Source organism: Saimiri boliviensis, chromosome 11 (genome assembly GCF_048565385.1).
Source record: "Saimiri boliviensis isolate mSaiBol1 chromosome 11, mSaiBol1.pri, whole genome shotgun sequence".
Taxonomy (NCBI): Eukaryota; Metazoa; Chordata; class Mammalia; order Primates; family Cebidae; genus Saimiri; species Saimiri boliviensis.
The window spans coordinates 87,030,527-87,318,884 of record NC_133459.1 but is presented as its reverse complement, the minus strand read 5'-3'; the positions used below and the strand labels follow the sequence as shown (position 1 = coordinate 87,318,884).

Genomic DNA, 288,358 nt, shown 5'->3' with positions numbered 1-288,358 from the left:
TTGCTGTGCAGAAACTCTTCAGTTTAATTAGATCCCATTTGTCTATTTTGGCTTTTGTTGTCAGTACTTCTGGTGTCTTAGTCATGAAGTCCTTGCCTGTGCCTATGTCCTGAATGGCTTTGCTTAGGCTTTCTTCTAGGGTTTTTATGGTGTTAGGTCTTATGTTTAAATCTTTAATCTAACTGGAGTTAATTTTTGTATTAGGTGTAAGGAAGGGGTCCAGTTTCAGTTTTCTGTGCATGGCTAGCCAGTTTTCCCAACACCATTCTTTAAACATGGAATCCTTTCCCCATTGCTTGTTTTTGTCAAGTTTGTCAAAGATTAGATGGTTGTAGATGTGTGGCGTTACTTCTGAGGTCTTGGTTCTGTTCCATTGCTCTATATCTCATTTTTGGTACCAGTACCATGCTGTTTTGATTACTGTAGCTTTGAGAATGGTTTGAAGTCAGGTAGCGTGATGCGTCCAGCTTTGTTTATTTTGCTTATGATTGTCGTTTTATGGGCTCTTTTTTTTTTTGTTATATATGAAGTTTAAAGTGTTTTTTGTTTGTTTGTTTTTTCTAGTTCTGTGAAGAAGGTCAGTGGTAGCTTGATGGGGATAGCACTGAATCTATAAATTACTTTGGAAAGTAGGGCCATTTTAACCATACCGATTTTTCCTGACCATAAGCATGGAATGTTTTTCCATCTGTTTGTGTCCTCTCTTATTTCCTTGAGTAGTGGTTTGTAATCCTCCTTGAAGAGGTCCTTCACAGTCTTTGTTAGTTGTATTCCTAGGCATTTTATTTTCTTTGTGACAATCATAAATGGGAATTTACTCATTATTTGGCTCTCTGTCTGCTGTGATTTTTGCACATCGATTTTGTATTGTGAGACTTTGCTGAAGCAGCTTAAGGAGATTTTGGGCCAAGACAATGGGATCTTCTAAATATACAATCATGTCATCTGCAAAGAGATACAATTTAACTTCTTTTTTTCCTAATTGAATACCCTTTATATCGTTTTCTTGCCTGATTGCTCTAGCTAGAATTTCCAATACTATGTTGAATTGAAAGGGTGAGATAGAGCACCTTTGTCTAGTGCCAGTTTTCAAAGGGAATGCTTCCAGTTTTTGCTCATTAAGTTAGATGTTGGCTGTAGGTTTGTCATAAATAGCTTTTTTTATTTTGAAATGTGTTCCATTGATACCTAGTCTATTGAGAGTTTTTTTTTTTTTTTTTTTTTTTTTTTTTTTAGCATAAAGGGCTATAGAAGTTTGTTGAAGGCCTTCTCTGCATCCTTTGAGATGATGTGTTTTTTTTCTTTGTTTATGTGATGGATTACATTTATAGATTTACGTATGCCGAACCAGACTTGCATCCCTGTGGTGAAGCCTACTTGATTGTGATGGATAAGCTTCTTGATGTGCTGTTGGATTCAATTTGCCAGTATTTTATTGAAGATTTTTGCATCAATGTTCATCATGGATATTGGCCTGAATTTTTTTCTTTTAGTTGTATGTCTGCCAGGTTTTGTCTGAGGATGATGATGGTCTCGTAAAATATGTTAGGGAGTATTCCTTCTTTTTGTATTGTTTCGAAGCGTTTTAGAAGGAGTGATATGAACTCCTCTTTGTACATCTGGTAGAATTCTGCTGTAAATCCATCTGGGCCTGGACTTTCTTGGTTGGTAGGCTATTAATTACTGCCTCAACTTCAGTCCTTATTGTTGGTCTATTAAGGGATTAACTCCTTCTTGATTTAGTCTTGGAAGGGTGTAAGTGTCCAGGAGTTTATCCATTTCTTCCAGATTTACTGGTTTATATGCATAGAGTTGTTTGTAGTAATCTCTGATGGTAGTTTGTATTTCTTTGGAATTGGTGGTGATACCCTTTTTATCATTTTGTATTGCATCCATTTGAGTCTTCTCTCTTTTCTATGTCATTAGTATGGCTATCTTGTCTATTTTGTTGATCTTTTCAAAAAACCAGCTGCTTGAGTTACCAATTTCTTGAAGAGTTTTTGTCTCTATCTCCACTTCTGCTCTGATCTTCTGCTCTGATCTTAGTTACTTATTGTCTTCTGCTAGGTTTTTAATTTTTTTGATCTTGCTCCTCTAGCTCTTTCCATTTTGATGATAGGGTGACAATTTTAGATCTTTCCTCACTTCCAATGTGGGCATTTATTGCTATAATTTTTCTTGTAGTCACTGCTTTAAATGTGTCTCAGAAATTTTGGTATGTCGTGTCTTCGTTCTCATTGGTTTCGAAGAACATCTTTATTTCTGCCTTCATTTCATTGTTTATCCTGTTGCTGTTCTGGAGCAAATTGTTCTGGTTCCATGTACTTGTGTGGTTTTGAGTGACTTTCTTAATCCTGAGTTCTAATTTGATTTCACAGTGTTCTGAGAGATTGTTAGGATTTTCGTTCTTTTGCATTTGCTGAGGAGCGACTTACTTCTGCCGTGGACCATCCAGGACGGGTAGGCACATCTGCCCGGGGGTCTCTCGACCTGCAAGAGGGTCCCAATACCTGGAAGAGGGAGTGCACCTGGAAAATTAATAAAGACAGAGAGAGAGAAAGCGAGGCATCTGGAGGGCTGATAGGCTGTGCCTAAACAGCAAATTTTATTTTTCAAAGGCCAGGAATAAATACACTTTCTTGGCTCTGGTTTATGTCATAGCAAGAGGAAATGCAAATGTACACCTTACATGGCCTATACAAGAGAGAAATCAGATACACAATGGTTGCAAGAGGAAATGCAAATGTATACCTTACATGGCCTATACAATAGAGAAGTCAGATATGCAATCAGTGGTTGTAAAAAGTAACAGAATTTCCTGTAATCACAAAGCTTGTTTACATCCAAACATTATTCCTCCTGGCTGCAGGTATCTCTGGTTTGATCTTGTTTTAGAACTGAGATGTGAAGAGGTTTTCTGGTTTTGCTCATCAGAATATCTTTTAACCAGATTCTCCTTTGTCTACTCCTAACTCAACTTAACTCAACTTCCCCATTCAGGAATCTCTGAGTCAGGAATCAAAGCCATCCCTTATGGTGGCATTTGCTTTGCAAATATCGACAGTTAAACCATTAGGCAGTCAGGTAAGTAAAGAAAAGGTTAAAACTTATTCTTAAAGAGAGTCATAGAAAGGTTAAAAGCAGGAACCGGTTGCCAGCAGGGGGTCACTCGGTCTAGCAGCAATGCATAGTTTTAGGCCCAAACGATATTGTGGTTGATATTAGAAACTGATCATTCATCTTTCAGTTCCTATATTTCCAGATAGCTCGACTGCCTCCAGTAGGAAACTGTGTTTGGGATCAAACTCACCTTATAGTGAGACTCATGCCTTTTAGGGATCTCACACGGGAATGTTCCCCACATACTTCCAATTATGTGGTCAGTTTTATACTAGGTATCACGCAGTGCTGAGAGGAATATATATTCTGTGGATTTGGGGTGGAGATTTCTGTAGATGTCTGTTAGGTCCACTTGGTCCAGATCTGTGTTCAAGTCCCGGATATCCTTGTTGATTTTCTGTCTTGTTGACCTGTCAAATAGTGACAGTGGAATGTTAGTCTCCCACTATTATTGTTTGGGAGTCTAAGTCTCTTTGTGCGTCATTAAAAACACCGCATGTTCTCACGCATAGGCGGGTGTTGAACAGTGAGAACACATGGACACAGGGAGGGGAGCGCTACGCACTGGGGTCTGTCGGGGAGAAACAGGGGAGGGACAGCAGGGGGTGGGTAGTTGGGGAGAGATAGCATGGGGAGAAATGCCAGATACAGGTGAAGGGGAGGAAGGCAGCAAATCACACTGCCATGTTGTACCTATGCAACAATCTTGCATGTTCTTCACATGTACCCCAAAACCTAAAATGCAATTTAAAAAAAGGGAGTATTCCTTCTTTTTGTATTGTTTCAAAGAGTTTTAGAAGGAGTGATATGCTTTATGTATCTGGGTGCTTCTGTATTGGGTGCATACATATTTAGGACACTTAGCCCTTCTTGCGTTGATCCTTTTACCGTTATGTAAAAGATCTTGTCTCTTTTGATCTTTGTTGGTTGAAAGTCCATTTTATCAGAGCAGGATTGCAACCCCTGCTTCTTTTTGCTCTCCATTTGCTTGGTAAATCTTCTTCCATCCCTTTATTTTGAGTCTATGTGTGTATTTGCACATGAGATGGGTCTCCTGAGTACAGCACAACAAAGGATCTTGACTTTTTATCCAGTTTGTCTGTGTCTTTCAATGGGTGCATTTAGACCATTTATATTTAACATTAATATTGATATGTGTGAATTTGATCCTGCCATTTTGTCACTGATTGGTGGTTTTGCCCGTTAGTTGATGCAGTTTCTTCATTATGTCCTTGGTCTTTACCTTTTGATACGTTTTTGTAGTGGCTGGTAGTGGTTGTTCTTTCCGTGTTTAGTGCATCTTTCAGGAACTCTTGTAAGGCAGGTCTGGTGGTGATAAAATCTCTCAGCAGTCGCTTGTCTGTAAAGGATTTTATTTCTCCTTCACTTATGAAGCTTAGTTTGACTGGATATGAAATTCTGGGTTGAAATTTCTTTTCTTTAAGGGTGTTTAATATTGGCCTCCACTCTCTTCCGGCCTGTAGGATTTCTGCTGAGAGATCCACTGTAAGTCTAATGGGCTTCCGTTTGTTGGTGACCCAACCTTTCTCTTTCTAGCTGCCCTTAACATTTTTTCCTTCATTTCAACCCCGGTCAATCTGATGATTATGTGCCTTGGGGTTGCTCTTTTGAGAAATATCTTTGTGGTGTTCTCTGTATTTCCAGAATTTGAATGTCAGCTTGCCTTGTGAGGTTGGGGAAGTTCTCTTGGGTAATATTCTGAAGTGTGTTTTCCAGCTCGGATTCATTCTCCCTGTCACATTCAGGTACGTCGATCATGCATAGATTTGGTTTCTTCACATAATCCCATAGGTCTTGTAGTCTTTATTCATTTCTTTTCACTCTTTTTTTCCTCTAATGTGGCCTTCTCATTTTATTTCATTGAGTTGATCTTCAATTTCTGATATTCCTTCTTCCACTTTATTGATTAAACTACTAAAACTGGCGTGTGCTTTGTGAAGTTCTCCTGCTGTGTTTTTCAGCTCCATTAAGTCGTTTATGTTCTTCTCTAAGCTGGTTATTCTAGTTAGAATTTTGTCAAACCTTTTTTTCAAGGTTTTAAATTTCTTTGCATTGGATTAGAACAAGTTTCTTTAGCTCGGAGAAGATTGTTATTACCCACCTTCTGAAGCCTGCTTCTGTCAGTTCATTAAACTCATTCTCCAACGTGATTTGTTCCCTTGCTTGTGAGGAGTTGTTTGCTTGTTTGTTGAGTATACTTGTCAATCAGGACGTTCATACACCTATGGTTTATGATTAACTCTTTTACCTCTGCTAGGAATTAACACAGAACATTCACATATGATTGACAAGAATGAGAATCATGTCTCAAGAATTAAAAATAACTGAATCCTTTATTACTAAAAGAATGCTCAACTCAAGTGGACACAGATCACTCATTCTAACTTCATCATCTATAGCACTTAGAGCCAACTTTTGGAAAATGCACAGCTAAAACAGACAGTTTTAGCTGTGTATTTTGAAAAAGTGGTGTGTTCTACAAACAAAAAGCTACTTTTGTTGTTACTTTTGTTCTCCAGGAGAAATGGGAGTACTTTTCAGGGAACATGGGAGACACATGAGTCCTTTGCAGTCCATTTGTCTGCCTCTGAAGGTGAAATGAGAGTGTGAAGCGCTATGGGAGGTGGCCAAGTACACAGGTAGGCTCGCTGGATAGCAGAGCTGCTGTCTTGTTGTGGCCAAAATCATCATGAGCCATGTCTGAAAGAATTTATCACATTTCATATGAAAGCCTGTTCTCTGACTGTGCTGTTGTTTTTAATGAGAGTATCATTGACAATGCTGTAACCTGATAGCCCTCCCTAATTGTGCTAAATGTAAAAATTTATTGGCTTGAGGAGGAGGCACCATAGGGGGAAAAGGAAGGAGAATGGTCCTGTGAATTGGGAAAAGGTGACTCTTCCTTTAAAGCATGGATGGGTTCAAAATCCTCCTCTTACTACTGAGTGTTTGGCTGGACACTACCAGTCGTGTCTCTAGGCTGTGTGTGTGTCTGTCTGTCTGTCTGTCTCCAGGCCTGAGCAGCAAATTCTTCTTCCTGTGGTAGCATGTTATTCAGAAACTTGGATAACCCCCGCCCTCCTAAAAACACAATACATGTCTGTTATGAGAAGTTTATGTCGATAATTGGTGAGAGGGTAGTGATTGAAACCAGCTCATTTCCCATTTACCACTGAGTTCAGGTCACCTTTGCTGAAGCGGGTTCTTGAATCTTCCTTTGTAGCAGGAACTCCTAAGTTAATCAATCCTTTTCAAGAGTTTCAGGCTGAAAGTCAAGATCTCTCAAGTTAGACACAGTGTTAAAATTTGAAACAGGCAAATTCTCATTAGAGACAAGGGGCCAAAGAGAGTTACGATGAAATCTAATGTCTTTTAATGTTGACTTCAATCCAGTAAAGCTCTCGTTAAGCCATTTACCTGTGAAATTGAACCTTGGGCAGGCAGTGCACCCTCTGAAATTAGAGGTTGGGAGATTTGGATTTGATTTCCAGCCCTCTGCCAGTCAGTCAGCCACTCACTTTCAAGTGACAATCTTTTGGCGAGTCACTTTCTGTCTCTGTTTCTCAATTTTGGCAAAGAGTATTATGTGGGCCTTAAGGCCCACTGGGAAACAATCCCTTTTCCAGCTCAGTGCCTGGTTTGTTGAGTATACTTGTCAATCTGGACTTGAATACGCCTATGGTTTTGGATTAACTCTATTACCTCTGCTAGAAATTAATACAAAAAATTCGCAATGGATTTACAAGAATGAGAATCAGTTCTAAAGAATTCAAGTAAAACGGAATCCTTTATTACTAAAAGAATGCTCAACTCAAGTGGACACAGATCACTCATTTTGACTGCATTTGCTATCGGACTTAGAGACAACTTTTTCAAAATATGCAGCTAAAACTGTCCCTGCTTAAAGTGCTAGACAAGTTTTCCAAATATTTTGAAAAAGTTGTGTGCTATACAAATAAAAAGCCACTTCTGTTGTAACTTATGGTCCCCAGGAGAAATTGTAGCTGTTTGCAGAGAGCATAGGAGACACATGAGTCCTTTGCAGGCCTCTTGGCTGCCTGTGAGGGTGAAATGAGAGTGTGAAGCACTTTGGGAGGTGGCCAGGCCCAAAGCTAGGCTAGAAGCAAAGCAGAGCTTCTTTTTGTTGGTGTGTCCCCAGTCATCATGAGCCATGTCTGAAAGAATTAATCACATATCATATGCAAGCATGCTCTCTGTTTGACTGTGCTGTTGTTTTTAATGAAAGCATCATTGAAGATGCTTTAACCTGATAGCCCTGCCTACTTTTTTCTACCTAATAATGCGTGTGCTTGAGGAGAAGCCAGTGTTGGTCGAGAAGTGGGAAGGATGTACGTGTGAACTAGGGAAACGTGTATCTCCCTTTGCAGCACGGATGGGTTCAAAGCCCTCCACATACTACTAAATATTTCACTGAACACTACCAGTTGTGTGTCTAGACTGTGTGTGTGTGTGTGTGTGTGTGTGTGTGTGTGTGTGTGTGTGTTTGTATGTGTGTCTGTCTCCAGGCTTGAGCAGCACCTCCTTCTTCCTGTGGTAGCATGATGGAATCGAATATCTTTTAATGTTGAATTCAATTCAGTAAAGCCCTTGTTAATTCATTTACTGTAAAATTGAGCCTTGGAGAGGCAGTGCACCCTCTGAAATTAGAGGTCAGGCGATTTGGATTTGATTTCCAACCCACTGCCAGTCAGTCAGACACTCACTTTCAATTGACAAGCCTTAGGTGAGTCCCTGTCTGTCTTTGTTTCTCGATTTCTGCACAGAGATTTATGTGGGCCTTAAGGCCCACTGAGAACCAATCCCTCTTACAGCCCAGTGCCTGGATTTTTGAGTACACTTATAAATCAGGACTTTCATACACCTATGATTCTTGATTAACTCTTTTACCTCTGCTAGAAATTAACACAGAAAACTCACATTTGATTGACAAGAATCAGAATCATGTCTCAAGAATTAAAAAATAACCGAATCCTTTATTACTAAAGGAATGCTCAATTCAAGTGGACACAGATCACTCAAGCTAACTTCATCATCTATAGCACTTAGAGTCAACGTTTTGAAAATACACAGCTAAAATATTCAGTTTCCGCTGTGTATTTTAAGAGAGTGGAGTGTTCTACAAATAAAAAGCTACTTTTGTTGTTACGTTTGTTCCCCAGGAGACATGGGAGATCTTTTCAGAGAGCACGGGAGACACATGAGTCCTTTGCAGTCCACTTGTCTGCCTCTGAAGGTGAAATGAGAGTGCGAAGCGCTATGGGATGTGGCCAAGTACACAGGTAGGCTCAATGGATAGCAGAACTGCTGTCTTGATGATGTGGCCAAAGTCATCATGAGCCATGTCTAAAAGAATTTATCACATTTTATATGAAAGTGCGTTCTCTGATGGTGCGGTTGTTTATACTGAGAGTATCACTGACAATCCTGTAACCTGATAGCCCTGCCTAATTGTGCTTTATGTAAAAATTGATCGGATTGAGGTGGTAGCACTGTAAGGGGAGAAGACAGGAGAATGGATGTGTGAATTGGGAAAATGTGTCCCATCCTTTGGAGCATGGATGGGTTCATAGCCCTCCTCTTACTACTAAGTATTTGGCTGGACACTACCAGACGTGTGTCTAGCCTGTGTGTGTGGTGTTTATGTGTGCATGTGTGTGTGTGTGTGTTTCTCTGCCTCCAGGACTCAGCAGCAAATCTTTCTTCCAGTGGTAGCATTTTATTCAGAATCTTGGATAACCCCAGCCCTACTAAAAACACAATACATGTTACAAGAAGTTTCTGTTGATGATTGGTGAGAGGGTGGTGTTGATGGTTGGTGAGAGGGTGGCTCATTTCCCATTTACTACTGAGTCCAGGTCACCATTGCCAAAGAGGTTTCTTGACTCTTCCTTTGGAGCAGAAACTCCTAAGGCAATCAATGCTTTTCAAGAGTTTCAGGCTGAAAGTCAATGTCTCCCAGGTTACAACCAAAGTTAAAATTAGAACTGGGCAAAATTTCATTAGACAGAAGAGGCTAAAGAAAGTTCAGATGAAATCTAATATCTTTCAGTGTTGACTTCAATCCAGTAAAGCTCTTGTTAAGCCATCTACCTGTGAATTTGGGCCAGGGGGGAGAGTACACCCTCTGCAATTAGAGGTCCAGATATTTGGCTTTGATTTCCAGCCCTGTGCCAGTCAGTGAGCCACTGACTTTCAAGTGACAAGCCTTAGGCGAGACACTTTCTGTCACCGTTTCTCGATTTCTGCACAGAGACTTATGTGGGGCATAATGCCCACAGAGAAACGATCCCTTTTCCAGCTGAGCGCCTGGATTGTTGAGTAAATTTATCAATCTGAACTTTCATAAACCTATGGATTTGGACTAATGTTATTACCTGTACTGGAAATTGACACACAAAATTGACAGGACATTGAAAAGAGAATCAGTTTAAAGAAATCAAATATAACTTGATGTTTTATTAATAAAAGAATGCTCAACTCAACGGGACATAGATCACTCATTTTGATTTCATGAGCCATGCCACTCAGAGACAAATTTTGAAAATACACAGCTACAGCTGTTGGTGCCATAAGTGCTAGACAAGTTTTTCAGAATACAGGGCTAAAACAGTGCTCGCTTTAAGTGCTTTAGCTATCAGTGCTTTATCATTTAAATTGAGGGCAGTTTTAGCTGTGTATTTGGAAAACGTTGTGTGCTCTTCAAAGAAAAAGCTGCTTTTGCTGTGAATTTGGGTCCGAGGAAAAATGGGAGTCATTTTCAGTCAGCAGGGACGACACCTGAGTCATTTATAGTCCTCTTGTCTTCCTCTGAGGGTGAAACAAGAGTGGTCCTTGTCATCATGAGCCATGTCTGAAAGAATTATTCAAATTTCTTATGAGAATGGACGTGTGAATTAGCGAAAAATGTGTCTTCCTTTGGAGCATAGAGGGGTTCAAAGCAAACCTCATACCACTAAGTATTTGGCTGAACACTACCAGTTGTGTTTGAGACCTGTGTTTGTGTGTTTTTTGTGTCACTCTCTGTGTGTGTGTGTGTGTGTGTGTGCGTGTGTGTGTGTGTTTCTTTCTCCAATCCTGAGCAGCAAATCTTTCTTCCTGAGGTAGCATGTTACTCAGAACCATGGATAAAGCCCAGCACTCCTGAAAACACAATCCATGTATGTTTGAAGAAATTTTTCTTGATGATGAGTGAGAGGATGGTAATTGAAACCAGCTCATTTCCCATTGACCACTGAGGCGAGATCTCTCCGCTTAGAAGCAAAGTGAGAATTTGAACCAGGCACATTCTCCTTAGAGACAAGGGACCCAAGACTGGGCCAATGGAATCTAATGTCTTTTCATATTGACATCAATCCAGTGAAGCGCTTGTGAAGCCATTGAAGTGTCACATTGGGCCTGGGGGAGGCAGTGCACCCTGTGGAATTAGAGGTCTGAAGATTTGTATTAGATTTCCAGCCCTCTGATAGTCAGTCACCAACGCACTTTCAAGTGACAAGCCTTTCTTCACAGGGATTTAGTGGGCCTTAAGGCGTACGGGGAAAAGATCCCTCTTCCAACTAGTGCCTGGTTTCTTGATTTTACTAGTGAATCTGGACTTGAATACACCTATGGTTTTGGATTGACTCTATTACCTCTCCTAGAAATTAACACATAAAATTGACAGTTGATTGACAAGACGAGAAGCAGTTTTCCAGAATTCAAATAGAACTTAATCCTTTCTTACTAAAAGAATGCTCAACTTAAGGGGACAGAGATCACTCATTTTGACTTCATGAGCTATGGGTCTTAGAGACAACTTTTTGAAAATACACAGCTAAAACTGTCGATGCTTTGAATGCTAGACAAGATTTCAGAATACACAGCTAAAACTGTCCGTGATTTAAGTGCTTGCGGGGACAGTTTTAGTGGTGTATTTTGAAAAAGTTGAGTGCTCTTCAAAGAGAAAGCTACTTTTGCTGTGACTTTGGGTTCGAGGGGAAATGGGAGTCCTTTTCAGTCAGCAGGGACGACACCTGAGTCCTTTGCAATCCACTTGTCTGCCTCTGAGGGTGAAATGAGAGTGGTCCCTGTCATCATGAGCCATGTCAGAAAGAATTATTCACATTTCCTACGAGAATAGACGTGTGAAATAGTGAAAGGTGTGTCTTTCTTTGGAGCAAGGAAGGGTAGAAACCCCACTTAATACCACTAAGTATTTGCCTGAACACTACCAGTTGTGTGTAAGGCCTGTGTTTGTGTGTTTTTTTTTTGTGTCACTGTGTGTGTGTGTGTGTGTGTGTCTGTGTGTCTGTGTTTCTGTCTCCATTCCTGAGCAGCAAATCTTTCTTCCTCTGGTAGCATGTTACTCAGAACCGTGGATAAAGCCCAGCACTCCTGAAAACACAATCCATGTATGTTTGAAGAAATTTTTCTTGATGATGAGTGACAGGGTGGTGATTGAAACCAGCTCTTTTCCCATTGACCCCTGAGGTTAGAAGCAAAGTGAGAATTTGAACCAGGCACATTCTCCTTAGAGACAAGGGGCCAAAGACAGGTCCGATGGAATCTAATGTCTTTTCATGTTGACATCAATCCAGTCAAGCTCTTGTTAAGCCATTGAAGTGTCACATTGGGCCTGGGGGAGGCGGTGCACCCTGTGGAATTACAGGTCCGAAGATTTGGATTTGAATTCCAGCTCTCGGCCAGTCAGTCTGCCAGGCACTTCGAAGTGACAAGCCTTAGGCGAATCCCTTTTTGTCTCTGTTTCCCGATTTCTTCACAGGGATTTATGTGGGCCTTAAGGCCCACTGGGAAAAGATCCCTCTTCCACCTCAGTGCCTGCTTTCTTGATTTTACTTGTCAATCTGGACTTGAATACACCTATGGTTTTGGATTGACTCTATTACCTCTCCTAGAAATTAACACACAAAATTGACAGTTGATTGACAAGATGAGAAGCAGTTTTCCAGAATTCCGATAGTCCTTAATCCTTTCTTACTAAAAGAATGCTCAACTCAAGGGGACACAGATCACTCGTTTTGACTTCATGAGCTATGGCACGTAGAGAGAACTTTTTGATAATACACAGCTAAAACAGTCAGTGCTTTGAATGCTAGACAAGTTTTTCAGAATACACAGCTCAAACGGTACCCGCTTTAAGTGCTTTAGTACTTAAAGCGGGTACCGTTTGAGCTGTGTATTTTGAAAAAGTTGTGTGCTTTTCATAGAGAAAGCCACTTTTGCTGTGACTTTGGGTTCGAGGGGAAATGGGAGTCCTTTTCAGTCAGCAGGGATGACACCTGAGTCCTTTGCAGTCCTCTTGTCTGCCTCTGAGGGTGAAATGAGTGTGGTCCCTGTCATCATGAGCCATGTCAGAAAGAATTATTCACATTTCCTACGAAAATAGATGGGTGAAATAGTGAAAGGTGTGTCTTTCTTTGGAGCATGGACGGGTACAAATCCCACCTCATACCACTAAGTATTTGCCTGAACACTACCAGTTGTGTGTGAGGCCTGTGTTTGTGTGTTTTTTGTGTCACTGTGTGTGTCTGTGTGTGTGTGTGTGTCTGTGTGTGTGCGTGTGTGTGTGTGTGTGTGTGTCTGTGTTTCTGTCTCCATTCCTGAGCAGCAAATCTTTCTTCCTCTGGTAGCATGTTACTCAGAACTGTGGATAAAGCCCAGCACTCCTGAAAACACAATCCATGTATGTTTGAAGAAATTTTTCTTGATGATGAGTGACAGGATGGTGATTGAAACCAGCTCTTTTCCCATTGATCCCTGAGGCCAGATCTCTCAGGTTAGAAGCAAAGTGAGAATTTGAACCAGGCACATTCTCCTTAGAGACAAGGGGCCAAAGACAGGTCCGATGGAGTCTAATGTATTTTCATGTTGACATCAATCCAGTCAAGCTCTCGTTAAGCCATTGAAGTGTCACATTGGGCCTGGGGGAGGCGGTGCACCCTGCGGAATTACAGGTCCGAAGATTTGGATTTGATTTCCAGCCCTCGGCCAGTCAGTCTGCCAGGCACTTTTAAGTGACAAGCCTTAGACGAATCCCTTTTTGTCTCTGTTTCCCGATTTCTTCACAGGGATTCATGTGGGCCTTAAGGCCCATTGGGAAAAGATCCATCTTCCAGCTCAGTGCCTGCTATCTTGATTTTACTTATCAATCTGGACTTGAATACACCTATGGTTTTGGATTGACTATTACCTCTCCTAGAAATTAACACACAAAATGGAGTTGATTGACAAGATGAGAAGCAGTTTTCCAGAATTCCAATAGTCCTTAATCCTTTCTTACCAAAAGAATGCTCAACTCAAGGGGACACAGATCACTCATTTTGACTTCATGAGCTATGGCACGTAGAGACAACTTTTTGAAAATACACAGCTAAAACTGTCCGTGCTTTGAATGCTAGACAAGTTTTTCAGAATACACAGCTCAAACGGTCCCCGCTTTAAGTGTTTTAGTACTTAAAGTGGGGACCGTTTCAGCTGTGTATTTTGAAAAAGTTGTGTGCTCTTCATAGAGAAAGCTACTTTTGCTGTGACTTTGGGTTCGAGGGGAAATGGGAGTCCTTTTCAGTCAGCAGGGACGACACCTGAGTCCTTGCAGTCCTCTTGTCTGCATCTGAGGGTGAAATGAGAGTGGTCCCTGTCATCATGAGCCATGTCAGAAAGAATTATTCACATTTCCTACGAGAATAGACCAGTGAAATAGTGAAAGGTGTGTCTTTCTTTGAAGCATGGACGGGTACAAAGCCCACCTCTTACCACTAAGTGTTTGCCTGAACACTACCGGTTGTGTGTGAGGCCTGTGTTTGTGTGTTTCTTGTGTCACAGTGTGTGTGTGTGTGTGTGTGTGTGTGTGTTTGTCTGTGTTTCTGTCTCCATTCCTGAGCAGCAAATCTTCCTCTGGTAGCATGTTACTCAGAACCGTGGATAAAGCCCAGCACTCCTGAAAACACAATCCATGTATGTTTGAAGAAATTTTTCTTGATGATGAGTGACAGGGTGGTGATTGAAACCAGCTCTTTTCCCATTGACCCCTGAGGCCAGATCTCTCAGGTTAGAAGCAAAGTGAGAATTTGAACCAGGCACATTCTCCTTAGAGACAAGGGGCCAAAGACAGGTCCGATGGAATCTAATGTCTTTTCATGTTGACATCAATCCAGTCAAGCTCTTGTTAAGCCATTGAAGTGTCACATTGGGCCTGGGGGAGGCGGTGCACCCTGTGGAATTACAGGTCCGAAGATTTGGATTTGAATTCCAGCTCTCGGCCAGTCAGTCTGCCAGGCACTTCGAAGTGACAAGCCTTAGATGAATCCCTTTTTGTCTCTGGTTCCCAATTTCTTCACAGGGATTTATGTGGGCCTTAAGGCCCACTGGGAAAAGATCCCTCTTCCAGCTCAGTGCCTGCTTTCTTGATTTTACTTGTCAATCTGGACTTGAATACACCTATGGTTTTGGATTGACTCTATTACCTCTCCTAGAAATTAACACACAAAATTGACAGTTGATTGACAAGATGAGAAGCAGTTTTCCAGAATTCCAATAGTCCTTAATCCTTTCTTACCAAAAGAATGCTCAACTCAAGGGGACACAGATCACTCGTTTTGACTTCATGAGCTATGGCACGTAGAGACAACTTTTGGAAAATACACAGCTAAAACTGTCCGTGCTTTGAATGCTAGACAAGTTTTTCAGAATACACAGCTCAAACGTCCCCGCTTTAAGTGCTAAAGCTCTGCTGGGGCTGAGTAATGAAGATTTAAATCTTTCCCAGCCATCCCTTACATCTCTGTTAGACTTTGTAAACAACTGAGGCAAATGCCCCCTGGAAGCTAGCTGGCCCTGTTTGTCAAAAGCATTTAGAGGGCTGATGGGAGAAGTACTTTCCTGATCAATGGAGGCAACTTCCCTTTAGTGCTATTTGCCCTGGCTTTTGAAAACAACTCTCATCTTCAAGCTGTGTAACCGGGAGAGCTCAGGTTGCCAAAAAAATACAGACAAAAGAAGCTCTGGGCCTCCCTCCACTTTTTTCCTAGCCCCGTCTCCCTGACTACACAGGAGTCCCTCAGGAGAACAATGAGGATCACATGGAAGAACAGGTGCAGAGAGTCGGGAAGTGATGGTAAGAGCCGGCTCTTTCCTCCCACGTTTCTCTTGTTTTTAAAAATTAAGACTCCTGCCGGCAGTATGTTTAGTGTGAGGTGCATTCAGTTAGAGTCAGAGTGACCAGACAGTGGTGTTCTACAGCCATGCAGCTGCCAAGCTGCCACTCCAGCAGCTGAGGAAGCAGAAAAGCCACATCCAAGCTTTCCGAAGTGCTCCTTCGCCACAAAGTGCATCAGGGATTCTTTGAGCATTATCCCAAACAAGCCCATTGAAGAGGGCCTCTCCGCTTTCTGCGGTACTTCTTGCTTTGTTTGTGACGTCCCATGAGATGGGTCGGAGAGGACCAGAAAGGAGATTGTCACTGAAAGGGCCTCTTTCTGCATTTCAAATCCTCTTGCTTATGTAATTAGGAAATAAAACGCTTCGTAACAGGTCAAGGCTCACCAAACTCTAGTAATCTGTGACATAAATAATAAGCCCCTTCATAAACAAACCCGCCTTTTCTGCAGAAATCAGCTGAAGTCAGAGAATCTAGATTCAAATCCCAGCTCAGCCACTGATCAACTCTGATTTAGGGTAAATCCTCCAGGACTGTAAATAGAGAAAGTATCTTTTAACTTTTCTACCAACCTCAAAAGGTGGTTATGAAAATAAAAACTAAAATGTAGGATGGTTTATGCAAAGGCTCTGGAAGTTGAATTGGATGTTTAAGAGTGCCTGCCTGGCGCTTGGTGCACATCCAGTAAATACTATGGAGCTGGCTGCGGGAGTGTGAGATGTGGGATGCCAGGCCTGAAGCAAGCAAGCTGACGGGGAGATACTTGGGGGCATCCTTGCCTACTCCCTTCAATCATTTACTTTGCTCATACGTGAAACTGGCTTCAATTCCACTCAGTTACACTATCCCCACCAAACAGTGTCCACAGAGTGAGCCACAGATCAGTCTCTAAAACCATCACAGCAGGGCTGGGCGCGGCGGTGCATGCCTGTAATCCCAGCACGGTCGGAGGCTGATGCAGTCACATCAGCTGAAGTCAGGAGTTCAAGACCAGTCTGGTCAACATGATGAAACCCTGCCTCTACTAAAAATACAAAAATCAGCCGGGTGAGGTGGTGTGCACCTGTAGTCCCAGTTACTCAGGAGGCTGAGGCGGGAGAATCACTTGAACCCGGGAGGTGGAGGTTGCAGTGAGCTGAGATCGCGCCACTGCTTTCCAGCCTGGGCGACAGAGCAAGACTTTGTCTCAAAAAGAAAAAGAAAAACAAACAAACAACAACGACCAAAAACCATCACAGCAGCCTGTAAGTGGCCATGTTGCACCTGGAAGCCAGTAAACAGCCTCCTATGGACTAAAAAATAAGGAATATCCAGCTACATATAGTAACCTCACAGTGCTCCTCCCAGGCCATAGCTGGATTGTTGATCAAACTCTAGAGTAGAGCTGTCAAACCTCCATGTGCATAGAACCCCTTAGCTGGCTTGCCATATGCAGAATCTGATCCTATTTGTCTACAGTGGGGCCTGATATCAAGTTCTCACGTGATGCTGATACTGCTAATCCTCAGCACACACTTTGAGCAGCAAGGCTGTAGAAGACCATTAGGGACTCAATCGTCTCTCCTCACATTCCTGTATTCATTGGTTGACCTACTGTTGTAACCCCTACCCTATGATTTCATCCCAAAAAAAGGAGGTGCTCCCTCTCCTCCTCCCAGTTTCCCACTTACTTCCTCTTTCCCAAACCCTTCCACTGAGCCATCTGGATTTCCTATCTTTCCAGCTCTTGTTCATGTCTGCGAAGCCCTGTTCCTCTGTGGCTCATGCAGACTTCCTGATCTGCTCCTCCCTGCTCATTGGTGACTACGGTCATAGCCCTCCTCTCTGTCTCCAGCCCTGCCGTCACCTTGGCTAGATTTCACCTCTCATGAGTGGCCACCGCCCCCACCTCCTTAGTTCTCTCTCTCCAGTTTACCTTCTTCCCACTTTAGCCCACATGCCACTTCATATGCTCTCTACCTGCAGGTTACCCCAAACCATTCCATCTCCCACAGAGTAATTCAGAAGCCCACCCTGAGCTCAATTCCTACCCTTCCTCCTTATTTGCTTTTCAAACCCCCTTTGCTGCTGCAGCAGTTCTTCACGATTCCCCACTACCCGAAGCCCTGTCTGTGTTCCCCTTACCTCCTCCATTCCAGTCAAACTCTTTGTCATATGCACTTACAGCGCCATGTGCCTCTCTTTCAGAGTGTAATACAAAGTGCAGAATTTGAAAAGCCCAGTCATAAAACAAACTTGGGTTTCCTCATGATTGCCCCTATAAACCAACCTGAGGGGACAGTTTCCTCTAGCAGCCGCCATAGATTATCTGCTCATGAAGAGTGCTCTAGTCACTTTAGATCTTGGTAATTAATTGTGTCCAATCCAGAGGAATAATAAAAACTATGAACCATTCAAAGTTGGCCCATTGTGGGCAAGAAACCTGCAGTAGGAAATGGGGACGTGATCAGCTTCTCTCTCTACAACTCCAGTTCCTCCTTTCACCTCCACACCCCTTCATCCCCCAGGTGCAACTTCTGACCGCTGTGAGGTTAGAGGGGAGGTGGGATAATGGACTGCGAAGCTTCTGCTGAGAGCTCGCGTGCTGTGCTCTTTGGGCTGGCAGGTGTTCCGAGTGGGCTCTTTCTCCCACTGGCAGCTCTGAGATTCTTTGGCAACCCTGATCCCAGGATCTCTCACCTGTGCTTCCCTGATTCGGGAGATCCTTCACCCAAATCTCAGAGGGGATCAGGTGGCACTCGAATCTCGAATCTCATCCTGTGACCCCTGTTCTTAAGGATTTAATGCTCTCTGCTGGAATAACTTTGAAGTGGCCCTTTGGGGCAAAGCACCTTTAAGGAGCCTCCAGGTCAACTCACAGCTCATCCTTTGGATATCTGCACTTCTGTTTCACGGCAAAATGCTCCTCTGACCTGTTGTCAGTGGAGCAACCTTCCCAAATTGTACCCTCTATGCTGTTGCCATGGGCAGCGGCAGTCAGACTCCTGCCCTTTAGGTCTAACAGTCACGAAACAGATCCCAATCCAAACTCCACCTCCAGCGACACATTAAACGGCTCCAGAAGGTCTCCTGCAGGCTTGCAGCCTCTTCTGCATTGTAGGGAGGTAGGGTGAACCACGCACCCTCCACCCACCAAATCCTCCTTCTTTGTTTCTGGCCTTTCTCTAAGAAACCTCAACCTCTTTCTTAGGCTGGAGAGGACAGTAAGCTAAGGTCTCAAACTCAGTTCATAGCCTCCTTTGCAAGGCCTGCATAGTTGAGCCAGCAATTCACTCAGGGATAAGGGAGCACTCGCCAACTATTGTCTTGTGTCCTCAGCCAAAGCACAGTCCAAACCCCGCGTTAATGTTCCACAGCAGTACTTCTTCTCATAGTAGCAAAGCTGCATTTATTTTGTAATTAATGTTTGCTTGCCCTTCTAAAAGGTGGTCTCCACGAGGTCTGGGACCATGTCCATAGCACAAGGACATTGACCACAGGATCTAATCGCTCAGTAAGTGAAACCTTTCTCTTTTTTTGAGATGGAGTTTTACTCTTGTTGCCCAGGCTGCAGTGCAGTAGTGCGATCTCGGCTCACCGCAACCTCCACCTTCTGGGTTCAAGTTATTCTCCTGCCTTAGTCTCCCAAGTAGCTGGGATTACAGGCACCTGCCACCATGCCCAGCTAATTTTGTATTTTTAGTAGAGTTGGGGTTTCACCATGTTGGCCAGGGTGGTCCCGAGCTCTTGACCTCAGGTGATACACCCACCTCAGCCTCCCAAAGTGCTAGGATTACAAGCATGAGCCACCACGTCTAGCCAAAGGAAATATTTTTAAAAAGGATTTTCTGCAACCTGCCTTCTCAAGTGACAGACTTACTCTTCTCTTCCTTTTTTCAGCCAAAGGTCTACAGTCGCTTTTCCTCAATGTCCCTCTTCCAAACTCCTTGCTAGGAGGAAGGTTCTAAGAACAGGGTTTGATAAGGGTTCAGGAAGATGATACTTGGTGGCCAAGCAGAGGCTTACAGGATAGGCGACACTGCCCCAGCCCTGGCCCTGCCTCAGCTGGCTGTTCTCCAGGTCCATGACCATTGCCCCATCCCTTTCATACCAGTTCCTGGACCTTCAGTCAGTTTCACTGGATCAGTGCAGGCTCTCTACAGGAAGAGTTTCACCTGAGCCTGATACATCTACTGATTCCTAGACCTCAATAAAGTGAGGGTCAGAGTGTGGTCCTCCTATCAGTTTGCTGCAGTTGTTGAAACAAAGTTCCACAAACCAGCGGGAATTTATTCTCTCACTGTTCTGGAATCTTGAGGTCGAAAATCAAGGCATCAGGAGGCCCATGCTCCCTCAGAGGTGCCAGGGAAGAATCTTTCCTTGGCTCTTCCTAGCTTTTGGTCACTGTTGGTAAATTTTGGTGTTCTTTGGCTTATACATGCATCACTCCAATCTCTGCCTCTGTCCTCACGTCGACTTCTCTGTGTATATGTCTGTGACTTCACATGGCCTTCCTTTTTTTTTTTTTTTTTTTTTTTGAGACAAAGCCTCATTCTGTTGCCCAGGCTGGAATATAGCGTTGTGATCTCACTGCAGCCTCAACCTCCTGGACCCAGGGAATTCTTCCATGTTAGCCTCACAAGTAGCTGGGACCACAGATGGGTACAACCATGCCCAGCTAATTTTTTGTATTTTTTTGTACAGATGGGGTTTCACCATATTGGCCAGACTGGTCTTGAATTCCTGGCCTCAAGCAATCTGCCTGCCTTGGCCTCCCAATGTGCTGAGGTTACATGTGTAAGCCACTGTGCCTGGTCCACATGGCCTTCTTTTAAGGATAGCAGTCATAGGATTTAGGGCCCACCCTAATCCAGTATGATGTCACCTTAACTAATTCTATCTACAAAAACCCTATTTCCAAATAAATCACATTCCGAAGTCCTGGGAGGATGTGAATTTTGAAGGGGCTGCTATTCAACCTAGTATGAGGGTATTGGAGAGCAGGGACAAAGCAATGACGTAGGGAGTGTTATCCCCAAATGAAAATAATGATCAAGAGCTCTTCCCCTAAAAACTCCCCTAATCCTTTTTTGGTAAAATGGATCCTAATATTGCTTTGCATTATCTTAGCAGACAAATACTCTTTAAGAAAAATAAGATATATTTGTAACCAGTAGGGGAACCTGGTTTCATCTGCATTAAAGACCAAGTTGCCATCTGAGCTGGCCTATGTACTGGGTGCACACTGCATGGCACACAGGTCTCCAGAGGCCAGCTCAGGACTCTCTGGAACTATCGTACATAGTTCTATAGTACATAGTTCTCAAATGCTACAGCATTTGAGACATCAAGACATTGTTTTGGATACAGAATGAAAATGTAGTTCTTGTACCCCAAGCTTCTTGGGTGTTTGAAAACCTATCTGTCTGAGTTCTTCTCCAGCCATTTGTCATAGCAGAAAGTGATGCTCCTTGTCATCCAGCTTCCCAGTGAGCCCACCATCCTGACCTCCCCTACCCTAGCTGTACTCAAAAGCCCCCTCCAGGAGGTGAAGGGAAAGGACGGGTGGATCCCTGCCTCCATCTGCCAGCTTGCGTTGGGGTGTGGGGAGAAGCTGAGGGAGCCCGGGGGGCGTGGGAAGCAGTGCTGACAGTTACACTGTAAGACCCCAGGGTAGGCTCTGGGTTAGGAGTTGGAGCTGCCAGCTCTACCGCTAGTTATAAGACCAGATGTAAGTTATTGATTTTCATCATCAGTAAAATGAGCGTATTGAACTAGTCAGCAATTTTCAGTTTAAAGGCTTTAGACTCAGAGGGAGTTTAGGTGTGCCTGCAAGGTATTTTAGGAATGTTTGTGAATCAAGCATTTTGTCAATGAAATGAATAATATGTCTCGTACATGTGTATACTACTAATTTTCAATGTAGGCAATGTTGTAATGATTAAAATATAACATTTAAACTTTTACTAAGTTTTAGTTAATTTTACCTCATTAAATAATTTTCTGAAAGTCTAGAATTACAATAGCTATCATATGATGGACTGTGACCTTTTTTAATATTAAAAAAAGATTTTTGTATTTCCTGCACATAATAGGCGTTCAGTAAATATTAGTTGACTGGATTAAATAAAACCTAGGGCACCAGTGAATAATACGACCACTTTGGTCTCTGCCAATTTTAAATTCTTATGAATTCTTTACTCTAACTCTGAGGCAATTTTCCAGGTTGAGTTTTTACTGTAATCGATCATTTCTACATAATTAAAACCAGCTTGGGTCTACTGCACCAGTTACCAAAGACTGGGAGACTCTTCCATTGCACATGCATATAATAGCACTGCTCACTTAGTATTCACGTCTTCAAAATCTTTTCCTGGAAAGATTCTTTCCCTGTTGTAAAAATGAAGTCTGTGGAACTTGCATGCCACCCTTTGAAGGTTTTGTATTATAAATTCATTCCGAAACATGGATTATGTCTGCTTGTAAGGAATATGTGGCACATCCACAGTGGGAAGGAAGTTTCAAAGGCTCATCACAAAAACCCAATTACTTATTTTTCCATACAGTGCTATTAAGTTCTGACATAGTGACATAAGAATATAAAATAAAATAGGTTGGCCTGTAGGCTGAAAAAGCTCATGGTGCTCCCCTAACCCACCTCTGAGACTATACAGGAGGAAGGACGTTCCCGTGGATCAGCCATGTTCAGGGACAGTCTTGAGTCATACTGTTTAGGGCGTGGAGCATTACAAGTGGAGTTTGAATAAGCCTGACTTAGGGGCCTGTACCACTTCTGGCTCTGGAGATGGTTTTCTTCTGGAGGGGAAAGGAAGAAGGAGAAGTCTTGGCTTCTTCATTTTATTCTCTCTTGCTTCTTTACTCTCTCCCTTTCCCATCTTCCTGGGTAAGCAAGAAGGGCTGTGCTGAGTTTATCTGAGGGCTGGGGCTGGCTGCCCAGAGCAGCTCTGACCTGTACATTGGCACACACACAAGCTCTCTCTGTCACCTCTTCTGATTATCACTGGATTGGTCTTGCCTGACCATTGAGTGCTGGGATGAGAGGGGCTGAGACTCAGGTGACACTTAGAGAGGAGGTCATGTAGGCTATTATCCATTTTACTTCTAGGCTCTGGGCCACATAACCTGGCTTAGCCTTGCCTGCCAGTGGAGTGTAGTAGTGTTTGAGGCCAATGCCCAAGTTCTATCAAAATGTCCCTTGGCTCCACATTACCTTCCACACATACGTTGCCCTCTGAAACTTCTCATGGAATTAGGGATACTTGGATAATAGGATTGAAGACATCTGATCTTCTGTCTAGGTCATCTATTTCTGTTTACAACAATGTATCATAAGCTATTTAAGAGGAGGAGTTTAGGTAGAAATTATAGGAAATGCACATTAAGTTTGATTTCGTAACAGAGAAAATTGTTTTGAAATGTAACAAACCACAAATTTAAAGGTAGAAGGGCTTGGTGCAGTGGCTCATATCTGTAATCTCGGCACTTTGTGAGGCTCAGGTGGGAGCATCACTTGGGGCCAGGAGTTTGAGACCAACATGGGCAACATAGCAAGACCTCATTTCTGCAACGAATAAAAAATTTAAAAAGCCAGGTGTGGTGGTGCACACTTGCAGTCCCAGCTACTAAGAAGCTGAGGTGGAAGGATCACTTGAGCCTGGGAGGTCAAGGCTGTAGTGAGCTGTGATTATGCCACTGCACCCCAGACTGGTTGATAAAGCAAGACCCTTTCTTTAAAAAAACAGTTATAAATCTGGGGTCTAGATTCCACTAACTCTGTGATGTTGGCTAAAATATCTAGCCTCTTAGTTTCCTGGAAGAGTGTGTGTGTGTGACATAACTTATAGGAGATGGAAGTAGATGAGCTTCCAGAGATAACAATGGTCTGCTATATGCCAGTTATTTTTGTTGTTGCTGTTTGTTTTTGTTCCTTGTGAAACAGGGTCTTGCTCTGTTACCGAGGCTGAAGTGCAGTGACACGATCACGGCTCACTGAATCCTTGACCTCCTCAGCTCAAGCAATCCTCCCACTTTAGACTCCCAAGTAGCTGGGACCATAGGCGTGAGCCACCATGCCTGGCTAATTTTTAAATATTTTTGTAGAAATGGGGAGGTGGTGGTCTCACTAAGTTGCCTAGGCTGTTCTTGAAGTCTTGGGCTCAAGCAATTCTCCTGCCTAGGCTTCTCAAAGTGTTGGAATTACAGGAGTGAGCCACTGCACCTGGTTCTATATGCTAGTCTAAGAAAATAAAGTAAGTGTTTCTTAGGAGAGCTCCATTTATTCCATTTTTTAAAAAGGATCCACTGTCAGAACTCAAACTAGAAGGCACTGGCTCATTCCTGTGCCTCATAACGCCCCAGGAAGGCCAAACAACTTTGCAGCTCAGATGCTTTTCCCTCAGCTCCAACTTCTCGCCTCAGGTTTGAAAATGGAGAGATTTGTAAGGGTTAATCTACATTCATGGCAAAACTTCATTCTGCACTCCTGCACCCCCTTCAGCCAAGGTCAAATGGTCCATTTGGCTTCTCAATTATAGGTCCTGATTCTTAACAAAATGAACATTTATTCAGACATACCGTGGATAATGTTAAGTACCCTACATAATTGTCTATTTAATCTTCAAAACACCTAAGGGGAGTCTCTGTTTATTTTTGTCCTAATTTTACATATGAGAAAACTGAACCTTAGACAGATGCAGTGATTTGCCCAGGGAACACAGTTAATAAGTAGGAAGCTAGTGGCCGGATTTGGCAGCCTAACCTTAAAGCCTCAACTCTGACCCACATGTCACTAGGTCCCCTTATTGATGTCTCACCTGCGGTTGTAGCATGCATCTTAATTGACTTCAGCAGCTCTGGCTTCAACCATTCTGTTTCTTCAGTCCATGAAGATGCTCTAACTTGTCAAATTCTGGGTCCCAATTTTCGGTAATGTTTTAACCATAGGTGACAATCACGTATTCATTGAATACACACTTACATAGTGCTTACTATTCTAGCTGTTCTATTAAAGTTAATTTATTAAATTAACATTAGGGTTAATCTAATTTAATCCTTATAACAACTGCATTAAGTACAGGCAACCCTCCATGTCTGTGGGTTCTGCATCTGTAGATTCAACCAACCTCAGATAAAAAAATATTTGGGGGAAAACTGCACAAAGTTCCATAGAGAAAAACTTGAATTTACCATGCACTGAGTACTACACTGAGTCCACATGAATAAAGTGATGTGTAAGCATTGGATCAGGTATTGTAAGTAATCCAGCGATGCTTTAAAGAATATGAGAGGATGTGGGTAGGTTATATGCAAATACTATGCCATTTTATGAAAGAGACTTGCACATTCACAGATTTGGGTATAGGGGGTGTCCTGGGACCAATCCCTAGGATGCCAAGACTTGTCTATATGTATTAACACATTATTTGCATTTTACAGATGGGGAAATTGAAGAACGGAGAGGTTAAGTACTTGGTCAAGTTTCCAGGACTAATAAATGGGAAGTGGCTGAGTTGGGATTCAAGCACAGGCTACTTGAATCCAAAGCCTAGCTAGTACCATTATGCCATGTTGCCTATATGGAATTTGTAGTATTAGTCAATGGAACATTTACCATGTGCTCAGCACTGTATTATGGGGGATATAGACATGAACTCTTGCTGCACACAAATTGCAATACAGTATTTTCTTTCTTTCTTTTTTTTTTTTTTTTTTTTTTTTTTTTTTTTTTAGAGTTGGGGTTTCTCCATGTTGGTCAGGCTAGTCTCGAACTTCCAACCTCAGGTGATCCACCTGCCTCAGCCTTCCAAAGTACTGGGATTACAGGTGTGAGCCACCACGCCCAGCCGCAATACACTATTTTCTTTATCAGCAGTTTTCTTTCCATGGTTTCAGTTACCCATGATCAGCCATGGTCTGAAAATATTAAATTAAGCATTTCAGAAATAATCGGTCCATAAGTTTTAAATTACATACCATTTTGAGCAGTGTTATGAAATTTCACACCATCCCACTCTGTCCTGTGGGGATATGAATCACTCCTTTGTCCAGCATATCCACACTGTATGTGCTACCTACCTGTTAGTTATTGACATTGCTCCTGACATCTAACCATGGGCACATCACAAGAAGAAGGGTGAGTACAATATAATAGGGTATTTTGAGAGAGACAGAGACAGAGACAGAGAAAGAGAGAGAGGGAGAGAGAGAGAGAGAGAGAGAGAGAGAGAGACTGCATTTACAGAACTTTTCTTGCAGTATATTGTTATAAATGTTCTATTTTATTAGGTATAATCATTAATCTCTTATTGTACCTAATTTATAGATTACACTTCGTTACAGGTATGTACATATAGGGAAAAAAAAACAGTATTTATAGGGTTTGATACTATCCTTGGTTTCAAGCATCCACTGGAGGTCTTGGAAAGTAACCCCTTGGGATAGGGCGGGATGACTGTAAACAGTTGATCAGAGGAGGGTAAAGTTCCAATGGACTGGAATAGGCTGAAGGAGTGGTGGGCATGGCTGGTTGTTTCTCTCATCTTCTACCATTTCCTCCTCCTTTATAATAGCATGCCAGTTTTGTTTAGGAGAGCCATGTGCCCAGAAAGAAGTGGTCACACAATCGAGTTCTGGCCAGCAAGATGACAGAGGAAGTCCAGTGAGTGGGGCTTCTAGGAAAGCAATTATTTTCTTGGTACAAAGGCACAACTCAGTTGGCATGCACCTTTACCCCTTTGCCCCTGCTCCTTCTCTTTGTGTGGGCCCCAGATGCAACGCCTAGAGTAGAGCAGTCATCTTACCACGAGGAAGACCAAAGGCGGTCGCTGAGGTTATCAGACAAGGATGTTAGAAGCAGCCTGGTCCTTGGCGATTTCTCTGAGCAGCGGTAACAGTCCTGGGCTGTCTGCTTCCGGACTTCTTGGTGCATGAGAAAACAAACCCCTATTTGGTTAAAATAATGTAGTTGAGTTTCTGTTAAGAAACAATTGAACAAATTGTTACGTGTAAGCCTTCATGGTGTAGACAGTCTCTCGCTAGGGTTTGACGGTGAGGAACATTCACCTAGGTTGGGAGAAAGGAGAAGCTATTCCAGGTATGCGGTATGTCCTACCCAGTGGCGGGGAAGCAGAACCAGCACGTGCATTCAGGGCAATGTCAAAAGCCAGCCACCCTGGGCAGAGTACAGTTAACAATTTTGTAATGCCTAAAGGGGAAGAAGAAGGGTAAAGGATCTGATGTATGAAACAGCATAGAAAGGCTGGAGACTTGCTAAGAAGGTGAGAAACAAGTCTTGGGCCACATCAGAGATTTAACTTTTGTCCATTTATTTACTTTTATAGACAGCGTCTCACGTTGTTGCCCAGCCTGGAATATTGTGGTGTGTTCATAACTCATTGTAACCTGGACTCAGGTGTTCTTCCTGCCTCAGCGTCCCAAGCAGCTAGGACTGTAGGTGCATGCCACCATGCCTGGCTCACATTTTGGGTTTCAGACTAAACAGTTTAGACTGTACTAATATAGAGGTGGAGTTTGGGGCAAGGCTGTACAGAGCCAAGAAGAAACACATCCAGGCATTTTATATATGTAACTAGATCTTCACACAGACAGTGTCCAAATATTTCCAAGCATTTCAACATATGTTAGAGGTGGTTCTAGGCCCAGAGTGAAAGGTCAAGATTCTATAAAATAATGTAAGCTTAATTTTGGACCCCTAAACAAGTATTTTTTAGAAAGGATCCCATTATCATTTAAAAGTGATAAGAGTGTTTTGAGGGGTTCAAATCCTGGCTTTATTACTTATTCACTGTGTGGCCTTGGACAGGTTTTTTACATCTTTGTGCCTCCGTCTTTTTGGTTGTACTATAAAATTAACAAAGTACTTTCCTCGCAGTTTAATCTTAAGCGTTAAATGAGACATTACTGATTCAGTGTTTCCTCCCTAATCAACAGCAGGTCTAGTTTTCCATTGTTCAGTCCCTAAATCATGGAGTATCCTTGAGACCTCTTTTCCTCATCAGCAAATCCTGCTGAATCTGATTTCAAAATAGATCCATCACCCAGTTGCTTTGGGCCACAGCGATTACCACGTTGCTCGCTCCTCCCAAGTATCCTTTTCAGAGCCGAGGTGCCCGTCCTCCACCTGCTGGAAATGTTGGCTGTGGAAGGCACACAGGTGTGTCCCTCATGGGGACTGTCTTGGCTGAGGAGACCGGCCTCACTCTCCCAAGGGGCAGCCCCCCACCAAAGCCTGGCCAATGCATGATAGAAAGACCTGGCCACTTTGCCTGTGGTAGGCAGAGTGATAGCCTAATCCCCAGACGTGTGAATGTGTTAGGTTACATGGCAAGGGGAACTAAGGTTAGCTCACCAGTTGATGTTCGGATGTATAGATTGTCCTAGGTCATTTGGGTGGGCCCAATGTAATCACAAGGCTACATATAAATGAAAGAGGGAAGCAGGAGTCAGAATCAGAGAAGGAGATGTGATAGCAATTGCTGGGATGCAGGTGGCTTCTAAAAGGTGCAATGCAGGCAGCTTCTAACAGCTGGAAAAGGCAGGGTAACAGATTCTCCCCCTTGAGTCTCTAGCGGAATGCAGCTCTGCTGACACCTTAATATTCCCACAAGACCTGTTTTGGACTCTTATAATTCTGTTATTTAGAACTGTAAAATAATACATTTGTGTTGTTTTAAGCCACCAAGCATGTGGTAATTTGTTATAGCAGCCACAGAAAACTAATCTAATTTTGGACAACTCTGAAGGGCCATCCCAGCTCCAGGTGTCCCCATAGGATTGGCTGAGGTGTCAGATGCCACCATTTTTCAGGTCAGCTTCTCCCTCTGATCTATTATATCTTCCCCAGTTCCTTACACGAGTATTTCCCAAGAGGACCCCCGTTATAACCCTGTGGATGTAACTGCTCATCTCAGAACTAGTTTCCAAGGATCCAGATCTAAGACAATATCTCTCCTGGACTGCAATAGTTCCCTAAATGGTCTCCATGATTATATCCTTAACTCTGCAGTCTCTGCTCAACACCGTAGCTACAAAGACTCTGTTAGAACATAAATTAGATTAAGACACTCCATAGCTTTCCTTTCCACTCAGAGTAAAGGTTAAATTCCTTTTTTTTTTTTTTTTTTTTTTTTTTTAATTTAAAGACAGGATCTGGCTCTATCACCCTAGCTGGAGTGCAGTAGTGCAATTTCAGCTTGTTGCAACCTCCATCTCCCAGGCTCAAGCCATCCTTCCTCTGCCTCCTGAGTAGCTGGGACTGCAAATGCATCCCATCCTGCCTGGCTAAGTTTTTGTATTTTTGGTAGAGGTGGGGTTTTGCCATGTTGCCCAGGCTGATCTCAAACTCGTAAGCTCAAGCAATCCACCTGTCTTAGCCTCCCAAAGTGCTGGAATTACAGGTGTGAGCCACCACACCTGGCTGAGGTCATATTCCTTACAATGACATAAAAGACTTCATAATCTGCCCAACCACCCTGCCCTCACTTCTCCAGCCTCACCTCCTGTGTTCACTCTACTTCAGCTACACTGCATCTTCCTTGACCATGCCAGGCAAGCTCCTTCCTCAAGACTTTTTTTTTTTTCTTTTTTTCTGAGACAGAGTTTTGCCCTTGTTACCCAGGCTCGAGTGCAATGGTGCGATCTCGGCTCACCGCAACCTCCGCCTCCTGGGTTCAGGCAATTCTCCTGCCTCAGCCTCCTGAGTAGCTGGGATTACAGGCACATGCCACCATGCCCAGCTAATTTTTGTATTTTTAGTAGAGACGGGGTTTCACCATGCTGACCAGGATGGTCTCGATCTCTTCACCTTGTGATCCACCAAAGTGATGGGATTATAGGTGCTGCTCCAAGACTTTTGCACTGACTCTTTGCTCATATGCCATCTTTCCCCAGGGGTTCCTGACCACTCTATTTGAATGGCAATTATCCTTCATCCTACACTGGTACACCCTATCCCTGCATTGTTTCCTGTATGGACCTCTAAAGGGGCAGCTTAACTTCAAAATGTATTTTAAAACTTTTTTCCTTCCTCTTGGGTTTTAAGATGTAACCTTGAAGCAAACTGCAGAAGCCTTTTCCCTTAGCCTTAAAAAAGATTCCACATCCCTCCCTTTCTTACCATATACACACCCTTCACATTTATCTAAATATGAGCTAGTATCTAACCATGTGTCTACTTAGAAGTTCCAGGGATAAATCTTGAGGCCGACAGATCAAGCCTGGAGACCCAGATTCAAAATTCCAGAGATTATCTCAAGGTGGCTAATCAACAACCTGGCCATTGTTGAGATGACACCAGCCTGCATTCCAGGAGGACTGGGACCCAAGATAGCCAGTGGAACAAAACTCAGTATAATTTTTGCATGCCTTCCATATATCAAGTTTTCCCTTTATAAAACCTTGCCTTCTCACCTCAAAGTTCAAAGTGATTGCTTTGGATAGGAATTCAGCCACTTCCCCTTTGCCAACTTTGGAAATAAGTCATTATTTTCCTACCATACCTCACTCTTGTTAGTTGGGCTCTGCAAGCAGTGACTGAAATTGTGTTCAGTTGCAGGCTTATGATGTTTTAATATACTATTTAGTTTATTTTGCTTATTGCTTTTCTTCTCTCATTAGACTATAAGCTCTACGAAGACATGTATTTTTATTTATTTACTGCTCTAGCCCTAGTGTTTAGGACTGTGCCTGGAAAACAGTGGCACTCACTAAAAACGTGCTGAATGACTAAATGCGGTGCAGTATTCTAAGGTATATAAACAGTGTCTGACACATAGTGTATGCTCAGTAAGGGCTAGCTATTGATCTTATTTTCGCCAATGGAGAAGGGGTCATGAGATTCCTGGCACTGCAGAAGATACCTGTATATAGCATTTGATCCTGTGATCCCACAAGAAGTAGAAGACAAATAATACGCACTTGTTAATTAGGACCTTAGTTTCCTTGCTTTTATGTGTGTGAACCAAACCTGGGATGAGTTGAATTCCCTTTAGAACAGATGTAAAACCATACATCTGAGTCTCTCACATGGACCCAGGAGGTGAGGAAGGGCAGAGAGCAGAGTATGAGCTGGAGCTGCTTGGAACCACAATTTGGGCACAGAGATCTGAGCTCAGGGAAGTCTGATCTGGGCCCGGGTCAGGCCTGATTGACTTCAGGACAGCTTTGGGAAATAGGGAAAGTCCAGCAGTTATACTGCAACAGAAAGGCTGATGGTAGTTTATGCTGATTCTACAGTTTTCTTTATTGGAAGAGCTGCCTTTTTTTTTTTTTTTTTTTTTTTTTTGAGATGGAGGTCTCGCTGTGTCACCCAGGCTGGAATGCAGTGGTGTGATCTGGGCTCACTGCAACCTCCGCCTCCCAGGTTCAAGCAATTCTCCTGCCTCAGCCTCATAAGTAGCTGGGATTACAGTTGGGTGCCACCACACCTGGCTAATTTTTGTTTTTTTTTTTTAGTAGAGATGGTGTTTCACCATGTTGGTCAGGCTCGTCTTGAACTCCTGACCTTGTGATCCACCCACCTCAGCCTCCCAAAGTGCTGGGATTACAGGCATGAGCCACCACGCCTGGCCAGAGCTGCCTTTTAAAAATGAGGTGGCTATGAAGAAACAATCCAGAGAAATATGTATTTGTCTCTGGTTCCTGGCATAGAGCTCCTAAAGCCCTTATAATTATCTGAGTAATAAGAGCATCTTTTGTTCTAATGAGGCAAATCTTGCTGGGCTCCTTTATAACTTCAGGATGGTGGTTGGTTTTCAGGAAGACCAAGTCTTGATGAGAAACTTGGAACTTTCAGTCCCATCCAAGGGAGAGGAGCTAGGGCTTCAGTTACTAATCAATCATGCCTGCATGATGTAAGCTCCATAAGAACCCCTAAATGCTGAGGTTCAGAGAGCTCCCAGCTTGGTGACCACATCAACGTTCTGGGAGGGTGCCAGAGGAAACTCCACACACGGCCCCACACCTCCCCTTATACATCTTTTCCATTTGGCTGTTTCTGAGTTTGGCTGTTACTGAGTTTATAATAAACTGGTAATAATATGTAAAGTGTTGTCTTAAGTTCTGTGAGCTGATCTAGCATGTTATTGAACACGAGGAGGGGGTTGCGGGAACCCTTGATTTGTAGCTGGTGGGTCAGAAACCCAGATCTCCTAAACTTGTGATTGGGGTCTGAAGTCTGAAGTGGGGATAGTTTTGTGAAACTGAGCCCTTTCACTTGTAGGATCTGACCCCAACTCTGGGTAGTTACTGAGATAATTGAATTGAATTGTACAACATCCAGTTGTTGTCTGGAGAGTTGGAGAATTGGTTGGTGGGAGGAAAAAAATCTCATTTGGTGTCAGATGCGCTGTGAGAAAAAATAACAGCTCATGAACTCCACCCTTTCTTGAACTGATTGTGTTGTTATTCAGTAACAGTAGAAGGTGAGGTCCTTTCTTTTGGTAGGTTTTGGGGAAAAAGGCTCAGAAACATACTTTGAAATGGGAAGGAGGAAGAATATATGGATGTGTATGTGTAAGATATTCCAATTCCTAGGGAGGTACACAACCATCTTTATTATTACATGTAATTTTAGAGTTGGAGTCTTGCCATATTGCCCAGGCTGGTCTCAAACTCCTGGGCTCATGCAATTCTCCCACCTTAGCCTCCTGAATAACTAGAACTACAGGCATGTACCATAGCCCTCGGCCACAACAATTTTAAGAAAAAAATCTGGCCTGGCAAGGTGGCTCATGCCTGTAATTCCAGCACTTTGGGAGGTTGACGTCAAAGGATCCCTTAGGGCTAGGAGTTAAAGACCAGCCTGGGCAACATAGTGAGGCCCCATCTCTACAAAAAAAAAAAAAAAAAATAGCTGGGTGTGGTGGCATGTGTTCAGGAGGCTGAGGTGGAAGGATTGCTTGAGCACAGGAGGTCGAGTCTGCAGTGAGGCGTGATGGCACCACTGCACTCCAGCCTGGGTGACAGAGTGAGATCCTGTCTCAAAAAACAAACAAACAAATGAACAAACAAACAAACCATCCTTGATATAGATCTGCTTGATATAGATCTAAAGTTGTATTAATCATAGAATAACAACATAGCCAATTCTGCCATCTGTTGGTTGTATGAGCACTATGAATAGTCATTTCTGTGTGTGAGACACTTAACATCATTGAATGCTGGAATAAAAAATCATATAATGCATAAGCTGTCAAGGACAGGTGGAGCCAATCGTACTTTTCATGATCTTTTTGAGGCAGATAGACACTTTATAACCTTTACAGCTTGTTCAGTTCAAAACAGTCAACACACTGGAATGTCTTCGTGGTATGAAAGCTCAGTTGTGTTTTGATCCCTATGTTGAGGTTAGCACCTATTCAGATCCCTTTATAATGACACTAGAAATCACATCTGTGGAAATACATATGCAGTTACTTCTGTCATTTTTTGTTAAAGAAGGTTAATTTCTGATTTTTAAATAATTCATTTAAAAAATATGGGATGGGGGCTCTTTCCTGAAATGTAGACCGTATTCAAATCACAGCACAGTGCTGCAGGACTTCCACATCTATTGCATACTGCTCGCTTAATAAAAGTTGAATTTCTTATGCCATTAAAAATTAATGCTTCTAAGAAGAAAATATCCGTCTACTCTGTGTGGAAAACATGATATATATGCTCGTGGAGTATTACTTTTGACTCTTGGATACCATACATTTTTCTTTGCCATACTTCTGTTAAAGTATTGCAGTATTTTGAAAACTTTTGAAAAAGCACACATTGCTCAGGCATGCTTTTCCACTTAGAAAGCCTTACTGCTTTTTCTACTGCACTTTTACTTAGGGATTAATTTCCCATCTTGTCTCAGGACCCAAGATGAATTGAGCCAAACATGCAACCCCCCATCTTTACTGTATTTCATCCTGTTTTTGGTGGGCCATTTTATAAATTTAATTTTGAATATTAGCCTAATATTCTAAGGTGTGATAATCTCATCCAGAATTGCCTGATCTTCCCACTCACACTGAAGCCCAGGGGCTAACCATCTCCCTGCTCCTTTGATCTAGAGTGACGATTGATATTTCTGGCCACCTCGGTCTCCACCTATATTTGCTTCAAATATCCTATATGGCAAAGATCATTTCCACAACTTCAATTCTTTACTGAGGAAATAGTCAGCGAACAAACTGAAGCCCAATGCTATCACTTTGTGCCTTCCCAATTTCACTTCTGAGTCTGTGTCAAAACAACACATACTTGAACTTATACTTGAATTTTTAAAAAAGTCTGCTTGAATGCTCATAATCCTTTTCAATCCCTTTTCCTGGTATCTAAAATATCTTAGCATAACTCTAATTTTTGCACAACCATCAGGATATAGTTTCAAATACTACAGCAATCAAAGCATCCTACTTCATTACTTGCTGAGTTTTTCCAGGCAATCTATTTTTATTCTGTGAATAAACAATGATACAGAAATGAATGATTTACTACTCTTCTAACTAGTTCTCAAGGAAGCTCTTCCTTCGACAAGCAAATTTCCAAGAATCTGTGACTTTTAAAGAGTTCTGTTCGCTGGTAATTGATTAAACTCAGTTATCATTTGAAAACTTCCCAAAGAAGGCAGACTATATTCTGACGAGAAAAATCACATCGTGATATACTAGCATGAACTCTGTGAACCTCACCATTAGCCAGAGATTTAAAAATGCTTTAAACTGAGGTATAATATATAAACAGTAAAGTGTACAAATCCTGTGTAAACTTGAATTTACGCACACACACACCACATCCCCACCCACCCATGTAGCCACTGCCTAGATCAAGATTATTTCCAACAGCTCAGAAGGCTTCCTTTTCTCTCATATGTCTCTTCTCAATATCCCACTTCATGTAACCACAGACCTGACTTCTATAATCATAGATTCGTGTTGCCTGCTCTCTAACTTCATAATAAAAGGAAAGAAACTGTGTAGTTTTGTGTCTGGCCTCTTTCCTTATCAATCTGTCAGTGAGATTAATCCATGTTTGTACCTAAAGTAGGGCTGCATTCTTTTTCATTGTTTTTAATTGTTCCACTGTTTCAATATTCCATTGTTTGTTTATCCATTCTATTACTGAGGAACATTTGGGTTATTTACAATTTTGGGCTATTGTAAATAAAGCTATTTAGTCTGAGATTTTCACATATAAAAGAGCACTCCACTCCACACAAATTCTGCTGTTTGGACAATCTTTTATGTGATGACAGACACAGAGCAGAAAATTAAATCAAGATGCCTAAGATGCATTTTTTTTTTTTTTTTTTTTTTTTTTTTTAGGAAGGGTCTGACTCTATGGCTCAGGCTGGTGTGCAGTGGTGCAGGCACAGTTCACTGCAGCCTCGGCTTCCCAGGCTTAACTGATCCTCCTGCCTCGGACTCTCATGTAGCTAGGACCACACCCAGCTAATTTTTAAATTTTTTATAAAGATGGGGTCTTCCTTTGTTTCCCAGACTGCTAGGATGCTTTTTGTGAGACATTTAAACAGAATTCATGTGTCATGCAGTTTGAAATCAAATATGGGAATACAGGAAGCAAAAGTAAATAGATAAACTGGACTTCATCAAAAGTCTTTGTGAATCAAAGGATACAATTTTTCTTGTGTGTATCAAAGGATACTTTAAAAGCAAAAATACAACGTACTAGGTGGGGGAAAATATTTGCAAAGCACTGATAAAGTATTAATATTTGGAATATATAATGAACACCTAAAAGCCAAAAATAAAACCCAATTCAAAAATGGGCAAAGACTTGAATAGAAATTTCTCCAAAGAAGATATACGAATGGCCCATAAACCCATAAAAAGATGATTAGCATCATCAGTCATTAGGGAAATGCAAATATAAATTGCAACGAGCACCAACTCACACCTGCTAGCATGGCTATAATTAAAAGACAAAACGAAATGGAGAATAACAGTTGTTGGTGAGGATGTGTAGCAGTTGGAGCCCTGCACATTGCTGGTGAGAATGTAGAACAGCACAGACACTATGGAAAACAATTCGACAATTTCTCAAAAGGTTAAACATAAAACTACCATATAATCGAGTAATTCTACTTCAGGTATATACCCAAAAGAATCAAAAGCAGAAATCCAGCTATGAAAACCTATCTATCTATCTATCTATCTATCTATCTATCTATCTATCTATCTATCATCTATCTATCTATCTGAAATTCCAACAGAAATTTATCTATCTATCTAAATTTAGAGCTTGGGAAGGTAAAGAACAGATGTTCCTCACAAATGTCAAAAGGTATAAACAACCCAAGTGTCCATCAACAGATGAATGGATAAACAAAACCTGGTTTGTACACACACACACACACACACACACACGCACGCAAATATTATTCATCCATAAAAAGGAATAAAATTTTGATATATGCTACAACATGGATGAAACGTCAAAGCATGCTTGGGAAACAAGTCAGACACAGAAGGACGTATATGATATGATGTCACATATATGAAGTACCTACAACAGAATAAAAAAAAAAATTTTAAAAGAGCACAGAATGTAAGTGTTAATCTTATCTTCCAGTACTTGTATTTTGGATGTACAATAAGCTGAAACAGGATAATCACACTTAAGTCAAAAGTTCTTTTTCTTTTGTTTGTTTTTTTTGAGATAGAGTCTGGCTCTTGTGGCCCAGGCTGGAGTACAGCGACTGATCTTGGCTCACCACAACCTCTGCCTCCCAGGTTCAAGTATTCTCGTGCCTCAGCCTCCTCAGCAGCTGGGATTACAGGCATGTGCCACTATGCCCAGCTAATTTTTGTAATTTTAGTAGAGATGGGTTTTCACTGTGTTGACCAGGCTGGTCTTGAACTTCTGACTTCAAGTGATCCACCCACCTCGGCCTCCCAAAGTGCTGGGATTACAGGCGTGAGCTGCCGTTCCTAGCCAAAAATTCATTTTAATACTCTCCCAAACAGGGTACATGGAGGCTGCAGGGGAGACGCTAGGGAGGCATATTGTTCTAGAATAGTGCATTTCAGTCCACTTCATTTGTATGAACTGCAAAGATCTCTTACAAGTGGGCTGCAGTCAGACATTTATAACTGCTGTTCCTGTCCTTCTTCTCCCAACCAAACTGCTTTGACCCCAAAGCCTCCAAACCTTCTGTCAGGGCCAGGTGCAAGAGGCGGAGACTAAAGAGCCCCTGGAGATAAATAAACTGTCATTTCACCAGGACCACTCATGAAATCCCCATAAGCTTTCCTTCCCCAGGATACAGCATTAGAGAAAGGATCTGGACTAAAGTGATTACTGCTGGGCTTCTGCCAAGAGAGGATATCAAATTCCTGGCTTAATAAAAAAAAAAAAAAAGAAAGAAAATGTAAGTTGAATCTAAATGAAATATAATTCAATTCCCTTTTTATCTAAGTGATTTAGGTGGGCAAAGGATAGGGGCTCTGCTAAGAGCAAATTAAATGAATCCTCTGACACATCATAGCGGCTTTTAGGGCAGCACTGAGGCGGGGCTCTTGAAAGGGGAGGTAAGGGCACACCCCAGTCCCTAAGGCATGTATCGGAAGACACAGTGAGAGAGGGAGGAGGTGAGGTAAAGCCTTACCCTACTGATATTCCTGTCTGTTGTAAACAGTGGGGAGTCACAGAAGATTCTTGAGTAGGGGTGTTGGACATGTCCAAAGTAGAGCTTAGGAAGCTAAACTCGTCAGATCTCAATAAATACTTGTTGGGTTAATTAATGAATGAATGACTCAGATTAATATCAAGGCAGAGACATGAATCTGGCCACTTAGGAATATGGATTCCACTAAAGCCCAATGAAAAAGGATCAGAAAATGGTATAAGAACAATACCATTATTAACATTTTATTTATAGCTTTCTAATAGGTTCTTCTTAATGTAACAAATTTGACATGTGGAATGTGATAAAAACACAAATTGACTTTTGTTCTTGATCCTATAAAGCTGATTTCATATGGCAATCTTTCCCTGCCTTGGAGGAATACAATTCACCCCAAGGTAATTTACAGTCTGTCCTGTGGTCATTTTAAGTCACAAACACAGCCTAAATACACACATTAAAATACCTAGCCCTGGAAAAACCTAAAACCCTAAATTTTATTTAGTGTTGAATGGTCTCCCTTTCTTGGGCAGCTCAGTGTGAGCTGGCTACCTGCAGCGAGAGAGGAAGGCTTGATCTTCATTTCTCTGTTCCTGCTCCTTCTTCCTCATTAGACTTGCCTCTAGGGTTGGGACATAAAGAGAGGAATCAAAAATAGTAGAAGGGAATTTTCTTACTCAACTCTGCCATTATTTGGCTTTTTGCGAATGTGGCTGATGTTTAAGGTTGATATTCTCTTGAGCACTCTTTTGGGGGGTACCCCCTCTGTGGGATCTGTGGAGCTGTGTTGATGTCCCTTTTTCTGCTGGCAACTCCCACTTTAGAGAATCCACCCCCATACACCATGGAGTCCCATTGCCCCTTCTAGGAGGTCCTCTCTGGTAGATCCTAACACAGCCTCAGGATCGCTGGTCCTCTATCGTGTCCTACATTGAGGGAACATGCCTTGTCCTTCCACTGCAGGGGCTTGAGGTGGTGGGAATTTCCCAGACATTGCAGCTACTTGCTTTGGCTTCGTCATCCTCAACACAAATGGCCAGCTTCCCTCTTACTCTGCAGATTTTCTGGGGCAGAAATCAGCTCTCAGCTCACTGTCTTTCGAACTTCAGGTGACACATATTAGGTTCTCAGAATGGCGGTGCTGAAGTCCCTCAAAACTTGAGGGAGGCTCAGGTGTCCCCTCATCCCTTATTTTCTCTCGAGATACAGGACTTTTAGGCTTACAGCAAAAACTTCTCCAAAAACCCTTCTCACTAGAATCTTTCTTTTTTCTTCTTACTCTCCAAAAATCTTTTTATATTCTTGAAGAGAGAAAGAAGTCCTTGGATAAATGGCCTTAAATGTCGAAACCAAACCCAAACATCAGGGTTCATTTTGTTTTAGATTCCTCTTACAGTGTTCTGTCTCATGCACACATTGGTACCTGAGAGCCACAATATCAGACCCTCCAGAGAAACTGAGGTGAGAAGCGTTCTACTTTAACATTAGGTTATGTTCACTTAACGAACTATGTAGGTATTCAGTAAAGCAGCTTCAATTCTCCTTGCTTAATATTCTCGCCCTTTTAAAGCCGGACATTGAAAGAACTTCCAAAGTAACCAGACAAATTGGTAAATATCATTTGCAGTCTTGAGCGATTGTGACTGTTGCCTGATCACCAGAGGTAGTTACGCATTGTGTAGGAGCTTACACAATTTGGCAGAGGCTCTCTTTAAGAAAAAGCATGCAAAGTTAGGAATTAAAAATTGGTGTGTAGGAAAAGAGAAAAAAAAAACACCCAAAATTTAAAAAAGAAATAAAAAGTAAAACAAAAAAAGATTAAAAATTGGGTATGTAAACAACTATTTACTTGGAATGAGAAAAATTCACAAATTACTAATTTTAAAGTGCTGATTCTTTTGTAGTTCATAAATGCGATGACTGGGTTCTCACGTGTGAGGCGTGTGAGATGTGCTTCCCTCAAACCCTGTGACAATATCCTCATATACCCTGTCTGCCAAAGTTCAGGAAAAATTATATAATGGTTTTATTAATGAATTACCTTACATATACCTTTATAATTCTTTTGAAATTTAATATAATCAATAATTCTGAATAAATACACAAAGCTATCTGAACTTAAGGCATGTAGGAGAGTAAGTAAAATAAAATTTAAATATCATTGTGTTAAGCTACTTATGATTATTCTTATACTACATACATGTACTTATTTTATAAATATGTGTGGTGATTTTATCATTAGGTTGTTTTTTTAGGTTGCTGTCCTCCATTGATGAATCCTTTTTCATTCTGTTTTGTCTAAAGCTACTGTTTGTCTTCAGGATGTGATGTGATCCAGCATGTTGGGATGTGTAAAATACATGCCTAAACAAACAGACACAGTCATTGTGAACCTGGCACTGGTTTGTGTCCTACAATCACAGGATTTCTGATAAAATGTATCTTGTGTGATTTGCCTCAAAAATAAAAACTACTGGGTTTATAATTGGGCTTATAATTGCATACACTGCTTATCATGTATATTCTTGACAGGACATAACTTCCATGTTGACCAGGCGTCTTTGAGAATTAAATCCTCTGCTCAGACTTTTACATCACTGAAGATTGGCAGAATTTTCCACAGGCTGGCTTCTGGCTTCATACTTTTGATAACTTTTTCTATGTGATTACCTACAGACTTACAATGCCAAGTACAACAGGTTACAGTCAAATCGCAATGTGACCTCTACCATTGCACTTGTCTGTCAGATATTGGTTGAGTCAGCAAAAGAGCATTGGAAATATTGCTGGAAGCCATTCCTGCAACACAATAGCTAACAGTAACTTAGATATGGAAGTGAATCACATAAAAATAACCTTTTTTAACCCAAACTCTATGTCTCTTCAACTCAGCTTCCCCTTAGCTGAATCCAGTCATCCCGTCCCTCTTTGAGACCACCCCTGGCCGGGCGCAGTGGCTCATGCCTGTAATTCCAGCACTTTGGGAGGTTGAGGCAGGCAGATCACCTCAGGTCAGGAGTTCAAGAACAGCCTGGCCAACATGGGGAAACCCTGTCTCTACTAAAAATTAAAATAAAAAAAAATAGCTAGGCATGGTTGTGCATGCCTGTAATCTCAGCTGCTCAGGAGGCTGAGGCAGGAGAACCACTTGAACCCTGGAGGCAGAGGTTGCTGTGAGCCAAGATCACGCCACTGCACTCTAGCTGGGGTGACGGAGCAAGACTCTGTCTCCAAAACAAACAAACAAAAACACCACCCTACAGAAGAGCAAGTGTAACAGAGGGTAAGCTGGAGAGGAAAGAGACAGAGGTCTTAACCAATTGTAGTTAATGTACCTCACAAGTTTTACAAAAGCATATGACTATGGGAACAGACTGCTTGGACCCCAAGCATGAAAAGGGCTTATGCGGCCAGGCACGGTGGCTCAAGCCTGTAATCCCAGCACTTTGGGAGATGGAGGCACGTGGATGGAGAGGTCAAGAGATGGAGTCCCTCCTGGCCAATATGGTGAAACCCCATCTCTACTAAAAGTACAAAAGTTAGCTGAGTGTGGTGGTGCATGCCTGTAGTCCCAGCTACTCAGGAGGCTGAGGCAGAAGAATTGCTTGAAACCGAGAGGTGGAGGTTGCAGTGAGCTGAGATCACACCACTGCACTCCAGCCTGGACGACAAAGTGAGACTCCTTCTCAAAAAAAAAAAAAAAAAAAAAAAAAAAAAAAAGGATTTATGCAAGGGAAGGAGCCTAGAACTTCATTAAACTTCATAGTAATTTGCCTTCTCAATCAGGACTGAGCCCTGCTCACCTGTTCACAGTGTATTTACATTTATAGAATTGGCACACTGGTGTGCTTGTGGGTAAATGCAGGTTAAGACATGTTACTGTCAGAGTTTAGCAGTTGGTTAACCTGCAACAGGAGACAGCAACTGTGTAGAATTTCCCTTAGTTTTAAATGTCTGTCTTAGCCCTAAAGGCCTTTGGAAAGTTATTGGTCTTATTAGTGAGTTCATATACCATTGAAAGACATTTGAATAGAAAATGACATTTTAGTAAACTTGTAAGGAAGAGACTCACCAAAGGACCATGAAGACACTGGGAAAATTAAAGAGAGCACAGTAAGATATCTTACCAGTTTATGACTCTCTTTTGCACACTAGTACTTTATAAGGGAACAGTCATAGTTAGAAATGATTTCAGCTGCAAGTAACAGAATAATTAATAGTGGCCAAAACTGGGCACATGGGCTCCCCTAGCTGCAAGGAGGAGCTGGGAAAGTGGGTATCTGGCAAAGGGGTATGAGAGTTTCTTGACTGGCTTGCCTAATTTCTTGATTGGCTTAGACTAGTACTTTTTGTTGGATTTGCGATTTGTTTGAATTTACATGCAAGAGTAAAATAAGGTATTTTTAGCTTTAGTGGATACTCTCTAAAAGATTTCCAAAGTACTTGCACCAAATTACACTCCTACCAGCAAATTATAAGAGATTAATTTGCCAATGGTTGGCTTCATTATATATAATATATATAATAATATATTATATATGTAAATTATTATATATAAAATAATTTATATAATATATAATATATATAATTATAATTATATATATTATATAAATTATATAAAATATATATATTTAAATATATATTTAATATATTAATATTTAAAATATATTAAATATATAATATATATTATATAAAATATAAATATAAATTATATATAATATATAACAATATATATGTAAATTATTATATATAAAATAATTTATATAATATATAATATATAATTATAATTATATATTATATAAATTATATAAAAATATATAAAATATATATATTCAAATATATATTTAATATATATTAAATATTAATATTTAAAATATATTAAATATATGTATAATATATATTATATAAAATATAAATATAAATTATATATAATATATATGTAAATTATACATATAATAATTTATATAATATATAATGAAGCCAACCATTGGCAAATTAATCTCTCATAATTTGCTGGTAGGAGTGTAATTTGGTGCAAGTACTTTGGAAATCTTTTAGAGAGTATCCACTAAAGCTAAAAATACCTTATTTTACTCTTGCATGTAAATTCAAACAAATTGCAAATCCAACTATATATATAATTATATATAATAATTTACATATATATTATATATTATATATAATGAAGCCAACCATTTGCAAATATGTATTTTATTAATTATTAATTATATATGTTATATTATATATAACATATAGTATATATTATATTATATATTATATGTTAATATATTTATAATATATATTATAATTATATATAAATATATAATATAATTATATATAAATATATAATTATAATTATAATTTATAATATATAATTATAATATATATAATATATATTATAATTATAATTTATAATATATATTAATTCTATACATTATATATATATATAATTTTATTTATTTATTGAGATGGAATCTCCCTCTGTCGCCAGGCTGGAGTGGAGTGGCACGATCTCAGCTCACTGCAACCTCTGCCTCCTGGGTTCTAGTAATTCTCCTGCCTCCTCCTCCCAAGTAGGGTGTGCCTGGAACTACAGGCACATGCCACCATGCCAAGCTAATTTTTGTATTTTTAGTAGAGATGCGGTTTCACCATGTTGGCCAGAATGGTCTTCATCTCTTGACCTAATGATCTGCCCGCCTTGGCCTCGCAAAGTGCTGGGATTACTGGCGTGAGCCACTGCGCCCAGCCCATTATATATTATTTTAGAAGGTGGTAAGGAATGTGGCATATGCTATGGAAAAGAAGTTGGGCAAGATAAAGGGGTTTGGAAGTACTGGGGGAAAACAGACCAGTTTGAAATTTTAAATACGTGATCAGGATTGGTTTTTATTTGTTTTTTTGAGACAGGGTCATGCTCTGTTGCTAAAGTGGAATAGCATGATCATGGCTCACACTGCCGCCTCAACCTCCTAGGCTCAAGTGATCCTCCTGCCTCCCAAGCAGCTGGGACTACAGCTGTGTGCCACTAGTTCTCTATGATAAAACGTATTTTGTATTATTTGTATAGATGAGGGTTTGCCGTGTTGCCCAGGCTGGTCTGGAGCTCCTGCTGCCTTCACCTATGAAAGTGCTGAGATTACAGGTATCAGCTGCCATGCAGGTATGTGAGGAAAAGATTCTAGGTAGACGGAAAGCCAACACAAAGACTATCAATAAATTGCGGGTGTGTTCCAGCAAATGCAGTTGGTCACTGTGGAAGAAATGGCGTGAACAAGGGAAAAAGCAATGGGAAATGGTATGAAGAGAAAGAGCCAGATCACGTAAAGCCTCTAGGAGGTGGTAAATGCTTTGGCTTTTCCACCGAGTAAAACGGGGGCTACAGTAGGGGTTTGAGCAGATGAGTGACGTAATCTGACTTACATTTAAAAAGATCATAACTGTGGGCAGGAGCAGGAAGATGAATTAATCTATTGCAGGATGTGACAGTGGCTTTGACCAAGGTGGTGATAGTGGACGCTCCTGGCAAACGGTGTCAAAAGCCAAGGTGCAGACATGGAAATTTCAGTGCAAGGCCGGTATCAGAACTGTGAGCAAGCCAGTTGTCTCCCTAACCGGGAAGGGACAATGACAGCTGCCATTTACTGAAGATTCACCATGTGGCAAGAATTGTGCTAAATTTGATATTCAGGCGACCTCGTTTAGTTTCCATAACAACCTTGTAAAGAAATTTAGAATTGAGAACGTTTCATACGGTTACATGCCTAAAACGTGGCACACCTGGCATTCTAACCCAGGCGGACTGATTCCAGCCCTTCATTCTACGCCAGCCCTAAGGCTAGAAGGGAAACTCGAGGCCGGGTTGTGGAGGGCCAAGAGCTTTTGCCTGCTTTGAAATTTACCTTCTGATCTTTCCCCAGCGTCCCCACATTTGAGCGACAGGACACCTCCGGAACTGCAGCTCAGCGGCAGGGGTTCAGCGCGAGCGCGGGGAGGGTCGTGGCCTCCTCCCGCGGGCGTGTGGGGAGAAACGCCGCCCGTCCCGCCCAGTGGGTGGCAGGCGGTGCGCCTCTGCAGGAAGGGCGTGTCTCTCCGCTTGGGGATCCTCCCTGCAGATAAAGAGGAGGCTCAGCAGGGCCTTCCTGAGAGATCGCAGGGGATCCACAATGCGTGTCCTGCAGCGAGGTGCATGGATTCCACACAGAAGCTGGAGGCGGAGTCCAGCTCACAGACCACTGCAGCTCGACGGAGCCGGAGTGGGGCCACGTGGAGAGATGCCGAGGAGGGAAAGGGGATGGGACTTGGGGACTTAACGACTCTCTTCCTGTGTCTCCTCCCTGCGTCCTCGGGAGGCGCTGACTGGCGACTGCACCGCCCCGCGAGCCCTCAGAGCTGCCGTGCAGCACCGTGGCCGCTAGTGGGCAGGCCCACCTCACCCGGAGCTTCGGCCGCCGCTCACTCCCTGGAGGGCGGAGCTGCTGCTTCAATTCCAAGTCAGGCCAGCCCCTGGAACGCTTCATGGGAGCTTGGATTTAGAACAGTTGATCTCCACCGAGATGGAAATTTGGACGGTCTCCCACTTGATTGAAAATGGCTAGAAAGGAGGTTTACGGTATTGCAATGAATGCAGAGTGCAGGTGCCGGTGCCCAGGCTTGGCCCGGGGAACAGGAGGGCGGGAGGAGGAAACAGCTGCGTGCAAGACACCCGCAGCGGCCCTTAACGGGTGCTGGGCGAGGGGACTGTGCTTTCCGAAATTCCCAGCGTCCTTTCCCTGCTTGCCCAGGGCCATTCCATTACACCGTTTGTTACGTTTTTCCGAGTCCCAGGTCTGAAATGGAAAGAGGTGTTACCCTAGATGCCCTGAGAGAACCGGGCCGCAGAGACCTCACACAGCAGGATAGCAGCGGAGCAGGCGTGTGCACGTGTGCATGCGGTGAGTGTGCTGTGTGTAATATGCTCCCGGGTGTCTTTATGCCTGTTCTGCAGGGGGAATGTTAATGTTTGTTTGTTGCTGGGCTTCAGCCCCAAAGAGAAACAAATAATGAGGTGAACGGAAATGGACTGCAGTCTGCCTTAAAAGCTAATTAGCTAGCCTCTGTCGAATGGACAAAGAGGACATGCAAAAGACACAAGTGAGCAACGGATGAGAAACTCAGGAACCTAGGCTAGGGAAAGGGCGTCAGGCGGGGAGTGTGTGTGGACAGGGCTAGGAAGGCAATCTCAGAAGCCCAGGTGCCTGATCAGGCCAACAGGTCATTCCCACCCTTTGATCAAAATCTGCTTGGCTGGCATCTCTTATGGGCCGGCCTTCATCTTACTAAAGGCCATGTCACTTTTTGAAGGGTTAACAGTTACCTTCTTCACCTTCCCTGGGCAGTTCTTTGTTCTCTTTGTCAGGATGGCCCCGTCCCTATTTCTCAGAGCCCTGGTCACAGCCTTCTTACTCACCAGCTGCTCAGACAAACCCAGTCTTGACATGACTCTGCACTTCAGCATGTTGCCTGCTGCTCCTTAGGCTCTTCTCTTGGTCCCTGTGAAAGGTTAGATGCAGAAAGGTGAAGGCAGAAACAGACTGTTTGATGGCAGGGTGAGGAAGAGCTGCTGCTTCATATCCTGTGTGTCAGCTCGAGAATGTGTCCCCCAAGTTGCCTAAGTATGTGTCCTACCCTCAGAGAACCTGGTCTCCCCAGGACTCTCATAGCCTTTGTGAACACAAGGCCGGGAGTGCATGCTCCTTGAGCATGAATATGAGAATTCGTCACACAGAGCAAGTTCTCCTGAGATTTGTATTCTTGAGTGTGTGTATGTGAGAGGGAACTTCATTTCTTTAACACCCTAATAAATCTAGATAATGGTTGCTTCTTAGAAATTGTTACCCACAACACTTCTGGATTGTTGCTAGTCTTTCTTCTTCTTCTTCTTTTTTTTTTTTTTTGGTTTGCCCCTTTAGGGCACAACCATCCCCGTCCAGGTTTTCTTTCTAATGCTGCTTTTCCTTTTTAGTTTTGTTTGTTTGAGATGGACTCTCACTCTGTTGCCCAGGCTTGAGTACTGTGGTACAATCTCAGCTCACTGCAACATCTACCTCCTGGGTTCTAGTGATTCTCCTGCCTCAGCCTCCTGAGTAGCTGGGATTACAGGTGTGCATCACCACGCCCAGCTAATTTTCATATTTTTAGTAGAGACGGGGTTTCCTCATATTGGCCAGGCTGGTCTCAAACTCCTGACCTCAAGTGATCTACCCACCTCAGCCTCCTAAAGTGCTGGGATTACAGACATGAGCCACTGTGCTCAGCATGCTCTTCCTTTGTAATTTGGTAGATTGGGCCATGGTAGGAGTTCTCGAACCTTAATAATAATTTTTTAAAAATCTCCCAAGAAGCTCGTTTTAAATGCAGAGTCCTCAGGTCCTGCCCAAATCCATTGAATCAGAATTTCTGGAGTGGTACATGGGAATTGGCTGTTTACCAATCCCTCTGCTCCCTCCTCCTCCCCAAAGATCCGAAGCCAGAGGGTTCACAGAACACATACCATAAAACATGGTGCTGAAGGAGGCCTTGGGCCCTTGTCTTGGTTGCTCAGGCTGCTATAACGAAATACTGTAAACTGGATGGCTTATAAACAACAGCAATTTAATTCTCACAGTTCTGGAGGCTGGAAGTGCAAGATCAGATTTGGTGTCTGGTGAGTGCTCACTTTCTGTTTCCTAGAACAGTCCTTTCCTGCTGTGTCCTCACACAGTGAAAGGGGCAGATAAGCTCCCCTGGGCTCTTTTATAAGGCACTGATCTCACTCACGAGCCCTCCTCCTCATGACCTCATCACCTCCCAAAGGCCCCACCTCTTAATACCATCACCTTGGGGTTTAGATTTCAACAAATGAGTTTTAGAGAGGCACAAACATTCAGACGACAGCAGTCTTTTTTTTTTTTTATGTTGAGTTTTAATGTTGAGAGTTCTTTATGTATTTTGGACTCAAGACCTTTCTTAGATACATGATTTCTAAATGTTTTCTTCCTGTCTGTAATGTGTATTTTGATCCTTTTTCCAAGTTCTTTCACAGAAAAAATTTTTTCATTTTGATGAGATGCAATTTATAAATTTTTCTTTTTATGGTTCATGCTTTTGGTTTCAAGTCTAAGAACTTTGCTTAGTCCTACACCACAATGATTTTTCTCTTATATAGTTGTATGTTTACATTTGACTCCAGGATCCATTTTGAGTTAATTTTGGTATTGGTTTAGGTCAAATTGCTCCAGTGCCAGGAATACAACTAACAAAGAATGTAAAGGACCTCTTCAAGGAGAACTACAAACCACTGCTCAACGAAATAAGAGAGGACAGAAATAGATGGAGAAACATTCCATGCTCATGGTTAGGAAGACTCAATATCATGAAAATGGCCATACTGCCCAAAGTAATTTATAGATTCAATGCTATCCCCATCAAGCTACCAATGACCTTCTTCACAGAACTGGAAAAAGCCACCTTAAACTTCATATGGAACCAAAAGAGAACCCACATAGCCAAGTCGATTCTAAGCAAAAAAGAACAAAGCTGGAGGCATCACACTACCTGACTTCAAAGTATACTACAAGACTACAGTAATCAAAACAGCATGGTATGGTACCAAAGCAGAGATATAGACCAATGGAACAGAACAGAGGCCTCAGAGGCAACACCATACATCTACAACAATATGATCTTTGACAAACCTGACAAAAACAAGTGATGGAGAAAGGATTCCCTGTTTAATAAATCGTTTTGGGAAAACTGGCTAGCCATGTGCAGAAAGCAGAAACCAGACCCCTTCCTGACACCTTACACTAAAATTAACTCCAGATGGATTAAAGACTTAAACATAAGACCTAACACCATAAAAAACCCTAGAAGAAAACCTAGGCAAAACCATTCAGGACATAGGCGTAGGCAAGGACTTCATGACCGAAACACCAAAAGCATTGGCAGCAAAAACCAAAATAGACAAATGGGACCTAATCAAACTCCACAGCTTCTGTACAGCAAAAGAAACAGTCATTAGAGTGAATCGGCAACCAACAGAATGGGAAAAAATTTTTGCGATCTACCTATCTGACAAAGGGCTGATAACCAGAATCTACAAAGAACTAAAACAGATTTACAAGAAAAAAACAAACAACCCCATTCAAAAGTGGGCGAAGGATATAGACAGACACTTTACGAAAGAAGACATACATGAGGCCAACAAACATGAAAAAATGCTCATCATCACTGGTCATTAGAGAAATGCAAATCAAAACTACATTGAGATACCATCTCACACCAGTCAGAATGGCGGTCATTAAAAAATCTGGAGACAACAGATGCTGGAGAGGATGTGGAGAAATAGGAACACTTTCACACTGTTGGTGGGAGTGTAAATTAGTTCAGCCATTGTGGAAGACAGTGTGGCAATTCCTCAAGGACCTAGAAATAGAAAATCCCATTTGACCCAGCAATCACATTACTGGGTATATATCCAAAGGATTATAAATCATTCTGTTATAAGGACACACACACATGAATGTTGATTGCAGCACTGTTTACAATAGCAAAGACTTGGAACCAACCCAAATGCCCATCAATGATAGACTGGACAGGGAAAATGTGGCACATTTACACCATGGAATACTATGCAGCCATCAAAAACGATGAGTTCATGTCCTTTGTAGGGACATGGATGAACCTGGAAACCATCATTCTCCGCAAACTGACACCAGAGCAGAAAATCAAACACCGCATGTTCTCACTCATAGGCAGGTGTTGAACAATGAGAACACATGGACACAGGGAGGGGAGCATCACACACTGGGGTCTGTTGGGGGGAACTAGGGGAGGTACAGTGTGGGGTGGGGATTTGGGGAGGGATAACATGAGGAGAAATGCCAGATATAGGTGATGGGGAGGAAGGCAGCAAACCACATTGCCACGTATGTACCTATGCAACAATCATGCATGTTCTTCACATGTACCCCAAACCTAAAACACAATAAAATATATATTTAAAAGAAAAAGAAAAGGCTGTTTCTCCTCTATTCCATTGCTTTTACTTCGTCTAAAATTAATGGGAATTTTGAGCGGATCTTTATCTGGGTTCTTTATTCTGTTCCACTGATTGCTTTGCCTGCTCCCGCTACCAGTGCCATACCGTCGGGGTTCTGCAGTTATATATTGGGCCTTAACATTGGGAAGAGTAATTCTTCCCACTTTATTCTCATTTTTAAAGTTGTTTTTAAAGCTTGTCTATGTCAAAAAAATGTATTTAAGTTTTGATAGTAATTGCATTAACATGATCTAGTTACAGAGAAGAAACCACGTGGAAAAGTTGGGCAGCCGTAGTTGCTATACGAATTGTTAATAAACTTCGTTCCTTCTAGAATCCTAGAACCAGAGAGGACTCAACACTCCTACTGGTTCCAGGGAACATTGTAGGTTCTTGGGGGTTCATATACTGTCTTTAGGAAAATGGAGCTGTCTTAAGAGAAGGAAGTTGTATTTACGTCTGTGAGAACCAAATGTTTACTCAAGTAACATTGATCCTCAATTCTACTTTAGCAGGGAAGGAAATGCTGAAGGACCCAGGGGATGATTGAGCTTAAGGCTGTCACCAGCTTGATCAGGAATTGTCCTGAGGGCAGCAGGAGGAGTGGCAATGCTGCCAGAGAAGGTGGCTTTGTTGAAAGCCTTTAAATTCACCTTCATTACTCACCAGTCTCCTTTCTTGTGTTCTGGTTGTTCTCCTCGTATTTCTCATCCGTTAGGCAGCCAGCTCTTATCATAAGATCTTCCTGCTTTTGCATTCTTTTCTGCAGTGCTTTTCCAGTCACACCCTTTGGTGCTGTAATCTATGGTCTTAATTTTAGTCAGTATGAAGATATTTGATACATTAACTATTATTTCAGTTAACACCAGATGAAGTGAATTCAATTCCTCATCTGTTCTTACCGAAAAGTTGGCCCCAAACTAGTTGAAAAATATCTTTGAATTCTTTCTTGGCTAATATCAGTTATTTGTGCCCCTTTCCTGATCTGGTGAATACTGGCTTTTGTGATGGGTGTCGCATCCAGATAGCTGCAAGCATTGTTAAAGAGACTTCTGATAAGCGGGACTACTTACCTGGAGTTCACCCTCAGACCACTGAAATCTTAACTACCGATGACAGTTTTGTATATCCTTTAAGGAGTTCTTCAACTCTGAATTCTACAAGAAAAAAAAAAAAAAAAGATTTGTTGAAAATGACTGACCCCATGTGGGTTGAGAACTGTATCCAGTCAACTAAACTGTAAGCAGCTACAACAGTTAAGTATGGTATCTACAAAATAAGCTTCAATTAGGACTATGTGTTGTAACTTCCTGGTGCCTCTAAGTTAGAGAGTGAAACCCTTAGTCAGATCTGGCTAAGGAAATGACTTTATCCTAGCTCAGAAAAAGGCCTTTTCCTTAACCCTTCCTCCATTATTTTTATTCTATATTGTTTATTCATCGTCTCATATGTCCTCTGTCATGTTACATTAGAATCACTTCTTCTCGATGCAAACTGCAGCTGATGTGGTCATTGGGTCTATTGCAGCCTCCACCAAGTGTTCACTTCTGGTGAGAAGCATGTCCAGGGCCTGAGTGCTGAAACCCAAAGATGACAAGGGTGGAGCATCGCTAAGTTAATGTCACAGCTGGAGGGTCTGCGCTGCATAGTCTCCCCTTGGGCCATGATAGCACATTCTTGAGAATTACACAAGCCTGTAGTAGGGCAAGGCTCAGGGATATGGAATTCATAACACCAGTGGGACTAAGGCATCCCTGTCTGTTCTTTGTTATGTTCATGCCTGTCACCCAAGTAAAAATCACATCCTCCTCTCCCTCATTTCTGTCCCAGCCAATCACTTCTTCCTAGGCTGGCCAAACTGTCTCCTTCAACTTGCCAGAGGAAGAGGAAATGTCCTTTGGTAGGCACAGAGGAGCTCTTGGCTTTCTAGTTACACTGTTACTAATTGCAGAGAGTTTTCAGTTCCTGGTATCACAGAGGTTTGCATCTTTAAGTGCTTGCTGTATGCAACAAGTGGCCCCAGCTGCTGTCTGGAGATCGCATCTCCCACTGAGATCTGCATGAATCTTGTCCCTTGTAGGCTGCAGGGGCCTGAGTAGTTTTCAAGTCCCTGGCTTTTGATAGGAAGTAAAAAAGCTTCCAGATTGAGTACTGCATAGAAAAGGAGGATAAATTGTTATTTCCTGTGTTGCAATAACAAACACCCCTCCTAACGGCTGCCAGCTATGGGGCTGGCAGTTTAACCTCTTCATGCTCACCAGGGAGGTGGGGCAGGGTGAGCGGGAGTGAGGAGCTCCCTTTTCATGCAGGCTCCAGCCACAGAACGCTTCCTACAGATCCCTTCCTGCCTTTGTAATCGCGGTGCCGCAGAGCTGCCCTGGCTGTGCTCTGCCTCTTCTGTGCCCTCTCTAATTGCCCTCTTCCTTACAAAATCCAGCTGCCTGCTGAGGCTTCTCTCCCTGTATTTATAGCCGTCTAATCAGCTGGTAATTTACTTTCAATCAGTGCCAGATTGTATTCCTCTGATTCATATCTCCTATTTCATTTAGTGAGGAAATGATTGCCTTTCCTCTTTACTGTTTTAAATATTAGCTGCCATGTTGTGCCGAGTAATGGTCTCTTAACTATGAAGGTATACGCTGGTAATTCAAGACAGTGTTTGGTTGAAGCCGTCTAAGGACTGAACAGTGTGCTCGAGGCAAGTCTGCATGCCTGGGACGGGGGTGGTGTCTGTCATGCCCAGTCTTATGCCCAGTGACTTAAGTTCTTCAGTTGTCAGTGTCAGATCTCGATTTCTAGAGGCTCCTTGTTATTGAATTCCAGCGAGGAACTGATTTCCTTGCAGGTTTCTATGAGGCTGTCCTGAATGGCTGCAGTGGGATGGGGATGGTCTGGGGCTGTGCTGTGAGGCTCCACCCCTGAAGTTTCAGCCACACCAGCTTGAACAGTTCACCTGTTAGTGTGTGAAAAACTGCAGGGCAAGAACATTAACAGGCTGTTTTTGAGGCTTGTGGAGCAGGTTGAGTACCGCAGAAGGGAAGGTGGGGAGATGGAGAAAGAGCAGGCAAGGGGAGAGTCAGAGATGAAATGAGTGACCGATGGGTCAGTTGAGGCCCACCCGCCCAGACCCTGCTCTTAGGCACATCTCAAATGTGTCCCTGGACATGGTCCTACATGTAACTGATGTCAGCAAGTCTCATTCTAGAAAGGGATTCCCTTTCTGCTAAGAAGAGCTTTCCTAGTAGGACAGGATCAGGGCTGAGGAACTTTTGACCCCGGCCCACTTTCTAGCTACTTGCCTCTTATTAAAAATCTTCCTGCCGGCCAGGCACAGTGGCTCAAGCCTGTAATCCCAGCACTTTGAGAGGCTGAAGTGGGCAGATCACTGGAGCCCAGGAGTTTCAGACCAGCCTGGGCAACATGGCAAAACCCCATCTCTACAAAAAATAGAAAAATTAGCTGTGTGTGGTAGTGCGTACCTGTGGTCCTAGCTGCTCAGGAGGCTGAGGTGGGAGTATCACCTGAGTCCAGGGAGGTCAAGGCTGCAGTAAGCCGTGATCGTGCCACTGCACTCCAGCCTGGGTGACAGTGTGAGACCTCAGAAAGAAAAAATCTTCCTGCTCTCTCTGGCTTTTGGGCCTGAGGAGTCTTCCCTTTTCCCAACCCATACTTCCTTTATTTGTTTGGCTCAGTTCCAAGAGCATTCTAGAATTTCTCTAAAGGAGGGGCTTAGTGGTGTTCATCTGTTCGAAGCCCTGAGGTGGGTAGGCCAGGGCTAAGGGACTTGTTTCAGAGCTGCCTGGCAGAGCAGGTACGTTCCTTTCCTTTGCAGGAAAGGCAGGATAAGGGCACGACTCCTGCAAACAGGCTGCCTGAGTTCAAGTGCCAGCTGCCTCACTCAGCTGAGTGAGCCCAGACAAGGTTCTTAACCTCCGTGTACCCCAGTCTCCCTATGGACTTAGGATAGTAATATCAGGATTCTTGTGATGGTTAAATAATGACTATTAAGTTATCTTATGATAAGTGTGCTTGGTACATGGTGAATGTAGAATAAATGTTAGTTTTTACTATTAGGTTGCTGGGGTTGGGGTGCGTGGAATAACAGAAAACATAGGGAAGGCTCCAGCTCCCCCAGAGTACCCTAGCGGTAGCTTAGCTAAACACTCTGCACTGCTTTTGGTCTCAGTGGAAATAGAAGCTTCTCCACAAGGCATTCCCTGCTGTTCTCTCTACCTCCCCCACTTCAGAGTCTGAGTCGGGCATCTGTCTCTATGCTCTCTAGAACCCTGGACTCACAGATGCTCACCCATTTCACCTTAGTTTAACCTGACTCTGTAAAGACCCTATTTCCAAATAAGCTCATATTTGGAGGTACTGGGGGTTCAACATGTGTTTTTGAGGGACCGCAATTTAACCGTAACACTGACCAAGCAGAATAACTGGCTGAGGAGGAATAGAAGTGGAATGGATTGTCATCTGAGAGCCTAAAATGGCTAATGACATCTGGACTTCTGACGAGCCCTCAGACTCTTATGAAAACATTTGGATATTTCAGAAAAAGAGAAAGAAAAACTCACAGGTATAATCTAAAGACCTCATCTAAAGACTCATTAATGAGAAATAGATGATTTTCAAAAATAAAATTCTGATAACATAAGTGAAAGTAATTCTGAACAAAGGGAGCATCCTGGCTGCCGAGAGAGCTCTTTGGTTAAATTAGGGTCATAAAGAACTGTAGGAAGCAGGAATACATAATCAAGACAGAATATAACCTGCAAAAAAAAGCAGAGTGTAAAATACGTTTTATAAAAATTCTATGGGAAACAAAATCGGCTTTGTTAGACATACACAGAGCTAGGACAGCAACGTGGAGCCCGCAGCACTTGCGGCAGATTCATGGCAGCAGATCCCTCTGGGCAGCAGCTGTCGGTTTTGTTCCGAATTCTTTAATAGAATAATTTTCAAATTGTAAAGGCATATCAAAGATGGGAAAAGAGGAAAAGAAGTCAAATATAGATGAGGTGATAAAAAGAAACCACTAGCTGTCTTAAATGAACTCAAATATTTAGACTAGGGGGTCAGCATTTATTTTTCTACAAAAGTGGTATTTTAGGCTTTGCAGGCCATATGGTCTTGTTTGAAACTACTCAACTCCGCTGTTACAGTGTGAAGGCAGCCATTGACAGTTTGGAAATAGGCATGGCTGTGTTCCAATAAAACTTTATTTACAAAAATAGGCTGCTGGCCAGATTTGCACTGGACTGCACTTTGCTGATCCCTGCACTAAAGCAGTGACAACCCAGACAACTGAGAGAACTTGCTGTTGCAACACAGAACCACTGTCAGTAATCTGAAAAATGCTGCGAGAAAGGAAATGCTCAGACCCTGGAGGAGGGCAAAAAACAAAAAAAATTTTTTTTTTTTTTCTTTTTTGAGACAAAGTCTTGCTTTGCCACCAGACGCCAGGCTGGAGTGTAGTAGTGCGATCTCAGCTCACTGCAACCTCTGCCTCCCAAGTTCAAGCAATTCTCCTGCCTCAGCCTCCCAAGTAGCTGGGACTACAGGCACACACCACCACACCCAGCTAATTTTTGTATTTTTTTTTACAAAATTAGAGATGGGTTTCACCATGTTGGCCAGGATGGTCTTGATCTCTTGACCTCGTGATCTGCCTGCCCTGGCCTCCCAAAGTGCTGGGAATACAGGCGTGAGTCACTGCGCCTGGCCCAAAAAGATTCTTAAAATCTGTAGTTCACATGGTTTAGCACTGATTTCTGACACATTTCCAGAACAAATTATTAGATAATCCTATATACCAAATTTGAACACCTACTTCGCACTATTTTAAGTTACTAATGGTAAACACAACAGAAGTGGCCTTTGTAGTCAAGGAATTTTTAGTGTTAAAAGAAAGATAAAGTGATTTTGTAAGAAGTGATTGCAGTGGCATTGAATGCTCTGAAAGGGGTTGGGCAATGAAGGTTTAAGCAAGGGGATCTGCATTCTGGGGAATCAGGGGAATCAGGCCTTCCCAAAAAGACTGAGAGCTAAAGCATGAAATTAGCCTGGAAGATGGGACAGGGTAGAAAAGCATTCTAAACAGGGAGAAGAGCCGATGCAAAGCCCAGCATCTGAGAGAATGCTTATGACACAGAAGTAAACTGAAAAAGGTCCATGTGACTAGAGGACAGAGGAGGAGAATGGGACAGGACAAAACTGAGTGGCAGGCAAGAGCCAAGTTCCAACTGTGAATTTTGTCATTTCTCTAACACACCTGTCTAGCAACACTAGCAAAAATCAAACTAGGTGACTTTGACAGAATTTTTAGTGAGCTCACATTGACTCCAATAACCACAGTCCCCCTTTCAAATGTTCCTGAACCACCCTCTTAGCTCTTTTCCCTGCTCCTAGTCTTAATTCCCTCCAATCACTCCATACCCAGATGTATCTTTAAAATGCAAATCTGATCATAACATGCCCATGCTTATAAACCTTTAGTGGATTACTATGGTTCTTGGGACTTAAGGTATTTCGATTTTAACAAGGCATTTAACTAAAGTATTTTTTAAATTGATAAATAAAAACTAGGTGGTGGCTCACACCTGTAATCCCAGCAATTCAGGAGGCGAGGGAGGTGGATTGTCTGAGGTCAGGAGTTCAAGGACAGCCTGGCCAACATGGTGAAACAGGTCTCTACTAAAACAACAACAACAACAACAAAATTAACTGGGTGTGGTGGTGGGTGCCTGTAATCCCAGCTACTCAGGAGGCTGAGGTAGGAGAATCATTGCTTGAACCTTGGAGGCAGAGGTTGCAGTGAGCAGATACCGTGCCATTGGACTTCAGCCAGGGCAATGAGAGCGAAACTCTGTCTCCAACAAACAAACAAACTATATGCATACATGTATGTACACACACACATACATATGGTGTATAACGTGATGTTTTGACATGTATTCCTTGTGGAATGGCTAAATTATGCTAATTTGACATATTCAACATTTGCCTAAATCTTTAATGATGTTTTTGGGTGGAAATGAATTTGTAGCTGATACAAATTTGAATTAATAGAATACAGTCAAATGTCTTTAATGTATTACCACAGGCTCATTTAAGCTCCACCTACAGTTATGTCTAGAAGATATGGTGCTCAAGGTCTCTGCATCAGGGGAATGGAGAAAAGGAAGAATCAGATTGTCTTTGAAATGCCTTGGCCCACAAGTGACATCACCTTTATTTACTGTCCATTGGCTGGAGGAAGTCACATGGCTCCAATCCAATTGCAACACGGTCTGGGTAAAGTAAGGGAGTACATGGCATATTTTGCAAGAACTGTCTTTGCCACAGTGTGCTCATTGAATCTATGTATATCATAAAATATGAATGGTTAATTAAGATGTTTGATAGAATTATAATTCAAAAATATCTCAACCAGGTGGAAAGATATACTACATTAACAAAGAGATATTTATTGCTACAAAGAGAATACAATACCTAGGAATACAACCTACAAAGAACATAAAGGACCTCTTCAAAGAGAACTACAAACCACTGCTCAATGAAATAAGAGGGGACACAAATAGATAGAGAAACATTCCATGCTCATGGTTAGGAAGAATCAATATCATGAAAATAGCCATACTACCCAAACTAATTTATATTCTTTTTTTTTTTTTTTAAAGATGGGGTTTGACCATGATGGCCAGTCTGGTCTTGAACTCCTGACCTCAAGTGATCCACCCACCTCAGACTCCCAAAGTGCTAGGATTACAGGCGTGAGCCATCATGCCCAGCCCCCAAAGTAATTTATAGATTCAACGCTATCCCCATCAAGCTACCAACGACCTTCACAGAACTGGAAAAAAGCACCTTAAACTTCATATGGAACCAAAAGAGAGCCTGCATAGCCAAGTCAATTCTAAGCAAAAAGAACAAAGCTGGAGGCATCACACTCCCTGACTTCAAACTATACTACAAGGCTACAGTAATCAAAACAGCATGGTACTGGTACCAAAACAGAGGCCTTGGACACAACACCACACATCTACAACCATCTGATCTTTGACAAACCTGACAAAAACAAGCAATGGGGAAAGGAAAGGACTCCCTGTTTAATAAATGGTGTTGGCTAGCCATGTGCAGAAAGCAGAAACCGGACCCCTTCCTGACACCTTACACTAAAATTAACTCCAGATGGATTAAAGACTTAAACATAAGACCTGACACCATAAAAACCCTAGAAGAAAATCTAGGCAAAACCATTCGGGACATAGGCATAGGCAAGGACTTCATGACCAAAACAACAAAAGCATTGGCAACAAAAATGAAAATAGACAAATGGGACCTAATTAAACTCCAGAGCTTCTGCACATCAAAAGAAACAGTCGTTAGAGTAAATCGGCAACCAACAGAATGGGAAAAAATTTTTGCCATCTACCCATCTGACAAAGGGGTAATATCCAGAATCTACAAAGAACTAAAACAGATTTACAAGAAAAAAACAAGCCCATTCAAAAGTGGGTGAAGAATATGAACAGACACTTTACAAAAGAAGACATACATGAGGCCAACAAACCTATGAAAAAATGCTCATCATCACTGGTCATTAGAGAAATGCAAATCAAAACCACATTGAGATACCATCTCATGCCAGTTAGAATGGCAATCATTAAAAAATCTGGAGACAACAGATGCTGGAGAGGATGTGGAGAAATAGGAACACTTTTACACTGTTGGTGAGAGTGTAAATTAGTTCAACCATTGTGGAAGACAGTGTGGCAATTCTTTAAGGACCTAGAAATAGAAATTTCATTTGATCCAGCAATCCGATTACTGGGTATATATCCAAAGGATTATAAATCGTTTTACTATAAGGACACATGCACATGAATGTTGATTGCAGCACTGTTTACAATAGCAAAGACCTGGAACCAACCCAAATGCCCATCGATGATAGACTGGACAGGGAAAATGTGGCACATTTACACCATGCAATATTATGCAGCCATCAAAAACGATGAGTTCATGTCCTTTGTAGGGACATGGATGAACCTGGAAACTATCATTCTTAGCAAACTGACACAAGAGCAGAAAATCAAACACCGCATGTTCTCACTCAAAGGTGAGTGTTGAACAGTGAGAACACATGGACACAGGGAGGGGAGCATCACACACTGGGGTCTGTTGGGGAGAATTAGGGGAGGGACAGTGTGGGGTGGGTAGCTGGGGAGAGAGAGCATTGGGAGAAATGCCAGATATAGGTGATGGGGAGGAAGGCAGCAAACCATATTGCCATGTGTGTACCTATGCAACAATCTTGCATGTTCTTCACATGTACCCCAAAACCTAAAATGCAATTAAAAAAATTAAGTCAAAAAATGAAAAGCACACACACAAAAAAGCAAAGAGATATTTTGGAGGATTAAATATAAAGTTCTACACTTTGGTTAAATTAAAAATGAACCATTCTAGTACAGGGTGGAAAATATCTTGCTTGACACATTTCAAGTAAAAGAAAACCACAGAAAACAAATGGTTTTAGTTAACCACATGCTCAGTATGAATCACCAGAGCCTGCCAAAGAAATCTAAAGTAATCATAGCAGCATTAATGGATGTATGAAGTTTAGAATAAAATTGATAAGAATCCCCTTGTTCTCTCGGTTTGTTGGACCACATCTGCTGGTGGTTTCAACACAAGGGGCTGCATTGAAAGAACACTGAGAAGCTGGAATGAATCCAGAGGAAAGTGACTGGAATCCTACAGTTTGAAAGATATGGGGGAAACACTGGATTTCAGATGAAGAGATTCAGGTATAAGTTTTGAAATTGCCACTTCCTCGCCAGATGACATTGGGCAAAATCTACTCTCCACTTCTACCCAAAGCTGCATTTCATCTCTCTAAACCTTATCTTTCTCCTGGGCAAAGAGAGATCTGTACTTGAAATTTTCAGGCCTTTTCCAGCTTCAAAGTTTGAAAGGTACAAAATTACATCATCTGAGACCAGTTGAAAGAATCAGGGGAGTTGTAGCCTAGAGCAGGAAATACTGAATGGGAACCTAGGAGCTGCTTTAATTATCTGAAAGAGCATCGTGAGAAAAAGGAATTTAGATTTGTTCTGCATATCATGCAAGAACAGATCTATGGCCAGTGGGAAGAGGGTGCGGAGAATATTTTGGTTGTTGGCATTTCCTAATGATGGAATGGGCTACCATGTGAGAGAGGGATGATTTAGCAGAAGCAAGATAGACGTTCCCTTCTAGACCCTCCAAAAGCACCTGGCACGATTATATAATTCTGACAGAATACTTAAGACACAGAAGTAAAAACTTTTATATAGTTATCTGTGTGAGAACTATATAAAAAATCTATCATAAGAACCTGCACACACCCTTAGGAATCCCTCCAAATGTGCTCACCTCTAATCCGCTTAGTCCATATTCGTCACCCATCAGAATCTTGGGTATCTTCTTGTTCTGGCTCTGTACACTTGATGCCCTCACTTGCTGCTGAGATTGACAAGCTTATTTGGTGTTCACCCCTCTTTAAGACATGACTTTTTCTATCTGTTCGAGGCCCTTCAGACTGCAACTTTGGGCAATAGATGTCACAGTCAATGGCCTTCCCTAGCCAACATAACAGTGTGTAATTAAACTGACACTCCTCTGACATTTCCATGTGATATGGGAGGGATCTAGGATGTTAGACTCCCTGTCAGGACCACATAGAAGAATCCTACTATGGGTGGGAGATTGGACTTGATGACCACTGAAGTCCTCTACCACTCTCAGATTCTGTGACTTTAAGATTTATATTTACTGCTGTTAGCAGAAATAGAAAGTTTCAATGATTCCTTGTCATTGAAACTCAAGTGATCCACCCACCTCAGCCTCCCAAAATGCTGGGATTACAGGCATGAGCCGCTGCACCCAGCCAGGTTTCATTTATTTAACAAATAGGTATTTGAGGTTTGTGCCAAGGGCTGTTCTCAATATTGAAGGTGCAGCAGGATATAAGAAAAGGTTTCTTCCCTCAAGAAGTAAATATGAGGATAAGTATATGAACTAGGGCTGGAGATGTGACATTCTTTACCAGTGGTGATGCTCTTCCCAGAATGTCATCATTTTAAAAGTCCCATGTATGTGTACATACTTCTGCTCCTGGACTTTGCCACCGACTTACTTTTAAGGCTCTTGGAGCAGCTCATGGAGCGGAACTAATGCTTCTTCGTTTATGTGTTTCTGGTGTCCTGAATGACCAAAGGGAGCTCACCACGTGCAGCTGGCTAGAGAAGAAGGGGAAGCAGCATCAGTCACGGAGCGGTGCTGATGGCCCATGTGGTCAAACCACGGCTTTGGATTCTTTGGCTCTTGAGGTATCAAGAATCCAAGGCTGTCTGAAGAACAGCAAGGAGGAAAATCTGGCCATAGCTGTGTTGACCCCCAGAATGATTAGATTCCAATGGAAAACAGAAGATTAAGACCCTGGTCCACAGGTCTCCTGTACAATGGTTCATCCTCTTCACAGTGATCTTATTAAAAACCCTGAATCTGATTATCACTCCATTAATAATCTCCAGCTGTACTTATAATAATATCCAAACTCCATATCACGGCCTTAAGGGTCATTCCTGCTTCTCTCTCCAGCCCTATTTCATACATTTATCCTCATATTTACTTCTTGAGGGCAGAAACCTTTTCTTATGTCCTGCTGCACCTGCAATTATTGAGAACAGCACTTGGCCAAATCTCAATACCTATTTGTTAAATAAATGAAACCAGGCTAGGTGAAGTGGCTCATGCCTGTAATCTCAGCATTTTGGGAGGCCAAGGCAGGTGGATCACTTGAGGCCAGGAGTTTGAGACCAACCTGGCCATCACGGTGAAACCCAATCTCTATTGAAAATACAAAAAATTAGCCAGGAGTTATGGCATGCACCTGTAATCCCAGCTATTCAGGAGGCTGAGGCAGGAGAATCACTTTAACCCAGGAGGTGGAGGTTGCAGTGAGCCAAGATTGCTCCACTGCACTCCAGCCTGGGCAACAGAGTGAAACTCTGTCTCAATAAATAAATAAATAAAATAAATAAATAATAATAAAAAAAAAACCAGTTTTGACTTTCAAAGAACTTTACTAAATTCATGTAATGGAACCTCTCATTACTATATTCTTAAGAATAAACCCTTGTTTGAACTTCCACCCTATATCTCTGTGACACTTCAAGGATGAAAAGCATTTGTTTGCTTACCGAGAGGATAGCCGGAGAAGTGAAGAATAATGCGATGTTCAGTTCAAACTCCTTGGGCGAATTCAGTTGTGAGAATGGAATTACCCAAGTTGGATTACGCCCAGCATGCCAAGCTTAAGTTATTTGGTAAGTGCACATTAGAAAAATGATTTTTGGCATCTGCCAAAATATTCTCTTTATGTGAAAGTAAGTGACCTTGGATTTAGTTTCTGCTAGCAGCTGGCTTTTTCTGGCAGAGGCAAGAGATGGATACTTTGAAGGAGCCGTGGTGTTGCAATGACAGCAGCAGTACCAGGAAACTTTCGAGTTGGTACAGTGCATCCATTTCTCAGCATCCATTATAGTTAGGAATGTGATGGACCAAATGTGCTTTTTATTTTGTCAGTGTTTGGACTCTTCATTTGGAGAATCACCCATAATTGCAGCTGACTGTATTCCAAGATTCATGAGCGTTGGCGCCTGAATCAGACACCTATGGAGAGAAAAAGAAGCCATTTATTCATTCCTTTCTTCTTCTTCTTCTTCTTTTTTTTTTTTTTTTTCCTTTCCTGTTTAACTGCCCCAAATGTCAGGGGATGAGTCAAATGTTCAATATTTTTTTTTACAGGGGCTGGCTCTGGAGAAGCCAGTACAGTTCATCATACTGGTTCTCAGCTAGTTCCTCGTGACATTCTGGGATCTTGAAAGGACAGCTTTTCAGTGTCAAGTCATCCTAGAATGGCTAATATGCCTTTGCTCATTTTTGACAAGGCAGAGGGAGGACAGGGTGATAACACAGCCAGATAAAAGGGAGAGACTGGCTGGATGCTGGCTGTTTATGCGTGGGTGTTGAGTGGAAAATGCAGATGGAACTGACGGTAAGATGCCAGGGAGTTGCAAGAGGGCCCCTTCTCTGAATTCATAACCCAGCAAGCTCATAAGATTGGAAAAGAATTTTAGACATGGAAGCCTTTTTTTGAGGCTGTTAATAAGGTTACAAATAATCACCTTTATTAAGAATCCAAATAAAGTATTAAGAATCCAAATAAAGCTCATGGTAGGATTTGGAGAGAACCACCCCAAAATACTTCTCCACTAGCTTAGTATTGTGCCTGCAAGTTCTACCCATACTCTTTCTTTGAGTCAAAGCACTAGCTCTCAAACATCCTGAGAAAATGCTGGTGTTTAACTGGGAGAAGAAGATCAATTGACAGGGATGGGATTGGTTTCTTTAGCTGTCAGCTAAGAATGCAAGGGATTTGCAATGGACCGAATGTTTACGTCTCCCCCAGATTCATGTGTTGAAATCCCAGTTCAAGGTGGTGGTATTAGGAGGTGGGGCCAGTCTGCAGTAGGAAGTGCTCTCACAGTGGAGAACTCCAGGAAGGCAAAAACATCCACGTGTTTGGAGGAGCCATTGAGTGAGTCAGCAGATTAATGCCAACATAGACGTGTGAGCTACTTAATCGCTGTTGCTTCTCTTCTCTCCCACTTTCACACAATATCTCCTGTGGCCCATGCGAATAGGAACATGCAGCAAAGGGAATTCTTGGAAATGCAGTTCAGCCTCATCAAGTTGATACCAATTAAGCCACCATACCAGGTCAGCTGATTCCAGTACGTGTGGCCTTTCCCTGACAACACATTACCCCTCCCCAAGTGGCTCTGTCCATTGCTTCTTCAATCTACACCCAAGAAAGGCATTCCTCCTAGGTCAGCCCAGTTTAAGTACTGATACCACAGACCTGGAATAGGGCAAGGAATGGTGGAGAAGGACCAGGAGGTAAGCCTCATCCTGAGGAGACCTTACAACAATTAAGCTGCAGCTGGAAAGAAAAAGGGTCTCATCCTTGAGGTGTGCACAGTAGGAGTGAGGCATTTTGTCTTCCACGTATCCCTGGCCCTCCAGCAACACTTTCTCCCATAGCCAGCTACCAGTTGCAACTGTGCCATCTCTGTACTGCGCTAAAGTGTCCAACCGAGGGAGAGGGATGAGAGTGGGCTGAAATATATAGCCCTGCTTCTCTCACAAGTCTCAGAGATGTTTCAGCCCAGAGGAATAAAAGCTTTTTTCCCACTCCATGAGACTGAAGGAGCCACCTTTTTATAATTTGCACAAAGGCATTAGAGGTGTAGCTGTGCCCCTTGAATCATCTGCCTATAACTGTCTGACGTAATAAAAAAATGTATATTTGGTCTCTGACCCCAGTTCCTGACACATGAGTCTTAAAACCCGCATCATTTCCTGAATGCTAGGAGTAAGAGGAGCACCATTTGTTATATTTGGTCTTATTCTCAGTTTGCTGACACAAGAACTTCTAAGACTCTTGGAATCGCCAGAGTGATGAGTGTGTTTTTCATGTTAATGAGATGACTGTTACCTGGGGTCCCAAGCCAGCTTCCGGATGAGGGCTGGTCACCAGAAAGACCAAGGCTTGATGAGAGGGTTGGAACTTTCAGCCCAATCTCACTTCCCCAATCCCCACCTCATCTTCCTAGGAGGGGAGAGAGAATGAATCGATCACTGCCAGGGATTGAACTGACCATATTTACATAATGAAACCTCTATAAAAACCCTAGACAACAGGGTTCAGAGGGCTCCTGGGTTGGTGGACACATTCATGTGCTGGGAGGGTGGCGCACCCCAACTCCATGGGGACAGAAGCTCCTGCACTTGGGACTCTTCTGGACCTCCCTCTAGGTATTGCTTTGTCTGTGAGCTCATTTGTATTCTTTATATTTTCCTTTACAATAAACTAGTAATGGTAAAATGTTTCTGAGTTCTGTGAGCCACTGTAGACAATTATGGAAGCTTAGGGGATTGTGAGAGCCCCTGATATATAGGCAAGCCAGAATTTATGAGTCACTTGGGGACCCACTACTTGTAATTGGCAAATGAAGTGGGGGCAGTCTTGTGGGACTGAGCCCTTAACCTGTGGGGCTTGTGTTAACTGTTAGCACAAGCTAACCAGAGTCATAATTGAAGTAGACATCCAGCACCCAGTCGGTATCCCCAGAGAATTGCAGAATAGCTTTATATGGCCCATACATTTGGCATCAGAAGTGTGTGAGTAGAGAAAAGGGCTTTTTGTTGTGTTGTTTTTCATTTGAGAAAGCCAAGCCAGGACGGTTTGCTTGGACTTCACAGACTCTCCTTAGGTTAGCTCAGTGCTGCTCTACCTGGCTCAAGCCTGAGAGGACCTCCACGTGAGGAAAGTAGGAGCAGAAATGAAAAACCAAACAAGTGATTTCACACTGGTCCCCCCAAAGCATCAGGACGATGCCACCGGCACCAGGGCTTTGAAAAGAAAATAAAATAAGTAATAGTTAACATGATCACATACTTGGTATTGTGCTGAGGACTTTATATTAATTATTCATTCAAAAGTGTTTATTGATGACCTCCTATATGCTAGAAAATGTTCCAGGTGCTGAGGATATAGAAGAAAACAGACAAAAATCCCTGCCCTCATGGAATTTACATTCCAAAGGGAGAGAGATAAGAGAATTTTAAAATTAAAATATATGATATGGAAATGATGATAAATGTTATATAGAAAAATAAAACAAAGAAGGTGCTAGGAAATGCTCGTGAGGGTTGAGGAGGGGAAGGTAGCTCTTTTAAATGTGGTGACTTGGTAAAGATCTCATTCCAAACTGATCTGGGGCCAAAGGTGGTGGCTCATGCCTGTAATCCCAGCACTTTGGGAGGTGTGGGCTGGAGGACTTCCTGGGAACAGGACAAAGCGAGAGCCCATCTCTATTTTAAAAACCATAGCGAAAGCCCATCTCTATTTAAAAAAACAAACACTAACTGATCCAGAGGACATCCTGTCAGACAGACAATATTGTTATTTTACAGATTAGAAAACTGAAGCTTAGAATATGAAAACTTTTTCTTAGGAAAAGGTCTATTATCAGCTATTCGTATGTTAGAGTCTATCCTCCCCAAGTATTTGCAGGGCACTTTTTCCTTAGCAGTAGAATGCAAAGCAATTTGTACATGGGTAAGGAATTTTAACACCAAAAGTTGTGCTGAAGGTCTGAGAGAAGAGGAGAGCCTTCTTCTCTTGGGGCTCCTACAACCACAATGCCTTGGTTGGTGGGTACTGCTCATCTAGTCTTTCTCTTGACCTAGAACAAACCACTTCTGATGCTAGGCAGGGCTCTGTGGCCACAGAACAGCCTTTTGTTGTTGTTTCTCTGCCAATTTTTAATTAGACCTTTTTAGAGCAGTTTTAGCAGTTTTGGGTGCACAGCAATATTGAGCAGGAAGTACAGAATGTTTCCACAAACACCCAACCCTCACACCATACAATCTCCGCTACTATTGACCCCTCATCAGAACAGACTCATTTACAAGGTCAACTTCTTCCCTGTCCTGCTCCTTTCTCACAGATCAAATCTGGGCTACAGGTGCCGTTGGTATTGGTCTCCAGGTCCTGAGTCTCCCATTGCCCACCTGGGCTGCCAAGGCTGTCGGGGCCTACCATTCTCTCCTTGCAGATGCCCAATACCTGCAGAGGATGTACAACGGTGAGCAGGGCGTATGGGCAGACAGATGGCACGGTTCCACAGTGCTTGCAGGGCTGCGAGCCATGGGGCTGAGGGCTGTTCCTGCCTCGCCCTGTCGACTCAGAAAACCTTCTCTCATCCAAGGTTATAAAATTCTTTTCTAAGAATTTCTCAGCCCTGGATTTCCCCTTTTGCTTTTTAGTTTCTCATCCCGAGTTGGCTCAGCCTGTCCTTTAGACTTGCCTTAAAACTCCCATTTAGTGTCGAGCCTTTTCATCTGCCGCCGCGGCTGAGTCACTGCCTCCGTGCTGGGTCCACGCTGTCTCTAGATTGCTGCCTGGCCCTGGGGCTGAGAGGAAGCAGCGTCCAGCCAGACACCCACACCTTCAGTCGGAGCCGCTTCTGAGAAGCAGTAGGGTGGAAGTGTGTCATCTACCAGAGGGCAGGACGGGTAGGCTTCAGCTGTGGGGAGAGGGAGGAGAAACTGAGACAGATGGGGGTGGAGGGGTCGGGGTAGGGGGTGACATCAGGCTTCATCTTGCCTAGATTAGGGGGAGGCCATGGGTGAGCTTGCTTTTTGAGGATAAAGGAGCTGAGGTCGTTGATGAGCTTTCCTTACTTGAGAGTCAGGGGATGAGGTCACACCTGGGTTTGTGTTATTTGGAGAAGAAAGAATGAGATCATGCTGTTTCCCTTATTTTCTATCAGTAAGTGAGGGAGGAGGTATATGGTGCCCCATATACCTGATTTAGGAGGTTGAGGTGGTTTGGAAGGCCTTTGCCTCGAAACGGAGGGTTGCCCTGACCCAGCAGAGCCTGGGAGCAGCCCCTCCTATGGCAGCTCAGTGCTTGGCTGGTTTTGCTGTATTGCTCAGGTCACTGAGGGCTGCATATGACTTCATGAGCCTCGATGGCTTTTGCCTTCATGAGCCCTTTCCTCAATTAAAATTTTTAAAAATGTTACAACTGTGTTGGTATAAAAATTAATATAATACAGGCCAGATTTATCATTATATAGGCAATTTATTTTTCTGATTTGAAAAAAAATGAAAATGAAAACATTTCTGTGGGCCTCTAAAAGCCCTCTGTGCCTATTGCTTCCAAGGTATGAATTGGTCCTGAGGTCACTGGGACAGACAGTCACTTTACCTGTCTGGAACATCTGTCAGGGATCTGGCTAAGAGAGCTGTGCAGAGCTGGCCTGTCTTCTTGTACAGTCACAGACCACATAAGGAAGTTTCAGTCAGCGGCAGATCACATATGGGCCCATAAGGTTGTCATGGAGCTGAAAACTTCCTGCTGCCTAGGGATGCTGCAGCTGTTGTAACAGTGTCGTGCAACACTGTAGTGCAGCGTATTACTCACCTGTTTGTGGTGATGCTGGTGTAAACAAACCTACTGCTAGTCAGGTAAAAGCATAGCACATGCAATTATGTACAGTACACAATACTTGATAATGATACTAAATGACTATGTTACTGGTTTGTGTGTTTACTATACTTTATATTGTTATTTTAGAGTATACTCCTTCTACTTGTTTAAAAAAAGTTAACTGTAAAGCAGCCTCAGGAAGCTCCTTTGGCTGTATTCTAGAAGAAGGCATTATTTTCATAGAAGATGACAGCTCCATGTGTGTTACTGCCCCTGAAGACCTTCTGGTGGGACAAGATGTGGAGGTTGAAGACAGCAATATTGATGATCCTGATTGTGGGTAGGCCTAGACTTATGTGTGTGTTTGTGTTTTTGTTTAAAAAGAAAAAATTAAAATAGAAAAACTTACAGAACAAAGACATAAATAATATTTTTGTACAGCTATATATTTGTAGTTTAAACTGTTATTATGAGTCAAAATGTTAAAAAAATTTTTAAACGTTTACAATTAAAAAGTTACAGTAAACTAAGGCTAATTTATTATTGAAGGAATAAAAAAGATCTGTTTATAAATTGAGTGTAGCTGAAGTGTTCAGTGTTGGTGAAGTCTGTAGAGGTGCACTGTAGGCTGGGCGCAGTGGCTCATGCCTGTAATCCCAGCACTTTGGGAGGCCAAGGCGGGTGGATCATGAGGTCAAGAGATCGAGACCATCCTGGTCAACATGGTGAAACCCCGTCTCTACTAAAAATACAAAAAATTAGCTGGGCATGGTGGTGCGTGCCTGTAAACCCAGCTACTCAGGAGGCTGAGGCAGGAGAATTGCCTGAACCCAGGAGGCGGAGGTTGTGGTGAGCCGAGATCGTGCCATTGCACTCCAGCCTGGGTAACAAGAGCGAAACTCCATCTCAAAAAAGAAAAACAACAACAACAACAACAACAACAACAACAACAAAGAGGTGCACAGTAATGTTCTAGACCTTCACACTCGCTCACCACTCATCATTTACTCACCCGGAGCATCTTTCAGTCCTGAAAGGTTCATTCATAGTAAGTGCCTTAAACAAGTACATGGTTTTTTTTCTCTTATAACATATTTTACTGTACCATTTTTCAGGTTTTAGATACACATATACTTACCATTGTGTTAGAACTGCCTGCAGTATTCAGTAGGGTGGCATGCTGTGCAGGTTTGCAGCTTGGAACAATAGGCTATTCCATATAGTCTAGGTGTATAGCAGACCAGACGACCTAGGTTTGTGTATGTGCACTCTACGATGTTCCCACAATGACGAAATCACCTAACAATGTATTTCTCAGAAGGTATTCCTGTCATTCAGCAACACATGACTATATTAAGATGGTGCTGTGCAGAGGCAGAATGATCCGTCAGGTGGCAGGCTACCTGAGAAGGACTTGCTTAAGATGAAGCCTCTGGCCAGGCACGGTGGCTCAAGCCTGTAATCCTAGCACTTTGGGAGGCCAAGGCAGGCGGATCACTTGAGGTCATCAGCCTGGCCAACATGGTAAAACCCCATCTCTACCAAAAATACATAGATTAGCCAGGCATGGTGGAGCGTGCCTGTAGCCCCAGCTACCCAGGAGGCTGAGGCAGGAGAATCACTGTAACCTGGGATGTGGAGTCTGCAGTGAGCTGAGATAGTGCAGCTGCACTCCAGCCTGGGCAACAGAGTGAAACTCCATCTCAGAAAAAAGAAAAAGAAAGATGACGTGTCCTCTTAGGCTGAGAAATCCATCAAAGAGCAGATACTGGCCATTTCCCCAGGCAAAGGTAGAGACCAATGGTTCATTCATTCATTAAACAAATATTTATTGAACCTTAACTATGTACTAAGCAATATTCCTTGGGGATACAGATAAGTTCTGGCTCTCATGGAACATACACACTATACATTTGAATTCCTCAAAGTATCTATTTATAGCCACAGAGAAATTAGAAAAACGGGAGAGGAAAACAGAATTAAATGGTCAGAAACCTTGTCACCTATTACTGCTAGCAGCCTGACATTCCTTATGTCAGTCAACCCTCCTAACAATCCTATCAGGCACGTATTATTATTTCTGTTTCATAAATCAGGAAGCAGGTACTCACAGAGTTCAGGAAACATGTCCACAGTCTTACAGTTCACAAGCGTGGGTTGGAAAGCAGTTCTCATTTATTCCAAGTCTGTGATATCCACCTGGTTACTCTGCTTCACTAGTTATGATTTATGTCCAGGAGGAATTTGATTACTAATAGTTTTCTCTGAGTGTTAGTTTACAGTACAAAATTATATATACTGTCTTTTGGCAAAGGTGAAGGTGAATCACATCAGAAAGAAGCTAAATTCAGAAAGAATGGAAATAGAGCCTAGGTTAGGAAAGGCAGAACCTTTTAGTTCATCTAGGCTATAGTTTGTAAAGGGTGAGGTCCTCAGTGTCTGGGGAAGACCACCATAGTCAATGGAGAGATCACTTAGGTTTCAGGAGACATGTGTTTTCATATGAGTGAAATACTAAAGTAATGTGTCTGTTCGGGTATGTTATGCCATCTGGTTAAGATATGAACTACAGTTACCATAGGTGCTGAATATACCAACATATAGACAGTAACTGGTGCAGTATGCGGTACAGCATGAGAAGAAAATAAACATAAAGAAGAAAACAAAGATCACCTATAATCACACCGCTAGGTAATAAATAGAGCTAACATTTTGATGAATATCCCTCAAGTGCTTTTTTCTATTCATATCATTTAAACAAATATACAACTAAAACCTTACATTCTAATAGGGGTTTGATATTTTTCGTTTTTCTTTTCTTTCTTTCTTTTTTTTTTTTTTTGAGACGGACTTTCACTCTTGTTACCCAGGCCGGAGTGCAATGGTGCAATCTCGGCTCACCGCTACCTCCACCTCCTGGGTTCAAACAATTCTCCTGCCTCAGCCTCCTGAGTAGCTGGGATTACAGGCATGTGCCACCATGCCCAGCTAATTTTTTTTTTTTTTTTTTTTTTTTTTTTTGTATTTTTAGTAGAGACGGGGTTTCACCATGTTGACCAGGATGGTCTTGATCTCTTGACTTCGTGATCCACCCGCCTCGGCCTCCCAAAGTGCTGGGATTACAGGCTTGAGCCACCGTGCCCGGCTGGGTTTGATATTTTTCTACGAAACAATGTATCATACACATTTCTTCTATACAGTTAAGTATTTATATACAACATGATATTTAAAGGCTACGAAGTGATCAGTTGTGTAGATGTATAATAATTTATTTAAGAAATCTGTTGAGAACCACAATTAATTTGTTGTCATTTTTCTCACTGTTGTATGTAACACAGACATGAACAGCCTTATGTGTAAATCTTCTCAAGAATTCCTAATTACTTCCTAATGGCAAATTCCCAGAAATGGAATAGCTGACTGAGAGAGCTTAAACATTTTCAAGTCTTTTGTAAACAGAAGTCAAGCTTCAAGGAACAAACCCAATTGGGATAAAAATCCTTGGATGTACAGGACAGAATCTCAGATCAGCTGAGACTCCTTCAGGCAGGTACCAAGGCTCTGGGCACAGACGATTCAGAAGCCAGGAGTCAGAGACCATTGCACTGGAGACCTAGACACAGCAGGTAAATGTCAGTCCCAGAGCAGGAGTTGTTGCTGTTGACTTATATTTGCCACATGCTGCGTGTGCGTGTCTATGTGTGCTTGTGTGTGCAAGCACACACACATCAAGTTGGGGAGGAGGGGTCAGGAAACTGGTTTCCAGGTGTTCACAGGAGCCAGAAATCTAACGGCCTCTAGTTGAACCCTGCTGCCAGCTGAGGCAGGGTTAGACTTGCGGCGTGACCTCTCAGACATGTGAAATTGTTCACTCATTTTATACTGTCTCTGCCTACAGCATCTACCAATCTCAAATATTTACAATCCACTTTGAAATAATATAAGCAAATATGTTTCTACACAGTTCTTTTCTGCTGTACTTGTTTTCCCCTATATTCTGAGACCCATATATAATCCAATTCTATTTCACACAGCCTTGGTCACATAATAGTAACTGACAGAATAATCATCTTCTGAGACCCATAGTTGCCACTGTATGTCCATCAACTATCCTCTGTCTCTGCTTCTAAGCCCAAACCCCGTTACCCACCCAAGTCACTTTAAAAATAGAAGACTACTCTTTTCCCCCTTTGAATATGTGTTAGAACCAGGAGAAGAAGGGAAAGTCATTAAGTTTCCCAATGCCAAAGCATAATTTCAGTAACTAAAGGCAATAGGAAATGAAATGTCCAAGTAGAATTTTCTAGATAGTTCATCATCTACTCCTGGAAGAGCATCCAGGGAGATTCAGAAGCAACACTGGCAGTGAAACTAAAGTAGGTGCAGTGACTGATGGGTGTGAGGAATGGGAATGTCATTCAATATCCATGAGCCTCCAAACCAGTTTGTGGAGGAAAAGGCCCTTTCCTTCTCTCTGAAGGAGGAGGGAGGCTGTGAGACAGCAGGACTCTCATTTTCCAAGGAAATACCAAAGTGTGATGCTAGGCATCTGACCAGACTGCATAGGGTGTACCTCATCCTTGGAAGCCAGATCTCTGACACAGTCTTGTGAGTTTTGGCATGGGGCCCAGTCTATATAGTCACTCTCTTTTCTTTTTTCTTTCTTTCTTCCCTCCCCCTTCCTCCTCATCCTTTCTCTCTCCCTTCTGCTCTTTCTTCAGCATAGTAGAGTATATAGAACATGATTTATTCTATTTTCATTGATTCTAAAATTATGCTGTGAATCTCGGATTTACTGTTAGAAATTATTTTCACTGGGGAGGGATCCAAGATGGCCAATTAGGAGCAGCTCAGGATTGCAGCTCCCAGTGAAAGCGCGGAGGCTGCTGCAGGTGATCCCCAGGCAAGCAGGACCTGGAGTGGACCTCAGCAGTCCTACAGAAGAGAGGCCAGACTGTTAGAAGGAAAACTAAGAAACAGAAAGAAATAACTTCATCATCAACAAACTGGATGTCCACTCAGAGACCCAATCTGAAAGTCAACAACTACAAAGATGACAGGTGGATAAATCCACAAAGATGGGAAGAAACCAGCACAAAAAGGATGAAAACACCCAAAACCAGAATGCCTCTCCTCTTACAAGGAATCACAACTCTTCACCAGCAAGGGAACAAGGCTGGATGGAGAATGAGTCTGATGAATTGACACAATCAGGCTTCACAAGGTGGGTAATAAGAAACTTCTGTGAGCTAAAAGAACCTGTTCTAAACCAATGCAAAGAAATTAAGAACCTTGAAAAAAGATTTGATGAAATGCTAATGAGAATAGACAACTTAGAGAGGAATATAAGTGAATTGATGGAGCTGAAAAACACAACACGAGAACTTCGTGAAGCATACACAAGTTTCAACAGCCAAATTGACCAAGCAGAAGAAAGGATATCAGAGGTTGAAGATCGACTCAATGAAATAAAATGAGAAGGCAAGATTAGAGAAAAAAGGGTAAAAAAGAATGAACAAAGTCTCCAAGAAATATGGGACTATGTGAAAAGATCTAATCTACGTTTGATAGGTGTACCTAAATGTGATGAAGAGAATGAATCCAAGCCAGAAAATACTCTTCAGGATATTATCCAGGAAAACTTCCCCAACCTATCAAGGCAGGCCAATATTCAAGTCCAGGAAATACACAGAACACCACAAAGATATTCCTCAAGAAGAGCAACCCCAAGGCACATAATCATCAGATTCGTCAGGTTTAAAATGAAGGAGAAAATGCTAAGGGCAGCCAGAGAGAATGGCTGGGTTACCCACAAAGGGAAGCCCATCAGACTCACAGCAGATCTCTCAGCAGAAACTCTACAAGCCAGAATAGAGTGGGGGCCAATAGTCAACATCCTTAAACAAAAGAACTTTCAACCCAGAATTTCATATCCACCCAAACTAAGCTTCATAAGCGAAGGAAAAATAAAATCCTTTGCTAACAAGCAAGTACTCAGAGATGTCATCACCAGCAGGCCTGCTTTACAAGAGCTCCTGAAAGAGGCACCAAACATAGAAAGGAACAACCAGTATCAGCCACTCCAAAAAACACACCAAATTGTAAAGAGCATCAACACAATGAAGAAACTGCATCAACTAATGGGTAAAACAGCCAGCTAGCATCAAAATGGCAGTATCAAATTCACACATAACAATATTAACCCTAAATGTAAATGGGCTAAATGCCCCAATCAAAAGACACAGACTGGCAAATTGGATAAAAAGCCAAAACCCATTGGTGTGCTGTATACAGGAAACCCATCTCACACTCAAGGATACACAAAGACTCAAAATAAAGGGATGGATGATAATTTACCAAGCAAAGGAAAAGCAAAAAAAAAAAAAAAAAAAAAAAAAACAGGAGGTGCAATTCTTGTCTCTGATAAAATGGACTTTAAACCAACAAAGATCAAAAGAGACAAAGAAGGACATTATGTAATGGTAAAAGGATCAATGCAACAAGAAGAGCTAACAATCCTAAATATATATGCACCCAATACAGAGCACCCAGATACTTAAGGCAAGTTCTTAATGACTTATGAAGAGACTTAGACTCCCACACAATAACAGTGGGAGACTTTAACACCCCATTGTCAATATTAGACAGATCAACGAGACACAAAATTAACAAGGCTATCCAGGACTTGAACTCAGACCTGGACCAGGCAAACCTAATAGACATTTACAAAACTCTCCACCCCAAATCCACAGAATATACATTCTTCTCAGCACTACATCGCACCACTCTAAAATTGACTACATAATTGGAAGTAAATCACTCCTCAGCAAATGCAAAAGAATGGAAATCATAACAAACAGTCTCTCAGACCAGTGTGCAATCAAGTTAGAACTCAGAATTGGGAAACTAACTCAGAACTGCACAGCTTCATGGAAACTAAACAGCTGGCTCTTGAATGTTGACTGGATAAACTCTAGAGGAAAATAAATATATTTTCTCTAGAGGAAAAAATATATATAGCAATAAAATGCCCACATGAGAAGCAAGGAGAGATCTAAAATCGACACCCTATCATCAAAATTGAAAGAGCTAGAGGAAGAAGATTAAAAAAACTCAAAAGCTAGTATAAGACAAGAAATAAATAAGATCAGAGCAGAACTGAAGGAGACACACACACACACACACACACACACACACAAATGCTTCAAAAAATGAATAAATCCAGGAGCTGGTTTTTTTGAAAAGATCAACAAAATAGACCACTAGCCAGATTAACAAAAAATAAAAGAGATAAGAATCAAATAGATGCAATAAAAAATGATAAAGGAGATATCACCACAGATTCCACAGAAATATAAACCATCATCAGAGATTATTACAAATAACTCTATGCACATAAACTAGTAAACCTGGAAGAAATGGATAAATTCCTGGACACTTGCATCCTCCCAAGCCTAAATCAGAAAGAAGTCAAAACCCTGAATAGACCAATAACAAGGTCTGAAGTTGAGGCAGCAATTGAGAGCCTACCACTAAAAAAAAGCCCAGGTCCAGATGAGTTCACAGCGGAATTCTACCAGACATACAAAGAGGAACTGGTGCTATTCCTTCTGAAACTATTTCAAACAATCCAAAAAGAGGGAATCTTTCCCAAATCATTTTATGAGACCAACATTATCCTGATACCAAAACCCGGCAGAAACTCAGCAAGAAAAGAAAACTACAGGTCAATATCCATGATGAACGTAGATCAAAAAATCTTTAACAAAATATTGGCAAACCGATTGCAACAGCACATCAAAAAGCTTATCCACCATGATCAAGTAGGCTTCATCGTGGGTATGCAAGGCTGGTTCAACATACACAAGTCTATAAACTTAATTCACCACATAAACAGAACCAAAGACAAAAACCACATTATTATCTCAATAGATGCAGAGAAGGCCTTTGACAAAATTCAACAGCCCTTTATGTTAACTAAATACCCTCAACAAACTAGGTATTGATGGAATGTATCTCAAAATAATAAAAGCTATTTACAACAAACCAACAGTCAATATCCTACTGAATGGGCAAAGACTGGAAGCATTCTCTTTGAAATCTGGCACTAGACAAGGAGGCTCTCTCTCACCACTCCTATTCAATATAGTACTGGAAGTTCTAGACAGAGCAATCAGGCAAGAAAAAGAAATAAATGTATTCAAATAGGAAAGGAGGGAGTCAAATTGTCTCTCTTAGCAGACGACATGATTGTATATCTAAAAGACCCCATTGTCTCAGCCCAAAATCTAGTGAAACTGATAAGCAACTTCAGCAATGTCTCAGGATACAAAATCAATGTGCAAAAATTACAAGCATTCCTATACACCAATAACACACTTAAAGAGAGCCAAATCAAGAACGAACTGTCATTCACAATTGCTACAAAGAGAATAAAATACCTAGGAATACAACTAACAAGGAACGTAAAGGATCTCTTCAGGGAGAACTACAGACCACTGCTCAAGGAAATAAGAGAGGACATAAACAGATACTTTGTGTCTCATTCCATGCTCATGGTTAGGAAGAATCAATATTGTGAAAATGGCCATACTGCCCAAAGTAATTTATAGATTCAATGCCATCCCCATCAAGCTACCAATGACCTTCTTCACAGAACTGAAAAAAACCACCTTAAACTTCATATGGAACCAAAAGAGAGCCCGCATAGCCAAGTCAATTCTAAGCAAAAAGAACAAAGCAGGAGGCATCACACTACCTGACTTCAAGCTATACTACAAGACTACAGTAATCAAAACAGCATGGTACTGGTACTAAAACAGAGATATAGACCAATTGAACAGAATAGAGGCCTCGGAGGCAACACAACACATCTACAACCATCTGATCTTTGACAAACCTGACAAAAACAAGCAATGGGGAAAGGATTCCCTGTTTAATAAATGGTTTTGGGAAAACTGGCTAGCCATGTGCAGAAAGCAGAAACTGGACCCCTTCCTGACACCTAACACTAAAATTAACTCCAGATGGATTAAAGACTTAAACATAAGACCTAATACCATAAAAACCCTAGAAGAAAATCTAGGGAAAACCATTCAGGACATAGGCATAGGCAAGGACTTCATGACCAAAACACCAAAAGCATTGGCAACAAAAGCCAAAATAGACAAATGGGACCTAATCAAACTCCACAACTTCTGCACAGCAAAAGAAACAGTCGTTAGAGTGAATCGGCAACCAACAGAATGGGAAAAAATTTTTGCAGTCTACCCATGTGACAAAGGGGTAATATCCAGAATTTACAAAGAACTAAAACAGATTAACAAGAAAAAAACAAACAAGCCCATTCAAAAGTGGGTGAAGAATATGAACAGACACTTTACAAAAGAAGACATACATGAGGCCAATGAACATGTGAAAAAATGCTCATAATCACTGGTCATCAGAGAAATGCAAATCAAAACTACATTGATATACCATCTCATGCCAATTAGAATAGCAATCATTAAAAAATCTGGAGACAACAGATGCTGGAGAGGATGTGGAGATATAGGAACACTTTTACACTGTTGGTGGGAGTGTAAATTAGTTGAACCATAGTGGAAGACAGTGTGGTGCTTCCTCAGGGACCTAGAAATAGAAATTCCATTTGACCCAGCAATCCCATTACTGAGTATATATTCAAAGGATTATAAATCGTTCTACTATAAGGACACATACACACGAATGTTTATTGCAGCACAGTTTGCAAAAGCAAAGACCTGAAACCAACCCAAATGCTCATTGATGATAGACTGGACAGGGAAAATGTGGCACTTATACACCATGGAATATTATGCAGCCATCAAAAATGATGAGTCTGTGTCCTTTGTAGGGACATGGATGAACCTGGAAACCATCATTCTCAGCAAACTGACACAAGGACAGAAAATCAAATACCACATGTTCTCACTCATAGGTGGGTGTTGAACAATGAGAACACATGGACACAGGGAGGGGAGCATCACACACTGGGGTCTGTTGGGGGGAAATAGGGGAGGGACAGTGGCGGGGGGAGTTGGGGAGAGATAGCATGGGGAGAAATGCCAGATATAGGTGATGGGGAGGAAGGCAGCAAATCACACTGCCATGTGTATACCTATGCAGCAATCTTGCATGTTTTTCACATGTACCCCCAAACCTAAAATGCAATAAAGTTTTTTTTAAAAAAGAAAGAAATTATTTTTATTAGACAGGATACTGACATAGAAAATCTGGAGACTAGTTTGACTGGTAAAGTCCTGAGAAGTAGCCCGAAAATTGATGATAGGCAACTCTCAATTCAGAGTTACTTTCTTGAGATCTTTTGTTTTCTTCTGAAAGTGAAAGTCAGAAGAATTTCAGATTAGCTGAGATTTCTGTTTGTTGAGTCTGGTTAAATCTTTCCTCTCTCCTTTTCCAGGTACTGGTAAAATTTTTGGGTTAAAATATTAGCAAGAACATAACAAGGGGAACATTCCCTCTCTTTTTACAAACCATCTACATCTTTGGCTGCAAGATCAACTTCATATACGTAATTATCTCTTGCTGAAAACATTTCATCTTGATTAATTAAAGAACTTCTGCTGCTACTAACAGCAGGGAGGAATTTCTGGAAAGGACTCCAAAGGCCCTTAGCCTCTTTAAAACTCTACTGCCTACAAGTCTAGACTAGCCGATGCCTGCTGCTACTTCAGTCATTTTATCTAGTACGGCACTTCTGCAGGTGGCGGTTGCATACTTTCCATTACTTCTGTTACAATTTAACACGACTGACATAATTGACAACGTTAATTTTTTAAAAATAGTTTTCTATTTTAAATGTCATGGATTTTCATTGTAGAACATTTAAAAACACAGAGAAACACAAAGAAGAAAATAAAAATCATCTATAATCACACCACTAGGTAATAAATGGCATTAACATTTTGGTGAATACCCCTCAAGTATTTTTTCTATTCATATCATTTAAACTAATATATAACTAAAAACTTATATTCTAATAGGGGGCTGATATTTTTCTACTAAACAATATATCATACCCATTTCCCCATGCAGTTAAGTATTCATATACAATATGTTATTTAATGGCTATGTAGTGTTCAGTTGTGTAGATGTATCGTAATTCATTTAAGAAATTCCCGGTTAAGAACCATAATTAATTTGTTGTCATTTTTCTCACTGTCGTATGTAACATAGATACAAAAAGCCTTATGTGTAAATCTTCTCAAGAATCCCTTCCTTCCTAATGGTAAGTTCCCAGAAATGGAATAGCTGGCTGACAAAGTTTGAACATTTTCAAGTCTTTTGCTATAATCTTGCCAAACTGTCCTTCAGAAGGATGCACCAATTTATTCTCCTAAAGAAGTTTAAGGGAGTAACTGTTTCTCTACATTTTCAACAATATTCTGTCTTCAAAGTAAATTTTTACCAATTTGACAGTTGAAAATGAGAATCTCATTTTTAATGAAATTTCCTAGAGTTGAATTCTGTTTCATATGTGTAATTGGCCGTTTGTATGCAGGCCCTAGGGAATGGTTCCCTAATGCTGTCTTCTCAGTTTCCTGCTGAGATGCTTATCTGCTATGTTTCAGTTTGCAGGTGAGCTAATTGTTTGGTAGTTTCAACTGTCAGATCATTTCTAAAAATAATTTTTTTCAACTTTTATTTTAGAATCCAGGTACATGTGCAGGTTTGTTACAAAGCTATATTATGTGATGCTGAGGTTTGGAATACGAATACATACATCACTCAGATAGTCAGCATGGCACCCAATAGGTATTTTTTTCCAACACTTACCCCCACACACTTCTTGTATTTCTCAGTGTTTATTGTTCCCATTTTTATGATCATGTGTATGCAATGTTTAGTTCCCACCTATAAGTGAGAACATGCAGTAGTTGGTTTTCTGTTTCTGCATTAGTTTGCTTAGGAAAATGGTTTCCAGTTCCAACCATGTTGCTACAAAGGACATGATTTCATTTCCTTATGGCTGTAGAGTATCCCATGGTGTATATGTACCCCATTTTCTTTATCCAATCCAGAGTTGATGGGCACCTGGTTTGATTCCACATCTTTGCTATTGTGAAAAGCACTGTGATTAATATACGTGTGCATGTGTCTTTTTGGTAGAATGATTTATCTTCCTTTGGGTGTATACCCACGAGTGGGATTGCTAGGTCAATTGGTAATTCAACTCTCAGTTATTTGGGAAATCTCCAAACTGCTCTCCACAGTGGCTGAACTAATTTACATTCCCATCAACAGTGTGTAAGTGTTCCATTTTCTCCACAGCCTTGCCAACATCTATCTTTTGACTTTTAACAAAAGCCATTCTACTGGTGTGAGATAGCATCTCACTGTGGTTTTGATTTGCATTTCTCTGATGATTAGTTATGATGAACATTTTTTCATGTTTGTTGGCTTTTACATCTTCTTTTGAGAAGTATCTGTTCATATCCTTTGCCCACTTTTTAATGGGGTTGTGTTTTGCCTACTGATTTGTTTTAGTTCCTTTTTGATTCTGGATATTAGACCTTTGTTCGATGCATAATTTGTGAATATTTTCTCTCATTCTGTAGGTTGTCTTTTTACTCCCTTGATGGTTTCTCTTGCTGTGCAGAAGCTCTTTAGTTTAATTAAGTCCTTTTCATTTTTGCTCCAAAAATGAATTTTATGGCAATGTTTGTTTTATATATACTTCTTTTTTTTAATCTTCTCTAAGAAGGTCATGGAACGTGAATGCATCTTAAAAACAGTCCAAAGTACTCTGCTTTCAAATTTGCAAGTAGTCATTCTTTCTAATCCACTCATATAATTACTCTGTTTTAACATTGTCTACTGACTCCTTTTCACTTTTCAAATGAAAACCAAACCTACTTTGAAAAAACTAGGTAGAGCTACACTGTTCAATACAGTAGCCGCTAGTCACATGTGGCTATTTATATTTAAATTTTAAAAATAAAATAATTAAAATTTCACTTACTCACTTGCTCAACAGCCACATGTGGCTGGTAACTGCCCTGTTGACATCACAGATGTGGGACTTCCACAGATAGTTCTGGACAGCACTGATAACATTTTAACTCTTCCAGTCCCTGGACCTGCTCTCTCCCATATCTTCTAGCCTCTCAGAATACCTTCCCTTTTTCTTTGGCTAATTCACCACTTGTTCCATGTGGTGAGCAGGTCTATGCAAACCTAACTCCAAAGGCCAAGGGAACTGAGAGGCCAAAGTGAGAGGTTGACAAATCCAGTTTCTTAGAAAAAAACTTTTACTAGGGACTTAGGAACAGAAACAAGGTCTCTGGTGGCCATGAGACAGTGGATTCCTACACTTGTAACAAGCTTTTAGAGTAAAACATGGGCACGTGATCATGTTTAAGATTTTCTTGTGAAACTTGTGATAATTGGGAAGGTTAGGGAAGCATCTTTTTCAGGCTATCTATGCTATAACATTATTTAAAGACCTTGCTGCAGAAAACTTTGCTAGATAGGAGTCAAATAGTAGCCATTACGGCGATTTCACCTTAAGATGTTGTCACTCTTGCCATGTAACAGGCTATTTTTCTACACCACTTGTCCTTCAACGTACAGCTCAGACATCCCCTACTCTGGGGCAGCCTTTCCGGACTGCATGCTTCCCCACCTGGACTGCATGCCCTTTTTGGGCCCATTAGAGTCCTGGGCATAGAGTACTGATTGCAGTCCATCTTAGACATTTGTTCACTGGTTCTTGTCCCCTGCCAGCTCACTGAGGGAAGAGTATGTGTCTTTACATTCTGATTCTCTAGTTCCCAGCTAAGTTCTGAAAAACAGACAGAACTTGGTGTATGCTGAATAAACAGACTGCTCACCGTTTGCCCCACCCTGTATAGGGGCAATGGTTTATCCCTCAAAATTCCCAAAAACTAAAAACATACCAAGGGCCAGGCGCGGTGGCTCAAGCCTGTAATCCCAGCACTTTGGGAGGCCGAGGCGGGTGGATCACGAGGTCAAGAGATCGAGACCATCCTGGTCAACATGGTGAAACCCCGTCTCTACTAAAAATACAAAAAATTAGCTGGGCATGGTGGCGCGTGCCTATAATCCCGGCTACTCAGGAGGCTGAGGCAGGAGAATTGCCTGAACCCGGGAGGCGGAGGTTGCGGTGAGCCGAGATCGCACCATTGCACTCCAGCCTGGGTAACAAGAGCGAAACTCCATCTCAAAAAAAAAAAAAAAAACCATACCAAAAGAAATTCAAGGAGCAACATATTTATATTAAGGATAATTTAATTATTAAGAATAATAAAATAATGAAATACACAGGTCTATTTTATGAGCTGCCTCACAAAGGACAGTGGCCACAGCAATACTACAACATTGTTCTTGTTTATATACATATATACACACGTATTACCTTTATACTTGAACAAGTATTTATTATTGGAACAATACTAAACAATATCATTCTAATTATTCTTACCATAAATAAAAGCCGTTGTGAAAGCATATCTTTTATCTTTAGTCCTCCAGAGTCTCTCTGGGGTCTTCATCTAATTTTCCTTCTAAAGTTACAGCATACTGCTGGCAGAATGTGCATTTGCTAGTGCCAAGCCCAGATACTTTTTTCTCTTTTAAATAAAAAAAAAATCACAATTAATATATAATTCTTAGGGGAAAAATTTTAAAATACTGATACATATAAAGAACAAAAGGAAGCCCACTTATCATCCTGCCACTGAATGACAATCTCTGTTTGCATTTGAATGTATATCTTCTTCCAATTTTTAAATATATGAATATATGTTTTTTCTTTCCTGCATAAGTGAGATTACACTGTGCTTAATTTTTAAACTTTACTTTTTTCAATTAACACTTAATGAATTATATGTCAATGAATATATTTGTAACATTATTTTAAATGTCTACCTAGTGTTTTATTGTAAAAATATATCATTTAAAAAATGACTCTCATTTTTAGGAGCTTAGATTGTTTTCATTTCTCCCCCATCATGTTAATAGTGATGTGACAGTTCTCCCTCTGCCTAAGTGTTTTCCAGGGATCTGCTGGTCTGACTCTGTTCTCTTCCAAGGAAGAAACAAGGAACAGCCTTCTTTTGGGGCCTTAGCGGGTGTCAGGGAAAGGTGATTATAAACCAGCTTAGGCCAACCCCGGAACAAACCAGCCAAATTAGTGGGTTCAGAGTGTTATTCTGAGTTCAGTGGGCCAGGGTTAGCGGATTCTCTAAAACAGAGTCTGAGGCAAAGCTTACCTGCTAATGCTTTTTCGGGAGGTGCCATGGCAGGGTTGCAAAAATAAGAGAAAGGAAAATCCAGGCTGGGAGGAAGGAAAGTGAATACTCGTTAACGAGTTGGTCACAGCTTCATGACAAAACAGCCGGATTCTTGGTGGTATGAGACATCCCTGGCAGGACAAACCAAACCACTGAGCCTAGGAATCATCCACGGGACGGAGGGAGGGCGTAGAGTTTATTGGCAGCTTCCTCGGGGTTTTTTTCCCCCCTCTATTTGGTCTAATGTCACCCTACGGGCATAAACTGCCTCTCACTTTCAGGTTGTGTCACCTGGTCCCTCTGAAGAGCCATGGTAGGGGCCAGTCTCATATTCCAAGTTGCGGCACTTCCTCTGTATCTGAAAGTGGTGGGAAGAGTCAGGGGCTCCCAGGGTGTGATCAGGGGAGTGTGGATGTCAGAGATGCCTGGCTCCCTGCCCTGGCAGACAGGATCCTGCCAGAGGCTGAGGCAGGGGTTGCAAAATAACTAAGCAATGGCACCATTGGAGGAGAGGTGTGCTCGCTAGCATTTCAAGACTGTGGTTTTCCCAGTAGTATCAAAGCCTTTGGTTTGGAGAACCAAGACATTCTGTAGAGTGCTTTCTAGAAGAAACACTAAGACCCAAGCTACCCAGGAGGGTAGGGCAGGAACAGAGCATTAGAAAGAACGGGAAAACGAAACTAAGTTCTGTAGGCGGAAAGCTCCACCTTTCCTCTGGGGACAGAAAAAGAGCAAGAGGTCTGATGGGGACACTTGGCTAACCAAGCTACGTCTTCCAGTGCATCTCTCGCCCTGGGTTACCCAGCCCACAGTACTCCGAGCAGGCAGCCTGGACTGACTCAGGAAGCAGGCTTGAGGGGGATGGGCAGATAAAAACCTTTGCACATTCTCATACACCCTGAGAATAATGACACCTCACAAATGAGCACACCAGTACAACAAAGGGTAGAGGCAGAGGGAGGAGGAGAACTTTGCACTGAGAATGGTGCTCAGAATTTATTCAGGCAAGCTGGGTGGTTTCCTTTTGACTTTCCGGACATGAAAACAGGGCACATTTCCTGTAATCGGCTGGAAAGCAGCAGCAAAGCAAAGGAAGAAACCGGGGTGTGAAATAAGGTGGAAGAGGCAGGGACAAAGGACAATGAGTCTGCTGGCTGGTTTTCCTGAGGTCTAGTGATGCTAAGAACAAGCTGAAGCAACACGTTGATGTTTATGAGTCTCATGCACTGTGAAATTTGCTTGGGGCATTGCTAATCAGCCGACTCTTGGCTTCTCTCTGTAGTCTTTAGTTTTCTAAAAAACCAGATGGTAGTTTTTTCTTGTTACAAGAATTTGAACACAGAGAACTCAGACAGACTGTAAGGTTGCCCTGCCTTTGAATGTAACTGTGGATGGGCTTAAATATCTTCCCCAGTTTCCCACCGCTGGAGGATAAAATAAAGAGCTCCTGTGGCATGGGCACCCTCAGATCCTCACATCTTCCCATCTTTACCTCCCTTCCATTACAATGGCCACGACCCTGCCCTGGCACCAAACCCTCCAAATCATACCACCTGGTCTTTCAGGCCTCTGTCCCCACCCTAAAAGCTCTTTCCCTGAGGTCCTCTCATTTCTCTTCTGGGGATCATCTGCAGCAAGACTCAGTTCAGGTTCATCTCCTGAAAACTTTCCCATGGCCAGGTGACTCTGGCCCACTTTCCCTGCTGGTCCTAGAGTGAACAGACTTCTAGGTTAGCTCTTACGACACATTGTAGCTATCTGAATGCATGGATGCCTTTTCCTATTAGATTATGGACTTTTTGAGAACAAGGATCATAGTACTGATTTTTTGGTCCTTAAGTATCTAGAATAGTACCTGCTACTTGGAAGGTTCCCAGAAAATGCTGGCTGGTTGAGAAAGCAGTTGTGTGTCCAGAGGGCTTCCCTGACTCACTCACCGCATTGCTTATCCTGCTGCCCAGCCATAGCTGCTTAGCTGTGACTCCTCCATGATGCTCCAGCTCCTTGATGACAAGGATGTAAACTTGCTGCCTCTGCAACAATGCCTAGCACATTCTGGGTCTTAAAAATGTTGACATTAGGAAAATGTGCAGTATTGTAGGTAATTTTATATTATCCAGAGATAGAGCTCGGACTACAGTCATCATGAGACTAGCAGGTTTTCTGAGTGCAAGCACTGAGCCAGGCACATCACCTACCTCAGACCACTGATCCTCACAGGAACTTTTAGAATAGGTTTCCATGTTATGGATGAGGAGGATGGAGCTCAAGGAACTAAGTGATTTGCTCCAAAACACACACGCAGAAAGTGGCAGAGATGGGATGTAAACTCTGGACTGAATGTGTAATGGCCATGCATTACGTCAGGGCCTCCCAGGCTCAGATTCTCTGATGTAGCCAAAGTTTTGGCTCTAGCCCTTAGTGCCTATAACGCCAGCTACCTGTCAACATCTGAACTTCAGAGAAAAGAGAACGAATCATCTTCCCCCAACTCCACTCAGTTCTTCTCAGAGCCCACCTAACTGTTCCATGACATAGCTAATCAGGCACTTGGCTGAGGTGTGACCAGCATCAAGACATTTTAGCACTTTCTGGGAAGGACCAATATATGGTTATCTTTAATATAAACAGAGGCTGGAGAGTTTAAATGAACTTGCCCAAAGACATGCATCAGGCAAATGGATAGTAAGAATTGGAACTCCTTTTGGACTCCAGGGCTTGTGCTGGAAAGGCAGGTCAGGCCTATCTTGTGGTCCACCTTGAAAGTCAGGGTAAGGTCCACAGGCAATATCAAGAAGACACTGAGAAGGTTTTTGAGCAGAGGCGCAATAAGGTCAGAGTTACAGTTGGGAACAGTAGTCTAGCTGTGGAGAAGAGAGAGCCTAGCATGGAGGGGGATCAGCTGATGATGAGATTATTTAGGAGGCAGTTGCCAGTGTGAGAGTTGTGCCTAGAAGAGGTTTGCTTTTAAACACATGAAGCTTGAGATGACAGGACAGGAGAAATGTCCAGAAGGCAGTTGGAGGTGGGAGGTGGAAAAGAGATGCTGACCGAAAGTAGAAATACAGGAGATGCCACAGAAAGGTAGATGAGGCCGCCAAGTGCTGGGGTAAGGGCAAAGGGGGACAACAGGCTGAGGGATAAGCTTGAAGATTTGGCTTATTCAGAGGGCAGAAGAGGAAGATTGTGAAAGACAGCAAAAAGCAGCGACTTGTGTAGCAGATGCCAGAATCCCCTCTACAGGGTGGAAGTGTGTAGAGAAACACTTGGGTCAGCTCTGAGGGGGCGGGGGTGAGAGTGAGGAGGTACAGAATAAAAGACCAGGAAACAAGAAAGTTAGAGGGCCCTCTGCCAGAAGTGAGGAACCTGAGATGGGGTTGTGGAGCAGAGAAAAAGACGGGAGGGCTGGGAGAGGGAAGATGGGGTGGCTTTTATAAACATGGGGTTTTAGAGTAGCTTGCACTGCTCTCATGAGGGCTCAGCTGTCCCTCCAAACCTTCATTAAAGTCTCTAAAATGCACAAAAACCTGGTGCGTGAGTGTTGGGGGAAATCCAGGAAGAGGGCAGTGGCTTTAAGAGGGGTAGAACAGAGATCAAACTCTAGAATGGAGATCTAACCTAAGCAATGGTAAGCTGATGAATGGAAGATGTTCCGTAGAGACAGAGGCTCAGAGTCAGTGGCCTGAAAATGTAAACACACTGGAAATTTATGAAACCTTAGAGAGGGCAGTGGACTTGGGGTATGGCCAATTTCATCTAAATCTTGAGGGACATACAGATTCCAGTTTAACATCTGCACTACAACATTATCATGGATGATCATAACTATTAAATATTCTTTCTGAACAAGCAAAATGTGTTGGTGGATTTTACAAGATTAAACACGAGTGAGGCAAACCCTCAATGAATTGGTTTGGAGATTTAGCAGACTGGAGGGAGATCTTAATACAGCATTACATAGACATGGTTTATATCAGTCATTATAGGGCGGGCTGCCCAGCAGCGAGTCATTAGTTTAAATTGTCTGCTGGAGAACATCTCTGGGACTTTTCTGGTCCCTTTGCTCATGAGTAATTATTTCCTAGAAAACTTTTTCCAACCCAAATGTTTCTCCTGATCTAGAAGAATGATGTGAGTTAATTGAGAACGTTGCTGCAAAGCAAGGAGGCAGAAGCCTAGAAACCTGCTCCCGCTGCCTGTCCTGCAATTGCTGGGAGGGTTTGTCACTTTCACTAGGGTCAGGCTGGGGAGGGCAGGAAGCTAGGGCTCTGAGTACACTCCTGTGCTGGGATAAAGACAGAAGCTCAGGGGGTGGCTAATGGCCCACTCCTGGTCTCTCCACATTTTCACCGCAGAGACTGAGACATTTCCTCTTTTTCATTTGTGGAAGTCATAGACAAGGGGTTTGTGTGCCTGTATGTGCCCACCTGTCTCTGAGCAATTTAGGAAATTTTGGCTTACACTAGGAGATGCATGAGTGTCAACCAAATTTTGTAAAAGTGCCTCATTGAAATCCTGTCAAAAAGATAATGATTTTAAAGAGGCAATAAAATGAAATGATGGCTTTCTTGCAGTTATTTCATAATATGCTTTCTGCCAGGCTCTCCCAGCTTGCTGAAAGAAAAGGAGAAATGAAAACACTCGGTTTGGCAATTTTCTGCTTTTCTACAATAATCACTGGATATGCTGAAAGACTGTATGAAATTCATGAGTGTTACTTGGCTACTAGGCATCCTATCTTTCTTATCTATAAATGTTACCAAACATTAAAGAGTTAGCGGTCCTTACATGTAAAACATTTAGAAGTGCTGCTCCATGGTTGAAGAATTTGGTGTGAGATCTTGTGACAGATTGTATTTTTCGTAGATGGCTACGACCATATCTGCTGTTACGCATATTCTTAAGATGTGACACTGGCACTTCTCCCACTGAAAGGTGGGTTCTATGTCTTCTCTGCCTCTGCTCCAACATGGGGCAAGATTTATGACTGTTTTAACTAATAGACTGTGGTAGAAGTGAGGTCCGTGACTTTAGAGGATAGGCCATTAAAGATGATGCAGCATCCTTTTTGTCTTTTGGAATACTTGCTTTGGAGCCCTAGGCTATCATGTAAGAAGCCTGACTACCCTGCAGCTGTCATGCTGGGAGGAAGCCCAGGCTGCATGGGGAGGTCTAGTCTGGCTGATGGCCTCAACTGAGGTTCCTGCCAACAGCTAGAATCAGATGCCAGATATGGGAGTGAAGATACCTCCAGATGATTCAAGCTCCCAGCCATCAACTCTTTCCAACTGAGGTCCCACACATCATGGAGCATAAATAAGAGGTCTCTGCTGTGCTAAATTTCTTACCTACAGAATATGAGTGTCATAATGTGGTTGCTTTACACCACTAAGTTTTGGGCTGGTTTGTTACATGGAAATATTAAGTGGAACAGATATAAAACCAGGAGCCCTGTTCACTCCGTAAATCCTTCCAAGATACTCTGTTGGAGAGTTAGAGCTTCTTAGAAACCTCTGGACTAACTACTCTTCAGTGGCTCTGTTTGTAATAAACCTAGAGTTTAAGAGCTTCATCAAGAAAGAGAAGAATCTTGCCTAGTGTTATGGATTGAATTCTGTCCCCTTAGAAAATGTTGAAGCACTACCTTTCAGGACCTGTGAATATGACTTATTTGAAAACAGGGTCCTAGCAGATTATCAAGTTAAGATGAAGTCATTAGGGTGTATGACTATGTTCTTATAAAAAGGGCACACTTTGACATAAAGATAGATAGGCATGGGGAGAATTACCATATGAAGATAAAGGCAGAGATGGAGGTAATGCATCTACACGTCAAGGATCATCAATGATTGCCAGCAAACTACCAAAAGAAAGGAAAGAGGGACAGAACAAACTCCCCCTTACAGTCCTTGGAAGGACCCAACGCTGTTGCAAACATGGTGCTTTACAAACTGAGACAATAAATCTCTGTTTAAGCCATGCAGTTTGGGGTACTTTGTCATGGCAGCCCTGAGAAACTCATGTACCTGGGAATGAATTTGAACAGAGATGATGGTCCCTCAGGTTCCAAGACCCTTAGCTAATAGAGTTAGGCCTTTTGATTGATTCTATGGGTTTTTTTAAGAGCCAACTGGGTTCAAGTTACAATGGTAAACACCACAAGGAAATATAGAGATAAATAAGTCTGGTTTCTGCACTTAGTGGGCCTCCAACTTTGCAAGGAAAGATATGATAGGCCCTAAAACCATCCAAGTGGTAAGTGCCCTAAATAATGAGGCAGGTAGAAAGTGTTAGAGAAAGTCTAAGTAAGTATTGAAAACTCTTAAAAAACTTCATGGATTTTAATACACACAGGGCCCTAGATTGGATTTGGATGGACAGAACTAATGATAGGGCATTTCTATGAATATCCAACACTCTGTGTGCCCCTGTCTGATCAATCAAAGTACATAAATAGAGTAAGTATAATTCCTTTATTGTTGAATTTACTTAAAGCATTTGTAGAATCCTGGATAAATCTTTGGATAATGTTTTTTTTTCCTCCCTGTACACATGAGAAAAAAATATGATTCTAAACATTTGAAAACAACCCAGAATTCAACTTTTGTCTTACAAAGTGTAGTGCACTGCTATTAAGAATGTTCACACAGGATATGGTTCAGAGGGTGGGGAATGCCGGTGGGGCGGTGGGGGGGGATGGAAAACGTCATTATCAGTTTTTTCCGTAAGATTTTGAAATTAATTTTCTGGCCTTTTTGATGCAAGTTCTTGATCAGATTTATAACTGAAGCACTTAGTAGTCATTAGCAGTTTCTGAGTTAGGGAAAGTCACCTGAAAATAATTACCTAGCTGGTTTGCTGTACTTGAGATTTGATTATTTGAAAGTTGGTAGGATTTGAAGGGCAACAAATCATTCTGAATTTTAGAAAGCGTATTAAGCATCCTTTATCAGGAGGCTGCTTTCTAAGCTCCATTCTCCCTTTACCTCCCAACAAATGACAGCCTTATTTAATATAAACCATGTGTTTAATCTGACATTCTTTGTATTTCCCATTTGACATGAAATCAGTTTCTTTTCTTGTTTTCTTTTTTCTTTTTTTTTTTTTAAGAAATGGGGTTGTCACCGTATTGATGCTAAACTTAGTGCAGACATCCGATCGGCATAGCACACTACAGCCCAGAACTCCTGGGCTCAAGCGATCCTCCTACCTCAGCCTCCCATGTAGCTGGGACTACAGGCACCTGCCACCTCGCCGGGTCAAATCAGTTTCTTTGAGAGGTTACCTGGACTTAGGAAAATATTTACGTAGCTAAATGTTTAGATTGCATTGTTTTTTACTAAAGCTGAATCTCTGGTTTTCAATTTTACAAGTATGAATTTATTTTAAATACTTCATCACTAAAGGCTGTCAACATCCTGTCTTTGTTTCTAGATGCATAAACCTGCTAAATCTGTTAGCATGCTCTTATTGTCAAGGTTCAAAGTGTGATTACCAGGAAAGTCTATGAGTCACACCACCAGAGGCTACAACCTGGGGAGAGTTAAGAAAAAACAGTCTTCTAATTTTGAACAAACTGACTTCCTGTTGGAAAGGGTCACAGAAAAGCCATGCACCCATGAAATAAAACTTGGTTTTTATTTAGAGATCATTGTTGTACATAGCATAGCCTTTTAGAATTTTGTTGAGAGTGGCAACTCTGAAAACTAATTTTCATAAAGAAATTTAAATTACTAAAATGTAATTTATTCATACAGCCCAATAGACATGAACAGAACTCATAAGCTTATGGACATTTATTGCCCAAATGCATAGGGAGTACACCTTCACATTTTTGCACAGGTTTTCATTATTCTTGGACTAAATCATCTTAAGATGTCCAAAGCTGTCCAAAGATTAGAGTATGATTTTAACAAAATTGTCAGTCTATATTAAATTACCATAAAATCCCAAGAACCTTCTCAATCCAAAGTGAAGTAATGCTATATATTTTTGCCATATCAGCATCACTTCTGGGGAGTTTTTTTTTTATTTAGAAGAACTGTGGGGGAGATAAAAAAATGTAAAACTTTGAGGTTGCCTCTTTTGTGTCACTTTTCCTGTTACCTGATAAGAACTGAACAGTATTTTTTTTTTAATGGAAGAAGTCTAGATGTAACTCAAGTTGAAATAAAATTAATTCTGTAAAGGATTTAAAAATAAGGAGAAAGCCCATTTTCTACTTGTTCTCAAACTTTATAACAGAAAAATCCCTGAATCCCTGAATAATCAGAATGGCCAATTTGGTTTAGATGTTTGATAATATCATTGCCTACCTTGTATCTTTTATGCAAAATATTCAAACTGAAAATATTCTATCACTTATGATATGCCTGATCATATAACTATTTGGACTGAAATGTGTTCAAATACGTTTAAATGTGAAATCTACAGTATAGTCTGCATTCAAATATCCATACTCACACAAAATTTTGTATCTTATGAACAGCTTTCACTTTTTTCCTACTTGGATATTTAGGATGAGGTTCAAAGTTACATTAAGAAATATATGGGCCTTGTGCTCTGAGAGTGTAAATACTCCACTGAGTCTCAAATGAACTTCAATGACTTCCTTTTTATGCATTCACTTCTTCACCCAAACAAAACATTTACGTTGCTAGCCAGTAATAACTAATAACTAAATCAATTAAAAAATTTTCAGAGTTTATCTCAATACTCTGTATAAATGAAAAGACTAGAAGATGGGACAGTGGAGAATGGCAGTGGGCAGAGTTTTTTTTTCTGTATGTGCAGATTGCACTGAAATTGCCAGATGTCTCTAATCTATGGCATTCCTTAGCTGTTGTCTCCAAAATTTCTCCAGAGCTCTCACACTATCTCTTCTAATTTCTGCTACTCACATTTACATAGCCTCTCCCATCACACTTAGCACCCTTCCTTATCTCAACAATCCTTCTCCAGAGGGCTGATGATCAGTAAAATAAACACTATTAAAATATATGTAAAGTGAAAATTTAGCTTTGAAAATTACCCATCATTTCTCATGCATAAGAGGTCACAAAGTTTCCTTGTAGAGGGCTTCCCTAAACCTGGAGTGAATGTGGTTAACTAGAGGAGGCCTCCTAGCTGTGCAGCATCATTCTGATACCTTTAAGTAATCACAATCATTACTATAAGACTATTTACTGAAAGCTGAGCGGGACAGCCAATGTACAATCTGATCTGGCGAATGCACAGAAATTGCACTCCAGATTACATATTAAGGCACTAATTACTCAAATGAAACTCCAGGGGCACCCTAGGTAGATACAGTAGAGTGAATTAAGGAAGGAAATAGTTAGCCACAATTACAGAAACTAGCTCAACACAAAGTGAAAGAATGCATGCAGCTTATTTCCTGCAGAGAAAAGGGAGCCTTGGTAATAGTTTAAGAAATGCAAATGATAAACATGATTTCTAAAAATGAGTAAGAAAGGGACAAATCTCTATTTTAAGTTACAAAAACTACTTTATTTTTCTGTTTCTATGTACTACATATCCAAATAACATTAAGACATTTTATCATGAATTTGCACTATGACAAATCAACTTTCAAGCATTTTCTTGACTGTTTTAGAGGTTTTGCCAGCATTTGACACAATCTGAATACATACAGACAGAGTAAACAGGGTCAAAAAGAAAACTGAGTGAGCACATAAGGCATGGAGTTTGAACTCCAATAAAAATATTCATTAAAGAGGCAGAATGAGGTGGGGGGAGCGAAGAGAGGTATTCTGAAGAAAGAAACACATTTACATCACATTAAAAACCATGCATAGAAACTTATTATTGAACACGGTGAAGAAATTAAGTTTTCCAAATTTATATATCCACTTTTCAAGGTATTCTGATAAAAAAAAATTCCTTTGGGCAGGGAAAGACCCTCCTTTACCTCTCAAAAATGAACTTAAAGATGTTACCTTTATTGTGAGTGACTTCGGGAAGATGGAAGAGTGGATGCTTAGCTTGGAAGGCTGGCAGGACACTTTCAGAAGCATGTCACTGAGGCCTAAATCTCAAAAAATCATGGCAGGTCTGGTGAAGACTATCCAAGTTTTCTTGCAATGTTTCTAACTAGAAAGAAAAGAGAAAATCTTCTTGATCTTTTAGGCAGCCTCCTCACTGATAACCAAGCTGTTTTGCTAATTTGTTTTGCTAACTTGATCTTGTATGGAATGCTCTCCTGAGTTACTAAGATCCTACTAAAAATGTGACTGTTTGAATCACATTATCACATTCAGAATTCATAGGAGAATGGTAATTGAATCTTCATTTAGTATCTAAAAACAAAATGGAATTATATTGAAATTGATCTTACCTGTTCACGACTAATTATTGCTGACACTTTTCATATGATGGATCAGGAATGTTTGCTGCTTAAATAAATATATCATTTCCATTGATCAGGTATTTGGTATGAAATAAGAGGGCAAAAGAAACTACTTAAAGGATGGACTTTTCTTAGAAAATAAAAATAAATAAGAGCACAACTCTTCTTGGGGAAAGTGTCAATAAGAGATATAAAGATTCTGTCTTCTCTTTTTAAATATCAGAAATCCTGAAATAGCATATTGTAAGAATTTGTACTTCACTTATCCCAAGCTAACAAGAAAGATTTTTGTCTAAGACCCTCTCCACAAAGATGACTTGAGAGCCAGGTAAATGGCTACATCTAAACAAACTACTCATAGCAGATATGTTTTCCAAGCCTTTCTGAAAAAGCAGTATCTACTGCATAATATGCAATGTAAATTGTTAAAACTCCTTGAAATAGCTGGGAAATACAATGGCAGGGGAAGAGGTGGGTGGAGAATAACACTTGAAATATGAGATTTCACTGTACCAAGAATCTTTATATTAAAAGAGCTGTATTAAAAACAAAAGCAAATCAAACCCAACATAAAACAAGAAAATGCAGTAGTTTCTGAGGTGTGGTCTTGTTGGTGAGTTCCACTGGGATATATTTATATGCTCTCTTTCAACCAGACCATCACCAAACAATTGTTTGTTCTGTACTTAACAATTAAAACTGACCAGAAGGCTTATCCACCATGAGCTTCAAGCAGCCATAGGAGTTAAGAACACATATGGTGCTTTTATAGTTATACAAAGCAATTTTTTATGAATCCTATAGGGATTGGGGAAATAGAGCTATAGTAGTCATTCCTTTCTAGAAAGAGCACTTGTAAAATACAGAAAGTGATTAGGTAAATATCCCTCAATACTGAAATGATCAGTTAAAGAATTTTAGAAAAGTCAGCAGTTCATTACCTGAGTTTCCCATTTAAAGGCAAAATAGTAATTAAATGCTTTTTACTTAAGAAAGTGAACAAAAACTTACAATATTAAAAAGGGCCAGTGTCAGAAAATTTAGACTCAAACTTAATTTGAGACTTTCGAAGTTTTATAAAAGCTAATAGGAATATCTATGAATTTTCCTTCCTAGTTAAAACATGAAGTCGTAGAACCATACTGACTTACTGGATGTTATCAAAATTTAGGTTGGGGGTCAGCCTGCAAAATCATTAAAAAACAAATCAATATTTTTTGAAATTTTGAGCAAATTTTTACAAGTGATAAAAAATAAATTATTAGTGACTTCAGTTATGAACCCATAGGAGATTTTTAGTTAACCCCAAATAAAGACTTCAGCATAAACGTGATTTTTAACCTGAAGAGATCCCTTTTGAAGGGTAATATAGAAAGTAAGTAAAAATTTTATCCAGAAAAATAGTGCACCCAGTGTTTTGCCAGCAGTTACCTAAGCTTGTCTTTCAACAAGGTGTTTTTGTTATGCTCAACCATGGACAATCTGCCAATAAATTATTTGTTTAAAACAGACAGGGCCGGGCGTGGTGCCTCACACCTGTAATCCCACCACTTTGGGAGGCTGAGGCAGACGGATCACTTGAGATCAGGAGTTTGAGACCAGGCTGGCCAACATGGAGAAACCCCATATCTACTAAAAATATATAAAAAATCAGCCAGGTGTTGTGGTGGTCACCTGTAATCCCAGCTACTCCGGAGGCTGAGGCAAGAGAATTGCTTACACCCAGGAGTCGGAGGTTACAGTGAGCCAAGATTGCACCATTGCACTCCAGCCTGGGTGACAGAGCGGGACTCTGTCTCAAAAAAAGACAAAACAAAACAAAAAACAGGGCTATGTTTCTAAATACAATACATTGTTCAAACTCAGGATTCCAACAATATTCTAAAATTGAATATCATACAAGAACTATAACCATGTTATTATTCTGAACATACTATTTCAATTCCGGGTCTCAATAAATTAGCAAAATAACTATTCTAAAAGATTAACATAGAGCAGAAACTTAAAGCACTTTGGTCTGTATGATTAGATTATTAAACAAATGAAAATAATCTCTTTCCCTTTTTTTTTTTCTTTGAGATGGAGACTTGCACTGTCGCCCAGGCTGTACTACAGTGGCACGATCTCTGCTCATTGCAATCTTGGCCTCCTAGGTTCAAGCAATTCTCCTGCCTCAGCCTCCCAAGCAGCTAGGACTACAGGCATGCACCACTACACCCAGCTAATTTTTTTTTTTTTTTTTTTTTTGTATTTTTAGTAGAGATGGGATTTAACCATGTTGGCCAGGATGATCTCGATCTCCTGACCTCGTGATCTGCCCACCTCAACCTCCCAAAGTGCTGGTTACAGGTGTGAGCCACTGCGCCTGGCCAAGAATCTCTTTCTCTAATGCTTCGGCCCACCATGTATTGTAAAGTTTAAAACACAACTTAGGCACACATTTCTGAGGAGCAATTCTCATCATTGGCTTTTGTATACAACCCAAAGTAGCAATGAGTAAATTCACCCAAGGAGCAATTTTTTAAAACAACATTTTGAAAACCCAAAGCATCTTTCTACTTTCTTTCATTGTTAAGTCACAAAACTTACTTAAATCAGTTTAGAGCTCAGAAAATGGTCAATGTGAATTTGGTACATATAACAAAGTTCTCATAATCAGTAGTTCTGGTTCTGCATCAAGGGCATAAATAGCGCATTTCATTTTCCTGTTCTACATGCTTAATAGTCAGTGAAATATTTTGCCCAAGAGCCCATGCTATGTGGGATTTTAAGTACAAAGGAGAATAAAAGCTCTGCTGATGGTCAGGCAAAAATTACTGCTAAGCAACAACAACTTAGCAATTTATTCACACTTTAACAAACAATTTTCGATGAGAGATACATATTTTAAGCCAGAGAGCAGATAGAGTTCCTGTGCCTGTAGCACTAGTATTCACAGCAAGGGCAGGCTTGAGGGAAATCGATCAACATCTGGTCATCCCTTGGTATCATGGGGAATTGATTCCAAGATGCCCTCGGATACCAAAATCTGAGGATGCCCAAATCCTTGATATAAAATGGTGTAGTAATTGCATATAACCTATGCACATCCTCGCATATACTTAAAATCATCTCTAGGTAACTTATAATACCTAGAACAATGTAAATGCTATTTAAATAGTTGTTACGTGGTATTGCTTAGGGAATAATCACAAGTAAAAGAGTCTGTACATATTCAGTACAGATACAACTTTCTTTTTGAATATTTTCCATCCACAGTTGGTTGAATCCATAGATGCAGAACCCACAAGTACGGAAGGCTGACTGTATATACAAGTGGATTATTTTGTTCAACAGGCAAAATTTGAATAGATTACCACTGCCACACTGTGCTGAGAAAAGGAGAGGGCCTCCCTGCAGGACACCAGCTCTTTAACAGGGTGCTTTGGCAAATTTTTTCCCATCTGATGCAGCCACATATCAAGATATAAAAGTTGATTAAATTACTCAAAAACCAGGCTTCTAATTCTATAATTTTTAAATTTAATTACCCACAAGAATATTAAAATAAATCTAGGTTTTATAAGGTTGTTCACCAGTACTACATAGCAGTATTGAGATTAAGGTGGGAAGAGCCTCTGTATTTAGGTTTTAAATATTTTTAAAATGTTGGTAAAATGCAAGTAAGTTAAATGATAAATGACCAATTCAAACATATCGACCACTAAAGATTATTTTCTTCACTCACAAAAACCTTGTCTAAGGATAATGATAACTGTAAGGTATGTGAAATAATACAATTTCGGGTTTTGTTGGAGGCAGGAGAACATTTAAAATACTCTTACAATACGTGACAATGCACTTATGTGAAGTTCCACTGAATGAAGTTCTTGGCCAATGGAGAAGGCAGCTGGTATTAAAATAACTAGCACAGATTCCTTGATATACACACAATGAAAACAAAAATATGGACCCTGTACAGGTGTAAACAAGTTAAAAATGGCCTTGGCAAAATATCTTCCTCTATTTAAAAAATGTCAAAAAGCATGCAACTTATAATTCCCTCCTTTCCACAAGAATGAACTAAAAAAATGAAAACAAATGAAAAAAACCACAACAAATGGAATCATGTCTTTCTGTCAGTAGATAATAGATACGTTGTGTTTCAAGACAAATAAAACTTTAAAATATTAATATTGAAAAAATACAATTAAATTTTTATTAAAAATACATATTCCTTACTCAATCTTTGTGTACATTTTGTTTTGTGTGAAAAGGAAAAAAAAAATAGGAAAGGCATTAACACTACCTAATTATTCACACTGTATTTGGTAGAAGCGTGTTTCAGTCAAATTTTAACAAAAAATAAGTTACTCTGTTTTCATTTGCTCCCGGACATCGGAAGGCAGAGTTTCAAACAGAGCATCTTCCACAACTAAACCAGCTCGCTTCAGAGCCCGACAGTCGCCCAGTTCAGGAGGGAGGATTTCAAAGTGATTGCCTTTTACATCTAAGTAGGAAAGAAATAGTAAATTTCCAATTTTCGGTGAAAGTACAGATAGGCTGTTTTTCCCAATCTTCAGAGTTTTAAGTTTCTTGCAGAAGTAGAGTTCATCTGGAAGGCTTTCTACTTTGTTACACGTGATGGAAAAATACTGTAAACTTTGTAGAACTCCGATTTCAGGTGGGATAAATCGAATGTCATTGTAGGATAAGTCCAAGTATCGGATCTTGTTGCATAGGAAGAGGTGGGAAGGCAGTACCTCTATTTTATTGTGACTAAAGGACAGGCGTTCCAGGCTTGTGAGTTTCTTTATATGCTCTGGGATGTAGGTGATGCTGTTATGCCACAGTTTTAGCACTGTCAACTTTCTCAAGTGCTGAAAGCTAACGATTTCTTCTATAGATTTCAGATTGTTTTCCTTCAGGTCCAATTCCTGGAGGCTGAGTAGGCTGAACACAGCATGAGGAATACGCTCCAGGTCACAGTGGACGAGCTCCAGCTCTGTTAGATTGGTCATCTTCTTTAAGTTGTTGAGCATCACCAGCTTGGTGCCATCATTATGTATGCACATCTTCTGGAGATGGCTGGAAACATCAACAACTGCTTGAGGGATTTTGGAAACATTGCTTTTGATAGAGAGAATTTTAAGGCTTTTGAGATCCCGCAGAGACTCAAGGGTGACATTTTTGGAAATATCATGACTTAGAGAGCCAACCAGGTACAGTTCTTCCAGGTTTCGGAGTCCATACATCCAGGGGGGAAGCTCTCTCATATCATCAAACTTGACGCTCAAGACCTTGAGGTTTTCCTTCAGGAAAGAGAGAGCCGCACTGTGGATTTTGACAGAGCATTGGTGTAGAGAGAGTTCTTGAAGATTGTCTAGCTGTGCAATGGTGGCTGGTATCATTACATTCTTAATGATTTCAAGTTTTAGAGACTGCAACTCTGTGATTTCAAAAACAGTGTCTGGAAGGCCAGAGAGCATGATAAGAGGCAATTCCAGTCGATTATGGGCATTTGTCTGTAGCTTCTGTCTCAGTTTATCGGGAGTCCATTCATTATTTAAGTTCAGCTGCTTTAATTTGTTTTCACTGACTTCGGACAGGAACACTGCAAATCTCTTGGAATAAAGAGGGTCATACTGATCTATCATATGAAGCATAAAAGCAAAGTCATTTTTCACATCTGGAATATCATCAATTCCAGTCTCCTGCCGGACATACTCAAAGGAATATTCCCGTAGAGAACGGTAAAACAGCCAGTATAAGGTATAAAGGCACGTCAATCCATAGATACTGACAAAGCACAGATAGCAAAAGGAGAGTTTTGAGAACAAGTGTGCCATGGTATGATTGCAAGAGAAGTTTTTATATCCAGTCATGTCCTGAATGTCCACATTACAGTCCACCGTAAACTGGACCTTGGAAACCAGAGCGCTATTATATGCAATGATGATTAGGAATTTGATAACCTTAAGCACAGTCTGGCGAACATACATGGCATACAGAATATCGCCTTCTTCCACATGCAGCCTGAACTTCTTCACCTTCTCAAATAAGGCCTTCGCCTGCTCACCTTCCTTTTTATCCAGAGCCCCTGCAGTAGATTTGTCAACCACAAACTTCTCAGGAATGGACTTTAAAGACTGAGAGTTGACCAGGCTGCCTTCTGGACCAGACTGGATGGTGTTGGACCTGTTCATGTTGTTCTTCCTGTTGTCCTTTTCCTCTGAATCCTCCCCAGACACTTCAGATAAAGCTCGTGTGGTCCAAGGAGAGTCAAAACACTTCCCCAGAATGGAGATGAAATGTTCTATTTTGGAGCTGGAGCCAGGGAATTTGAACCAAAAATTACTGCAGAGCATAAAGACCAGGGTATGGATGAGGACCAGGTAAGGGAAATACTTGGCATACCAGTGGAGGGCTCGCTCGTAACACATCTGGTTTATAAAGCTATACTGCTGAAGGTCCAAATCCGTCTTCAGGCCTTTCATTTCCACAGTGATGGGGTTAGCAGGCGATGGTTTAGGTGGAGGCAGCGGGGTGGTACTGGCAACTGCTTGAGAAATATTCGAAAGGGAAGAGTGGTTTTGAGCAGGCTGCACTCTTTTCGGAAGGCAGATTATCTTGTCTTGCATGACCTGAAACACAGAAATAATATTTTCAAATTATATTACTCAAAGAGCTTTCATAATGTCATTACTGCAAAGAAAGCAGCAATAACATCCAATAAATGTCCGTTTTCTCTGCCTGGAGAATACAACATTCAATTTCAGGATGAAGATTTTATTCTTAGCTCATATATTGGAAAAATGAAGTATCTGACTCTGTTTATTGTGTCTAAGTTATGACATAAAACGGTGGTTTTTCACATAAGAATGACCCACAAGAAAATAAATATTTAGGGAACATTCATGTGTTTTTTAAAAAATTAGCAGCCAGGCATGGTGGTTTAAGCCTGTAATCTAAGTACTTTGGGAGGCCAAGGCAGGTGGATCACCTGAGGTCAGGAGTTTAAGACCAGCTCAGGCAACATGGTGAAACCCTGTCTCTACTAAAAATAAAAAAAATTAGCTGGGTGTGGTGGCGGGCACCTGTAATCCCAGATACTTGGGAGGCTGAGACAGGAGAATCGCTTGAACACCAGAGGTGGAGGTTACGGTGAGCCAAGATTGTGCCACTGTGCTGTAGCATGAGTGACAAGAGTGAAACTTTGTCTCAAAAAAAAAAAAAAAAAAAAAAATTAGCAATTCTCTCACTGAATTCTGGAAGAATCAGTCATCGTTCTGGGAAGTGTATCACTTTCTCAGACCTGGTCTTTAGTTAGATGTCCCCAAGAATTGTATCAGTCTGTGTATGAGAAGCAGAAAGACTAAAAAGGAGGAACTATGAAAGAAATTCCTGTCTTTATTGTTTTCCCTTTCTTTTTCTACCCATAGCCTAGACTATATGTATAGATTAATATAAATTAATTTAATATAATGGAAATTTTACTAAGCTTTTATAAAAACCACTCCTTCAGAGAGAGAGAAGAAAATACAGAAGTGTTCAACAGTAAAATTGTCTAGATTTGCTAGCTTTTCACAAAAAATGTTACATTGAGAATGACCATCTCTCTACAAATGTTTCAGTTTGTTGAAAAGAATATTAAGCTGTAAGAACATCCAGCAGACTCAAAAAACAGCAATTTGGGAAAGAGAATGAATGTATCCTTTTTGAAGATAAGGAATACACATTGAATCAACCTAGAGCAATCATCCCCAGGAGGCCCATGTAAGTGGAACTCTATGAAGAAAAAGTTGACAATTCAAAGGAATAATAACCACAGTATTCAGCAATGACATGTGGAATTAATAACACAGGGAAAGTCTATTTGTATCTTAAAATGTCGAACAGTTGAAAATCCACAATGTTTAGTGATTCTGCAACAGTGGCGATTAGTGATTTTGCAACATCAAAGTCCTTTATCTTGATTACAGGCATAGAAACTGAACCTGCCGTAAAGTGGTCTGCTATAGTGTAAGGTGACCACAGCTGGTGACAAGGGAACTAGCAACACACCATATAGAAACATGAAGCTGACGACAGAGTGAAGCACCCAACACTTAGTAAAGTGCCTGGTACATGGAAAACCACCAGTGTATATTTGCTGAGAAAGGGAATGAATCAAAAATGGCCAATAGCCCTTACACTTCAGGGTTGTATCCATCTGGGTGTGCAGGACACCTCTTCTATGGAAGCATATGAAGATGGTGATTACAGTGATGACAGCAGCAAACTTCCGTTGTGCTTAATGTGCAACTGACCATCTTTTCGCGTCATGAGCATTAATTCTGTTAACTGCTATCTCAATCGGATGAGAGCAAGTAGTCTTCTTATTTCCATTTTATAGAAGAGGAGACCGAAGCATGGACTCAGGTGAAGTAACTTGCCTGCGTCATCTAGCTTAGAATCACCTAGACCCAGAGCCCACATTCTTATTTTCCTGAATGTCTAGGAGTAAACCAAAAGGATCCCAATTTGACTTCATCTTAGCAAATTATTTTGCACAAGCAAGTCACCTTTTACAGAAAAGGCTTACTGCTTCCCATGTCCTATGCAGATAACAAGAAATGAGGCTATGAGAAGAGAGGAGGTTTCACTATAAGATTTATAAAGTTTTGTCTTGGAAGATAAAGCAGGGGGCAACTACTTACTATTTAAATCAAAAGAATGCAGGGCAGAACAACAAATGTGATTGCATTCAGAGGGTTTGGTGGCTACAGAGCTGTGAGAGTTCAGTTGTGGTCTTCAAACATTTCTATTACCTAGGGAAAAATGTTGAGTATGTCCACCCACTATATTTATATCTTCCTATAATTACTGCATATCCATATCAATCAATATGACAAATATTTAAAAAGCTAATTTATTTCAAATTTAAGATACAGATAAAAGTTTTCACTTTTATTTCACATCTCAATGGAGCATCCATCATATTTCTCAGGATTCAAGAACTATACTTTGGAAACCCCTGGCGGTGGGGGGAACACCAGGAAAAAGCCTAGACAAATGCTAGACTATCTTGAAGAAACATAAAAGAGAAACGACTATGAAATTCAGGGCTTGGGATCATGTTCCAGATGCTTTCCTGCTCATGGTCTCCTTTAATGCTCCGACAACCTGGGAAGTAGGCAGAGGGAGGGGGCCAGAGATCACCCGGAAAAGGAATGTGCTTCCTTGAGCACATTCTTCAAGAGTGACACCCTTGAACTGATGTGAATATGACATTGTTAACGATATGATGAAAATACACAGGAATCAGTGCAAAAGCAACATTAAACAGAAGGTAAAAAGGGAAGTGACTTCTTAAGGTGCTAAGTCCCTGCTAAGCAACTAAGGGGGGCCCATTTCTGTACCCCTGCCTGACCCCTCTCCCAGGCTTGCTCCTAATAGAAGATGGTGGACTTAAAGAGCTTGGCTGCTGTGTAGGATTTTAAGTTATGCACTGTACCAGGGTGCCCAGGTGAAGGGCAAGCATAGGCTGAAATCTAGCTTATACGCCTCACTCAGCTGTGTGCATCTGGGGCTATGTCCACACAGTGCAACTGTGTTCTTATACTTTTCACAAAAACATCTAATTGGCTGGAATCTGCCATGCTGGAGAAATAGGACACATTCTCTCCCTTCTACAGAAGAAACTGACCAAGGCTCAGAAACCTTCAGTGACCTGCACAAGTTCATGCAGCTAGGAAATGGCAAACAGAAATTTAAACCTGTCTTATCTTTCCAGCCTAGTGTTCTTCCACACTCCCTACATTCTTCTCATTTCACCTAGCTTCTGCAGGATGGCTTTGTAGAGAATGGTCCGGTGTAGGAGGCTTAAACCACAGGCAATCTGCAGACATACCTTTCACTCTTCTAACTTCATATTTCTCTTTCATTCCTTCATAAAGATATTTTTTGAAGTGTGCCTACTCAAATATCAGAAGAATAAAGACAGCAATCTATTTTCCAAAAGCTGTTAATCATCCAGAAATGAGCTTTGAATAGAAAAAAAATACTGGAATTTAGTCACTAAGAGCAGTAGCATCTCATGTTGCTGAGGGAACATATCACAACAAGACTCCTGCAGAGAGGCAGCTCTGAGTAGAATTCAAAAAGAATGTGAGGGCTGGCTGTCAAATCCAGGACTACAAAAAAGAAATAGCCAGGTTAGGAGGTCCACCAGTAAACAGTATGAAGATTTAAACAGTGAAATAGCTACAAGAGAGAGGAAGTTACCTTCCATGTTAAATAGAAACTGAATTTCTGAGCACTGCAATGTTGAGAAGAACTGGGAAAACGATCAGTATTTTCTAAGGGAAAAATAAGGAAAAAAAAAAGGCAGGCAGGCTTTTTTAAAAATTTTATTTTTTTTAAAAAAAGGTTAAATGGTGTTTTGACCATATCTTTGTAAGAGCAGCCTGTGAGAATTTGGAAGTTTTTGTTTTATCTTTGCTATCCTTTTGAGAAGTCCGCCTAGTCAGACCTATACTTCACATCTCTTTTTCTGTCCCCAGTAGTTTAAAGATCAGGGTGCAAAACAAGACTTAAAGAGAGGCTGCAAAACAAATTTCAAAAGAGTAATTGTAGGGTTTCAGGCTGTTGGTGCAGGACTAAGAAAAAGTGGTTGGAGCATGGGCAGGGAGAAAGTACCCAACCCAATCCCCTACTACAAAGCCCTGAGGCTCAGTTCATCACCAGCAGATCATCCACACACAGCATCACAGGGAGGAATTCTACCATTTTCTTTCAAGGACAACCTGCCTTTGGGGAAAAAAGACTTGAGAACAGAGCTAAATGGTGTCTTCATGTAGGAAGAGGGAGAGAAAAAGGGGGAAGAAATTGAGGAGGAGAGGTGAAGAAAAAAAAATCAAAATGAACAAGAGAACCCGATCCAAAAAAGCATCAAAGTGAGAAAAGTTAATATTCTAAAAGCTGCTATGAGAATTCTGAGGATTCTTAGAATGAAATGATTTATGGTAAGGAAAATGTCTAACTGCAGGAGGAGAGAGACACAGAAAAGAATGAGACACTGAAAGCAAGGGTCAGGTTAAGCTAAGGTACAAAGAGACGGCTAAACTACCTACTTCACATTGGAGTGAACAGGCTTGGAAGAAGGAGGAGGAGGTGAATTAGGAGAGCACAGACAGGCTATAACAGAAGAAGAAATTAGGTCAAGCCACCCAGCAGGTGGCTGGCATATATGCTCATTATTTCTATTTTGACATACAAATACCTTTCAATGTTTCTCAAACCTTTAGTAAAATCTGCTACACACACACACACACACACACACACACACACACACACACACCCCAAACGCACCTTTTATGAATGCATTTTGTAGAAATCACAGCAAATTTCATGCTGGGATCAAAGTTGTACAGAGTTTGCCTGGGATAGGTAAAAATCTCTAATCTAAATTATTTTCATGAAAGCAGAATCTGGGACCATGGGAACCTAATCCTTCCAGGAACTTGCCTGGGGGCATTAGACTGGAGTTTGACCCAATATCCTCTGGATCCTTAGGAACAACTAACATCCAGGTGCATAAAATAATCCTCAAGGCTTCCCAGTTAAAGTCCCTGGAGAAAAAAATGTACACATAAACTTCTTCCATGACTGTGATAATATCTATGCAGTACTTTTGGAAAAAAATCCAAGGGTTGCAATAATTGGTTGGATTCACTAAAATTTGATTCTTCAATTCTGATCTGCAAATCATCATGTTGAGAACACACAACAGCTATTTTTGAAAATATGAAAGAGGATCCTGAAGATTCTTCCTCAATTCTAAGATCAATGAAATAAACTGAACTTCTTGCTTTTGCTTTCTGTGGGAGAGGGGAGGAGTTTCAAGAGCAACATAGGCCAAAATTCAAGGTTCCTTAAAAAAAGAAACAACCCACCCAAACCTGCCTGAAAATGCTATTTGAATCTAGGAAGAGAAATCAAATATTTAAAATTTAACTGTCAGATTTAGAGGTTTTTTTTTTTTTTTTTTTTTTTTTTTTTTTTTTTTTTTTTGAGACAGAGATCTCACTTTGTTGCCCAAGCTGGAGTGTGAATGCACGATCTCGGCTCACTGCAATCTCCGCCTCCTGGGTTCAAGCGATTCTCCTGCCTCAGCCCCCCAAGTAGTTGGGATTACAGATGCCTGCCACCATACTCAGCTAATTTTTGTATTTTTATCAGAGATGGGGTTTCACCATGTTGGTCAGGCTGGTCTTGAACTCTTGACCTCAGATGATTCACCCACCTTGGCCTCCCAAAGTGCTGGGATTATAGGTGTGAGCCACTGTGCCTGGCCTTAGAGATGCATTTTAAATGGAGTATGTGCATATTTTATTGCATACTGAAATACCTTGAATGGTCAATGTTAAATTAGGGCCTTTTAATAGAAATTTTCACTATTTTAAGTCATAATATTTATGGCTACATTTTTGTATGATACATCTTTGGGGATGTTATTTGAGTCTTAGTCCTTTGTTAGAATCATTAAGACACATCAGCATGACACTTATTTAGGCAGTTGCCAGAGAAGTATGGGAGTGAAAAGCAGAACCCACCCTTGAAAACCAGTTGAAAAGGTACCACATTTGCATGAATGAGACACCAAGGGGCTGAGGTTAAAATAAAATAAAACCACTTAGCTTCAGAGAAACTGCCTGAAATAACAAAGAACAGATAAACAAAGCCAGCGTATCTATTACATGCCAGACATATAGAAAACAAATACTGAATTCTGAGTATGCCTCAGGAAAAGTTAATGGTTCTGGAGCAGTATCTGCTATGTGTCAGTTGTGGTTTGGCATATCAGTAAGAACAAAACGCTCTTCAAAGTCAAGCACAGGAGTGAGACAACTAAATCAGTCACTAGTGTGATCAGTGCTCAAATTTGTGCTTGTCTTTCACAATAAACTTTATCATCAAATTACGTAGATACAGGGAAAAAAAACCCTAGTAGTATTTTTGTTGGGATCGCTTTACATTTGTAAGGTAAGAACTGACATGATGTTGATTCTTCCTCTTTATGGTGTGTGTGCTTTCACTTGTTTGCATGTAATTTTGTGCCTTTCAGGAGTGTTTTGTAGTTTTCTGACCTAGATTTTACACATTATTAAGTTATATCTACATATTTTTTTGCTAGCATAAATCTTTTTTTTTAAATTTTTTATTTATTTATTTTTGAGACAGGGTCTTGCTCTGTTACCAGGCTGGAGTGCAGTGGCATGATCTTGGCTCACTGCAACCTCCACGTCCCAGGTTCAAGTGATTTTCCAGCCTCAGCCTCCTAATTGGCTGGGACCACAGGCATGCACCACCATGCCTGGCTAATTTCTATATTTTTTTGTAGAGATGGGGTTTTGCCATGTTGCCCAGGCTGGTCTCGAACTCCTGCACTCAAAACAATCTGCCCACCTTGGTCTCCCAAAGTGCTGGGATTACAGGCGTAAGCCACCACACCAGGACAAAACATTTATTTTTAACACAGAAGATAGAGTCTTCGCTTTCCCTTTTTCTATCCCCATTGCCTTTCTTTTGTAAGCTCTGGTAAGTTTGGCGTAGTTTCAGATCTCTATCTGCATATTTACATGTATATAATATAAACAGATAAGATCTTATTATATGTATTGTTCCTGCTGCACTGGTAATTTTTTCTCTATCTCCTTTTTCCCACTCAACCCTTTCTCAGCTGGTTAGGAAGATAGTGACTGTGTTTCTCTTCTTCTAGAGGTTATCTATACTTTCTTAAAGTGTATATTTAACGTTTTTAGTATCTCAACACCACTTCCAATATGTTGTAACTACCCACTGAACTATGCCAATTTGTTGTTCCCAGAGTTTGTTTTTGCTTTCTTTTGAAACATGTTTCTTTTTTTTTTTTTTTAACAATCTGTACTTGATTGCTTCTTCACATTTCTTTTTTTTTTAACACTCTGTACTTGATTGTGATTTATATATATACTAAATTATGAGTCAGAAGTTTTCTTAAATCCTATAACTTCCCCAAGGTTTCATTTTCCTTTTGGTAGAAGTATATACCTTAATAAATCTTTTTTTTTTTAATTACCTGATAGTCAGATGGCCCATTTTATTTATTATATATATATATATATATAATAAGTTCTGGATTATATATAAAGAACATGCAGGATTGTTGCATAGGTACATACATGGCAATGTGGTTTGCTGCCTCCATTCCCATCACCTAAAGCTGGCGTTTCTTCCCATGTTATCCCTCCCCAACTCCCTACCCTGCACTGTCTTTCCCCTCATCCCCTCCACCACAGACCTCAGTGTGTGATGCTCCCCTCCCTGTGTCCATGTGTTCTCATTGGTCAACATCCGCCTATGAGAGAGAACACACAGTGCTTGATTATCTGCTCCTGGGTCAGTTTGCTGAGAATGATGGTTTCTAGGTTCATCCATGTCCCTACAAAGGACATGAATGCATCGTTTTTTAATGGCTGCACAGCATTCCATGGTGTATATGTGCCACATTTTCCCTGTCCAGTCTATCATCGATGGGCATTTGGGTTGGTTCCAAGTCTTTGATATTGTAAACAGTGCTGTGATGAACATATGTGTGCATGTGTCCTTATATCAGAATGATTTGTAATCCTTTGGATATATACCCAGTAATCGAATTGCTGGGTCAAATACAATTTCTATTTGAGGAAGTGCCACACTGTCTTCCACAATGGTTGAACTAATTTACACTTCCATCAACAGTGTAAAAGTGTTCCTATTTCTCCACATCCTCTGCAGCATCTGTTGTCTCCAGATTTTTTAATAATCGCCATTCTAACTGGCGTGAGATGGTATTTCAATGTAGTTTTGATTTGCATATCTCTAATGACCAGTGATTATGAGCATTTTTTCATAAGTTTGTTGGCCTCATGTATGTCTTCTTTTGAAAAGTGTCTGTTCATATCCTTTGCCCACTTTTGAATGGGTTTGTTTTTTTCTTGTAAATCTGTTTTAGTTCACTGTAGATTGTGGATATAAGCCCTTTGTCAGATGAGGAGATTGAAAAAATTTTTTCCCATTCTGTTGCTTGCCGGTTCACTCTAATGATTGTTTCTTTTGCTGTACAGAAGCTCTGGAGTTTAATTAGATCCCTTTTGCATATTTTTGCTTTTGTTGCCAATGCTTTTGGTGTTTTAGTCATGAAGTCCTTGCCTATGCCTATGTCCTGAATGGTTTTGCCTAGGATTCCTTCTAAGGATTTTATGGTGTTAGGTCTGATGTTTAAGTCTTTAATCCATCTGGAGTTAATTTTAGTGTAAGGTGTCCGGAAGGGGTCCAGTTTCTGCTTTCTGCACATGGCTAGCCAGTTTCCCAACACCATTTATTAAACAGGGAATCCTTTCCCCATTGCTTGTTTTTGTCAGGTTTGTCAAAGATCAGATGGTTGTAGGTGTGTGGCGTTGCCTCCGAGGTTTCTGTTCTGTTCCATTGGTCTATATCTCTGTTTTTGTACCAGTACCATGCTGTTTTGATTACTGTAGCCTTGTAGTATAGTTTGAAGTCAGGTAGTGTAATTCCTCCAGCTTTGTTCTTTTTGCTTAGAATTTACTTGGCTATGCGGGCTCTCTTTTGGTTCCATATGAAGTTTAAGGTGGTTTTTCCCAGTTCTGTAAAGAAGGTCTCTGGTAGCTTGATGGGGATAGCATTGAAACTGTAAATTACTTTGGGCAGTATGGCCATTTTCACAATATTGATTCTTCCTAACCATGAGCATGGAATGTTTCTCCATCTGTTTGTGTCCTCTCTTATTTCATTGAGCAGTGCTTTGTAGTTTTCCTTGAAGTCCTTTACATCCTTTGTTAGTTGTATTCCTAGGTATTTTATTCTCTTTGTAGCAATTGTGAATGGCAGTTCATTGTTGATTTTTTTTGGCTCTCTTTAAGTGTGTTATTGGTGTATAGGAATGCTTGTGATTTTTGCACATTGATTTTGTATACTGAGACTTTGCTGAAGTTGCTTATCAGTTTCAGGAGATTTTGGGCTGAGACAATGGGGTCTTTTAGATATACAATCATGTCGTCTGCAAAGAGAGACAATTTGACTTCCTCTTTTCCTAACTGAATATCCTTTATTTCTTTTTCTTGCCTGACTGCTTTGGCTAGAACTTCCAATACTACACTGAATAGCAGTGGTGAGAGAGGGCATCCCTGTCTAGTGCCAGATTTCAAAGGGAATGTTTCCAGTTTTTGCCCATTCAGTATGATACTGGCTGTGGGTTTGTCATAAACAGCTTTTATTATTTTAAATATGTTCCATCAATACCTAGTTTATTGAGAGTTTTTAGCATAAAAGGCTGTTGAATTTTGTCAAAGGCCTTCTCTACATCTATTAAGATAATCGTGGTTTTTGTCTTTGGTTCTGTTTATGTGGTGAATTACGTTTATAGACTTGTGTATGTTGAAACCAGTCTTGCATCCCCGGGATGAGGCCTACTTGATCGTGATGGATAAGCTTTTTGATGTGCTGTTGCAATCGGCTTGCCACTAGTTCATTGAAGATTTTTGCTTCTATATTCATCATGAATATTGGCCTGAACTTTTCTTTTCTTGTTGAGTCTCTGCCAGGTTTTCGTATCAGGATGATGTTGGTCTCATAAAATGATTTGGGAAGGATTCTCTCTTTTTGGTTTGTTTGGAATAGTTTCAGAAGGAGTAGTACCAGTTCCTCTTTGTATGTCTGGTAGAATTCACCTGTGAACCAATCTGGACTTGGGCTTTTTTTTTGGGTGGTAGGCTATTAATTGCTGCCTCAACTTCAGCCCTCGTTATTGGTCTAATCAGAGTTTCAACTTCTTCCTGGTTTAGGCTTTGGAGGATGCAAATGTCCAGAAATTTATCCATTTCTTCCAGGTTTACTGGTTTATGTGCATAGAGTTGTTTGTAGTAATCTCTGATGGTGGTGTGTATTTCTGTGGAATCTGTGATGTCCCCTTTATCATTTTTTATTGCATCTATTTGATTATTCTCTCTTTTCTTTTTTATTAATCCGGCTAGTGGTCTATTTTGTTGATCTTTTTGAAAAACCAGCTCCTGGATTTATTGATTTTGTAAAGGGTTTTTTGTGTCTCTGTCTCCTTTAGTTCTGCTCTGATCTTAGTTATTTCTTGTCTTCTGCTAGCTTTTGAGTTTTTTTGATGTTGCTCCTCTAGCTCTTTCAGTTTTGATGACAAGGTGTCAACTTTAGATCTTTCCTTGTTTCTCATGTGGGCATTTATTACTATAAATTTTCCTCTAGACACTACTTTAAATGTGTCCTAGAGATTCTGGTATGTTTTGTCTTTGTTCTCGTTGGTTTCAAAGAACGTCTTTATTTCTGCCTTTATTTCATTGTCTATTCAGTCAACATTCAAGAGCCAGTTGTTCAGTTTCCATGAAGTTGTGCGGTTCTAAGTTAGTTTCTGAGGTCTGAGTTCTAATTTGATTGCACTGTGGTCTGAGAGACTCATGATTTCCGTTCTTTTCAATTTGCTGAGGAGTGATTTACTTCCAATTATGTGGTCAATTTTAGAGTAGGTGTGATATAGTGCTGAAAAGAATGTGTATTCTGTGGATTTGGGGTAGAAAGTTTTGTAAATCTCTATTAGGTTTGCTTGGTCCATGTCTGAGTTCAAGTCCTGGATATCCTTGTTAATTTTCAGTCTTGTTGATCTGTCTAATATTGACAGTGGAGTGTTAAAGTCTCCCACTATTATTGTGTGGGATTCTAGGTCTCTTTGTAGGTCATTAAGAACTTGCTTTATGTATCTGGGTGCTCCTATATTGGGTGCATATATATTTAGGATCTTTAGCTCTTCTTGTTGCATTGATCCTTTTACCATTATGTAATGCCCTTGTCTCTTTTGATCTTTGTTGGTTTAAAGTCTATTTTATCAGAGACTAGGATTGCAACTCCTGCTCTATTTTGCTCTCCATTTGCTTGGTAGTCTTCCTCCATCCCTTTATTTTGAGTCTTTGTGTATCCTTGCATGTGAGATGGGTTCCCTGAATACAGCACACTGACGGGTTTTGGCTTTTCATCCAATTTGCCAGTCTGCGTCTCTCAACTGGGGCATTTGGCCCATTTACATTTAAGGTTAATATTGTTATGTGTGAATTTGATCCTGCCATTTTGATGCTAGCTGGCTGTTTTGCCCATTAGTTGATGCAGTTTCTTCATTGTGTCAATGCTCTTTACCATTTGGTACATTTTTGGAGTGGCTGGTACTGGTTGTTCCTTTCTGTTTAGTGCTTTTTTCAGGAGCTCTTGTAAGGCAGGCCTGGTGGTGATGAAATCTGAGCAATTGCTTGTTCATAAAGGATTTTATTTCTCTTTTGCTTATGAAGTTTAGTTTGGCTGGATATGAAATTCTAGGTTGAAAGTTCTTTTGTTTAAGGATGTTGAATATTGGCACCTACTCTCTTCTGGCTTGTAGGGTTTCTGCTGAGAGATCTGCTGTGAGTCTGATGGGCTTCCCTTTGTGGGTAACCTGACCTGTCTCTCTGCCTGCCCTTGGCATTTTTTCCTTTATTTCAACCCTGGTGAATCTGATGATTATGTGCCTCCGGGTTGCTCTTCTTGAGGAATATCTTTGTGATGTTTTCTGTATTTCCTGGACTTGAATGTTGGCCTGCCTTGCTAGTTTGGGGAATTTCTCCTGGATAATATCCTGAAGAGTGTTTTCCAGCTTGGATTCATTCTCTCTGTCACATTCAGGTGCACCTATCAAATGTAGATTATGTCTTTTCAGATAATCCCATATTTTCTTGGAGGCTTTGTTCATTTCTTTTTACTCTTTTTTCTGTAATCTTTCCTTCTTGTTTTATTTCATTGAGTTGATCTTCAATCTCTGATATCCTTTCTTCTGCTTGTTTGATTCAGCTATTGAAACTTGTGTGTGCTTTGTGAAGTTCTCATGTTGTGTTTTTCAGCTTCATTAATTCATTTATATTATTCTCTAAGCTGTTTATTCTCATTAGCATTTCATCAAACCTTTTTTTAAGGTTCTTAGTTTCTTTTCTTTTCTTTTCTTTTTTGAGATGGAGTTTTGCTCTTGTTACCCACACTGGAGTGCAATGGCGCGATCTTGGCTCACTGCAACCTCTGCCTCCTGGGTTCAGGCAATTCTCCTGCCTCAGCCTCCTGAGTAGCTGGGATTACAGGCACACACCACCATGCCCAGCTAATTTTTTGTATTTTTAGTAGAGACAGGGTTTCACCATGTTGACCAGGATGGTCTTGCTCTCTTGACCTCGTGATCCACCCACCTCGGCCTCCCAAAGTGCTGGGATTACAGGCGTGAGCCACTGCGCCTGCCCAAGGTTCTTAGTTTCTTTGCATTGAGTTAGAATATTATCCTTTAGCTCAGAGAAATTTGTTATTACCCACGTTCTGAAGCCTGTTTCTGTCAATTCATCAGACTCATTCTCCATCCAGCCTTGTTCCCTTGCTGGGAGGAGTTGTGATCCTTTGGAGGAGGAGACACATTCTGGTTTTGGATATTTCCATCCTTTTTGTGCTAGTTTCTTCCCATCTTAGTGGATTTATCTACCTGTGGTCTTTGTGGTTGGTGACTTTCAGATGGGGTCTCTGAATTGACATCCTTTTTATTGCTGATGTAGTTCTTTCTTTGTTTCTTCATTTTCCTTCTAACAGTCAGGCCCCCACCTGCTGTAGGATTGCTGAAGGTCAACTCCAGATTCTGCTTGCCTGGGGATCACCTGCAGCAGCTGCAGAACGGTAAGCGTTGCTGCCAGTTTCTTCTTCTGTTATCTTTGTCCCAGAAGGATACCTGCCAGATGTCAGCATGGGCTCTCCTTTATGAGGTGTCTCTTTGGTTATAAGGGGATCGGGGACGTGCTTGAGGAGACAGTCTGTCCTTTATAGGAGCTTAAGTGCTGAGCTGTGAGCTCCATTGTTCTGTTCAGAGCTGCTGGACAGGTACGTTTAAGTCTGCTGCAGCGGAATTCATAACTGCCTTTTTTTTCCCCAGGTGCTCTGTCCTGGGGAGATGGGGCTTTATTTATAAATTCCTGTCATTCTGCTGCCTTTTTTCAGAGAGGCCCTGTCCAGCAAGGAGGTAACATAGTCACAGTCTGCCAGCAGAGGCATCGCTGAGCTGCCATGGGCTCTGCATAGCTGCTGTGTGAACTTCCTTGTAGTTTTGTTTATAGGGGTACAGTTAGAACTGCCTCAGTAATGGCAGCCTGCCTCAGTAATGGCAGACTATTTCTGTAATGGCGGACTGCCTCAGTAATGGCGGATGCCCTTCTCCCCACAGAGCTGGACCATCCGGGTCCAGCTGTGCTTGCTATCAAACTCTCAATCTAGAGTGTTTCAGATTGCCGGTCTTTGTGGGGGTGGGACCAGCTTAGCCGGATCACCTGGCTCCCTGTTTTAGTCGCCTTTTTTTCAGTTGATCAGGTGACTCTGTCTCTGAGGTGTTCCAGTCGCTAGTTGAAATGGCATCCGGATTTGTGTGAGTTTTTGTGCAGAGACACTCTGTGCCGGCCAAAACAACTGCGCTGGAGACTCATGGCACTCTGCTGCCCAGGAATCTCCTGGTCTGTGGGCAGTAAAAATTGATTTGGAAATGCAGTGATCACTCACCCTCTGCATTTTCTCTGGGAACTGCAATCCAGGGCTGTTTCTATTTGGCCATATTGGATACTCCTTAATAACTCTTAATAAAAGTCTGTGGATGGGAAACTCACATATCCTTTTAGACTGACAATTTCTATATGCTTTCATTCTTCAATAATTACTTGGTAAGTTATAAAATTCTGTTTTGATAGTAATTTCCTCTCAGCATTAAAAAATATTATTCCATTTTCTCTGGCCTATTTTTTTTCTGATGAGAAGCTTTCTGTCAGTTTGTGTTCTTTACTGAGCAATCTATTTTTAAGGTAGCATTTAAGATTTTACCTTTAGTCTCAGGATTTTCTGCAGGTTCACTTTAATTTTGAATGTATGTGGATTAATACATACATTCAAAGGCTAACTTTCTTCAATTTTGGGAGCTAACAACTTGACTTTCTTCAATTTTGGGAAATTGAAGCAAATATTTCTTCAAATATTGCTTCGTCCTTTCTTCCATTTACTTCTACAATTCCTATGAGATGTATGTTAGTTTCTCTCAGTCCATCTTCCATGAGTGTGTGTTCTGATTCCTGTCTCTCTGGCTGAGGTCTGGGTAAACCCAGAACTCTTGTTTAATTCATTACTTCTTTATGCTACTGAGTACAGTCCAATTATTCTAACTGTTGATATTTTATAATTTGTTGACTTTATTTCCAAGATTTCTAAATTTGTTATATCAGCTCTTAAGTCATATCTACCAACTTTATTGATTGATTGAGATAGGGTCTTGCTGTATTGCCCAGGCTAGAATGCAGTAGTGTGATCATGGCTCACAGCAGCTTCAAACTCCTAGGCTCAAGTGATCCTCTCACCTTAGCCCGCCATGTAGCTGGGACTACAGGAGTGTGCCACCATGCCTGGCTAATTAAAAATTTTTGTTGTAGAAATGGGGTCTTGCCATATTGCTCAGGCTGGTATTGAACTCCTGGACTCAAGTGATCCACCTACCTTGGCCTCCTAAAGTGCAGGGATTACAGGCGTTTGCCACCGTATCAGCTCCTACATTTTTAAATGTTATGTCTTGATCTGTTTAACCACTTTCTGTATATTTATTTTAAATTCATTGTCATCTGGTTAAAACTTAAGTTCATCTTGCATGAATTTGTGTTCCAATTATTAATTTTGCTAATAGTCTTTCTTAACATAGTTGTTTTCATGTGTTCTGGGTCGTAGACACATCCTGACTAGGCATATAAGTTTTCCACTGTTTCTCTTGAGTGTCCTTTTGTGGTTTCCTGCACCCAGTCCCCAGGCCCCCAGAGTCCAACATTAGGTCTTATCATGGTGTTTTGATGTTCCACAGTGATGTCAGAATCTCACTGAGTCAGTCTGGGAGACAGTGGACAGGCTGACTTGTTTTCTGATTGGCAGGCACCTTAGTTGCACAATTTCCTCTGAAGTACTGGCTCCGGCATCCAGTTAATCAGTATATTTTTTCAGCTTCTTTTTGGGAGTGGGACTTCTGGCTTGAAACAGTGACCAGGCTCCCATCTGTTATCTTGCTTGGTGCATTTACGGTTCCCTTTACTGGCAGGAGCTGAGCTCCTGGCTGCTACTGCTTAGTTTTGGGTAAGAGCCCAGCAATTGATTCAGACTCATTCAGCATTCCATTTGTGCTCCACAGAAATGTTCCTCTTGCTTTGGGGTCCATGTATGCATTTTTATTTTTTTTTATATCTATCATGACTATACACATTGTACAGAGACTGTTTTGAATTGTAACACTTGTTTTACCATCTTTTGCAGACGTGTATATTTTAATATAAAAATTAGTCAAGACAAATTAACATTATGAAAAATTGCATTGCTTGGGTAGTGCCACACAAGGTAAACTTATAATGACAAATTCCCTCCCCCCAAAAAGGCTGAATTTCTTTACACATGTTCCACCAACAGCATATGAAAATACTTACTTTCTTATATCCTCGACAATAAAGTCCATTGTTCTTTTTCTATGACCTATAATCCCCAAATATTTTCTCCAACTTGTACCTGTTTTTTATTTTTATTTATTATAGAGATGGGTTCTCACTATATTGCCTAGGCTAGTCTCGAATTCCAGGCTCAGGTGATCCTTTTGCCTTGGCCTCCCAAAATGCTGGGATTATAGGCAGAGCCACCACTTTAGACTTTAAAACACAGTTATGATTATTATAGGAAGAGAAAGAAAGAAAATTTGCGGTGTATGATAAAATAGGTGGTACCATTCTAACATGTTAACTTGTGATGCAGATATAGTCTATAGATTGTGTCTTATTCTTTAAAAACAGTGCTTTGACTTGGTTACAGCAGGTTTGATCCAAATAGGTAGAGTGGAGCCACGAAAAGGCAAGTGTCCAATATGAGGCAGTTAACTTTATGCTTCATTTTCCTCCCACCTCATTGATTCAAATGTATGTAGTACCTAAGGGTTCTACCCTGAAGTTGATCATCTAGATTTGTCCCCAGTCTGACAGAACAAACCAAATTATCTCTGTTGACCTAAGAAGGATATAGCAAGAAACACATCCCAAAGATCTATTCTCCAGGGATTGTCCAGAGATTCCAAAAGCAGACTATCCTTTACCAACAGAAACATATTGGACATTTACTATCTACTATTTGGTTGGCATAAAAGTAATTGCCGTTTTTGCCACTGAAATTAATGGCAAAACAAACAAACAAAAAAACACAATTATTTTTGTGGCAACAGAATACATGCTAAGTATCATAGGAAAACCAAAGAGGCATAGCCAGTATTTGCTGTTCTAAAAGCACTTGCAATCTTGGTAGAGGGACATAAAAAGCCACATGAAAAATCAAATGAAAGTTCAAATAAGGCAATATGTACAGCAAGAACTCAGGCGTGGAGTAAGCAGGGAAGGCTTAGTGGAGTAGAAGTAACTTCATCTAGGACTTGAAACTATTCGGTTAGAGTCTGTGGTTCCAGAGGCAGGAGCAAAGGATGCATTTGGGGAGAGAAAGGGAGAATGACTGAAAAGATGGGGTATCACTCTTCCTTTCTGTGGTAGACCCATTTCTCTTAGGCAAAGGTATAGATACAGAAGGGAAAGGAATTAACTTTCATGTCACTAAATTATCAGTTAATGTACAAACTTGACTAAGCACTTTCCCCAAGAAACAAGATCCTTGAGGACAAAGAAAGCACTCACTGTACAAAGGCATGAGATCGACTCCCTCATGATAGAATTAACTCTGAAAATGTAGACTGTGTTTCAAGGCTGAACTAGTGAAAATATTTTAAGTACAAAAAATGTTGGTGAGAATGAAAAGGAAAAGGCAAGGTAGATGGCTCTGAAGGAGTGAACACGTAAATGCTCTCATTCTTACCAAATGTCTTATTTACAAGTCTCGCTATGCTTTATGTCCGCTATATGCATATTGGGGGCAATCACCACAAGAGCACAGAAATTGACATCTGTGAGAACCACATATGCTGCATCACTATTACTAGGACAAACACTATCCTTGTCTCCAGCAGAAATGGAAAAGCAAAACTGCAAGTATGTGGCATCGTTTCCTGTTTGCTGTGCACATGCTCTCTTCTCTTCTCTACTTTTTAAAAAGACTTTTAAATTTTGTTTGAGAAGCTTTAGGTTCACAGCAAAATTGAAAGGAAGGTACAAAGATTTCTCATATGCTCCCTACCTCCACCCATGTACAGCCTTCCCCATTATCACCAAGCTCAACCACAGTGGTAGTACATTTGTTACAATTGAACCTACACTGACACATCATTATCATCCAAAGTCTACAGTTACCTTGGGGTTCACTCTTGGTGTTGGACGTTCTATGGATTTGGACAAATGTATAATAACATGTATCCATGGTAACAGAGTCATTTCACTGCCCTAAAAGTCCTCTAAGCTATGCCTATTTATCCCTCCCCTTCTTTGTCCTCTCTAAGCGACCACTGATATTTTTACTGTGTCTGTAGTTTTGCCTTTTCCAGAATATAACACAGTTGGAATCATACAGCCTGTATCATTTTGGGATTAGCTTCTTTCACTTAGCAATGTGCATTTAAGGCTCCTCCGTGTCTTTTCATGGCTTGAGAGTTTTTTTGTTTGTTTGTTTTAGCACTATAGCATTCCATTGTTTGGATCATCTCTCTCTCTCTTTTTTTAAAAAATTTATTTTTTCCTTTTCTTCCCAGCTTTGGGACTTGTCTGAATCTCCCTCACTTTTAATGATGATGATGCTTAATATTTATATCACGGCCAGGAAATAACCTACTGCACAGGGAGGAAGCTTACACTCATATAGTGAAGTGAGAGAAAAACCAGTCTAAGGCAAACTGCCAAAGTCTAAGGTATTTATAAGAGCAGAGTAAAAGGTCTGTTTTTATTAGCTGCTTATTTCTCCAATGGCAATAGGAAAAGGAAAATTAAAAAAAAAAAACCAAAACATACCTTTGCATCTTTAAGGCATGGAGTGCTTGGGAAAAAAAATCCAAGGGATTGAAGAGATTAGTTCATTATATCTTGGATTTCTGAACTTATGGATTTTCTCAGTGGTAAAGTATAATGGTACTTTTTTTTTTTTTTTTTTAAAGACGAAGTCTCACTCTTGTTGCTCAGACTGGAGTGCAATGGCACGATCTCAGCTCACAGCAACCTCTGCCTCCCAAGTTTAAGTGATTCTCCTGCCTCAGCCCCCTAAGTAGCTGGGAATACAGGCACCCGTCACCACGCCCAGCTAATTTCTGTATTTTTAGTAGAGATGGAGTTTCAATGGTACATTTTGTACAGGTTTTATTAATACATAATTAAAAACTAGATAGCAAGCAAAACTTCTTGAGTTATGCATCATGAGAAATGCCTGAGGAACATTAAATGTCACTGACAGAAAGATTAAACACTGAAAAAGATACAGCAGAACATCTTAAATCATTAGACAGAACAAATAACAGTATAAGAACCAGTAAGCTCTTTAGAGATAGGCACCATGCTTAGTTTTCATTGCCTGGCACAAAGTAGGTATGCAATAAATATGAAGTGAACAAATAAACACTGTCCCCCATATCCTCAAGGAAGAACAAACCACAGCTAAGGCAAGCATATGCATTCATATATTCAGATGCCAGAGAATACCTGGAAATACATGGCCTCTAGCTACCTTCCTCTGACATGAAACAATTCATTTTGCACATCCTCCAAACTGCCAAGTGATATCAGTCTAATGATTCCTAAAGCCACAGTTAAGTGCTGAGTCATTTAAGAGACATAAAGAGAGTGTCAGATTTGGGACACACTGTTTATTCCTAGGTAAAAAATAAACCATCATACATACATTAGGATCATGTCTACATTTTGAAATTTTGCTTAGTAAATACAACCCTCCTATCACTGTAAATACTGACATACTAACTTTTCTGAGGGTGAGAATGACAATACATACTATAATGTCCATTTTTTTTTTAAACCCTTGGTTAAACTGAGGCTTTCCAGCCATTGAGGATGCTTTTATAACCTATATCTTGGTTGTACCTACGTCGATTTTTTTCCCCCTTCTTTTAAAGAAAGCTGCTCTAGATCAAACAAAGAAATCCAAAAAACATTTTCAAAAATGAAGGGGTGGGTAAGATTTGAAGCAGCTTCTTCTCATTCTGCTTCATGGCATTTTTCCATAAGCCATAAAGACGAGTGAATTATTTGATCCAGGGCAATTTAAGATCTATGTGGAAAACATCCATTTCAAAGTAACAACCATGTGAGAAAATTCAATGGACATATAAAAACTATAGAACATGTTTTAATTTATAACAGACTATTTGTTTTAATTGTTTGAAGAATTTGAAATATTTATCTCTAATTACGCTCTTAAAATAATATGGGAAAATCTCTTTTTGAAGCAATGCCAGGGACTGAAATCTTCATTCTGTACTCAGCTGACTTATCTCTAGAAACCCTGTAGTTTACTGATAAATCTGTAAGCAGGGATAGAATAAAAGAAATTGGGAGAGTTCAAAGAGAAACATAAATTATCTGGATTACCTTCAATGTATGAACAGGACAAAGATAAAGAATTCTAAATATGGGAAGCAAACAAAACTGTTCTAAAAGGATTTTTTTTAAATGATTATTTTGGAAATTTACTATCATAATTGAAAAATAACTTGCTATTTATTTTTAGCAAATAAAAATATCTCACCAAGTGAGATGATATCAACTGCCAGGTTGTGGTCCAATCTATGTAAAGGAATAAATAGTATCAGCCTTGGAAGATAACAGCCATACTTTATTACTGCATCATAGAAGGCTTGCACCTAAGGCAAAAGTCATGGCACTTGTTACCATTTATGTGTGTTGGACGGCAAGTGATTTTTTTCAAACATTATTACACTTTTTAGAAGTTAAGATTATTTGGACTCTATAAATATCATTAATTTGGATAAGACAAGTTCCACGCATTTCAGATAAATAGGTCTTTTACCTATATAGGGAGAATTTCATCTATGTACTTTTCCATTTTTCAGAATCATCCAGATAATGGCTGATCTTTGGGGAGGAGAGACTCTTCTTTGCTCCTCCTTACTTCTTTCTAGGTGAAAGAGGGCTTGATCAACACGGTGACCTTTAAGGAAAAGTACTGAACATTGGTGTCATAAGGGGTTAAGTTTCTCCCTTGGGATCAGGCTGTTTTGATTCTCACTTTAGAGCTACTAGAGAGAGTCATCGTTTGGAAGTCTCCCTTTTTCTTTAAAACTGATGTGAATACAATAGGTCTAAAGCTGCCTCTCTTTGGGAAGTTGATGGTAGCCTAGGAGGGCCTGAGGAAGATTGTTCAGATGAGCTTTAGGAAGAATCAATAATAAATCAAAATCTCTCTCACCTCTCTCTTCTTCCTTCTTCTCTTTTCCTCTTCCCCTCTCTCCTCTGTCTCTTCTTTACCCAGATTACCTAATTTTTGACTTGAGTACAGCAGAGATTAAGGTGCAGAAAAAGAAGCTAAGGAGGTTTTTTGTTGTTGTTGTTTGTTTGTTTTTCCCCAGAACTCCCTGCCATGCCCCACCATTTTTTCCAGGTACATAGATTTTTTCAGAGCTTAGGCAAAGAAAGTCCTTGAGACTTAATCTGAAGTCTGGCCTAGCTCACCAGGAAACTGATAATGAGGTTTAGGGACAGAGCCTTAACTTTAATTAAATGTTCTTCTGCCTGGTCTTGTCCTCTGACTATGTCTATATAGCTCCTGCAAAGTCTTCTGGGAGATGGACGTAGGTAGCTATGGAAATTAGGGCATTTAGTTCTGGATTCTAGACCTCTTTCAATCTCTGTTTGTCAGAGGCCCAACTAATCCCACTTATACCTGTATGAAGATGCCCCATATGAAGGTTTTTGTTTTGTTTTTCAATTGGGGAGGATCAGAGTAATTACCCAAGGGAAGATTATTTTGAGGTCTGTGGTTAAAGAGGCTAAAACAATACATTTCTATTTTATCATCTTTTTTTTTTTTCACCATAAGTCTTCAAAATGGAAATGATGCCTATCCCGCTCATTTTATAAAATTGGGCCTCAGAAAAGCCATGTGTTTCACCTAAACTCATACTAAAACCATAGCGGAGAGCCCATGTTTTCTGTTTTGACATTTTGGGGAAAGATTTAATTTTTCTCTTCAAATTAACTTATCTAGCTGAAGTCATTTTTTATTAAACCCAGGTTTTCTATTTCCTGTGAGCATATAATGTTTCTTACAAGGTAAAATGATGAGGCAGTTGATGGCCTATTTGTTAGACAAAAGATCTTTGCAGAATTCTAAAAGTATAAAATTAAGGGACTGATAAAATCATGCACACAAGTGTTCTACAAGGGAATATCTCTACAACACTGTCTCGACTTGCATTAAGCATTTTCTGAGTCCAGTATCTAGCACCTATAAAATTTAACATCAATATCCTAAACAATAAGCTAACTTTTTGAACTTAAGGTCACTTAAGTGGCCCCAGCTTTGGATATCACTGCAAAGAATCTTACCAGCTTTTAAGAACTAAAATAACTTGAGTAGGGAGATGCCAATTCTGTTTTAAGATGGCTGACCATAATACTGCCAGTAGTTCAAACACTTCTTAGGAAAGCTAATGTTTTGAACTTGTCATTACATGATGAAAAAAGTTGCTATGTATGTTTCAAAGCCTTCATGTAGGGCCGGGAGCAGTGGCTCACACTTGTAATCTCAGCACTATGGGAGGCCGAGGCAGGTGGAACACCCGAGATCATGAGTTTGAGACCAGCCTGGCCAATGTGGTGAAATCTCATCTCTACTAAAAATACAAAAATTAGCTGGACATGATAGTGCACGTCTGTAGTCCCAGTTACTCAGGAGGCTGAGGCAGGAGAATTGCTTGAACTCAGGAGGCGGAGGTTGCAGTGAGCCAAGATTGTGCCACTGGACTCCCAGACTGGGTGACAGAGCAAGGCTCCATCTCAAAGAGAGAAAAAAAACCCTTTATGCTCTTATTAGAAACAGGAAGTACTGTTTTATCAAAAAAGCTGGTCATGGACCAGGCTCCAGCACTTTGGGAGGCTGAGGTGGACGGATCACTTGAGGTCAGAAGTTTGTGACCATTCTGGCCAACATAGTGAAACCCTGTCACTACTAAAAATACAAAAATTAGCTGGGCATGGTGGTGCATGTATGTATTCCCAGCTACTAGGGAGGCTGAGACAGGAGAACTGCTTGAATCCAGGAAGTGGAGGTAGCAGTGAGATCACGCCACTGCACACACTCCAGCCTGGGTGACAGAGCAAGACTCCATCCCTCCCCGCCAAAAAAAGCTGGGCATGGTGGCACACCCCTGTAATCCCAGCTACTCAAGAGGCGGACGCAGGAAGATCACTAGAGCCCAGGAGTTTCAAACTAGCCTGTGAAACATAGTGAGAATTTGTCTCAGAAATAACAAAACAAAACAAAATAAAGCAAAGCTGAAAGTCCTTATTTGCTAGAAACCCCCAGGTGGATATTTGCAGAATGTTACCATGCCTCACAAATGTTATCCTTTGTAATACCCCATGTCACTTTTACCCCCTGGAATATACTTTATTCTTGTATGCCTATAACCACCCTGTATATAGAATATCAAGAACCTTAATTTTTCCAGGTAGGCTTCACTGTGCTTTTTCCTTTGTACCCACTGCACTTTATTGAAACTATAGCAATTGTGCTGTTTTCAAAGGATGCATATGATGTTTATCTTTGCAGCTGTTTAAATATCTTTAGAACCAAAGCTAAGTTTCTGTGTCACTAGAAATTAGCATAGTGCCTATAAGAGTTGCAGAATAAATTGCTACAATGAATATGTTATTTTGCCTCTGCAACTATTCTCTAAGCTCCTTTATTCTGTATTCCTCATAATACCTAACACAGTATTGGGAACCTAGTCAACATTTAATAAGTACCTGTTGAGGGATTTATAGTTTCATAGCAAAAAATTCATTAAACAAAACTCTTTTATTCACCAAATATTCTCCAGCAATATCTTGATATTAATATGTCAAGGATGCTATAAAAGAGATTTCGATACTGGACTTAAGTCACTTATAAATTCTCTTCCAATTCTGAAAGTCTATTATTTTTAAAGGAAATTTAACTAGTGTAGGACTACAACTTTCATGGATAAAAGTAAACCAGTATCATGAAGCCATCATCATTATTCAAGAAACACTATGTTTTAAATGACTTTTTAAAAATTCCTAAAAGACTAAAGTATACTAAATAATTAATGAACATAAGCAAAGTTCATTTGAAAACTGGTTGTTTAGAATGAGAAAAACACTTTTCCACAAAATAACATGAAGGTTATTAGACTCTCTGGGCAGCTCATAAAATCCAATCCATGGGTACACTGTGAAGCACTGATACTCTTACAGAACTTCATCACAATGAGTAGTAAGGTCTACACTGGGATGCTGGCAACACATTTCACACATCGGTATGAATGAAAAACCACCTGGAGAGGAAAAACCTGGCTTTCACCACAACAATTATTCAAAATTTTATTATAAAAACAACCATCTATGGCAAAATTCTCCAAATTTTCATTTCTGTAAAACATATTCCCATAATTTCACTGAAATAACTCTGTAACTTGCTCTAATGAGGTACCTCAATTTCTACAGTTTCTTAAGTTTCTTTGCCATAACAGCGTAAGTTTTTTTCTATACCAACTTTGGCTGCAGTTTTCCTATATATGAGGGCACATAACAAGATATACCATGATTTGTTGTTCTCTTATTAGCATGTTATTACATTATGTCATCAAAAATTTTTTTTTCAAGTTTGTTACTCTAACACATTAGGCCCTGTCTCTCTGGCACTGGGTTTATGCTAATTATTCTCCGGATGAAGCCCCAGCTTTCCCATCAGGCTCTGCAGAAGGCTATGGTAAAACTTGCACACACCAATGAAAGATCATTTGTTACTAGCTGCTTTTTTTTTTTTTTTTTTTTTTTGAGACAGAGTCTTGCTCTGTCACCCATGCTGGAATGCAGTGGCGTGACCTTGGCTCACTATAACCTCCTCCTCCCAAGTTCAAGTGATTCTCGTGCCTTAGCCTCCAGAGCAGCTGGGATTACAGGCGTATGGCACCACACCCAGCTAATTTTTTTGTATTTTAGTAGAGATGAGGTTTCAGCATCTTGGCCAAGCTGGTTTTCAACTCCTGACTTCAGGTGATCTGCCTGCATTGGCCTCACAAAGTGCTGGGATTACAGGCACGAGGCACCATGCCTGGCCTTACTAGCTGCTTTTTATAATTTTGGGAGGAAATTGCCCTCTGAAAGCAGCTAACGGCCATCCCTAGCACACTTGTATCACTGTAACGGTGTGAGAGTGCATTCATTCACCTGTAGTTGAATCAGGGGCTGCAGGCCAGACCTCTGCAGGTAGTGGCTGACGTCTCAGGTGGTGATAGTGATGTGATCGAGGTCACACTATGTTGCTGAGAGAATCAGAATGCTACCAATGCACTTAGTGAAATGGGAAACAGAAGACTTTGAGAGGAAGAAAGTAAGGGCAGTAAGTGGTACAGTAAATCTGTTTTCGGATATGATCAGAGGACTGGGGAAAATCTCCAAGTCAAAGGTCCTGATTCAAAAACAAGGCCACCTGCCTCCATGTCAAAGTGTACTTATTTAACATAGGCCTTTAAACAGAAGTTTTGAATGATTCATACACAGGATCAACAACAGAGGCGAAATCTATACTTCACATAAGAAAACAGCCTGATAGTCTGTCAGTGCTTTCTTATTTGATGAAAAAGATGTATTTTTAAACAACCAATAGGCAACAAGATCATAACAATCCACAATAGTGGGAAAAAAGGAAACATTCCCCATTCATCAACTGGCATTGGATTGTATCAGATAATCTAAGAAAAGCATTTAGATGCGTGCCCTATCTTAAGCCCAAGATGGTAAACTGAAAGGCACTCCTATGTTATTCTTGTGGCCAGGTATTCAGTCCATGTAAAATTATCAAGGCGATAGATAAGAAGTAAAATTTTAGGGAATATAAAAAGTGGCAGTTCTAATAAAGGACCATAAAAGGGAGGCCCAAACTGAGGCATATTTTTGTTACTAGAGGTAACAGAGGTTATTTGAAACAGTGTTTCTTTCACAGCATTTACCACCACCCCCACAAGATGACAAAGGTTGCTCTTTACAATTATTTTCACCATCTAAATAATTTTTGTTTCATATTCCTCAAAGACCCTAGTAGAATGGCTATGTATGGAGAGTACAAAGAAACTTTATACAACTGGGCCGGTGCAGTGGTTCACGCTTGTAATCCTAGCACTTTGGAGAACTGAGAAGGGCAGATCACTTAAGGCCAGAAGTTCGAGACCAGCCTGGCCAACACGGTGAAATCCTGTCTCTACTAAAAATGCAAAAATTAGCTGGGTATGATGGTGCATGCCTGTAAACCCAGTTACTGATATGGCTGAGGTATGAGACTTGCTTGAACCTTAGAGGCAGAGGTTGCAGTGAGCTGAGATTGTACCACTGCACTCCAGCTCGGGTGACAGTGAGGCTTTGTCTAAAAAAAAAAAAAAATGAGAAAGAAAAGAAAAAGAACTTTATAAAACATATCTGAGATGAGGTCTTGGTTTTAAGCCCTAAGTTCTACCTGATTTCATCAGAATTATGTAATCAGTATTTCTGATTCTAAGTAAGAATTTCTGGGCTTCCATCTATAAAATTCAAATTTGGCAAAAGAAAAAGATCTACTATAAATCCCAGATAGTATAGAGCAGATGACTGTATGGGGGGAGTAGAAGCAAGAATTCAGGGCACATTATCAACATGAAGTCTTCTGAAATCTTTCTGGAATCTGTAATTTTGATTGCCTGTACTTTCCAGTGAACTGCCTGTGAGCATTTTCACCTGAAGGTCATTTGTCATGGAGCTGACATTGATGGCTTTAAATCAGAGCAGCAGAAATTAATTTCTGTATCCCCCAAACATCAAAGTGGGGATCAGCTCTAACCAACAAACTCACATGTCCTAAACGATTTGATAGTGTGACCCTGCTGGCCACTTTGCTCCTAGTGATTGGATTAAGTCTTCCAGGATTTTTTTTTTTTTTTGTAGGTAGCTTGATCATTGAAATAATTCTTTTTTTTCCCCCTTCAAATTCAGAAAGCAGGAAATGTCTTTTCTATGTAACAATCACAAGGCAGGTCCCCTAGGGCTTCCAGGGGGCTTGCATCTTCCAGTTCCTGTTTCTGGTTTCTAACTGCTAATTCTATATTTGGTAATGGTCTACCCATGGGCTGTTTTGGATTTGGTCATAATAAGATAACCTGGAGTCACTGAGCAGAGATCTAAAGCAATCTTATTTTTCCAGGAAGCAACGTGTTGACCTTTCAGGATTTGGTCTATTTTGTTGAATGTGTTGAGTTTTCGAATAGTGTTTATGGCACAAAGCTGGGTGTTTACACTATTGGTCCTTGAGGGTGTATGACTGTACAGGAATAGGACAGACACATATACTCCTACGCTCTCCTGGCTTACAGTGAGTTTATATTTGTTCTTATGTGGATTGATGTAATCTAAGGAATGCTCTTTATACATGCTCTTATTCCATAGCAGCCTTGAAAATAGCTACTTGCTCAGTAATGAATAAATATTTGTCAGACAAGTAAGGCAAGAGTGCTGGTTCTAATCCTTTTACATAAGGGCAAGAAAGAATCAACACCCCCTTGATAGATAATAACCCCTTGATCCCCTAGTATTTTCCAAGCTGAGTAGTGTTAAACTTATATGAATACAATCTTTTAGGAGTAAACAGATAATCAACTGTTAACTTGACACGAAAAAAAGCAACTTAGAACATAGTTACTCTAAAAACTGTTGAATTACAATTTCACCATCAGTGAGTGTTCTTCCACCTTAGATTTTGCCTTGTCATGTATTCCAATCTAGAATTTAACTTCTGTTGTAAATAAGATCAGAAAGAATGATTGCACTTTCATATTACAAGGGGAAAATCAAGGCCTAAAAATATATTTTAACAATTTTAGCATCACCTTGGAAATGAGAAAGGAACTCCAACTTCACAGAGAATCCTTTGTTATCAGTTATTAAGCCAATTTTAGTGGATTATCATAGCAGAGCTAAAATAAGAGCTTAAATTCTTACCCTACAGAACATAATACTTTAGTTTGTTATATGGATCCTAGGTGGTTTTTACTTTAATAATCTATATCATGCATTCTTTCTTGTTTTGTTAATGTTTACTATAGATTGGAAGCTTTTCTTTTTTAAATAGCAAGTATATAGCGAATACTCCTTAACATTTTAATTTGTAATTCATAAAATTGATACTTTTTGTAATATTTTCTTATCATTTTGTACTGTTTTTACACTGAAAATCCTGCTTTATAAGCCAAACACTGCCCTCACAATCTGTGCAATTGTGATGGTTCCATAATATTTGATAGCAATGTGCACAGTGGTGACAGACATATCCTGGAAAATCAGCCTCAGATGTGAACCTCAGCTGCATCCCTCTTGGCTCTGAGGCAAGTTATCTAACATTCTATACTTTGGAATTCTCATCTGAAAAATGGGACTAACCTACTTTCACAGGTTTGTTCTGGGAACCAAATAAAGTACAAACAGATTCTAGCACAGGCTCTCTTGCCAGTGTTACTCAACATATGTGCTATTAGCATTCTGGATAAAACAATTCTTATGCTTTATGGGACCGTTACACCAATTGCAAGATGCTTAATATCCCTGAACACCCTCTCTGAAAAATGCCATCTGGGCCTCTGGTCACTGTGCCAATCCGTGAAGGCTTTGTAAAATGATCACACTAAGTATTCTGTTAATGCTGAGTTTCCCCTCTTCATTCCTCTTATTAAAATATTTATTCTGGTTTTGTATACTCATTCTTTGAGACTTCACTCAATTCTCATCTCATTGAGTCCCTAACTTCCAGTGGCTGAGAGGCAACATTGTATTTGATGCTCTTGAGGCACCATTAAGGCACTTACACATTGGAAGACATTGCTTATGTGTTTCTATGGTCTTCAGACTATTAGCAATCTAAGGGTATGGGCTGTGCTGTTTTTCTTTCAACATCTAGCACCCCGCACAGTGCCTGAGCACCAATCCTGGTGCTCAGGATTGTTTGTTGAATTGAGTAGTCCACCGCATATGAATTCTGTGCCCTGCAGCCTTCATATTCTGATGCAATGTTTCTTTTGGCATCTCATTTTTTCTCAGAACCTTGTCACCTCAGACAACACTTCCTGTACACAGTCAACTGGTATCAGATTTCTTTGTAATGGCTGCAGAGATGAAAGAGGCTTATGTGTGAAGGGCCTGGGTTAGTTAACCTATCTGAGCAGGAGCCACCGACTGTGGGAGGTAACAGTGGTGGTGCTGAATAGGCTGGTCAGTGAGGAGCCCAAAAGGCTTCTAGGCTGTACAGACACCCTGTGGGGCTATGCCATAGGAAGATGATTCTGACCATCACACAGGAACAGAGGTTTAGCTTGTGGATGAATCCCCTCTTAAATTTACTGCAGGCACATCTCCTAAATGATGCTCATTATAGACATTTTCGTAGGTACACTCTTTTTTTTTTTTTTAGGTGGAGTTTCACTCTGTCACCAGGCTGGAGTGCAGTGGTGAGATCTCGGCTCACTGCAAGCTCCACTTCCTGGGTTCAAGTGAATCTCTTGCCTCAGCCTCCTTAGTAGCTGGGACTACAGGCACGTGCTACCATGCCCAGCTAATTTTTGTATTTTTAGTAGAGATGGGGTTTCACCATGTTGGCTAGGATGGTCTTGATCTCTTGACCTCGTGATCCGCCCACCTTGGACTCCCAAAGTGCTGGGATTATGGGCGTGAGCCACGGAGCCTGGCCCCAGGTACACTCTTATTTTCATTCATTTCATTGCAAGTTGACTAATTATTCTAAAAGATTTTCTGTGTCCTTCTCTTTTCTGCACTTTGACCTGCCATGGTATATATAAGAGAAACAGTTCCCTGTGCTTGTTAGGCAGATCCTGCAGCAGTGCCATGAGCCATGACACAGTAATAAAGACAGGTTTCTAGTGCTCCTGCTGATCTATATCACCTCCCTCTACTATTTCCCAAACTAGGCATCCCAAATCTGCCCTCTTGAGACCTCCGCTGTACTACCTTCCTTGTTGCCACTTCCTGCTACATCCCTCACCCTCATAATCTCTCAGAAATGTGTTGTTTTCTCCATCACAGAGAAACAACAAGCCGTAAGGCAGAGACTCCCATCTTTGTCTCCGTACCAAATAAAAACGCAGCTGTAGCTATCATTCCCATTCTGGTGGAAGATGCCTCCTGCACCCAAATCAAGGGTAATCCTTTCACCTAGATCCCAGATCTTCACCTCCTTCCTCCTGAAAATTACTATTACTAACCCCAAACTCCTGGGTTTTACATCCGACTGATTACTTAATATCTCCATGTTGATGTTTAACATATATCACAAACCTAACATGTTTAAAAACAAGCTTTTCTACTTGCTGAGGTCTAAAAATCTTGCTCATCCTTGATTCGACTTTTTTCTTGAGATGGAGTCTTGCCTTGTTACCCAGGCTCGAGTGCAAAGGTGCAATCTCAGCTCACTGCAGTCTCCACCTCTTGGGTTCAAGCAATTCTCCTGCCCCAGCCTCCCAAGTAGCTGGGATGACAGGCATGAGCCACCATGGCCGGCTGATTTTTGTATTTTTAGTAGAGATGGGGGTTTCACCATATTGGCCAGGCTGGTCTTGAACTCCTAACCCCAGGTGATCGACCTGCCTCAGTCTCCCAAAGTGCTGGGATTATAGGTATGAGTTACCGTGCCCAGCCAATTTCTCTTTTTCTCTTGTATTTCACGTTTAATCTTCCAGCAAGGTGGATTTTCCTTCAAAATTCATGAAGAACGACTGCTTGCCTTCACCCTACTCCAAACCATGTAATTATTTTCTTGCCTGGATTATTGCACTAGCCTTCCAAATACCAACTCCACTTCCATCCTTAGCCCCCTACAATGTATTCTCAACAGCTGTAGTGATCTTGTTAAAACATAAATCATGCCAATCCTCTGCTCATAATTCCTCCAAACATGTTCTATCTCACTCAGAACAAAGCCAAGCCCTCCAGGAGCCTACAAAGCCCTATGATCTGGCACCCATTGCGTCTTGGGCCTCACCCTCTACTGCACTTCCCCTTGATCACATTTCTCTGGCACACTGGCCTGGCTTTTCTTGAACCAGTATCTCCTATAACTCAATAGATCGATTTTTGATGTGTCAAGGAGCATGCTGAATCACAGGTTTCACCACAGCCACAGAAGTCCAATGATACAGCTTCCTACAGGGCACTTACCACTCTTCCTGGCCAGATACAGATGACCAATCAGCGGTCATTTATGCCATAATGTTGTCTAGTAACACAGCTAACATTCCACCTTTATCAGGTCTCCAGGGAAACAGAACTAGAAAACTGAGAAAAATCATAAAATCAAATTCTTCTGCAGAAAAGGAAGGGCCCCGTGGCTTCCTTACACTATGTGCATTTTTTTTTTTTTTTTTTTTTTTTTTGAGACGGAGTTTCGCTCATTACCCAGGCTGGAGTGCAATGGCGCAATCTCAGCTAACCGCAACCTCCACCTCCTGGGTTCAGGCAATTCTCCCGCCTCATCCTCCTGAGTAGCTAGGATTACAGGCACACGCCACCACGCCCAGCTAATTTTTTGTATTTTTAGCAGATACGGGGTTTCACCATGTTGACCAGGATGGTCTCGATCTCTTGACCTCGTGATCCACGCGCCTTGGCCTCCCAAAGTGCTGGGATTACAGGCGTGAGCCACCATGCCTGGCCCCACTATGTGCCTATTGCTCTTGCTGTTCCCTCTGCCTGGAAGCCTCCTTCCAGCACATCTGTGTGGCTTGCTTCTGTACCTCCTTTAATTCTTTGGCCAAAAGTCACCTTTCCAATGAAGCCTTCCCAGGCCATCTTATTTGAGGACTGCAGCTTCTATCTTACCTGCAGGAAACTTCTACTACTGTCTTGGCATGCTTTATTTTTTTCTGTTGCCTTTATCATCTTCTCACATATTTACTAATTGATTTTGCTTAATTTGCTCATTTTCCCCATAGAATTTAAAGTCCATAAAGCTGGGATTTTTGTCATTTTTTTCCTTCACTGATAATTCTTTGAACAGTGCCTGATACACAGCAGGTTCTTCTATAACTATTTTATTTATGAACGGATTCATTGGCACCCTTTGTTGGAGGGGAGGAGGGAAAAATATTTTCAGTGACCAAATTAAAGACAGTATGATGTGAGGGACTAAGAGCTGGAACTTGGGAACCAAATTGCCTGGATTGAATAAAGGCTTTGACATTCACATTGGGAGGATCCTTAAGCTCTCTGTGCCTTACGTGTCTCATTTGTAAGTGGGGACAGTAACAGAGCCTACATCTTAGAGTTACCATGAGGATGACATTTGTTAAAATACATGTAAAGTGTTCAAAAGAGCTCCTGACACATAGAAAGCAGAATGTGTTCACTATTTTTAAGGCCAACTTTTAAAAGTCATTTATTTTCACTCTGTACCATTTCTAATTATTTCTCTCTCTCTCCATAAACCCCCTCTTCCAGCTGATCTACCTGAAAATCACATCTACCCCATAGCTTCTATAATATGTTGATTTCCATTGACTTTTCCAACCACTGACATAAGATTTCCAGTGACATAGTTGCTACTCTCCTCTTCTTAGTCCATGAGTTAGTTGTGTGGCCTGCCATCACTGTCCATGGCTTCCTTTGAGTTCTGGCACATGCCTCTCTCCTGGTTTCCACCTGCCCTTATGGCTGCCCCTTCTCAGTCTTCTTCAAGGGCCCTGCTTCCTTCTCCATTTACTCTTTAATGTTATTACTGACACTGTCTTCCTCATCACATTCTCCCTGGGTGATTCCATTCGCAAGCATGGCTTCAGCTCTCATGTCAACACCCCATATGTGCCAGTTCTACTGACAGTTTCCCAAAGATGGCATGTTCTTTCTCACATCCATGACTTAGAGCTTTCTTTTCTCCTCTTTGTGTTTGTTCTTTTACTTTCAGCTAAGAAGAGGTTCTTGACTAAATTTAGCTGGTTCTCCAAGTTTTAATTCAACTACCTTTTTCTCTTATTCACAAACCAAAGTGAGGGTTTTTCTTCAGCACTCTTAGTGCTTTTTGGACACCTCTATTATAGTATAACACAATTTATTTTGATTGCTAGTTTATTTATTTCTGCCCTAGAAATGAACTACCTACATGTATCCATGTCCTCAAAGTATGGTACCTGGAACACAGCAGTTACGCAAAAAAAAAAAAAAAAAAAAAAAAAAAAAAAAAAAAACCCTGGATTCAATACATAAATACATAGCATCTATATAATTTTTTTATTGGGTTTTTTTAATACATTCAGAACTAAACATTCAGTAAAATAATGAGATCTCATCAAAATGTTAGTTTTTCCAGAGAATCTTATTGGGGTAATGGTAAAAGATGAAGAAAAGCAAAAAGTTCCACTTGGGCAATATAAATGGTGCTGGATATATGCTATATTTCACTGTGAAGCCAATTTTGAAAGATAAGGGTCCCCCTTTAATGTTAGTGACATCAGATGTTATTTGACTACAATCAATTGCTCTTTGGGCTCATTAAAATCTTTCAAGTACCACATTTACCTTATTAGAAAAACCCAGTAAATAGGTGTTTCAGGTTTCCTGCTATGATTACAAATACACTTACAGAGAACAGTGACTAATACTTACACGGTTAAAAATTATACAGCCAGTTCTCTAAGGAGGTTTCTTTGACTTGTGTCTTGCTCTGGCCCTCATTTTGCCAGGGTTCTAGGCACCTACCTGTAAAGTACATCCAAACACGCCGATCATGAGCATGGCTACTGACAGGTAATCTGTAAACACATCCCACCATGGCTTCAGCACTCGGAAGGCAGGCTGCTGCTCAGAGAACTGCCGGAATTCTGTCACAGGAATCATGTTTCTGAGAAAGGAGAGATTACTCATGAATTAATTTATCTTCAAGTACAACATACTGCATTGTTAACAAATGTGGCTCCAACTCCTCACAACAGAGGTCGGAATTAGTGCAAGAGCTGTCAAGACTCATCAATGTTCCAATGAGTCACTGAATAAAACCACCAGTTGAGGAAATAAGGAGACCCAAATGGAAAAGGCAAGTACCTTTACTTGTCTTTTATTGTCCAATAACAAGGTTCCCTTCGTGTTCCAGGTGGGACAGAAAGAACATGGCCAGATGCTTGCCAAGCATCAGTTATTTCCTGGACCCTCATTTCTCCTAAAAAGAACATGAACATGCCAGGAAGTCTACAGCCCATTCTTTGAAATGTTTTTGCTATTTATCTTACCATCTTGGGTTATTGCTTTAAGCTTTTTTTTTTTTTTTTGCTTTAAATTATTTTTAAGTGTAATTTTAGCATTCATTTTGTATTAATTCTTTATTGAGACCTATTTATAAAGCATTTTGCTTGTTCCATGGGGAAGGAAAACAATGTTTCCATGTGGTCCTTGTCTTTTAAGAAGAAAGATCTTATTGATGGTGGTGGGTTGAAGAGGCCCCGATTTGTCTTCCTTGTTTCCTTTTTGTCTCTGTGCTTGTATCTTTTTTGTATGATTTTTTTTCTCTGTATCCTGTACTTCTCACATTTCACTGTGAACGCCAAACGTATCGCATATCCTAATTTTCTCCTCTGAGACATCAGTTTACTCTGGAAACTCCTATCTCTAACCAAATGACAGAAGGTAAATGAAAAGGGCACACTCAAGGATCTGGGAAAAAAGAGGCACATTCTTTTGTTCTTGTCCTGCCTCCTTTTTTCTCTGCCTTTAGTGTGACCCAGGAATTGAGGTTAATCATCCTGCTACTGTGAGAATAAAAATTCTTTCTTTATCTTATGGCAAAGAATAAGGAGGGCAAAAAAAACTTCATCTTCCTTCCCCAATACTGAATTAAGAACTAGACAGACAATAAACATCCCAGATAAAAGCAAAGCCTCTTCTTTGATTACAGCTTTGGCAACGATTACAATGTTATCTATTCTGTCTTGCTGCTTTGTGACTTTTTCTTAAACAATAATTTGTCTTCTTTTTGAATCCGTTCTTTAACACAATGTTAAAAATTTCAACTGCCTGGCACTGTTCTCCCCTACAACCTACCTACTTGACATCTGTGCAGAATACAGTTTCCTCATTTTACTGAAACACAACTTTTCTTAATTCCTTTCTGTTACCACTACTAGGCTGCAGGATTCTTGATGGTAGAATCTACATGTTCTGCCTATACACGTCCTTAAAACGTATTGGAGGCAAATGGCACAAGCTCAATAAATTACTTTGTATCTTTCTAGTGGCGTTAAAATTTTAGACTAGCCCAAACTTGGATTTTCCTGACACTTTTTGGCCTCTATTCTTCTTAGTAAATTATTACAGTCCCACTGCTCCAAATATTTGATAGTCACAGTTGTCTTAGTGGCAGTAAGAATGGCATAAACTCATCTTGACTTCCAACTTCCACTTCAGAAGCTACTGTCTTACTCTATTTTGCATCCCCATTACTTGCCATAGTGCCTGGAAAACAAGAAACTGAACAACTGTTGACTAAATGAATAAATTCAGATGCTTATTCATGAAGCAATGTTCATCCAACTCAGATTTGGGGTGACCCTAATCAGCTGCAGTGGCAGGGATAATTAGCAAACCACCTGTGTTATAGTCTATTATTCCTTGATAGATTTGGTTGTTGTCTCCTCCATGATAAGTTTCTTTACATCATAGAGGAAATTGGACTTATTTATAAAAGTGAGCAACAATTTCAGAAATAAAATGCATCAATATAGAGCAGTGGCTCTCAAATTTTTTGGTCTCAGGAGCCCCTCATACTCTAAAACAATGAGGAGAAACCCAAAGTGTTCACATGGGTTATACCTATACATATTTACTATACTAGAAGGGAAAACCAATAAATTTAAAATACACATAATTCATTGAAAAGTAAACTCATTCACTAATATATATTCTTATGAAAAATAACCATATTTTCTAAAATGAAATTAGCAGAACAATAAAATTGTTCTACATTTTTGTAAATCCCTATAATGCCTGCTTAATATAAAAGACAGCTGAATAAAAGACATATCTGCTTCTGCATTCAATCTAGTGTGATATTATATGCTGTTTTGTCTGAAATTTCTATCTATTGTGTTATGTTGTTTTATCTGAAATTTATGCACCAAACATGGCCTCACAAACACATGAGGTTGGAAAAGGGAAGAGTGTTCTTTTTATAGCATTGTAGGTATTTATTTTTGAGAGTATACTAAACCTTGACTAAGTTAGTTGCAATATGAAATCTGGAAACTATGCCAAAGAGCTTTTTAAACTTCATTATATTAAAATTATTCTATCTTATACTTTGAATGGATTTTTTTACATATTCATGATTTTGTAACATCATCCATTGGTAATTTGGAAAACATTGGGTCACTGAGTTATGCAGATCTTCCAAATGTTGACACATTTCATCATAATAAAATATTAAGACATATTTTAGTAATAACATTTAAAAATCACATTCATTAATATCACCACTGCTATCATCAGAAAAATGTTTAAGTATTGGGAAGCTGTCAAGCTCATGATAGTGATCACAAGTTTTCCAAAATTCTAATTATCACTTGAAAGTTTGAATTTTATTGCTGTCAACAAATACTGTTAGTTGTTCTCCTTGAAGTGTCAGGATCACTTCATTCATCTTGAGAATATATATGCCACATACTCGAGTCTCAATAATCAGTTGTTTTATTCAAGTAAAAGTAGTATAATGTGATAAAGTAAGCTCATTCTACTTTCAACTCCATTACAAAAGAGCTTTCTCTTGAGACAACCATTGTTCTTTGGAATGCAGCAGAAGTGCTTTGTGTATTATTCCCATTTCATCATGTAGTGTATTAATAAAACATGCAGTCAGAAGTTGAGTTATTAAAACAATATTTTTTGCTGCCTCAATAAGGACAGTAGGTGAACTTGGTTTTTCAATTCCAAGTGTGTACCAGTGAAGAACACAATTCCTTCAGCACGGTCTCATGCCTCTATCTTGAGTAATGTGAAGATGTCTTACTAACAGTGGCTTTTGCACCACCAATGAAACAGGCAAAGAAACCCTTAGCATTATAAAACAGTTTTGACCTCATGGGGTCCCTTAAAAAGGTCTAGGTTGCCAGGCTTCCATGGACCACACTTTGAGAACCACTGAGGCAGAGGGTCACTGTTCCTTTCTTTGTCTAAGTCTTGCTTTGAGAAAGCAAAGACCTGGATACTCACAATTGGTGAGGTTCTCTGAGTCCTTGACTCAGTTGCCTCACAGGCCTCATGCTTTTAATATGGAAAATAAAGTCAAACTAAGGCATCTAAGAAATGTAAGTATTATTTATTGCTTCTTAATACTGGCATAGTCTAGATAAGATGGAATATAAGACTTGATAGGGAATCATCTGGTCAAGATGGCAAAGTTTAGTGCTACCACACAACTGTTATTGCACTTAAACTCTTCTGAGTAAATGTGTATGTGTATGTGTCTACATGTCCACATATATATACATGTATCCTACATATAAATATATATACAGATTGATATGGTTTGGGTGTATCCCCACCCAAATCTTGTCTTGGATTGCAGCTCCCATAATCCCCCTGTGTCATGGGAGGGACCTGGTAGGAGGTAATTGAATCATGGGGGAAGGTTTTTCCCATGCTGTTCTCATGATAGTGAATGTCTCACAAGATCTGATGGTTTTATGAAGGGCAGTTCCCCTGCACACACTCTCTTGCCTGCCACCATGTAAGATGTGCCTTTTCTCCTACCTTCCACCATAACTGTGGGGCCTCCCCAGCCATATGGAACTGTGAGTCCCTTAAACTTCTTTTTCTTTATAAATTACCCAGTCTCTAGTATGTCTATTAGCAACGTGAGAACAGACTAATACACAGATGTATAATACACACAGATTTTATTAAATTAACATATTACAAGGCCCCAAACCAATATCTAAAACGGCATTAATCCTTAATGTGTTTGACGCAAAAGGTGAGTAAGGGAGGACTTGAATAAAATACTACAAATCTAAAGACAGGGTAGGTAGACCCTTTGCTTGCTTAACGAAAACATTTTTTTGTACTCCTCTTTCACAACTTTCAGTTCCTCTGAAAATCCATGCATTCCAGTGACAGCCACACTTGATCAATTTTCTTTCATTCCCACTGTCATTTCCAAGTGATTTGTGGCAATTTCAAGAGTTATCATTTAAAGCTAAGGGAGCCACTTCTGAATAAACCACTGGGTTTAAATAGGGAGCTAAAGATCGATCAGCATAATTTTATTTCTAGTTAAACATTTTTCTTTTTTAGAAATATAAATGATTATATTTATATCTCCTCCAAACTTGATTTTCAACTTACTACAAAAGATTTTAATTTATCTTATTAGTAATGTCTTTGGAAGTATAACATTTTAAATTAAGAGATTCTTGTATCCTAATTTTTAAAAGGAAAAATATTAAATCTCTGTTTCTGTAACCTTTTGCAGACATTCATATGCATTTCCTTATTTAAAATTCTTATCATAGGCTGGGTGTGGTGGCTCATGCCTGTAACCTCAGCATTTGGGGAGGCCAAGGCAGGTGGATCACATTTGAGGTCAGTAGTTTAAGACTAGCCTGGCCAACATGGTAAAACTCCATCTCTACTAAAAATACAAACATTAGCCAGATGTGATAGTGTGTATCTGTAATCCTACCTACTCAGGGGGCTGAGGCATGAGACTCGCTTGAACCTGGGAGGCAGAGGTTGCAGTGAGATCACACCACTGCACTCCAGCCTGGGTGACAGAGTGAGACTCTGTCTCAAAGAAAAAAACAAAAAGTATAAAACACCTGACACTAAACAACTACCAAGTCAAATGTCCTGTGGCCATCTCCAGACCAAAAAAAAAATTATTAGAAAACTATTTTAAAAACCATTTTCGTGGATCCATATTCAACATAACTTTATTCTCAAAGATATATAACATTTTGGCAAAGAATATTGGTAAAGTTAGTTATAAACATAGAGTTTATTTATACGGCTCTTCATAAAATAACATGTCCTCATCCCTGCCCAGAATAATTTTAGTATTTCTTGTCTAGAATTAATATCCTAGAATGTATTCTGCTCTGTCAATCCATGACCTAAAGAATATGAAACTTATTCTAGTGTGATTCCAACATGACTGCTAACACTCTTCTACGGCTATCAGGCGGGTAGAGCTAACATTTGTTTTGTTCCACATTTTTCTGACATCAGATAAACAACATCATTCAAGGAAAGAAGAACCAATTTCAAATGATGGTATGTATCCTGTCAGTAACCCAGTGAGTGGCCCTGATCAAAATGAATATAAAACAATTTAATAATTCCTGAGCACATGAAATAATTCAACAGAAAAGAAACCCATGTGTGTTTCTCATCTATGTTGTTAAATCCAGTGGTCAGTTGTCATTCCTTATCTTTTTGCTGTTGTTGTTGTTGTTGATTTTTGAAGACAGGGTCTGGCTCTGTCACCCAGACTGGAGTGCAGTGGTGCAATCTTGGCTCACTGTAACCTCTACCTCTGGGTTCAAGCGATTCTCATGTCTTAGCCTCCTGGGTAGCTGGGACTACAGGCGTGCACCACCATGCCTGGCTAATTTTTGTATTTTAGCACAGATGAGGTTTCACCATGTTGGCCAGGTCTTGAACCTCTAGCCTCAAGTGATCCACCCACCTCAGCCTCCCAAAGTGCTGGGATTATAGGCATGAGCCACTGCACCAGACCTTTCATTCCTCATCTTATTATGAGCAACATTTGACATAATTCGACTATGCCTCTCTTGGCTTTTAAAGGACACTACAACCTTTTGGTTTTCCTTCTATTTTCCTGGATGCTCCTTCATTGTTTCCTCCTCTTCTCCCTGACCTCTTATTTTGGAGCATTCCAATGCTTAGTCTTAGTGCCTTTTGTCTTCTCTAATGCATTCACTCCCCTGGTGATTGCATGTGACCTCAATGTTTCAATACCATCTATACTTAACACTTGACAAATTCATATCTCCATCCAAACTCACAGATCACTACCTACTCGACATCTCCTCTTGGATATCCACTACACACATCAAACTCAGTCTGTCCAAAACCTGCTTTTGTCACAGTCCCCTATTCCCCATCCCCACAGCAAAGCCCTTCTCCACTTACAGCTTTCCTATCTAGTAAACAGCAACTCTATCTTTCCAGTTTGGCCACAAATCTTGGAGTCATCTTTTACTGCTTTCTGTCTCATAAAATCACATGCAGTCCGTCAAAAAACACTTATGTATTTTCTTTCTCTCTTCACTCTTTCTCTCTTTCTTTGTTCAAAGTTTCACACTTATTGCCCAGCCTGGAGTGCAATGGTGCCATCTCGGCTCATTGCAACCTCCGCCTCCTGAGTTCAAGTGATTCTCCTGCCTCTGCCTCCTGAGTATCTGGGATTATGTGCATGCACCAACACACCTGGCTAATTTTGTATTTTTAGTAGGGATAGGTTTCTCCATGTTGGTCAGGCAGGTCTTGAACTCCCAACCTCAGATGATCCACCCGCTACGGCCTCCCAAAGTGCTGGGATTACAGGCGTGAGCCACTGCACCCAGCCTGTGTTTCTTAATGTATTACATCTCTACTTCCACAAGAATGCAAGTTTCACAATGGCAGAACTTCGCTTTTCAGTTCTATTGTGTTCACCAATATGTTAAAAGTACCTAGAAAATAATGCTTAGCATGTATTAGATACTCAGTGTTTGATGAATAAATGAGTGACTATGTAGTAATTTTAGTTAAGAAAGCAGTATATAATTGCTTTTAGCTTTAAAAATAATAATTGCAAAAAGCAAAGTATGTGTCTCAGCACTGTCATGGTAGGAGAAACCCACATGCAGGGCGAGGATATTAGCACAGCTGAAGCCAGTGTGGAGGGCAAAAAAGGTAAGGGACAGAAATGCCATGATTTTAAATGTATGGGTTCTTTTCAATTGTACCCAAAGGCTCCACAAATCAAAATAAAGTCATCAGGATATGCTGAAAACATCAGTTATAAAACAAATTGCTTTTCCTTTGGCAGTGGAAAGATGGAAATAAAAAGCAGGAGAAAAAAGGCAAAATTTCCCAATTACATAAAAATTATACCTTTCTCTCTTGAGAGAGCATGATTGTAGATTGTGTTTTATTGTACAGTTGTGGCATTCATGACAAAATATTTCTAGAAAAATCCACTGAAGCAGAACATAATTATATGGTTCTGTAGAAATGTATGTAATTAAAAGAGAAATCATAAATGGGCTATATTCAGTCCAGACCCCTTACTTTATGGGTAAAAAACCTGAGCCAAGAGAGATCAGGTGACTTGTCCAAGGAGCACAGCCAGTGGTGAACTATAACTTTTAACCAAATCTTTTTCTTTCTCTCTAGGGCTCTTTGCTCATACCACATGATGCTGACTAGCACTGAAAGAAGTTAAAGTGTACTAAGAAACAAATAGTTTAAACAGAATATTTCCTGTACTCAAATTTCTCTTTTCTTGTTTGTTATTTGACAATATAAAAGAAAAAAGAAACTAACATGAACACATTTAAATGATTCTTAAGATATACTGTCCTTATAGCATCATAAAATGATAGAACTTTTGACTTAAAGGAATCTTAAGAGGTAAGTGGAACTTGCAACACGATGAATAATTCTACCTTATCTCTTCCTTGGATATCTCCAAGCTACTGTATGTTCAATTAACAGACCGATTACATTATTTGGAAAGTCTTCATGTTGAGCTTAGCCTATTTTTCTAAGGGTGTTGGTGGGGGTGGCAAAGTACTTCTACCTAGCAATTTTAGTTCTCTCTTATACAATGAGGATATTATTCCTTTGTGATTATACTCTTCACATCTTTAAAGAAGAATCCTTTTAATTGTGGGTACTTCAGGCTGTACATTTCAAGGCCTTTGCTTTACATGATAGTTTCCACAGTTATCTATATTATTGTAGTCATAGACCTTTGAATCCACTAAAAATTTATGATTAGTAGCTGCTTTCTTCCTCTCACAAGCATAATTCACTTTCATTCACTCATGTGCTTCCTATAAATTATGAGAGGGAATTGTACGCCAGGCTCTGTGCTAGGTGCTGAGAGAATCCGTCACCTACATGTACACTCATGGGAGAATATTCATTGAAGAAATTCCTATAAAAACATGAATTGAAATTCCTTTGTAAATGGGATTGATTATTGTTTCCTGTGCCAATGGTGCATTTACAGAGGTTGTTACAGTATTTTTATTTCACCAAGGATAGAATTTATATCTTATCTTTGTATCTTCAAGAAAGCAGCACAGTGTCTTAGAAGCAGCACTCAAACAAATTTGCTATACTGAAATCAACTTATCCATGCTTATCATCCACACAGATAAACACACACCCAATTGAGCATTGCAGTAAGGACCAACTCTTTCATTATATTATCATCCCCTAGGACAGACCCTGACATTGTAATAAATAAAGGAGAGACTATTACTGAATAGCTCCATGTTGTAAATAATGATTATTCAAAGAACATCCACTACTGAAGAGAATGTTTGAGATGAGGAAAGAAGTCAGGAATAATTTATAATTTCAAAGTTAAAGATCAGTGAATTTTTAATGCACAATATTCTGTCACTAGCGCTAAAGCAGATGTGTTGATCAATAATGTCTTCTAAGGTCTTAGCTTGTACCCAAGAAAATGGCCAAATGTTGTGACTCCCTCGTCAGAATATAAACCTATTAAGAAACAGGTGATAGAAAACAAATCCAGACATTAAAGTGCTATTAACAAAGTAATGGTTTGGAATAATGCATTTCCAAATCTCGCTGGGATCTTAAAAGAAAGCTGTAGTTTCTTTGGGATTTTTGTTAAATAGCTTCAACTATATGTATATGATACTAATAATTATTTAATGCCTATTCTGCACAATTCAAGTATATTAAAATTCAGAAATCCTTGAAAAGGCAAGGGGTCACCTTTTATTTTATGTTCGTTGCTCTGGGGCCTAAAATACTCAAAAAAAAAAAAAAAAGAGAAAGAAAAAGAAAAAGAAAAAAACTTTTGAGTTGCACTCTTAATGATTTTATAGGGAGAAAATTGTCTTTTCTGTTCTGACAAGAAATTTAGCTAGTTTTTCAAATACTTTTCATAAACAGAGATGGTAGACTGGTACTTATACAAACTGTCAACCAAAAGGTGTGACAGGGAAGCTAAAGCAACTTTCCGTCCAACACCCTCCATTGTTTAAAAAAAATAGGTGTAAAATTTTAAATTTTCAGCTATGTTAAATATAAAAAACTAGGAAACAAAGTACATTGCTCAGAAATCAAGACACTGGTGTTCAAAGTGAAAGACTGAAAGACTAACAGGTTTAGAGTATGATCATTTTTATTTTCCTTTCCAATTAAGCTAATTTTACAGGAATCTACCATTTAAAATGTGCCACCTAGGATCAGGGACCATGAAAGATTTGATAATTGCATAAAAACACTAACTGTTGACTAATTGTCTTTGGGGCTTATTAAGAAGGCTGCCCTCCATCTCGTGCCAGCTGTTGATTGGTCTTTCCTGTTGGATGAGCTCAGTAAAGGAAAAAATTCAGATCCTCCAGCCTCCAGAGAAAATAGCTCTGTAGGAGCATTAAAACTGATATGAATGTACCTAAAAATCAGAGTGTTAGGTTTTGTCTATCCAGCTAATGAATATTTAATGCAAGGCTTTGTATCTAAAGGAGAAATAATTGTTGGGTTTGGCTCTACATTTAACATATTGATTTAATGGCCATTTTTTGCAAGTAGACATTTTATGAGTTCCCTCTTCTAAGTTTTCTTTTCTCTCAGCAGAGCTAAATACCTAATGCAAAGACATTTGATACTCGTAGTCACACATTCTAGAAGCTGAGACAGGGCATGAAAAGCTTCTTTATAGGAAGGCTCTAAGTAGATACAGCCGAACGTTACTGGTCTCTCAAATCTAGGTTGTGCCAAATATCTATATGAAAAAGATTCTTAGAAAACATGAAATTAATTAAAATATATTGCTTCTGAAGATAGATATATAATTTAATTTAAAAAGATAAAAAACCCTCCCTCAAAAAGAAATAGTGAAATTAGGTAACACATATGACACGATAACGAAGGCCAACAATCCATGCAGATCCTGAAAAGGCATTACAAAGAAGACATACATAACAGTGGCAGGGGCCTTGTGGTACTAATCCTACAGCTGGAATGTTCTTTCAATACCCATCCACCTTACTTTAACTCCTATGCATACTGCAGATGTAGGTTCTAGCACCACTTGCTCAGGGAAGCTGTCCCCAATCTGACTCTGTCACATCCAGATTTTCAGGCTCTTGTGTGGACATCCCTCTGATGGCACCTGTCACAGAGGGTGCATTCCATTCATTTGTGCTCTTGGATTTGCATTGGCCTGCCCTAGACTATAAGCTCCATGAAAGTAGAAATCATTTGTTTTGTTCACCACTATTTTCCCAACAGTTCACACTATTTGGCATGTAGTAGGCACTCAATATAGATTTATTGGATAAATAAATGAGTCATTACAAAGAAAATTACAAGAATGGTCTAGGTGTAATATCTTGGATTTGTTAGCTTGCATCTTCTGTCAGAAAAAAAAAAATAGAGGAAAAAATATAAAGCTCATCAGCTTAGAACAGGACCAAAAGCAGTGCCAGCTTCATTGACAAATGGTACAGTATTTTGAAATGGCTTACTTGGAGTTGCTATTATTAGTAAGAAAGCTGGCCTGGAGCCAGATGAGGTCTTCCTGAGAAAACCATCTCAAAGTTATCTAGAGCCTTGCCAAATATATATTTTTAAATGGTTGAAAAACCTAGAAGGCAAGCTATGGAAGTCTAGTAATGCATTAACTTGCATGGTGACATCCCAAGCTAATTTCAGAACCGATTTTGCTCAGCAACTTCATCAGGAGGATTAAAAAGGCAGACTGAGGGTGCTTGAAAAGAGCAAAACTGGCTCACAAGTTGTTAACCTGGGAGGTTTAAATATATTAATCACAAATGCTAAAAAATAAAAAATTGCATAGAAAGGTCACAGGAATGCAATTAAAATTTTAGGACGGCCGGGCGCGGTGGCTCAAGCCTGTAATCCCAGCACTTTGGGAGGCCGAGGCGGGTGGATCACGAGGTCGAGAGATCAAGACCATCCTGGTCAACATGGTGAAACCCCGTCTCTACTAAAAATACAAAAAACTAGCTGGGCGTGGTGGCGCGTGCCTGTAATCCCAGCTACTTAGGAGGCTGAGGCAGGAGAATTGCCTGAGCCCAGGAGGCGGAGGTTGCGGTGAGCCGAGATCGCGCCATTGCACTCCAGCCTGGGTAACAAGAGCGAAACTCCATCTCAAAAAAAAAAAAAAAAAAAAAAAAAAAAAAAAAAAAAAAAAAAAAAAACTTTAGGACAAGCAGAAAAAAGTATGCAAGAAAGAAGAAAACTTACTTTTAAAAGTTCAACACTTCAGAGAAGAGAGATCTTTGGAAGTTCTGATGAAGGACTTAGGATGAAGTGGATGATGTTTTTGTTAGCGGAAAATAGGCAAAGGGCCAAGGGAAAAGACAAGGTTTAGGAAACAACTATGGGGATGTTTGTTTTCACTTGCTCTTGTAATGTTTGATCTTCTTTTCTGATGACCCACCTTAAAAACTCAACACAGACTAATGTTTTAGAAACCTAAAACATTAGGTAACACAGACATAAATTAAAATTGTTTCTATAAAAATAAATAAATATCCACTCAACAGAGAAATGGAAATTGGAGGAACGATAAGTTGGTTCATTTCTATTCAACAACTTTGAATACAAGCAGGGCCAGTCTTGGGATTCTTGTGAGAATGAAGTGAGAGGTAGGGGAATGGGGGTGGAGAAAGTTCTAGGATCTTGATGGTCTTTCCACTTCTGGAGGCTAAACAGATTATCAATGGAGACAGCTACTGGAGTACAAAGTTTCCAAAGGACAGATGTAGTGTCTTGGAAAGTTTCATAGTCCTAGCACTTACTACAATGCCTGTAACCTTATTAATTCTTTCTGTAATAGAATAGCTTTTTTGATCTGCAAGGTACTGAGCTCATCAATGTGAATAAAGTACTGAGTAAGACAGAAATAGTTCCAGTCTTTATGAACCATGCATTACGGTAGAAAGACGGACTAATAAACAATGATACACAACCATTTAATCACAATTGTGACAAGCATGATAAAATAGGCATTTAGGATACTCTGACAGTATACATTAGGACCTGAGCTACTGGGGGTTTAGCAAGTGATGTTTACATGGAAATATGAAGTATAGTATAAGTAGTAACAGTTAGCTAGGTAAAATTTGGAGGCCAGGGCCAGGAGAACACTCCAGACAGTGAAGGGTCTGCAATTTAATGGCTTTTTTTGTTTTTGCTCTCTTAAAATGTTTCATTTTGCTATCCATTACTCATAAATGTTTCATTTCTGTTTATTTTGAATAAGGTTGGACCCTGTCATTTTCTATCTGTAGAGACATAAGGATGGGGTAGCCTGAGCTGGTCCAGATGAGCTGAGACAAGGAGGGAAACACATGATACGTTCTTAGATGGAACGGGTAAAAAGTTACCAGACTCACTCACCAAAAATTGTTTTGTATGATATGTGTGAAAATCTACCTGTGCTTCTTGTAGACTCATGTAAAGCTTCAGAGCTTCACCTTGCATCTGGCTGTTAAATGGGAAAACTGCCTTCCAGAATATGCAAACTGACTGACTTATACTCGGTCACCCTCCACATAATGCCTCAACATTAATGCCTCAACGTAAACATCAATTCCATGTTAAAATCTGGCTCAGTAGCCCATGTTTGTAGCAAGCTCACAGAATTCTCAGGACAGGCATTGAAGGCTGTTAGAATCTCACTGGGCCAGTCATCACCAGTCATGGGCTGCTCAACAATCTCCTGAGATGGAACACATGCAGCAACATGAGGCTCAACCACGTCTTTACTCCCCCAAATCTGTCCAATTGTGTGCCAGCCTGCCATAACGGCCGCTCACTCAAACTCTATCTAGAATACTGCCTTAGGAACTGACTTCTAAACTACACACAAAGATTGTCTTTGGTCAGAGGATAATCTCATTTGACCTGTTTTTCACTTTTCTCTTTTTCTTCTTCTCTTCCTTGAACATGCCCTTCCTCTTTCCTTTTCTCTCTTCCTCCTCTCTAGCCTTCTTCCCTCTCTAACCTCTTTCAACACATTTTACCTAACTACTAAGTGCCAAGCACTGGAGCGAGAAGATAAATAAAAAGCTATAGTAGAATATTTGACTACTTGGGTGGCTGAGGCAGCAGAATCATTTGAGACCAGGAGTTCAAGGATGCAGTGAGCTATGATGGTGCCCATGAACAGCCATGGCACCCCAGCCTGGGTGGCAGAGTCAGACTCTATCAGTAAAAAAACAGAAAGAAAAACAAAAAGAAAATATGTGGGTAGCAGATCCATAAACAAGAAAACCAAAAAATGTATTATCCCCCTCCCTTTTCTTTTTTTACTCTTCAGCTCTTTATATTGATTTAAACCCAAAGGGCTTGTATGAGCCAGGCCAGCACAGAAAAGATGCATACCAACTAGCTTTTTAACTCCTGCAGGTGGTTTGCCAAGAGACCTGCCAGAGACAAACAGGGTATAAAACCAAGCATGAGCCTGCCCTGGGATAAAGATATAAAAACAGAAATAAACAGTACCTTCACTTTCACAATCTAAGTTTTAAGATGCAATAGATTCAGATAGATTTTTTTGATAAATTCCATGCTGAATAAACTCTTGCAACTTGCTATTCAAAAGCTAAGAACTAAATAGATTGGTATAAGAGACACTTGAATAAACTTCTATGTGTTCAGTATTTTCACCCATTATTTCTCAAACTGACATTCTTCTGATGAGAACGTCCACAGCTCTTTTTCAGTCTTCAGCAGGAAGACTCCCCCAAATACTTAACCACTACACCAACAATGCATTAGCTGTTATGATTATAGAAAGAAAAGCAGAAAATATATGTTGTAAAGAAAGTAGTTACCAGAATTAAATGAGAAAAAAAAAGGCAGAACATGAATGAGTCAGCATGAGGGTATAACAGGCTAAGGGCATCAACTTCAAAGAGAAAATGAAATTACTTGGGTTGCCCTAGTAACATCAAGATAAAATGTGGAAATGAAAATGCAGGGTTTAACACTAAGGAAACCTTCAGCACTAGAGTCCCTCACATCATGGAATGAGCTTTACCATGGCAACATGCAAAAAACATGTAAACAGATTAAATACAGAAAATATCCAAGAGAGTGGAAGCATGGTATTAATAATAAGGACTAAGCTGATCTAATAAATATCCCAGACCTTTCTTTTCTTTGACTCACAGAATTAAATAAGGGGAATTGCAAAGGGTTTGTAGGGATCAAATGAGATTTCCTTCAGTGATATATAACCTTAAATAATTTAAAAAGTTAAACATTATGGATTATTTCCACCCATTTAATTTTCTACAAATGACACAGAATCTCCATTCATTCTAAAGATCTGGTTTTATTATAGGAAAAGGCAAATGAAAAAACAAACAAACCTAAGAAATAGAAACATCTTCCTAGGTTATATTTTCCATGTCTGAGCTCTACTTTTTTGGAGGAGATCTGTCATTGATTATTAAGGCAATAAATGACTCCTCTCAAGGGCAATCATATTAATATAGTACTAGAGTATAAAAATACTACTTTAGAATCCTAGTGTTTGGAAGCATGCATTGAAGTCAGGGTACCTGAGTCTGAGTCCTGGCTCTGTCACTCGTAAGCTAGGTGGCCACAAGAAACACACTTAATCCTTCTGTTTCCTATCTTGAAAATAGGGAAAAGAATAGTATCTTGCTTGATAGGATTGCTGGGGAAGCATGTAAGAAATAACTGTGGCAAATACTAATCGTGGTACTAGGCAGGAATTAGCACTCAATAGATGACAACTACTAATATTAGCAATAGAGATGACAATCAAATTTGATAATTATGATAGGGAGTTTACAATATTTAAACATTTTATTTTGGTAAGAGCATAAGATCTACTTGCTTAAAATTGTAAGCATACAATACAGTTTGGGTAATTATAGGTACAATGTTGTACAGTAGATCTTTAAAGCTTACTCACGTTGCAAACAGCAACTTTATGACCATTGATTATTATTTTTTTTTTTAAGACGGGGTTTCACCATGTTGGTCAGGCTGGTCTTGAACTCCTGACCTCAGGTGATCTGCCTGCCTTGGCCTCCAAAGTGCTTGGATTACAGGCGTGAGCCACCACGCCCGGCCCCATTGATTAGTATTAATAGCTCCCCATTTCCCTCTCCCTGCAGCCCCTGGCAACCACTAGTGTTCTCTTTGATTTAATTAATTTGACTATTTTAGATACTTCATAGATGGAATCACGCAATATTTATCTTTCTGTGACTGGCTTATTTGACTTATCATAATGTCCTCATTTATCCATGTTGTTACATATGGCAGAATTTCCTGTTTTTATAAGGCTGAAAAGTATTCCATCTTGGGTATATTTTCTTTTTCTATTCATCTGTCAATGGACATTTTGGTTGTTTTTACATCTTGGCTATTGTGAATAATGAAGTTTACTTTTAAGAATAAGAATTTCTTGGTGTTTAGAGACTTCTGTCCTCACTTGAGGTACCACACTAAAATAGAATTCTTTATATAAACAGAAGAAAGAAACTTTAAAAAGTTGTTTTGGTTAAATAGGAAAGAAAAAGTATATAATATTATCATGCTTACTAACTGCCAGGCATTAAAAATGTTTTCTGTTGAACTTCCATATTAAATCCATGAGGTAGGTATTATCTTTGCTGTACAGAAGAGGAAACATACAAAGAGAGATTAAATAATTTCTCCAAGATTGGAAAGTCTGTGAATGGCAGAGCAAAAATTTCAACTCAGGGCTTTCAGATTCCAATGTCCAGGCTCATTTCACTTAAAGAGGGACATTATTTTCATCTCTAACAATCTCCTTTATGGGAAATTCAGACTTGACATCCATTGGCAAAGGACCTATTTGGAAACTTACCTTTTTCAGTATTGCATTCAGAGCAATCATATTTGTGACTTGAACACTGTAGCCTAAAATCTGACACTGAGAGAAAGTCAGTCTGATGAATGATTTTTTAAAGTTATAAAAGATTCAGCTTTTGTCCATGAAGGAGTCACTAGTGTGAAACTTAGGCTTCCGTAACAAATAGCTAAGACAATAAAATTTTACCAGAATCACTGAAGCTCTTATGTGAAGTGCTCTCGGTTATATCTGTTTTTCATTTGATGCTAAATAAAATGAAAAACAGGTAGAGAATGCAGTCCCCAAATATTGCACTGTTCCAGTCTCCTTTAGGGGAATCTGTATGTGATTTCCAGGAACTTGGTGCAGCAAAACAGCAAGAACCTTCTGTACTGAGAATTTGAAAACTGGGAAACATATACCAAATCGAAACAGAAGGACAGTGACTTCTTACTTCCTTTTCATTGTTCAACTTAATGTAGTCAAGATACTTAACTATTTAACCATCTCTTATCCCAAGAAATTTATCAGGATCCTCCCTTCCCTAATGTTTCAGCTAAGTGTTTTGCTTTATTGTAGATATGCCAACAAAGAACATTCATTTTTCTACGACTGGTTCAAATGCTCACTGTTTTTTAAAATTATTATTATGACTTTGCACTTCTGACTTCTGTACTCAGGTCCCACATTGTTTCCAGAAGCAGAAAATGGAAAATACTTTAGGTAAATGTTATGTAAAATATTCTTATGGGTACCTAAAGTCTCTTTCTAATCCATGGGTTGACAGCCTGAGTTTTGCCAACTAACTCACTCTTGATGTTAAGGGATATCAAAACATAGCAAACCACTTAAAATTTTTAGCTCCTTTTAAGGGAATATGGCTTATGATGATTTCCCAGCAACCTGAGTTCCAAGGCTCAAATGCCCTCAGCTTAGATTTTCCTCATCCCATCAAACACTGCCCTGCAGGTAACTCTATTATTGCTTCGCTTTGTATTTTACTTTAATTTCTTCCTTCCACTGCCCCACGTTTCCTCCTTTAGTTTTTCCCAATATAAGTAACTCATGCTCTGGCTGATGGATTGGATGTGAAATTTGAGAAAGAAGAATCAATATGAGTCCAAGATTTTTAAGTTGAAAAGCTGAAATAATGGAATTGCCATTTAATAAAGGGAATGAGAGGCTACAGAAAGAGTAGGTTTAGCGAGCGGGATAAGGAGTTTAGACAGAGACATCTGAAATCTGAGATGTCTACTCGACATCCAAGTAGCGGGGCTCCACAAACAGCTGGATACAGTAGACTAGAGATAGGAAAGATCTGGGATAGAGACAGAAGTTTGGGAATCAGTAGGGTTATAAAAAGTGGTAGCATGAAACCACCTACGGAGTATATAGAGAAAGAAAAACTAAGGACTTCCTGCAGAAAGGAGCATTCTGCCACCAGATATTGGCATGAATATTGTTTTCTCACTTCCTTCAGGTCTCTGCACATATATCATTATTGGAGACACCTTTTCTGGCCACCTATTGAAAATATTAATACAATTCACCAGCAGCAAGAGCATGCCATCCCAGCACTCCCTTTTTCATTCCCTAAGTGCTTTCCTCAATAGCATTATCTTTATCAGATGTACTATACAGGTATTATTTATTTATTTGTATGTCTCTCTCTCCACTGCATCATAAGGTAAGCTTCCTAAGAAATGGGGATTTTGTTTTGTTCACTTCTGTCTCTCACTGCCTAGAACAGTACCTGGCACATAAAAAGTATTCAATAAGTAATTGCTGAATCAATGAAATGAGAAATGAGCATCTACTTAATCTGAAATTATCCCAGTTATTAAAAATTAGTAACAGAAATGTGTATGGAACTACCAAAAATTAGAGTAAGGTGCATTTCATTTTGGGAAAGAGAACACCAGATTTCTTTTGTACCACTTTGCATTTTCTCATGACACCTGCACTCTGTTTAGAGGCAAAGAGGAAGCAAAGAAGTCATAAGAGGCCACCTAAGAGATCTGCATGGAGCTGGAAAAAAAGATCCTATCTTATTTAGAGAGTTGGGAAAAGAAACAAAGGAGAGGAGTGGGACAAAAGGTTCCCTGGGCCTCATTTGTTTTGAACCATGGGCTCCTTTATAGTATTATTAACAGTATCATGTTTTTTCCTCTACCCACATTGCCAGCCTCTGTCAACTTCCAGGGACCTACCATGGAATAAGGTAAATATAAGTTTAACTTATATTTACCTTAGAAGGGAATATAAGTGTTTATTAAGCAACAGCAGAGTTCAGTAGTGATCATTGATCGTTTGGGTCAAAATGCAGTCATATATTGATTAACAATGGATATATGTTCTGAGAAATGCTTCAGTATCACTGGGCAGTTTTGCCATGTGAACGTCATAGAGTGTACTGTTACAAACCTAGACGGCATAGACCACTACACGCTTGGGCTATATGGTTTGGCTCTTGCTTCCTAGACCATAAATCTGTACAGCATTTTACTGTACTGAATCCTGTAGGTAACTGCAACACAATAGTAAGCATTTGTGTACCTAAATATAGAAAAAGTATTTGTGTATCTAAATATAGAAACATATTTTATATATAATATAAATAAAAATTTAATATATAATATTAAAAATATAACATTTTAAATCTTTTATACAATAAAAATGTATGAAAGATTAAAAATAGTACACCTGTATAGGGTACTTACTACGAATGGGGTTTGCAGGACTGGACGTTACTCTGGATGAGTCAGCAAGTGGTGGGTGAATGTGAAGTCCTAGGATGTTACTTTGCACTGCTGTAGACTTTATAAACACTGTACATTTAGCTACACTAAATTCATAAACAAACATTTTTCTTTCTTCAATAATAAACTGGTTACAGTAACTTTTTTACTTCATAAATATTTTTAACTTTTTGACTCATAATAACATTTGGCTTAAAACACAAATATATTTTATAGCTGCACAAAAATATTTTGTATTTCTTATTCTATAAGCTTTCTGTTACTAATTATTTTTTGTTTTATAAACTTTTAAACTAAAAACAAAGACACCAATATGTATATTGACTTCGGCCTACACAGGGTGAAGAACATCAAGGTCACTGTCTTCCTCCTCCACATCGTATCCCACCTGATGGTCTTCAGGGACATAATAACAATAACACACATGGAACTCTCATCTTCTATGAGAAGAATAACTTCCTATGGAATACCTCCTACAGGACCCACTTGAGGCTGTTTTACAGTTAACTTTTTTAAAAATATAAGTACAAGAGTATACTCTAAAATGATAAAAATTATAATACAGTAAATACATAAACCATTATCGTGGTTATCATTATCAAGAATTATATCCTATGTGTAATTGTATATGCTATACTTTTACATGACTGGCAATGCAGTAGGTTTGTTTACAACAGCATTACCACCACCATGTGAGTGATGTGTTGTGCTACAACATTATGATGACTATGAGGTCATGGGAATTTTTCAGTTTCATTACAATGCTATGGGACCACCCAGTATATGCCGTCCATGGCTGACTGAAATGTCAATACATGGTGCATGATTGTACTCAATGGCAAGTGACCAGGAATGCACCAGCACTGGAAAATGGGAGCGTGAGAGCTGTGGGAAGCGATGATGGGCCAGAAGTGGGGCAAGTCAGCAATCATGTTGTTCTGTAAAAAGACAACACAATAATAATTTGTGGCATTCAAGAGTCAGACAGTTAACCTTTTGCTATAGCTAGCATTATTCAGGTCCCTTACTGGAGCTTAGGGATCCATTTTAAGAGGAATACAGAAAAATATTACATAGACATATAATAAGAGCTAAAAATTTTACCTACAAAAATATATTTAGATTCCAACGATTTCTGACCCATCTTAGCTATTGCCCTGATCCAAGCCACCATCATCTCTCAATTAGATTACTACAATATCTTCCTGACTAGTCTCTCCACTTCTACCAATGACCCCTCTATAGTCATCTCAAGTTAGCAACCAGAATGATCCTGGGTTTCTTCTCCATTCAAAATCCTCTAATAATTCTCCATCTCACTCAGTGAAAAAGCCAAAATCTTTACTAAAGTCCTAAAAGGCCCTCTGTAATCTATCTCCTACCCTACACCAGTCTGATAGGCCTCTCCTGCACACTCACTCTGCTCCAGCCACACTGGGCCTTTAGCACAAACTTGTCTAATCTGTGGCCTGTAGACCACATGTGGCCCAGGATGGCTTTGAATATGACCCAACAGAAATTTGTAAGCTTTCCTAAAACATAAGGGATTTTGTGTTTTGTTTTTTTTTTTTTTTTACTCATCAGCTATTGCTAGTGTATTTTATGTGTGGCCGAAGACAATTCTTCTTCCAATGTGGCCCAGGGAGGCCAAAAGATTGGACACCTCTATTGTAGTGGTTTCTTGACACACCAGGTTCATTTCTGCTTTTGCATGTGCAGCACTTCTGCCTGGAATTCTCATCTTCTTGGTATCTGCAGGGCTCAATCCTTCGCCTTCTTTAGGCCTTGCTGAAACTTACTCTATTTCAACCACTTTTTACCATTTCTATCACTACCCCTCTGGTCCAAGCCTTCACCCTCTTGTTTGGATGATAATGCAAAGCCGATTTAATATCCCACCCTATCTCAGCCACACCACTCCCTTTCCTCCTGCCTTGTCTTATTTTTCTCCATAGCACTTAACACCTTTGAACATACGATGTATATTTTAGCTAATTATGCATTTCCTTTTCTGTCTTCTCCCATTTTAATGCAAGTCTCATGACGGCAGAAATTTTTGCCCAATTTGGAAAATGTTTTGTTCCTAATGCCCAGAAGAGTACCTGGCCCATATTTGTCACTCAGTAGATATCTGTTAATTAAAAGAGTAAAGTAGTAGAAACAGAACCTATATCAAAACACTAAGGAGACACTACTTAGCCCAGAGGCTGGTGGCTAAGCTGGTTCTCTCCTTTCTTGTCGGAGGTCTCTGCCGAAAGCACGCTCCACCAGATCATCATTCAGTCCAAGAAGCATCCAAGCTTGATCTCCCTCTTTGTATTTACTGGAGCTGGAGGTACTGGAGCAGCCCTCTATTTCTCGTGTCTGGCACTGTTCAATCCAGATGTTAGTTGGGACAGAAAAAATAACCCAGAATTCTGGAACAAACTGGGTCTCAATGATCAATACAAGTTCTACCCAGTGAATGCGGGTTTTTTTTTTAAAGGTCATCAAGTGATTCGAACATGTTTGTGATTAAAAAGTAGAGCTACGCACTAAGTGAGGTCTTAGGGAAAAACCAGAACTTTATCTGGGCCTACAAAGGCAAGGTGTGCTTACTTAAAATGATTTTAGTACTCTATGAATTTATATATTAATATCACATCTTTGGTTAATACTTACCTGGACACCACCCCTTCCCAGATCACCACATCAGGACTGTCAGGCTTCCCCACGCAGCCCACCCTCTCTCAGGAAGAGCATGCTGCTTGTACAATATTTGAAGGGTCTCAGACCATGGCTACAGTGTCCTATTTTGGAAGCCTGTGGCTGAGTATTTTCATAAGCACTCCAAAATCAACACTTTCCTACTTGCTGTGTTCACTCCTTCGCTCCCCTGGGTTATTTATATTCTCAACTATTTCCACTCCCACACTGTAAATTCTGTAAGGGCAGAGACCAGGTTGCTCATTTTGGCATGCCCAGCCCCGACCCAGTTGACTGAGGAGTAAATGTTTTGCATGACACAGAGCTATGTACATGTGTACACAGCTCCACATGTACAGCAATGATTTACCCCTCAGAACAGTTTCTCAATGTAGAGATGCTTTGAACATTAAAACTGTAGTTCTGATGGGGTCCATGTTTATAAGCGTTTTATTTTAGAGTAATAATTCGTTACCATTTTATTGACAGTTTTATTAACAGCAACAGTTAATTACTGTTACTATAAAATGAACTTCTCTTTATGTATAAAGGAAAACCCCACCTCCATCATAACATGAGCTAAGGTTTACTATGTACCTAGAAGTGTCAAGCACATCACACATATTACATTACTTAACCTCCAAATATCTCTGGGCTCCAGGTACTATAAGCCTACTCCTAAGAAATAGAGGCTTAGGAAGGTCAATATCCTGCCTGGTAAGGAGAGTGGCCCTGTATATAACCCAGGTAATCTGTTTTTAGAACTGGTTAATCTAAGTCACTAAACCTAACATTCCATAGACAACAGAACAAAACAGAATTGAAAATGAAGTTGAATTCCTTCTTGAATGAATTTAGGAATTAGTTAATAGGAAAGGGTATTTTCCTTTACAGAAGTGTTCCATAAAAACTGGGATAGCGGGGCTTGGTGACACAGTCTAACTACTTGGAAGGCTAAAGTGGGAGGAGTGCTTGAGCACCAGAGTTTGAGACCAGCCTGGAAAACACAGTAAGACTTCATCACAGACAGACAGACAGACAGACAGACAGACAGACAGACAGACAGACACACACACACACACACACACACACACACAGAGACACACACACACACAGACATACACACACACACACACACACACACACACGAGAAGATACTACCTCAAATTTCCTATTAACTCACATTATAATATCAGAGACACTTTTAAATGTGTTTTATTCTTAGAGTGTACTATATACATACTCAGATACATTTTCTTCTTTTAAATTTGTTTGCTTTTCTATTAGCTGTGGCTAATTCTTTGGCTATAAATTTTTTAGCTCTACAGCCTTTTGGTCATGCACTTTTAACTTTAAAGAATTTAAAGAGTGGAATCTACACTTCACCCAATAGCTAAATAAGAGTCCATTTCCCTAGGAGAAATATGCCCATTTTCAGCATATGGTACATACATATGTTCAAGGAACATTTTATACTTTATCACTCAAAATGAAAAAAATGATACACAAGTTCAATTTTATGATCAATTGTTTAGTTTTGGAAAGATAATGAGGATTTCCTTTATCCTGTTCATAGGTGATTCTGATACAAAAACAGAAATGATACGTAGGTATAATCTTCCTTAACATTAGGACATAGCTGCTTATTTTTTAAATGTAGTGTTCTACCACCTTCCCCACTTCCACAATGTAAAATGCCTTAGAGGATAAGATGTTGATATATGAATAATTAGTATTTTAAAATCTGACTGAGCCTCAGAATTTTTAAAGCCCTTTTCAGATTATATGCTAAAAACATATTTTCAAACAGCCTTCATTCCAGGTTTCCAAGCAAACACACCCAAATTGGTTAATTAATATTTCAGACCCTTAGACTGTTTTCAAATGCTATACTTAACACTGCTAATGATGATCACCCAAATAATTTTGCTTCAGTTTGAATATGTCAACAGGAAGAGGTCTGGCAGAAATATAAAAGTTCTATGCAAAGTCATTCTGAAACTCAAACAACTCCAATACCAGAAACGCTAGTTAAACCAAACAGTAGTGTGGCCAAAGAACATCAAGGAAAACTGCCGTTTTCAAGATTTGTGGTTTCCTTATAAAAGGAACCTATTCTGCTCTTGGATGTGGCACAAGAGGGCTTTTTGAAAGCATAGTGTATTTCAATTAAAAAAAAAAAAACTTAGTCTGGCTGAGTAAATGTAAAGTTACACACAATCATACACTCACATTCCTGAGATCCTCTGGAAGCAAATCTGCTGCTTGACATTAATAACACATCTTACCGACTATGTTTTTGTTTATAAAATACTCTAATACATATATGACCTCAGTTCAGGTTTCAAATGTTTTCCCCTTCTATTGAAGAATAGGTCTCCTGAAGATTTTTTCAGAAATTTTTAGTAATTTTTCATCATATTAAGTATCTACTAAACCACAATGGCCACTACTTCCTGGGCCCACTACCACGTTAGGAAAACCATTCATAAAGACAGGATATGCTCCCGTTTAGGCTATCAACAATATAGTAATAGCATTTTAATACAAAATTTACAGGTAGTTTGTACAAATTCTCTTCCTATGAATTGATTACAGTTTTGTACATTTAGGGTGATATGAAGTCCTTAGTCCACGGCAATACATGTCAACAGTAAAATAAACAAAAAATACTCCTGTTATTACCTTAGATGTATATAATACTACCTCATTGAAAATCTACATTCTCAGAACTCTAAGTTTAGTCATAAGTGGCCATATTAATCTGAAAATAAAAATAAAAGTCAGCCATCTCTACTCACCATTTTATATAATATAATGAAATAGTTACAATGTAAGTTTTGCAGCCAGAAAGACCTAAGTTTAAAATCTAGCTCTACGGCTACTAGCTAGTGGCCTTGGGCAGGTTATTTAACCTCTTTGAATCATGCACACTTGGAAAAGTACCTGGCAGTAAATGTGAAAATTGACAACTACATATTAAAAATATATATATATGTATATTATTGTGTTTTAGGTTTGGGGTACATGAGAAGAACATGCAAGATTGTTGCATAGGTACACACATGGCAGTGTGTTTGCTGCCTTCCTCCCCATCACCTATATTTGGCATTTCTCTCCATGTTATCCCTATTCAACTCCCCACTCCCTGCTGTCCCTCCCCTAGATACACCCCCCACAGACCCCAGTGTGTGATGCTCCCTTCCCTGTGTCCATGTGTTCTCATTGTTCAACACCCACCTATGAGTGAGAACACGTCGTGTTGGATTTTCTGTTCTTGTGTCAGTTTGCTGAGAATGATGGTTTCCAGCTTTATCCATGTCCCTACAAAGGACATGAACTCATCGTTTTTAAGAAAATATTTTCTGACTTCTTGCTTTTTAGAACAGTGTATTATTTAATCAACTTTGAATTAAAAAAAGAAAATTAGCCAGGCTTCTCTCTTGGGAATCTTTTGGATTCTGAAAAATCCAATTTACTGTATGTTCCACTATATCTGGTATTCATGGAACATGCCTAAAAGTACCCCCAAATTGTGGTGTCCTCTGAAAATATTTGCTATTTTTTCCATTGCCTCAGACAGGTCAATTTCTCCCAGTTAATTATCTCTAACTACACGTGTTACCTATGTTTGTTGCCTGGATATAAAGAAACAAAACTATGAAATGCCAATCTGCCCCAATGCTTGAATTACATGCCTGGGAACCCAGAGGTCCCAAATGTGCAATTCTACTAGATTCCCCACTGACAATGTGACTCTGAGCTTACCCCGCACCTAGCATCTCTGGAGCATGACCCAACGTTTTAAGAAAGCCTTGGTAACTAAAACCGATAATGATAACGTTAATGAACAGATGCTTAAGAGCAAGGGCCCATCCCCATCCCACACCTGACAGGCAGTTGCCTTTACAGGGTCTACAGGATGGTCAGCAGCTGAGGCTGAGGAAACTAGCTGCAATCTATGGGATCAACATGTCCCCTCAAGGGAGAGTTCACAGAATGTGAGTCATATAATCTTCAGGACATGTCACTGAAAGAGCCCTTATGTTGAATCTTTGTTGTAAGCTACTACAATGTCCCTGTGCTCTTTGTGCCTCTAGCTGTAAGATGGAAGCATCACAGTGAGACACAGCTGCTTGCTTTCCAGTATTCAGCCTCTCCTTTTTACATAATAATAAAGTAAATGTTCCAGCCCCTTTGAAGGCAGGTATGACTGTGGGACTTAGTCCTAGCCAATGGCATATAAACAGAAAAGATGCACTCAACTTGGAGCTGTATCCTTAAAGGAGCCCTCCACATATCCTCCTCCCCACCTCTGAGATGGGATGCGGGGTTAGTATTAATTAATCATCTTCAACAGACAAGCAAGGGATACATGTTAGCAAGGGTGGAATACCAAGACATAAGGAGGCCAAGTCCTCGACATCCCAGATCCACATGACTATGTTAAAACTATTATGAGAGAGAAAGAAAGAATGTCCTTTCTTCAAGTCACTATTGTGTGTGTGGGGTGTGTGTGTGTGTGTGTGTGTGTGTGTGTGTGTGGAGAAGAGATGGAGAATCTCTCTGACAGCATTTGAAGTCTTCACCTAACTCTTAGTCACACAGGCAGGGCTTTCCTACTGGAGTAGGTGAATGATGTCACATGGAGGAAGGGGGGAATATTTTCCTGGTACACTGACTTTACTCAAAAATTTTGGATTAAAAAAAATGCTAGCCAGGCTGATGCTTCATGCCTGTAATCCTAGCACTTTGGGAGGTCAAGGTGGGAAGATGGCTTGAGCTTAGGAGTTTGAGACCCATCTGGGCAACACATTGAGACCTTGTCTCTACAAAAAATAAAAATAATAGCCAAGTGTGGTGGTATGTGCCTGGAGTCCCAGCTACTTGCAGTGCTGAGGCAGACTGCTTGAGCCCAAGGGGTTGAGGATGCAGTTAGCTGTGATCATGCCACTGCATTCCAGCCTCTAGCCAGAGCAACAGAGCAAGATCTTCTCTCAAAAAAAAAAAAAAAAAAAAAAAAAAAAAAAGAAAACGTTACACTGAAACAACCAAGGATATAGAATCAATGGCAAAATTCATGTGCTTTTTAAAAGTTAAAATATAAGATATTAAACAAATTTTTTGGTCCTTCAAGCAAAGTACTTTAAACTCTACTACCAGATTCCTGAAATATGCACAAAATCTGTTTCCCGCCGGTGAAGGCACTGATGGAAAGCAGGAGGAGCATCAGTTGTAGAAAGAACATTAAACTAAAAGTCCAATGCTCTAGAACCAACTTCACTTTTGACTATAATATATTGGGCAAGTCCTACTACCCTGGTGCCTTTCAACACTGTGACACCTGTACATGTCCAATCAGTACACACACACACACACACACACACACACACACACACACACACATCCCTTTGGGTTACATGGGGGATAAAGATGACTTAGATGTGCTCTTAGATTGGAAGGCAATGAGATACTAGGAGTTGTAATCCTATCCAGGTTAAGTATCCCTTATCCAAAACGCTTGGAATGAGATATTTTTTGAATTTTTTCAAATTTCGGAATATCTGCATTATTATATTTACTGATTCAGCATCCCAAATCTGAAAATCTAAAACCCAAAATGTTCTAATGAACATTGCCTTCAAACAGCATATTGGCACTCAAAAAATTTCGGATTGTGAGGCATTTCAGATTTTAGATTTTTGAATTTGGAACGCTCAATCTGCAGCAATGACATCCTAGTGGAAGTTTTACAACAAAAGGCTGCTTATGACCTGATAACCCTATTGTGAAGCCCTTCAGTGGACAAGTTCTACAATTCACAAAGAACTCCCAGTCAGCTTTCTATGTCTCACCATTAAATATGATGGGCATGGTTTGAATGCTTGCCTCCTGTAAAATTCATGCTGAAATTTAATTGCCATCATAACAGTATTAAGAGGTGAGCTCTTTAAGAGTCGTTTAGGTCGTTAGGGCTCTGCCCTCATGCATGGATTAATGTTATCCTGGGAGTGCATTTGCTCCCTCTGGCTCTTGTTCTCTCTAGCCCTCTCTTTGCCGTTCCTCCACGTGATGCCTTCTGCCATGTGATAACGCTGCAAGAAGGCCCTCGCCACATGCCTGCATCTTGATATTGGAGTCCCAGCCTTCAGAACTGTGAGCCCAAAAATTTCTTTTCATTATAAATTACCCAGTCTTGATATTCTGTGAGAGCAGCACAAAACAGACTAATACATATGAAGATACAGTTATAGATCATCGGTCACTTGAGGAATGCCTCCAACTGAAAGACAGATAAAATAAGACAAATACACAAAGGAACAAATAAAAGATACATTAAAACCAAAAGTAGAGCAGAGAGCAGGAGTTCACATTTAAAAACTTCCTAACTATAATTGATATTCTCAGAGAGCTAGCAGGAGATATCGTATTTATAAAATAAACACACCAGAAAAAAAAACTTGGAAATTAAAAATAAGATTAAAAAATCAACCTAAGATTAGATGATAATGTTGATGAAATTCATCTTAAAGCAGAAAAACAACAAATGGGGAAAAATAATATGCAGACTCCAGATTCAATATATGAATAACAGAAATTAACTAAAGAGTGAAAGAAGAAAAGGAACGCAGAGATTATCAAGAAAAGAGCGCAATAAACTTTCCCAACTTGTAGGACATGAGACTTCATATTAAAAAGGCTGACTAGCTGGGCATGATGGCTCATGCCTGTAACCCCAGATACTCAAGAGGCTGAGGAAGGAGGATTACTCGGGCCTAGGAGTTCAAATAGTCTGGGCAACAAAGCAAGACTCTGTCTCAAAAAAAACAAAACAAAAAACGCTTCCTAAATGCTAGCACACAATGAATTTTAAAAGACCCATACTATAATGAACATTGGGGATAATGACAAGATCCTAAAAGCTTGGAGGAGGCAGTGAATAGAGGGTAAAAAGGTACATACAAAGAAACAATCAGATCAGTATTACACTTTTCAGGAACAATATTGTATGGTAGAAAATAGTGGTAAAAGGCCTCCAAACTTTTAGTGAACGTGGTTGTCAATGTAGAGTTTAGTCTTCAATCAAACTCACTTTCAAATTTAAGAGTAGAATAGTGTATTTCAGACACAGAGGGACATGGAAAATTTACTTTTATGTATTATTTTCTTAAAAAGTATTGAGGAATACCTGAATTGCAACTTAAATATACAGTTGCTGACTTGACATTTCCCACTGGGTGTTTCATAGACGATTCTTTCTTTTTTTGCATAAATTTAAAGGGTACGGGTGCAATTTTGCTACATGGCTATATTGCGTAGTGGTGAAGTCTGGGATTTTAGTGTAACCCTCATCTGAATAATGTACATGGTACTTATTAAGTAATTTCTCATCCCTTACCAGCCTCCCCACTTCTACCCTTCCAAGTCTCAAGTGTCTATTATTCCACACTCTATGTCCATGTGTTTACATTATTTAGCTCCTACTTCTCAGTGAAAACATGCAGTTTTGTCTGTTTCTGAGTTATTTCACTTAAGAAAACGGCCTACAGTTCTATCCATGTTGCTGCAAAAGACATGATTTCATCCTTTTCTGTGGCTGAATAATATTCCATTGTGTATATATACCAGTTTTCTTTATCCATCATCCATTGATGGACACTTAGATTGATTCCATATATTTGCTGTTGTGAATGGTACTGCTATAAACATACGAGTGTAGGTAGCTTTTTGACAGAATGATTTCTTTTCCTTTGGGTAAATACCCAGTAACGATACTGCTGGATTGAAATTAACAAGTCCAAAACAATTCTTCATTTCACCTCAAATCTGCTATTTCCACAACCTTGCATATTTCAGTAAATAGGAAATCCATCTTTGCAATTCCTCTGTTCAAAACCTTGGAGTCAATTTTTAATTTTTTTCTCTTACATTCAGGTCTATTCTGTCAGCAAAGACTGTAGGCTCAATATTTAAAATCTATCTAGAATCTAACCAGTTCTCCTTACCTCTCCTGCTATAACTCAAGGCACCAGCATGTCTCATTTGGTTTGTTGCAATAGGTTCCATCTTTGTCTCTCACAGTGAGTCTACTCTTTACCACTGTTTTTCAAAGTGTGCCTTTTTGGGGAATCAGTGAAGTCAGACTATCTTCACAAGAATATTAAACATTATTGGCCTTTTAAACTCATTTTCTTGTGAGTGCACAGTGAAGCTTTCTAGAGGCTACATGATACATGACAGTGAACAGACTGAATGCTAGACATTAAAGACATCTGCGAAAACTTAAAACACTGACATCTTTTTGTTTGTTTGTTTTGGAAAATATAGTTATTTCAAAAAATAAGTAACTTGTGTTAACATGCATTGGCATTATTGTTGTTATTTTAAAATAAATAGATAAATGTTTATCAGATTTATATGTTTGAGCTCTTTGGGGTTAGAGCTCTTTGGGGTTTTCAATAATTTCTTGAGTACAAATGCCCTGAGCCCAAAGGTGGGCTAAGGATTGCTCTTTACCATGGCCAGAGTGATCCTTTGAAATCTCAAGCCAGATTAAGAACCCTCTAATGTTCCTCATCTCATTCAGAGTAGAGGTGGACAAGACACGTGATGAGCCTACAGCACCCTCTCTTAATGACCGCTCTTCCCATTGCTCAGAGCTCTGCACTCACACTGGCCACCTTGCTGTTCCACCATCATGCCAGGGGAACGTTTATATTTGCTGTCCCCTATTCTCAGACCTCTCCTCCGCAAATATGGGTGTCCCCCTAACTCCTCCAGATCTTTGCCTTATGAACTGCATTTTTAATTGTGCCCCTTTCCAGATGTTTATACAGTTGCAACAATTTCCCTGTTCTCCTGTGATACTGAAATCCCATAACTTGCCACTTGTATATTTGTTTACCCTATCCTTCTGTTATAGAGTAAGTCCTCAGGGACAGTGGCTTTCTTTTTAATCCCCTAGAAAGGCAGTGGATCTGGTGATCTGTAGCCAGTGTGGTCCTCTGATTTTTCCCTTGATCCAACGCTGAGAGTCTCGTACCTAGTGTGGTCTTAAATGATAACACAAGGCTGATCATAAGGGGTTATCTGACTAAACCTTCAGGCAAGACCACACTAAATCCATGGCAGGCAGCCCGAATTCTGTTTTATTTTTAAGATATCCTAGAGACCCAGCCACTATGAAAATTTGTGAAAAGGTTGTTTATTTGAAGCTTGAAAATTATTCTTCTTAACTACCAAAATCTTTGTGAAGCCGGTTAAACTTTTATCTCTTTTCAGAAGAGATGTAAAATTGCTCTCCAGATTCCATTAGAGACCCTTTCACACCCCTGAAAGTAATTACTAACTTTTCCTGGACCCCATGTTAGCAGCTATATCTCAGTTCCTTTCATCCTTCCCACATAGATTCTGTTTTCAATGCTCTAACCCACTCTGTGATGGTCTTCTGATTCTTTTCCCAGTGTTTTACCTTCATATTTCATTGTGTGTCTAAATTCCAAAGTATGAGTTAGTGTGGTATCAAAAGACTCCTACAGTTTACTTTTATTTTACTGTACCCCAGCACTCCGGTGTATGCTTTTAAAAATATGCTACATTGCCTTGAAAAAAAAATCATCCCAAACCTGTTTGTGTGATATTACTTACAACTTCCTCTCAGAAAGAAATGAGTATTCCTGATAAAATGCTACAGTAATTGATTCTCATGAACTTTAATGACGCTAGGACTTATTTTGGGAAATTAGATTCCACCCATGTAGTTGACCAGCTGTCAACCATGAATTTACTGACCTTTAACCAGACATTGTGTCCTTTGATGTCAAATCTAGTGATTTTTCTAACCATTCTCTTTTGCTACAAAATGTTCCTATCAAAAGCAAATCTCTGAATTAGCCTACTAACAAACTCTTCCCTTACAGCAAGTTTGTTGTAAAGCTTTAATGCACACTAACAAGTAAACTGTCAATCTTTTTTAAAATGCAAGGATCCAGAGCCTTTTTCCTATCAAGGGAGGGAAAGCAAATGCCTAGAGTTTGTAAATCATATGCGGTCTATGTAGCATATTGTTTTTTAAATATTTAAACAATCCTTTAAAAACGGAAAAGCCAATCTCAGCGAGTGGGCCATACTACAACAGGACGCACTGACCCAAACTGCATGGGCCACAGCTTGTCAATTCCTGCTGCAATGGTTCTCAGAACTCCCTTGGAGACTTGCTCACCCCAAGAGAAACAGAGTTATTGTCAGCTTCTAGATCAAGGTACTTCATGGCATATATGCTATTGTTACCCATTGTGTTACTCTTCTTAATGGCTGGATTTTTTTTTTTTTTTTTTGGAGATGGAGTCTTGCTCTGTCACCAGGCTGGAGTGCATTCACACAATCTCGGCTCACTGTAACCTCTGCCTCCCAGTTAAAAGGATTCTCCTGCCTCAGCCTCCCAAGCAGCTGGGACTACAGGCGCATGACATCTGGCTAACTTTCTGTATTTTAGTAGAGATTGGATTTCACTGTGTTGGCCAGGATAGTCTCAGTCTCCAACCTCATGATCCACCTGCCTCGGCCTCCCAAAGTGCTGGCATTACAGGTGTGAGCCACTGCGCCTGGCCTTTTTAAAAATCTTCTTTCTGCTGAATTATGGCAATTTGAGCACTTGAATGTCAATGGCTAATGGCTATCTGAAAGGACTCCCATTCTACTGGGCTTAAAATGACTTGCCATCTAAGTTGAGAGCTTGGAGAGCTGTTTGAGACCCAAGAAGTGGTTGAACTTGGGGTTGGAGTCAAAACAAGACTCTTCCCCCAGGGTGAAATCAGAGCAGTATTTCATATTGGAGGGATATAAGTATACAAGTGTAGAACCCAAAACTTCTGTTCCTAGAACCCATGTTCTTTCTAAGTTTGAGGATTTCCATGGCCAGTGTTTTGTATTTGACACATTCCATGGTTTAATGCTTATTATATTACTAAGAAACAACTGAAGCCCTCAAACAGAACATTTAGGTATACATTTCAAAAAAATATAAATGTTTCAAAAAGTATCCAAAACTTGGAAATAAGGCAAAGATAGAGCAATATATCCTTTCAAATGTAATACTGAATAACTATTCAATTGGCCCTCTCATGGATTACTTGGGGAAATATACTTTTTTTTTTGCTTGCTAATTTCCACTGATTGAATTCCAGACTTGTAGGTTTTTGGTCAGTAGAAAACTCAAAACATTACAGGTTTTATTTCCCTAAAGGACATTACCTAGTTTTATACCTAGTAATGTTATTCTAACATTCCTTTCAAAAATAATTCCTTGCATACCCTGCACCAGTTTTACCATCCTGCTGGCTCCTTCATTTATGAGTTAAATAAATCTTTGACATGTTCATTCCATATTTATTTAAGAGTCATGTTTAACGTTTTGAAAATTATTCTATGGTAACTTTCACAGAAATCTTAATTTACTTTGTGTTTTGCCTGCAGTGGGTTTGTGTATATATTTGTATCAGTATTCACATTTGTCAAACGGTTAAAACTGTATCCTACAGGAATAGGTTCAGAGGTTTCCTGTACATTTGCCTGTGTCTGTAAACAGTTATTTATAGTGTTCTGTATTTTTGGTCAGTGAGTCCTTTGAGTACATAGGACTCAGCTACTAGAATGAGAGCTTCTCACTTGCCCAGAATGCCTCTAAAAATGAAGGTTAAGGGGTCACAGAAGTTTGTCCTGTGTTTTGGAGAACACCTCATTAAACAAGCGAATTCACTTTGAAACAAAGAGAGAAGGGGAAATCTGCCTGGGTGATTTCACAAGAGTGTGATGAGAAAGAGATAAAGGAAATTTCTGCCAAGTCTAGGAGACAATGAATTAAAAGAATATCTCTAAACAGATGAAAACAGATAGAATCTACAACTTGTCAAGATAGTTCCTCCAGCACCACCCTGGGCAAAAGAGTAGTGCCTGAAAGAATGTTTCAAGGAAAGGTGTTTTATTTTTCAAAAGTTATTTTACCTCCTTCCAGAGAGAAATTAGCATGACTATGAAGTCTTTCAAATAGATGAAGTTCATATTTTCTAAACAGAAGCTAATAGCAGTTATTCACATCTAGAATAATAAAATCTTAAATCTCTTCCTGGACACGTAACAAAAAGGGGAAAAATGCACAGAAGGAATATTTGGAGTTAATGGATGGTTTACAGGTCACCAAGGGTAAGGAACAACAAAAATTCAAATAGCTACCCTGTCAGCTTTCAATAACTCTTTCCATATTTAACTAGAACTTTTAATCCAAAATGTAAAGAGATTTACTAGTGCTTTAATAGTGCTTTGTGCACAACTATGAATTAATTATATAAAATTTGAAGTTGATATTCCAGTAATGATTAATGCTTACACAAATTAGTTTGTTAAACATCATTAAAAAGACAGTTAAATGCCTTAACACTGATTTTATTCTAGTTAGGGATAGGATGCAAAAATTATACCTCATTTACATCACAATGTCAAACACAGAGTTATCATATTATCCATAAATTCTACTCCTAGGGAAGTATCCAAAAAATTGAAAATGAGTACTCAAATGCCTACACATGAATGTTCATAAAAGAATGATTTACAAACACTAAAAGGTAAAAACAACCAAAATGCCCATTAATTGATGGATGGATAAACAAAATGTGGTATGTTGATACTATGAAATATTTGACAACGAAAAGAAATGGGATACTGATATATGCTACAACATGGATGAACCTTAAATATATGCTAAGTGAAAGAAGCTAGTCCCCCAAAACAGTTTTTTGTTTGGTTTTTGCTGTTAATAGTAATTTTTTTTTATTATTACACTTTAAGTTCTGGGGTACATGTGCAGAACACTCAGGTTTGTTATGTAGGTATACATGTGCCATGGTTTGCTGCATCCATCACCCTGTCATCTACATTAGGTATTTCTCCTAATGCTATTTCTCCCCTAGCCCCCCACCCCGACAGGCCCCAGTGTATGATGGTCTCCTCCCTGTGTCCATGTGTTCTCATTGTTCAACATTCACTTATGAGTAAGAATATTCAGTGTTTGTTTTTCTGTTCTTGTGTCAGTTTGCTGTGAATAATGGTTTCCAGCTTTATCCATGTCTCTGCAAAGACATGAACTCATCCTTTTTTATGGTTGCATGACTGTATTCCATGGTGTGTATGTGCCACATTTTCTTTATCCAGTCTATCACTGATGGGCATTTGGGTTGGTTCCAAGTCTTTGCTATTGTGAACGGTGCTGCAATAAACATACAAAACCATATATTTTTGATACCACTTATATGAGCTGTCCAAAATAGGCAAATCTATTGTGACAAAAATATGGTAATGGCTGTCTAGAGGTTGGGAGAAGTGGAGGTTGGGGAGCAGGGGTAAGAGCTAATGTGTAAATGTTTCTTTTTGGGGTGATAAAAATGTTTTAAAATTAGATTATGGTGATAGTTACACAATTCTATAATTAAAAGCTATTGAACTGTATACTGTAAATAAATATGTGTATTATATCTCAATAAAGCTGTTAAAAATGTATTTTAGTTTGCACAATTTGTTCGTATATTTTGGTTTGCCCTATCTGTTCTCTGAAAGAATGTGTATTAAACTGGAAGATACTAACTTCCTTATATTTGTCTCATAGGTCAGATGGTTGGTCATTAATCACATTAAAAATTTAGGGCTGTAGATGTACTCAAAAACATTGAATTATAACTAGTGTTTGTTGTTCAGTGGTTGTAAATTTTAGGCAATGTTGCAGTAATGTTAAATCATGGGACGTTGTATTTCTCTTGTAGGTTTTGAATATGAACAGTAATGGTATTATTTGAAATGGTAATTTGAATTGTAATTTAAGATAATTTTTAAGATGGGAGCTCATATTAAAATTAGAAATTTAATGAATAACCTTTGGCAAAATACTTATACAATAGTTTTAACCTATGAATCAGATTTATTAACATACTTTGTTCTTTATAACATTCAAATAAGACTATAATCTTATTTTATAACACAGTTTATAAAATTAATTTTATTTATTTTTGAGACAGGGTCTTGCTCTGTCACTCAGGTTGGAGGGCAGTGCTGCAAACACAGTTCACTGCAGCGTCAGTCTCCTGGGCTCAAACCATCCTCCCACCTCAGCCACCAGAGTAGCGGGAACTGCAGGCATGCGCTACCATGCCAGGCAAATTATTTTTTAATTTTTGTAGAGATGGGGTTTCACCATGTTGCCCAGGCTGGTGTTGAACTCCTGGGGTACAGTGATCCTGCCACTTCAGTAATTTTACTTTAAAAACTAAAGTTTAACACTAAAAATGGTCACATGCCATTGTTTGGCCTGTGTGATCTGTATGAAAAATAACAGATATTGAGATAAAATTATAATTACTATTATTATTTTCTTTTTTTTTTTTGAGATGGAGTTTCGCTCTTATTACCCAGGCTGGAGTGCAATGGTGCAATCTCGGCTCACTGCAGCCTCCGCCTCCTGGGTTCAGGCAATTCTCCTGCCTCAGCCTCCTGAGTAGCTGGGATTACAAGCACATGCCACCATGCCCAGCTAATTTTTTGTATTTTTAGTAGAGACGGGGTTTCACTTTGTTGACCAGGATGGTCTCCATTTCTTGACCTCGTGATCCACTCGCCTCGGCCTCCCAAAGTGCTGGGATTACAGGCTTGAGCCACCGCACCTGGCCAAGATAAAATTATTTTTTAAAGTAGCTAAGTAGGATAGATAATGGTAACTCAAAAACAAAAATTATTTTTGAGATGGTCTTTTCTGAAAATAAATCTGTAAAGTTATTTACTTACTGTATATTGTACCCAGAGAGGAAAAGTTATGTATGTTTTTCTCACCCAACCCAAATGTGTTCTTTCAGAAGGGGCAAGTAGATTTCATGCTTTTGTGCTTTTTAGTATTTCAAAACTATGAATACTGAAAATAAACAATAATAATAATAAAGAGTGCTGGCCTCCAGAGAAATTAAAATTCTAACACTTCTATGTACTTTCTGATATAGTTATTCGTTAATAATCTAGACAACACTATGACCTTTTCTTATCCCTGGGCATCTGTATTCTTAACTGACAACATTTTTAAATGTTGGCTTCCTTTAAGAGAATGTTCCTAATTTGGAGCTATATAAAATAAAGCAGATGATTTTATATCCCAATTCATATTTGATACATAATAGACAGCATCCAGGTAGCACCAAAGATTTGCTCTGTCTCCTATAATTCAGGATATGGCACTTAAAAGAAAGAGAGGCTAGAAATAACTAATTTTTACTGATTTATTCCTTAATTCCTTAATTAGGTCAACAGTAGGCAGCCCTGTTTATTGCACTCACATTATGGGGAAAGCTGTCGGGTAAAAATAAATTAGCAGATAAAATATTACTAATGTTATTATGTTATTAAATACCCTTACAGAGTAAGTAAAATCATATTCATGTTTACATACAAGGGTTGACTGACATGGTGATTGTCAACAGATTTACTGGTACGATTTTTTGGTAAATTTTAAATATCTGCATGTCAATTAAAAGTTAGTGTGGCAAACTTACTATTTTTAGCTGTTACTTTGTAGACTCCTCAGAATATGGAATCCCAATTTCTAACCACAAAGCTTATAAAGAAAGATAGTTTTACTTCTTTTTTTTTAATCTTTAATTTTTTCATCCTTATTGCACTGGCCAGCCTCTTGTATAATGCTAAATGGAAGTGATGAGAGCAGATATCATTGCTTAGTTCTGATCTCAAGGGGAAGACATTCAAAACTTTACCATTAAGTATGATGTTAGCTATAGGTTATTTTTAAATACGTTTATGAGATTTATAGAAAATCTTTGAGAATCTTTATCATTAATAGATGTTGAAAATATTGAATGCATCTACTGAGATAATAAAGGAGAAAAATCATATGTCCATTTAATACGATGAATTACAGTGAATGATTTTTGAATGTTAAACCAACCTTGCACTCTTGGGCTTAAATCCCCTTTGTATGAATTTACCTTATGGGAAGGTTTTGTTTATCAATAAATTTCTGTCAGCCTTTGTAATTGTGCTTTTCAAGAATTTTTTCCCATTTCATTTAAGTTGTCAAATGTATTGGCATATAGTTTTCACAATATTTCCTTGCTATCCTTTCACTGTCAGAGGGTCTGCAGTGATATCCTTTTTTCATTCCTGATATTGGTAATTTGGGTTATCCATCTCCCACCCTACATCACTTCTTTAATGTTTTTGCTAGATTCATTAATCTTTTCTAAGTACCAACATTTGTCTTATTTAATTTTTTTCTATCATTCATCTAATTTCTATTTCATTTATTCTGTTCTTGAATCCAGTATTTCCTTCTATGTTTTTGGGAATTTAATTCAGCTTCTTGTGGTAGAAACTAAGATCATTGATATTAAATGTTTCCTAATATAAGAATATCAAGTTTGGGCTGGGCGCGGTGGCTCAGCCTGTAATCCCAGCACTTTGGGAGGCCGAGGCGGGTGGATCATGAGGTCAAGAGATCGAGACCATCCTGGTCAACAAGGTGAAACCCCGTCTCTACTAAAAATACAAAAAAATCAGCTGAGCATGGTGGCGCGTGCCTGTAGTCCCAGCTACTCAGGAGGCTGAGGCAGGAGAATTGCCTGAACCCAGGAGGCGGAGGTTGCAGTGAGCCGAGATCACGCCATTGCACTCCAGCCTGAGTAACAAGAGCAAAACTCTATCTCAAAAAAAAAAAAGGAATATCAAGTTCTAGATAACCATATAACCATATCTATCTATCTATCTATCTATCTATCTATCTATCTATCTATCATTTTCCTATCAACCTACCTATGCCCTGCTTTAGCTATGTCTCATTATTTCTTCCCATTAGTTTCAATGCTATGTTTGTATCATTCAGTTTGAAATATTTTAAGCTTTTTTGAATTTTTCTTTGGCCCATAGAAGTTTCTTATTTTATTTAAAAATATTTGGGGCTCTTCTAGATATCATATGTTATTGTTCCTGATTTCTAATTTAATTCTATTGGGTTCAGAGAAAACACTCTAACATTTCAATAGTAATGTTTTGTCTTATCCTTTTTTGAGAAAAAAACTCAGTCATCATTCTTATTGTTATACTGCATGACATGCATTTTGATTTTCTCTGGCTGCTTCTATAGTTTTCTCCTTGTCTTTGGTTTTCAGCAGTTAGAATGTGGCAATATACCCAGGAATGGTATTATACTTAATCTGCCTGTGGTATGATGTGCTTTACATATTGGTAAGTTGAGTGTTTTCACCATCATTAAGAAGTGTATGGACATTCTTTCTTCACTTTTTTCTCTCCTTTTTTCCTCCATTTTTTCCTCTCTCTTCACCTTCCAGGACATTCTTATGCTCTTGACATTTTTCCACATGTCATTATGACTCTATGCAATTTTTTTCAATCATTTTTCTATTTTTCAGATTATATGATTTCTATTGGTACATGTTTAAATTCTCTCTTCCTTACTTTGCTATCTCCAATCTGCTATTAAGTTCATCCAGTGGATTTTTCATTCTGGAATTTCTATTTTACTGTTTTTTATAATTTCCATTTCTTTGCTGAGAGGTCTCATCTGTTAATTCATTATGACTACATTTTCTTTTCACGATACTATAATAGCAGTTTTAAAATTATTATTTGCTAATTCTAACATTTGTATCACCTTGGAGTAATGCCTACTGACTATATTTTGTCTTGAGAATGAATTATATCTCCTGTGTACTTTCATGCCTACTAGTCTGATTTTATCCTGGATATTCTGGATGACATATTATGGATGCTCTGTAGTCTGTTCTCTCCCTTTGAAAAGTACTGAGTTTTAGCTTTAGCAGGCCATTAACTTGGTTATACTAAAACTAAACTGTCTTCTGTAAGGTGGGCAGCAGCTAAAATATCTGCTCAAGCATTTTAAGCTTCCTGCTGCTCAGGTGTTTTAGGCTTACATGGAGCCTAACTCCTCTTAAGAGCATTTCTGCAGTCAGGCCAAGATTTGGTGAGAGTTTATAGGCAGATTTGGGGCAATCTCTTTTATGTGACTTCCCCTACCCCCCTAGAATTTTCCCTTCACTTTCCAGCCACAGAGCATGGCTCAAATTCCACCTTCTGACTTTTCAAGTCAGTATAACTGCAGTGTTAGGTGTGAGAGATTTAGTAGCTCTAGACCATATGGTCTGGGTACTGGTTTCAGGAGAAAAGCCGCAATTCAGATCTCACCCAGTGCAGTCTCTCTCTCTCAAAGATCAGTTCCTCTCCATTTCTACTTGCTTTGGTGGCATTCCCATGCCTTCAAATAGTGGGGTTTTGTCTGGGCACTGTGGTTCATGCCTGTAATCTCAGCACTTTAAGAGGCAGCAGCATGCAGCCAGCATAGGCAATATGGTAAAACCCTGTCTCTACTAAACATACAAAAAATTAGTCAGGTACAGTGGCACACGCCAGCAGTCCCAGCTGCTCAGGAAGCTGAGGTGAGAGAACTGCCTGAGCCCGGGAGGTGAAGGTTGCAATCGTGGCCCTGCACTCCAGCCTGGGCAATGGAGTGAGACCCTGTTTCAAATAAATAAATAAATAAATAAAATGAAAAATAGGCTTTATATTTTGGTCACTTTAAAATTGTTATAAACTCAAGAGTTAATTGATACAAAGCTATCCTACCACTGATGTTTTATTTTTTGAAAGGTATTTGAAAAAGTCCCTGTTTTTCTTCTTAGATTATCACTAACCCTTAATTTAGTAGGTTATTTCAGTGCATTTGTAGGTTATCTTTTTTAAAAACTTGAAACAAAAGAATTGTAACTTAAACATCTCTGATTATTGGCTGTGCCTGCAGCTGTATCAAAATTCAAATGTTTGACTGGCATATTCTCAAATAGTACTGTATGTATCAGAAGACCAGTTTCAGAGAGTGAGGGACTATATTCCTCAGAATACTACACAGCACAAGCACACACTTCAGAATTCTGGAACTCACAAATTTTCTAGTATTTTATCACTATGAAGGAAAACAACCTGTATGAAATGACAAGAAAAGCTGTGACAATAAGCTAGTGACTACCCAGAAGAATATAATAATCCTTTCAAAATTGAATTTTAAAGAGGTAAACTTAGAAAAACACAACTCATTTTTATTAATGATCATTTAAATACACGTTACTTATTCTAACCATACTTAAAAGCAATAAAACTTTTTGACGATAACTCCACTATCATGGAATCTATAATTCTGTAAAAAATGTGACATAGATAGGTTTGCCTAGTCCACAAAACTATGTAGGATGATAGTCATTACTATACACATTGAGACCCTTTACTGCTCCTGGCATTTGTATGCTAGTACATACAAATGAAGCTATTTGTATAGGTTCATTAAGAGTATATCCTCCCAGTCGGACACGGTGGCTCACTTCTGTAACTCCAGCACTTTGGGAGGTGGGGCAGGTGGATCGCTTGAGCTCAGGAGTTTGAGAACAGCTTGGGCAACATGATGAAACCCTGACTCTACAAAAAACAGCTGGGCGTGGGGGTTTCTGCCTGTGCTCCTAGGTACTCTGGAGGCTGAGGTAGAAGGATGGCTTGAGCTTTGGAGGTAGAGGTTGTAGTGAGCGAAAATGGTGCTACTGCACTCCAGCCTGGATGATAGAGCGAGACCCTATCTCAAAAACAAAAACAAACAAACAAACAAACAAGAAAAGAATATATCCTCCTTCCCTACTCATATATAATTGAATAAACCTTTTTTTTTTAAGACGGAGTCTCACTCTGTCACCCAGGCTGCAGTACAGTGGCATGATCTCAGCTCACTGCAACCTCTGCCTCCCAGATTCAAGTGGTTCTCATGTCTCAGCCTCGCAAGTATCTGGGATTACAGGCACATTGCAACACATTCAGTTAATTTTTATATTTTTAGTAGAGATGGGATTTCACCATGTTGGCCAGGCTGGTCTTGAGCTACGGACCTAAGGTTATCTGCTTGCCTCAGCCTCCCTAAGTGCTGGGATTACAGGCATGAGCCACCATGCCTGGTCATAAATAAACCTAATTTCTAACATGCTGTTCCCAAAGTGTCACATTTAGAGATAAATTTAGTTTGACATTGCATTCTTGGGATTAAATCCCCTTTCTATGAAATTTTTGCATTTGCATTCTTGGGATTAAATCCCCTATGTATAAAATCCTATTAAGCTACTAACGCTACACTTCATAAATGGTAGAAATGCACAGAACACCTCCTCTCCCTCAGATACTTGTCTGGTATCTACTCTGTGGCCAATAGAATCTCGATTTTTTAGGCAGTAAGGAATACAATTTTCTAGTAGGACAAGAATCTGACCAGGAAAAGGGGTCCTCAAGAAAATAGGGATACCACAGTTATAAGTACTAGAGGCAAAATCTGATAGCAATAAAATAGATACTCTCTGAGTTCTGGCCTTGGAGTAGACAAGCTGAGAGGAAAGTACTATAAAAAGTATTTCTAATGTGAAAGAAGTAATAAAAAAACATAACTTCAAAGATTTTACAAAGCTTCCACAAAGATGTTAACTCATTGGTCTTACTGGTTGTGCAATATTACATGGCAGTGAATGCATTGATCACACGACAAGATCCTTTAAGTGGATTACTAAACACTTCTTGTGGTACCTTTTAAACGAAAGCATGTGAAGTAGAACAGAACACAGAAATATAGAAGCCCAGGTCCGTAAACTATATAAAGTAGATAACGATGAAACTGTATTAGTTTAGATTATGCTTTGAAATCTGCCCTGGCATAGAAAACCAGTTCAAAGTATTATCCATGTTTATATAAAAGTGCTGTAATTGACTCTGGATGTAACATATAACTAAAGAAACCTAAAAAGTTAATGAGTAGGTAACAAATTCAGTGACCCCAATGCAAAAATGGAATGAGATGGATAGACTTTTCCTTGACTAAGACAGACCTGCAAAGACTATCTAAGTTGAGTGATTAAAAAAAAAAAAGTTTCAAACTTGATCAGGAACAGAATCTATTTGCAAAGCAGAATTCACAATCTCCTTATATGAAAAAACAAATATTCCTAATGAAACAATTAAGCAATTTTCTGATGAAGTTTAATAGGGAAATACTTGTTCTTAGAAACCAGCTACCTAGCCATCCAGTTAATTGTTAGGTGTCAGTGAAGAGTCTAGTAACCTTCAACCCACATTTTTTGTCTAGGTTAACTATATCTGACCATTCACTTTTCTTATCAGATGTCCCTAAGAATGAATTTTTGAATCCATCTACCAGAAACATTTTACATATAAGACAAATAAAACTTTGTCTTGTCTACTCCATAAATTATGTGTCCAAAAGGTTTTTCTAACAGTTTAGTAGTTACTCATTTCCATCCCCTTAAAAATAATTTTACTTTTGCCCTAATTGCACATTGCCTTCCTCCATCTTACATTTCATTCACATATTAATTCAGCAAATATTTATTAAACCTCTGCTTCATGTTGTACACTATTCTAAATACTGGAAACGACAGTAACAAATGTAACAAAACAAACACAAACCTAGTATATTTATGTCATTTGCTTAGTTTTCTTCAAGGTACCACCCTGTACTTTCCTTAAATGAATTTAATTGCTTGTCTTTGATTATTTCTTTTCACTTTAATTTTATATTTTTTATTGTATTTTGCCAAACCCATTTCAAATTCTTCCTTTAACACCAAGGCACTCTATCCACCACAAAGTCACTTATGTAAGCATCATCTGCATTGTTTTCTATCATGCCATTCAGATTCTCAGATAAAATTTTAGAACACTCAACTCAGATCCAAACCCTGGACATAGCTCCAGCTGCTACTTCCTCAGCTGATAATCACTTTCTGGTGACAGTTATCCACAGAGCAGTGCACTAACTAGAAAGTTATGTGTGCTGGACAGTATCTCCTAACTTTACTGATAGGCACATTATAATAAACCTTGGTAATGTCAAGAGAGATAATATAAATTAGCCTGACGATGTTTTGCTAATGAAGCCATTCTCACAGTTATTTAATTCTCTACAGTATTTTCCCAGGAGTTAGATTTATAGGTTATATCTTTCACATTAAAAAGATACTTAAACCAGTTTCTAGTTTTCATAAATCTCTAAGATATTTGAAAAAGACTAGTTAGCAATTTTTGTTGATTTTGATAAGTTCTTTTTTTTTTTTTTTTTTTGAGATGGAGTTTCGCTCTTGTTACCCAGGCTGGAGTGCAATGGCGCGATCTTGGCTCACCGCAACCTCCGCCTCCTGGGCTCAGGCAATTCTCCTGCCTCAGCCTCCTGAGTAGCTGGGATTACAGGCATGCGCCACCACGCCCAGCTAGTTTTTTGTATTTTTAGTAGAGATGGGGTTTCACCATGTTGACCAGGATGGTCTCGATCTCTCGACCTCGTGATCCACCCGCCTCGGCCTCCCAAAGTGCTGGGATTACAGGCTTGAGCCACCGCGCCCGGCGATAAGTTCTTAAAATACATAAGGAGAACTCGCAAGATGCATGAGTTTTCATATTTTTAGTTTATTTAATGACTTTTATCTAGGATTTACATTGATGTTTTAACTCATGTTTTGTATGCTTGCTCCTAATTTATAATTATTTATATATTTTTGCCTGCTTTTCAATCACATACAGAAATACTTACATCTCTTAATATCCCTATTAAGAAGTATGACTTCTAAGTGTACTTTCAAATTTCATCATCAGAAACTAAAATAATAGAAAAGACAATGGATATACTCCAAATAGTAGGTAAGAAATGTTACTGTAAATTATGTCATTAAATATTTATAACATGACTATTTCTTAAGCAGCTATGCCCCAGACACTTTGCAAGTGCTGCAGATACGGCAGTATACAAGACAGGTATGGTCTCTGCCTTTGTGGCAGTTTCAGTGTAGCTCCACAAATCAAGAAGAGAATTGAAAAACAAATATATTTCTGGAGGTTTGAGGGAAAAGGAAAAGAATATGATTTAAATAAAAGATGGAGGAGATAAAGGATGAGTTGTTTTGGGGGAAGGGAACATGCCAGGGCATGACAGGCTCCAGATTCGGAAAGCAGCCAATATATAAAGGAGACCATCTCTAGTCCTTGCAGCTGCCATGATAGGCTCGTGCTACCTAAAGAACCCGAGCAAGGCACGAAACATGAGAAAGCCAAGAATTTCTTCAGAGGCCTTCTCCTGTCCCCAAATCTAATTGTTGTGAACTGAAATCTCATAGCTATAGAATACAGTGTTTCATAATTATAAATAAGTAGGTTGGGCACGTGGTTCACGCCTATAATCCCAGCACTTTGGGAGGCCAAGGAGGGTGGATAACAAGGTCAAGAGATAGAGACCATCCTGGCCAACATAGTGAAACCCCATCTCTACTAAAAATACAAACAAATTAGCTGGGCGTGGTGCCACACGCCTGTAGTTTCAGCGACTTGGGAGGCTGAAGCAGGAGAATCGATTGAACCTGGGAGGCAGAAGCTGTAGTGAGCTGAGATCACACCACTGCACTCCAGCCTGGCAACAGAGTAAGACTCCGTCTCAAAAAAAAACCTCAAAAATTTATATATAAGTAGTTTAAAACATATTCTCTAATAGAGACAAACGAATTTATACTTATATACAATTGATCAGTCAAAAGAATGAACGGCTAATACCACAGCATTCCAGCATAACAGAAATGTATAAAGGATGTTGAATGTCTGAAGTTTAGGGAGGGCTTCCCATCCCGAAAACAAAAGGATGCAGGTAGAGGAGGCTTTGGAAGACAACTTTATGATATAATAATTTTGCCAATGTAAATTGGGACTAAAAGCCTGACATTTTTACATATAAATTTCAGTTGAAGGGTCAATAAAGTAGCCTTTATTTATAGATGCAAAAAAAGTAATTAATTTCAGAGGATGTGTAAATTAAGGCATTGTATTACATTCATACAAAAATATATAGATATATTGACTATTTTTCTTGTTCTTAAGTTTTATATGGCTCTTTGGTGATTTTAAAAATCATATAGAATCATGTTACACCATGTATTCTCAATTCAGAGGATAATCCTGCCCCTAGCAAAAATTGGTTGATGGGAAGGCGGTGTAACAAAACTTTAAATAATGTGGTCCATGGAAGAGTCACAGTACATAAATATCTGTGTTTTTACAACTTACCGAAAAAAGGTTCACAGACTGAGGTTAATAATCAATAAAAGGTTGAGAAATGAAATTAGCTCCACTATGTTCTCTCTAGTGTTTCCATCCCTTGGGTAGTTTTTTGTTTCAGACAAACTAATTTCCTTCTTGTTTTACCTTTACAACCTCTTCTGGTATGGAAAGAACTTTTATTCTTCTGAGTCCTCAGAATGGTTCTTTAAAGAACATATAGTTCTCTTGAATGACTCAAAATACTCTGGTCATCTGAAACATTTTCAGTTACTTCCCTAAGCTTTAACATATTTTTCTTAAAATTGATTTTTGAATGTTGCCAATTCTTCCTTTTCTTTTCTGAACTCTATTTTCTGAACCCATATCACCTTGTCTCTATCAATTGACGTTCAGTTAGATACACCTTAGACTATAGAGCCATATTTTAAAAGAACAACAATCCAATACCAGAAGATGATCCTAAATTCACTCCTCAAATTTGTGATGATATGTTATACTACTAAATAGACACTCTAGGGTTTTTTGTTGACGTTGTCGTTGTTGTTTGTTTTATGCCTGATATTGGAAAAGAGCTTAGTCAGTCTCTATCTTGTAATCATTAGGAATATATTCCTGCCAAACTATGTATTTCAAACAAAGCTCTGAGATTACACTCTTGTTGTTCTGTGCTGGCCCTGGAGCAAGTGTCCAAGGCAACATTAGTTTCTCTTTCTGGCCTATATTGACCCCATAGTCACTTTCCTATTTTAATAATCCAAGAATGACCAACATCTAACAGGCCTCAGTCATGAAGTATTATGGTTATGCTTAATTTATTTTACCTCTTCCTTTTTATTTTCTACCCCTCATATTTGGGGTGAGAGTGGGTCTTTGCGCTAATTTTCTCTCTGAAGGTCACTTCTGGTTGCAGCCTCCACATTGTGCCGTGATTAGTTTTACCTTCAGTGGAAGTGGTCTGAAATCCTCCTGCTCATTACCTCAATCTCCTTTCTGAGGTAGATGTTCCTTCCTCTCAAGTAAATCCTATTCTTAATTAAAGCAATACATTTGGACCATTAGCCATCTAAACTATTAAATACTCAAATACTGTTGACATGCTCAATATATTTGCAACCTAATGAGGTTATTATATCACCATGGAAGCAATTTATTAATGAAACGTAGCTATCTTACATGGTACTTTATGCCCAAGGCTTTGTTGAAGAATGATAGCTTTCCAGTAAGTGTAAGACCAGTTAAATTAGTGGAGAAGCCTGGGATTCACAAGTCTCAAGGTAACAAGGAAGGTGCCACCAACAATTTGGATGTCTTTCCTAATTATTGTAAAAAATCTCAGAATATCTGATTTGTCTCTCATTCAGGAAATAGAAACGATCTATGTATTATCTCAAGCAAATAATATAAAGAAGTTTTTTTAAAAAAAATCCCTGGCCTCTAAGAGTTTATAGTATTTGAAATATATTACCTGGAAAAATAACAATTAAAAAAAAATTTAAGAAGCATTAGTGGTGGGGTGGGCGTGGTGGCTCACACCTATTATCCCAGCACTTTGGGAGGGGTATGTGTTGTCTGCATTATAAGTGAATTGACAAAGGATCTGCAGGAAAACATGCAGATTCATGAAGGAGCAGCTTTTAGCTGAGCCTTACAGGAGATGCAAAATTTCAGCTGGTGAAGGCTTGGTCCAGGGTGAGGTGTGTGGTGGGGAGAGACTGGCATTGTCATGGTACCCTGAGTGATATACAAGGCTAAGAGGTTAGGAGAGGCAGAAAACAGGAAAGTTTGTTTGCCAAAACTACAAATTCCAATCCACTGACACATTGTTAGTAAAGTTAAAATAAAATGAAATAAAAGACTAAGAGCAAAGGAAAAACTACAGAATATGAGTAGATGTTTCTGACTCAAGACAACAAAAAAGGATGTGATTCAAAAGTTAAAGATGCAAAGAACCATATTAGACCTTTGTGTAACTATATAAAGAGTGAATCACTGATAGCAATGACTGATCACTACATGCACGTAAAATATACATAAAGTGAAATACAGCAGAAATTTCTACTAGTGCTAGGGTATACTAGTGTTAATCCTTACTGAGCACTGACTAGGTGACAGGAGCTGTCCTTTACATGCACTATTACAAGTAATCCACACAGTGATCCAGCTGGGCAGGCTTTATTAACCCCATTATACAAGAGGAAGCCAGGGTTCAAAGAAGTTAAATAATCTGAGCTCATTTGCACTCCTACTGTGCAGTAGAGTCTGAATCTGATAGCAGCTTTTTCTGGAGGCCATTCTCTTTACCCCATGCCAAACCAGAAGGATGTATATTTCAAAAGGAATTCAAGTGGATTCAAGGATACCTCTATGGTAATGTAACCATCATTAGTTGTAATACGCTGTCATGAATGATCTGGAACTGGAGATACAGCCAACACTCCATAAATGAGGTATAAAATCTTGGGAGTGTGTTACAGCCCATGAGACCATCACTGGCATGTTAGTGATAATAGCTGATGGGCAGGAGTAAATTGTCCCTAAGGTTAAGCTCTGGATCAGTCATTTAATAGAAATCAGTGGTAAGAACATGTATTTTAGAAACAGATGGCCTTGATTCAAAAATTGGAATTCTGTTATGTACTAGTTATATGGAAAACCCTGGACAGACGACTTTACAATCTGTTTCCACATATAGTCAGTATGGCAAGTTAACAATAAATGTATACAGAAAAAAAGAAAGAATTAGCTTTAGATAATGAAAAAGGTATATCATTAAGACTAAGGAGGCTGATTTCATTCAGGCACTAACTTAGTTGTATAGTCTTTGGCAAGTCAGGAACTCTAAACTTCCCTCTTCTGTAAAATATGGATGGCACCATCTACCTTAGGGGTTTGTTGCAAGAACCTGAAATAATGTGTATTAGTTATTTAGTATGCAGCTAGACTATGTTATAGGGATATATCATATTAAATCATTAACACATTTCTTGGAAAAATAAGTATAGTTTCTACCTCACTTCATTTTAAACTTGGGCTCACTCTATTACAATGCTATATAGGTGACTGTAACTTAAGAAAACTATAGACTTTTTTTTTTTTTTTTTTTTTTTTTTTTGATACAGAGTTTTGCTCTTGTTACTCAGGCTAGAGTGCAATGGCACCATCTCAGCTCACCGCAACCTCCGCCTCCTGGGTTCAAGCAATTCTCCTGCCTCAGCCTCCCAAGTAGCTGGGACTACAGGCATGCGCCACCATGCCCAGCTAATTTTTGTATTTTTAGTAGAGATGGGGTTTCACCATGTTGACCAGGATGGTCTCGATCTCTTGACTTCGTGATCCACTGCCTCAGCCTCCCAAAGTGCTGGGATTATAGGCGTGAGCCACCGCGCACGGCCAGAAAACCATAGACTATTAAAAAATCATAACAATTTGGTAAAAACTGAACACTTGGGAATTAAGCATATTTCTAACTTTGTATTGTTTTTAAAAGATAAACTTCATGGAAATAAAGTGTAACATTTTCATTCATTTATCTTACAGCTCCTAATGCATTATTTTCTCTAAAAGCATTCCCTTTTAAAAACACATTTCATTAAAGTTCTTATTCAGAAATAGATTAGTACTATTAATAAAGGCTTTGATGATTTTATTAACAAGAAAATTGTTAAATATGCTTGGTATATGTGATACAGTTGTTGGGTCGATGAGCCCTATCTGTGGCCAATCTATTATGTGAACCATGGAAAACACTCATCTTTGCAAAACTGCCCTACATCCCCCTCAAAGGAAACAAACTGACCCCAAGACAGAATTTTGGTTAATCACTCCAGAGTAAAGCAAATCAGTGATACCATTGGCCTTCCATATTTAAGCAAGTCATACGAAATACAAATATCATAGACTAGAGCTGTATAAATTTAATGTATCTTTGTTCACACACTCAACACACTTTATGAATCTGAGCAAGTTTTGTGTAGTTCTGATTACGTTTTGGGTTTTCAACAAATTATTTTAAAATAAACAGAATGTATACATGTATAAAACTGACTCTGGCGAATTTGCAGCATTGTGCTAACCAAGAGGACTATTCCACTTTTACTCCTTTTTCGTCTAAATGGCATCTTAATAACCTGCCCACGCTGAAGCCTCATCCACGCTTTGAGAAACCACCACGTACCTGACCAGAAACGTTACTGTTGGTTAAGGCTACATTTCTCACCCTACCGCGAAAGAAGTATGTGACTTAAACAGGGCTGCGATTTCCTTTACCTATTCCTTCCCTCAAAGGCTGTTTTAAATGGAGGTAATTGAAGCCTCCCCGTGCCAAACGCCGCGACTCCCACAAAGATGGACTGGTTCTTATTTTTTACTTTAAGTAGGATGGGAAACTGAAAATGTTTCCTAACGTTTGCTGGGGCTTTAGCATGCTTAAGGAATTTGAAACCAAGGGAAGTTTAGCCCTAACACTCTGAAATATCCGCATTAGGATGCAGGCTAGGTGTCCAGCTATTGCAAAACTACGGAGGGTGCGAGGTATGGAAGAAAGTATTTGGACTCTGCTGTATACCGGGCAGGCGTGGGGGGTAGGGGTGGGGAGGGAATAATTGGCTGAGGGAGAAAAGAAAGGCATTCGCGTCCGCAGAACACATCCTAAGGTTCCTGAGTTGCTAACTCCATCCCTAATCATCCCGTTGGTGGGAACCGGCTGGAAAGGGAAAGATCAGCGAGCCTCGGTGTGGGACGAAGGCAGCGGTCTTGGCCTCAATCGCTGGCCTACACACCTGGGTTCTGAGGCCCGCCGGATAGAGCTAAACCCCCTCCCCTCCGGTCCTGCAGGTGAGCCCACGGTGCTCTCTCGTTTCTTCCAGAGACCTTCAAATTCCTCTCCCTCCCCAAAAGTCCTAACTCCCAGGGTTCGGAGGTGGCAGCGGGGTGAGAGACCGGAAAGGACAGGCCCCGGGGTCTCAGGGATTTTCGAGGTAGGAAAGAACGACGATCGCCCCGGCCACGGACACGTTTTTCTGTCGCAAACCGCTCCCCGCCTCCATGCCCAGTCCGCAGGACCTGACGCGGCCGCGCGGTGCTGGGCTCCAGGCTGGGGTCCTCGCGCGGCCGCCGGGGCTGGCGTGGATTGGGTGGGGTAGGGGTTGGCGGGCTCCTGAGCCGCAGCCGCGGATGATTCTCGGCCCCACAAGCCGGGCGGGCAACCACATTCTGCCTGTCTGAGAGCCGGGAGAAGGCAGGGACGCAAGCAAGCGGGGGCGAGTCCCGGTCCGGCGCGCCCAGAGGACCGAGCGGGTGGCCCTCTGCGGGCTGCCCCTCTCCATCCCTCCGCGGATCCCCCGCCCTTACCTCGGGGCGCGAGGGTGCCGGCTGGAGAGGGTGCTGGGGAGCGACGAGCTGCCCGAGGGTCGGGCTCAGCGGCTGCCAGCGACGGCGGGGTCGCCCGCGGGGCCGCTGCTCATGGCTTGTCGCGCCCGAGCACTGCGGCCACGGCCACGGCAGCGCCCTCGTCCTCGTCCTCTTCGCGGGCTTCCAGCTGGGACGCAGCTAACGCCCCAGCCCCGCAAGCCCTCCTCCCCTCCGCCTCCCCGGCCGCGGACGGAGCCGCCTCCAGCACCGCCCCGCGCGCAGCCGGGCCAGCGGCAGCCAGCGCCGCCCAGCGCCCGGCCCCGGGGTCGCCGCCGCCCTCCGAGCCGGCTCCGCGGTGCCAGCCCCGCTGTGACGCAGGCCGCGGTGCCCGGGAACTTCCTCCCCTGTAGAGACCACCCCGCACCCAGGACCCGCCAGCGAGGGCTGCTGCCAGCCGCCAGGGGCTTTCTCCGGGACCTGGAGAGAAATCCTCTCTCCGCTTCTCGACGCGGCCACTCCCTGAGAAGCCCACCTGGCGGGCTCTGCGTGGGGGAGGGGGGATTCGGCTGCGTCTACACCACCTCCACCCCTCATCCCTAACAATACACGGAAAACCACAGGCGGCTGTGCGCGCCGCGTCGGCTCAGCCACCGCGGCTCCTCCCCTGGGTAAGTTAGAGGGGAGCGCCACCACTAAAAATAGCCCTTCTGGGAACTCCTCCGAAGGCCAGGGTCAGGATGAAGGTAACCCCTCCACGTGAGAAGCGAAGGCCTCCTCAGAGAAGGGGTGGGGAGGGGGACGGCGGGGTACACTGAGGAAGATGGAGAAGAAGAAAAGCAAAACCCAATGTTCCTGGATCATGAAGCCCTTGAGCTCCTTGACAACCGAGTCTCCTTTCAGGCCGGAATCCCCAACTACACCGCCCCTGCAAGACTGGCTGAGCGGCAGATTCCAGGGAGACTCAGTTGGAATGCCCTGCCTACAGCTCCCGCATAAAGGAGTTGATGGTGCACAGCAAAACCACCTGTTGTTTAACGAGTATGGGGGAGGGGTTTCCCTCATTGATCTTAACCGTGCTTTTCTTCTCCCCATTTTCCCACCCAATTTCAGGATGAAAAAGCAAACTCTGACGTCTTGAAAGCTGGCAGCTTTCTGGATGGAAAACCTCTGCCAGTGAAAAAAATGTACAGACAAGATTACTAAGTAACACAATATTCCGGGAATGCCTTATCAATGCCAGCTATTTGAAGAGCACCCAAAGTCAAACTAGTGCCCAGCCCTGGCAGTCTGGAACAGACAGATGTATGTGAGTAGAGAAACTGATAGACACCTAGTCGCTGGCCACTTGGCCTGTTTTCATACTACAAGCCTTCAGAAAACAGTTGCCGCCTTTTGCCATGTTCTATTTCTAAACATAAATGAAAAGGACGTTTGTTCAAAAGATGTTCTCTTGGGCTTTACATTGCTTTCCCCTGCTCACTCAACAAAATCCTACCCTTTTCTCCAATTCCAGTGCCGCTGTTGGATGTCCTTCCCAGAAGACAGCCTTAACTCTCTTAGGCCTTAGGAGCTGAATCTAACACCAGTCTTAATTAACCTAGAACAAGACAAAAATTTAGGTCGGGACATACCTTCTAGTCAGCAGATGGATAAATTCCTAGAGAGCGTCTGGGAAAAAGGCAAAGCCTAACTTTAGCAGTTTGCTTTAAAAAAATAAAATAAAATTCAAGTACTTTGTAAGTCACCAGGGTAGATACAGCAATACTCTCTGAAGTAGCTTTACCTTTTCAAGTCTTTTACCTTACCTGAGGCAAGTACTAAGGTCACAACCCTCCTGTGGATGGCCTTATTCTGCAAGAGCTCTCTGATACACTTCCATCTTTCTACCATTGGCACCTGACCACAAGCTTAGGCATCCCTGACATGCTTCCTTGCTACCCAGTGTCAAGGAACCATTGAACCTTAAACTTTGTACATAGGTGAACCAGGCTTCAATCTCTACTTTTCCAGTTTAAACTTAGGAAATGTACTGTTCTTTATCTGCCCCCCCTCCATCCCTTTGTCATCAGTATAGATATAGTACTACAGGATGCTGTGAGAATTAGCTAACATGCTCAAAGCACCCAGAATAGTGCCAAGCACTTTATAAGTACTCAATAAATGAGAGCTACTATTGTACTTACTATTCTTCATTGAAAGCAAAAGAACCAGGAATAGCAAAAGATTTGGAAATCTGGGATCCGAATTCCCTGCAAGTTGAGTCCACCCCAGGTTGCTCTATTGCAATACTTTTGGCTAATTCTAATAGGATCAGCTGCGTAGTTCTTCACGTGTAGGTCGGTGATTCACGTGTACATTAATGCTTCAAAGCTACTAATCTAAAAACTGCTGTGCTACACTATTTAGTTCACCTTTTCTTATTTTGTAGCATGTAAACCTTAAATCTAGTCATCTCACCTCAGTCTACCTAATTCATATCAACACCCATATGTATCAAGCTCTCTGTAAGGAACTAGGCAAATTAGCAATCAGTCAACTTAAGTGAGGGTCTTAAAGAAGTACAAGGCTTATTATCTGACTTCAGGGTGTTTATAGTTCATGGGAGAGAGAATCAGGCATACACACCAACCAGAATAAATCATTTTGAACCAAATGTGCTTGAAGTTCAGCACATCTCCAGAAGGGAGAGGGCACTGTAAGCTGGATGAACTGGGTATACAGTCTCCGTCTTGACCTTTCACTTTATCCCCAATCTTTAGGCTACATTTTGACATTCTAGCTGGACTTCCAGAGTGAGTAGCTCCCACACTAAAGACTCTGCATAATTACAAGTTAATCATGTACAGGTTGGTGAAAGGGAGCAGAAGTTGATCTTTCTGGGCTATGCAGAGCCATGGTAAGGGATTTGGAATGAAATAGGTCTAGGCTTAAATCTTGCTTTGCTAGCTATGAACTTCAGTTTCCTCAACTGTCTATTGGAATATAGCTACTTTTTAGGGTTGTGGTGAGACTTAGAATATCTATAACCCCTCTAGTGGGTTGTATGGAAACAGCAATTATGTTACATTGTTTTGTTGTTAGCTGCAAAAAAACACAGGCTGGGCTGAGCTGTTCTTTGAAGGCATAATTAATTTTTTTTTTTTTCTGAGACAAAGTCTCACTCTGTCACTCCACTCTTGAGTGGAGTGCAGTGGTGCCATCTTCACCCACTGCAACATCCGCCTCTTGGGTTCAAGCGATTCTCCAGCCTCAGCCTCCTGAGTAGCTGGGATTATAGGCACCTGCCACCACATCCAGCTAATTTTTAAAATTTTTTAAATAGAGATGGGTTTTTGCCATGTTAGCCAGGCTGCTCTCCAACTCCTGATCTCAGGTGATCCACCTGCCTTGGCCTTCCAAAGTGCTGGGATTATAGGCATGAGCCACCACGCCCAACCTGAAGGCACATTTTAAGTCACCGTCTCTATGAGGCCTCCACAGGTTCTAGGCACCTGTGACTCTTCCCTCCTTGTGTTGACCACAGCACTTACGGTATGCTCCCATTTGTCTCTTTCCATGCCTTTTCACTACAGAGTCTGGGAGCCTCTCCAGGGCAGAGCTGTATCTTGATTCACTTTTATGTCCATTATCAACACCCTGCACACCTGATGTTAAATATTGAAAGAATGAGTTTTTAAATGTTTCGATTTCTTGTACTGGTTCTGACTTTCAATATAAGTCTTATTATACTACAAGCTCTAAAACTTGAACCCTTTAGCTCATAAAGAATTCATACTAAATTTATGTATTATGTATATGTATCTACTTAAACCTTGATGTTGTCAATGCTGGGATTGTTCTTTCAGACCAGCCTGCTATTCTTGTTTTGTTTTACATTTGATTCTAGTTGATCCTGCCTGGTAAGAATGCAAGTAAAATCTACATTCTAAATTAAAACCACCAGCAGGATTTTACACTGCATTATCTATCCACCCTATGCACATCTGCTCCCCAGACCACTTCTGAGCTTTGGGAAAAGAAGCTGAGCTAAAAGAAAACATTGCTGTTTTAAGTTTCAGCTGTTTACACTGTTGCAACCATTAGCACTTTCTGAACTAATACCTGCAGAATAAATGCTACCCTTAGCAACAGTTTTGAAATCCTTGACTCTATGCCATTAAAAATGCTAAGTTGGGGAGAATAAAACCTTCCTTAGAAAATGTCCTTTGTGCAGAAAATTGCCTGAGAGATAATGTTGTCAAATGTTGACTTGACCCTAAAATGGCAGTTGAATTTGTACCAGAGGAGATGGTGGTCTACTGGGGCTAAAAATGGTACCCCAAAGTAAAGGACTAAAAAGCAGCCTCAGAAGCAAAGTCTCTCTCTGACTTTCTCCTGCCCTCCTGTCTTTCATTCTCTCATTCTCCCTTGAAGCAAGCCATAGAAACTGGATTCCTTCTTCCCTGAGGTGGGGCATATAAACCAGAACCTTTTCCCCAAAACCAGCCATAAAGCCTAAAAATTTTACTCTAAACTTCTCCTTCCCTTCCCTTTCCCTTTCTCGCTAACTGCTGACCATAAAGAAATTAAGACCCTCATTCCAGGGGCATTCTACTCCATACCTGGGAGGAAGGAATATCATACAGAAAGGCCAAGAAGAATCTGAACAGACAGGCCTTGCTGGGTTTCCCCATTCAGTCTATTAGCACTGGATCATACCCTTTTTGTCTAATCATATTTCTACACAGCTTTCCATACTTCACTGAACCTAAGCATAAAAATGGGCTGAGAGTAGGTGGCTCATACCTGTAACCTCAGCATTTTGGGAGGCTGAGGTGGAACATCGCTTGAGCCCAGAAGTTACAGGTTACAGTGAGCTATGATCATGCCATTGCACTCCAGCCTGAACTACATAATGAGACCATGAATCGAAAATAATAATAATAATAATAATAATAATAATAATAATAATAAAAGAATAGTTGCCCCCCTATCTTTGGGTCTTCATTCTGAAGACTCCAGAGTCACATAAAACTATGATCAAATACATTTGTTGTGCTTTTCTGTTGTTAATTTGCCTTTGTTAGAGGGTGTCAGCTGTTATGATAGGAAAGGATCACCCCTTTTTGCTCCCTACAGTACCAAGGACTGAAAAATAGGATTCTATAAAACTTTAAATCAGATTATTCTAAAACCAACCTTATTTATTTTACCACACTAAGACAGAATTATTTGGTCCCACTAACTTGTGAAATTTTTTTGGGAAATAGTAAAGAAATAACATTTATGAGGTACACACTGTGTGCTAAATGCAGGTTGAATATCTGTTACCCAAAATGCTTGGGACCAGAAGTGTTTTAGATTTCAGATTTTGAATATTTGCACTACACTTAGTTACCAGTTGAGCATCCCAAATTTAAAAATCTAAAATGCTTCAATGAGAATTTCCTTTAAGCATCATGTCAGTTTCAGAAAATTTGGAGCACCTCAGATTTGGGATGCTCAATTTGTGCTAGCTTTATATGCATTGTCTCATTTATTCACCATAGTTATCATTACATAGGCAGTATTGTTTTCTCCTATTGACAGACAAGAAAAACAGAGGCCCATTGTAATCCAGTAGCTAGCCAAAGGTCACATGACCATTGAGAAGAGGAGCTGGGATTTGGGCGAAGGCAAGTCTAATTTCAGGGTTCTCATGCTTGCTTACTATTTAATCCTATAGGAAAGGGGTATTTATTTTTAAATGGAACCCATCAGTTATTTCAGTAAGGTTAATAACGTACTTTTTCAGTATTTCAAAATTGCATTCTCTTGTGCTTTTTCCACGAGTGCACTTGTATGCCATATGTACCTTCATGAGTTGGCTTTACAGCTTTCTCTAATTGAAAAGCACTCTATGACTGAAAGCAAAGTTTTTAATGAAAGATCATAATGTATCTGTGGCTCTGAGTCAAGGTAACATGAACTATACCAGACAGGGAGTCTCGTTCTTAGAATTATTGTTCAGATGGGCCAAGGATAGATAAGTAACTTTAACATGAGAAATATTATCATATTGTGATATAATAAGAAATATGTGTTTTGGTCTTTGTCTATGGTTCCTAGCTCATGGCTTCTAAAAGTCTTGTAATTGCCTCAGCAATTAAAGCCATAGGATCATTTTTTATTATGTTTGAATTTTGTTTTTAATTCCTGAAATAGATCCAAATAAAGATCAAAATGTGTTTTTTGTTACTCATAGGAAGTCCCCTTCAACCACACCTGGGTTTACGTTAATGAAGCAATTTTTGGAAAGCCCCTAGATAACTGCAGGATGGGAGCTGGTTGCCATGGAAACTTAAACATACGTGTGTGTGTGTGTGTGTGTGTGTGTGTGTGTGTGTGTAGACTAGAGGGTTGGAATTTTTAGCCCTACCTGGACCTTTGACTGTTTGGGAGGGAGGAGGAACTGGAAACTGACTGAATTACCAGTGCTAATGATTTAATCACTCAGGCCTATGTAATGATGCTTCCATAGAAACCCAAAAGAATGGAGTTCAGAGACCTTCCAGGTTGATGAACAAGAACACATTTACCTGATGAAGGGGTGGGTGTACCCCAAAACTCCACTTGTACAGAAGCTTCTATACTCAGGACCCTTCTGGATCTTACCCTATGTATCCCTTCATCTGGCTATTTATTTGTATCCTTTAATATATCCTTTGTGGGGCCGGGCGTGGTGGCTCATGCCTATAAACCTAACACTTTGGGAGGCCGAGGTGGGTGGATCACCTGAGGTCAGGAGTTCAAGACCAGCCTGGCCATCACAGTGAAACCCCATCATATATCTATATCTATATCTATCTATCTATCTATATATACCCTTTGTAATAAACTAGTAATCTAGAAGGTAAACTTTTCCTGAGCTCTTTAGTTTATTCTAGTAAATGATTAAACCTGAGGAGGGGTTGTGGGAACCTTTGATTTGTAGCCAAGTTGGACAGAAGTGGTATATATCCTAATATAACCTGCGAACCTGCTATTTATGATTGGCATGTGAAATTGTGGGATGGGGAAGCAGTCTTGTGGGACTGAGTCCTCAGCTTGTGGGATCTAATGTTGTCTTTAGGTAGTATCAGAACTGAGTTAAATTATAGGTCACCCAGTCAGTGTCCATAGGGGAATTGAATTGTTGTGAGGAAAACCCCACACATTTGGTGGCTAAAAGTATTGATGTAAGTAGTAGCATATAGGAGTGTTTTCCTATACACATATGTAGTATAAGTTTAAAGTAAAAAGTCAGTTTTATATTGTCAGGACTGACTTTTTTTGCCCCTAAATATTACTGCTATAACTGCTTTACTAAGGAATAGTTGCTTGCTTTTATGTATTCGGCACCTGCAGCTACTGTTCTAAAAAGTTTGTAAGTATTCACTTATTAATTATATCTACAAATGACTGGCTGTATCCATGAAGTGAGTTATTCTAAAGATAATGGAACACTTAAATGGTATAGAAATTTGTTATTAAAAATACATTAATATATATATATCTCCTAAAGAATATGACTGGTTTTTCCCAGGACTCAAATTTTTCAGTCTTTTCCTAACACCGTATTTTATTATGCATAAACAATATGCCATAGAACCTCTCAGATCACAACTTAACATTGAATTGCTTCAAATTTCAGTGGCATCAACCCAGAGAAAGCATCTCATTTTAAGCCTAGGCAATTGTTTCTTTCTTTTGAATAAAAAGCTGTCTTCTCTTTGAGGCATGAAGGTCTATGGCTCAAGAAACCTTAACAGGATAATGAAATTGAAGATGCTCTTGTTACTCACATAAACATGATTCTCTCTTTGGAAAATTATTGTGGATGGTGCTTAGAAAATGCCATAGCCATGCACGCATGCTCTCTCCATGAAAGCCACGACCCATCCTGAAGTGCACCATTTTTTTTTTTTTTTTAGCCTTTCTGGAGTTTATTTCTTAAGTTTTCTGAATTCACTCATATTTTTGTCTTTTTAGTAAACAACACTAGTAACAACAAAGGCTGATTTCCCTTTTGAGTATCAGTGACAGTATTAATGGCCACTTTTGCTGTTAGTAAAAAGAACATAAGCTGGAATTGATGAGACCTGGACGCTAGTCATACTTCTTTCATTGACTAACTTTGTGATTTAGGACAAATCTCTTAATATCTTTGCATCCTCAGTCCTCATCTGAAAATGAGGTAATTGGGAAAGATGACTTCTTAGAGCTTGTTTGGTGTGAGACTCTCATACATAGATCTTAAAATTGCACATGTTAATCCTCCTTAGATTTCAGTCAGTAATGGATATTATCACTAGCATTTAATCAAGGAAGCAGGAAGTTATCCATTGCTGCTAGCTGCTGTCTACAGGAATTCTGTCTAGAGGCAGGGCAGACCAGTCAGCCAGTGTCTTCATGAAGTACTCTTCCACCATCCATTCCCACTGTGAGAGCTGTTCCTCTAGTGAGGCATTTCTAAACAGCTGTCCAGAGAACTCTACCCCTTGAGATATCCTGACAGATAGGAATATATGGTCAAATTTGTTTGGGAAGTACTACATCCTTCTCGAAGATTCACAATGCGTGTTAACATGCTTAGGGCTCTGAGAAGTTCTGTATTAAAAACGCTCGTTAAACTTTGCTGAACCTAGCACTTCTTTAACTTCATTTGGTCGTGGAACTATTTCCTTTATCACACCTATCAACATTCTAAAAGAATAAAATTCATCAGAATAGAATATTTTATTTGCAAGTTAAAAACTGCAGAGCCTTCATAAGACTTTTCTTGTTGGAAAGGGAAGGGAATTGTAGGCTCTACAACTCATGTAATGAATGTCTGTCAAGATAAGCCCTCTTGGTAGATGTTTTCTTCAGCTATTTTCCTTACAAACATCAACCATAATAGAGTGCCTGTCATCTTTAATAGGACAAAGAGCACCCATTCTCATTGGTAATAGTACAGTTTTGTTCCTCTACACTGAGGACTAGTTCCCTGACTTTTACATATTCTTTTTAGCCTCTGGGTTTCATGACATCTTTTCAGAAATAGCTGAAACTGATATAGAACATGCACATATTCTGAGCACAAGAAAGATGACATAGAATAGTCTATTATTGGTGACTGTTGGAAGACAGTTCTCTCTGGGTCTCTAGTGTTTCTGTATCCTTTCTTCAAAAATAAATGTTTGAGGATATTTGTACAGTGAACAGCCTTGAAAGAGATAATATCTTTCTCTGGAGCAAAAGACAGACATGTTTACGGTCCAGTATAATAAATATAATGTTTCTCTCCAAAGCAAATGGCAAGCATACTTACTAATAAAGGTTGGCATTCCCTAATCTCAGGATTCCTCTATAACACAATCCACTGTGGATTTAGGTGCTTTCTGGCTCTCTTTGCATCTCCCTGTGGGAAGTGGGACACCAGGAACTGATAGAAAAATGCCGATATTTTGGATACTGCTATTGAAGTGAATAGTAAACTTTTTTTTGTCTCTGACCCAGGAGTTTTCATGTCTTATACCACCATCCAAGAAAGTGTAGCAGGCTAATATTTTAGTTTCCAAGGATAAGAAAATGTCAGAGCCTCCACATTTCTTTATAACAACTAGCATTTTCCTCTATACTAGGTAGAAATTGATGGGATAACTTGATATTCTTTTTTTTCTTTTTTCTTTTTTTTTTTTTTGAGACAGAGTTTCGCTCTTGTTACCCAGGCTGGAGTGCAATGGCGCGATCTCGGCTCACCGCAACCTCTGCCTCCTGGGTTCAGGCAATTCTCCTGCCTCAGCCTCCCGAGTAGCTGGGATTACAGGCACGTGCCACCATGCCCAGCTAATTTTTTGTATTTTTAGTAGAGACGGGGTTTCACTATGTTGACCGGGATGGTCTCGATCTCTCGACCTCGTGATCCACCCGCCTCGGCCTCCCAAAGTGCTGGGATTACAGGCTTGAGCCACTGCGCCCGGCCAACTTGATATTCTTATCTGCTATCCCTCTCTGAATCATTCCTGGTCTAATAAATATTCTCTACTGTGAATGCTTTTCTAGGTCTGTTGTGGCATTTATGATAGCCTTCCATCCTTGTTTCTGAGGAAGATTCAATAGAGAGCTATTAGAAGTGATACACTCTAATTATAGAATTTCTTTTTTTTTTTTTTTTAATGAATGAGAGGTTCTTAATTTTGCCCAGGTTGGCCTTGAACGCATAGCCTCTCCTTCTCAAGTGGTAGGACAACTGGCCAGAGCCACCGCGGCTCCCTCATTATAGAATTTCAAAGAAAATGCATCATTAATTTAAAGTTCATCATGATGGCATTTCATTACAATGGTGAGACAATATTTTATATTCTATTTTATTTTGAAAAATTATTTAAAAATCGGTTCTCAGTGAAAAGGAATCATCATGTTACATTAAAGAATGTGTGTGTGTGTCTGAGTTAGTTGCATTGATAGCTTCCAAAAGAAAAATAGAGGAAAACTCTAGGGTTCAGATAAAATGAACTGCTTCCAGTGACCAAAGGGAGAAGCATTTAACCACAACATGAGAACAGCGTATGCTCTCATTTAGGAGACTGAAAACATCTCTTATCTCTTAAGTGTCTCCAATATTCTTTAGCTTGTGAAATACTCCAGATAATCGCTATTTACATCAGATCTGATATTATTTTATACTGACTGTGCATTTTATTGGCTTAACCAGAATTCAAAATTATACCTTTTATAATAATGCTTCTGATCACTTGCTTTGAAACAAGTGCTTTCTAGTTAAAAAATTATCAGCAACTTTAAAGTATAATAGTATTGATTTGGGAGCAACCAGGTCTGCACATTTATAAAGGGTAGGCTGACAGCTTGCTGCAGTTATTTGAATGATATAGACCAAAGAGCTGATTAACATTTGTTGAGGATTTACTCTATTCCAGGAATGCTTTTAAACATTTTACATGTAATATTTCATTTCATCCATGTAACAGCAGGATGACAGAGGTAATTCACTATTCCCACTTCACAGATAGGGAGTCTGAGGCACATACAGGTAATGTCACCTGCCCAACCTCATGCTGCTAGTAAGTGGCTCAGCCAGGAGTACAACCCAGACAGCCTGATTCTAAAGCCCACACTCTTGTCCCACCCTTTCTATCTTAAAACATCACAGTATTTTAAACTGCTGGAAAATGTCATCATTTCCCCCTAGAGTGCTAAAGAGAAATAAGCAATCTTGTTTATCTGGAGTTTCATACCGAATTATCTTCACATATCCAGTGTTTTTGATCTTCATTTTTCTACAGTGAATATATCACAGGATCATTAAGGGTGAACGTATCCATCAGCTCATGGCAACTGAAAAAAAAAAAGATACTGTATAGCCCATTTTGAGTAGAAAGACATTCTGGTTTTGCCACTTTGAAATGTTTCACATACAGTTTTGGTGTATCCCAAACTCCTAACATAGATGCATTTGAAAAATCATTTAGTAACCTAAAACAAATACCAATAGATGCTGAGTGTCTTTAAGTCTATATCCAAAGAGGGAGGAAAGAGCAACAATCTTTTAAAAGTTACTAATTCTCTACCTAGACATGTTTCCATTTTTCATGGTTATAAAGAGTATTACTGCCAGCCACAAACCGCCCAAATTTCCACAGTACCCAGATGGGCACATTGTGATGCTGCCTAGGCTGTAAGTCACATCACAATACTTTTCCTCAGATCAGCCTGGCAGCTCAGCCTGTCCAGTTTCCCAAGGAGGGTAAGGTGGGGAGTGGTGTGAGACTTCTGAGTACTTTAAGGGGAAAGGAATTTTTAAAATCTTTTATGACTATTTCTTAGGATGATGAGGAAGTCATTTAATATGCAACCTTTATAGATTGCTGCCTAGCCTCTGAAACTCCAAATGATTTCTAAAAAATATCAACAGAGGGCCAGGTGCGGTGGCTCAAGCCTTTAATCCCAGCACTTTGGGAGGCTGAGGCAGGTGAATCATAAGGTCAAGAGATGGAGACCATCTTGGTCAACATGGTGAAACCCCGTCTCTACTAAAAATACAAAAAATTAGCTGGGCATGGTGGCGCGTGCCTGTAATCCCAGCTACTCAGGAGGCTGAGGCAGGAGAATTGCCTGAACCCAGGAGGCAGAGGTTGCGGTGAGCCGAGATCGCGCCATTGCACTCCAGCCCGGATAACGAGCGAAACTCCACCTAAAAAAAAAAAAAAAAAAAAATCAACAGAAAGGTTTCATGCAAATTTCCTGCAATGTTAGATCCACTCAGCGTCTTGGCTACTGACAACAAGTATGACACACGGCGCAGATGCAAAAGCCAGTTTCACTTCGAGCCTTCCCTGCCACCATTTCCACAAGAAAATGAGGAGTCGCATGGTCTTTGCTGAAAGACTTTTGTGAAGATTGGTGGTTATTTTTCTCTTTCTGTTTAAACCTTGAAGAACAGAGTGGAGTGGAACTTACTTTCTATTTCTGTTATCTAGAGTGAATTAAGAGGTTTAAGAGAATCAAGTATGAATCTCTTGATCTTGTGAAATCTAAAGTAGCTAAAAGAAGTATTGACATTTTTAAACTGGAAGTATTTGAATTTACCTGAATTTAAACCTGCATTGGCATTTTTTATAACATATATGACGACTGAATTTCTGTAGACCCGGTAGGAAATTGCCTATTTTTTTTGGGAAAAATCATCTTCCTGAACTTTGCAGTTATTTAATCAAATCTGCATATGGTTCTGGTGGATTTGTAGTTCTTTACTGCCTCCCTGACTTTGCATGTGTCTTTATACCACCTTCCAATTTCTTATTTCCTTTTTCTCCTTATCACAATACTCTCTTCCTCTCCAAATTCCACCAGTCTTTAAATGTTTACTTCAAATTCTATCTTCATAAAGTTTTTCTCACACTTTCTTTTCTGTAAACGCTTTCCTATGGCTTGAATGTTTGTGTCCCCTCGAAATTCAAATGTTGAAACCTAATTCCCAATGTGATAGTATTAAGAGGTGGGGCCTATGAGAAGTGATTAGGCCAGATTTCCACCGTCATGATTGAGATTAACACCCTCATGATAGAGGCTTTCAGGAGCTTATCCCTTTTGCCATTTGAAGATGCAGCAAAGAGGCAGCAAACAGGTACCATATGTGAAGTAGGGAAGAAGCCCTTACCAGCCACCAAATATGCTGGCGCCTTGACCTGAACTTCTCAGCCTCCAGAACTATGAGCCATAAATGTTTATAAATTGCTCAGTCTAAAGTATTTTTTCACAGTAGTCAAAAGGGGCTAAATCACTCTATAGTCATTAATCATCTTTCTTACCTTCTATACCTATGAGAACTTAAGTTGCTTAACTTCTCTAAGCCTCAGTTTCCCAAGGGATAAATGGGGATAATTATAGTGACTACTTTGTAGTGTGATTATGAGGGTTAGATTATTGAATACATATGAAATATTATAATGGAGTCTGATACATTATAAGCATGTGACAAATATTAATTTTTATTAACATTTAATAGCTAATTGTATCCTTATTTTAAACACTTTTCAATTTTTTTCTATTTTCCACATGGTAGAGGTTAAAATTTATTGATTTATTTATAATATAATGCCAAAGATAATCTTTCTTCTAATTTTCAATTATATTGATAAAGAGTTGCCAATTGACAGTTTTCTTAAAAGTCAGCTTAATTACAATAAAATGTTTATTATAATTAAGCTTTATAATTATAATTTTATGATAAAATGTTTATCATAATTAAGCTGTATAAGTGTAATAAAATTAAAACAAAAACATAAACTTAATTATAAAATGTTTAAAAATTACCTGTTAATTACATTTTATTAATATAAATAATATATAATTATATTTTTATTACACATAAATTTTATTTAATCATTTAAATTTGTATTTACATAAAATTTTATTTTTATTATATAAAATTAATAAATTTATATAAATATAAAATTAATATAACAAATATATTTCTACATTTTAATTTCAATTTATCACCCATGATACATTAAAATAATCATTTATTTCTCCCACCCCAAATTTAAACTCATGAAATTGTATTTTTGAGAAATTCTTATCTAAAATATCTGTCATATTGTAGAACTTCTGTGGATATGAATGAATCAATATGCTAGTTACTGATCTAGACAAAAGATTATGCACCAAGAATTTTGAAGTATGACTTTATTTACTGAAATCACATGCAGGAAGAAATAGCTAGTTTTAACACACCAGTGTTATGTGTTCTTTTTTACATGATTTATACAGGGATACATCTCAAGATCTCTCCAAATCCCTCATAAATTTGTGATCTACAGGGGAGGGAGGGCCTCGTACTTTAAAGCAAACAAACTTCAAAAGGCTGTTTAAAAGGTCAAATTGGGCAATATTAATTTGAAAGCAAGAACAGTTCAGCCATTTGTAAACAGTCAGTATGTCTGTCCAGAAACCAATGGGAGTATGCCACCAAAGATTAAGACAGGGTCCCAAAGTTTGTTCGAGAGACAAAATATTAAGGTCTTGTAAATCACAGAGAAGCCACTTTATCTGTATTACTTCGTTATCTTTAGAAAGTAGCTTTAACTCTTCAAGCAGTTTTAAACCATTGTGTAGTATTTTGCAATGGAAAAAAACTTTAGGTAAGATGGAAATATCTCTTAAACTCTTCCTTTCCTCCCTTTGCATTTTCACGTCTCTCCTCTAGTTTTGCTCTTAACACTTTATGCCTAACTAGTGGGACTGTCTCCTTCCCAGTCTTCCCATTTTAGTTTTATCCAAACAACTTTCCATGCAATTGTCTGATTTATATTACCAAAGTGCTGCTTTCAGCACATATATAATGAATGGTTGGTCCATAGTAGCTGCTCAATATACAGTTTCCCCTTGCTTTAAGTAACTTCCCACTTCCAAACGGAAAAACTTAAAATCACATCCTGCATGGTTTGTAAATCTAAGTGGGAAACTGTGCTATAATAAAAATTGTATTTGGTCTTTTTTCCTCATTTCTACTACAGAGCTTCTAAAACCCTCTGCATTCCCTAAGTTATAGAGGTCTCTTTGTTATGCAAATGAAGTGGCTGACCATAGCCTCCTATGTAGTTTCAGGATGGAGGCTGGTTACCAGAAAGACCAACCATGGGATTAGAACACTCAAACTTTGGGCCAGCCTGACCTGAGTTAAAAAGTCAACTAACCACAGGGGGGAAGGGGGCTGGAGACTGAGTTCAATCATTTGGCCAATAATTTAGTCAGTCATATATATATATATATATATATATATATATATATATATATATGTATATATATATGGTGAAAACCCCCCAAATATATGGACTCTAAGGTGCAGGGGAGCTTCCTGGTGGATGAACATATAGCTATACCAAGAGAGTGTGTGCACTGAGTCCACAGGGTGAGGGTTTGGAAGTTGTGTGGTCTCTCCCTGACCTTGCCCTATATATGTCTTCATTTGGCTCTTTTTGAGATGTAGCCTCTATTAAAAAAATAAATAAATAAATAAATAAAAAAAAAAAAGCTGTGAGCAAACCTGTACTTTCTTGAGTTCTGTGAGTTGTTTTAGTGAATACTGAACCTGAGAGGGTCATAGAAGTCACCAAATTTGAAGCCAGTTGGGCAGAAGTGTGAGTTGCCTGGGACCTCCTGAGATTCTTGACTGGCATCCTAAGTGAGGGCAGTCTCATGAAGGACACTGCCCCTCAACCTGTGGAATCTGGGCCAATTCTGGTAGTTAGTGTCATAACTGAGTTGAGGTGGAAGCAGAACAGAGACATTTAAATAGCTATTGCTGGAATCTATAGAAGTAGATCAAGTCACCAGAGGATGATGATTATATATAGCATTGCTGCAATGGAAAAACTGATTTACTAATGGCCTGCTCAGGACCACAAAATGATAAAACTGCTTCCTCTAATCTGGCTTACCTAGAACATGTTAGGACAGCCTCATGCTAAGGAATCATGCCCATGAGTCATCTGAAGACAGGAGTAGTCAACATATTTTGACTAGTCTAGGTCAAGGCATTTAGACTGCATTGTGAACCATGGTCTTAATTTCCCAGGGTCTTCCACTGGTTTACTTAGGCAGAAAAGATGAGTGTCCTTTATCACTTAGTTTCTCTAAAAAGTATTCTACCTAGGCCAAAGAAAAGAAAAAGAAAACCAAGCCTATGGTAAGTTATAAGTAAGTGGATATGCTATGTGTGAAGATTTGGATTGATCTGCTCTTTCTATATCCTAGATAGCAATTCTGAGAAAAGTCAAGTTGCTGGTACTGCTGATAGTAGTGTATGGGGGAGGGAGGGCCCTGTCTATTTATTGCTCAGTAAGCTATCTATTTCCAATTTTGACAGTAAAACATAGCAACGGGGAAAGAAAGGAGAGATCACAAAACAAATATCCACTGCCTAGCAGGCTCAGAACAAATGCTTTTAACTTATGTTCGCTTATTTAACATAAGCTTATGAAGACATATATAAAAGTTATGAAGACATAACCTCCCTGAGGGATAGGTATTAAAATCCTCACTTTGTAGGCACTCAAAGTGGCTCAGAATTCCCTGAGATCTCATAGTAAGTTAAAGAACAAGCATTATCATTCAGGGTTGTCTGAATCCAAATGTAAACTCTGCGCTCTCCTTTACTGCCTAGTTTGCAGCTTTGAGCCTCATTATGGCATGCACAAGTCACACCCTGGTTTAATAAAGCCAAGAAAGGTTGTCTTTTCCCCCTACATTTGCAAGAGGTGGGATGAGATTTAGTAACATTCATGTTAGACTGGAGTCAGCTCCTGAACCAATTTTCTTGAGGCAAATCAGAGATTTTCACTGTCAAGACAATAATGAAAACTCTTTGCAGCCTCCTCCCTCAATGTTATCTCTTTCAGGCAAATTGGTGTTAATTCTGGGGCAAGCAGGAACAAGTAATCATCACAGCCTCCTAGAGATATCCTCGGCACGGTTGCCCGGGGCACACTTGGCTGTGTTTTACAGAACGCTGTTCCCACGCCCCAGAATTAACTCTGTCTAGTTGTAGATAGCCAGAAGTGACCCTTCTAGCAAGAATCCTTGATGGTACGTCCCCTCTGTCTTCCAGAAGACCTGCTAAAAGCCTAAAATATGCTGAACTCACATTGGGCAGATGAGGTTGGGACCCTGCATTACTGTCTCTTTGTCCTTAGTAAATCTTCCTGGCACGGTTAGCTGGGACCTAACATGAAGGGCCTGGCACATAGTGCCCAGCCCCTGGTGGTGGAGGTACAAGGGAGTAGGACAGGGCACAGTGATCTCCACAGTCTCACTTGGCCACCAGCAGGGTGGGCAGCTCAGGGAGGTGTCTCACCTGGGCCAAAATTTCAAGCAATCTGTGGACTGGTACCTGGGTTGCAAACAGGGTACACGTACTCACCAGAGAACACCTCTGGCTGAACGCACTCTTCCTCTCATTTCCTGAAGGCTCCCAGTGGTTGATTTCCCATGGAAACAAGCAGAAATCTGTTTTAATCATCTGGCATTTTTAGTATCCTAATTTGTATGGGAACCTGGAGATAGAGACATATGGTACATTCATTATCTGAGAAAGCTACAGCTGAAAGAAAAATAGTGAAAGCCAGTCTTAAAACTGGAAAGTTTCAGCAGATGCCCTCAAATTACTTTCCTTCATCTCAGGGACTGTCAACAATGCTGCCAAAAGTGTTGTTCTGTTTTAGCTCAGTGTTTCTAGCACTGATTTACACTTGAACCTTGGTGTGTGCTTCCCCCATGGCCCTTTACAGCCTATCAGCTCTTGTAGTTGGATGTTGGAGTCCCCCATTAACCTCCTGAACCAGATGCAGAGGTGGATAGGAGTCAGTCAGACCTGAGTCCTAATCCTGACTCCTGACCTTACTAGTTCATTGGTGTTGGGCTAAAACTGAACTTCCCCATGCTTCATTTTTCTTTTTCTTTCTTGTGTTTTTTAATTTTTTTTTTTTTTTACTTTTTTGGAGACAGGGTCTCACTCTGTCACCCAGGCTGGAGTGCAATGTTGTGATCTCAGCTCACTGCAACCTCCACCTCCCAGGTTCAAACAGTTCTTCTGCCTCAGCATCCTGAGTAGCTGGGATTACAGGTGCACACCATCATGCCTGGCTAATATTTGTATTTTTGGTAGAGATGGGGTTTCGCTGTGTTGGCCAGGACGGCCTCAAACTTCTAATCTCAAGTGATCTGCCCACCTTAGTCTCCCAAAGTGCTGGATTTACAGTTGTAAGCCACCAGGCCCTGCCCATTTTTCTCATCTGAAAATTTCATTCATTCATTTCATAAATATTTATTGATCATGTATTTTGAGCCAGGTACTATTTTAGGAACTACAGAGATAGCAATGAATAAATGCAATCCTCACCTTTGTGGGGTTTATATTCTATTTTGGAGAACAGAAATTTTAAAAAACGTGCAGAAGAAATACTATGCCAGCTGGTGAAAAGTGTTATAAAGAATAATAATGCAGGCTGGGCGCGGTGGCTCAAGCCTGTAATCCCAGCACTTTGGGAGGCCGAGGCGGGTGGATCACGAGGTTGAGAGATCGAGACCATCCTGGTCAACATGGTGAAACCCCGTCTCTACTAAAAATACTAAAAATTAGCTGGGCATGGTGGTGCGTGCCTGTAATCCCAGCTACTCAGGAGGCTGAGGCAGGAGAATTGCTTGAACTCAGGAGGCGGAGGTTGCGGTGAGCCGAGATCGCGCCATTGCACTCCAGCCTGGGTAACAAGAGCGAAACTCCGTCTCAAAAAAAAAAAAAAAAGAAGAAGAATGCAGAGACAGGCAGTATTTGGACAAGGCAATGACCGATTTTAAAAGGCTGGTCAGGGAAATGTCCTCACTGCGAAGAGGCAGTCGAGGAAAGGCCTGAAGGAGGTGTGAGGGTGGGCTTGTGGCTACCGAAGAAAGAGCATTTTGGGAGAGGCCCTAGGGCAGGCGTCCCCAAACTTTTTACACAGGAGGCCAGTTCACTGACCCTCAGACCGTTGGAGGGCCGCCACACACTGGGCTCTTCTCACTGACCACCAATGAAAGAGGTGCCCCTTCCTGAAGTGCGGCGGGGGGGCCTGATAAATGGCCTCAGGGGGCCGCATGCAGCCCGCAGGCCGTAGTTTGGGGACGCCTGCCCTAGGGTTAGGAGATTACCAGGTGTTTTTGAGGAACAGCAAGGAGTCCAGTATGGCTGGAGTCAGTGCAGAGCTTTGGGCAACACCAAAGAAACTTTGGCTGTGGTTACTGTCACTCTCATACTGGAAGGGCTTGAGTAGAGGTGACGTGATCTAAGATGCATCAGGGTTATTCTAGATGCTGTGGTAAGAGCAGGCTGCAGGGGACAAGGTTAGAATGTTATCAGTCATCAGAGGGAGACTCCATGATGGTTTGCACCAGGGTAATTGATGTCAGGTGGTGAGAACTGGCTGAATTCTGGTCAACACATTCTTTTGAAAGTAGAGTTTTAAGAATACAAAACAGATTGGAGGTGGAGTAAGAGGAAGGGAGAGGAGTCAGAAATAACTCCAAAGCTTTTAGCCTGGTTACTAGGAAGAAAGGAGTGTCCATTTTCTGACATGCAAAATAGTTTAAGAGGAACAGGTGGAAGGGATGGGAAATCTGGAGTTTTGTTTTGAACATGTTAAGTTTGAGGTGCCAATTAGAAATCCAGGCTGGGTGCAATGGCCCCTGCCTGTAATCTCAACACTTTGGGAGGCTAAGGCAGGTGGAATGCTTGAGCACACGAGTTGGAGAGCAGCTGGGTAACATGGCAAAACCTTGTCTTTCCTAAATAAGCAAAAAATTAGCCAGGTGTGGTGGCACGTGCCTGTAGTCCCAGGTACACTAGGGGCTGAGGTGGGAGAATCACCCGAGCCTGGGAAGTTGAGGCTGCAGTGAGCTGTGATCATGCCACTGCAGCCTGGGTGACAGAAGTGAGACTCTGATTTTGTCTTTGAGAAAACAAGAGTAATCTCTCCTGACGCTTTATGGTGAGAAGCTGAGCTGACTGAGAAGTTAATAACTCAAGTTTCTGTGCTTTCCCAGCTTGGGCACTGTTATTTCCTTGTAGTAGATCTAATGGGATTTCAGGGTCCTGGCACTGAAATAAATAATATAGAAAGTACACATCCCACCCCCACCCCCACCTCCCATTTACTTTTTTTTTTTTTTTAGGGTAGTTACAGGCTAGAGTTGGAAAGAGGGTACTTAAGACTAAGGGTGTAGAGAAGGCCATGGAGAAGAGAATGTTTGTGCTTATATTAGTTTCAGGAAGGTTTTTGGGTCCTGAATGGAGGAGGCATTAAAGGCTAGAGGTGAGTTGTACAGTGAAAATTATACTACTACCTTGCAGGGATGCTCACATCCTGGCTCAAAGTAGGGTTCTATGAATCTCAGTTCACTTTCTTTTTCTTAAAGACAGGAGTTCTGCATTATTAACCTATGCACTCTTAGTAGGTACATAGTAAAGTCCCTATTACCAGGCTTGAATTTAGTCACTTTATGTCTTTATGTTTCTAAGGTACTGAAGACTTAAGGGTCAGGTCTAGGTAAAGTTTAGACTTTATTCTAGAGCAGTACTGCCTGGTAGAAATAAGATGCAAGCCACAGAGGCAATTTAAAATTTTCTAGTAACCACCTTTTAAAAAGTACAAAGAAAGCAATGAAATTAATTTTAATAATATGTATAATTTTTAAATATATTATTGGATTTATTTATAATATATATGATTTTATATATTATAAATATATAATATATATTTATATTATTTATATAAAATATATATTATATTTTTATATATATTATAGTGGATAATATATATATTATTATACATATCCACCCACATTGGACAGGGCAGCAATTGGGGGGTATTTTCCTCGCTTGCTTTATATGTTTGAGCCTGATGTTTGACTGCTGACAGATGGTGTGTTTTCTGGCCATTAGGTTCAGATACTGTTCTTTTGCTTTATATAGCAAGCAAGTTTTTTTGTGCATCTACTGGAGATATTCTGTGACTATGCAAGCTCACACACATGCACCTTAATATGTGGCCACTATTCCTGTACATGTTGGAGGCAGAGGATCAAAAACGTTTTTAGTGGTCCACCTGCTTTTACGTCCCACAGGTGGAAACATCACTCAATAAAAACCACCAATAAAAGATCCAATAATACCAACAATATTGTACCTACAAATGTTTGCTTGAATGGGTGGTCATTCTAATGGTTACATTTAAAAATGTTACCTTTCTCTGATTTTTATGTTAAAAATCTCTATGATGAAAAAGCATAAAAAAGCTGAAAGTAGGACACAGACAACTTGGCATTGGTGGCAGAATGTCTTCTAGGAAGTGGCACACATAGAAAATAAAAACAACAACAACAAAATGAAAACAAGGTGAAACTATCTTGAAAAATGTATAGCCTTTAGTCACAGAATAAGTGGAGACTTAATTTACAATTCAGTTTATTAAAATTACCTCTTGGTACTTTTACTGACTCAATTATGTTTCTAACTTAAAGTCCCTCCCTGACTCCTAATGCTAATGCTGGTCCTTAATAGGGAAGGTACCACAGCCAGTGCTGTTCTAAGCACTTTATATGTAGGAATTTATTTAGCTTTAATAACAATCTATGTCTATTTTAACAACCCTATACAGTAACAGCTCTTAATCTCAGCTCTGTCACTTGCTAGTTAGGAGACTCTCTGAGACTCAATGTTTAAAAACGTAAAATATAGATAAAAATACAACTCACCTCACAAGATTGGTGTATAACTCAAGGTAACTGTGAAGCTACACAGAACAGTGCTTCACACATAGTAAGCTCTCAATATGGATCACTACTATTATTGATGACAAATACAAGATTTACTTTGCAAATCTCGAGGGAAGAGGTTACAAACATTCTATGGCAAGGAAGCCACAGAGTAAGAACCTCCTCTCCTGGCTCACACAGTGGTTTTCCGCTTCCAGAACTACAGCTTTTCTTCTCTGTATACTAGAAAGTTTTTGAGCCTATATTAACAGGTTCCAGGTCATTAGGGAGCTCCTACTACAATGCCTGGCAAAAGCATACTTCAACATCACTAGCATTTTTAAAATTATTATTACATACTCTTAAGTTCTGGGTGTAGAACGTGCAGGTTTGTTACATAGGTATACACATGCCATTGTGGTTTGCTGCGCCCATCAACCCGTCATCTATGTTGGGTATTTCTCTAATGTTATCCTCCCCTAGCCCAGCCCCCAACAGGCCCCGGTGTGTGACGTTCCCCTCCCTGTGTCCATGTGTTCTCCTTATCCAACTCCAACTTATAGTGAGAACATGGGGTGTTTGGTTTTCTGTTCTTGTGTCAGTTTGCTGAGTATGATGGTTTCCAGCTTCATCCATGTCCCTGCAAAGGACATGAACTTACCCTTTTTTATGGCTGCATAGTATTCTGTGATGTATATGTGCTACATTTTCTTTATCCCGTCTATCATTGATGGGCATTTGGGTTGGTTCAAAGTCTTTGGTATTGTGAACAGTGCCGCAGTAAACGTACGTGTGCATGTGTCTTTATAGTAGAATGATTTATAATCCTTTGGGTATATACTCAGTGATGAGATTGCTGGATCAAATGGTATTTCTAGTTCTAGAATAGGAATACATGCACATGGTACAAAATTCGAAAAAATACAAAAAGATAAGCAGAGAAAATATACACGGTGTTACCAGGTGTTTTTTTGTGCATCTACTGGGACATTCTGTGACTATCCAAGTTCACACACATACACTTTAAGATATTAAATTAGCAAATATATCTAGTAAGAGTCTATTGTTTTTGCTGGAATGTCCAAAAGCCCAAGAGTTAATAAGACCTGGAAGAAGAATCTATAAATTTGATTGTTTCCCAGGGACTTTCTTACAGGCTCATATTAGCCATTGATTGTGTTAGTGAACATCTCACCAAGGGCCCCAGGGAGGGCTCAATAATCAGGCATAGGGAGTTACAAGTGGGCAAGAAGAAGATTCAAGTGAAGGAAGATAAGGTGACAGGTGTCTAATAGGTGTCAGATATGCCTAAGAATTTTGTATGTGTTGTTTCAGTTTTCTTAATCACCTTGAAACATGGCTATTATTCTTCCCCATTTTGCAGATGAGAAAACTGAGCTGTATAGAAAGGTTGTCTGATGTGTCTAAGATACCACAGCTGGAAAGTTGAGGAGTCATGATTCAAATTGAAGTCTGGCTGGTGTCAAAATCCCCAGCCCAGTGACTTCCATACTACCAAATGGACAAAAGAGACGATCAGGTACCCAGAAGGGCAGAAAGTAGCTGAATTGCTCGTTGTTTTGAATGCGCTAGGAAGGGATGAGAGATACAATCTGAAAAACTAACATTTACCACATCAAAACAACACCCAGTAGGAAAGTTGACAGCCCTTTTCTGTCTTACCGCTGTTGGCGTGGTGGGCCATCCCCAGCAGTTGCTGCCTTTGCACCACCGGCTGCAGCCAGGCGGGACCCGCCTCAGGCCCGGAGCCTCTGCCACTCTGTACCCTGACGCTATGTCTTCGCTCTTGCCCACTGCCGCTGTGGGGAGGTGTGGAGAGGTGGTGGACAGTCCCTGGAACCTGCCCCTGGGAGCCTCCACGACGGGGCCAAGCCGAGTTGCCTTCTGGTGTGGGGGCAGCGTGGTTGGGCACAAGGGCACACAGAGAGGGGCCCTGAGGTGGAGCTGGACCAAGGGCAGTGCTGCGTTCCAGGGAGCTGGCAGGAGCGAGGAGCAGGCAGGAGCCTCACCCTCCCAAGAGCCTCTACAGCCACCTGGGTTGGCATCTCTGCATTCTCCGGGATCTGGGAAGCCTCACTCTTACTCCCCATAGGCTTGAAGGTGTCTGCTCCTACTGCCTGGCCTTTCGCTGCTGTTGGCTTCAATCCCAGAATGGAATTGAGGCCAAATGTGGGCACTGTCACAGCCCAGCTGGGTATACACACACTTAGGGCAGTGCTGACATGCCAGCTCCCTGGCACCTCAGTCCCCTCTGGTCTCTGGGCACTGACAAGCACAGGAGGGAGGCAAAGGAGGGTTCTGAGAACAGCCCAGTGCTGGCCCTGCCCATGCCCCTTAACATGAACAGCCTGGGTGTCATGAACAGTAGCAGGAGGCAGACAGGCTCCTGGGTAGAAGGGGACTGGTCCCTAGTGAAGCCCCACCCTCAAACCAGCAAGGACCTGAAGCCTGGGGGCCAGGGTCCCAGTCCCAGGGACTGGAGGGAGAACTTGTAGTGCTTTTCCCTGGACCTGCCCATGGTCACCCATGGACCAGTCAGCACATACTTCCTCCCCTCTGAGGCCCATAAAAACCCTGGATTCAGCCAGACTCTGGCAGAGAACAGAGAAAAGATAGAAAGAGGAGGGTGAGACGATGGGACCACCAGCTGCAGAGAGGAGCTGCCTCCTCTCTAGGGACTCTCGTCCGCTGAGAGCTGAGAAGACAATGGGATGACCAGCTGCAGAGAGGAACTACCCTCTCTGCTGACAGCTAGATACTCGTCGGGGTGACCTGCTCAGCAGAGAGGAGCTTCCTTCTCTGATGACAGCTGAACACTCGTTGAGATACCCTGGCTATGGAGAGGAGTGACCCACTGCAGGTCTCCTCTGAGCTGTTCTATTGCTCAATAAAGCTCCTTTTTGTCTTGCTCACCCTCCACTTCTCTGTGCACCTCATTCTTCCTGGCACAGGTCAAGAATTCAGGACCTGCCAAATGGCAAAACTAAAAGAACTCTAACCCAAACAGCATTGAAACATGCCCCTTGCTGGCCACATTATGGGTGAAAAGGAGAGAAGAGCTGTGGCCCTTCAGGGAGCCCAGATCTGAGAGCTCCCTGAGCCAGGGCTTTGACTCCCTCTTTGGGGTTCTGCAATTCCTGGTGTCTCCAAGTTTCTGGGCTCAGCTACATTCCCTGATGCAAGCTGGGGGAGCTGCTTGTGGTGCACCTGATCCGGCTGCAACCTCACAGAGAACCAGTGCCTGTGCTAGCACGTGGAGCTGCCTGGTCTGTGGCAGTAGCCAGACTGTCTAACAGCGCGGTGGCCAGACCCCACGCTCACTTACACACCGCTTGCCACTCCATGCCTGACTCATAGTCTCCCTTAGAGGGCATGGGATCCAGGCTGGTAGTGTGAGCTGAGTGCAGCCTGCCAGGCCAAGTGGGTGGAACAAGCCTAGAGCACCAAGCAAAACTCGGCAAAGGCACCACCAGCCACAGAGGTTTGCAGCCAGAAAAGTGACACCCCAAAGATCCCAAAACACCACCTTTCAGATATATTGGCAATTGACCAGGACACTTTAAAAAAATTTTTCTCTTAATTTCCTTGTCGTTTTTCCTGACCCATCACTGACAGAAAGGACACATTTTAAACATTGAGAGAGACCAGGTTTAAGATGAGTATGCAGAGCTTTGTTGGGAAAAGCAGGTGTTCTGTACCTGACGCTGCCTTAGTCCATGCAAAGAGTCCTCATTTCTGTGACTAAGTGCAAATCAGCTCTAGTTACTTGAGCACATGATTGAGGCTTTTGTAAATAAAAATTCCTGAATAAGAAAATTAGATACAGCTGGGCGTGGTGGCTCACACCTGTAATCCCAGCACTTTGGGAGGCCGAGGCGGGTGGATCACAAGGTCAAGAGATCGAGACCATCCTGATCAACATGGTGAAACCCCGTCTCTACTAAAAATACAAAAAATTAGCTGGGCATGGTGGCGCGTGCCTGTAATCCCAGCTACTCAGGAGGCTGAGGCAGGAGAATTGCCTGAACCCAGGAGATGGAGGTTGCGGTGAGCCGAGATTGCGCCATTACACTCCAGCCTGGGTAACAAGAGCGAAACTCTCCCAAAAAAAAAAAAAGAAAAAAAAAGAAAATTAGATACATTCTTCAGTTCCGGTGTTGTTACCAATGGTCTTAGTCAGTCTGAGCTGTGATAACAAGTATCCTAGACTGGGTGGCTTAAGCAACAAACACTTTGTTTCTCACAGTTCCAGAGGCTAGGGAGTCCAGATCAAGGTGTTGGCAGATTCAGTTCTTAGTGGTGGCCCTCCTCCTGGCTTGTAGACGGCTGACTTTTTGCTGTATCCTCACATGACACACACAGACAGAGTGAGCTGTTAGTCACTTCTTGTAAGGGTTCTAATTCTAACATGGGGCTCCACCCTGTGACCTCATCTAAACCTAACTATCCCTAAAGCCCCACCTCCTAATACTCTCACATTGTGGTTTAGAGATTTAATATATAAATTCTTGGGGAAGACAGGAATATTCAGCCCATAACACTAACAATCACCAAATAATGTATACATACAGAGTTTAGAAGTTGGCAAAGGAAATTCACATAAATCACCTTATTTGAACCTCACAGTTGTTAACTGTGAGGAAGCTATTTTTATTTTCTCTGTTTTACAGATGAGGAAGCTAAGTTGAGAAGCATTCAGTGATTTCCCCAGGGTCATCTGACTAGTCAGTGGCAATGGTAGAGTGCAAATTCAGGTTTTCTAATTCCAAATCCCGTGTTCATTTAGCCGCATCAGGAATCAGGCCATTCTGCTCCTAGTGTTAACAACAGCAATAACAAAACAGGAACAGCAGCTGATGTTCATTTGTTGCTGTACCACGGGCCAGTCCTTTGAAAATATTCTTTCTCAGGGTAGATGCTAGCATTTTATTTTACATTCCTGAGAAAACCTAAAATTATCAGGGTTAAATCACTTTTCAAGATCACACAGTCAGTATATCACAGAACAAGTATTTGAACCAGGTTTGGCTGAGTCTAGAGACTATGTTCTTAATAAACCACTTTGCTATAGTGGCCTTTGAAATGCTCTTTGAAAGACAGTATGTAAGATGAAAATATTCCATTAGATATATTTATTGAGATTTTAGTCAGAAGTGGATTTCCTGCCCATTAAAAGCACTAGCGTCTTACACAGTGCTCTATTGGAAGTCCTATTTTTTCAGGCACCACAGATGGAGGACAGATGTTTCTTTATGCTCTGAAAGGTACACTTTATGTAGCTGACTATGATGAGATTGTATCTGGTTCTGAATGTTTCAGGAAAATGGCATCAGGCAGATCATTCCAAGTGAAAGACAAATCAAAGGCATTATTGCACAGATTTGATAGAAAAAAGAAAGGCCAAAACAACAGGATGTTATTCAGTGGTAAGGGTGGAAAGTTTTCAGAGTTCATTCTGAACCACACAGACATTTTCAGATGTGTTCTACCCTACGATTCAGCCTGAAGTCAGAGAAGCATGTATGCTTGACTGAGACGTGTGTGACAGGGTGAGGTGGCAGGCGGATTGGAGGTTGGGTGCCACAGGTGTGGGTAATGCAATACTGAACTTTATTTCAGTGAGATTTGGAATAACATGGAAAGCATGGAGAATGAGTGGAAACTGCTGTGACTTAAGTAGACTTCAGATAAACAGGAACTTTCTGTGAGTTCAGAAAACATAGATGCCTGAGTGTATTCTGAATCCTCATTTGGGAAGAATGATTAGACTTCTAAGATAATAGTTTACAGCTTTCCTTGTGTATATTAGAATCACGACTGCAACACCTGAGAAGAATTTTCAGGCTCAATACACAAGTGTGCTTATGTTTTGACCAAGCTGACTTCCAGGTTAGAAAGTCCATTTGCTTTCTACAGAGAATCATAGCATCTCAGAGCCTAAAAGTGGCCTTAGAGTTACTTAGCTCAATTCTCCTTATTTTACTGAAGAGGAAACTGAGGCCCTGTGAGGTCTAGTGATATAATGGCATCAAACTTAACACAGTTGGGAATTCCCTGAAGATCAAAGTACACTAGTTCAAGGCAGCGTATGCAGATTTGGTTGAGTTTTTGCATACTATTTAAGAGGGCAAACTTTGAAACCAGATCTAGATTCTAAACCAGTTTCCTTTGCTTACTAGCTGTGTGTCCTTTGGAAAATCACTTAACTTCCCTAAGCCTCAGTTTTACCATCTATAGAATGAGTGTAAGTTTTCTTCCTTTAACATCATTATACCCCATGCCCTCAAAGAATATATCCAAAATACTACTTCCTTATGCCATTTCCTTTCCTTACCCTAAGGCTTTAACAACCTTTCACCGTTTCAACAGTTTGGCCACAAAAGTCTCCACTAGTAGTTTCTGGCATGTGCCTTTGCCTGTAGGCATCCTGGCTGACCCACTGGCCAGCAGACGCCTTGCAAATGCCCAGCTTTGAGCTATTCATTCATTATACACCTACAGTGTAGAATACTATAGCAAATCATAGGTGCAGATACTATATGAGTCGAAAGGGACATAAATATGAACAAGATTTTGTTGCTGTCTTCAGTGGACTGAGTGGAAAATCCATAAATAACCTCACTACATTGGTATAAGGGTTAAGAATAACCAGCTCCAATTTGGGGGAAATAGGTGATCAGAGGAGTGATACAGTGATATTTTATCTTAGTCTTGAAGAATGAACTGAAGTTTATTAATATGTGTATGTGTGGAAAAAAGGAAATTCTGGTTGAGCGAACAGCCTGGGCAAAGGCATGGAGGTTAGAAAGGCCTGGCAGAGAGGACCGCCCTGTAGTTCCATATGGTGGGCTGGCAGGAATGCATGTGGGAAGTCCAGCACTGCCAGGGGACTTGGATTCTGGCCAAAAGAAAACCACTGGGGTCAGTTCACATTGCTGCTTTGTTAAATCCCACAGGGCACAAAAGGGCAAGAAAGTTCACATTTCTGGTGAGTCACATGTAAATGGCTGTATGTTTGCCAAGGTCTCAACCAAAAGGTACTGAGGCTGGGGGCATCTTTCACATCAGGTGACAGAGACATTTCTGCTGCTGACACCATTCCAGTCTTATGACTTTAAATTTCATTTTATCAAGCTTCTACTATCTATAGTTACAAGAGACAAGACTTTAAGTCATGCTGCCAGGCTGTGGTGAAGACAAAGGGTGTGACTGTGGCAGATGGTATCAAAGAAGACCTTTATTGCCCCATTCCCAGTAGGTCCCTGAATGGGTGCTGGGTAAGTTCCATTGAACAATGGGGAGCCCAACTCTCTGTCCTACGTTCCCTGACTACCTGCTGCTTCTAGGAGATGGGGTACCACCTAGGGAATGACCTTTCTTAAGCCATTTCTTGGCCTCCCTCCTCTTCACGGTAGGAGAAAGAAAGAGGAAAGAAAGGACTCATGTGCTCCTGGTGGGCCAGATTCTTCTTTTTGGGTCCAGTGCAATTTTCTCATTCGAAAGGGAACATTCCCTTCAAATATCAGCGAGTTGGTCAGATGTTTATGCAGACTCTCAAAGCTGGGCATCAACATTTCTTGTCCACATGGATGCTGTTTACACTAGATTTATAGCCTAGTCAGGGAAACAGACACTAAACAAGTCATAGTTATCAAGAGGATGGATACCTCAAAGTATAGTACCACGTGCCCTGGGAACAAACAACGGGGATCTAAGAATGGACTGGTCAGAAAACTGCCACCTTGAAGAAGTGACCATTTATACTGAGAACTGGATAAACAGGAGTTAGCTAGGCACAGGAATTAAGGAAGAGGATTTTAGGCAGAGAGAAATGCATGTGCACAGACCAAGGCAGGAAAGGACATGATTTGAAATATTTCCTACCATCTTTGGAGGAAAACTCATTAAAGCTAACATGTAAAAAGCAGCCCCTAGGGTCAGACAAGATGCTAACATTTTGCACACATTATCTCATGGAATCCTCCTTAAGATCTTATGAGGTTTGTTTCTATGAGGAGTGAGTCTTGTTTGTCCCTGCTGTCACCTACTGTATTCACAATACCTTAGGCAGCACCTGAGTAAGTAGTAAACACTCAATATTTATAAAATAAAGCTTACACTTTACAGACGAGGAAGCTAAGGCTCAGAGATACAAGATTAGTCAAGAGTTACTGTCAAAAATAGGATCCAGGTTGGAGATGAGTAGCTTCTGGGCTGTCAGTCCAAGACAGTGGTCTTGTCTTCTTCCAGATAAAGCAGAGACTAGGCCTCGCCTTGGACAGTCTTAGACTGGGCATGAGAGCAGAGAACAGGTGAACAGCACACAGCGTCATCTGCCCACTGCATATCAGATGAACTCGGTGGGCACATAGTCTGCCCTTGGAGCTGGCATCCAGGTGGGGCTGAACCCTAAGACCAGGTGGAAGTTAACATCTTTCAGCGCAATGAAACCTAGAGCCATGTTTTTCCAACGTAGAGCCTGTTAGCTGACCTGACACTCAGTTCTCAGCTGAACAGAAACCGGATAACTTAAAACTGTCAGTCCTGTTTGCCCCAGGTCAGACTCTAGGAGGAAAGCCAGTGATAAAGGGTCAGCCTCAGCTTTCAAATTTTGGTGTTAAAACCCAAGAGAACCAAATACCTCACAGGTCATCTTTACACCTGTGTACCCTCAGGACATTGCTCTTAACTGGGAACTGTAACCTGACCATTACGAAGGCCCTGCTGGGAACGTTCCTATCTGTCCTGCCCTAAATAACTTCTCTTCACTGCCTACTTGGCTCTCTTGATGGGGAGGCACTGCAGAATAGCCCTTTAAGATAATTCCATCCTCCTTCACTTGCTATTATGCTTGAGGTTCTTTTTTTTTTTTTGGACACAGAGTTTCGCTCTTGTTACCCAGGCTGGAGTGCAATGGCGCGATCTCGGCTCACTGCAACCTCCTGGGTTCAAGCAATTCTCCTGCCTCAGCCTCCTGAGTAGCTGGGATTACAGGCATGCGCCACCATGCCCAGCTGATTTTTTGTATTTTTAGTAGAGACGGGGTTTCACCATGTTGACCAGGATGGTCTTGATCTCTTGACCTCGTAATCCACCCGCCTCGGCCTCCCAAAGTGCTGGGATTATAGGCGTGAGCTACCGCCCCCGACCGGCTTGAGGTTCTTTAGCGAATAAAAGTCTTGTTCATGTGTTATAAAAGTGAATCATTTCCAAAGCTGAAAAAAGAAATGTATGACATGCTCAAGTTCTTAAGAAAATTACTCAGTATTAAACATGATCAACACTTCCCACTCACTCAGCACTTTATGTAGTTCAGAATATTGGAGTTGGAAGGCCAGCTAGCCAGCATCCAAGCCCACCTACTCAGAAGGCTCAGTTAGGCTGGGACCCTGTGCATGCTGCCATAAGGTAGATCACACTGGAAATGGTAGGATCACAAGGGTTGGTGCTGAAGCCTAGAAGTTACAAGAACCCTATTTTCTCTCCCTCTCTTAGACAGCCTCCAGTATCCTTAACATCACCAACTTCCCCAAACCACAGCTTACCCTGAGAAGCTTGTTAATTTCTTCCAGGCCCTTCTCGTCATTAGCTCAGCTGGGGCCTTCACTGATGGTAAGAGACAATACCCAAGCCATCTGCCTTATTTCCAGCATGCAAAAAAATCTCTATGGACACTCCGCTCTTCAGGAGAAATTATTATGTTCACTACCAGAAAGAAATAAAAAGGGAGAAGGGCCATATTTCTTTTATCTTCTAGAAGAAAATTTAAAAATAGTGCTAAGCCCAGTAAAGTAATGTGATAAGTCATCTTCCTTTCATAGAAGAGCTCAGTGGAGAGGACCTGGGAGCCCTTAGAGCTGCAGTCCCACTGTGTAATGGGCCTCGGGGACAACTGAGCAGGTGACTCACATGTACCTGACACGCCAAACATGCCAAATTTGAAGAACCTCAGGGGAAATGCCAAGTGAGCCAGTACTAAATGGCAGTGGATTGTTAGAGCTGAAGTCGAGGCTTTCTTCCTGCTTAGTAGTGCAGTCAGCCAGAAGGCAAAGCCAGGGTTACAGCATCATCCAGGACAAGGAATGCAGTGTCTTATCTGGAACATGGCATGGATTCAATAAGGACAGAATAACTTGTCTCTCCTCCTCACTCTTCTCACTCTCCAACATTCTAAATCAGCAGAACGAATTTAGCCTGAACTGTGATTAGAAGTCATTTTGCAAGTCTAAAATGTCTGCCAGCATTTTCTTATAATAAATCAGCACTCTCAGGGAGTTAAACTGGAACTTCCATTCTCTAATAAAACCCAAACTGACAGTGAGCTTCACTTAAAAACTGAAACAAAAAACACAAAATGTTAACAACTCTTTTTAAGAGGTTGGGATCCAATATCCAACATCACCCACGGGGTCAGAAATCCAGCATCATATTCCATTCTTCTAATGAGAGCAAATAGACTCATAGATTTAGGTTAAAACATTAAAATATAAACTATGCACTTTAAAAATAATAACACAAAGTTTATGAATAAATGGGTTATTTGAAAGAAATTTTACTAAACTGTTTAAAACTGTGTAGGTGTGCATGCGTCTACATGTGTATCAATCAATCCTTTTCAACATTCAGAATATTCAGAGCCTACACATTACAAAGAATAGAATACTGAATTAGATGTTAAAATCCTAGACTGTGTTCACAACCCTGCCACTTACTAGCGATATGACCACGGCAGTGTGTAGTATATAAAAAGCAGAGTCTATGGTGCTATGGAGTCTCTAGTTTAAAACCTGACTCTTCCATGTGCCAGCTGTATAATCTAGCATGTTAGTTAAGCTACCTGAACCTGTAAAATAGAGATAACGCCTACTTGATACTCTTTAAGAATTAATGTTTGTAAAGCCCATGGCAGGTGCTTTAGTAGTTCCCAATAATGTTAACTACTGAAGGTGTCTCTTTCAGAGCCCAGTTTGTTTATATGTGAAATGAGGACAATGGCTTAAAGTTCTCTGGTAGAATGATGCACTGTGTATGGGAAGGGATTATCACTAAGTTGCAGCCTATATCTAAAATGAATGCAGCTTGTTAGAGAATACACAGATTCTAGAGTTAGGTAGGAGACACAGGTGCTGGTCTGGCTCTTCCACTAGGCTTTGGTTAAATGAGGATTATCTGTGCTCTTCAGAGCCAGCCCAGCAGAGTGAAAAGAGCACCCAGCAGGGGCATGCACAGATCTAGTTATCATCTTCCTGAGTCACTGAGGTTGTGATCTCCAGCAAGCCACTTAACTCTTCCTTCTCAGCAAATTCTCCATGGTTTCTTTTCATTGGGAAGTTCTATGATTCCAGAATTACATTAGAGGATAAGGAGGAAAATAAAATATACAGGAAGTGACTCTGGCTCAGATACTAGGATATGGAGAAAGGAGGAGGCCCTAGGATCAAAGCAGACTGGATGAGACCACTGAGCTCTGAAAACCAGAGTTTTCAAAACGCCAATGTGCATATGAGAGGATAAAGTTGACATTTAATGTTCAGCTAAATCTCTGTAGAAACAGGCTGTGCAGACCTGTAGGTTGAATATGGTTCCTCTTCTGAACAGTCATGAGACATTGTGATGGTTATAAATTTAAAGTCTTCTTTTTCATCTGTAAAATCAAAACAACATACCAAATAGGGCTGTTGGTTGGATTGAGATAGCACATGTGAAAAATAGAGTGCCTGGCACACAGTAGGTGCTAAATAAAGTTATTGTCATATCCCACCTCAATACTTCTTCCTACAGCAATGCTGTCCAGACTCAAGGAGCAGGAACCAAATAGTTACTCTCTTGTCTCAATGTGAAGCCAGCAGTGAGGTTCCTGATGTGCACTGTGCCTCTCTGATACCACAAGCCAAGCAAATTTTCTTCAGGTCACTTAATGCAGGTTGAATCGATTCTGCACTTGGCTACTTTAGGCTTTCCCTTTTCACGGAATAACTGCCAGAGAAAGGCACACTCTATTATGAAAAGGGGGGTTTGATCCACTTGAAAAAGAGAACCGTTCTTTTCTCTTGTTGGGGATCTGAGAAGTTTCTCTATGTATTACTATAGACAAAGGTGTAAATCCAACCCCACCTTGGGGAAAGGCTAGAAGGAAACTCCCTTCACCCAGGTGGTATTTAGTCCCCACCAGCTGTGCAGTTTCAGAAACTCCAGAAGGGAAACCTACTCCTTAATGCCTGAGAAGCATTTCAAGGGAGAAATGGTTTTTCACACCACAATGGTAACTCACTGATTTCTTTTGAGAAGAAAATAGTCATGGCCATATACAAGGTACTCACATGCTAAGCTGTGCTGAACTAAGGGTATGTGTACTTAAACAGGTGTCTGGGGTATTAAATTTACAAGGAGCGACTACATGTCATTGGAGTAATTGGAAATTTCGTGCCGGTTAACTCAGGTTTCCACATGTAATTCCTTATGTTAGCAGCCTAACATTGGCCCTTAGCCCATTCAACAAACGGAATAAGTCTCTTATTTTGAATTTGAAACAGTGGCAAGAAATTACGTTCTAGAAAGAGAATCTTGGTAACTGGGAGACATGTATTTTGGTGAGCACAAGCTAAAGCATCATCCTTGGAATAATAGGTATTTCCCAGTCTTGAAGATGGGAGTTAGTCACAGGTGAGGACATGTAAGCCTGGTGTGTGGTGGTTGGGGCAATGCTGAGCAGCACAATCCGAGAGCAAGAGAGAGCGAGAACAAGCGTGAGAGAGAGCCCACAGAAGTGGTTGGAGCGAGTAGATCTGGGAGAGATAAGGGTGGCGGATGCGAGAGTAGGATGCTTTGAAAGGGAACAAGAAGGGAGACTTAGCAGCTGACAGGCCTGCTCACAAGGCCTGGGAGGCTGACTGTGGGATATGTGACAGAAATGCCATGAGCTGTGAAAACACTCATATTCCCTTACAGCCCCTAGGCCCACTTGTCTTTTTGCTAAAGTATCTTTTTTTTTTTTTTTTTGAGAAATGCTATCTCATTCTTGCTAAAGTTTTCAAGAAAGGGATATGAAGATAGTTAAAAGGTTCGTGACTTTTTTTTCCCAACAGAAAGCCAGTTTTCCCATCTCTACTAAACACATGTTGAATAAACATTCTAAGTATGTTCTTTTAAAAGGGTACCAAATTCTTACCTGCCTAGAGTGCCCACACAGTATGATCTGTTCTTGGCGCCAGGCACCGCATGGGGCTTTCTACAGGCATCTCATTTGAGACAGAGTTACTAAGTGAGGGCCAATGAATTCTCAAGATCTTACCTTGGGGGCTGCATTTGATGAAGGCAAGGTAAAGAGAAACTGAGCATAGGAGTAAGAAACTGGATGCTGTGGTTTAAGGACCATATCAGGAAGGAGAGTAGGCTCTGACACAATGATTGAAGGGTCAGTGCTGATTCATAACTTTGTAAATCTTTCATACCTGAAATTGTGAGGCCCTCACTCCAAGAGGAAGAGGGCTGGCCAAGATTTACAAATGTTGATAAGCCTAAAACAGCATTTTCCCTCTACCTACAGAGGCAAGGACTGAGAAGTCACTGCCCTTGGCAAATATGTGATTGGTAATCTGTGTAAGAGAAATTACCAGGAGGGGCAGAACCTGGGACATGTGAAGAGCCAGAGAGAAGTGGGTTAAGAAGTGAATAGTCAGTGAGGAAATAGGGCTGACCAGGTTTAGTGTTAAAGGAAAGCAGAGAGAATCTGTGATGGCTTCGCAGGTAAGTAAGATAGGCATAAATCTTTTCTTCCAAAAGAAAGAATCTGGAGTTGTGTTTACTTGCAGGTGGGTGTTGCTGGTGTGCTTCTATTTGATATTTTCTCCTCTCAGCAGTAGAGGGAAGTAGAGAGTAAAAAATGACGAGGGTTGAGCCCTATAGGAATACAAAGGCATCCAAAATGGAAGGTATATATCATAAGGAAATAATTTGAAAATCACACGAACAGACAGGCAGCTCAATAGAATCTCTGCTGTTTAGGAGGCAGACAGACTTATGACTGGAGTCTAGGGGAAGATGAGATAAAAGGGATAAATAAAGGGATTTGCATTTTTAAAAGACTATGCATGTTAAAAGCAGCTTTTCCTGATCCTTCTTTAGCATGTCAATGTAGGATGTTATGTAAATATGGGACTTGAGTTTGAGGTCTGGCTTCCTGCCTTTTGGATAAACTGCTTTTCTCTAGACCTCGGGGATGAGTGGGACAAAGAGCAGCAGGTGGGACCAGAGAAGGAAACAAACCCTAACAAAGTTGCAGCTCCAGAGAATGGAACCCTGCCCTCAACTGCACTGGAGTCTCTCCCTTCCACAGTCAAGCCCTTTACCACCTTTTCAAAAAGCCATTTTAAAATGTGGAAGTGAATGCTGAAGTACATGAAGCCACAATTATTGCTGTGTTTAGGCGGGGGCACGTCACTGCCCTGCAGACTGTTAGCACAAACTCCAGCATCTAAAAGCACCTAGCAGTCTCTGAAAACCTGCTAATGCCTGGAGGCAAGCACTCTCTTCGTTTCAATAGACCTCCTCTTCCTGAAGCACTTACTGCATTTTCAGAGAATATGGCCAGGGAACAATTAAGTTACTTTCCTTCATAATCTGATTCAGTCAGTCTATATATATTCCAGCAAAGTTCTGTCAATCAGTTTTCTAATGTGGTTCTGAAACTGTGTGTGTGGGTGGGGGGAGGGGAGGGGAAGAGACTGTTTTCTATCCAAAAGTTCAAATTATCATGTACATATTTTATCCAATTCAATTTTTTTCTCCTTTAACTAAACCATCTCAGAATTGCCTGTCTTGCAGTTCTTTTTGTTTACCTGGTTCACAATTCAAAGTTAATGTTAAACTAATAGGAAACGGAGACACAGAAACCAAGAAGATAGGCGAGAGATGAGGTGTTCTATGAGCATCTGTTCCTAATTCCAAGAAAAGATGGGCCCGCTCATGAGAGACCTACTGCCCCCGCAACCCATGTATGCTAGGCTCCAAGCAGCTCTTTTCAGGTGCTTGTTATTTTGTGGTCATGGTAGTGAAAAGGGAGATCCAGGCATCTGAGATCACCTTCCCCTTTGACTATCACACTGCATTTCAACAGAAGAAAAGGCTGACCGACTGACACCCCCCTGTAAGTGGCAGGCTTGGTCTTGGGGAAACTCTCCGGAAGACACTGTTTTTACTTAAAACAATATCAAACCAGAAACCTTTTCACGTGTTGAGTCCTAAACTGTAAACCGGAACCCTTTCATTTGTGATTCCTGAAACTGTAAACTTTTCACATGTGAGTCCTAAAACTATGAACCGAAATCTTTTCCTATGATTCCTGAAACTGTAAACCGAGACCCTTTTCGTGTGTGATTTCTAAAGCTATAAACCTAAGATTCTTCCATGTGTAATATCTAAAGTATAAGCCTATATAAAGGCAGAACCTTCCTTTGTTAGATGATCTGAATTTGAACAGATCATTTCTTCAGCTCCCGGCTGTAATAAACTTTCCTCCTGTATTCAGTGTTCAGGAGATTCGTTTCCCATGGCCTTTCCTGCTACAGTTCCATATTTTGAAAACTCATACCACTGTTACAGGATTCACGTGTGAATCTGAAATACATCACTTGGTGAATAATGTAACAGTACGACTGTACAGGAAGCATGAAAAGAGAAAAGGAGTCACTTTTGAAACTTGAAAAATTAGTACAGTCAACTTCTTCCAGCATTTAGTGTTTTTATTTGCCATTTGCTCTAAAAAATTGAATCTTTATTTTACATAAAAGGTACTTTAAAAACAGTGAAGTTTACCAAAAGCTACTGAATCTGAGGCAAAGGGATTTACCACCAAAATGCAGATTTACACGGTAAACCTGAGGGCCAAAAACATTGAACAAAATCTTCCATTTTTTAATAATTCATTACCAGCAGCAAAAACCAATTGCACACATCTCTAAATATGTGACAGATAACAAATGCTAGCTTTCACTCTTGGACTAACAACAGAAAATGTCTCTACTCCAGACTGGCCCTTTATTTCACTGAGTGAAATGTTTGATGAATTTTTAAAAATCTTCTTGTAAACATTAATATTTAAGCTTAAACACAACATATATATGCACAAACACATCCATTCTAACTCTATGCCCCTTTGTATTCTTAAAATTGCACCAGCTCTGTTAGAGATAATGTACAACATGCAGAAGGCATTCATAATTGTTTTTTTCAGCAGTAGTGTATTATACAACTCAAATGCAAAAGTTAAATATGAAATTATGCTCAACTGAAAGCCATCTGAACTCAGTACTTTGGCTCATTATTTTACATTAATGCTTTAGTGCTGATGAAATGATTCAAATAAAAAATTTGAAGAGAATGTAGTCTGTTACCAAATGTATATAGTAGATAGCTCCCTGTGGATACAGAAGTGATGGACAAGAAACAGAAGGAAACTGATTAAACAGGACCGCAGGTTTTCACTGCTTCATCTTTTCATATCCAGCTGAAAAGAAATAATTGTATCTGAAGGCATTCTCCAAGTTACTAGTATGTATGTATGTGTGTGTGTGTGTATATATATATATATATATATATATATATATATAATGACTTAATAATACAAACCAGGATACAAAATAACTCCTTCCCACTCCCACCAGTTTTTCTGTTTCCAGAAAGAAAGAAACGTAGATTCTGATGCAATAGTTACTGAAAAAGCAGATCTACATGACATTGTCCTGCTGTTGGTAGAGATCAGTTCTAAATACTGCAGGCTGGGTAAAGTAAAACTACTCAATGAGGCATAATTATAGGCAGTGGCTTCCTCCTAAATAAATACATGCTCAAGTATCATTGCACATCTTCTAGCACAAATATACTGTCACTGTACAAGTGCTGATCCAATTTAGTGTGGTTGGTGAGTGGGGAAGAAAAACAAGATACCTTATGTGCATAGGATTATGCTAAGAGAATGTGAAGATGGAAAGATGAAAAGAAAATTTCACTGAAAAACACAAGAAAATAATGTTAAGGCCACAGAATAATTGTTTGATTATTTTAATGGTTTTTTCTTAACCCATCAATAGTATGCAATATTTTAATTAAACATGAGATTTTAATCACAAAACACTTGAACAGAAAAAAAATTTTCACTATCAAACAATGTTATGCAAATACATCACTGCAGCACACCACAGCACACCTATTGGAGCTATGCCACAGCACTGAGATCTCTATTTACCCTGTTTAACATAATGTGAAGTAACATAAAATACAGTGACATACATACAGGGGAAAGAAATTAAGACTGAGAATGAAGAATGAAAATATAGTAGTATCTATGTGCCACACAGATGTACCCTGAAGTAGGTTAGGAAAAGAACACCACACCTTTACTGGAATGTTTGGAAACACTTAGGTTCTCAGATCAAGGTTGAACATGTGGTTTCTTTTAAATGTCATAACTTAGGAAATAGAGCACTTCATGATTAATGGATTAAAAAACTTGCTATCCTAGTATTTAATCTTATAACCTCTTGTAATTTTGGAAAAAAACACTAGATATATAAAAAACTAATAAGTTATAATTTGCATACATAAAGTATGTGTCTGTGTGTGCATGCAAATAAAATCAACCCATGCCAGTACTACCATAAGACATGAATTTTGTTCTGAATAACCTCCACATTTATATTTTGGAAAATGCATATGTATTCTTGGAAATCAAATGCCAGCAAAAGTCTCATAATTTAACAAACTTAATTTTCTTCATTTAAAATTCTCTTAAGTGAATACGAACACTTGTAAAATAAAGATCTGCTCCAAGGTGGTATAAACACCACATTTTTTATGTGAGGTCGTAGCCTCATTGTTCCTTGTAATCAGTGCTACCTTGTCTCAAAAGCTACCTAAACACTGGTATATGAGGTTTAAATTAAAAGATGTAAAACCATGGCAACAGGAACAACACAGATTGAACCAATAACTATACCCTTGTGTGTGGAAAGCAGCTTATAATATTCATTATTAAACTGCTAGTCAATTCCTCCAGAAATTTATGTAGGCAATAAGGAAAATTCAGCCAATGACTTTTGCAGTTGAACCAAACCAGTGATGAGCCATGGAGAAGTTCGTCAGGTGAACGGTAGCAAATCTGAATGCTGTTTTGAAAATTCTTCTTATAAAAGAGGGTCAGATTTTTTCATACAAATTCTAGCTAGTTATGTGGCCAAAAACACTTAAGCACTTTTGGCATATCCATGTCCAAAACTTAACCATATACCACACTGGAATCAGTATACACAATAATTCTATTGTCAAACACTAAAATAACCATCAACTCACATTTAAAAAAATGAAAACAACAAAAAAACATGGATATAATTAGAATCTGTTTTCTGAAGTCCTAGAAGTCAGTTTCATCAGTTACACCTGCTTCCCTGAGAGCCTGAATGTTCAGACTAAAGGCAAGTTTTGGTAAGTAGTTTATTTTTACACTGTTCCTTTCCATTCAGAATAAACAATAATGTGTGAGGCCGTGTTTGGTGTCCTATATTCCTTATAGCTAAATTATTCAAATTTCATTTGATTTGAATAAATCTTTTCTCTGAATGTTAGTGCAGGAGAGTGTGGCGGGTGAGGGAAGCTCTACTTTAAAGTTCCACTTTCATCTTTCTGGAACAAAGCAAGAGAAAACATACCACACACCACAATTCCATATACATGGTACACTTGGCCCATAATGTTTTCCAGTTTTGTCTAAGTGCAGTTAATAGATTTCTTTCTTTCTTTTTTTTTTTTTTTGAGACAGAGTTTCGCTCTTGTTACCCAGGCTGGAGTGCAATGGCGCGACCTTGGCTCACCGCAACCTCCGCCTCCTGGATTCAGGCAATTCTCCTGCCTCAGCCTCCTGAGTAGCTCGGATTACAGGCATGTGCCACCATGCCCAGCTAATTTTTTTTTTGTATTTTTAGTAGAGACGGGGTTTCACCATATTGACCAGGACGGTCTCGATCTCTTGACCTCGTGATCCACCCGCCTCGGCCTCCCAAAGTGCTGAGATTACAGGCTTGAGCCACCGCGCCCGGCCAATAGATTTCTTTATAGTTCTATCCAAGATGAAGAGGTGGCATCATAATGCCTAGACCAAATGTGTTAGGGAAAAACACACTAAAAATGTACATTTCCCCAAAATGAGTCAGTTGATTTTATTCATTTAACAATATGCATGATAATAAAAGGCCACACACAAAGCTCTTTATCAAAAGAAGCAAAATGTATTTTCCAGAAGAGTTAGATAAAGGCATGAGATGAATTTCAGTTAAATGGATCTATTTCTTTGTGGGTTTTGAGAACTCAATTTAGATACTGAATAGAGGCTATTTTACATTATTATCAAGCTAGAGATTACGCAGATGGATTCCTTTAACTCTTACTTATTCTCCACAAAGTATTTTAAAATCAACTTAAAAGCCAAATCTGCACCTCTCCCCTCTTATCACAGTTTTTGTAAGTAATTAAGAATTGTACCCGTAGGATTGCACAGCGACTAGGGAAGAGAGAGGTAGAGACCACTCTCTCACAAGGAAACTCCCAAATACTTTAGGGCATTAAACACAAGGCTTTTGTTATCCAAAGTAATTAGTTGCAGAGTACAAAAACATTTTGGAGCAGAATGTACATAAACATGAGAGTTATAAACAGCCAAAATCAAGTACACTAACAGTAAGTTCATAAAGAAATGCATAAATTCTATGTATCATACAAAAATTATCCTCACAGATGTTGAATCCAAGATTATACAATAGAAAATATTTATATGTTTTACATTTAATATAAAAATTCTTAACACATAAGAAAAGGCCTTGATGATAGACAAGAAGAACTTTTAGGGAATAGATTAATTTTCAGGATGCCCCAAGGATCATATGTCTTAAATACTCGGCTCCTGTGCTAGGCAAAGACCAAATGCCAGCATTTTCTCAGGGTTCATAATTGTTATTAAGAGAAAATCAGATTAAGGAAGACTCAAGCAATCTGGGAAAGGAAGTAAAAATTAAGCCAAAAAGGAATTCTGCCAAGCACAATACACCCTGACTAAAAAAATTTAAGAAGAACATAAATCAAAGACAGTGGTGAGTAGACATCAAGAAAATTCATATTGATGAGTTTATGGTCTTGGTGATAAATATCAAAACAGGAAGTCAGTTCAAACAGGTGTGCAAATAAGTAACTGGGACTAGGGGAAGAAGAGGAGAGAATACCTATGCAATTTTCAAGGTGAACACTGCAAGGAGGAATTCAGTCATTTCATGTCCGCACTCTACCCTCGAGGTGCATTTCTTATAACATCTCAATAAGTTAAAGAACAATTATTCACAAAACTTCAGGTTAGTGTTAACATTTTTTACCTGGTTAATTTAGGGCTAGTCACTGAGTTGCTTTAAGAAGACATTTAGTTATGGTTCATCATAATAGTCACTCATTCTTCATCTTTATTAACTTAGAAAATTTTACTTCTCATTTAAAGCCCTGAAGCTTTTTTTTTTTTTGAGATGGAGTCTTGCTCTGTTGCCCAGGCTGGAATGCAGTAGCATGATCTCTGCTCACTGCAATCTCCACCTCCCTGGTTCAAACAATTCCCCTGCTTCAGCCTCCCAAGTAGCTGCAATTACAGGTGTGTGCCACCATGCCTGGCTAATTTTTAAAATATTTTTGGTAGAGATGGGGTTTCACCACATTGGCCAGACTGGTGTTGAACTCCTGACCTTAGGCAATCTGCCCGCCTCGGCCTCCCGAGTGTTGGGATTACAGGCATGAGCCACTGCGTCCGGCCGAGCATACTTTTAAAAATGATTTTGACACATGGGTCTCTTTTCTTTAAGTCAACATTTGTCTAAGCATGTCTGTAAACGTTCTGTTACGGGGAGAGGAAGAGTATTGAGCAAATTCTCCTCAACAATCAGACAGCTCCGTTTTAGGGACTGACATCCTTCCAGCTCAGGAGGAAGTGTTTCCAGGTAATTACCAATGAGCTCCAGATGAGTAAGGTTTGACAGCTCACCCACATGAGGGGACAAATTCATCAAGCTATTTTTCCCCAAAAGTAAACATTGCAGCTTTTTGCACTGAAACAGCCCATCTGGTAGCATCTCAATCTGGAAAGGGAAGAAAAAAGAAGCTGGTAAAATCGGTTTTTGATGGCTTTTGGTAAGACATTTACTTTTTTATACTGCTAGCTACCTTTTTCCAAAAAAACATTTCTAGACGTTTATAAGCGATGCATACTACCGTGATGATAAATTTGAAGTAGATGAAAAAATAAAGGGAAAATAAACACAGGAGTATCTTGAGTGAGGACTCCTGCTGCCTTGGACACCTACATCCCTGCTGTGTATGCGTGGGCAATGAATTTGGTTTTAAAACACTCTAATAGGCAATTCTTAAAGACAATGTAGTTATACATACATTGTCTTTAAGATAAAAAACCAGTAAGAAGAATCATAGTAACTCTTGAGTCCTGGATCAGAAATAAGCTACCCTCAAGAGTCTTCATAAAGAGCTTACTTACTGGATAATGTAATGAACAGTACCCTTAAAAACATCCTAAGATCCTGAAAGCAGACTGAAAACTTTATTCTCTTTTTTAAAAAAGTCTACAGAAGCAGAGCAAAAAATTATGATTATATATATGTGTAAATTTCATTCCCCTCTACATACACATACACCAGAATATATACCCTTGTTCCTTCCCTCTGGCATGGTTTCAATTAAATAATTTATAACACAGAGAGATATTTTTTAAATATGATAAATATTCTGCAAATTAGGTCAACTCCTAAAGCTGCTCACATTGACTGCTCCCCTATATGGTGGATGGGTTGTATGTCAATTTCTAAGGGAGCCACAGTACATTCAAGAAATAGGGTTTATTGAGGAAAGACCTCCAGAGAAGTTGAGCACATACACAATCCCTTCAACACATCACTTCACTGAGGGGCAAGTCTGGCCTCAGCATAGATAGACTGCACATACTGCTCCCCGCCCCCCCCCCCCACCCAATAATAATACTCTATATATTGGCTGGGGACAGGAAGCACCTACAAACTATGAAATAATGTAGGTTCCTTGGTTCACAAAGTGGCTTTGTTAGAAACAGGGATAAAAAGGGCACTCAGGGACTTGGCCTATATCCTCTGATGGGCTAATGCAGACCTCCTGGGAGAAAAGTTTCTAGGGCCATCCTGAACTGTCTTTCCTCAAAAGGATATATAGCCTTTATATAAACTAAAAAATGACCAAATTCCATTAAAAAATGTTAATGATGTTGTAAACTTCATTCTCCTACATCACTCATTTTTTTTAGTTTATATAAGCACATTCAGTGCTGTATATCTTTAAAAATAAATCTAATGATTGTCACTGCTAAGAACATTCCATATAGATGATAATTGTACACCAAAATATCAGATATAAACAAAAGGAAAAATACCTACCCTTTAATTTCACTTTCTTTCTTTCTTTTTTTTTTTTTTTTTGTTTGTTTTTTGTTTTGTTTTGTTTTTGAGACGGAGTTTGGCTCTTGTTACCCAGGCTGGAGTGCAATGGCACGATCTCAGCTCACCGCAACCTCCGCCTCCTGGGTTCAGGCAATTCTCCTGCCTCAGCCTCCTGAGTAGCTGGGATTACAGGCATGCACCACCATGCCCAGCTAATGTTTTGTATTTTTAGTAGAGACGGGGTTTCACCATGTTGACCAGGATGGTCTCGATCTCTTGACCTCGTGATCCACCCGCCTCGGCCTCCCAAAGTGCTGGGATTACAGGCGTGAGCCACCGCGCCCAGCAATTTCACTTTCTTCTCAAGAACAGATGGAAACATATGCAGACTTATATTGAGAGATGAGGCAGAGAGAGATGAGAAGAAATGCAACCTCGTTGAAAGGCAAACCCTTCTACACAGAGACATCTGCAGCTCAGAAATAGGGTCAGTGATGTCCAAGTGGAGGAAAATATCAGTCCTGTTCAGTGTGCTCATTGTTAGGAGTGTTTGTTGGTGCCTATGAAATAACTCAGGCAAACTGGCTAAAACAGAAATCAGGCTTGGCTCATTTATATTCAGTGAGCATGTGCTGAGTGCCTTCTGATGTGCCAGGCTCCCAGCTAGCTGCTGGGATAAAGTGCTGAGTTAAAATGACTGCCTTTGAGAACTGTAGCTTAACACAGGTCACCATGGACATCTCAACCTCGGCACTGTTGACATTCTGGGTGGAAAAGCTCTTGCTGTGGGGCTGTTCTGTCAGTGTAGGATGTTTAAAAACATCCTCAGCCTCTACCCACCAGTTGCCTGTGCCACTCCCCTTCCCAGTTGTGACAACCAAAAGTTTCCAGACAAATGTCTCCTGGGAGGCAGAATCATTCCCAGTTGAGAAGCACTGGTCTCATGGAAGAGAGAAACATTAAACAATTACCCAACTGTCTGTAATGAGTGGTATGAAGAAAAGTGCCATGCCCTAACCTGAGCTGCATTAGGGAGTTCTATATTCCCCTTCAGTCAGCTTCAGATTCCCAGTCTGTACCTCGTTTAACTGGACTGATTTCCTACTGGGTGACGATCCTGAAGCCACTGCCCTCACTCTCTTGTCTGGCTATCAGCACTCCCACATTCCCACCAATCTCCTTTCAAATCTCTAAATCTGATTTTGGTGGACTTCTCAGGCTCCAGGAGGAGAGGGATTTCCCAAGCTAGTGGGGGTACACCTCCAGGCCAGCCCCTTAGCATTGCTGCTTTGCAAGTGAGTCAGCTGCTGCGCTGGCGTAACTCCTCCTGTGTGTGAGGGTCCATCTCTGGGGCTTTCTCTCCAGCTCTCTAGCCAGCTAAGGCACAGGATCACCTAGTGTCATTCAATTTTTCTAAAGGAGGCTGGGGGGTTTTGTTAAAGACTCAAGATATTCCTTCAACTCAGCAATTTTATCCTGAAAAATCTACTTACAGCTTTAAAAATAGTTTGCCTTGAAGCTTACAAGAACCCCAATTTTGCCTGGGTCAACAAATTTTGTAAAAACAAATTTTATTTAAAAAGTTAGAAAACATTTATTTAAAACTAATTTATTTAGCATGCCCTTTCTTAGACTGTATGATACATGAGCCAGAGAGCAAAAAATTACCTTAGTGAACTACTGATTTCTTCTAAAAAACCAATGGGAAAACTTAGACTATTATAAGGCTGATAGACTCCTGAAATAAAATGGTTTTATGGAATAAACTATAACATATAATACATACATACATAAAACAAACTATATAATAAACTACAAAATAGACAAGAACAAAAAGAAAAACTAATGGCTATATAATTACTCTACATCTTAGAATTCTCTGACAACCAAATGTCTTCAGCAAAATGAACTGAAGTTCCCCAGAACAGGATGGTTTTCTTTTACATCAGTGGCTGACACTGTTTTCTTTTTCTTTTTCTTTTTTTTTTTTTAAAGACGGGGTTTCACCATGTTGGTCAGGCTGGTCTTGAACTCCCTACCTCAGGTGATCCGCCCGCCTTGGCCTCCAAAGTGCTTGGATTACAGGCGTGAGCCACCATGCCCCGCCAACACTGTTAATTAAATACCTCCACTTTTTCCCAGAGGCTGGGATCTTACTTTAGAATCCTTCTCAATACCAGATTTTTTTTTCTAGCCAATGATACATGCTATCTCAGGATATGCTTACAAATCCTAAAGTCCAATCCTTTCAAGAAACAAAGCTGAATATTTCTGTTTGTAAGTAATGATGCCAAAAATAACAACATGCACTATAACATAAATGATCTTCAGAAGGAATTTCTACATTATTCACTTTCTGGCTAAAAGTCTTCAAGCTAGCATCAGAAAAAAAAAAAAAAAAAAAAAAAAAAGAACAAATGGGGAAGTCAAAAGACCTAGGTGTCAACTGGACTGGTCTAAGATTTCAGCAAGCCTAGTTCAGTCCTTTCCCATGCCTTGTGCTTCTCTTCATTACAATCAATGCTGCCATAATTCAGTTACTCTCTGGCACTGTGACAGGAATGGATCTTGCCTCCTCTTCTACCACTTTCCATGCCTACCCGCACATACCACTGTTCCCCATGTAGAATCACTTAGATGTCTACATAGGAGACATAGTAGAATAACAGTAGAGAACTCAGATGTTTGGGTTCCATCCTAGCCCCCTTGCCAGGAAACTTCAGACCTCAGGTGAAGAATTGCTCTGAGCCTCAGTAAAATAAGGACAGTGGACTAGAGGAGGGGTCAGCAAAGGTTTTCTCCAAAGGACCATAAGAATAAGTATTTTAGGCTTTCTGGGCCAAAAGGCAAAAGTGAAAATATTATGTAGGTCCTTATATAATAAGAGAAAAAAATTCCATATTTTTAAGTGACGAAATTTAAAATATATTAATTGAGTATAATTTTGGCCCACTATGAAATACAGGCCTACTAATGAAAAGAATGGTATTCATGGAAATTGAAATTTGAATTTCATATAATTTTCATGTGTCACAAAATATCCTTTTAATTTTCTTCCCCCAACCATCTAAAAATGTAAAAACCATTCCTAGCCTGGGCTGTATAAAAACAGGCAGTGGGTAGACTTGGCCTGCAGGCTGCAGTTTGTGGACCCCTGGACTAGACGACTCAGGGGTCCTTTCAGGAATGAGAGTCTTTGTCCTTTGTTTTAAATCTATATTCCCACTTGTCAATCTTAACTGATTCAACCCTTCCATGGGGTTTTGTTTCTTGGCTGTCCTCTCCCAAGCCTTTTATATGCTACAATGAGAGCCTCCTTTGAAGGTACCAGTTCAGGATAACTAGCACTTTCAAGCTGAAGTCTCACACTAGTCACTATCCAGTGACTCAAACATGAATTTGACTGGCAGATGTGCAGGCACTCTTCATTCTGACCCACCTTGCTAAATCAACTCATCTCTTACTACATCAGGGCATGCTTATTTCAATCCTCTGTGGATGACTCCTATCTTTTAACACTTCCCTCATCCAGTATTCCTATAGGGTGTGCTTCACAGAACACAAGAGTCACTCTATAAAAAAGGTGTTTTGCTCAAACACATTTGGCAAATATTGCGTATCAGCTCTCCTTGGAGAAGCACAATGCATATTCATATGTTAAAGACTCTGAAGAATCCTGCAGCAAAAATATGATCAAAAGAAACATTTAATGCTTTTTGTGGTGACATCTATTACTGTCCTATGGAAGACACACTGAAGTGCCTGCTCAGTGAATATTCATCACCAGCGACTGCCCAACACCTTCCCATGTCCAGGGAATTCCCTATCTTGTAACTCTTGGTGGGTAGTTGAGCTCACTTCCTATTAGAGAAAATACCACCATCAGATTCTTGTGTTCTCAGCTCTCTTACAGCTGCAATGTGGACATTCATTAACTATACCCATCAGCTGTTCAGACTTGGACTTTGAATTGGGGCTAACATCACAAAGAAGTGCAAGCCATGAAGAATCTATTTTGTGGGAGGCCCAGGGTCACAACAGTAGCAATGTCAAATTTTCAGGAACAGAACTAGTGCTCTGTGCTGGTACCTGGACAGTGTATCCTCACCATTTTGCTTTTCCGCCCTGATTCTGGCTATAGTTCTCACTGCTGCCTGACTGACTTTGTAACTGATTGTTTCCCAAGCTTGGTTTTGCAGTCTTTTCAGTGGTAATATGAGATATCTAATATTCTTTCAACTGATGTCTTTTCTGCTTGAGGTAGTCGTTGTCTCCATCTATAAACCTGATACACTGCCCAAGTCTTGAGAACAGAAGTTTAAAATGCCTCTTGTGGCCGGGTGCGGTGGCTCAAGCCTGTAATCCCAGCACTTTGGGAGGCCAAGGTGGGTGGATCACGAGGTCGAGAGATCGAGACCATCCTGGTCAACATGGTGAAACCCCGTCTCTACTAAAAATACAAAAAATTAGCTGGGCATGGTGGCGCATGCCTATAATCCCAGCTACTCAGGAGGCTGAGGCAGGAGAATTGTTTGAACCCAGGAGGCAGAGGTTGCGGTGAGCTGAGATCGTGCCATTGCACTCCAGCCTGGGTAACAAGAGCGAAACTCCGTCTCAAAAAATAAATAAATAAAATAAAATGCCTCTTGTAGGAATCTTTACTAACCACTATTCCACATGGACTAATTGGCTTGAGTTTCTGAGTATACATATATCTAACTATGTATGCAGCCACTGTGATACTTTCTAATTTTTTCTTTTTTGAGATGGAGTCTCGCTCTATCACCCAGGCTGGAGTGCAGTGGTGCAGTCTCAGCTCATTCCAACTTCCGCCTCCTGGGTTCAAGCAATTCTTCTGATTCAACCTCCAGAGTAGCTGAGATTATAGGCGGGCACCACCACACCCAGCTACTTTTTGTATTTTTAGTAGAAACAGGTTTTCCGATATTGGTCAGGCTAGTCTCGAACTCCTGACCTTGTGATCCAATATTTTGATCTAACTCAGAATCATGAGACTCTCAAGGTTGGAAATCATCTTGAAATTAGTTAAATGCCCACACAAAACATGAATTCCCCAATGTCCTTTAACAACATTCCTACTGAGCATCCAGTCCCTGTCTGGAGAGTTTTATTAATAAGAAAATTATTTTTCCCTCCTCAAATGCTCAATCTTTGAATAGCTACACGGGAAAGATGAGAAATCTTCCCCTGCTGGCCCCAGTTCTCCTCACTTGCCCTAAGTTCGAACACTGTGGCTATTCACAAGTTTTGTTCGCCATGTAAATTTTTCAAATATCTGAAGACCAATACTGTGGGCAATTCTCCCTTCCCACCCACCCATACTTCCCATCATGAGGCTAAACTATTCTATCAGAGTTTTCATCTTCTTGGTGGCTGTCCTCTGAGTGAGTTTCAGTTTCTTTATATTATTACATAGTCTCTGCAGAGTGCTTCTTTGACCCTAAGTTCACCAATTCAAAGATGTCATGTTCATTATTTGGGCTCCAAAGATGCTCAGCAACTACTTTTTCTCAGGTTTCTGGAACAATGCACTCAAAAAGATACCATTCTACTTTGGTTATAAAGTATTTTCAGCATAAGACTTTTCTTGTGCTCCAGAATATTCTTTCTTATTCAAGAAAGCATGTGTCTGATATTCACAGTTATGCTCTGTTTCGGATATGGTCTAGGATTCCATAAACTTGGTGTCAAAAATACTAATGGTCTCAAGGTTTCTTTATTACATTAGCTTGGTGAAAACAATCACCTGCTCATACATTTAAATAATGCATGGCCAGCTAACAGCTGAATAAGCTATGACTTCCAAAAATCCATTTTTGAAAGTGATTTAACTGTGTGTAACTGCTTAGTGGAACCAATGCCTTTCAAAATAATATATTTTTGGTTATAGATTTAACAATGGAAAAAATGTGACCATGATATTAATATTAATCAGACACATAATTAAATGGCACTAATGATATACTTCTAGACCTATGATTTTCAGAGTGCAGTCACTAGGCCAGCATCATCAGATACACCTGGGAACTTTTTAGAAATGTAAACTCTTGGGTCCTACATTTGGCCTACTGAATCGGAAACCCTGGGAGTAGGGCCCAGCAATCTGTGTTTCAGCAAGCCCTTTGGGTAATGCTGAATCACACTGCTAGTCTAGATCAATCCTAATGTAGTTTTAAAATCTCATAAACCTTTAAGATCTGAAGATGTCTCATTTGCCTTACAATGGGCTCTCTCTTTTTATATATGAATAAAGTCCCAGAGTTCTAAAAATCAGCATGAATTTTGTTTTCATCCCTCAATTTTCTGGTATTTATCTAACACTTATGGTTTTCAAAAATAATATCTGACAATTCATATGTTTATTAGGCAACACCATGGTCATAGCTATAATTACCATGAAATATGAACTACAGAAAGTCTAAGAGATAATACATTTTCAAGTGTGGTAGAATAGCTGTACCCATATTCATGTAGAGAAATGTCAGTTTCATCCCTTGGCAGATTTCATTTTTGATCAGATTTTCCCTCTTTCGTCCCAAATGGATACTGGCCTCACTCTCTTGCCTTTTGACTACAATGAATTTTTCTTTTTTTTATTTTTCCTCCTCCTCTATATCTTAACCTAGGAAACTACTCATTTATTTTGCTTTTTCATGTTTTTGGTAAAGTTAAATTTTCTTTAACTTGGCTTTACTATTGCAAATTATGGTTCATTCTAAACCATGGATCCTGGATAAAGCTTCTAAGAAGGCCTAGTGTTGCATTATAGAGGCAGGTCTTTCATTTTGAATCATCTTTCTAGACATGCATGCAGATTTCAAATCTTTCTCACCACATCACAAAGAGAATTTATGAATAATTCATAATGCCAGCATTTTAAAAACTTATTTTATTATGACAGATCTGGAAAACTGAAAAGTTTTACCCAACTCCCTAAATACCTAACACCTTTATAAAACAAAAACCTCTACGGTAACAAATTAAACAGTTTTAAATACTTTGTGATGTTTATGTAGGAAATTGGAAAGGGAAACAAAGAGAAAAACATTTGCTGAGCAACTATTATGTGCCAGGAACTGTGCCAAATGCTTATACATTTTTTCCATAAAATCTCCATGACAACTTGTAAGTTAGATTAAAAATGGATGCTCAGTGTTTTGGTAATTTATACAAGATGGGATTGGGCTTGGCTTGAGAATACATAGTATGATTTGAAGTGTGTTTTCTTTCCCTATGTAACACACTACAAGTATGGCAGATACTGAATAAAGAATGGATTTACTTACGTTGTTGTTGGTCACAGCAAAGTACTGCAAATTACTCAGATACTGGATTTCTTCTGGAATGAAGGTCAAGTGGTTATAGCTGAGATCCAGATAATGTAGTTTGGTGCATAGGAAAAGCTGCAAGGGCAGATTCTCAATATTATTATGGTCCAAAGAGAGCTGCTCTAGGTTAGATAATGCCCCAATCTGTGCAGGAATATAAGCAATATTATTGTGCCATAACTTTAAGGAGGAAAGATTCTGAAGATGCTGAAAGCTGATGATCTCTTCCACAGTTTTAAGGTTATTTTCCTTTAGGTCTAACTCGTGCAAATTATTCAGGCTGAAAATGGAGTGTGGAATGCGTTCCAGGTCACAGCTGATCAATTCTAGGCTTTTCAGATTGACCATCTTTTTCAAGTTGTTCAGCACAACCAGTTTGCTTCCCTCATTATCAAGGGACAGTTTCTGCAGTGAAGGCAGGAGGTCTGTAACCACTTGTGGGATCCGGGAGAGGCTGCTCTTCAAGTAGAGGGTCCTCAGATTTTTTAAGTCCTGAAAGCCCTCCAACTGCATAGTACTCAACTGTTCAGGAAGAACACAGCCAGAGAGATAAAGTTCCTTGAGATTCTTGAGGTGAAATACCCAGCGTGGGATTTTTCCCATTTCAGTAAATTTCAGGCGGAGAATTTTTAAATTCTCCTCTAGAAAGGCCAGTGCAGGATGGTCTACTATCAGAGATGAATGGTACACACGAAGCTCCTTGAGGTTGACCAGCTGTGAGACTGCGGAGGGCAGCTTCACCTCTGGGATAAGCTCCAGACTTAGCACTTCCATTTCAGTTAACTCAAAGACATTGTCTGGAAGACCGTTGAGCATAAAAAGATGCAGTTCTATCTTGTCCTGGGCATTTTTCACAAGCTTACTCTTTAGTTTCTCAACTGTCCATTCATTATTGAGGTTGATCTGTTTCAGTTTGTTCTCGCTGACCTCCGATAGGAATATGGAGAAGCGTTTGGAATAAAGAGGATCATACTGATCAGCGAGATGAAGGATGAAGGCAAAGTCATTCTTGACATCAGGGATGTCACTGTAGTTGCTTTTTTCTCTTAACGCCTCAAAGGAATATTGCTTCAGGGAACTCCTCAACATCCACCACAGGCTGTAAGAGGAGGTCAGACCATAAAGTATAACCAAAATAACATAAAATGAAGCCAGGACCTTAAAGATTTCTGCCAAGGAATAGACACACTGGTAGCGCTTATATCCTGTAAAAGCCCGCACATCAACTGAACAGTCGATTTCAAGAGTGATGTAGGTTAAAAAATATGGAACATAAGTTATGATGAGCACAAACAAAATGACTTTGACTATTATCTGTTTCAGATATACTCTATAAATGATGTCCTTCTGCTCCACGTGCATGCGGAATCTTTTCACTTTTTCAAAGATGGCTTTGGCCTGTTCACCCTCCTTCTTGTCCAGGACACTGGAAGTTGGGCTTTCTATGCCAGCTGACTCCAAACCTGGCTGCGGGTAGGGCAATGACTGTTTGCTAGAATCTATGTCAGCTGAACACCCTGAGGACGAAAGCAAAATCTTGGACTTGGAGAGTTTCAGAGGCCTCACTGACTGCTCAGCCACTGTTTCTGACAGGGCGCGGGTGGTCCATGGAGAATCGAAGCACTTGTGAAGGATGGCCACAAAATGCTCGAGCCTGGAACTGGTACTGGGGTAGTGAAGCCAAAAGTTGCTGCAGGCTGCAAAGATGAGCGTGTGCAAGAGCACCAGGTAGGGGAAAAACTTTGCAAACCAATGGAGCTGTTTCTCGTAACAGACAGCATCGATATAGGAGTACTGCTGTCGGTGGAGGTCATTCTGGATTCGGAGCGGGAGCGGAAGTGGTGTCCCAGGATTAGAGGATGTGTTCATGCTGGCTTTCAGGATGTCCCAAGGCACAGCACAGTGATTGTCAAACTCCACTTTGCATGGAAGACAGCAAAGAACCCTGCTCTGCGTCAGCTGGAGAGCTCCAGCCAGCACGGCCACCAGCAGCATGATCAGTGTGATGTAATACCAGAACACGTCCCACCATGGTTTTAAGATGTGATAAGATGACTGGGCATCTGCTAAACATTTTAGCTCGGTTAGTGTAATCATGACTTTCCCTTGTAGGAGTACAGAAACTGGAAGAGGAAAATAAAAGAAATACTACTGAACCAAGTACTCAAATAAGCATTTAATTCTAATGCTAATACACACATACCCTCTTTCCCAAGTAGGATTTAGCTCTGGGATAAAACCTAAAAGGGAGAGCTGATCAATGGGATACCTAAGTCTTCTGGTTCCATTTGAAACCATAGGTCATGAGAACTCTGAACCACAGTCTCTTAGATGGTGACTAGAAAGAAATTTAGGGGTAGCCTTTGAGGTTAATTATCTTGTCACCTCTTGTATCTCAACTCCAGGCTAGGCTACTAAAAACCAGGAGCCAATTTTTCTTCAACTGACATTGAAAAAACTTGTTTTGATGCTACTAATTTATCCTTCCTTCCCTCCTTCCCCCTCCCTTCCTTCCTCCCTCAACTCACATTGAAAGAACTTGTTTTGATGCTCCTCATTTCTCTCTCCCTCCTTCCTTCCCTCCTTCCCTCCTTCCCTTTTCTTTCCTTCCTCCTTTCTTTCCCTCTCTCTCTCTCTCTTTCTTTTCCTTCCTTGTCTCTCTCCTCTCTCTCTTTCTTTCTTTCTGGGTCTTACAGGCCTCAGACTGTTGGCCTCAGGTGATTCTCCCCACTTGGCCTCTGAAAGTGCTAGAATTACAGCTGTGTGCCACCACACCTGGGCCCTGTTTTCTAATGGTCACATTATACCTTCCAGAATGTCTAAGTAAGCTCATTATCTCGTCCCACGTCTGGAGCTCATTATCTCGTCCCACGTCTTACAGCTCGAGAGTTGTTTTGATCACCATGAGGAGCCTCTTTTACGCAAGCTTTACTTTATAAAATTACCCCTTAGGCTTAGAGGGACCTAGGATTCTATGCCCAAAACAGCCTGTCACTGAATGCATCATCTCCTTTCTGCATGAGCTTTTTGCTTTATAATTTAAGTACATGAGTATTAAAAAACTTAAGAATATTTAAAAGTTGGGAAGCAACAGTTAGGGCTTAGAAAAGAATAAGGAAGAAAAGCTCTCCTAGAATACTGTATCAGGCCGGGCGCGGTGGCTCAAGCCTGTAATCCCAGCACTTTGGGAGGCCGAGGCGGGTGGATCACGAGGTCGAGAGATCGAGACCATCCTGGTCAACATGGTGAAACCCCGTCTCTACTAAAAAAAATATATAAAAAATTAGCTGGGCATGGTGGCGCGTGCCTGTCATCCCAGCTGCTCAGGAGGCTGAGGCAGGAGAATGGCCTGAGCCCAGGAGGCGGAGGTTGCGGTGAGCCGAGATCGCGCCATTGCACTCCAGCCTGGGTAACAAGAGCGAAAGTCCGTTTCAAAAAAAAAAAAAAAAGAATACTGTATCAAAGGGACTCCTCGTGTTTAATGTTGGGATGGCAAAGCAGTGAAAGGACAAACGATTAAGGCAGATTCCATTATTAAATTATTTGTGCCTTCAGGAAAACAAGATTATCTTTTATTTTCATACTGAAAAGTATTCAGACAACATTCCTGAGAATTTCTATGTTGAGCCTTAAACATACATCAACAAAAATTGCTTATCAGTCAAATCCAGATCATCTATAAGATGGCACAGAGTAAGGTAAAAGCGTAAGGTAAAAAGGAAATATATGGGTCTTAGAAAATATCTGGTAAGAAAAAGAAGAAAAATATACAGTCACAGTAGCATGGTCCCCCTTTGCTGGGTCCAGCTCTAACCTATGCACCAGGGCTTTTCCTGGATTTTCTTGAGTCTGAAGTCTTATGTATTCTGGGCCTGCTGAGTTTCTCTCTAGACACCCTAGTATTGGTAGCATCCCCAAGGAAGATCTTTTTCCTCTCATTTGCTCTCTTTCTGGGGTCTGGTATGCTGCATTGAACCTTAGAATAGCATTACAAAGTCCCTGCTCCCTGTTAATAAGTCTCATCCTCAGCATATTCCTGACCATCTGACTCTGAACCCTACAGCTTCATGCTCTTGTACCTGTTAGGACATTCCATAACTTCTGTGCTTAATTGCTGGACTGGAGCACTATTTTCTCCTTGTGTCCTTTCTGGGCGTCACATTCTATAAATTCAACTTCTTCCTAGGACCTGCAGGTGGATTATATACCCCTCCAGGGCTTCTCTCCTTCACTCTAGTTTAGTGGATCTATTTCTTACTCTCAGTCCTTCTCATTCTGCTTCACCTCTCTGCCTTACATACTTGTGTGTCAAGGTAAGACAGAAACCAAAATGAGAGTATTAAATGAGACAAATAGAAAGTCCTGGGCTTAGACCTCAAAATACTATAAATAAGATATGGCCGGGGGTGTGAGGGATGGTAGAAAACACTGCTGGATGAAAGCAAGAACATGTGAAAAATACTTTAGGATTTTAGTTGACATGTATGCATACTTTCAGCTAATCATGTGATAGCTGTTGTGCTGAAATACTGATTATAACCTCTGGCCATATTAATAGGTGAACCCAGATAAAGGAGGAGAAGTCCTTCTGTGCCTGCCTGGTGAGATTACAATACTGAAACCCAATACTCAGTTACAGGTATAGGTTAAAGATAAAATGGGCAAAAAAGCAACCAGAAGCTGTTGTTTACAAACCATTTCCTGCAGAGGAACACAGGCACCTGATGGTATTCAGCTGAGATAATAGATGACTAGGTGAGCCCAAGAATTTATCTCTACATTTTTGTGCAACAACTTAACAGGTGAAAGAACAGTAGATTTGCTCCCCAGGTAGAACCAGGTAGGTGGAAGCTTTAGAATATCACATTTTGATTCAATCTGTGGTGGAAAGTTATCGAACTGGCTGCTCTGTGAAACAGTTCAGCTCCATGTCCTGAGCAGAATCTTAATAAATAAAATGACCAGCCATCAGGGAAGTTGCAAAGGAATTGCTTGTAATGGATAAAAAGAGTGAAGCAGATAATCTCCAAGGGTACTTTCAGCTTTAAGTTCATGTTTTATTTGCCCCCTCAAAGATCCTGAAAATTAAATTCATTTAAGATATGCAACTGAAATTGCAAAAGAATGAAAACAATAATAGCTCTAACAATGAAAATGGGTATTTGACAGAGTGAATACTTATTCAACAAGAGTACAAGTCAACATTGACCAAAATAATGTGTTTTAAATATGTATACTTACTATAATGAAAAAAATTAAATAAATCCAATATGCTTCAGTCAGGAGGTCTACACCTTTTGAAGTTTCTTAGACACACCATCTCTGTGTTTGTCTTCATTCTATGAGAAAACATAAATGTCTTGAAATAGCTATAGTCATTTAAACAAACAAACTGGTGATACTGTCTCCAGAAACCCTCTCTGTCATAAGACATGATATGGCAAATAGATTTTCAAACCCCTGGCCTCAAACAATCCTTGCACCTTGGCTTCTCTAATACTGGGAGCACAGGTGTGAGCCACTGTGCCTGGCTTAGATTTTCATAGATCAGTTTACTTTTCACACTGGGGCACATGCTGGCAAAGCTGTATTACAGGGCCCCACCCACATTCATTAAACCATATTCACTCTCTGAACTTCCTTTCAATTACAGGGAAGCTCCTGCAGAAATTTAAACACAACATATTTTAAAATTCTGTATCTACAACACTTAGACGAACACTTAGCTTTTCTAAGTAGTCGACATATGTTAATTTCTCTCACTCATTCCTCATACACAGTTGTTCTTATTTGCATTTTTCAGATGGGTTGTCATACCATGTGATTTCTGTACCCATATTTAAAACCAAACATCTATCCAAACAAGTCTCAGTGCTCCTAAAATTCAGCCTACCAATCTCATTAGAAAAAGTGACAAGTTAATACACTTTTTCAGATACAGCTCAGAAATATGGCTGAAATTAGTTGAAATTATGTAATTATTAAACATAGCTAAGTTTTATATTAGATTTAATTTAGAGGTTAATAAAAGCCATTTATAACATTTATACTTCAAAAATTTGTGATAGTTAAATTACATATATATTGATAATTCAAACTGTAAGAAAATTTGTAAAATGCTAGAATTTGTTTTTAATTGAGTGTAAAAATTCTATCTTTTAGTGCCTATGAAACCTTAAAAAAAGTTTCTAGGGAGGTTTTACATTTTCCCTGAAGATATGATCCTTTTTAAAAAGTAATTCAAAGCCGGGCACGGTGGCTCAAGCCTGTAATCCCAGCACTTTGGGAGGCTGAGGTGGGTGGATCACAAGGTCGAGAGATCAAGACCATCCTGGTCAACATGGTGAAACCCCGTCTCTACTAAAGATACAAAAAATTAGCTGGGCGTGGTGGCACGTGCCTGTAATCCCAGCTACTCAGGAGGCTGAGGCAGGAGAATTGCTTGAACCCAGGAGGCGGAGGTTGCGGTGAGCCGAGATCGCGCCATTGCACTCCAGCCTGGGTAACAAGAGCAAAACTCCGTCTCAAAAAAAAAAAAAAAGTAATTCAAATCTTGCTAAGAGTACTGACCCCAAATTGTATTTAAGATCTTTTTAGCAATAACCTTGTAAACTTGTCATTTCAAATATCAGAAAGTTGGGCATAAATTTATTTTGGGTTTACCAAGTCATATGCAAAGCCCATTTTACAAGTAATCACTATCCAGCATCAAATTGTTTTGCAGATTAGAAAGCACAGTTAGAGTGTATAACAACCTAGCTGTACACGAATTCATAATTACATTGCACCAGTGGAGTATAAATTTCTCATCTGCAATTCACAAGCCTTTATAAAAGTCTTACAATATATAATACACAACTGCATTTATGTGCACTGACCATGATAAAGACATCTGATGTGTGAAACATTTTACATATTCTTCTAAAGTGGCTGCATTTGTAATGTGCCAGAAAAGAATTTATTGCATAATTCAAAAATGCTACTTAGCCATGATGGTTCTTCTTATATAGTTCTCCTTTAATATTAGAAATACACTTTCTACTTTATTATTAATAATTTAATGTGTTTTTCTACCTTCAAAGCATGTTTCATTTACATTAATTTGTTTCATACTTACAACAAGCCATTGATATAAATAGTATTACTCTTTATGTTTATATGCATAGAAATTAAGGCAGGCCCAAAGAATTTGCCTTGCCAAAGGTGACAAAACCAGCAAGAAATAAAGTTGCAACTGGAACCTAAGTCCTTAGACTCAAATTCCAACCTCATGTACACCAGACCACATGGCCTCAGTTAATTCAATTAATTATGCCACAGTCTTAGATCTCTCAAAAGCTGAAGAAAAAGCTATTTAGCGCTCTTTCCCAACTCACCCCAATATCTGCATTACAACTGCGTTCTATTATAATCTTTTGAATAAGGATGCAAAGGTAGTTTCCTGTAATGTCTTCCATTACATATAATATAATCTACTTTCTCAGTGAAACATTTTCCTACTAAATATTTTCTACTGAACTAAAACAATATTTAAATATATAGCACCTGGATTTAAGTATACATAAAATGTCTCAGCATTCCTATATATAAAACCATGCTAATTTTCCTATATGAAGTACTTAACTAGAGAGTTTGAGCATAGCTATCCTTTGTCATTATGCCATTTAATACTGTCTTGTGTCCAGGAAATTGTTTCCAGACCATATTTTAGTAAACAATGGTGATTCAATCGAAATAATATCTCTATTTCTAATATACAAACACACTAAATCAATCCAAAGAAATGTTAAGAGTAATGGATTTTACGGTTCTAATCCCATTCTTACAGCTTTTAAACCTCATTAAGAAGTCATAAAAGCTTTTTCAAAACACATGAATTCACTTGACAACTTCACTCCAAAGTCTCTAAGACTGTAACATCAACATTCGAGTTAGGCATCTTTACTTTGCAGTAGTCCTTATTTTACTTTGAAAGAATTTCCAAAATAGCAAGTGAAAAAATAAACAAATGATGATCAGATGGTATTTAGAGTCATTATATACCGAGAAGTAGATGCTACTTCAAACATCTGTCTTTGACCCCAGGCAGGGATTATCGTGGAACAATTGCAAACAGTGGTTCTGCACACTACTCTCATTGAAAATTGATTTAAAAATCACGTTATATCCCTTCAAAATGTTTAGCGCTACTTCCCATCAAGATGTTTCTTGGACTAACAAATCTAACTGAAATTTAAATTTACCTTTTGTTGAGTTCTTTCTCTAGGAAACAATGCAACAGTATCTCTGATTAATTTGCTCCATTTGTTTATACTAAGTAACTCTTTTAACAACTCTTGAGATTTAATGACAAGCATTAAACATTTTTCAAGTACTTAAATGATCACCAGCAATAACACATGATACACCAGTTTCCTTATGTCCCTTTCCAGTTCTTTCAGCTCTTGTCAGTACAGTGATTTTCAAGTAACAAACACACTTTAGTAAGATTTTTCTCTAGTGGTTCTCTAGTATTAATGTACATAAAAATCACCAAGAGCTTATTAAAACATGAAGTGATGAGTCCACCCCTCAGAGCTGCTGATTTGTAAGGTAGGCAGTAGGTCTCAAGAACTGCGTAGCTAACAAGTTTCTAGTTCAGGCTGATGCTGTGGATCCAAGGACCACTTTTCTAGAATCACAAATCTGAGACAGTGATTCTCAATCTCAGCTTCACCTTAAAACCTCTTGGGGCACTTTTAAAAGAAACCTAAACCCAGGCCCTACTCCCACAGAGCAAGTTAATTGGTCTAGGAGGGTCCAGAAATTGTTTTCCCCCTCAAACCTCCCCAGGAGGAGAAAGCTGACAGGATACATTGGCAATAAAGTGTCTCAGAAAAGTGCCTATCTTTTAAGTCTTCTTGAAAGTTGCACTAGACATCTAGGATGCTCTCTCCCCTCTGCAGACTACAAAGTAACAGTTACCATCACCACAAGAAGGCTTTAGAGACTCAGGAATGTGAGGCAGTAGGACAGTGAGTCACTGAGCTATGGAGACATGCAGGATGGATTGCAGGAGGAGGGATTAGAAGCAAAGGGAACAGCTGAAAAGGCTAGTTCAATCATGTGGGTGAGAAATAATAAGGGCAAAATTTACAATATGTTAAAAAGAAAGCAAAGAATAAAATAGTCAAAGAAATTAAAATTCATTACCACCTAGCTCCACAGAGAGGTAGGAGTCAAATGGATTCAGATTTTGACCCTATGATATTATAGTATCTTACACAGTTTCGATTATTAGCACAATATAGAGTTATATAATAATTAAATGTACAAAAATGAAAAAGGCAGCAAAAAAAAAAAATCCCCCAACCATTCAAACTTTTAGGGTGTATTCAGGATGATAAGAGCCTATCCTAGGGAGAGGCAAGAACTCAGCAGCAATAGAGATGGAAGGGTTTTTGCTAACTGTTCTGCAAATTCCAAGCCTTAATGGCTTAAGAAAAGGTTTTCTTTCTTGAGATTCTGTGGGAGGTTCTTTTACTTCATAGCGTTGGCTGGCACACCTTCCAGATGGTTGGAAGGTACAAAATGTCCTCCTTCCTCAAGCTGGTAGTTGGTGCTAACTGCTGGCTGGTAATTCCTTAATGTGAGACTCCATGTGGCTCTTTGAGTGTCCTCACACAGCATAGTGGGTGGGTTCTAAGATGATACATGCCAAGCACAAAAGTAAAAGCCGCAGCTCTTCTAAGGCATAGGCTTGAAGTTACACAGTGACACATCCACCAAAATCTATTGGCCAAAAGAGTCAAAGCCTAGTCTAGATTCAAGGGGAAGGGAAGTGGATTCCACCTTTCAATGGGAGGAGTTGCAAAGAGTCCGCAGCCATGCTTAATCCACCAGAGTCTACTCTCTAGCCACAAATAATTTACATTCCTCTTATATGCAAAGCACATTAACCCTCTCCAAAATACTTCATCCCACTGTGGCATCAAATTCAGGCTTGAAGTCCAGGATCTTGTCATCTAAATCAGTTTCAGGATGCTGTGGGACAAGGCCCTTGAAATTATTAGAAGTCCTGCCATCTAGCTGAGAGGTTCTATGAGGCACTGCCTTAAATCTTTTTGAACTTTTAATAAAGGGTCTTACAGCTATGCCTTTGCTTTTATTTTCACCTTGAGAGCAAGTTTTAGTGGGAGTAATGTTCTGAATCTGATCTTTGGACCTGAGGCCATTTCTTTCTTTGAGTACTTTTGCTGGATAGAGGAGCTGGGGATGAGAATAGATTTACCATCTGAGAAAATTCAGGATTGAAAATATCTCCTCTAAAGCTTACTTAAAATCAAAATAGCTTCTTTAATTGGTCTCTTTCTTGAAATACTTTGATCATAGTATCAAAAAGAAAAAAAGGAGTTAAAAAAGAAGTTAAAGGAATCACTTGGAGCTTCTGATATTTTGCTGGAAAATCTCCTAAGCTAAATCCACAAGTTCATTAGGTTCATTTTCTATATTCCATGTTACTGTAGGTGATGGTCTTGCTGACTTTTTTCTCAATATAAAACAAGGGTACCATTTTACATGCTGCAATAGCAATAGTATTCTAACTGCCCTTCATGCTTTCACTGACACCTGGTCTCAAAGCCAAAATGCCAGATTTTTTGTTAAGGTAGCATCTTACTTCTAGGTACAAATTTTTGTTTTGGCTCTTTATTCTGTGTAACGAGTCACATCAAAACTTAGTGGCTAAAGTAACAATTCATAATTTCTCATGATTCTATGGGATGATATGGCAGTTCACATGGTATCGGCTGGAATGCTGGAATATTCAGAAGGTCCAAAGTACCTCAATCACAACACTCGTGCTTCTTCTACTGGTTGCTGGCTGCGAGCCCAGCTTGGGCTGTTGACCAGGAGCCTTGCCAGACCTCTATATGGCTAATCTGGCTTTCTGACAGCGAAGAGACTAAGATCTTAGAAGGAATGTTTCAAGCACACAAAAGCAGAAGCTACAAGTCTCTTACGGCCCAGCCTTGAAAATTACTCCCTACCATTTCTGGCACATTCTATTGATTAAAAAACCTACCACAGGCAACCAGATTCAAAGGGTGGGGAAATCAACTCCACCTCTTGATGGGCAGAGTTGCTAAGCCTTAGCAGCCATCTTTAGCCCACTGTAGGAAGTCATGAGGATTTAAGCGGTGGTCAGTGCCACAGAAATGAATTCTTAGAAAGAATTTAGTGAGTGAAAGACAGAATTACTCTCCCCTCTATAAAATAGATAAGGAAGAATGAAAATTGATAGGGAAGCAGGGTCAGTGAGGTAAAGGAGAAGCAAAGTATTTTCTAGAACACAGAAATCAGAATTCAAGGAAAGAAGCTGACATTGTCCTAAAATAATACAGAGAAAACAAAGGAGAAGAGAGATGCATAACTGCCATTCCAGAGCTTCTGACCAAAGCTGTAGTGAGATAGTGGGTCTGGGAAACAATTACAAATACTCTAAACATTAAGAGAATTACCTTAGTCATCTGAAGCCCTTGAAGAAAGTTACTGAATAAATGAAATAAATAATTACAAATAGCAAGTAATAGATTAAATTAAGCGACTGAGTTAAAACCATGGGAAAAATTATAGAAATCCTAATGAAATCTGAGTTGTTCTAAACTTTTAAGGAATAATGCTTCACTTTTACTTATTTCTGGCAGTTAAAGAATATGTCATATATTTAATGTAGATATTTTTCTTTTTAGGAAAAGATCTCTCAATTTTTTGATGTTTTTAGTAAGCTACCATATTTTCTAAAATCTATTTAAAATAAAAGAAGTTACAGCCATATTCTTGTAATATTAATAGAAGCATAAGCCACCAGTGGCTGGATAATTCTTACAGAGAAGGTATAAACAGAAGGCAAGCTCAAATCCTTCTCCATCACCTTTTGTTGTTTATAAGAATATTTTCCGGTCGGGCGCAGTGGCTCAAGCCTGTAATCCTAGCACTTTGGGAGGCCGAGGCAGGTGGATCATGAGGTCAAGAGATCGAGACCATCCTGGTCAACAAGGTGAAACCCCGTCTCTACAAAAAATTAGCTGGGCATGGTGGCTCGTGCCTGTAATCCCAGCTACTCAGGAGGCTGAGGCAGGAGAATTGCCTGAACCCAGGAGGCGGAGGTTGCGGTGAGCCGAGATTGCGCCATTGCACTCCAGCCTGGGTAACGAGCGAAACTCCGTCTCAAAAAAAAAAAAAGAATATTTTCCTACCGGGCGCAGTGGCTCAAGCCTGTAACCCCAGCACTTTAGGAGGCTGAGGCAGGTGGATCACGGGGTCAAGAGATCCAGACCATCCTGGTCAACATGGTGAAACCCCGTCTCTACTAAAAATACAAAAAAATTAGCTGGGCATGGTGGCGTGTGCCTGTAATCTCAGCTACTCAGGAGGCTGAGGCAGGAGAATTGCCTGAACCCAGGAGGCGGAGGTTGTGATGAGCCAAGATCACGCCATTGCACTCCAGCCTGGGTAACAAGAGTGAAACTTCATCTCAAAAAAAAAAAAAAAAAAAAAAAAAGAATATTTTCCTGATCACTCCCAACCCTACAGTAAGCAAGCCATAATATACAGAACAAAACTAGTCCTTATGCAGTCTCTTGTGAATCACACTCGCTCCTTTCAAATGATAGGAAGACAGCAGACACCAAGCGGAGGAAAGAATCTCAAAATTGGAAGATGGCCTTTCTGAATGAACAAAGCCTCCAAGAAATATGGGATTATATAAAAGACTCAATTTATGGCTGATTGGTTTACCTGAAAGAGACGGGGGGAAATGGTACCAACCTGGAAAACATTTCAGGGTATCATCCATGAAAACTTCCCTAAGGTAGCTAGAGAGGTCAACATTCAAATTCAGGAAGTGCAGGGATCCCCAGTAAGATACTTCACTAGAAGATCATCCCAAGACACATAATCAACGGATTCTCTAAGGTTGAAATGAAAGACTTCAAACTATACTACTGGGCTACAGTAACCAAAAATAGCATGGTACTGGTACAAAATGGACACAAAGACCAATGGCACAGAATAGAGAACCCAGAAATAAGACCGCATACCTACAACCATCTGATCTTCAACAAGACAAAAATAAGCAATGGGGAAAGGATTCCCTATGTGATCAGTGGTGCTGGGATAACTGGCTAGCCATATATAGATGATTAAAACTTCTTCCTTACACCATATACATAAAAGGACCCCTTCCTTACACCATGTACAAAAACTTAATTCAAGGTGGATTAAAGACTTAAACATAAAAACTCAAATTATAAAAGCTCTGGAAGACAACCTAGGCAATACCATCCAGGACAATAAGCAGGGGCAAAGATTTTATAATAAAGATGCCAAAAGCAATTGGAACAAAAGCAAAAATTGACAAGTGGATCTAATTAAATTAAAGAGCTTCTGCACATCAAAAGAAGCATCAACAGAGTAAACAGCTATAGAATGGGAAAAAAATTTTGCAAATTATGCATCCAACAAAGGTCTAATAAGGAACTTAAACAAATTTAAAAACAACCCCATCAAAAAGTGGGCAAAGGACATGAACAGACATTACTCAAAAGAAGACACACACACGGCCAAGAAGCATATGAAAAAATGATCAGCATCACTGATCATTAGAGAAATGCAAATCAAAACCACAAGGAGACAGCATCTCACATCAGCCAGAAAGGCTATTATTAAAAAGTCAAAAAACAGATGCTGGTGAGGTTGTGGAGAAAAATGCATGCTTATACAATGTTGATGAGTGTAAATTAGTTCAACCATTGTGGAAGACGATGTGGCAACTTCTCAAAGACCTGAAGACAGAAATACCATTCAACCCAGCCATCCCATTACTGGGCACATACCCAAAGGAATATAAATCATTCTATTATAAAGCCACATGTGTGTGTATATTCACTGCAGCACTCTTCACGATAGCAAAGACATGGAATCAACCTAAATGTCCATCAATGATAGACCGGATAAAGAAAATGTGGTACATATACACCATGGAATACTATGCAGCTATAAAAAAAAGAATGATATGATATCCTTCGAAGGGACAGGGATGGAGCTGAAGGCCATTATCCTCAGCAAACTAAGGCAGGAACAGAAAACCAAATGTTCTGTAAGCGACGTGTTCTTATTTATAAGTAGGAGCTAAATGATGAGAACACATAGACACATAGAGGGGAAAAACACATACTGGGGCCTATCAAAGGGTGGAGGGTAGGAGAAGAAAGAGGACCAGGGAAAATAACTAATGGGTACTCAGCTTAATACCTGGGTGATAAAATAATATGTACCACAAACACCCATGACACAAGTTTACTTATGTAACAAACTTGCACATGTACCCTTGAACTTCATATAAAAGTTAAAAAAAAAAAAAAGAATAGAAAATGTGTTACATATACACCATGGAATACTTCAGCTATAAAAAAGAATAAAATCATGTCCTTCGCAGCAACATGGATGATGCTGGAGGCCATTATCCTATGTGAACTAAAGCAGAAACAGGAAACTAAATACATTTTTTCACTTATAAGTGAGAGCTAAGCATTGGATACGCAAAGATATAAAGATGGGAACAACAGACACTGGGGACTCCAAAAGGAGAAAGGAAGGTGGGGAGGCAAGGGCTGAAAGTTTTCCTGTTGTATACTATGCTCGCTGCCTGGGTGATGGGATCATTCTTACTCCCAACCTCAGTGCCATGCAATAATATACCCTTGTAACAAACGTGATCATGTATCCCCGAATCTAAAATAAAAGTCGAAATTATAAAATTTTAAAAAGTTTATAGTTAATCAGTCAGAATGGAAACATGAATATACCTAAGACGTCAAAGGATCTTCACCTTCATCTGTAAAAAAGGGTGTTTAGAATGTAGTAGGTGACAGACCCCCTGTCCTCACCACTGATTCACCTAGACTGTATGTTCAGAGCTGGGTGACACTTTCAAGCTGTATTCAGAACATTAGAGAGTTGTACTATTTAATACAGTGTACAAATTCTTCATTCATGTGTCAAAGCTAAAAGCAATGCTATAAGCTAACTTAGATTAATCTTCTACAATTACAAAAGAAGAATGATGTTTGCAGGAAGCAACAGAATATAGGGCTTGTTTATTTCTGACGTACCTACTCAAAGAAAGTAGGGCCATCTTTTACTTAATAGAAATAAGGCAAACCAAATCTATGCATTAAAAATCCTACCTTAAACAAAAATCAGGAAAATACAGACATGGACTCTAAGTCTACCATGGACATTTATTATATTCCTTAGATTTTACTGTTAAAAAATGACAAATACCATATACAAATATACCTTCCTATATACAAAATCCACAAAAGGTAGGAAGGTGGCATTTTACTAAAAGGTATACAGATCTAATTTTCTGTTTATCAAGTGGTTTAAAAACCTCAGAAGGATTTTACTGAAAACATCTGTAAGAACAGTAATTTCTTTTACATACTAAGTATTCAGTATTTATTTGCCCCAAGCTACCAACTTAATTGTAATTATTTTTACCATGTGTTTACAATTCAGGATGTTACTTACCCTATGAATGCTGGTCAACTGAAACCTCTGCAATTAGTCTCAATTTGAAAAATTCCTAAGGAGATATCAGAAGCATATTGTTATATTTCATGTATCACAAGACTGCAAGATAATTTATTCACTGATACGGTTCTAAAATTTCCAACACATATAATACTTTTATGAAATACACAAAAGATAACTTATTTAAAAAGAAAGCATTAAAGATACCAACTTCTGACTTCTCACAGAACTGGTTAACTATTACCCTGGGAGAGAAACAAATCACTTTCACAAACTACACATTTTACTTCATCACAACCGTGGCTTACAAGGCACAAAATATAAACACTGAATTTTTGATGGAGCATAAGATAGCATTATATATGAGTAACACTGATATAAGAGAAATATAAGCGAGAAAAACAAATTGAAAGCATTCTTCTTAAACGGGAAACATGGTGAAAGTCTTAACATTTGGGATACTTTCCTTTGTCCAGTTTTAATTTTTGCTGACCTACCAGTTTTATACAATTATGCCATTGTAAAATTCAATGGCACAATATTGAGATCTGTTTTTGCCTCTTATACATCACAGGCTTTTTTGATATTGTTATGAAGTTTCTTTAAGTATCATTTTTGACGGAAGCATATAGTTCACACATGGGTATGTCCTAGTTTACAAAATCATTCCCCTACTAAATTTTCAATTTTCCTTTTTTTATTACTAATAATGTAAACATCTCTGTACTCTTCATATGATTTTTTTTTTTTTGCATGTACTTTCAAAATGAAGGTATTAGGTCAAAAGAGCATAAACACTTTAAGGCCTCTGATATACAGCATCAAATTATTTCTCAGAAAGGTTATATCAACTTTCTTTCCTGTCAACAATATATAAGTAACACCTCACTGGATTTAGAAATCATCATAAAAAATATTTACTAATTCCATACGTGAATCTTGGTGTTGCTTTATTTGGCATTTCTTTGAGTTGGATTGAACATTTCTCAGCATACTTACTAATGCATATCATTCCTCTCTCCTATTTAACATTTACCTAAACCAAATGAATATTTTGCTGAGAAGATATAAATGTAGAATTCAATGACGGCTCTCTCACAATGACAATTTGTTATCTCAGGGTGAAGCCACTGCTGTCAAATAAAATAAATAAAAAAATGTAGTTCAGTTTCTTTATTCAGGATAAAACCAAATCATTCAAACTCATTTCAGAAACTATAGCTAAAGTTAAGTTTCTTCCTTCTCGGCAGAACACAAAAGTACCAAGTTGGAAGAATGAAATGTGAAATACTAAATGGCAGCGCTTCTTAGAATAGCATAAATAGTCCATATTAGGCAGGATAAAAAGAGGACAAAGACTGTTACAGCAATTCCGACCAGCCCAGCTGCTGAGGCAGGCGGCCTGCGTCAGTGTGTCCTCCAGCTTGCTATGCTAATGAGTGTTACACAACTAGCTGATCTACCCCCTCAAAAACATTCTCTCTCCAGAGAAAGGACACAAGACCCGAGTATTTTAACTTAAAAAGTCAATTCCAAGATAACCTAAAAATAAAAGAGTATTCTGGAAGATTTGGAGGTAAGTATAACACTGAGAATTCTCTCAAATAAGAACTTCCTCCTGAAAGGAAGCCTCCCAATGAAGGACATATTAAGGAATGGCTCCCAAGTGACTGGGGATTAAGGAACCATACAGCAGCAATCAGCTTTCTGATAGAAAAACAAAAGGCCCCAGAGGATCTTACTCTTGACGTTCTTGTCTCCTGGTCAGGAGAGATGACGGATTTGATAAAACAAACTTTTATTTTTATTTTTATTTTTTGGTAGTACAGCAAAGAACTACTATACAATTGTGGAATTAGAGCATGATTTTCCATTTGGGCATATTTAGCTTGTAGGGATAGTTAAATCTTAGGAAAGATCTAGCAAAATGTCAAGAATCTCTGGTCAAAGGGCCTGAATTGGGTTAAAGGTATAGTCTCACTGGGATGTCGTTCAGCAGGTATGGCAGCAATCACTGCAGTATCATGCTCATTCACCCTGACTTGGGCAACTGTTTAAGTTTAAGGCTTTAGCCTATGTAAAATTAAAGCCTCCCATTTCATTAGTTTGAAAAGTTCGAAATCATAAATGACAGATAGATTTAAAAGAAGAACATGCCACTGCATCATCTGTCCCATTCTGGATGAAGTGGAATCACTTCTATGAGCCATCCAGACCAGCACAGGCTGAATTTGCTGCTCCTTCATCTGTCTTCCAGGAAGCCATTTACTAATATTTCTTTTACATTGTTTATTAATATATGTGAAGCTATTGCCTCCAATTCTTTGAGGGCTGGGGCAGTATCTCATTTATTGGTATCCCAGGGATCTATCCCAATGTCTCTTTCATGGGCTACATTAAGGTCCTAGATATTACAGCAGCTACCCTGTATGGATTCATCAATGGGATATTTAAAATCTGGAATCTCTGGAAACTTAAGTAGATTAAACAAAAATAGTACCTACTGAACCTTTCTCAAGGACGGCATTACATGTGGTTGGAAGAAAATATCACAAGTCTATTTCCTTCGGGTCAGAAACTAGAGGAGGACGCAGAGGGCTCTTTTGCAACTCTTTTTCCATATAGTGCTTTGCTACTCTGCTTAAAAACATTGTGAATAAATAATTAATGGATAACAGTGTGAAGTGGCATCAAATCCTTAGCCTGAGCCCACTCCTCTTGGGTCAGTCTTGTCTGTCTCTGCACCAAAAATATTTAGCAAATCACTGTTGAATAAATGAAGGCTAGCAGATCAGGTTTCACCACCCATTTAGGAACCAAGGGTACAAAGAAGGCCTAGCTCTCAGAAAGATATATGAACACCACTGGTGCACACACACAGTGGGTGTGGAAGGGTGGCAAAGCAAATGACAGGGACAGAGCCTCAGGCATTTCCATGGCAAAGGCAGAAATTCAGAAGCAGAGGCCAAGTCTTCATCCCTCAGGGAGAAAGGAGAAAAATTTGTATTTGCCAACTTACTCACCAAATGGGACATTTCACAAATCTGAATGGAGAACTGCTGTCAAATTCAGCATGAGTGGCTGCATTATAATGACCGAGAGTCATTCTGAATCAGTGCTGGATCACTGGATAAATGCCACAGCATTCCAAAATGACCTTAATATCTTATCAAATTGTGATTTCACAATTACTCCCTTTTTCACAAGTTAACTTTAGTAAAATGCAACAAGAACAATACTGGGACCAATGGAATTATCAAGGTATCACCCAAACAAGGATGCTGCACATCACATCATTCTGTGCCCACTTGTCCTGAACTCTGGCAAGGACCTTTCTAGGCTCCTGAGAGCCTACCACATTATTAGGTGTTTCATAAATGTAATAATTCCACAATGTTGTGAGCTATGATTGAGCTGACAAAATATTGCATGTCCTTAGCTTTAGTCTCATAAAACCAATAACTTCTGATAATGATCACTGTACATCTGCTACAACATACTCTTAACTCAAAGACAAAATCAAATTATCATGCATTGCAAATCAGCCTAGTGCTGAAGCTAATTTCTGACCACAAAATACAAAGGTTTAATGTTCAGTGTTAAGTGACTACTAAACACAAAAGATGTTTAAAACAAACACTGCCACCCTACTTGTGGCCCTAAACAAGTAGTTAGTCTTTCATGCTTCTTTAGCATTTAGGGAATACTGATGGTTCTATCATGCTTCCATTACACTGTATCACAAATATCTGGTTTGATGCCTTCCTGCCTCAGCATTTGAGCTCTTAGAAGAGTCTGGTGTACAGGACAAAACCTGACACTAACAGTCTCAGTAATTATCTGTTGAATGGAAAGGGGTGGTAGAGATAGAGGAAGGCTAACATTTACTGTGTACCTGGTGAAGCAGGTATTATTAACTAACTCTAAATGTAAGAAAGTTGAGGTTCAGAAAAACAAACTTGCTCAAGCTCATAAGCAGACCCAGCATTCACAACAGAGCTAAGAGCCATCTGCTACACAGCCTCTCCAAGGAGCTATATAAAAAGGAGTTTTATATAGAATGTGACAGCTCTCTCCTTTTCTCAAAGCTACAATCTATCTTTTAGAAAAACTAAAAGAGACAATTTAAAAATGAGATCTATTTTGTTTTCCTAGCTCATTGCTCAGTATTCCATCTAGTGAAACAGAATCAACAAGTGCTTCCTCCATCCTGCCTGCCTATTAAATAAAGTTGACATGATAGATAGCCAGAGCAAGGGTACATCCTGCTTGCACAGCCTCTTATGAAGAAACATTTACCAACAATTTAATAACAAGATGAATAATCTAAGTTCAATCTGCATTTAAATGATAATGTTTTACATGGCTTTCCTTCCAGACATACCTATTAAAATGTGGTTAAAATAAATCAGAACCATATTACCCGTATATGACCTTCTTTTTGAATGACTTAAAAAAGGAGTATCACGTGTTTTCAACGTATTACTTTGTTAGGCCGAATTGTTACCCTAAAACTGATGAAAATGTGAGAGACTTGGAATGAAAGGTAGCAGAATGGTTAAGATTGAGTTGTAACTTTGTCATTTACCATCTGCTTGATCTTAGATAAGCTAAGCCCCACTTTTCTCATCTGTAAAATAGGGATAATAACCTTAATAATGGTTTCTACCTAATGGAGTTAAGAATTAAATGAAGGAACTACAAATCACATGCTTAGCACAGCAGCAGGTACAAAGTAAGCACTAAACATGGTAATTTATTAACAGAGTAGTAGCTTTGTCTAAAATCAGTCCTTTAAAGGTTGCCTTTAAAGTATGAGCCTATAAACAAATACCAGATTTGATATTAGGAGGTTTGGTTTTAAACCAAAGTTAGTGATTTCCATGCCAGTTCTTACCATGTATCACATGACTTGTTATTAGAAAGTGTAGTGCAGGCGTCCCCAGACTTTTTACACAGGGGGCCAGTTCACTGTCCCTCAGACCGTTGGAGGGCCGCCACATACTGTGCTCCTCTCACTGACCACCAATGAAAGAGGTGCCCCTTCCTGAAGTGCGGCGGGGGGCCGGATAAATGGCCTCAGGGGGCCGCATGCGGCCGGCGGGCCATAGTTTGGGGACTCCTGGTGTAGTGAAACAGAAATGTAACTTTCCTTAATCATTTACTATATGGTCCATAGGGAAGGCAAAGTGTTGTGAAGCCAAAATAATATACCTTGATGCAACATTTTAAAAAAGTTAACCTGTGCAGGTAACTTCTACTTTTTGGTGCAATGTCCTATCATCCCAGTCAAGATTTATGATGTAGACTGGTCTGATATGACTGTCATCCAAGCAGAGGGTCATGACTTAAAATCTATACTCATAGTGGTACAACAATATAAATGAACTTAATGCCACAGAATTAAAAAGTTAAAATACTTAAAAAAGTAAAAAGTACTTAAAATAGTTTAAAAAGTAAATTTTGTTACACACATATATATATATAACCACAAAAAAACTATACTCATGTAAAACAGAAAAATTGTTCTTACTGCTTTAAAATGAACATAAATGGAGTATACAAATTAAATATACTGCTGGTCTCAATATACTAGAAAACATACCAACACAAAAAATATAATTTTAATGTGTCAAATTTGCTTTGTTCATAATTCATGTTACTATAATAAATACTAAATATTTAAGTATCAATTTTGCTTCTTACCTTGAATTCCTCCATCCTGCCTGCCTGTTAAATACTTAAGGTTGAAAAGATAGCTAGAACAAGGGCACATCCTGCCCTGGGTGGGAGAGTATCCTGATTTGGGTGGGAGAATATGATCCCTCAGATTGTCTAGAAAAGGTTTAGCTCGTCTTTATTAAATAGCAATATGGCCAGAGCCATGCCTGTAATCCCAGCATTTTGGGAGGTCAAGATGGGAAGATACTTGAGCCCAAAAGTTTGAGACCAGCCAGGGCAACAAGGTGAGATCCTATCTCTACAATAAATTTAAAAATTAGCTGGGCATGGTGGTACCCACCTGTCCTCCCAGCTAAAGGAGGATGAGGCAGGAGGATTGTTTGAGTCCAGGAGGCTAAGGCTGCAGTAAGCCATGACTGCACACCACTGAGCTCCAACCTGGGTGACAAAGTAAGACCAAATCTCTGGAAAAAAAAAAAAAAAAAAAAAGGATAAACAGCAAAATATGAAGTTAAGAAATCTTAAAAATCTGGTGACTATTAAGGCAAGTGAATATGAGATCTTTTTTCCTAAAATAATAATTGAAGCAGCCACGTGTTTACAAAATTCACTAATAATTTAATGGATATGCAAAGTATTTGATCCTCTTGTTGATCTTTTATTAAGAGGTCAATCCACCAGAAGGCATCAAGAACAGGAATAATAGGGTAGGTGAGGGCGGGGAGGAAAGGGAAGGATAAGAAGGTGGGAGGATGGGTGGGTGGTAATGCAGAAGGGGTGTGTGTGTGTGTGTGTGTGTGTGTGTGTGTGTGTGTATGTGGTGGGAAGTGGTTATAAGAGCAATAGCAATCCTTGGCCTTAGTGATAGCAGACACTTACTGGGTGCCTATATGAAATAAATAGATCAATCCATCCGTCCGTCTGTCCATCCATCCATCCAAGCATCCCTAAGACTTCCATAATAAACTCATTTTTGCATGATTGCCTTGTTATTTGTTATTTTCATAGTCTCTGGATATGTGAGGTTGAACTGTTCACCTAAAGTATGAGTGAATAAAGGTATATTAAATGAGACAAACATATTAAAAGATAGATTAAATGAAATAGATATATTTAAAGCCATATCAAATGAGTTAATAACAGAGAAATAGCTGCTCTGCCTCTCTGTAGAACTACATTGGTGGATGAGGGTAATGTAGTAATGTGATTAGATGTTCAAATAAAGGAAAGTAACCATAACTGAGATACAGGGAAGAATCAGCACTATGAGGCAGCATGACCTGATCAAATGAATACTCAACTAGGTGTTAGAAAACCCAAGTTCTATTCCTCTGTTTACATCTAACTGACAGCATAATGTTGGCCCTGTCACCACAATTAACCTAACTTTCCTCACACATGTAATGTTAGAGACAACAAATAATTGATAGAGTCTCTACTACTTCCAGTTTCCTACAATGCTTTGAGCTTATTAACTGTGGCTGGAGCTAGAGGATATGCAGTCTGAAAGACCCCTCTGGAGTGGTGAGGATTGAGAAGAGGTTTAAAAGTTACAACCAGGACAAGCAATAGTGTATGTTTTCTTTGAAAGAGAGGACACTGGTCTACAATTGTCAACTCATAAACTGGCCTCACTGAAAGAGAGAGTAAAAATTGGTTATAGCAAGGAAAGGTCATCAAGCCAAGCACATAAAAGAATTACTAATTTTTGGCTGGGCACGGTGGCTCACGCCTGTAATCCCAGCACTTTGGGAGGCTGAGGTGGGCAGATCACAAGGTCAAGAAATCGAGACCATCCTGGCCATGTGAAACCAGGTCTCTACTCAAAATACAAAAAATAGCCGGGCATGGTGGCACGTGCCTGTGGTCCCAGCTACTCGGGAGGCTGAGGCGGAAGAATCACTTGAACCCAGGAAGTGAAGGTTGCAGTGAGCCAAGATTGCGGCCACTGCACTCTAGCCTGGTGACAGAGCAAGACTCCATCTCAAAAAAACAAAACAAAACAAAACAAAACCAAAAACTAATTTTTAACATTGATTTATGTTTATAAATAAATAGGGCTACAGGATGCTTCATCATGCTGCTTGCTATGGGCACTCACTCTGCCTCACATATATGCAAAAATGTGTGTGTATGTAATGTGTGTGCGTGTATTTTTTTTTTTTTGAGATGGGGTCTCAGTCTGTAATTCAGCTGAGTGCAGTGATATAGTCATAGCTCAGTGCAACCCACCTTAGCCTCCTGAGTAGCTGGGACTACAGGCATGTTGCCACCAAACCAAGCTAATTTGTGTGTGTGTGTGTATGTGGAGACAGAGTCTCACAGTGTTGCCTAGGCTGGTCTCAAACTCCTAGACACAAGTGACTGTCTCACCTCAGCCTCCCAAAGTGCTGGGATTACAGGCATGAGCCACTGCACCTGGCAGGAAGTACTCATTTTAACTCAAGCTAAAAAGGTATTACGACCATCGAAGGCTCCTAACACTAGCTTACCCCTTAAGCATTGGGGTTCAGTCTTGGCCCTGTACCTTCTCTATTCAAGCATATGCTCTGCTCAGGTGACATCCTGAGCATTATGCTTAAGGTTTCATCTACCACCTCTGTGTATATTATATATGGTGAGCTCAGCTCTTTAACCCCAAGTTGCAGAATCATCTCCCCAACATCTTCCTGGGTATACCAAGACGTGTGTAAGCAACTCAAACAGCATGTCCCAAACTGCATCTACCATTTCCTCTGGCACCTAGATACCATACCTGCTCTTCCTGGATCCCTGAATCTCAGGTTGATAGCAACATCAAGAGCTAAGGCATTGATTTCTATGGTTTGAATGTTTGTGTCCCCTTCAGAGTTCATGTTGAAGCTTAATCCTCAGTGCAACAATATTAAGAAATGGATCCTTTAGTAGGTGATTAGGCTATGAGGGCTCTGCCCCCAAGGATGGGATATAGTGCCTTATAAAAGGGTTTGAAGGGGTAGGTTCTCTCCTTCTATCCTTTTTGCTCTTCTACTCCTACAACATGTTCAAGGTCTAGAAACCAAATCTACAGTGCCTTGATCTTGGACTTTCCAACCTCCAGAATTGTGAAAAATATACTTAGGTTATTTATAAATTACCCAGTTTTTGGTATTTTGTTACACCATCACAAACAGACTAAGGCAGGCACCTAACCCATAAACTTTCTCTTCCTCTATTCCCTCAAATCCAATGGTCTCTTAAACTAGCCCCTTCTACAATCCTGCTACCACTGTCTTGGGTGGAGCCCATGTCATCTTTGGGCAGGAAGACTGAAGTCGCCTCCTATCTTTCCCTTCTTAGTCCCATTTCCATACTGTAGCCAGAGAGCTCTTTCTAAAATATGTCACCTCTTGACTTGTTGCTTTGTTATTATAAAGACAAAACAATGTCTCAGGGAGGGTTGGGGAGGCTTGGCAAACGGAAGGAATGATCTCCAGCTTCTCTTCCTTTCTGTTTTATTGGCTCTTGCTGTTTCCTTCCCAGCAGTGCTAAGTTTGACCCCTAAAAGCAAGGCAGATTGGATTATGAAGTGTGTGATCACAGTGATCACTGATCATTTGAGAACACAGCAAACAGGACAACAGAAGGATGCTTCACCCTGTGGCTCACTGTGGGCACTCACTCAGCCTCACAGTTAGCTGTGACCACCTCTCGCTGTATCATAGTACTGCCTTTCTCACGGATTCCAATCAGTTTGGAACCCTGCTGTGAGGGCAAGGGATTTTTTAAAGCCTCTGGTTTTATTTCTGTCTATACTTCACTAGTGTCTATGCTCACAGATACTGGGCATTTTTATAGAAGTTTTCTTGACTTACTGGTCAGCAGCAGTCACCGCTGAGAGAGTCAACCCTGCACTTGTTACAGCAGTCGCTCTACTTGCTGATCTGTTACTGTGTAAATGTTCTAGAGCTGTTTTAGTAAGTGCAAATGTCCTAATTTCAATATTCTCCAAGCTCTAGCAGGGGAACACATGACATGCTGCTGACTGAGTACAGTCTCATTTTGCTTCTCCACTCCTTGCACTAGTGAGAGTGAGGGGTAAGGGATGGTTTTCCATGGCAGCAGTATGGGAAATAAACACTGGACTGAGTCCCAGGCCTGCCTCCACCATCATCTGCATGGGCTTAAATCACCCACCCAATACAGGCTTCCATCTCCTCAGCTTTAAAATACGGACAATCATACTGGCTCAAGAATTGATGTTAGTGGTAAAATATGGTGGAAGACCTCTGAAATCATTACAGTAGCAAATAAATGCAAAACAAAACTCTTATAAAGAAAGCTAATTCTTTTACTGGCAAAGTGATTTAAAAAGAGGATGCTTTTGGCCTTGGAACAGTATCTTTGATTGAAACAAAACAACCCAGGAAGTGAGCTTTATTTATACCACTGTGGTTCCAAGGAAACAAAATAGCAAGCGTTGCAGACACTGACATTCCATCAATTTAGGTCCCTTTGTGAAGTCAAAAAGAGCTCTTCAAAAGCATTGAGGCCCAGGGGTCCAGAAGAACTATGTGGCCGAAACACAGAATATCAGTCATTTGTTTCACTGTGACAAAACAACAACCTCAGTAGAAAATTCTTCTCCAAATCTACCTTGCAATAATGGACTGATTATGGATCACTTAAGGTCTGTCAACTGGGAATTTGGAAAAAGACAAAAAGAGAGCACGCGCAATCTCTGGTTCACTGTACCAACGGAATGCACATGCCTAATTGCCCAACCCAGAGAACGCCTTTTGAAACACTCCAGTCAGCCCACACTGTGTATCTGTTCCAGCTCCTGCTTTCCATGGAAGAAGGTGTAGGGAATGAAGCATTGGGCAAGAGCATTAAGAAAGAAACCCGTCCGTTTTTGAAAGAGCAAGATTTTACGTCACTTATGATTCAGGTAAAATGTCCATTTTTCCCTTGCTGTTAAATTAATGCTTCATTTATTTTTAACTTGGTTGGTTAATGGCTCCTGGTAGTCAAAATCACTGGTTGCCATTTACTCCTCAGCTGGAGAGGGAAAATGTCTGGTTTACATTCTGCCCTTATCCTTACAAGACTGTCCTTACTTCAGACTCAATCACAAGTCCCAGAAATTCAGGCTAACTGTGCTTCTGTTTGACTTGACTATAAATTTGGGGGTTCCCATAATCTTCTCTTCAAATTTCATAATTTACTAGAATAACTCATAGAACTCAGGAAAGCACTTTACTCACTATTATTGATTTATTATAAAGGATACAACTCAGGAACAGTCAAATGGAAGAGATGCAAAAGGCAAGGTATTTGAGGCCAGGGGGAGGATGAAGCTTCTCTGCTCTTTCCAACCTCACCACCCTCCCAGCACTTTGATGTGTTCACCAATCTGGAAGCTACCTGAACCCCATTGTTTAGGGATTATATCAAAGTTTCATTATGTAGGAATCAGTGATTAAATAACATTGGCCATTAGTGATTGAAAATCTCCACTTCCTCTCCCCTCTCCAGAGGTTGATGATGAGAATAAAAGTCCCAATGCTGGAATCACATGGTTGGATCATCTGGTGACCAGGCCCCACATCCTGAAGCTATCCAGGTACCTACAATGAGTTACCTCATTAGAACAAACATAGGTATGGTTGATAGCTCACTATGAATAACAAAGTACACTCTTTTTTTTTTTTTTTTTTAGACGGAGTTTCGCTCTTGTTACCCAGTCTGGAGTGCAATGGCGCAATCTCGGCTCACCGCAACCTCTGCCTCCTGGATTCAGGCAATTCTCCTGCCTCAGCCTCCTGAGTAGCTGGGATTACAGGCACGTGCCACCATGCCCAGTTAATTTTTTTGTATTTTTAGTAGAGACGGGGTTTCACCATGTTGACCAGGATGGTCTCGATCTCTTGACCTCGTGATCCACCCGCCTCGGCCTCCCAAAGTGCTGGGATTACAGGCTTGAGCCACCGCGCCCAGCCAAAGTACACTCTTATAAGGAATTCCAAGGGTCTTAGGAGCTCTGTGATGTGACATGGGGGCAAAGGCTAAATATGAATTTATTTTACACATAACATGATGCTGTATAAAAAAAAGTCTCATAGGAGAGCTAATTCTTAGTCCAAATGGCTGCTACAATTTGAAACAGTGCCAGATAGTTCATTTAAAAGGTCAAGCTCGCCTTCAAGGCCAAAACAAGGCAGTCGTTGAAGTCATTGATGCTCTGAGTCAATGACTAATAAAGTTATTTCCTAAGGGAGGCCTTCTTAACACAATGACAGATCACTTCACAACATGCTCCTGTAGTTCTCTATCCCTTCCTTTCATAACATTTATCACACACCTATAAGTAATTGTTTGATTCAAGGTTTATTTCTCTCAGACGTCTGGTCTACATGTATCATGCTTATCATTGTATCCCAGGACTTGGCATGCAGAAGCTGCTATTCAATATTAATTGAACAGATACAACAGTTTTAATTAGACCTCCTTGCTTGGAAATAAAAACTCCAAAAATATCTTACAATCTTCATACCTTCCTACCTTCAATTTACATCCCAAATGGCTTCCTGAATCCTTTAGCAGAGACTAAAGACTCCATTTGAGCCCCATCAGCAGAGAAGACAAATTTAGCTCAGCCGTGGCATTCAGAGTAAGCTGCGGCAGCTCTGGGCACTCTGAAGTGATAGAGTAAGGTTCTTCTAAAATAACCCCCAAATAACTAATAGTAATAATCACACAGGATGCCTACATTCCAAAAAAGGTGATAGGTCACTTCTGCACATTAGGTTGGTTTCAGGCTTCATAACTAAGCAGGATTCTGCAGGTTCACTTGGTCTTAGCAAAGGGGAGAAACATGCGCTCTCTGCAAACGTTAGAGTTTCAATGGCTTTCTAGGAGACAAAAGGTATACTCCCCAACTGGAAGTTTGACACATGACTTCTAAGTCAGGGTAGGGCTTTGTCACAGCTAAGTGACAAAATCAGCTGCACAACACACAGAGTCTCTAATCAGTGACCTAAGTTCCACCACTGTACAGACCAGGATGATGTTGGTGTCATGAGTTAGGCAGGATTCCCTCTTTTTGTATTGTTTGGAATAGTTTCAGAAGCAATGGTACCAGCTCCTCTTTGTACGTCTGGTAGAATTCAGCTGTGAACCTGTCTAGACCTGGACTTTTTTTGGTTTTTAGGCTATTAATTGCTGCCTCAACTTCAGACCTTGTTATTGGTCTATTCAGAGATTCAACTTTTTCCTAGTTTAATATTGGGAGGCTGTAAGTTTCCAGGATTTTATCCATTTCTGCTAGATTTATTGGTTTATGTCCATAGAGGTGTTTGTAGTAATCTCTTATGGTAGTTTGTATTTCTATGGAACTGGTGTGATATCCCTTTATCATTTTTTTATTGCATCTATTTAATTCTCTCTTTTTTATTAGTCTGGCTAGCAGTCTATTTTGTTGATCTTTAAAAAAAAAACAGCTTCTGGATTTATTTTTTAAAGAGTTTTTTGTGTCTCTATCTCTTTCAGTTCTGCTCTGATCTTAGTTATTTCTTGTCTTCTGCTGGCTTTTGAATGTTTGATCTTGCTCCTCTACACCAATAACACAAACAGAGCCAAATCATGAGCGAACTCCCATTCACAACTGTTACAAAGAGAATAAAATACCTAAAAAATACAACTAACAAAGGATGTAAAGGACCTCTTCAAGGAGAACTACAAACCACACTGCTCAAGGAAATAAGAGAGGACACAAATGGATGGAAAAACATTCCATGCTCATGGTTAGGAAGAATCATTATCGTGAAAATGGTCATAATGCCCAAAGTAATTTACAAATTCAATGCTATCCTCATCAAGCTACCATTGACCTTCTTCACAGAACTGGAAAAAACCACCTTAAACTTCATATGGAACCAAAAAAGAGCCCGCATAGCCAAGACAATCCTAAGCAAAAAGAACAAAGCTGGAGGCATCACACTCCCTGACTTCAAACTATACTACAAGGCTACAGTAATCAAACAGCATGGTACTGGTACCAAAACAGAGATACAGACCAACAGAACAGAACAGAGGCCTCAGAAGAAACCCCACACATCTACAACCAACTGATCTTTGACAAACCTGTCAAAAACAAGCAATGGGGAAAGGATTCCTTGTTTAATAAATGGTGTTGGGAAAACTGGCTAGCCAGGTGCAGAAAGCAGAAACTGGTTCCCTTCCTTACACCTTATACAAAAATTAACTCCGGATGGATTAAAGATTTAAACATAAGACCTAACATCATAAAAACACTAGAAGAAAGCCTAGGCAAAACCATTCAGGACATAGGCATAGGGAACGTCTTCGTGACTAAAACACCAAAAGCCAAAATAGACAAATGGGATATAATTAAACTTAAGAGCTTCTGCACAGCAAAAGAAACAATCATTAGAGTGAACCGACAACCAACAGAATGGGAAAAAATTTTTGCAAGCTACCCATCTGACAAAGAGCTAATATCCAGAATTTACAAAGAACTAAAACAAATTTACAAGAAAGAAACAACCCCATCAAGAAGTGGGCAAAGATATGAACAGACACTTTTTAAAAGAAGACATTTATGTGGCCAAGAAACACATGAAAAAATAGTCATCATCACTGGTCATTAGAGAAATGCAAATCTAAACCACCTTGAGACACCATCTCACTCAAGTCAGAATGGGGGTCATTTAAAAATCAGGAGACAACAAATGCTGGAGAGGATGTGGAGAAATAGAAAGGCTTTTATACTGTTGGTGGGAGTGTAAATTAGTTCAACCATTGTGGAAGACAGTGTGGTGATTCCTCAAGGATCTAGAACTAGAAATATCATTTGACCCAGCAATCCCATTACTGGATATATACCCAAAGGATTATAAATTGTTCCATTGTAAATACACATGCACACATATATTCATTATGGCACTGTTTACAATAACAAAGACCTGGAACCAACCCAAATGCCCATCAGTGATAGACTGGATAAAGAAAATGTGGCACATATACATCATGGAATACTATGCAGCTATGAAAAAGGGTGAGTTCATGTCCTTTGCAGGGACATGGATGTATCTGGAAACCATCATTCTCAGAAAACTGACACAAGAACAGAAAATCAAACACCACATGTTCTCACAGGCAGGTGTTGAACAATGAGAACATATGGACACATGGAGGAGAACATCACACACTGGGGTCTGTTGGGGGTTGGCGGGCTAGGCTAGGGATAGCAGGGTGTGGGGAAGATTGGGGAGGGATAACACTTGGAGAAATGAAGGCAGCAAACCACCATGACACATGGAACAATCCTGCAAGATCTGCACATGTACCCCAGAAAATGAAGTATAATAAAAAAAAATTTTTTAACTATCAGATTTAGCAAATGTACAAAGCAATTAGATTTTGAGGAAGCAGATGTCTCTTCAAAGTCTTAACTGACTTTTTCTAAAGAGAAATAAATTTGATTTGTACTTTTTTAGACTAGGTAATACCTGAGTACTCTGGTGGAATTAAATGCTTAATGGTAAAAATACCACTCTTAGAATTAATAGGCAAAGATTTTCTATGAAGCTGTAACACAGAAGAACGGTCATTTACAACACACACAAAAGGGTGCCTGAGATATTCTGGCCAGGTTAAACATACTGTGAGGAAATTATCAACTTAAGAATACACTGGGCCCTTAATCAATGGAAAAATCATTTGGTATTATGACACTCACCATGCCATCAAACCTATGTTTAAAATCAAATAACAATTACTCTAATTATGGGCAAACATTTCATTTGTTGCACAACTGGTACCTAATCAAACAGTTCTGTAGAAGAGATGATTTCACAAGGTAACTAAATTTCATTGCCAAATAAGTCTTTTAAATTATTTTTAAGGAGTGTTTTTAACCAATTTCCATGTCAGAAATTTTATTTCTATAAAAATTAGTACATGAACTAGGTCTAAATCAAACCAACATGCTTTCCTCTGCTGTGAAACAATAGTCTTCTCTCATCAACACTTTATTTAAATATTTCCCAGCAACAGGCTTGTGTGCACTAACCAGGAAGTGAAACCAAATATGAGTATATTGTGAAAGCCAAGTAAAATGAAAGAACACAATTGGAATATCTGAAGTACTATTAAAATTTCATCTAAAAATCCATTTCCTTGGAAACATCAATTTAATCAAGGCAGTAATAAAAGGAATTTCGAAAGCATAATTCTTCATTTTGTTGTTTGGCAGTCTCCCCAATCTTCTATGCAAATGTCTTTTCTTGTAGCCAGGCTTGCTCATCTAGAACACAAGCATTCACTCAACCCAATCATTTTCATGCTAGTAAATCGACTCTGGTACTAACAATTGCAATCTTTAATGACTTACTTCGGGGGGGAAAAAATGCACCTTTTGCTTCTTAGGTAACAAGTATATTGCATTTATTTTAATTATTTTGCTGGGCTTACTGTCATTCCCTTTAAACTACTGTAAATTGTAAGCTCTTTAAAACCAGAAAATGTATCTTACTGATTAGTCCACTTTTTAAGTGACTTAGTGGCCTAAACATAGTAAGTGTTATTATAAGTACCTAACAATTATTCTTATTGTCCAAGGATAGTGTTAGCAGACAAAACTATGGTTACATTTTTCTGCTAAGATGGATACTAAGTAGGATCATCAATTTCCAGGCTCTATTACCGTATTTCTTCCTATGCCAAGGAGGTTGAGTGTGGGAGAAGGGGCTAGAAGACACCATGTAAAAATAAAATAAATTCTCATTTACTAATTATTATTCTTTATACTTACTTTTGATCTTACGCAGAATTTAAATTTATTAACTATAGTACAATATTTTTATGAAAACTTCCTAGCAATCTAAATAAGAAGGTAGTTCCTGAATTACCTATGACCTTAGCTAGTGATCAGGCAGCCCCTATTAGACACTGCACAAACACAGTGCAAATCTGAGTATTAGTGCTACTCTGCAGAAAAAGCTGCCCCTCTGGATGAGAATGAAATTTAAAAGGAAAAAAAAACTGTTAATAAACAGTGACAGACAAATCTATTGGCATGGTACATGCAAGTGTATAAATATAAATAATATGCAAATCGTGGTTAGCGAATTCTAGAAACACTTCAGAGCCTACTATGTGCTAGGAACAGTGTCACACTTAAGAAAGTAAGCCAATTCTATGGCCATGATGTTAAGAGGTTAAAGAGCCTGGCTAGTGGTTCTCATTCAGACCTTGTCTGCAGATGCCAAAGTACTGAGGCAGGCCAGTCCCCTAGTCAGGCCCTTTTCTTTGGGCACCCTCTTTTCTTCTTGTTACTTCCTCACTGACTTTATCAAATACTGTACTTTCACCACAGAGCCTGATCCTTTATGAATATAGTTATATTCACTGAATTCTCTTGGCAGGGAGAATTCATTGAGCATTTGCTGTGGTATGGGCTGAATAAGACAAGAAAGTATATTTCATTTTATATCTATCCTTAAAACACTTACAAAGTTAGGAAAATGGGAAATTTATATACAAAGTGAACAGAAAAAAATCAAGGATTAAATAGTAGAGTTGAACAACTCTGAACATCTATATAATGCTCAAAAGTTTATGGAGCATTTTTTTTTTTCCAATTTTAGTATACGTGCTGCTGAAGCAAGCACAGCATTTTTTTTTCAGTCATTTCAATCTTACAGTTGACTTTAGGATAAGGATACCAGCTCAGTGAGGAAAAAAAAAAAAGTTGCTGAAGACACATGGTTAGTGAGCAGAAGCTTGATCCCATAACTGTTACCAAACATGGTGCTCTTCCAACCATCCAAAGCTTCCTTTCACAAGGTGAACAGGTATGGCTCAGGGAATGGAGAAGGCAACACAGATAAGGTGTGTCTGAGCCCTTAGGGACATGCAAGGGCTGGAGCAGGAAAAAGATCTCTATCGGCCAGTAGGGAGGACAAGAGCAGAGAGGTGTTGCCTGAGGAAGAGCAGCGAGGCAGCAGAGGATCTTCACAGACAAAAGGAGATGACTTCACAAATAAATGTAGTGAGGACATTTAGGGTTGAAGATTTCAAACTATGAGTACGGCTTGAACTGATTCACAAAAGAGAATAATTATAGATTCTAAAATAGAATACAAGCAACATTTTAGGAAAATTAACCTGGTGAGGCATGAGAAATACAACGGGGCAGGATCAGGGACTGGGGGAAATGAAGGTGAGGGAACCAGGCAGACTCCCACCACAGTAACTCAGTGCTGAAGCAGTGAGAGTCCAGACCAGGGTGTTATCAGTGAGACTGACCAGGAATGAAGGAACGTAGGCATGACTGTGGATTGTGGCTGATGAGAGAGATGGGAAAGGGAAGAGCAGTAAAGTTGGAATGGTGAAAGGCTCTGTTATAAAGTGCTAGTTATTATTCCAATATTCAGTGGAAGACCAAGGAGCTCTCTGGTGAATTTTGCCCTTTCATTTCAAATCAAGGCTAATTATTAACATGATTAAGGTTTCATACTTTATTAAAGGTTTGGCATAGCTAAGGTTTGACTGAGACTGTTCTCCAGAGTGAATCTAATGGGAAAGCTGAAGAAGGTGAGATGAAAAGTCGATTTAGGTCCATTCCTAAAGATACACAGGTACTGTTATATGGAACCAAAAAAAGGTATTTGTGAAAGGGGCTTAATCCAGTCAGTGTCGAATCTTAAATTTAAAAAGCTAGAATCTGCCACTTTGGTAGCAGCATGAACAACTCGTTAGAAAGGAGATATATACATAGGGAGGAGACCAGGATAAATCAATTGTCCAGAGGATAAACAGGAAAGGAAGCTTGAACTAAGATGTAACTGAGTGTGAAGAGAAAAGGGGATAGAAGCAAATGTACTATTATTGAGCACTTTCAAGCAGGTGTTCTGCTAATTAGCTTATGGGCATAGGCATCCATCAGAAGGACTTGGTAGCAGATTAGACATTAAGGAGGGCCAGGACTCAAGGACAAGTGACTTACTCTCACTTTGGCCACAGGGTCAACGATGGAGAAGGCTAATGAGTCCGTATTTAAACACTGAGTTTGCAGCACATGTGGCCCATCCAGGTAGTGAGGTCTAGCAGGCAGCTGGAAACACAAGCTGGAGCCCTAGGAAGAGGAAAAAATGTAAATGAATTTGATAGGTTGGTTGTTTTTGCTGAACACCCAGACCAATGTTGGATTTAAAGACCCGCACTTGGTAAATTTTTTAAAAAGTTATTTAAAATAAAGAACTCAATGCAGCCACAGTCCATCTCCCATATAAAATAATTCATTTAAGGCCTTCCTTTCATAATATTTCCATTTAAAGTTGGGACAATTTAGTTTTTTATGAAGATGACTGAATTCATTAAAATACAAAGTCTATATGTTCGAAAACACCCACACATGCACACCCGCACGCACATAACTACAAAACATCTCTTCAAATGGCTTCTACTTGATTGTCCAACTGGAGAGAAACAGAATTGGAAGCAATCAAAGACATTCTTTTTAAAAATAATCTCCAGCCTCCCTATTGCAGGTGCTCATTGTCTTCCCGATCATGAACTGCCAAATCACTAACAAAACATAAGGGCAGATTTTTCATTTCTCTTCGGTGTTAAAAAGCTGCTACCTCTCCCAAGCTACTTCATCTTAAATTTGTTCTCTAATGGTTGTAGAGATAGTGAATATATTTAGCATATCAACAGGGTTAATAGAAACATGAAGAAATTTCTGATGTGGTATGTTTTATATTTTTTAAAATATCAATCTCCTTACTTTGCTTTGATAGAGATGGAAAACATATCCCTTGGGAATTTAATTTTGAAGACTTGCTCTGGCTTTGTTTTTCCTGCAGAGTCTGTCTCCGTTTAATGTACAATATATTTATTTTGCTTATTGCTTGTCTCCGCAAAGTAAGCAGTAAGCTCTGGAAGCACAGGGCTTCTTTCTATATGTAGGGCTCACTGAGGCATCCCATCACCTAGCCCAGATAGTAGGGGCTCAGTAAATAGTTTCTGAGTGAATAATCATAAGCTTGTGATTATCTCACTTCAAAAACTTACTATGTGCTTTTTTTCTTAGCAATCACATCCAATCTTCATGCTCCAACTTAATTTCAAACTATGATTTCTATTATATGTCCCAAAGAAACTCTCAGGATGTATGTTGTGGTGACACCCTGCAGAGCCCTGAAGGGTATTGGTACAAAGGAATTAACATGGGAAAAACTGTAGCGAAGTGTCAACAAAGGCTCAAAGGCTCTCAGTTTCTCCAGGTGGTTTTTCTGTCCAGTTTTGTCTTATGAGAAGTTATAATGATTTTTATCCTACCCACACTCTTCTGACTTCTGGCTTCCCTGATTTCAATTCCTATTTGCAGTATCTGTTTCAGACCAGGCTGAAACAAAACTGAGGGGTCAAAACAAACCTGAGTTTGCACCTGTTGTTTTCATAAGAGAATGGTCTAAGCCTGTATTTCTTCTACACACACCAGAAACTCACATTAACTTAAAATTACAAGACAGAATAGACTACTTTCCCTCTCAAGGTTCGGATTGTCCTTCTCCGTCCCCATTATAAAACCTAATCATTTCCTCACTACCCTATTTGATGGGATAATCATAGTGACCACTTGCATTCATTACTCAACATAAATTTTTTTTCCTGGTCAACTGGATTTAGTTTGTATAATTGCATAATCAAATCCAAGGAGAAACTATTACCATACTCCAAATTTATATTAAGAATGAAACAGGCCGGGCGCGGTGGCTCAAGCCTGTAATCCCAGCACTTTGGGAGGCCGAGGCGGGTGGATCACAAGGTCAAGAGATCGAGACCATCCTGGTCAACATGGTGAAACCCCGTCTCTACTAAAAATACTAAAAATTAGCTGGGCATGGTGGTGCTTGCCTGTAATCGCAGCTACTCAGGAGGCTGAGGCAGGAGAATTGCTTGAACCCAGGAGGCGGAGGTTGCGGTGAGCCGAGATCGTGCCATTGCACTCCAGCCTGGGCAACAAGAGCGAAACTCCATCTCAAAAAAAAAAAAAAAAAAGAATGAAATAAAGACTTCAAACTTAGAAAAAAATGATGTATTCTCACTAATTCATGCTAATTCATTCTCACTAATTCAGTCATTTCAATCAAACAGTTGACTTTAGGATAAGGATACCAGCTCAGTGAGGAAAAAAAAAAAAGTTGCTGAAGACACATGGCTAGTGAAAGACACACACTTTTCCATTTGATGTCTAAATATAAGCTAGAAAAAAAAATATTGGTCTTTTGTGCTCTTTGTGAAATGTAATCAGTACATAATCTAAGCTAGAACTTTTAAAATCATTTGGATTAGGACTAATTTAATTCATAGGCCAATAATTCCAAACACATTACTTATATCAGCACGGCAATATTTATTTTTAGAAAGGCTGTCATCATCTGCATAAAAGACAATTCACTTGACAGCACTCCTTTTTTGGGCAATGACTCAAATCAGCTAGACTGAAAATAAATCTAAAGGATACACAGCTGTCATGTAGACGCAAGTAGCCTTCTGAGCAATTACTTGATTCATTTTTCCCTATTCATACAACTGGTTTTGCAAATAGGACTGCAATCCAACAAATGCATGCCCCCACCGGCAGCACACTGAAGAGAGCTTTTCGCTGTCCTAAGAAAGACTCTAGTGGATTTTTTTGCCTTGATGGGCAGGATAAACCCCATTTTTATTTTATTTAATGAGGAACAGATCTTTTTTTTTTTTTTGAGATGGAGTCTTGCTCCATCACCCAGGTTGTAGTGCAGTGGCACGATCTCAGCTCACAACATCCTCTGCCACCTGGGTTGAAGCGATTCCCCGGCCTTAGCCTCCTGAGCAGGTGGGACCATAGGCGCGCACCACCACACTCGGCTAATTTTTTTGTATTTTAGTAGAGACGGGGTTTCACCATGTTGGCCAGGATGGTTTCGATTTTCTGACCTCGTGATCCGCCAGCCTCAGCCTCTCGAAGTGCTGGGATTACAGGCGTGAGCCAACACGCTCAGCAGAGAAACGGTCTTTAAAATCAATTTACAAAATATGTGAACCATTTACAAAATAAGTGCTCCAAACTTTGAGAATAAGATTTTATCAAAGAAATGTTGGCATCAGAATTTGAAGGACAGACAGGTACCAGACTGGATTGCTCTCTATGTCTAAATAAGTACAGGCAACTTATTTTCATTGTAACCTTCCGTAATTGCTGTTTTAACTTTTTATTATGGAAAATTTTAAACATACACAAAAGTTGGTAGAGTGGTACAATGAAACCCATCTGCCCAACACTCCGATTCAACAGTCACAATACCCACCCTCACTGGAGTATTTGGAAACAGATTCTAGATATATTCTGTCTTATTTCAGTATGGATCTCTAAAACAGAAAGAGTCTTTAAGACAAAACCGCAGTATCATAAGTATATCCAGTGACATGCTGGCAAATATTTAACAACCAGTTTTCTGAGAGAAAAAAACAAGGACCCTGGTTCTTTGCCATTTTCCATGATTCCCACCATGGCCAATTTCAAATTACCAACATGATGTTACTGAATATGGAGTTGAGAAGAGCTGGGTCGCACATCATTATATAGAACTTCTACTCTGCAGACAGCTTAGACACAACCTTAAGAGCACAGATAGCAACAAATTAAAGCAAAATAATTAGGGAATGAAAGTTTTGAGTATTTCTTTTACTTTTAATACTGTAATTGTAAGTTTGTACACTTCAGTTTTATGACTATGTTTAGCTTGTGAAATGCCTATAACAACAGTTTTCACAGGCTTATGTGTGTCAACTCTAGCATTACTACTGAATCATATCCAAATAATTAACAATTCCTTAATATTATCAATTACCCAAACTTCTATGATACATCTCTGCTCTTTTTTATTTAGTGATAGAGAAATATTTTCAGCAGGGAGGAGGAGGAACTTTGCTTCAGAAAGCTACAGCAAGGGCTCCATTCTGTGTGTAGCTCAGTCTGCTGTTGAAGTCTGTTTCCAGGAGGTTGAGTCAGATGCCATTGTGATTATGTACCTTCATATCACTCAGGAATCATAGTAATGTGCTTAATTTGCTTTTTATTGCCCATTCTTTGGCTCTCAAAAGAAAAAGAGTTTGAAAGGGAGTAGTAGAGAGGCTTGGAAGAAGGGGAAATATGTCTACTCCCGGTAGACAACCATGAGCTGATGGAGTGTTCTGAGAGAGAGAATATTGCTAAGAAGATGTGAGTTACTTTTCTGTGCTTGATATCTCTCACCGTTGAAACCTGGTTCACAAAAAGTCCTCTTTAAATGTGCCTTCCAGAATGGAATATGGCACATTAGATGTGACAGTCCTTAAGCAGATGGTGAAGTGGAGTTACTGCCATCCTTGATAAGATGCTAACACTGGACTGCAACTCTACCTCGGGCTCACAGTCAAGCAGAACTCAAGTCCAACCAATGAACCAGTGCATACTAAACTCACCGAGACTCCACAGTACACATTCACAAATCTTCTCCCACCATCAAATTTGGTGCCAGGCTGCTTTTCCAACCTGTCCCACTAAGCCTTTGAACATGCTCTCTATTTCCAGATAGGTTAGACTACCTGCTGTCCAAAAAACGTATAATATACTATTTTTATTTTCAAAAATCCTTATGAAAATTTTCTAATGTATACAGAAGTATGAATAATAAGGGTCCCCCATATACCATTTACCCAGCCCCAACGATCACCTCCTATCATACCCATGCCAAGTGTTTTGAAGCACATCCTGAATGTATCATTTCATCTGCAATGATTTCAGTACTGCATACATTCTTTCCTACATACCTCTGCTCAAACACTTCCTGTCCACCCCCTTCTTCATCTTTCCAAATGCTATCACATCCTGCAAGCCTCACCTCCTACGATGTTTCCACTGAACTTGTGAGTCATATGCCTCCTTGGGACATCTGTCTTATTGTTGTCCTCTCACTCATTTTTACCTCTGAAGTTAGACACTATGTCATTGGCCTTGAAAGCAGGAAACCTCTCTCACCGTATATACCGTGCAAGAATTCACGCTTAATAGGGAATGCACTGAAGGATATTCACTTGGTTTTATAGTTTATTAAAATTTGACACACCAGTTTTATTCAGCATATTACCCAAATTCTGTATACGAAATGTTTTGGTAAATGCCTTGGACAGGGCATACAGACACAGTATAACAGGCGGAAAGAACACTGGTCACAGAGCTAAAAGGCCTGGTTCTTATTCTGCCCTCTGATTACATGCAATGTTGAGTACATTATGTGACTTCTCTGAGGAACAGAAATTAATTGCAGCCATTCTTCCATTCTCCTTCTCTAAAGTGTCAGAATCAAATGTGATTATTTATGTAAAGATGATTTTATAATTAATAAAACACATTGTTAATGCTCATCTTTATCTGTAAATGCAGAAATCATTGACCATATCACTACACAACAAGGAAAGCTATTGCTTTGAATCATAAACATATAAGGAGAATAAATTTAAACGCCCAAAAGAAAAAGGGCATGCAATAATGCAGATATCAGATGGGATTAAGAATCAACAAAATTCATCCTGGGAAGAACGTAACAGCATACCTAGTATCTTTCTTAGACCTAAAAAAACTACTGCCTTATAATTAAAACAAACAAACTGAGGGAACCCTAAAAAGAAATTACAAAGAAAGCAATGTCTGTTTTCAACTGTGTAAGAAAATTTCCTGTTATGTTAAAAAATTAAAAGGCAAAATTCGACACCTGACTTCTTCAAATAAAACTCCCAATTGTATCCCAAAAAATGGTTATAATTTTGAGTTTATGCTATTTTAGGACATTCTTAATGTATTTGACTTCTCAATTTTGCATTCTGCTTTGCCAAAGGAAAATCATTAATATCAAACTGCAAACATCTATCATGTTATACCAAACAGTACTTAAATTCAATGGAATTGAGGTTTTTTTCTTCCTCCACTAGAAAAGAGCATAGATGGATTCATTAGGAAAGCAGTGTTCTACAAACCATCCTGCAACCTTCACTACCATCCTGCGAGAGATTTGCAAATAGGCTCAGCCTATCTAAAGTACCCACTGAGATATTAGCATTGTAAGGATTCTTACAAGCAAATAAAAATCACAGGTATTGGACAAAAGATGTAAATGTTATAAAACTCTGAATAATCTGGCCAACACAGAAAAACTGTTTTTCAACTTTGAACATTAATACGACTAAGTGATAGTAGATAAAAACAACAGCTGCTGAGCCCGGTAAATCCGAATGAGATTATTAGGTCAAAATAATGGAAATATACAGAGAACATTCCAAAATTCCCAGCACACTGACAATAAAGCACCAAAACCGGAATCTTAATAGGGAAAAAGCATTTTGTTTAGAAATAATTTTTTTAATATGACTTCACCATGTGTAATATCTCTGGGATGTTACTGGAGAGGAAAACAAGAATCAAAAGTGTAAACTACTGAACAATAGCTTCCTTCCCTTTATTTCCATTCCCTTCTCATGAAACCCACCGAATAACTACGTATTCTTACATCTTGTTCTGCAAAAACATAGAGATTTTCAAAATCATCTGGGCACAGTGGCTCATGCCTGTAATCTCAGCACTTTGGAAGACCAAGGAGGAAGAATCACTTGAGTCCAAGAGTTCAAAACCAGCCTGGGCAACACAGCAAGAAGCTCGTTTCTACAAATTATAACAATAATGAGCCAGGCTTGGCGGCACGCAACTGTGGTCCCAGCTACTCAGGAAGCTGAGGCAGAAAGATAACCTCAGCCTGGGAGGTTGAGGCTGCAGTGAGCCACGACAGTATCACTGCACTTCAGCCTGAAACAGAGCAAGAGCTCATCTCAAAAAAAAAAAAAAAAAAGAAAGAAAGAAAGAAAGAAAGGGAGGGGGTGCAAGGGAGTGGGGGTTGTCAGGCACAGTGGCTCATGATTGTCAGCCCAGCACTTTGGGAGGCTGAGGTGGGTGGACTGACTGAGGTCAGGAGTTTTGAGACCAGCCTAGCCAACACGGTGAAATCCCATCTCTAGAAAAATACAAAAAAAAAAAAAAAAAATAGCTGGGTGTGGTGGCGCGCACCTGTAATCCTAGCTACGCAGGAGGCTGAGGCAGAAGAATCACTTGAACCTAGGAGACAGAAGCTGCAGTGAGCCAAGATCACTGCACTCCAGCCTGGGTGACAGAGCAAGACTCCATCTTTAAAAAAAATCAGTTTTTCAAAACTTAGATAATATTAGAATACATTTTCTCTTGTATAGATTGCTTTACGAAAAGGAAAATACCACTCACTGGTTTTTGTTACCTTCATGCACAACAGAAAAAGAATCAAAGAAGTTCTGATACTCCTAACAAATTAAAATGGGAATTTATAGCTTCGACTTGTTACGTTGAATACTTTGAGTATTGTTATCCGTGATGATCAATTAGCATAAAAGACTTTTCAAGGTTATAGTCTACATGTCTCAAAATATGCATTAAAAATGTAGAGGACCATAGTTTTCTCTTATTTGTCTATTTACTGAATTAGGCTTAAATTTCAGAAAATGTGAAGACTGAACAAGTTTCAGGCTATAACAAAAATTTAGAGGCTTTTGTGATGTGGTTCTGAGACAGCTATAATTTTTTATATTTTGTTAATAGTGTTTTTAGTAGATCAACAACTATGCAAGCCTAATTTTTCATCATTAAGTAATTTGACTCTGCTTTAAAAGTCAGCAGACAGTAGATTTAAGCCTAGTTAACTGAACTGACAACTTACAGAAGATAAATCAGGTGGAGCTTGTCCTAACAGTTCCCCCCAGTACATAAGACAAAACAAGTCTAGTGTGAGGACAGATAGGCCCCAACAAGTAGCTGATGTGGGACTGAAATGGTTGAATATGCTTATATATTATAACAATCATGGATGCCAATACTCATGATGAGACAACTTTATGTTAAATATCTTTATAAGTGCTTATATAAATTATTTAAAGCTCTCAACAACCTCATGAGATTTTTCTCCACTTTACAGATTAGGCAACTGAGACAGTTATGCAACTTAGCTAAACATGCATAACTAGTAAATTCATAATAGAAAAACAAGCATCAATATGAATATTCTTCAAAGAGATCTCTGAGAAAAATAAAAAGCAGCTTAGCTCAATGGAATGAACAACAGGCTAAACATGTATTAATTCATTTATTCACTTACTCATTCAGTAACTGTTTAGTGGCCATTACATGGTAAATGGCACTGGAGAAGCAACAAAATAAACAAAACCAATGATATCCTCAAACCCGTGCTATCTCTACCTCATGGAATTTATAGTCTGGAGACAGAGACAAAGATTAAACAAACACTCAGTTATTTTATTATAATCACAATACATGCTTCAGATGGGGCGGGGCAGATAGAAGAACCACCTTGACTCTGAAGCTCATAGGAGACTGAGCCACTGTGAGAATTGAACCAGGGAGCTCAAAAGCTTGCCCTAGCAGATGACACTCTTCTCTAGTCCCTTAGCTAAAGGTAGGTGCAGGTTCAAGAAATAAGTAATAACCAGGATGTCATGGTTTCATGACAAGGAGGTTTCACGATCAAGGCCAGAAGGTCTCTGTCTAGTTCCGTATTTTTGGTACATAAGAGTAGCCTTGGGTTTGTGTTCAAGTTTCAAATGCTCCTAGGATTTTACAACTTTTAAAGGTAAAACCCATATATCATATTAAAAAACTTTAAGCCACAAATTATTTATTTAAATAATTTGTAGATTATATCAAGAGAATAGTTACCAAAATTAATTTGTAGATTATATCAAGAGAATAGTTATTAAAAATATCAGGAAAATTTGATTCTTGGTATAGTCAATGCTTTCTGTTCCAAAGAATGCGTGACAGTGGCTACTTCAGGCACATGGTACAGTAGTAGAAGCCAGCAAGAAGATGGAGGAGGCTGAACTCTTATCCCGCCTATCATCTGCCTTAACTTTAGCCAAGTTATGCGGTCGCTCAGAAAGCCAGTTTTTTAATTGATAAAAATAGAAATAATTCTGCTTGGTCCACTTTCTACTTTCACAGTGACAACATCAAAAGTGATGGGAAACTCTCTCCGCCCAAGAGGTTTTAGAGAACAGCAGTCCATGAAAGAATAAGCTCCTCACAAATACAACCTCTATTCTCTCTAGGCCAGGAAACCCTACCCAATAAGCCCCAAGATTTTTAGCTTTCTGGAAGACAATGAGCTTCACTGCCTGGAGGGATTACCTGGTTTCAGCAAACCTTTCCTATACAAAATGTCATTATTCTTCCACAGAACAAATAGTACTTCTCCCAAATCTTTTCCCATTTCCAGACACAAGACATCCATGTTTAGATGTTATGATTTTTAAAGTTGTGCTAATATAAAGTACACTCACTGGTAACCTGAAATTTAACAATTTAGGAGACAACAAATCATTTGGTTCAAAACTTAATCTACTCCGTCTCTGAAAAATGTTTGAAAAGTTAGAAGTTACAGTAAAACTAGTAAAATGTCAGTAATCACAGTTTGACTTAATTAATTACCATAGGATCTTGTGATAAAAGGAAATAGAATATTTACTCCTGTGGCTTTTTTCTAAACTAACTTTCATACTAGTCTCCTCTACTTCATCCCACTGCCCTACTTGGTCTCACAATATGATCTGCCCCATCTTCAGCACACCCTCCATACAGTTGCGGCGTTACTTCCAAAAACAAATCTGACATAATCTCTCAAAACCTTCCTTGCGGCTCCTGGGCTGTTCCTGGTGCAGCGGTATGCTGTGTGTAGGTTATAAATGTATCTCCAAACCCACCCCGGGCAGGGGCTGTGCCATGGTCAGCACTGGGTGTTCCAACTCCCACTCCAATGCTCTTGTTCTTTCATTCATGCCACAAAGGGGAAAAGCTGACATGAGTGGGCAAGGTTACTGTGTGGGTTTTTTAAAACTGAAAGTGTGGGGTTGAATCAAGCAATTTTCACATCACTGTTAGAGTCATTATAACAGATAACAAAATTGACAAAGTATACTTTTTTGCTCATCAAGCAAAAAGAAAAGAGCCAGGTAGGCAAAGAAGGAAGACTTTAGAGGTAGAAAGGGCTTCAGGCCCTCATACCACAATGCAACGGTCACATAGATCATTCAGCTTCTACAATTCCAAACATTTGATTCATGTATCACAACTTTATATTCTAAACATAGTATTATTTTAAAACTACACAGGTCCCCAAACATAAAAATATAAGCAACATGAAACTTAAAAAAATAATAAAATTAAACATAATTGCCCAAGATGATAGAATTGAGTAACTGGAACAATTTATTTATCCTTAGGTAATTGATCAGCGATATCCAGAAATATGATAGCTGAATATGTAATAAATAAAAGAACGAACATGCATGTAGAAGGTTAAAAACAATTTACGGACAATTTCTCCTGGATCTTATGGAAAACAATAACTTTCACAATATCTGCTGAATATTTAATTATAATTCTAAAACAAGCACAAAATAAGCATGCATTAGTTGTTTAACTACGTATTTTTAAAAATTCAATGGCCACAATGGCGAGGAGCAAATATTGCAAGTTATTAGTAGGCCAGATTTATTTTTCTGTAGCATTTTAAAAAAATGTAATATAGGCTAAGTACCTTAATGTGGGAGAAATCTAAGCTGGTAAACTTTCTATAGAAAGATTAAGTTGAAGAATGCAAAATCAAGCAAAAGAATCAATAACTGGAGAACATTACAGCTGGTTCAAGATTCTCTCCCATGGAAAATACTTCAGCATTAGTATCTGTCCTTTTCGACGGTTGACAGCAGAAGTAACTGTCCTTGTTGACCGTTTTTGCGACCCCAATTTCTATATTACACTTTCCATGCAGACTTCCATTAGTCTTTCTTCACCTTCATGACTCCTCGGTAGAAAAAGGACTGACAAAGTAAAGGACAATCCGAATTGTAGGGTCCAAATTGGCCCATAACACCAGCCCCAGTACCCCCATAATGTTGGGCTGGTCCATTTCTACCATCAGGGAAGAAAAAGCAATGCCTAAAAATTCTAGATTTCTTTTTAGCATTGTGAACCACGTAGAAGATACTTATTACATCTGCTTTGTTCTCTTATTTCTATGGTGCCTGTCACCATAGTAACAAGGCACACAGATGAAAAAGTAGGCTAGAAATACCCAAAAATGGGGGGTGGAGAGGGCAATATGGGGGAAAGGGCCTTTTACTGATTAAGAGAGAAAAGGCTAGAATTTCTTATCAGAGTTGTCAATGCATTAAGGGGCACTTCTAACTAGAAAAATAGGTGTTATTTGCCTTTAAGAAAGCAACAATGGAAAATAGCCTAAAATTTCAATAAGTATCAATGTTTCTAGGAGGTACTATTGCTAGGCTTCTGAGATTTCAAAGCCAGATGTATTTAAAAAAAAAAAAAAAAAACCTTGAAGGGGCTGGGCACGATGACACACGCCAGTAATCCCAACACCTTTGGGAGGTCAAGGCGGGTGGATCACTTGAGTTCGGGAGTTCGAGACCAGCCTGACCAACATGGAAAAATCCCATCTCTATTAAAAAATACAGAAATATTAGCCAGGTGTGGTGGTGTGTGCCTGTAGTCCCAGCTACTTGGGAGGCTGAGGCAGGAAAATTGCTTGAATCTGGGAGGTGGAGGTTGCAGTGAGCTGAGATAATGCCACTGCATTCCAGCCCAGCCCAGGCAACAAAGTGAGGCTCTGTCTTAAAAAAAAAAAAAAAAAAAAAAAAAAAAAAAAAAAAATTAAAAAATCTTGAAGATGCTAATTGAAACATTTAAACAGCATCCAATTTTGGAAATGACATACTCATGCTGCAGTGTGGATGGCTGCTACTTAAAATGTTTAGTTATTTTGTAGTACTAAAAGTTGAGACATCTGTTAAGGAAGAGTGGTTGGGAAGATAACTGACTACAATGAATATTTTCCTGAAAGTGACAACTTTATTTGCCAAGTCTCCGTATAAAATGTCCTCAAAGGAAATCACTGGGGTGGAGGTGGGGGAATGGCTGTCATTTCACTCTAAGGGGGTCACTGCTTCTATGAAAGAAAGAGGGAGATTTTCTGCTGTCCATTGGTTCAGACCTTCAAAGGCACTATCAGTTCCTAATTGTTCTTTGTCATGCCAAAATTTCATCTGTAAGGAAAGAGAAATCTTCCCACTTGAAGATCTCCATTTCTTACTTAGCCTTTTTCTCTCCTGCCACCAGCCAGAGTTCTCCTTGCTCACAATTTTCTAGGACATCTGGAACACTTGAACTATTATTTATCTTGTGATACTGGTCAGGACAAGGAGCCCTACCAGCCACATAAACTACTTGGGAAGGTTTTACTCTGCATAAACAAAAATGATGCATGTCTTAATCCATTCAGGCTCCTATAACAAAATACTGGGGTGGCTTATAAACAACAAACATTTATTTCTCACAGTTCCAGAGGTTAGGAATTCCAGGATCAAGGGGCCAGCAGACTTGGTGTCTGGTGAGGGCTGGTTCCTCATAGATGGTGCCCTATTGGTGTATCCTCACATGGTGGAAGAGGTAAACAAACTCCCTCCCACCTCCTTTATAAGAACACCAATCCCGGCTGGACGCAGTGGCTCACGCCTGTAATCCCAGCACTTTGGAAGGCCAAGGCGGGTGGATCACTTGAGGTCAGGAGTTCGAGACTTGGGAGGCTGAGGCAGGAGAATCACTTGAACCCAGGTAGTGGAGTTTACATTGAGCAAAGATCGTGCCACTGCACTCCAGCAAGGACAACAGAGCGAAACCCTGTCTCAAAATTAAACAGACAGACAAACAAACAAAAAAACCCAGTTCCATTCATGAGAGCTTTGCCTTTGCAATCCAATCATCTTCCACATCATCTACCTGTCACCACTGTTGCCTTGGGATTAGGTTTCAACACATGAATTCTGCTGGAACACCAACACTCAGACCATAGTAATACATATACAAAATAACCAGGAAAAACACTCTAGCTACTTGCACATTTTTTTCTTAAGAGACAGGGTCTTGCTATGTTGCCCAGGCTGGAGCGTAGTGGCTATTCATAGCATGATCGTAGTGTCACAGCCTTGAACTCAAGACTCAAGCCTCTCCTACCAGACCTGGCATTCCTTACACTTTTTAGTGGAAAAAGCAATAAATGACTTTGTGGGAGTCTCAAGTTCTTGATTCAGTCACTAATTAGTTGTAACACTATGGACAATTTTTACTCTGCCTTTCTCAATCTTAGTATCTTACCCATAAAAAGAAATGACTGAAATAGAACAGGAGTATGAGCTTGAGGATTCTAAGGATGATTTCAAGGCATGTTGATACTGTAAGCATATGAGTATGTGCATATTCTGGGGAAGATCCCCAAGAATATGTATCATATTAAAAAGTTAAAAATTAAAAGTACCCTCTGAGGTCTCTTCCACATGACTCTACAATATCATCATGACTTGAATCAACTTACCCAAATAAACTCAAAGCTTCAACTAAGACTCAGGTGAGCATGATACTCAGTATCAAAACTACCCACTGCAGAAATGCTATCCCTGACCATGCTACCTAATCCCCAGCAAGAACCACTCTCTAGTCCTTCACCATATTTTGCTGTTCTTCATAGCACTTTATTGCATGACATTATACCTTGCATTTGCCTATTTTCCCTCCTCTAGCATGTATGCTTCCTGCAAAAAGGGTTTTTTCTGTTTTCTCTGTTGGATTTATTCCCTGCATCTGTTACAGTGCCTGGCACATATTAAGTACTCAAAAAAATCTATTGAATTAATTTTTAAAAAATCTGTAAAATTAAGCATGTCAGAACAAAGACTCAAATACATTATTATTGTTATTATTTTTATTTTATTTTATTTATTTTTTTTGGGAGGACGGAGTTTTTGCTGTTGTTACCCAGGCTGGAGTGCAATGGCGTGATCTCGGCTCACCGCAACCTCCGCCTCCTGGGTTAAGGCAATTCTCCTGCCTCAGCCTCCTGAGTAGCTGGGATTACAGGTATGCACCACCATGCCCAGTTAATTTTTTATATTTTTAGTAGAGGCGGGGTTTCACCGTGTTGACCAGGATGGTCTCAATCTCCTGACCTTGTGATCCACCCACCTTGGCCTCCCAAAGTGCTGGGATTACAGGTTTGAGCCACTGCACCCGGCCACATTATTTTTATTTTTTTAACTCTAGGGCCTGCTAGGAGCCATGCACCCTACCAAGCACTTTATGAACTTACCTAAGTCTTCATAATATCACTTTAAGACAAGCTTCCCAATCCTTAGAGATTTTTCTAAAATAATATACCTGGAAAAGGAGCCAGGCAATATACTATAGAAAATGGTGCCTTGTCAGGATTCAAGTGCCAGATTAGCCAGTAACTGTGTAGTTCACCTACATAAGCCACATATCGCCTGAGGAACTCAGTTTCCCCATTTGTGTCATGGAGATAATGCTTGCCCCCTCCTACTGCAGGTCATTAGGAGAATGAATGTGAATATAAACATAATATGTTAGCAGTGGTGGACAAATGTTTATTATAGTAAGTGATGTGTTGGGGGGGGTCTGCAGAGATTTGCTATATAAGTTGTTTTGCTATATGAAGGCAATAGAGCAGGGGACAGCTATACAGTACCCTCTTACACAGGACCATAATGTCTTAGAGAGCCAGAGGACCCAGGAAAGGCTCCCAACTCAACAAGGTGATGGCCAGGCCCAATTCCAAACTGCTGTCCACTCCTCTCCCTCACAATTGCATTTATCTGTAGAGAAAAAAACATGTCCCAAATCTAGCCTAGGACCAAACCTTTTGGCATGCTGGAATTCACAAACTCTTCCAAGAAATTCGCTTTCTTGATAAAATGCTTAAGCATTTTTTTTCCCATGGGATTAAGACTTCTTTAGAAACCAGTCACTGACTCACCCAGAGGACTGCCAGTCAAATGTCTGGTTATCTTTAACCAATGTTCTTTGTGTCTCTAGTCTAATAATGGATATCAAACAATTGTGTATAATTTCTTACTATTCTAGGTGAGTTTGTTCATGCATTCTTAAAATGAATGATGGTAATTAAATCACTTTGGTTCAAATTAGTTTCTATTAAGTATATTTATAAGGGTGATATGTTCTTTCAGTTGTTGTTTTTTATAGAAGAGGGTCTTGGCTCTGTCACCTTGGCTGGAGTACAGTGGTGCTATCATAGCTCACTGCATATTCCACCTCAGTCTCCTGAGTAGGTGGGATTACAGGCTCCAGCCACCATGCCTGGCTCCAAAACAGTGATGTGTTCTAACCATGCTCTTTCCCTATTGGATATCCCTGTGTACACCAAGTGGGAATCTTTAAATTGTACTACTAGGGACCTAAGAGTTGACAGCTAATTTGACTGAAAAATTTTCTTTAGCATCCAAACCAGTGATCTTCAAGCTGGGGTATGGGGTTTGGGAGTCTTATTTGGAGTGAGTGACAACTAGTGGAATCTACTTCTAGATCAATTAACCCTGCCTAAGAGGACCTCCTTCAAAATATACACTGCCCTGCTGGCTCTTTCCAGCCATATTCTATTTCCCTTTTTCAAATTCACCCTTTTACTAAAGTATAAAAGAAAGGCAAACATCTTATTTCTCAGGAGTCTGCTTATGGTGCATTCATTGCCTTGGGGTATAAAAATCTCCAGGGCCCCAAGCAGAAGGCCATATTTGAAATACCCATAGGATTACAGATACTGACAAAGTGAAAGACTTTCATGCCTGTGAAAAATCTTTTTTGGGAATCAGAGGAAAATTTCTATTTCTTTGCTTAGATCAACACTGGAAGAAGACCTAATCAAACTGTCAAGAATAGAACATTGAAAAATAATTTTTGTGATCAATCACTAGATATCTTTTGGCATATAACTCAGGAGTTTAGAAGACAGAATGGAATTATGCTGACTTCATTTCCATAGATTTATATGGCAAGATTTCTTAAGCACTTCCATTTAAAAGGAAACAATTGCTTTGATTATATGTGCTGTTCTGGTCAATTGTGTACTAGTGAAAAATCATAACAATTCAAAAGAAATGTTACTCAACATTTAGAGCCTTATTGGCACACAAGTACTTTTTTAAAAAACAAATATACTGAGTGAGAGAGAGAGAGAGTGTGTGTGTGTGTGTGTGTGTATGTGTGTCACAAAAGACATGGTAATGAAAAACTTCCAAATATAACAGTGTTACATTGTGATTAAGTTTTCTAGACAAGGAATAAAATGAGCTCCATGAGAAAAGAAGATCTATGCAAAATTCCTGACTTTTATAGAAAAGCTTATTTATATGTTTCTTAAATGGATGATGAGAGATATCAAATTACTTTGGTATTTAATTTAACTTCCATTGGGTACATTTAAAAGAGTGATTTTTTAAAACCCAATAGTTACAGTATTAGAAATGTAACCATCTGCAACTGTTCGAAATGATGACGAAAAATTTCAGACATTAACTTTAAAAATGTATGAGAACGAATCGTTTTTCAAAATCCTTTTAGAGGATACTCAAAAACATTCAGAGATACTGTTATACACTACCTGTAAGCCAAGGGCCTGTGTTAACCACCTAAAATTTTGACTTCTAATACAAAGTGAAAGTCAGGATTATTTCATTAGAGTACAAAAGTCATCTCAAGCATCCCCTACAAGTTGCTAAATCTGGAACTCTGAACATAGTAAATGTTCAATAAACACTAGCTCATAGACAAAGTACTTTAGCTATTCAACTGATATCTATTAACAGCATGTATAATGTACCCTGTTACTTCCAACCCTCAAGGAAATATTCTTTTAAGATTTTAGCCAAATACCAGTCAAAAGCACATTATGGAAATGAAGCCCTAGACTAGGTAATAATTATGCTAAGTTTTATTCCCTAATTCTCTCCTGGATATCTGCTGCATGCCCACAGTATGCCATGTATGACGTCTGGCCCAGGAATCCAAGGAAATGAACAAAATACATGTTTATCATGAAGGAGCACCCAGGAGGAGGCCAACCTGTTCTCTAGCCTAGGTATGATGACAGTTACAGTTCAGAAGTGGCACGCAAGAGTGAGGAGCCATAAGGATGAGAGGCAGATAGAAGGTGTCAGGAAGGGTCTTTCATAAGAGGTATGCTTTAACTGAGCCTTGAAAGATGGTCATGTGCTTGTCAAGAGGATCCCAAATAAAGAAAAGGAACAAAGCTATGGAATGAAGCCATCTGGCTACCTAGAACCTTCCTCCCTGTACTGCAAATGGTTTAAGACAGCTGGTGTATGGGGGTGGGACTGCATACTGTGTCCATGGTGAATGCACTGGGGACAAAGAGATGACAGAGTGGCAAGAGATGAAGCTGAAGGAGCCGCAGAAGCCATACAAAGGAAGATTTTCTCACATGGCACACCATGGTGTTTGGACTTAATCCTGGGGCAAAGGGAGCCATTAAAGGGTTATTAAACCAGGCCATGATGGGATGCCATAGCCCCTCTACAGCTATCCTCTAGCTATCACAGGTCCATGATAGAAGGACCTGAAGGATATAGACTCTAGACAAATTGGTTACCAATCCTATAAGAGGAGAATAAAGCAAGAAGCCCAGAATGAATTCCAAGTTGTTGGGAAACATAACTGGGTAAATAGTATTGCTGCTGACAAAAATACAGACTCTAAAGGTGAACAGCAAATTCTGAGGAAAGTATCTTTACTCCACTAATTACAGGCCCTCATTTGTTCTGTGAGGTAAGTGACCTGGACATTATTATCCCCATTTTATTTTTAATTGGTGTATTAGTCCATTCTCACACTGCTCATAAAGACATACCTGAGATTGGGTAATTTATAAAGAAAAGAGGTTTAACTGACTTAAGACAGGCGTCCCCAAACTTTTTACACAGGGGGCCAGTTCACTGTCCCTCAGACTGTTGGAGGGCCGCCACATACTGTGCTCCTCTCACTGACCACCAATGAAAGAGGTGCCCCTTCCTGAAGTGCGGCAAGGGGCCGGATAAATGGCCTCGCCGGTGGGCCGTAGTTTGGGGATACCTGGACTTAAGAGTTCTGCTTGGCTGGGAGGCCTCAGGAAACTTACAATCATGATGGAATGCATCTCCCAGATC

The 288,358-nt window shown here is 39.9% G+C and overlaps 3 protein-coding genes and 1 non-coding gene across 11 annotated transcripts; 1 reads left to right on the top strand and 3 right to left on the bottom strand.

The window, feature by feature from the left end:
• The first annotated feature begins 38,848 nt into the window (after window positions 1–38,848).
• On the top strand, window positions 38,849–38,955 carry LOC120366261 (small nucleolar RNA U13). Its single transcript, XR_005580991.1, has one exon. It is a non-coding gene; the product is annotated as a small nucleolar RNA U13 (small nucleolar RNA).
• Window positions 38,956–45,861: 6,906 nt separating this feature from the next.
• On the bottom strand, window positions 45,862–184,342 carry LRRC8C (leucine rich repeat containing 8 VRAC subunit C). 6 transcript variants are annotated; one of them, XR_012512490.1, is made up of 9 exons: window positions 184,237–184,342; window positions 132,841–132,982; window positions 92,385–99,417; window positions 82,405–82,469; window positions 81,615–81,762; window positions 65,999–66,221; window positions 63,626–63,735; window positions 61,266–61,737; window positions 45,862–60,302 (listed from the first exon to the last, which is right to left on the bottom strand). XR_012512490.1 is itself a non-coding variant. In XM_074381152.1 (2 exons), exons 1-2 carry the CDS (start codon window positions 132,976–132,978, stop codon window positions 97,144–97,146), a joined length of 2,412 nt encoding a protein of 803 aa, XP_074237253.1. In that variant the 5' UTR covers window positions 132,979–132,982; the 3' UTR covers window positions 91,914–97,143. The 6 variants fall into 6 exon arrangements, 1 of the variants encoding a protein (XP_074237253.1); XR_012512486.1 differs by lacking the exon at window positions 184,237–184,342 and having other exon boundaries at window positions 45,862–50,174; window positions 60,200–60,302; XR_012512488.1 differs by lacking the exon at window positions 184,237–184,342 and having other exon boundaries at window positions 45,862–50,174.
• A 39,978-nt stretch (window positions 184,343–224,320) lies between these two features.
• On the bottom strand, window positions 224,321–237,988 carry LRRC8B (leucine rich repeat containing 8 VRAC subunit B). Its single transcript, XM_039474303.2, has 2 exons — window positions 235,850–237,988; window positions 224,321–227,201 (listed from the first exon to the last, which is right to left on the bottom strand). Exons 1-2 carry the CDS (start codon window positions 237,986–237,988, stop codon window positions 226,929–226,931), a joined length of 2,412 nt encoding a protein of 803 aa, XP_039330237.1. The 3' UTR covers window positions 224,321–226,928.
• A 3,178-nt stretch (window positions 237,989–241,166) lies between these two features.
• Window positions 241,167–270,175, bottom strand: LOC101029440 (leucine rich repeat containing 8 VRAC subunit B). Of its 3 annotated transcripts, none has more exons than XM_039474302.2 (3): window positions 270,141–270,175; window positions 251,465–251,519; window positions 241,167–241,230 (listed from the first exon to the last, which is right to left on the bottom strand). In XM_039474302.2, exon 3 carries the CDS (start codon window positions 241,227–241,229, stop codon window positions 241,167–241,169), a length of 63 nt encoding a protein of 20 aa, XP_039330236.2. In that variant the 5' UTR covers window position 241,230; window positions 251,465–251,519; window positions 270,141–270,175. The 3 variants fall into 3 exon arrangements, with proteins under 3 accessions (XP_039330236.2, XP_074237255.1, XP_074237254.1); XM_074381154.1 differs by lacking the exon at window positions 270,141–270,175 and adding an exon at window positions 258,029–258,063; XM_074381153.1 differs by lacking the exon at window positions 270,141–270,175 and adding an exon at window positions 257,490–257,521.
• Window positions 270,176–288,358: the final 18,183 nt, after the last annotated feature.

What these genes read in the sequence shown, in the direction of transcription:
- LRRC8C (XM_074381152.1), bottom strand. Translation starts at nt 132,978, where the DNA reads ATGATTCCTGTGACAGAATTCCGGCAGTTCTCTGAGCAGCAGCCTGCC. An exon ending in TGTTTGGATGTACTTTACAG is followed by an intron (nt 99,418 to 132,840) that starts GTAGGTGCCTAG and finishes TCTGTGTTTCAG; the next exon opens with GTCATGCAAGACAAGATAAT.
- LRRC8B (XM_039474303.2), bottom strand. Translation starts at nt 237,988, where the DNA reads ATGATTACACTAACCGAGCTAAAATGTTTAGCAGATGCCCAGTCATCT. An exon ending in TTGCTGTGACCAACAACAAC is followed by an intron (nt 227,202 to 235,849) that starts GTAAGTAAATCC and finishes TTCCCTTTCCAG; the next exon opens with ATTGAGATGCTACCAGATGG.